At 44.3% G+C, this 211,288-nt stretch overlaps 2 protein-coding genes across 4 annotated transcripts; one reads left to right on the forward strand and one right to left on the reverse strand.

The window, feature by feature from the left end:
* Window positions 1-9,630: 9,630 nt before the first annotated feature.
* On the forward strand, window positions 9,631-30,915 carry RGS10 (regulator of G protein signaling 10). 2 transcript variants are annotated; one of them, XM_066323486.1, is made up of 5 exons: window positions 9,631-9,725; window positions 15,334-15,452; window positions 16,875-16,961; window positions 24,104-24,247; window positions 27,603-30,915. In XM_066323486.1, exons 1-5 carry the CDS (start codon window positions 9,677-9,679, stop codon window positions 27,747-27,749), a joined length of 546 nt encoding a protein of 181 aa, XP_066179583.1. In that variant the 5' UTR covers window positions 9,631-9,676; the 3' UTR covers window positions 27,750-30,915. The 2 variants fall into 2 exon arrangements, with proteins under 2 accessions (XP_066179583.1, XP_066179584.1); XM_066323487.1 differs by lacking the exon at window positions 9,631-9,725 and adding an exon at window positions 10,598-10,890.
* A 22,683-nt stretch (window positions 30,916-53,598) lies between these two features.
* GRK5 (G protein-coupled receptor kinase 5) lies at window positions 53,599-208,027 on the reverse strand. Of its 2 annotated transcripts, XM_066323495.1 has the most exons (16): window positions 207,877-208,027; window positions 145,443-145,538; window positions 111,935-112,047; window positions 101,526-101,603; window positions 83,574-83,674; window positions 80,608-80,700; window positions 78,383-78,446; window positions 77,731-77,871; window positions 76,457-76,647; window positions 71,955-71,992; window positions 71,053-71,142; window positions 69,534-69,742; window positions 60,737-60,874; window positions 58,279-58,416; window positions 57,345-57,476; window positions 53,599-56,546 (listed from the first exon to the last, which is right to left on the reverse strand). In XM_066323495.1, exons 1-16 carry the CDS (start codon window positions 207,926-207,928, stop codon window positions 56,448-56,450), a joined length of 1,773 nt encoding a protein of 590 aa, XP_066179592.1. In that variant the 5' UTR covers window positions 207,929-208,027; the 3' UTR covers window positions 53,599-56,447. The 2 variants fall into 2 exon arrangements, with proteins under 2 accessions (XP_066179592.1, XP_066179593.1); XM_066323496.1 differs by lacking the exons at window positions 111,935-112,047; window positions 145,443-145,538; window positions 207,877-208,027 and having other exon boundaries at window positions 80,608-80,704.
* Between the last annotated feature and the right edge of the window lie 3,261 nt (window positions 208,028-211,288).

Genomic DNA, 211,288 nt, shown 5'->3' on the forward strand with positions numbered 1-211,288 from the left:
GTATTTTCTCTTTTCTGTTTCTGACCATGCAGGTGTTGTGAGGTAGAATAGTCTGTTTTGAAATGGAGATTTGCAGTTGTGTTAAACCCAGCCAGACTGTGCAAATAACTGCACTTAATGCTGTAGCAAATCACATGAGGGTTTTCTTTCCTCCTCTTTTATTGACGTGTGGAGTAGTACCTTGACTTTTAGATCAGGTTGGAAGTGAGATGTACTGGAAGAGCAGTTTAGTCAGTCGGCTCAGCTGCACCAGAGCTGCTTGTGACTCTGGGCAACTAATGCATGCAGTAATGACTGAAGTTAGTGTGGAACCACGAGTGCTTGTGCTGGCAGAATTGGCCCTTTATCTCCTTTTCTCCTTTGCAGTATATGTAGTGTCTTTCCACTCAAGATAGGACTCTTGTCTACAGGACTCTTGTTTTTCTAGACATTTTGTACATATGTGTATATCTACGCGAGGATCGGCCTATACATTGTAGTTTGGAAAAACCTCACAAGTAAGTCTGTGTTTTTGTTACACTCAGCCAGATTCAAAAGTCACAAGTCAGTAGAGATACGAGTTGTGAGTTCCTTTAGGACTTTGTTAGACTTCACTTGCAATCTGGGGTTTCTACATCCTTCTAGGTGTTTGCCATATGGCTGTTCTGGGTGCATGCTGGTGTGGAGGCAGTTTGTTCTTTAGGCGCTACTGAAGATTTAGATGATGCAAGTACATTGCCACATAAATGCCCATATGAATGGGTGTGAGATTAAGGCAGTGATCTTTCAGGTCTCAATGTGTAGATCACTTTAAATCTGATTATTTAATATGCCTGCTGTAGAGCTGGGCCGTACCTGACCTGTATTTCAGGATGAAAGATAGGATATACCTTCTGATTTAAGTCTTTTTCATTGATTTTTATACAGCTTTTCTGTAACGATGATATTTCTTCGCAGACTGCTCAAGGTGTGGGGGTCTCCAGTGTCCTTTAATGTTTCTCTAGCACTGCGAGGAAGAGTTGTAAATTAGATTGCTTTTTACTCAGTAGCATTCATAAATGCATCACTGACAATTTTTTGGCACCAAAGAGCCTCTTGCACCATACTGCTTTTATGAGTGACACTTACACTGTTGTAATTTCTCTAACTTCAGAAATCAACCACTACCTAACCCTTACCACTAGAATTTGGATTTCAGAAACACTGATTTATTATGGCTTAAATTGATGCGTGCAACCTAAAGCAAGGTTGTAATCTGCGTTTGCAGAAAATGTTCAATAAAAGTGGAACATGATAAAGGGCTTATCCTGTATTTGTCATCTGTCAAAGCATTGTCCCTCTTTGCTGTAAAACTGACAACAGGCAGACAAGGCTGATCTTGTAAACTATGCACTTGCAATCATGTAAAAGATGTTTTATTTAAAAATTTTTCATACAAAGTCATTTTGTATTTTGCGGAGTTGCAGTATCGAGGCTGTAAATCTAAGGTTACATGTAGCTTCTCATCAGTCCTGCCTCCTTGTGTATATTTGCTAACAGTTTCTAGACATACCCTTCCTGCAGAACCTTCTTCTTACTAAGATAACTTCATGAGAAGCGATTCACTGTACCAGAACCATTGCCTTCATTTCACTCAAGAAAGTCTCACAGTGAATAAGGCTTAGTTTTGCAGAAAAATAGTGATTTGTTTTTCTTGTGTTTGTACACAAGGAAGCAGACTTAAACTGTATGGACATGATTAGTGTCTGATACTTCTTAATTATCTGACTGTTTTTGAACAAGGGCACAAGTGTTTGTTTTAATCACGTGAAACTGTTTCCTGGTCAGCAATAAAAGATTTTGTTGCACTGTTCTTACATTACAAGATACAGGCAATCTTTTGTTCAGTATACTTCCAAAAAATGGATGGGGTTTGTGAAGAACTGCCTTGTTCCAGCTTGAATTTTCCTATATAGATACAATCTGGGATCTGGATTGTGGCTGTAAGAGCACAAGAAAGTTCTCTTGAAAGTGAGTGAGAATTCCTTTGTTCTGATCACATGTGGTGCCTGTCCCACATGGATAAATTTAAGGGTTCCACTATGTAATGAAGCTTCTGTTCAAAAAAAGGCAACTGCAAGGCAGTAGCTTCTGGGAAGGTCTTTGTTGTTTTTCATTTCAGCTGACTTCTATGAATCCAGTTGATTGTTTAAAAAAAAAAAAAAACTTAAAAGTTGTTGTGCTTTTTGGTATCACATGGATAAAATCCCATCCTGCTGTACTATAATTTCAAATCAAAGAAAATGCTGAAGTGTTTACTGAATGTTTTACTTGAAAAAGAAACAGGACTTCATGTTGACAAGTGAACACTGATTGTGTTGTCCTTCTGAGGCTGTGTGCTGATGTAGATCATGGATGTGTGAATGACATGCTCTGCTCACTGACATTTAAAGGGTAATGACTCAAAACGTTAATTTGACATCAGTAATGATTATTTGAATACAAGTTATTCTTGCTTAACTACACAGCTCCCTATGCTTTGATTAAAGCTGATCTGAATCTTACTTGTTATTAGTGTTCTTGATACGCTGTGGAAAAAATGTGGCTTTGCCTTCTAACTTAGTGTTGAAGCTGTCAATATGGCATCTGAGTTGCATAGACTGTTTCTTGTTTAGAAAAAAACACTTAATGAAGTTGTCAGGGAATTCAGTGTAAACTGACTTTTCTGTGCTGGTGGGTGATGGTGGTTGAATTGGAATTCAGTTACCATTCCTTGCATGAACCTGGTTCTGTCAGATCCCAGATCCTCAGCAGCTGTCTTTGCCAGCTGTGGGCATGGAAGGGAGGAGGAAGAAGGGGGAAGATGGTAAGAGGTGGTAGAGCCCAGTGTGCCTGGTGCAGCAGCAGTGCCAAGGCAGACTGTCAAACACGTTTAAGATCACAGCAGGTTGACACAGACACTGCAGCAATACCCTGAGGGCTGTGGCCATTCAGGCACAAACTTGCTTTAGCTGCTTGCTTAAGGTAGCGTGGCTTTAAAATTCCAAAAGTAGAAACCACATAACCTTTTTGGTTCCTCAGACAGTAGGTGCATATTAATCAGCCAACCTAGAACACTGAAGGTGACTAAACAAATAAAGGAGCAAATTGCACTAAGCATCTGAACTTGTAGACTTTTGCTCAATGTAGACCTCTTAGCTTGGCATTCTGTTGTGTGTCTATATTGACCTTTTCATTTGTATAGTTGAAGTAGTTTCAGTTATGCACAGCTGCTTGTTGAACATCTTCCCATGCTTGAGAACTTCTGGAACAGGGATGGATAAGAACTGAAGAAGAATTATAGGTCTCCTACATGAAACAATGGATAATGCTCACATTTCCTGGATGGAAACTGACTTGCTAGAGCCAGCTCTGTAGAAGTATAAATATCACAGGAGATGATGAAAAGCTGCTGGTCCTCCATTTGAGTAGCTAGTGCTTTGACTCTAATAAATGGGGAATTATTTCTGGACTGTTATTCCATGAAAAATGTTCTTGATGGGTTTTTTGTTCGTTTCAATGGGGCAGATCTTCTTCACTCCACAAACGATTTGTTTCCTTTAATGCTGGATTGTCAACCATGATGGGAAGGACCAGTTGATACAATTTATTACTTAACCCAAATCTTCCAACTCAGGTACTGACTGGGGGGAAAATTACCCCCTTAGTTATTAAAAGGACTGTTTAATTTTTCAATACACCTTTGTAGAACCATTTCTACTTGAGTTTCACTTGCACCAGAAAGCACAAGGAGTCTGCACCAATACACCTTGGACTCAACTGCTTCGAGCTGCTGTTCCATCCTACAGCTGCTGCACCAGATCTCATTGTACAGTCAAAGGCTGGAAATATTTATGCCTTGCTCCTTGCTTTGGTAAATTGCAAAGCTTGTGTTCTGTACAGAACAAATCTGTTCTGTGTATTTGCAAATACACAGAGAAAGCTGAGGTGCAACATTTTCTGAACTCTTGCTGTCTTAGTGTGAATTTGGACTTCTTTCATTTACAGGTACATGCTGTGGTTTTGTAGGAGGAATTTTGTTTGTGACACTATCTAGAAACATGACTGATTTCAGACTAAGAAAAATAAAACAGTGTTTCTAGGATACTATTCCTAGGTGAATGTTGCCTCCTACTTGGATTTCTGTATTCTATGGAACAAGGATATGAAGGTCCAAAAACATCTCTCAAATTACTTATAATTGATATTTTCATAAGGGAACAAATCTATATAAACTTGCAGTATGCATATAACAAGATCTTGTTCCAGAAGTGTAACAGCTTTTCACATGTATTGCTGATACATTTTGAAATGCTCAATACCTGGGGTCAGAGGACCAACAGATATTGCTGAATGGATGCTGCATTTTGAAGACAAAGGTGATGCTGTGTTCACATTGACTTCTGAAGGAGTTCCTTCCAGCACCTTTTTGTTCTGTGGGTTTTATGGAAGAGCACAGAAACTGTCCCACAAGATGTATGCATAGAAATTTGCCAAGGTATGTGACATTTTACTTTGAATTCATGTTCCAAGATCACAGTGTCTAGTGCCAAGTGTGTGACAAGCTGCATGACTTACAAGTTGTTTCCTTGAACTGCTTCCACAGCAAAACTTGACTGAAAGGTAATTCTGGAGTCTCTCCTGTCTGTGACTTCTGAGTAAAAGATGCAAGATGTTTGTTAGAGGGATCCAGGTACGTCTGAGTTGACTGAGGCTGTAGGAACAGGCATTCCTTTGTAATTACTTTCACTAGAAAATGCATATGGATGCTTGAGTTGTGAGTTCTGATTCAGTTATTGTCAGGGCCATGCATTGCTCATTTTCCACACCTTGTTTTGCTGTGTTTCTCACTTTAATTATGTTTCCAGTTAACAGAGCTGTACTTGCTTTTCATGCACCAGGAGACAAGTCTGTTGTATTTGCGTCTGGTTGTTAGCAGAAACACACTGACCTCAGGTATAATTTTTAATATTCCCCTGTAATACAAAAATCTTTGATTTGTGTTATCTATGCCTGTTTTAATATTTATAGATGGGTGTTGAAAGCATGTGTTAAGTATCTTCTCTCTTTTTTTTTTTTTTTTTTTTTTTTTTTTTAATTTTCAGGTTTATACCAGACTGAACATTTCACAAAAGCTGGGTTTTCTTTACTGCACCCTCCATTCACTCCTACCTATGTGTGGTCCAGAAGGGCTTAGAATGCTTTTAAGATTTTGGTGATGATTTCTTATTTCATTTCTAGTTGAATATATGAATATTTTACCAAGTCAAGATTTTTATTGCTGTGAAATTGCTTATTGAAAACCATATTTCTTCATCTCAAGACTTAATTCATGGTGCTGCTTTATTTTCTGAAAGCTGGATGTAAGTTATGTAGGTTAAAAAATGGCATTTGCCTTTGAAATTTAAAGGCAATATAAAAGGAAAATACAATTGTTTCTTCTTTATAGAACAAAGTTGAAGAAAAAAAGTAAGTGGTTTAGCAGCAAGGTTGTTATCAAACAAATACACATTTAACATTAATGAAACAATTTCTTCCCTGTCAGATGCAAAATGCATACAACTGAAAGAAATCACAATCACACTTAAATTTCAAGTTTTGAAACACTTGGTCTTCTTTTCTTCTGAGTGCAATTTATGAAGAGATATAGATGTAAGTAATGTAAGGTGAGAGCACTACTGGAGTTACTCAGGCTGTAATTCAGTTTCTTCATGTTTGAATTCACTGCCAAAGTTTTGCAGTCTGTATTTTGGCACGCATAAAGCCGCTGGAGTTGGAGGTACTGAGGAATGTTCCACAAGATCAGGGATAAAAGTTGACCCTGTGAACCTTCTTATACTAGAAAGTATTACAAAGGAATGAGTCTGAGCTTTCTGTGAGTTCAAAGTGAGGAGTGCTGGACAAATTCCCCTGAATTATTTAGGCAAGCCTGAAATAGAATGTAATTTTCTCCTAGAATTCTCCTCAAGGCTGTTTTATGCTGTGTACTTTGCAGGAAGGCTATGTTTAGATTTACTCTGTGTGTATCTTATTAAAAGATTAAACCCTTTTATTATCTGCTCTTTTACTCTTGTACCTGTGAATCTTCAGGCAGTAACTGGGTTTAGCTAAGACTTACAAACCTTGGTTTGAATCTCAAAATGGTTTGTTGGTTTAAGGTTAATAAAAGTCATAAGTGATTCTTGGCTTTGAAATGTGAAAAACCACAGCAGATCTTAGCATCCAGTCCCGTTACTTCCTTTGAAAGGAGCAAGGTTAACCACACTGTGCTGTGTTCTAGCAGTCAGTCACCCATTGCTTGGTGGTAAAACTGAAAACGTCTGTGTTGAAGCATTCAGGTAAAAACTCCCATAAATCTGAGTCCCTGCAGGTTCGTGATACTCTGTGCATTTCAGCCTTGGCCCATGTGGAAGGAAAAGCTTTCAAGGTGTGTTTGCCAGCCCATCATGAACATCAAGACGTCAAGATGAACACCGATGAAGTTTGAAACCTGTTTTTATTGTAGCTGTGATACTCTGAACAGTCTGATTTTTGCGCACAAATTCTTGATGAAAATGCCTCATTTTCTGGCCAGCATTTAGTTTGCAGTACAGTGTCTAGTCTTATTTTCTGCTCTCAAACTTTTAAAGTCTAAAATCTGATTTTAAAGGGCTGGGATTTTTTACAGAGAAAAGAGAGTTTCCTACTTCAACGGCCTCCTCTCCTCATTGTTAACATTTCTAATTTTAAGTTCTTATACATAAGTAAGTTCCACCTCTACTGAAATCAGTTGCATTATGTTGATGTAAATGAAATCAGGTTTAAATCATGAGTTGGGGTTCTCATAGTCTGTTGATTAATTTTGAGTCTTCCAACTGCAATTTGGCATTGAAATGAGTTGTGCATTTTATGAATTTTCTGTGGTGTTATTCATAGCTCAGCATGTTCCAGAATAGATTTTTGCAATGGCAACAGCTAAGCACAACTCCTTTCATTTCTTTTCAAATCCAGCTATTTAAATTTAAGTGAAATTACTCTTCAGAATACAAGTCAAATTTTAAAATAGCATCTTTGTCTGAAATCACATTATCAAGCGTGTGTCTGCCTTTTTGGGTGTCTTGCACATTCTCTTTCCCCCTACACACACTCACACCTGTTCCTGCCAGTGTCAGTGGGAAATTTGCTGAACTTTATCCAAATTCAAAGCTGCCCTGGTTTGGGATGAGGAGCAGCCCAAGGCTTGCTCTCACACCGTGTGTGCTCTCACACATCATGCATGTGCAGATTGGAGCAGGAGGAGGCTCACAAAAACTTTCAGGGTCACTTTTAAGGGCACTTCACTCTTTGAACAGATTTCAGTTTTAATGGTAGGTGTTTTAATTCCTTAGGTGTGAGTGGCAAGTACTCAAGAGCACACCATCCTCTCTGTATTGCATGGCCTGCAGCCAGAGGTTACGAAACCCATGTGTGGGTTTCATTTTTAAGGGAAATTTTACCTTGTGAAATCAAGAAAAAGCTGGTAAAAATGATGCAAGGTTTAAAATCAATGTAAAAAAGTAGAGATATGGCATGTGGACACTGGCACTGTTTAAATTAAGTCATAATTTGCTATATATATATATATATTTATGGGTGTTGCAGCTTATTTGTGGAAAAGGATTATAAAAACACCAGCAAATGAACCATGCCAGAAAATCTCCACTGAATTCACCTGGAAGTAAATTCCCTGAAGTTTTGTCTGATGATGCACTGGGTCTGGAACATGAGACAGAACACACAGAGCAGCGTCGGGAACACGACACTGGGAGGGCAGGCACTGGTGTGCCCACCTGGGATTCTGCCTCTCCAGGAGCATGTTCAAGGAAAAGGGGCAGAAACAAATCTTGGAAACATTTGTATCAAAGCAGGGAAAGGAACGGAAGATGTCTTTGATCCTAGAGGTCAGTTTGTGGTAGATCTGTCGGTCTGGTTTCCCGTTACATGAACGGACAAGGAGCTGGGCTCTTGGGTCTGTTGGGTCAGCACAGACCATGAGCACGATCTGACCTCCAAACATTCTCACAGTTCTCATGTACTCCCTCAGCCCCAAATCCTTGACACTAAGTCTTAAAGCTAATCTGGTAACTTCTTGTCAGTACACTGTCTCGATGATGATGTAGCTGTCCTAGGAGTATGTGTTCCTAAGACTTAAAATAGAAACTTTGGGCTTTGTGACCTGATTCTGAAAGAAAAATAAAACCTGGTGCTGTCTTCTACTGCTTCAGTGTAAATGTTCTGCCTGGAATACCTGGCACTAGTGGATAGGACTAAAAAAAGCCTTGAGAAGTGCATGTCCAAGCTGTCTTCTCCCACCGTGCCCCCTGCTCCTCTCGCTTGTGCCTCTCCACGTGCTTTATCTCTCGCAGCTCAGCCACCCGGGCCCTGCTGCTGCTGCTGCTGCCGGGGTGTTACACCCTGCTGGTCTGGTGCTTGCATGGAATTTCCAGTTGTGTCCCAAATGCGTCTGTCTCACACATCTGCCTGGAAACACCACGTGCAGCTGCTGAGCACTTCCCTCAGCAGAGCAGCACGCTTTCGTATTTTTTTAATCCACCCCAAAAGCCAAGAAATCTCTACCAGCTAACAGCTTTTGGCCCCGGTGCTGAAGGCAGAGGTCCAGGGGGTGCAGGCCAAATCCCTTCAGCTGGAAGGTATTGTGCTGTTGTTTATTTTGGAAGCGCAGATGCAGTTGATTCTTGTGTTCAGTCTTCTGGTGTCACCAATTCCCAGGAATGAGATCTTGGCCTTGTGCATATAAGTGGAAAATATCCATAATTTTCAGTGAGATGGGGAGCTCATCCAAGTTCCTTCTGTGAACGGAGCTTCTTAGCAATGTTTTACTGTGTGTTCAGGATGGGATTTGGCTGAGGTGGAAATAAAACAACTGTTTGGAAATAAAACAACAACGACTTGTCTGCTAGCAGTGGTTTCTGTGATCTTTTTGTATATTGGTGATATTTCCACTGGGATTTCAGTGCTCCCATTGCCTCCCACTACTGTTTCGCTGAGGTAATTGTCTGTTTGATGGCTTGCAGCTTTGTCAGAATTACACAAACTTCTCACATGCTGGATTTTTGAACAAATATATCGGTAAAAACGTTATTTCTGAAAGTGAAAGTACCTTTGTTAAAATTGTAATTGCACTTTTCTGTTCAGAAATAATTGTCTTTTGAAACGTTGGAAGAGCAAAGGAGTCACTCCAACACAAAAAGCTTGGCATGTCTGTTTGGTAAGACAGAACACAATTTCATGAAGGTGCCCGTTTTGGGCAAGTGTTGTTGCTTCTTGCGCCTGCTCCAAGGTGGCTAAAGCAAAGACAGGAGGGTGGTTGATGGCTGACGAGTGGGACAGGGACACTGGTGTCCCGTGTCCACGATGGCAGGAGCACACTGCGGAGCGGGGAGCTCGAGCCGGGAAGAGTTCGAGGAGGGATGGATGAGCAGGGTGGGCGCACGGAGGTAACAGGGCTGTGAAGGCGGGGCTCAGGCCGAGGAGGGGAAGGGAGCGAGGGCTGAAACCCGCCGGTGCCACGGGCGGTGCCTGTGCCGGGCTCCGAGGGCTCTCCGGGCAGGTGCGGGGCTGGCGCCGCTCCCCGGGGCGGGGCGGGGCGGGGCAGCGCGGCCGCCCTCGGGCTCGGCAGCGGGGCCGAGCGGCGCCCGGGATGTTCAACCGGGCCGTGAGCCGGCTCAGCAGGAAGAGGCCGCCCTCAGGTAACGGGGACCGGGGCCGGCGACCCCCGGGCGAGCCCGCGGCCGCCTCCGCCGAGGACGCGCCGGGCCGGGCTGCGCTGTGCTCCGGGCTGGCTGTGCTCCGGGCTGCGCTGTGCTCCGGGCCGGGCCGGCTGTGCTCCGGGCTGGCTGTGCTCCGGGCCGGGCTGGCTGTGCTCCGGGCCGGCTGTGCTCCGGGCCGGCTGTGCTCCGGGCCGGGCTGGCTGTGCTCCGGGCTGGCTGTGCTCCGGGCACGGGGAAGCGCGGGGCTCACGGAGGTCCCTGGGCCCCGCGGGCGGAGGCGCCGGGGCTGCTCGGGGCCCCTCCGGCCCTCGGCGAGCCGCGGGGATGCGCGCTCGGGGCGCGCCGGGGGAGCCGCGCCGCGCTTCCCCTGAGCGCGGAAGAGGGAACTGGCTCCTGCTCGGGCTCGTGCCTCGGCCGCCGAGTTTGAGTCGGAACTGCCGCTGTTACCGGGGCCGAGGCGACAGCGCGGGACATCAGAGCGCGGCTGCTCGAACTCCGAATTGACTTTGAGGAGTTTGCCTTTGGAGGGAGGGTTTCTAGCTGGAATGGAGATTTCCGAGGAGTAGTAAAGTAGCACGATCCCTGTGTAGACAGGCGCTGTAACGCGATTGTGTTTTGTACCCCGATGTCTGTCGGTTCCTGAGTTCTGGTATCTGCCGCTGCTGAGACGTTTGGGGAAACAGTTGCAATCTCCAAATCCTAGAAAATAACGCTGTGTTTTGTGATGTGCCGGAAGAAGTTGCAATCTTTCTAAGAAAAGCCAAGTGAGATCTTTGTCTGGAGTTGTTTGGGTTTTCTGGGGTTTTTTTGGGTTGGGGTTTTTTGGTGTTTTTTTTTTTTTTTTTTTTTTTTTTGGAGTGGGGAGTCGGGGAGGGGGTTTTTAAAGGCTATATGTCTGGTGAACACTTCCAGAGATGCTACAAAAGAGGAACGTCCCTTTAGTTTCCTTCCTTATAGTTAAAAGTGGAATCCAGTAGCCATCTGTTGCTAGAGACAGTCAAAAGAGGATGTTGAGGCTCATGCGCTGAGCACCCCACGCGTGCGAAGGACGCCTCTGCTCTAGCGAAAAGGTCTAAAATTCAGCTGCTACTAGGACAGAATTGTTGTGCGAGGATTCATCCCCTGATGCTTGGATACATGGAAAGTAAGGGAATTTTCCCTTTTCAGCTGCTTGCTTATGATGTTTCCCACTGCTTGCTACCTTGGATTTATTAATTCCAGACTGGTGATTGTTGCTGGGTAGGCATTCTGGTGACCGTAGGACAAGACAAGGTATTCAGAGTGCTTTTCAAGTAATAATAAAGGCTCGTGGCTTGCAGATTCATGATCCAGGTGGACGAGGGGAGGAGTGGTCAGAAGTTCTTCAAAAAAGAAATGGAAGTGGCTTTTCTTGTTGTACCTCAAGGCTTAAACACAGAGTGAGGAATATGCCGTTTGCATGGTGCTTTTGTCACTGTGACTGTCCGTGTGGCAGTTGCTGTCTGTCAGGGACTGTGCAGAAGGTGTGTGCGGCAGGGAGATGGGCAGAGCAGGCGGCTGGGCAGGGATGTGTCCAGCAGGATTGTGTGAAGGGTGGGAGGCTGTGCTGCTCGATATGGTGCCACAAAGGCCACGGTATCAACAGCTGGAGAGTGGCAGCAGCTTGGGAAAGCGCTGTAGTGTGCAGTGCTCCTGGAAGGCAGAGGGATCAGCATGTCTAACTCAATTAGCCGGGACTGAATCGCTCCGTTTGATGGGCTCCCGCAGGTTTTTCCTCTCCGTGCTTGTCAAAAACAAGGGCCACGGCTGTGAGTTCTGCCTGCAAAGTTGTATATATCGATGGTATTGATACTCCCTGCGATTTCTGTCCAAGTTCCTGCTGGGGGGATGCAAACATTTGGCATCTTTGATAGCACTCTCAGAATAACGCTGATAATCGCGGCGTTATTAGCGCTGCACTTACCCTTCTGCCGCGCACAAAGAGCCTTTATCCGCAGGCGGCTGCTGCAGTGCCATTGTGTGATGGGAAGGCAGCTCCTGCGAGGTTCTCCTCTAAAATAATGCTCCAGATAATGCAACTGCCTGGCTGCTGGCTTAGCACGGAGTGCTCTGAAGAATGGTGCCGCTAAAAGAAGCACTTAATCGCTCGCTGCCTTGCTAGGAGCAGCTGGCTGCTCCCCGCACATCGTGCGAGCGGTCGTGTCTCCGCAGCAGATCTCCAACTCAGTGGAAAGTTTGTTTCAGCAGAAACTCTTACAACTGTGCTCTGCCCTGCGTGCCTTTCTCTGCCTCTTGCTTTCTCAGCCGTGTTAAAGCCAGCGAGCTCTGCTCTGAAATTTAATTAGCGCGTCATAATGTAATATATGGACCGGAATGTCAGAAATGTGGTTTGCCTGTTCATCGTCTGATGCATATTCTGTGTGTTACTCTTACAGAAATATTGGTGGGGGAACTGCCATTTTGTCATGCCCTTTGTGATGCACAAAATTATCTCCCAGTTTTTTTAGTAACAGCAAATGTCTGCCTTCCTCATTTAAATGATCATACAAATGTATGTACGTTTTGGTTGTTGTTAAACAATGGTATCAAGCTTGTTGTTTCCAAGGCTATATTACTTAACTTTGTCAGTAGATGGTTTTAACAGGAGAAAGTTATCTTTTTATAAATATCAGAGATAAATAGGTGTCAGGAGGATCATTCATGTAACTACACTGCTGTGTTACCTCCTCAAATGAATCGTTTCAGACTCGTTAATTTGCACTTCAGTGAAAGTATCATTTTTAAGGTAATTTAGTAATAGAGATAGATGTGGGGATCAGCTTCTGGAGTCATTTGTGGGGAAAGCCTCCTTCCTGTCTTTTAAAAACATTCTGAAAATCACATATCAAATCTGCTGCATAAAACCAGCACATGGAGCGGGAAGTCATCATCCTGACTGGGAAGGATGTCAGGTCACTTTTGTATTAGAATAAATGTCGGTGATGGCATATTTAATGGGACATAATAAAAATACCCAGCAGTTTTAATAGCCTCATAAAATTTCAGGGTGCTTCCTACTGTTATGTGCAGCCTATTTATGTTTGTGCTGAAGGGGAATGTTGGTGTTTTCTGGTGGTTGCAGAGGAGAATTGAATGTGGGGATTAATGGTGCCCAGCCTGGAGTGAGCTACAATTGCACCTCTGGTGGACCTGGAGCTGCCCAGAACCTGAGACATCCCACAGCCTCTGCTCTGGGGACATAAATGAGGCAAGGGATAAATGGAATCAACTGGATAAATGAGACAAGGAGTAAATGGAAGGTTTGCAATGGACAGACAACCCTTGTCTCTGTACCGCAGTATTTTTGGGGTTGTGGGGAGCTGGTTAAGTGAGGAAATAAACTGAGTGACAGTGTTCCATAGAGGCTTAGCAGAATGGACCTAGGAGGATGTCATGTAGGTCCTCCCTTAAAAAAAACAAATTTTGTTCTATTAAGGCTGTAGGAGGAGAATGCAGGGAAAGGGGAGTAGAAGGAACAGGTTTGGAGGCTGACAAGGAAGAGAAGGGGCAGAACATAAATGGAGGGGTAGAGCTGGGCTGTGCTGGGTGGGCTGGAAGTGAGAGGAAGATGGGAAAATGATGATCCAAGAGGATAGAGAATGGCCAGCAGTAAAATGGAACATCAGTCAAAGCAGCAGAAGAGAAGCAGATTGATGTATCCTGGGTTTGTGGAAGGACTTCTGGTGGCCTTTGCTCACCAGAAATTGGGTTTTTTTTTAAGGTTTTCAAGGGCCTGGGTCTGCACTGGCTCATTGAAACATCTGCTTTTCAAAGTAATCATCAGTGCCCACTTAGATTTGGCTGGAAAAGAAATGCTGGGAATCAAATGTTCCCCCCTTCTGTTGTGTGCTAAATCCTATGCTCAGTGAGGGAATGGCCTGGTTCTGCAGGCCACGAGCTGCTGCACACACAGAGCTGCCATCCCTCTCCAAGGTGAGTGTGAATATAACAACATCCCTGAGCTCCTCAGAGGGTTTTGTGTTCTGCTGCGATGCACTTGGCCATTCCTACTCAAATCTCACAGATTTTACTGAGATTAGATGCCCAAATACTTTGAGTCAGGTTTCTAAAATAAATTTTGCAAGTGCTAATCAAGAACCACATCCTTTTGCATGAAGGGGAGCAAACTGAGGCAGTGTTAACTCACAGTGCTCTTGTCACATGTGAAGGCTGCAGCTGTGGTTTGGGGACGATCCTTAGGTTCTGGCTCCTGACCTTTAAACTAGCAGTTAGTTTCTAGAACAAAATCACCTCTCCTATCAAGGCAGAAGAGATGTTTGTTCATTTAGAACAGTTGGTAAAACAAACAGACTCCACAGGTCCCTACCAACCAAAACTCAGGAGCCTCTGCTGTCATGCCAATATTCTGTGGGGCTTTAATCTCAGCATTATTTCCAGTCACCAACTGGAAAGGGCATCTGCTAGTGTGTATTTTTATTTATGTGTATATATCTATATATATATGTGTGTGTGTATTTCTGCACAGAGAGTTTTTTGAGATACTTAGTGAGGATTAATTTCGTGGTGAAAGAAGGGTTTTTAGGGTTTTTAAAAGCAGAGCTTAAGCAGAAGTTATCCAGATTTCCAGTAAGTTGGTAGGGAGAAATGAAGGAGTTATATAAATAGAAGCTCTACTGATTACAGTAAGAGTTTTGTGCATCCCTCCAGTGCATAGTGACCTGTAGTGCAGCTCTTATCCTTCTGACTTCCCTCCTGTGTTCCCAGGGCGTTTTGTGTGTTAAGAGGAGAGGAGGCTGAGCACTTTATGCCTGTGTTAGTGTTTTTCAGATGAGCAACAGCATTCCTGGAGTTTTTTCAAGTAATAGGTTTTCTGAAGTGTAGCCAGCAAATGGGGTTTTTTTGCCATCACCAGCCTCGAATGAAATGCACTTGTTCCTGGGACAGAGGAAATAAAAATTGTGTTCCGTCTTTGCTGTCTGTGAGAAGGCTGGCTGGCAGGTCAGATGTGGGCACAGTCCAGTACACCTTATAAAGGAGAATTTCAGGACTTGGAAACAAACAGTAAAATCACCCTCTTGCCCAAAACCACCTTGACTCAGCTGGAGACTCTTCTGCTGGGTGTGTTTTCTCCCATTGGACTGGGTTAATATCTTGGACTGGTTCTCCTGCTAATCAAGACATTCTTTTTCTTTCTCTCTCTGCTTTTACCAAGCATCTAGCTCTCAGTGATGGTTCTCTTCTTAAAAATAAATTTCACGTGTGTGGCTGACCAGAAGTTCCTTTAGAGAAGCCAACATTGTTGAGAGTGCCAGAGCAAAATATGGACAGTGGTCATTGTGTTCCCCAGGCTTGAACTCCTATAAAACAAACACTGTTTCCTTACATGCTCATGAATTATGTGGCTGTAAGGAATTTTTTGCCTCCTTGCAGACAAAGCAGATTTCAAGTGTCTGTACGTATGTGTGCTTATTTTCAATTTTATGGTGTTTCCTTCAAAGAGAGCAGCTGAAATCAGGAGTGCAGGAGGAAATGGGGGAGACACCCATGCGGCTGATACTTGTCTTTTCTAAAGAATATGCTGTTTTTTCTTTTTTCTTCTTTTCCCCAGAGATAAATGACGGTGAGGGCCACCCAAGCAGCAGCCACCAACCCTTGAAAGGCACCTCGAGATGGGCCACGTCCCTGGAGAACCTCCTCGAGGACCCGGAAGGAGTGAAACGGTTTAGGGTCGATATATTAAATATGGATATTTACACAGCGCCAAATCCGGGGTTTAAAGCACAATGAGCCTCAGCACGAAGGGTGCAGCAGTGCCAGCACTGTGAACAGAGGCACACATCCCCCTAGATATGTGCCCTGAGCAGAGCTTCTGAGGTGGCACCTTTTTGCCCCCTGCCACTGCAGCCTGTGCTCAAAAGGCACGTGCAAAGGCTTTTGGCTGCACCTTCCTGCTGAGATCTATGCTGTCTTGCAAGGATTAACAAGTTGCTGTTGGATAAAGTGCAGTTCCTGAGCTGCTGATCCCTCCTGCCAGGCATTATTTATCACTGGGATCCTGGGCTCTCAGTCTCACTCCTTGTCCTTGAGCAGTGAGTTACCAGGAGCAATCTGATGACTCTGTGGCTCTTGCTCTGTGTGTAGCAGCTCTGCTGAAAATATTCCCTTTCAGTTTACTACAAAGTGTGGGCTGGTGCAGCTCAAAATGGCTTGAAGTTTAATTAGGTGAGGGTGGTGAGTTGGTGTTTCAAGGCCTTCTTGCCATATTAGATGTAAGAATAGGAACTGCTTTCTTGAAAGTGCTTTTGCCACACCATACTGATAAAATGCACTGGGATAAAATGGTTTCCTGCCAGTCTGGTTTGAAAAGTGAGGCAAACAAGAATTACAAAATGCTGATTTTAAATTCTTAAAAAAAAAAAGGAAAAAAAAGAGTCAATCTTGGTGCTGTTTAATTCCAGGCATTACTTAGTCTCTGTTTTCTAACACTTGAAGGAGAAAACTGATGATCTCAGAGCTATAAAAGTTTCAGTCATTACATTTCATAAATAAATTTAATGTACATTTTTTCCCCTTTTAAAGCATGCCTCACTTTTGGAGGAATGTGCTGTGTTTAAACAGCATAGAGAACACAGCTACATCTTCTGCTTCAGTTTGTTTAAGTGAATTTATTGCCACTGATAACAACATTTAGAAACACTTTCATTTGTAGAGATTTTACTCATTGCAAAAGTCAGAAATGTGCTACGTGAGAATCCCAAGTGCTTTGTGACTCTCATTAAAATAGTTCATTTTACTTACCTGGTAACGAATTCATATATTTTTGGATTTCCCTTTGAGCAGTGGCTGTAAAAAGTGCTCGAGTTATTTAAGGGAGACTGAAGAAACAATTCCTGTTAGTTACTGATACGGTCTGAGATTAGATGTAGCCCATCCTCCTCCTGGAATGTGCTTTCAAAGTGCAGAAAATCAGTGTTCAGTGTCAGTCCTGCAGATGCACAAATGCAGTGCTTCTCTCACATTGGGTTGGGTAAACTCATGGCAAAGTTAATTGTAGGCAGCTTCTAGTTCTAGCAGCTGTAGTAGGAAGAGGAAAAAAACAAGTGAGAAATTGGATCCTAACCTTTGTGTGTTTGTTTTTCCCTTTCCTAGGAATTTTTAAAGAAGGAATTTAGTGAAGAAAATGTTTTGTTCTGGTTAGCATGTGAAGAATTTAAGAAAACGCAGGGAAAAAAGCAGGTATGTTTGCTAAATAAATTCTACTTGTCAACAAAGTTTGCTTAGCAGAGCTGGAGGTAAAACATCTCTGTTGCAAAATGTGCTTCGTGTGAATGCAAATAAATATATTTGAAGAAATTGCACTAAAATCATCCTGGTGGAATTGTTTGGAAGCAAAGCTGGTTCTATTTCAAATCAAAACAAAGTGCTGAAATTGTCAAGTTTCCCGTGTTTTGAAAACTGAACTTTTTGTAGTTTCTAGGGAGTAGCAGAAGTTTTATTAATTCAGCGATGCTGCATCATCTTGTTTGCAAATATAAAGATATTTCATTCAGAGCTTTTTTAGACCACAGCAGCTATTACATGGAAATTTACACCACTGTGATATCTTAGTGGGACATAAAAATAACAAATGGCCCAAACAAAAATATTTTACAGCACCGAAAAGAAACATTTGGCCTTATCAAATTACAAGTTACAAAACAAAAGGGATCTGTTTAAACTTCTTTGCTTAAATATTTATCCAAATTGATGTATACCTGCAGAGCCTTTTCATTTTGATGACAGCTCTATCTTTCCAGTAGGAAATAATCTGTTGGAAAATTTTGCAACCAGGAACCTCCAGTAAGGTTTTTTTTTCCACTGCTTGGATCTTTGCTTACACTTAAATCCACCAGGAACACAGGATCCACTTTCCCATTTAGACTTTGAAGCCCATAGAGTCAGGCCTGAAGTATGTACCATGTTTTGTTTGCTTGTTTCTCAAAAAGTTTTGTGTCTGTTTTTTTTTTTTTTTTTTTTTTTTTTTTTTTTTTTTTGTTATTTGTTTTGTAATTTTCTTGAGAAATTTCAAATTTATTTGCTCTTTAAGAGCTCATTCTGTGAGTATGAAGTAGTTTCAAAACTCCAAGTGAGTATCCCTGTCCTTAAAAGTCAGACTCCTAGAGGTCTTTATTTTTTTTTTTTAATTCCATTTTTATGATTTTTACCTGAGTGCAGCTCTTCTTGCCAAAGGGCACATTTTGGCACCATGAAGAGTGGGAAAATGCCCCTTAAACCTCTTCCAAGTGAATCACAGAATCACCAGGTTGGAAGAGACTTTCAAGATCATCGAGTCCAGCCCAGCCCTAACACCTCAACTAAACCCTGGCACTGAGTGCCACATCCAGTCTTTGTTTAAACATCCAGGGATGGTGATTCCACCACCTCCCTGGACAGAATATTCCAGTACTTTATTACTCTTTCTGTGAAAACCCTTTTTCTAATACCCAGCCCATATATCCAGCACCTTTCCCTTGGTGCAGCCTGAGTCTATGTCCTCTCACTCTGTCAATGCTGCCTGGAGACAGAGCCCAACCCCACCTGAGCACAGCCACCCTTCAGGGGGTTGTACAGAGTGCTAAGGTCACCCCTGAGTCTCCTTTTCTCCAGGATAAACAATTCCAGCTCCCTCAGCTGCTCCTCACAGGGTTTGTGTTCCCAGCCCCTCACCAGCCTTGTTGTCTCCTCTGGATGGGCTCAAGTGTCTCAACCTCCTTCCTAAACTGAGGGACAGAGCTGGACACAGCACTCAGTGTCCTTCCTAAACTGAGGGGCTAGAGCTGGACACAGCACTCAGTGTCCTTCCTAAACTGAGACACCAGAGCTGGACACAGCACTCAGTGTCCTTCCTAAACTGAGACACCAGAGCTGGACACAGGACTCGAGGTGTGGCCTCACCAGTGCCCAGTACAGGGGAGGAATGACCTCCCTGCTCCTGCTGGCCACACCATTCCTGATCCAGGCCAGGGGCCATTGGCCACCAGGGCACTCTGCTGGCTCATGTTCAGCTGCTGTCACCAGCACCCCCAGGTCCCTTTCCTCCTGGGCACTGTCCAGCCACAGTGTCCCCAGCCTGTAGTGCTGCAGGGGTTATTGTGGCCAAAGTGCAGGACTTGACACTTGGACTTACTAAAGTTTATCTTATTGGACTCTTCCCATCCATCCAACCATTCCGGATCTCTCTGCAGAGCCAACCTCCCTTCCAACAGATCAACACACGCTCCCAGATTAGTGTTGTCTGCAAATTTACCAGTGAAAGACTCAATACCCTCATCCCTGTCATCAGTGAAAATACTGAACAGAGCTGGCCCCAGCACAGAGCCCTGAGGGACACCACTGGTGCCTGGCCACCAGCTGGATGCAGAACCTCCACCACCACTCCCTGGGCCATGCAGCCAGGTCTTAACCCAGCAAAGAGTGCTCCTGTCCAAGCCACGGGCTGCCAGCTTCTCCAGGAGTGTGCTGTGGGATTATTTGTGCTTGGAGGAATGTCAGAAATGCCAAGCAATGGGAATCAGATGGGAGAGCTGGGCTAGGAGAGATGTTATGAAGGGCTGGTGTAAGAGGGCTGTGTCCAGATTGCAGGGTTCCTCTCTTAAGGCCAGTCAAATATTGTCAGCTAAAAGAGTTTCCCAGCAGATTTTCAACAACAACGAAAAAAAATTTCCCTGTCTTTCCAAACAATGTATTTTGGGTAGGGGAGTCTATTTTCTGTAAATATCCTGTGTTTTGCACTGAAAAAAAAAATTCCCCTCAAAACAACTTGCTGGGTTAACTGTGAGTATTTTTTGGGTATTGATAAATCCATAAAACTACAACAATACTATTTTTTGCAAGTTCAATTTGACTGTGACCTTTATAACATTTAGTAATTCCAGTTTTGTGTATTCAGCTGCTTCCCTCCCTCATTAAGGCCCACGAACACAGAAAGTCTTGAGGAAAGAACAACCAGTCAGTCAACTTTCCTGTAAAGTCCCATGTTTTCAGTGGGATAACAATCGTATTTTCCCTTGCTAAATAATTTCCATATTTTTAGCTGATTTAGGGTTGCTAAGGCATGATGCCAGTACAGAAAATATTAAAGTGATGTACAGGGTTAGGGGCTTGGTGAATCCTTCAGTGAATTGCCAAATGAACAGACAGAGATTTAACTAGGTTTTATTTAGGTTAATTATTCAGTACCAGTCATTCCACAGTATGATCAGCCTGGAGTCTGGTGTTACCCAAATTCTTATAACTGGCTGAAAAAATGTGCTTTAGAATGCCACAGACTTACAGTAAATTTTTGTAGCTACTGCTTATGGGTGGCTTTGTTTAGATAATTTACAAAGCTAGGAAAAGCACTAAAAATAGAAATCTTTCCAGTGTTTATGGTAGCGTGAAGCGTGGATTTTTCTTCAGAAAGTGACTCTTGCAGAAATCCCTTTGCATCTCTCTATTGTATGCACAGTCTTCTAAAAACAGTTTTGGTACTTGTTTTGTAATTGGCTTCTCCTTGAAATTGGTTTCCCACACAGATTAGCTCACAGACACTGAGACCCTTGGTCAGATGAAGCTGATAGCAATTTAACCCAGACTGGAGTGAGTCCAGAGGAGGCCACGGAGATGCTCCAAGGGCTGAAGTAGCTCTGTCTGGAGCCAGGCTGGGAGAGCTGGGGGTGTTCAGCCTGGGGAAGAGAAGGCTCCAGGGAGACTTTCCAGTGCCTAAAGGGGCTCAAAGAGCTGGAGAGGGACCTGGGACAAGGGAATGGAGTGACAGGACAGGGAGAAGGCTTCAAACTGACACAGATTTGGTATAAGGAAGAAATTCTTTTCTGTGAGGATGGTGACACACTGGAACCCAGAGATGATCAATGCCCCATCCTTGGAAGCATTCAGTGCCAGGCTGGATGGGGCTCTGAGAAATCTCATCTAGTTGAAGATGTCCCCTGTCCCTGCAGAGGGGTGGAAGTAGCTGAGCTTTACCGTAATTTCAAACCCAAACCATTCCATGATTCTATTAATGGGATTCCCCCCCTCTCTTTCCAAAGGCTGAGATAAACTTTTTGTTACTTGATGTGAGAGCACTGGCATGGGGCTCTGCTTGGTCAGTTTAAACTTGCCTGAAGGTTAAGCATCCATTGTGCCCGGGATGTTTATTGTTTCCTTTCATCCTTTCTCTGCCAGCCTGGGGCAGTGTTTGGTTTTGTACAGGCTGCTGTTCCATCAGAGTGGGTGATTCAGGGAGCAGGGGAGATTTTTGGCAGCTGCAGAGCGAGGCAGCAGGCAGGCTGCATTGCTGCTCTGGACTGGGTTCAGCCCATCAACTTCTCCCTCAGCTCAGGACACATCTCTGTAGCTAAAAAAAACCCCCAAAACCCACAAAAACTCAGGATATTCCTTTAAAATTGAAGTTAAAATATGAATTTAATGTTTAGGGAAGATTGAGAAAGCAGTTGGCTGAAGTCCACTTGTGGCAGTGAACTCTGCTGCCACCCATGTGGCCCCTCGCGTTAGGGCATGTATTTAATTACTGAGATGGCAGTGCTGGGAATAAGGGAATAAAATTTCACTTTAAATATTTTGTTGCAGTTAGTCATATGTTGTTTCATTTGTGCTTGTTAATGAAATAAACAACATGTCAGTCATGCTGCTTCCCAGGGTTTAAATGTTTCTCCTCTTGCAGCTGAGCTTCAAAAATAAATTACACATTGTCATAAATGCTTCCAACAACGGGGAATATTCTCAGCTATTGCTAAAACCCACCAAAATGTCCACGTTGAGGTTTTGTAGCGAATGATTTTAGAACAAAGTACGTTCAGGAGTTTCTTCTCCATGTGGAATGCAGCAAGGGTTCAGCAGGGCTGGGGAATGCTGCCCAGCTGCTGAGTGCTGGGAGCCTGGTCTGCTGAGCATCTGGGGCTCCCATTCACCTCGCTGGGGAGCCACACATGCTTGGGAGCCGAGTCTGACCTCAGGGAAGGAAGTGGGAAGGAATATTGCATCCACTTGAAATAGCGAGGGGGGTTGCTGCAGACAGCACTTTGTACTCCAAATGGGAATCTGGCACAGGCACTGGGACAGCACACAGATGGGACTGGGGACTGCCAGGAATCCTTTAATAACCACCTGTGAACAGGGTCCCAGTGTAAGGGCTGTTTCAGTTCCAGAGTCCCCTGTGCTGAGGCTTTGGTTTCAGGCTGATGCAGAGCAGAGAATACCACCGAGTGAACAGGGACAATCTCTGCCTCCTCCACCTGAACCTGGCTCTGCCTGAGTGACATTTGGGGGGTGTATGAGCACACTGGCAGCTTTAACTGTTCTTTCTTTTTAAAGCAAATTATAGGCTGTAGTTAATCAGCTGCTGTACTACTGAAGCATAGACGTAGCAGCACAGTTCTATTTGCAGCAGAGCCTGTAACATTCAGCTGTGCATTTCCACGTTTCCCCACTGCTATAAAGCCAGGCCCTCTGTGTCTCTGCAGTGGCCTCCTCTCCCTGCCACAGCTCTTTCACTTCCTTTCTTTGTTATTCTTCCTCACAAAATCCAAAGAGCCTCCCTGTTTCACCAGCCTCCCACACACTCCTGTTGTTCCTCTCCATGCTCTTTAAACTTCCTCACAGTTACTTCTAGTTTTGTGTTCCCTCTCAAGCCTCCCTCTGCTCTTTCTTTGCTTTAGCTCCTGTGTCCTTGGGCAAGCAGCACCTTGTGCAGGGGCTGCTGAGGAGTTACATCTGCCTTGATTAGCCAGCAGTAAAGAACATTCTGGCAGTTCAAGCAGAGCAGATAACTTTTGAGCACATCCTGCAGATTTTCCCTTGGTGCATGTGCTGCTTTTCCTCTCCCTTTCTTTTCTCTTGCTGATTTTCCATTGACTCAGCAGGAGGGTAATTTTTTTTCTCAGTCCTTTGCCCCTCTCAAGTATGGTTGAAATTGGACAGTGGGTTTGAAAGTTATTTAGGTGGGACTGGCAATACAACTGCTCAGGCAATAATAGCTGAAGGCCTCTTTACTGTGCCTGCATTAGGACATTAACTTTGCCTCTTACAGCAGTCACACCTTTGATCCCCTGGATTAATTGCTCATTTAGAACAGAAGTGGCTAACCCAGTCCTCCCTGAGCTGTGAGGCAAGTTGGAAATTGTTCAAAACAGTTCTTTGTGACCTTGATGCACTTGACACGTAATGTTCTACCCACCAGATGAATAATGAGTTTTAAAAAGGAATACTAGAGAATGAGTGTCCCCTTTAGCAGTGAGAGAGCCCCAAGTCTTTAGGCCTCCTGAATGCTCAAACACATCCAGCTCTTTTCTTCTAATTCCCCCCAAATGTAAATGTACCCCAGATGTAAAACATGGAACTAATTCCAAGACTCCTTCATGGGCAGAGTTTGAATGTTTCCTTCTCCAAGATCTATTCCCATCAAAGGCACAGCCCTTTAGCTGGTGCTTGCTCTGGAGCTGTGGTTGCTCATTAGAGGTACCCTGGGGACCCTGGTGAGTGCCCAGGGCTGGGCATGGCCCAGAGCAGCTGCTGCTGGGTTGCTTCCAGCATGCAGAATTCAGATTGCAGCAGGGGGCTTGGCTCTTGCCTGGCTTGGTTCTCTTCTCCCTCTCTGCCTTCCTCTCATCCAACCATCTGGCTGAGGGGCCTTTCACTGAACTTCAGGGGGTTGTGGCCACTCACTGCTTTGAAGCTTAAAGATGTTGGTGGAGTCAAGATGTTATTGCTGTTACTGGTTTGACAAGGGAAGAGCTCTGAAATCAGGGCAAACACCAACAAACAGCTTCATGCAGTTCACGCCCTTATTTATCATCTCTCAGAGGCTGTTGAGAGTCTTACCTTTGCCAATTAGCCAAGTTGTTGGTGTTTTCTTTAATCATGGAGTGGGTGTTGTAGGTGAGCTGCTCTGAGGTAGTGGTTAAGATAAAGTCTGTGGTGTGACAATGTTATCTGGTATTAGCATGGGTTATACACTAACTTCACTGAATTTTCCCTTGTAGTCAATCCCCAGCTTTATTTCCTCTGGTTTTTTGCCCATGCTGATGATGTGTTAGGAAGAACATTTGTCTCGAAAGCAAAGACGAGGTGTAGATGATGATGCTGAGCAGTTTTACACTGGCTGCTGAGATTCAAACCTGCTTACTGCCCAAAAATCCAATTTTACTGCTGAGATTCAATCATCCCAACCTGCTGTAACCTACGAGCTGAGTTCTGGCAGTTCTCACTGATATCAGGGTAGCTTTTGGCCTGCAGGGGTATTCCTCTTCAGTACAAATGAGCATACACAAGTGAGATAAACCTGATACAGAGAACATTCCCACAGCAAACAATCCTTTAAAGAACCTTTAATTCTTTTGCAGATGCAGGAAAAAGCTAAAGAGATTTACATGACTTTCCTGTCCAGTAAAGCCTCCTCCCAAGTGAATGTTGAAGGGCAGTCCCGTTTGAGTGAGACCATCCTGGAGACACCTCACCCTCTCATGTTTCAGAAGCTCCAGGACCAGGTAAAGTTATTTACTTCAATAACACAGTTTCATTCATTTTTGTCTGGTTGTAGTGGACTCTGCTTTCTAGCCATGGGTTGAACAGGTAAGCACACAGCTGGGTTGCTTCAGTGTTGGGGATATTAATGCAGCTCCTCTGAGATATTCCAGGTTCTTGGCCCTATCTCACTACAACCTATTAACTAAGAGACTCAGTACAATCATTCTAATTCCAACTCAGGACTTTCCTGGAAAACTGGATGGAGTTTTCTCTTGGGTTCCTGCGTGGGTAGCTTGAGAATCACCCTGACTAACTCAGTGCCTTTGTTTTCCTGTGTATTCACTTGTTCTGAGTCATTGCTGATGTTTGTTTCTGTAGTTGCCACTGGTTTCCTTGAGAGCTCAAATTTCTTCATTTTGACTTCGCTTTGGTATTTATGTTGATATGAATATAACACAATTTTCTGAAAACCCTCCTCTTCTGCAACGTGCAAGACCCAGAGGAGTTGGTCTCTGCTTTGCCTTTCCCTCAAGAACTTGGGAGGTCTGATAGAAATTAGAAATTTTGCAGGCATGTCTTTAGGTGGTAAATTTTCTTGATATTTAGCTGATTTCAAAGCATAAGTTATGAAGTGAGTCATTCTTATCTGCAGCTTTCCAGCACTTGCAGTACTATTTTTAATTCCTGTACCATCCTCAGGACTACCTGTATTTTCCATTTGGCTCTTTCCTTTTGTGGAGAAACAGCACAGTGATTTAAAATGATTTTCAGGCCATTCCAATCAGGTATTGGATACATTGGCTGGACACTTGGAGGGGCCTGAGGAGCAAAGGCTCTGCTGTTTTTCAGGCAGATTCCAAGACAGTAGAAATGTCTAAACTGAAATCTAATTTCCATGTGAAGAAACAGACTTTTTAATGGAAAAGTTCTGACTTGGGGGAAGGGAAGGAAATGCTCTGATAGATCTAAGCACTGCAGTTCAGGGTGAGTGACTATGAGAGTGAAGCTGGAGAGAATACTGGAGTTAAAATATTTGCTATTTTATAAATGACAGGAACATAAAGAGCCAAGAATTACTAATACCTGAACTGGAACCACACTGGACCAGTGGCAGAGGAATCCCACTAGTGTGGGAAGAAATCCTGTGAGCTTTTAAAAACAAATGCAGAGCATTTATGGGTCATTGCAAGTTTCCAGTGCTTGAAGCTCCTGTTTATTGCTGTTAGATAATGGCTCAGAAGAGTTATGGTCTTCTCCAGTTTTCAATCCTTATAAAGTTATGAGGAGTGGTGTGATTTGTTCTCTGAGGAGCAGTGTTAACCAGTGCTGGCTCTGTGGGGCTGAAGTAGAAAAAGGCAGAGCTGGAAGGCCACTGGTGTACAGCAAGAGCTTCAGTTCTCCAGAGAGCCCCTGCTCTGGCTGGGGGTGCTGGTGGGCTGTGGGCTGATGCTCATGGGGTGGCCCTGACTGACCCCAAGCCATTTGTTTGTGCTGAATGAAGTGTTAGAGTGGTTCAGAGAATTCCATGTGCTTCAGGATACTTGTGGAGTAAATGTTCCTGCTGCTCAAAGGCACTGAGAGGAGAGAGAGAGGGGAAAATGGAGTTCTGCTTTGGCACAGGATTATGAGCTCTGCTCTGTATATTTGGCTGACCAGACTGCAGAAGATTTTGATCTTAATGCTCTTTCTCTCTGGGAGATGCTTTAAGTGATACCAGGAACAAGAGGGGCCTAAGTTCTTAACACAGGCATGACATTTTAACAAGGAATGTCTCCCTTACAACTTTTTTCCTTGAGCTGGTTGGATAAATTTAATTATATTGTAGTTACCCAGTGCCAGGAGGTGTAAATTGACTTTGCTTAACTTAGGAAGAGTCCAGACCCTGAAGATCAGGCTCTACACACAGTGGATGTTTTGGTGGGTTTTTTTTTTCATATTCCAATGTGTAGCTTAAAGAATAATATTTCCACAGTTTTAGACGTGAACTTAAATATTTAAATATGTAAACAAAAAGTGGTTAGTAAAACCCACCAGGTAATTTACTTGCAAGGGAGCTGCTTCAGCAAATGCACAGACAAGAACAGTCAAGTTTTAGGTGCTTGCCTGTATCTGTCCAAGTTCCTTAAGGATGGGAAATGGAAAAAGCAGTTTGAGATTGGTTTTTTCCTCCTAGCAAAGAGCTGTATTACCTGACTGTCCTCTCAGTTAGAAGTGAGCCCTGTAAAGGTAAAGATGAGTTATCCACACATGGAGTGGCCACATCTCCAGGTCAGAATCCAGAAATTTGTCTTGGAAATTCAGTTATTCTGAGTATCATAGAAAAGAATCAGTCCTGAAACATGACTCAGAGAGGCTCCAGCAGTGAAATAATAGACTGAGGGTGAGGCTTTGGTTTTGCCTCAATTATAGTTTTGAAGTTTACTTTTTTCCCTTCCCCTCTGTTTCAAGAGCAAGCAAAATATAGTCCTGACCTTGACACCTGAACAGATTCCAGGCTCCTCTCCCAACCCTTTTGTTTTCAGAAAACTCCAAAAGAGTTGTAGTTTTTGGATTTTTTTTTTCTCTGCAGTGGATATAAATAGAAGAGCAGCAGTTATGCTGAGGGATGAGCCTGAACTCAAGCCCTGGGAGAAAAAAGCTGCACTTCATGTGTCCATGCTGGCTGTGAGAAGCTCTTGGCCTAGTGAAAAGTGTAATTACACCTGCAATTTAAAACCACACTTTAACTGGGAAAACACATCTGTACCAGCTCAGCTCTTTGTGGCAGGTTCCTGCAACATTTCTCATCTGGCCTGAGATGAGCCTTGGCATTTGGTCTAAAAAGGATGGGAGGATTGGCATAGGTGTAATTGGCTAAACCAGTTGTTTCAGTATCTGTGTAAATTATATTTTATTTCAGAAATTATTTAGAGGCTTTCCTTTGTTACCCAGTGCTCTGCCTGAGTTACTCTGCAACATTCAAGAGAAGGAAAGGTGCATGAAGTGTACCTCTCTTTCTTCAAAGCTCTGCTTTGCCCCCCTGAATGCCTTGCAGACACCCTGGCAGGAGGATCTGCTCATCCTCTCACTGACCAAGGCATTGCACCTCTCACCTTTAGTGGTAGGTGTGCAAAGTTGGCTGTTGTGAGAGCTGTAATTTGATTTTTAAACTAATGTGGATGTTAATGCCAAGCAGTGACCGTGGAACCCACAGCACTGTTTGCTGCCTGCTGCCCCTTGGAGAGTTGGAAATGTATTTTTTCTAAATGTCCTGCTCTGCAGTAATGCTCTATTACAAACAGAATGAAAGTACATTGGAATTAATGCACCCTTCTCATTTAAAATCTCATTTTACTGAGGTCATTTGCTTTGTACTCTTTTTCCCCCTCTTCCCAGATATTCAATCTCATGAAATATGACAGCTACAGCCGCTTCCTGAAGTCAGACATATTCCTAAACCATAAGAAGAGTGAGGAGCAAGAGGAGAACTCAGCAGAGGCTCAGACTGCAGCTAAAAGAGCATCAAGAATTTACAACACATGAGACACAATGGATCTCTTCAGGAGAGGCAATACAACAAGGAAATTACACTCAGGAACAGTCTAGGTTTATAGCAGTTGCATTTAGGGCTTGGAAAGCTCAAAACCTTTTTAGGAGATACTTACCTTCTTAATTGCTTGAATGACTAATTGTTTTTTTGCATGATAGCTATTAACCAAGCACCCATGGAAGGACTGTTTCCCAGCTAAAAGGCGGAGGTATTCCTCCATTGCATGAATTGCCTTTCATATTTCACAAGTTAAAATGCTTTCAAATCCTTGTCTTTTCTTTTGTGAGGCATCTCGGTGATGAGAAATGGGAGATAGTGTGGCTGGGTTTTTATTTTTGCCTTGTAATTTTTATTTGGGACTAGCTTTTCCATCCTGAGCTGCTGGGAGAAGCAGTTGAGGAGTACATTACACATTAGCTTGTGGGTGAGTCATTCACAGCAAATTTAATCATAAAGGGACAGCATCTTTCAGGGTTAAGCTCAGTAGAATCCAGTCTCTTCCTGTGTGATTTTGTTCTTACAGGGTGATGTCTGTTTTGCTTTGCCTTTATTGCTGAATCAAAACACTTCCCTATTCATGATTTTCATTTTTGTATCTCCTAAATTTCCTTTTTTTTTTTTTTTTTTTTTTTGCATTAGACAATCACCTTCTTCAGAGGATGAGATAACCTCTATTCCCTTGGGAACAAAGGCTCTAAAAGAGACAGAATCTCTGCAGAACTCCTAACTGCCATTAGGAAATGTGACAGCAAATAATTAAGTATCCCTCTCAGGGCACACTGATCTCAGCAAAGCTTGGCTTTGTCCCTCACACCAGTGTGACATCAGATGCTGCTATCAGGAGGCATCTGCTCACTCCCAGGTCTCCTGAACAATCCTGCTCTGTGCAGCAACACAGCTTTGGCAAAGGACCAACAAACCAAATCTGGTTTTGTTTTACTCGATTTTTTTTCCTGCTAAAATCACCCTGCTGGGGTTTTTATTTTTTGCCCCACTCAAATACTTCAGGGTTTCCTAATTGTGATTTTGGAGAGCTGCAGTGGAACAAGGAGTTGGTTTTGGGGTTCAGCCACTCTCCCATCCACCTTGAGAGCAAGGGGAATTTATTTCTGCCCTGTGCAATCAAAGGATGGTAGAGAAAGGCAATTCCCGATGAGCATTCCACGTTGTCCACACGGGAATGTGTCAGCACTGACAAGCACATTTTGGCATAGAGTTTTTCCTCTGTTCATATATTTTTTGATTAATTCACTGCAGTGTTACTAAATTGCATTTTAAGCTGGGAAAGTGTATTAGCTACTTGCTCTATTTACAAGCTTCGCAGCTGTAGTCTGGCTGTTTCCCACTCTCTCATTATTTACTCTTCCATTTTTTGCACTGCTTCTCTTGAACTTTTGTTTATGTGTTGGCTAATCTAAATGCACAGTTAGCTTCTGAACATTTTGTGCTTTTTTTTTTTTATTTTTGGTCAGAAAGGCCAGATATGTTTCATACACGCTGTCACTATCAATATTTAAAATCTATTTGTCATTTTTAGAATGCAAAGTCCCTTGGCAGACTTGATTGTTTCTTTTATCTCTGAGCCGCTCTTGCAGGTATTGTGTAAAGAAAATTGTTTCCATGGGCTTTTCCCTAGTCAAAAGTGGGGATGGGAGTTCTGATTCTTCCCCTAGAGCTCCATACCCTCTTCATTTTTAGGAAGTCAGAAGAGGTCAGTGCCTCCATATGCATGTTGTAAGGTGTGATTCTTATGCACTGAGTTAATGTTCTTTGTATGCTCTCGAAAGATTTGATGGTGAAGTCATATTACTTCAGGCACTTTCAGTGGTATTTGACCTTATGCTTAAGCTGTATTTCAATGTTTTACTGAATAAGAATGAGCTAAATATGTGCATGAATCTTTTTTTTTTTTTTTCTCTCCTTTGACGGAGCCTAGGAAATGGGACGATCCAGTTCTGGACTTGCCAAGTGTTTGTAATCTTAAGATTACCTCTTTTGAAAATCCACTGAAATAACAAACTCTTAATGCGTGCCACAGCAGAGGACAGAACTTCTGATAGCATTGAAGCCCTTGGGAGTGGGCAGCTTAAACAGTTTAGGACTTGGGATTTGTATTTTCCCAGTGTTTGCTGCATTAGCCTTAGAGATATTGAAAAATTCAGCAAGGGGACATCCATGGGAAAAATGCAGAACGAGCTCTTACCACATTCATCACATGGATGCACAGCAGATTCATTTTTAATCATATTGATTTTAAAAATGCATGAGCAAGGGAGAAGAGTCTTTGGCTATCCTGTTTTAAAGTGGTAATAATAGAGAATAAAACCAGGAGCCGTATGAACAAAGGTAGGGTGCTAAAGAGAGAAAATAAGTTTGTAGCTGCTTATGAGCAACAATTTCCTTGGCAATATGCTCCCTATCAGGTGCTGCCTTTGCTTGCTCAGAGCAAATGCCCCACATGAGTAGACACAAAGGTGCTTTACACTACCACGAGACAAAAGTTACTGAAATGGAAATGTATTTTTTAGCAGCATCTCCAATCCTATGGCGTTTGTTTCAATACCTATTATGTTTCTAACCTAATGTACCTTAACCCACAAAATTTTCAATCTTTAAGTTGCTCTTTTACCTCAGAGGTAAAAAATTGAGTGCAGCATTCTCTTTGTGGTGCCTGGGTTTCTTTGATTCCTCTACAACACCAACAAGTAGACTTGCAATGTTCAGAAAGCAAAGATGTTTTTCCTATTCTTTAGATTATCTGTATGTTTCAGTAAAAGGGCAATCAGATTAAAACCATGCAAGCAGATGTCTGTAACTGCAATTTGTGTATATGTGGCGAAAGTTGATATTATTACAAACTTGCTTCTGGAAATAGGTGACACTTGCTCCACGTGGCAGAGAACAAATCACACAGACAGAAAAAAGAACTGTTTCCCCAGGAGTAAATCCCTCATTCCAGGAACAACTGTAAGCATTGCATCCAACCTCAGGCTGTCAGCTGGTGCTCAGAGTTGCTTTATGTAGAGATTAAAGATAGATTCCTCTTCACAGACCTTACACTGAAGGTATGAGCACACAAAACAAGCAAGAGACGTTTCATGCCTGATTGCATGCCTTAAACTCTACCCTATTTTGTGTCTCTCAGCTAAAAAATAAAAATATTCTACAAATACACCAAATCTGTGTGCTGAAAGCTCTTTTATGTTCCTAACAGAGTTTGGGTTGAGATGGCTTCGTGTCCCATAATTATCCCATTTTCAGCTCTCAGTCCTTGCTAACACAGTTTACACTCTGTCCTGGTGTGTAGGTGTTTCTTCTTGGAAAGAAGGAGTGGCACAGTGGGGCTCACTTCTGACTGGGCTGTGGTCTCAACAAATTGCAGTAAGTCACTTGAACAGGGCACCTGCTCCAGCTTCCATTTCCTTTGTTCCTGCTGCATTTCTTTCATTGCACTTTCTACCCCACTGGTGTGGAGAAGGAGGGTTTGAAAAATCAGAGGGAGGGAGAGAAAAAGATTCCAATGTTCCTGTTTAGATAACAGTTTGGAATGTGCTTCATTTTTTACTGACAATTCAGACATTTTAAGTGGGTAGCATCTGCATCTGGGTTAAAAACTAATTAGGTCTGTGATGCAGAGAGGCCCTATATAATTCTGTGACTGGTCCAAAGCTGAAGAGTGGTATATAATCCCTTTATATAAATTGCTTATACCTCTTTTCATCCTAAAACAGGGCAGCGAGTCTTCCAAAGTCACCCATTTTTGCCAAATGTCTGTCTCTGACAAACCAGAAGCACAGTTTACATGACAGTGATCATTTCCCCACGCCAGAGTTAGTTCCTCTTGCTCTGCATCCAGCAGAGCTCCTGTCCCAGGGCTTCTGGCAAAGGCACAGTTCAAAGGGACTGGGGCATCCTTCATCCCGAGGATTTCTGTGACTTTGCTGTGCTGCCATACAAGTGCTCAGCAGCTGCAGCCACAACTCCAATGACTCCAGTTTGGCTGTAATTAAGCAAAGGATGCTTCTCATCAGGGCTGTCATATCCTGACTGATCCCTGTGCAAATCCTGGAGTTAAAAGGCTCCCCATTCCCAGGGGTTTGGGGTGGCAGGGGAAGAAACAGGGAAAAGAGGAGTGTGGTTCCTGGCAGTGCAGCCCTGTCCTGCTCAAAGTGGATCCTGGAGGCCTTTCAATAAACCCTTACTTTATTCTCTAGCTCTGTCCAGTCTCTTTTTCAGGTCAGCCTTCCCAAGATCTCACGTTTTCATAAGCTTTGGTCCATATTGAGGTTTAATTGTCCCATTCCAGCTCCAGGCTGTGAGGTCCCATCCTTCTTGTTCCTCCCTCCAGCCCACCCTTGTTTGTGCTTTGGGGCTGAAAGTTGTCCTTGGTGTGCAGCAGGACAAGGATTTGTTTTGTGTCCCTGCTTTGTGAGAAGAACTTACCAACACTTAATACAAGGCTCAGAACTGCACCTCAGCAGCACAGAATGTGAAAACCATAAAAGCTCACTCTTAAGGCATCAGCGGGGAGAACGGGAGCGCTGCCAAATTTAGCAGCACCCTCTCCCGGCTCCCGGCTGAACAACTCGTGGGGATTTGGGTTTGGAGGAGTCCGAACAGGGACAGGTGGCAGCTGTTTGTGCCTCACATGCGGCGTGCTCAGCTCGACCTTTCTGCCAGCCGGAGCTGCGGCTCGGTCCGAGCGCTCTGTGCTGCCGAAGCGGCTCTGCGCTTGTCGCCAAAGGCGCTGCATGTGCCTCTGATCCAAACTCGCGGGGGGATCCCCGTGCGTGAGAATAAACCTGCTTTGAATGTCGGTGTTATAGAGCAGATAAAACCCCGAGCTCCTGAACCAGCTGGTGACACAGAACCGCAGCGCAGGGCCGGCAGCTGACCCTTCCCCGGGCTGCTCCTGCCTTGGGCTGTGCCCTGCCGGGCCACCAAAGCCAGGACATTTCCTGCAGGGACCTGTCACCAGCGTGCTCAGTGCTGCAGCTGGTGCTCTCAGCCTTGTTCCTGCTCACCCCAGCCTTTCCAGGGGTCAGTGTGCCCAAAATTCCAGCCCCTGGAAAATCCCCTGCCTGCCTGCAGCCCCGGGTCACCCTCCCCCGGGTCTGGTTCTGTTTGCCCGAGGTTCAGGTGCTGGTTTGAGAGAGTCTTTTTGCTCTCTGAAGGCCTGAGTCAGACGTGAGAATGAAATGGAGTCTTCAAAGTCTTGTTTTGGCTGGATTTCTCGTGTTGTTTGTAATTTTTTTATCTTACAATGTTCTCTGTGCCCGGCTGAGGTGTTCTGCTGCTGGGACACAGGACGGCTCCCCCTCGATGGGAGGTCACAGCCTCTTTATACAGATAATTACATGGATATCATTTACAGTGATGTTCCCATACCTATCACCTGTACTAACAGGGTCATCTCTGCTCTGACCCAATCCCCTTAAACTGCCTTGTGCCATTGTCACAGCAGGAGATGGAGGCCAGGGGAGAAGAAGCCAGGGCACTGCCCTGATCTCTCCATCTTGTCCCCCACTCACTTCCATACTAAGAACACCAAAACTACATAATTTTTCACCCTGTGATACACTACACTACTGTCTTCACACCTTTGTGACTTGTAATTCTCTCAGTGTTGGAAGTTTTTTCCATGGGCTGAAGTCAAAGGCTGTGTCCTCCTGGGCTCTGTGCCAGGCAATCCCCCTGGCCAGGACTCAAACCCTCTTGTTTGGGTCCCAGTCCTCTCTGCTGAAGTCTGTCACCTTCCAGGGTGTCCAGAGGAATGCCCTGGACTCCAACAACCCTCGGGCCAGTTTCAATCTGCACAGAACTCTGCAAACCAGCAGGAAAAGCTGGCTGAGAGGAGCAGGGCTGGGAATGGGGGTGATCCACTGCTCCATGCCTCAGGCAAGCACCAAAACTGCTGTCAGGGGGATGTCCAGACACAGGGGCTTCTGTTCTCTTGGCCATACAAATTTGGAGCAGAATCCATCAGTTTGTCCCTTTAGGGCACGTTTTCCCCAAGGAATCCCAGGTGCTGCCTGGCCAGAGCCCTCAGCCCGTGGGAGATTGTGGTGGTCAGTGGGTCTTGCACAGGGTGATGTGCCAGGCTGCACTTCAGCAGGCAGGAGCTGAGCTCAAGCTCTATCAGCCTTAGCAAATGTGCTTTTCATCAGGCCTATCTCAACTGGTGAACCATTTGATTTGATGGATTTCAAGTGTTTTTCCATGCCATGACTAAGACGAGGTAGAAACTTGAAATATTTGACCAAGCTGGAGATCTCCCAGAGTTACCACAAAATACACTGACTTGGCTATAAATTGAAAGCTTTCAGGTTCTTTTTTCAAGCTGCCGTCCAGAGGAACAGCTGAATATAATTTTTTTCTTAGTTCCTGTTCTGTATTTACTGATTTCATAATTTTTCCATGGTTTGAATACTAAGTTTAGACATTTTTTACACCTCTGTACTACACACAACACAAACACATCCTTTTTGCATACCTGAAGTGCCACAGAGATGGATCTGACAGCAAAGAGCATAGAGGAGAAGCTCCTGCCCCTCTTAGTCTGTAAAGAGACACCAAACAATAGGAAACCCCAAAACATGAAGGGCAAAAGGCAACACAGCTACAGATATCACTGAGACCGAGAATCTCAGTACGTGGTGAGACCTCAAGGGCAGAATTTCGGTGCAGGTCATTCCCTGAATGAATGGGAAACCCATCTCTGTTGCTTTTCTTGCAGTGTTCAACCATCCACTGTAAAAAGCTGTTCTCAACATCCTGACCAGGCTCCTTGGAAAATCCTCAGGCCCAGGGAAGACCTGTGGGATTCAAACTGCAATCCAACCCCAGAATGAAGATAATTTGGCTCACAGAACTCTGCCTCTGACTGCTGCTCACTCCACATCTTGGACACCATTTCTCATTAAGGAAGTATGAAATTACCAGTTAGTTTTTTTTTTTTTAAAGCAAGTCTTTTATCCTGAAGCCAGGAGGGTACGAGCTGTGTGTTTCATCCTTTCATTCCTTTTCCCCACCCACTTCCTTTTCTACTGTAGAGAAATAAGTGAACTCTTTGTGATCTCTGCTTTCAGGAGGTTTCCTCGCCCAAGCTGCTCCGTGGATTATCAGTGACTTCCCAGCTAAACAGATGGCTGGAAGTGACAGCAGTGCTGCAAGGAATTAAGGAAATTATTTCCATCTCGGGACTGGTCTCACTCACTACTCACATACTTGTTATGCAGCTTTTAAGCATTTTCCATCCACTCAGATGAGTGTTTGTGTGTCATTTACGGAACGCGAACAAAATCCCTCTGAAGCAAAATTTCCAACCTCAAGGCGAGTTGTTGTTTTTGGAGTCATCACTGGGGCTTGGGCAAAGGCTTGAGGGAAATCCTCTGTAGTTGGGCCAATAGCACTGCAAACTTAAAGATGATCTGTCTTTTTCTGAGCTCAAGATTAGGCAGTGAACCAGCCTCTCACTGAGCCAGTAGCAGCAGTCAGAGAAACTCCTGAGTGTGGCAAATTTTTTTTTTTTTTTGGTAATTGTTTGTGTTTGTCATTTTGACCCTTTGCTCTGGTTGGCTAAAAATTCCCTTTCATGTGCAAGTGTGGAATATCCTTCTGTGAGAGGAGAGCTGCCAAAACCTGAATCAGTCTTTTTTGTCTTCTTCTTTCATTTTTGAAAAAGAGAGGCTACAAGTTAGGAAAACAGAACTGGGAAGTGCTGAGCACTTCTTCAGGGCTCAGCATTTTCAAAGAGGGATGCCCAAGGATGCAACAGACCCCCAAAGGGATGGGAATGGATGGAAAGGGAAAGCTGCAGGGCTGGGAACTGCCAAAGGTAGATTCTGCTCAAGGTTACAGTGCTAAGGACCAGCTGTCCTTGTGTACATAACTGATGTCCCAACAGAGCTCTCAAACTGCACAGAAAAAGAAGGGGGGAAAGTCAGTTTATATTTTTTATATTTACCGGTTTTAAAAGGTCCTCATGGTGTGCTAAATAAAATTGAGAAAGGCATCATAGTGACCAAAGTGATATAAACAAAGTCTGCATTCAGCCGAGGTTCAGTTTTTGTCTTGTGTGAAATGACTCATGAGACCAAGGCTGGGAGAAATGGGGAGCTCTAGCTGTACCCTGAAACCCATTCTCTACCTCACTGTTTTTTCTTAATTTGTCCCTGGGTGGGTGCAGCTGGGAACTAAGATCTCCCAAATCATGATATGGGTTATGTCCTGACAACTTTAATTTTATTTACGTGGCAGCAATCTTCTATTAAGCAGCATTTTGCTTCAAGGCACGTCTTGCCTCGCCAGGATGGGAGATTTATGAGCATCTGGACTAGAGCAGAATGAAGCACCCACTTCACAGAGGATGTGCAGACACCACACCCACCCTCTCTTTGGTCTGTGTGGTCTCCACCCTGCTCCTTCACCCTACCATTTTGCACAGGCTGCACCACGATTATTACCCTTTCCCCCTCTTCATATTCTCTTTTAAAGCTAATCAATACAGTGGGCAGGAGTGGTTGTACCTCTGGACCAAAAATCCTCTTAAATACTTTATAAAAACCACCACCACCAAAAAAAAAAAAAAAAAAAAAAGGAAAATCACATCTCACAGTGTGGTGAGCATCACCATTTTCCATGTAAGCTGTTCCATTATTCTTTCCCCTAACTCTGGGCTCTACTGCACAGTTGTGGTGCATCTCTGCTTTAAAAACAAGGAAAAGGGTTGTGCTTGGGGGTGTTTTTTGGTTTTATTTTTGGCCAAGGAGACTGGAAGCTAAGGTTTCAGTTTGCTGCTGCTGCAGCTGTGCTGATGTGGATGGAGCTGTGGCAGAAGTTCCTCTGGCTGTACCTTGCAGTGGATCTTTTCTGGGAGCCCAGAGATGCCACAGTTTGGCGCTGCCCTGGCTCCTTTGGCCCAGGAGGATCTGCAAGCACGTGTTCCACCAAGGCTGCAACCCCATTTTCTATTCCTACAGATAACAGCACTAATTTAAACGTGATTTAATCAGGTGACAGCTTTTGCTTCTGCTGCAGGTTCATTGAATTAGCACCATTTAATAGATTTGCTTTTTGGGGACCTGTCTCAGATGCCTGTTTGAACTGACAGAAGCCAGAGATACAACCTCCACCATTTCATTAATGCTGAGATTTTTTCAGAGACTTAAACAGCACCTAAAGTTGCAGCTGGAGCCAGGGGTAACATTTTGCTGAATGTTCTCCTTGCCCTGCTGCAGGGTGGGGCTTTGGTGTCCTCAGCACAGGGTGGAGAGGGAGCAGAGGATGCTGTGCAGATGCTCAGGGGCTGGATCACCTCTGTGAGGAAAGCCTGGGAGGATTGGGGGTGTCAGTCCAGAAGAGGAGATTCCAGGAGACTTTAGAGCCTCTTTTGGCACTTAAAGGGGCTCCAGGAGAGCTGGGGAGGAACGGCAGACAAGGCATGGAGGGGCAGGACACAGGGAGTGGCTTCCCACTGCCAGAGGGCAAGGTCAGATGGATATTGGGAAGGAATTCTTCCCTGTGAGAGTGCTGAAGCTCCACTCCCGGTGAGCTCTGTGCGGGAAGGACACGGCAGAGCTGAGACTCCAAACCCCCATCACAGCTCCAGGATCCCCAAATCCCTATTGCCGCTGTGGGACCCCAAACCCCCACTGCATCCCCGGGACCCCCAAACTCCCACTGCATCCCCGGGACCCCCAAACCCCCACTGCATCCCCGGGACCCCCAAACTCCCACTGCATCCCCGGGATCCCCAAACTCCCACTGCATCCCCGGGACCCCCAAACTCCCAGCCCAACCCCTGGACCTCCAAACCATTATTGGAACCCCAGGACCCCAAACCCCTATTGCGGCTGTGGGACTCCAAATCCCCATCGCAGCCCCGGGACCCCCAAAATCTCCATCGTGGCCCCAGGACCCCCCAAATCCCCATCGCAGCCCCGGGACCCCCGGCCCGTGCGGAGCCCCGAAACACCGCCAGAGGGCGCGCTGGGGCCGCGCGGGGTTCGGTGGAATTTTGGGGGCGTTATTTGGGATTTCGGGGTCCCTATGTGTTATTTGGGGCTTAGAGGATCTCAGTGTTTTATTTGGGGTTTAGGGGTCCCTATGTGTTATTTGGGGCTTAGGGGATCTCAGTGTTTTGTTTGGGGTTTAGGGGTCCCTATGTGTTATTTGGGGCTTAGAGGATCTCAGTGTTTTGTTTGGGATTTCGGGGTCCCTATGTGTTATTTGGGGCTTGGGGGATCTCAGTGTTTTATTTGGGGTTTAGGGGTCCCTATGTGTTATTTGGGGCTTAGAGGATCTCAGTGTTTTATTTGGGGTTTAGGGGTCCCTATGTGTTATTTGGGGCTTAGAGGATCTCAGTGTTTTATTTGGGGTTTAGGGGTCCCTATGTGTTATTTGGGGCTTAGAGGATCTCAGTGTTTTATTTGGGGTTTAGGGGTCCCTGTGTGTTATTTAGGGTTTAGGGGATCTCTGTGTTTTATTTGGAGTTTAGGGATGCTTCCCACTATCCCAGGCTGCTTCAAGCCCTGTCCAGCCTGGCCTTGGACACTGCCAGGGATCCAGGTGCAGCCACAGCTTCTCTGGGCACCCAGAGCCTCATAACTCTCAGAGAAAGCAAACAAACCCCATTCCTTCCTTCCCCAGGAGGAAAGAGTTGTGGTGGCACAGACACCACATATGACACTTCTTGTGGCCATCGAGGCAGCAGTCCCAGTGAAACCTACCCGGACTTTCTAATGGTGCTCATGACCCTGACTGTGACATTTGGGTAGCACTGAGAAGACCTGGTATGATGGATATACTTTCCATTGACTTGCAAACACTGCCCTGATTGTTGGAGATTGCTCTGCGTTATCTCAGGGTCTTTCAGCTCAGCTGGTCCCCAAAAACAGCACCTGATGAGGGCACAGGGACAGAAATGTGGGGCTCCTGAGCTACCAGAACGAGCACGGGAAGTTCCCTTGCTGACACCGTGCTTCAGTCTGGTTCATCTGCATGGTTTGCAGCTCAGCACAGCTCAGGCACTGAACACAAAATGAATGTGTCTGGTGGAGTGAATCAGACCATTTCTGTACCTGACAGGCAGCCACTTTGTTTATGACATTTAATTTGACTTTTGCCTTATTTTTCCTGCACCCTGGATGCTGGGCTGTGGGTTTGCTAATGCCTCCCTGTGCTTTTGAAGCTGCCATGGGATGAAGGTGGGTAGATGAGGGATTCTGGAATAACCACACTGGCTTAATGTGCCCAAAACACGTGGCAGTGCCAGCACTGGTGGCACTGATGGAACACTGATGGTGCTCCAGAATTTGGAAGGGAGGAAACTGCTTTTGTACCTTATAGAGATTTTTTTTTTTTTTTTTTTTTTTTTATTTTTTTTTATTTGCAATGTTGTTGAAGTGCCACAGCGGGTCCAGGGGGATCCATTCCTGACACGGACCAGCTGCAAGCAGAGCCGAGGACACCAGCGCTGCTCTCCCGGAGGGAACAGCACGTTCCCTGGGCTTTCAGCCGCCCCGCCAGGAAGCTCAAGGAACCAGGACTCAAAAACAGGAAAAGAAACAAAGAAACAAAAGCCCCGGGAGCCGTGTTCTGCTCTGGGGGATGAAGCAGCGGCAAACTTCACAGTTTCACAGCTGCTTTGTTCTGCCACAAGAAGGGTGGCACCTGCCTGCTCCACTGCTCACCTGGGGAAGTTTGTGTGGAAGGATAGCAGAGTGTAAATCAGAGTGTAAATCAGTGATTTATACTGATTTACATTAGCATTGCTTAGTAAATTAGCATTGCTCCCAAATCAGCTTCACATGTACTAAAAACTGTGTGTTCTGTCCTTCTGCAGCTCTGCCCTTTCCCTCCCACGAGTGCAGCAGTTACATTTTTTTATTATTTTCCATCTCTTCTTTAGCACCCACTTCCAATATTCCTCTTTGTGAACTCCGGGCATTTAATCCCCTTTCTGTACGGCAAGCTACAAATTACTTTAAAAATACTCAGAAGCAGTGAGAGCTGTAACTCTGTCACTGTGAGCCAGACCCACTCAGTGAGTGTTTGCTTCCCATTTCAAGCTGGTGATTATGACTAAAATCTCGCTATCTGGGCCATGAGCCTCTGGTGACAATCCAATAGTGAACGTGCCACGTGAGGCAAGCGTTTGACATCTGCAAACGGGTGCCATCTGTTTCTCCTTGTAAGAGTATTAACTCTCTAATAAAGGAAAAGGGACGCCTGAAGCTTGGTCTGAGGACAAAAAAGTGTGGGTGAGATCAGGGATTTCTGATTGCACAGTGAACTGGGGGATAGATTCACCCCTCACACACACACAGCTCTTCTTGGCAAGTGGAGGGGAGATAATTGCAGGTGACATGAAGCCACACCTCCAGATTTGTGGCAATTCAGGATGCACAGGCAATCATACAGCCCAGACTTCTTTTTAGGGCCAGACCAAGGCCTTTTCTAAATGAGGAACTGAGTAATATCAGGATACAAAATTTTGACTCAGCTTTTTTGCAATTCTTCTTCTGCTCCCACCCTCAACCCCTGGAACAGGGACCAGGGCCCTGCTCTGTGCCAGAAACAGCTCGTTGCTTCTCTTTTCATGGCACACTTTGCTCCCATGGTCAGCAGCAATGGGGTTGGTGTGTTCACTCTTGTCCTTTCCCCCCCCTGGGCTGTGAGAGGAACTTCAGCTCGGCTCCCCTGCAATCCTGCCTGGCTCTGGCTTATCAGGGATTTGGGACTGACTTCTCTGTCTCTGTTCTTAGGTGTTACAAGCCAGCACTTATCCCAGTTTCACACAAACTCCTCACAGTTTAAAAGCTTTACATCACAATCGGTGCTCTGTAGGCACTAAGGCAGCTCCGAGAGGATTTGCTGAGCTCTGGGTGTTGTAGCAGGACTGTTGCTGGTGTCCTGGCAGGTTCTGGACTGTTTCTAGCACAGAACAGTGTGCTGGAGCAGTGGCATCCCTTGACCAGCGCTGAGGAAGAGATTTGCTGTGCAATTCACTTTGTTCTTGCTGTGGATGTTCGCTCTAGTTTGCTTATGCACTCAGTCTTACAGGAGAGCATCCTTCTGGCCTTGGATGCAGGCTGTGCACATCCTCAGTGCCTTATCTGACATGAGAACTGTGACTGTCCCCTAAAATACCCCAAAAATTCTGTTTAAAATAATCTAAAGGTTGATAGATAAGGTGGGTAACCCGTGAAGCCTACACATCACCAAAAATCGTGTTTCCTTTCACTGGAGGCTCACAGGATAAGGCAAAGTTGTGCATTAAACAGGATGGAGAGTTTTGCTGAAGAGAGAACCGCCTTGACCCCGCTGTGTGCAGCAATGACACGGCACAAGAGGGAACACGAAAAGGAACAGAACTCCTTGAACCCCAGTTTCAGGCTGTGGGAGTAGGATCAGAACTTCCCATTAAAGCAGGAACGGAGGGCTGGTTTTGCCCAGCTCCACCCATTGTGTGTATCACCCGCACGTTCATCAAGCACAACGCGCAATTACAAGCGAAAAGCTGCTGGTGTCTCACTTGAACCAGGGAAACGCTTTCAGGGGACAGCAGGGTTTGACAAGGAGAGGTTTTCAGGCTGCAGGTTTAAATGGAAAGAGGGAACTCTTTACGTGTGGCTAACAGCGGCAGCTGCTTTCCCGATTGTCCGGGTGACGAGTGTGGGCAGCACCACGGGCACCTCGATCCTTGGAACAAGAGAACTCTGTCCCACTGAAATCAGCTGGCTCTGCTGAGTCCCCTCTCCCCCCCGGCAGGGTGAGGCACCTTCTGCAGGGCAGATCGCTCTGTCCCTACGCCCTGAAGGCGTTTGGACCTGGTCTGAACACTCGCAGACAAAACCCATCTCCTGCTTGGCCGCAGGGACTTACTGATCCAGGTTGGCCTGGAACATATCCCCAAAACAACTGTGGCTCAGAGAGTGTCTGAAAAATTTTAGAAAGATGATTGGAAAAAAATATTTTTTTTCCCTGCCAAATGCGACAAGAAAAGCCTTTCAAGGGAAAATTCCTCGCCAGGAAATCTTTTTGATGCTTTTAAAAATTTTTTCTCAGGACTCCTAGCAAGGCCACATTGTATTTCTATAGGAAGGTACCATTATGTATACAACAGCAGCACTGCAAACAATCAGGGCTGCAGCAGGGATGACTCAGAGATCCATTACTTTGTGAGCATCGTGACATCTCTACATGCAAATTGTTACTGTCAGCCTCATACTTGAATTCGTGTGTGGCTCACAGGGAGCTGTGGACACAGACCCTGAGCCCTGAGGGCTGGTGCGGGTGCAGCTGCAATGGCCACTCACGTGGAGAGGAGAGTTTTGTTCTCTGACTGAGAATTGCTTTACTCTCAAATGAAAAAAAAAATAAAAATGACAGAGCAGATTAAAAAAAAAAAAAAAAAAAAAAGGAGTGTTGCACCTTTGCAGCTGGACAGTGAAGGGCTGTGTGGAAGTGTTCCATGGGCTCCTGTCCTGACCTGCTGGTGCAGCAGCCAGGGGGATGTTGCTGCTGAGGCTCCTGCCCAGCTGCCATCTGCCAGAGAGCCTAAAGCACTAACCTGAATCCAGCTGATGGTCTCAGGGATCACATCCAAAGCTCTTTAGCTCACAGTCAGGGCTCTGAATACGGGCATGCAAGTGTTTATGGATACCCCGGGTTGATAAGGATCTCCAGCTCATCCAGGGCACCCGCAAATACTTGCGTGAATGCATTCAGCGTGGGCGAACGTTTATAAATACCTCAAATAACCTGCAGCCTTGGAGGAGGGTGAGGGGATGGCAAATCCCCTCCGTGCTCCTTCCAGAGGCACCAGTGAGCACAGGGATCACCCCACGCTGTGTGATGGAGAAGAGGCAATTCATCCTTCAGTGCCAAGGCTCTTTGTGCAGACTGGCCCCGGAGGGGCAGTGAATGGAGGTGCTGCCCTCCCAGTGACAGGACGTGTCCCTTGTCACTGGGGACAAAGAGGAGCCCTGTGCCGCCAGAGCTTATGATGTGCCAACTGCCCAACTACATACATGAATTTGTTTCCAGCAGATACCGCCAACATATCTCCAAATCACAACCTGGGAGCTGCTTCCCCGGCTGCCCTTCCTCTGCCAGGCGTGGGCCGGGAGCTGTCCAGGGCAGCTAGGGCTTCTTGCTGGGAACATTTGCTCAGCTTTGGCTGAAAGGAATCCTGCTGTTCCCACCATCTCTTGCCAAACTCGCCCTGGTGCTGGGCTGCTTGAAGGCAGAGCATCCCTCTCCTGACACAAACAGCGAGGCAGTTCGGATCTCCTCAGAGCTCCGGGGCTGTAGCCCGTCTGCAGCCACACCGAGGAAGCCAAGAGGCATAGGATTTCTTGGGAGGATTTTTTTTTTTTTTTTGCAGTTCCTACACTGTTTTTCCTAAACTCTTTGTTCATTGTGTTGACCTGACTCACCTTTGGCCGTCGCTGGGCTGAAGGCCTGGATGTTTCGGTGTCAGGGATCCCTGGGCAGTCACAAGGGCAGTGACCTGCCTGCCCAAAAGGCTCAGTGCCGGCTCCTGCGTGCGGCCGCTGATCCCCTGTAATCGCCGCCGCGTCAGCCGCCGCCTCGCCCGGCCGGGATGACGGTGGGAGACTGTAATCCCCGCAAATTCTCCTCTCACCTGAGCCTTTTGCGTTCTTGCCGCAGATTTGCCGACCTTTCTGTGAAGAGCTGTCAGGGGATAAAAGCGGCGTTACTGGGTTGAGGGTCTCGGAGCTCAGCAGAGGCTCCGCTGCCGGTGACACTGCTGGGAGCTGTCTGTGCGGGTGTGCCCTGGGACCGCACTGTGGGGCTGGGAGGAGAGTTACTCTGGGGTACACACTGCTCCCAAACTCCTCTGGATCCTGCCGGAATGCAGGGACCTGCCTCCACGCTGTGCGTGAGAACTTGCTACATAAAAGACTGCAAACGCCTCGGTATTACTGAAAATCCACCGCAGCTGGGACAAGCCCCTCTCTCCAGGAGCTGCAGGTGCTCCCGTAGGATGCTCAGACAAGAGTGGTCAAACAGTGTCAGCAAGTGTGCCCTGCCCATCATCCCAGAGTATCCAGGCTTCCAGGATGTCAAGGTTTGTATGCCAAAACTCTCTTTGTAATACATGGTGACTGCTACCTATTCTTCTCCAGGATGAATAGTTCCCTTATGTTCTGGAAAGCTGATGTTTGATATGATAATAAAGTCTGAGCTGTGGTTGGGTGTAGAAAAACTTAACTTGAAAGGCTTTTGTTCTGCTACGTTTTAAAAGCTGATTATTATTTTTAGGTTGATTTTGTTTTTTAAACCATTTTTAAGAGTTTGAGTTAGGAAGACTGCTTTGGTCAGGTTTAAAGTGTTCAATTACCTAACTCGTTCCAAAAGTACAACCACTCCAGGCAGGGACATCAGATTTGCTGGGTCCCCTCCAGAATGAAGTGTGATGGAATAGTGGGAGATCAAAAAAAAACTTGATTGCTTTTCAGTTTATATGGCATTTCCAAGCCACTATTTCTCATTTGAGCTCAATGTTGTTCATTCATTACGAGCAGGCAGTGTGCCAGGGGCTGATGATGGAGTGCCCTACTGAGACATTGCTGGGCTCTCAAACCAGATTTGTGGCTGGACCCTTAGCGAGGATCTAGACTTAATTAGAGCTTGTCAAAAACTGCATGAGTGATGGCTTTTTTTTCTACCAAAGGCATTGTCAGGCGTAATAAATGATTGCAAAATGTTCCACGACCCCGCTGTGGCTGTCATCTACATACAGTATAGTCTTTCTTTTTATTGATTAGAAACAGTAATATAATATAAAACAGTTTTTTCTCTCAAGCCAAACTGCCAAGGTTTTGAGAGAAAAAGCCATGGTCTGGCCTAACTTGCTGTACAGAAACCAGCTGTTGCTCATGGTGGCTTGGGACAGGCCAGGGTGTCTTGGAGTACTTGTGAGAAAGGTGGAAGAGGCAGAGCAGGGAGTTTGAAAACCCAGAAGACATTAAACTGTGGAAAGGCAACATTTACATGGTGAGTTTGTGCCAAAATTTTATCTCCCAGTCAATAAAAGGACTCATCACATGGATGCTCCCCTGAAATCAACCTAAAGACACCCAAAGGGGGCTGGACCAGGCCTTTCTTTACTATTTAAATTATTTGAGTATTAATTTGGCTGATTAGAAAGGAGAGAGGCATCCTGCAATGGGAAAGGAGGAGAAAAAAAAAAAGATGCATATGGATGATGATGATGATGATGATGATAATAATAATAATAATAGTAATAATAATAATAATCAACTTCATAGTTTTAAGATGTAGAATTATTGGATGCGAAATATAAAATGTAGAATTTATGTGAATGTGAAAATTGCAATTCTTAAAAATACACTGAGTTCAGCAGTTACCTCAGATTAAAGAAAGGGCAAAGGGGGGAAAATGAATCTCTTAGAAATAGGATCAAGTTTTGCCTTGGGAAACAGCAGCTACAAGCTAATGGGAAGTGAAAATATAAACCTAAAGTTCTGTTAGTACAGACAAGGGAGAAATTGTTTCAAAAAGTGAGATTTTCACAGAGGCAACACAAAATTGTGGCAGTAGGTGACAGTCAGCTGGAGGTAAATGGGCTCAGCATTAACCTCAGCCCACTGGACTTCTGTTCCAGAGAGGGATTGGTACCAAACTGCTTGGTCTTCAGGTAACTTGGATTAAGAATCTCAAACCTTATCTAACAGCTGTTTATTGTATGAAACCTTATACCTCAGATCCTATTTCTATTCAAGCCAACATATTTTAATTCCGATTTCCTTCTTCCTTCTGCCCCCAACCCTGCCTCTCCCTTCCCTTCTATTTAAAACAGCTGTCAAAAAGTTCTTTGGGAAATCCTGCCTTCAACCAAATGTTCCAGGATCTGGAAAGAGGGAAGAGCTCCTCACCAAGACTCAATAATTTCCCGAGGAGAGGCTCACTAGCCCATTGCCTGGGGAGCTGCTGTTGGAAAGGCCACCAGCCCACCAGCCCTGCCTTCCAGGACAAACCCCTGCAGGAGTATTTCAACGAGAGGCTGATGGAGCTGGGCAACTACGAGAGCAAGAGGTGCAGCAGGAAGACAAAGGGGTTTGCAGAGAAGCCCCCGAGCCCGGCGCTGCGGGGCTGCCGGCGCAGGAGCAGCTGCAGCGCTGTGCTGCTGCTGGGCCATGGCAAGGAGGGAGAGCAGCCCTGCAGCTCAGCAAACCAGCACTGCAGCCGAGGGACGGAGTGCAAGGCTCAAAAGGAGATCCAGAACGTCCTCAAGCTCTACACTGGTGACTTTGTGGACCTTCTGACGTTGCACGTCACCGCTCCTCTGGAAGCGTGTGTGAAAAAGAAGTGATGCCGGAGCTGGTTGCAGATTTTCCTGCAGTTCTAGAACCCTGGAAGAGTTGTTCCTGTTCAGCACCATTCTGAGTTTAGCTCATATATATCAGCCCCCTCTGAAGCAGAAAGGGGCTTGTTTTGGGATTGTTCTTGATTAACATTGCATATATTTGTTTTCAATTATTTCCTGGAACAAGTTGGCATGATTGAGCCATAGGTGCAGCTTACGGCAGTGTTCTAAATACATGCATGTATTACTAGAATACTTAAGTTGCCTTCAAAAAAGGTGATTACTGTCAGAGGAGTAGCTTGTTTCCTGCTGTGCAGTTTGTGTTGATTAATCTGAAGAAAAACTGTTGTATTCTGCCTTGTTATTTTGCTTGTTTCAAACCTCTTGCTTCTATCACGTCACTGTGGCCCAACTAATTTATGTTCTTACTGTGACTTATTTCTGGCACAGATGCAAATAGTTGATGAGAAATTACTGATTTTCACTCATTGCCACATGCAATCATGATTACATGCCACGAGTAATCACACTGCAAGAGTCTAATGCATGAAGAAGCAAACACAGACATAAGATCTACTTTTAAATATGATCAGCCATTATGGTTTTATTTGCAGACTCAAACTCCCTTGATTCGAAAACCACCACAAGGGCAAAGAGGAAAAAAATGCTACATTTGAGTTAGAATGATGGAATTAAGTATGAAAGAAGGCTCCTTCTCTCTTTCCTACTGTAAATACAAGAACCACATAGTGAATTCCTAATGTAATCTGAACTTCAAATTGTTTATTGTATTTTAATGTTTATCATGGTCTTGTAAGTATAAAATGTCAGCTGCAGCTGAGTTTTTTTACTATGGGAAATGTCAATGTTTAATTCCACAGTGAATATCAGACCCAAAATGAGGCAATGATTTTAAGCTTCCAGAAAGATCTATTACTGCCTGTGGTACCATCAGCAATAAATTCCTCATTATAGCTGTGGTTTGAATTGATGTTTCTCTCTGCTTTCAGACTTGTTTTAATGTGAGTTAACAAGTAAACCATGCCCCTGGCTGCACCTAATCCCTTTCAGTGCTGACTCCTCCCCATCACTTTTCCCTCCTTGTTCCTCCCATTTCTTCAGCCCCGGTGAAACTTGCCCCAGGTCCCTTCTGCAGGTCGCATTTTCCTTCTTCCCAACACCCATTTGCAGAAATATTTCTTCTGCATTGCCTCCTCAGCTCTTGGGACTCATATTTGTGTTTTTCAGACTGTGAAGATGTAAGGAAAGGGGAGGGCAGATGAAGGAAGTTCTCACATCCCTCTGCCACTTCCCTCAGCAAACAGCCAAGAGTTTGCCCCCCCAAAAAAGGGAAGGGAAACATATAAGACTTATTCCACATCCTTTTCCCCATCCCAGGATCAAGATAATCTAAGGGAACTGACATGGGATACTGAGAGCTCTCAGCCCTTTGTGTGTGGGAGAAAGCACTAAATATTTAGGCTACATGAATTTTTCTATATTCCCAATTGTCTTCCTCCTGGAAATGGAGGGAGCAGCCAATTAGGTAAGATTTTCCTTGCAGGAAAATATTTTTATTTTTATTTTATTATTTGTATTTTTTTTTCAACATTTAAATGAAAGTCTGAAGCTCATAATGTATCAGCAGATGCCATTGAAGGGATGCATCTGGTTTTCATTGTGAGTTTGCCAGAGGTTAGTTTCTCCTTTAGGAGTGAATGGATGCAATAATAACATGGTATTATGTGAGGGCATAATAATAACAGAGCATGAGGGGAAAGGAACAGTATTAATGGGACACAGGCAACCTTAATTCTTTCATTTCTTAAACATGTGGCTTTGCACACTTGAATGTGTCCTTTTGAAGTTGGGTTTTGCAAGTCATTTCCGATCTACAAGCTCCTCAGAAAAGGGAAACTGCCTTTTTGCTCCTGATATTTTAATGACTGTCACACTGCAATAACCCCAGATTAGCAGGTCTGGAGCATCCTGAGCCTCTCTGCCATTTAAATTAACAGAGGTACGTGGAGACTTGCACTGTTAGGGTATGACTGATATTTGCTGGCAGCAAAGGAAAACAAAGCTCCCTTAGGAAAAAAAAAAAGAAAAATTAACAGCAATAAACTGTAATTAAAAATAAACCAGAAAAGCAGGTATTTTTTCTTCCAAAAGAGTGGTGAGGCATTGGAACGGGTTGCCCAGGGAAGGTGGTGGAGTCCCTGGAAGTGCCCCAGAAATGATTTAATGCTATGGTTTAGTGGACAAGGCGATGTGTTGGTCAAAAGTTGGACCTGATGATCTTCGAAGTCTTTTCGAAGCTGAATGATTCTATGGTTCTGTGATTCACCCAAGCATCTGTAAATGGGCTATTCAAGCTGCTCAGCCTCTGGGCAGTTTCTTTTCTCCACTCAAGACAATTTGGAGCATCAGTTTTTAACAGATCATATTTAAATTTTATTTGTTACTTTTACTGAATACCAAATGTGAAACAGAATTTCAAAACCCCTAAAAAACAGACTCTGCCTTGGCAGAAACTCGCAGTGTTTCCTCCCCCGGAAGAACCCCATAGACCTGAAATTTCACAGTCAGGCCCATTTATGGTATTTTTCATCTGGAAAGCACCCTGAGGAATTAAAAAAGTTGATGTGCCTTTTAAATTGGATTTCCTTCAAAATAGTGTCATGACTTTCCTCTGAGAAGCTGAGCATCCCATGTCAGAGAGAGTGGAAAAGTCTAAGAAGATTACATCTCCCAGGAGGGAACATATCTAGATGCTGCTGCACAGAAAAGACATGAAGTTACAGAGAGAAAAAAAACCTCAAACCAACAAAACACCAAGAGCTGTTAAGAGAAGAAATAAAATTTCATCTCACAGCCTCTCAGATTGTTAAAACCTTGGGAAAAATGGCTTGGGTTTGTTTGAAAGTGATAATATGCATGACCTGAATTCATACAGTCTATTAACTTGGGTTTTACTGAGTTCAGCTGTTGGATGTAGCTGCTTCTTTCATGCAGATAATCTGTTTTCTCAATGTTCTTCCGTGAAACTTAATGCAGACGCTGCTTGCCATTAGTAGTCTCATAAAAATATTCCTTACGCCTCTCTGAAAAATTCTTCTTTCTCCTCTTATAGAAAAAGCAGTGCATCATCACTTTCCTGCTGGTGATTTATGCAGCCACTCTTCATCTCTGTTTGAGATCTACCTGTGTGGAACACTGAACAGCACCCTTGTGCTGTTGTTTTCCTTCCGTAAATATATTCTCTCTGTCTGACTGCAGCTTAGGCAAAGCAGGGCCTCATAAATCAGGCGGTGCTCACTTCACTTAAAAGCACAGCTCGTGCCTCCTGAAGGCTGCTGTGATTTTGTCACCCTCTCCCTGCACTTACCCCTGAGGCTGCAAAAACTCTGTTGGCTGATGGTGCAGAGGGAGGCAGGGGAGGGAAGGAGATCTCAGGGGAAACACAACCTGAGGAGAACCAGAAGCTGCACAAAGTGGGGCACAACCTCAAGTTGGTTTGTGGTTCCCTCGACCTCTGTGAAGGTGTGGTGGGACAGAAAACACAAACCACATGAAACCACAAAGGCATCCAGGAGAGATGGGCTGCACCCCACATCTCACTGCAACCATCTTCAGGATCCAAAGGACCTGGAGGAATCTCTGTTGGATTAGGTGCCTCATTAAAGCAAAACATATCGTTTTCATGTATTTAAATTAAGGAATTTATTAAAAAAAAAAAAAAAAAAAAAAAAAGAAAGCCAAAAACCCCAATCAAAACAGTGGTTTGATCTAAATACAGCAGCACTGTGACATTACTAGGACATTATGTACGAAGAATCCAAGCAGCCATAGAACACAGAAGCCTTTATCTTCAGTAACAATCTCAAAATGAAACTAACTTCATCAAACAATGTTAAAGATCTCCCTGGAAAGAGAAACAAAACCAAACAGACCCTCCCCACCCCTAACCCTTTGGATATTAGAATGACTTTTTTTTTTTTTTTTTTTGTACAATATCAACAGCCACTAGCTCTTCTAATTGAGAACACTTGCTTTAGTTTATTACAAAAATGATCTGTTGACTCATTTATGAAAGACAACTTTTAACATTGCTTTAGAAGTGTCTGCTCCTCTTATAGACTACAGTATTAGAAGTGCTTAAAAACATTTACTCCTGGATATGCTCTTGAAATTCAATCAGAAGGATATTCTGTGTGTGTTTATATACCAAATATGATTTTTATTTTTTAAAGCAGGTGAAAAGACTAACCCTAATATGAAACTGCAATTTTACAATTTAATTATTAGTCAGATATGGGCAACCACATGATAGTTCATGAAATCTTTAGGTCTATCTACATTGCTCAGAAACACAAAATAAAGTTTTTACAGCTTTCAGCTTCAAAAGGCTAAAATGTTCAGTCTTTTAGAACAGTGTCCAGTGTTTAAAAGAAATGCAATTAAGGGAGACCGCATTCAATACACATGAAACAACTCGTTTGAGCTTGCTAATTAACATATCTAACAGCTGCATGTGGGGTGATGAGAAAGGAAAACACATCTGCCATCCAGCCACTACCTGTGATGTTTCTTCTCTGGGAGTGAATCTTCTCTACAGGACCACTCCAGAAAACCTGGAGTTCCACTCTGGAGCCCACTGACCCCAGGCATGTTGCCTCTTTTGTTTCCAGACCCAGTCTGCCCCAGATCCATCTCTGGGACTTCACACAGCACCTCACTCAATGGGTACCTAGGGAATACTTTGCAGGCTTGGCCAAAAAAGTTGAACCAATGAATGTTATGTTGTTCCCTTCCTCATAACTATTTATCTCCATCCTAAAAACAGAGGAAGTGTTTTCATGTGAATACCACAATTACTGGCCAGCTCTTCTGCAAGAAATGAATACTTAAACATTCACACTGTCACCTCTTTGTCTGCTGGAGATGTCTGACAGAAGTGCAGTTTGTTCTGTTTCAGTATCTCTAAGGAACTAAGACAAACCAATAATAAAAAAGAGTCCTAATTTAGGAGAGTTGTCTCACTAGTCATGTAAATAAAGAGCAGCTATACTAAGCCTATTTCATTTAAATAATAATACAAAGAGTTGATACTGATCTGGTTTATGCACAGACTCCAAAGTGCTTTCCATTGACAGACAGAGAGCATCCCTCCATGTTTGGGAATGGGAAAACAAAATTGCACAGAGGTTTGCCCAGGGCAGTGAAGAAAAACACAGAATAGGAATACAAACCATCACTCCTGGCTCCAATATATAAAGCAAGGAGAATACATATGTGCCAGCAGTAATATTCATGTTAATGAATAGGCAGCAATCTGTTTAAAATTGTTTCTTTCATAAAAGCCCATTTGTCAGTACACCAGCTTAGCTGATCCAACTGCAGCAGATTGTATTTGTATTATCACAGAGACATTTGGGGGAGGTCAGCCCATAATACTATAGCATATTGTTGGCTTTCAGCTCCTTTGATGAAATTTTTTATTTTCCCTAAAGGAAATAATTAAAAAATTCTCTGAACCAATTTCTTTATCTTTTTGGTTTTTGCATTTAAAGAAAGCCAATTATTACCAGCCAGCACTCCAATATTATTTAGCACAAAAGGACGAGTGTCCCGCCCAGCACACAAAAGAGAAGACTTATTTTAAACTGATGCAAAATTTCTCTTAACTTTGGCATGAGGATGTTTGCAATTATTCTCCTTAGTCTAAATCGTTAATGGTATTTTAAATTTAAGTTCATATTTGTGAAAGGCTTGAGATAGACAACCCTAGAATCTCCTGATTTCCATGAAACCACTGAACAGACTGAGTCTTCCAAAATTCACTGCCAAACAAACCTCCCTGCACGATGGAAGATGGTCCATGTGGCAAGAGACAGAAAGGATGTTCTCCCAAAGAAAAATCCAAACTCTTTCCAAAGATTGCATGGGAAATGCCTGATGAATGATCTCCTCTGCACTGAGGAACTTAAGTGAATATGACAAATATTAACTGACCAAAACAATGATCACAACTAATTGTGGAGCAGGAGTGAAAACACCCACATCTTGTTGACAATGGTGCCAGTTCCTGCAGCCACCTGGATGTTGGTGAGAAGCAGCAGCTGTGCTGTGGGGTTGTGCATTTATTGCTCTTCCAGAAAAGCCTGTGCAGGGAGCTCCTGACTGAGCCTGGGATACACAGACCTGGGTGATGCTGTCCATGCAGGCTGGGGGGATCCCTACTTGCCTCATCCAACTGTCTGCCAACTCTGACCCTCAGAGGGACTCTTTGAACCATGGGCCTTGTGTGTGCAGTTCCCAGGTCACTGAAGAAACTCTGACCAACACATGATGACCCCAAGGAAGAACGTGCAGCAGTGTGGTACCAGCTGCCACTGCACCCCTGCTGAAGATTCACACACCGTGGGACTTTGCACACTGTCCTCCAAAGCTCACAGCTTCTGTGTCTCCCTTATCCTGCCTGTGGTTTTATCACTAATGCAGGTCGGTTTCCTGTTGGGATTTTTCAGTTTTTTTCATGGCCACTGGAAAAGATCAACTGGATTTGAAATGTGAGTAAAGAATTCAAGCTGGATCCAGAGGTTTGGGTGAATGACCTCAGGAATCAGTGTCTTCAAATCAGGGTCAGCCAAGTTTGATTCCTGCTGCTGATGGCACTCTCAGCCATAGTTTCTGGGGTGACTGCAAATCGAGGTGGTATCAAGCTGTGTTGATGGAGAGCTGTTATGTCTCTGAACTGGCAGGAACCAGGAGTCCCAAGCAGCAGGGCCAGGTGAACGCTGTGATATTGAATTCTGCAGTCCCTAACACTCGGTTTGATCTGCACTACCTGTTTGGTTTGATTATCTTCACACCTTTCTGAGCTTCACCAGCAGGTTTTTGTTCAGGAACAACATCTGAGTCATGGCTATTCTTGTGAAAAAACTCTTTTTAAATAATCCAGGTCAAGAGTGCACATCTAGGAGGTGTTTTTTTTTTTTTTTCCCTTCATTATTCCTTTGTTTAAAAAAAGCCTCTCATCCAACAGCGGGGAAAAAAATGCTACAAGACACAAGTGAACCTTGAGACACTGCAAAAAATGAATAGCAAACACCTGACTCATTAAAGTCTGTCAACTAATTAGTGTTCATCAGACTACTCAACAAAGATTTAAAAATAAAAGGCATGCTTGCATAATTCACGATCAGATTGCAAAAGAATTCTGATTCTTAAAAAGACCTAAGTTTGCTCATCTGTCTATTTAAAACAAGCAACCAGATCTGAGCATATGTATTTTTTGGAAAGGATTTGGACTGTAACTGAAGAGGAGATAAAGAAAATGAATCAGTCTGGAAAGCTGTGACAGAACTACTCCTTTCTACCCCCTTGTTACGTGCAAACCCATCTCAAAATTCATCTGGAATGAAAATACTAAAAATCTCATTGCAGTGCTCTCCAAGGTTGCATGATGAAACTGTAGGTTTGTTTGGGTTTATTTTTTTCAGAGTTTCCAGTGTTTTTTAAATTTGATTCCAGGCAGCCAATGGCCAAATGCCTGTGGAAGCCTGGCTGTGCAGGGCACTGCCTTGACAGGGCTTCAGCCCCGAGTTCTGGGCCCAAATTGCACCTGGTCACACAATGGAAGCACAAGGACTGTGCTCCTACTCCAGCTTTGAGTGCAAGGTAAGCTGAAAAAAAATTAAAAAAAAAAATTCCCAACAAAAATGAGAAGCAAAAAAACGAAATTCTGCAGGTTTTGTTGACAAGAAGATCCCTAGGACTGGTCATCAGCACTTTTGATGCATTTTAAGTCTTCAGGGCTGAGTGCTGAAAGGTTCTGCTGTCCCAGCATGGTAATACTGTTTGTAGTTTGTCAGGACAGAGACACTCAAGGATTGTGGCATGAAATCCCTCTTGACTGGGGTGTTTTTTGTCTCTTCCCTTCCTCTCTCACTGCTCCAGGAGGTGGGATTCAGAGGGCTCCATCCCAGGCTTGATGCCTTCAGGTGCACATAAGCATCCTTCTTCCAGTGCCACCTTGAGAATTCAGGATATCTGACCCTAGCACTGCGTTGTCCAGGTATCCAGGAGAATGAATGCTCTCATCCTTCCAGGACTCTGCACTGTCCCTAAGGCCCCACTGCCAGAGTCCCAGGGCTCCTGAGTGAGGACTGTCCTGGCTGAAAGGAGAGCAGGACAAGGCACAAATGCTGTCATTCACTGTTGTCCCTAAAATGTCATCCACCACTAGTTAAGGCTGGTAGCATCTAAAAGGTGTAAGACCAGCTCTAATCAACACTTGCAATTTGTTCACCAGCTTTCAGCAAGGGATTTGCTGGTATTTCTCAATACTGGGAGAGGGTGAAGAATGAAAATTTTAGTCTTCACATGCCAAATTAACAACATCTCTAAAATCCTGCATTGTCTGTAAGATCTGCAATGCCACCATGTGACATGGGAGAATGGCTGAAGCCTCATCTCCCTGTCTTGACTTTTCTCTGTCAGCTGCTTTATGCAAGTCCCTGTTCTGTCTCTCTGTCTCACAACTTCCAGCTGCTTTACTATCAAAAACACATTCCTGTGTGTTTTGCACTCAGGATTTGCCACTATGAACCTTTTCCCCTTCAGCACTGGCCAGACAGAACATACACATGGCAGTATAATGAATTTTGGCTGTTAAGACTCCCACATTGCTTCCTCGGACCCCAGGGTGCTCCACTACTGGCTTAACAGGATTTTAGACACACCAGGGTGGCTTTCAGATATTTCTGATGACCTAAAGGTTAAAGAAAATTGCTGTAAAGAGTATGGGGAATCAACACACTCTACAGAGCATTCCAGGCTGTAGAGATGCTGCCTGCAGCTGGGGGCACAAAGGTTTTCCAATTCCTGTGGAAGGGAAGTAACCATATTTTTGATCTGGTGTTCTCAACAATAATAGTGAAACACTTGAGGAGAGCATGATTCTGATGCCTGAGGTACTGCTACTGATCCTGCCTGATCCTGTTCATCCTAATGGGGACAGAGCTTTTGTCAATGGTTAAAGGGTCCTGGACAAAGAATGATGGAGCTGGAAGTGGGAGTTACTGTTTCATACTGGCATTTTATTCAGTTGAGGATGTGTCAGGGGATGTTTGTATGACACATGGAATTATTTTAAGTGCAGGCACAGCCTGTAGGTTCTGCTACTGCCCAAAAGCATTTCAGATCCCACTCTGAACGTCCACAGCTCAGCTCTACAAAGCTGTCACAAATCTCATGGTTGGCACAAACCAGACTGCTGAACTTCTCTCCTGCTGCCTCTTTGATGTGGGCAGCTGTGGAAAGACCTTGGGCTTCTGCAGGATGGAGAATACTTTGAGCTTTGCTCTCATTTCAGCAGGTGCAGGTTTGAAGTCCTAGAAAAATAAATGGACATTTGCTTTCCTGGTCACCTCTCCCTCAGCTTTGTTCTACCTGTCGTTAGACACAGCACAAATACTAGTGGAGGAAAAGAGCTTAAAACAGGGCTCCCTTTCTAACTAAAAAGCCTTTGATGGAATAACAGCGTAAGTGCAAATCTCAGCTGTGCTGGTCTCAAGACATCACAAACCTTCAGCATAGCAAGTAGCATTCCTGAATGCATCAAGATCTTGTCTTTTAGCATTTAATGTGACACATTACAAATCAATGAAGAGGAGAAATGTATGCAGTGTTGCTGTAAACCAAATATACAGATGTAAAATAATCAAGAATAAACTGTTCCATAAAAATGCGTGTCAATAAACCCCCGTCTGATAAAGTGATTTATGAAGAATTTTCTAGAATTGCTAAAAAGAATGATTTCTCGTTTGAGGCTCTGGAAGTCTTGAGTCACATTTTGTTTCTTTTAAAAAAATGTCTTAAAACACATGGCTTTACAGCTGCTGCTTGGAAAATATACACCTCCAAAGTCTGACTTTCATTTAAATACAAATGTACAAAATGTAAACTGAGACAATAGAGAAATTTACAAAACTTTTCTTTAAAAATAATAAAGACAAAATTCAGTTCTAGTATGATGCTATTTAAATACGTGCAAGTAGTCATGTTCATTGAATTTCTATTGCAATGTTCTAAAGAGACAAATTTGATTCACACAGTCTTGAGTGCCACCTCCAAAAACAGACCTGAGTGGAAATTTCTTCTTAAAATGTGAGGCTCCACTGGAAGGAATGGATAGGAAAATCTCCATTTTGGGAGATCTAGATTTTCTTGTTTTCACTCAACGGTGGAGGCTCTCTCATCCACAGAAGCTCCAGATATTATAGTGGAAGGATGCAACATGTTGTTTCATAGGACTGAGTTGGAACTAGCTGCTTCCAGTGGAGTTTGAACTTACGTGATTTGAATTTATGTGATGATTTAAACTGGCCTTTGAATTTGGAGAACTCTTTGAATTGTTCTGATGCTGCAGGAAGAGGAAGAAAATACAATTAGATTTCCACAATATGCCATGGTTTATTTTTAATCCAACATTGTCCATTTTATGGTACTGACTGGACTGCAAGATTCTTGTCTGAAGATCTTTGAATGCAAAATATTCTCCACATTCTTACCTGTAGTCTCTCTAGGTCAGCAGAACCATGGCAGCTCTTGAGGAATGCAGCAAAGAAGACTCATTCGAGCTCCAGGAGCCAAATCAATTCACTGCAAAATGTCAGTATCTGCTAAATCTGACTAATACAGAGAATACCTGCCAATGCTCAGGCATGGCTTTCACCCTACAGAAACAGACCAGTCTAAGAATGTCATTGACATTTGCAAGTGGTGCCATTGTGCCTCATGAAAGCTGAACATCATGTTTTATCCAGGCTGCTCTTTTCTTTATTGTCTTGGTTTCCTGCCATGACTACCTCCCTCAAAATGTGTATTTTCCTTTTTTTTTTTTTTTTTTTTTAATACATAAATCAAGGATTTTTACGGGGAACTTCTTAAATTCATAGAACAGTTTCAAAAGGCATTTCAGCATACCACTGAAAAATAGGTTGGGTAAGAAGTTTTCAACTGCTGGAAACAAAACTCACGAGCAACACTGGAACTGCTGGTGGCAAAAAAAAAAAATCACACAAGGTAGATGAAAAACTTGGGATATGGAGGTAAATGTGAGAGTCAGCCCTCTCTAAGATGTACTGCCTCTCTCCTAGAACAGGACAGTGAAACCAGGCATCTACAGGAGCTTCCTGGTCTTAGTCATAAAAGATCTCACCTGTCGCTTAAATATTCTCTGTAGCAATCCTTTCTTGGGTGGCTCTGGGGGGTAGCTTTTGTTTAGGTCTGGTGAAATAGTACCATTTGGTCCAAATACATTCAGCTCCTTGAAGCACTCTGTTTCTATCATCTAGTGGAATATAGTGAGAGAGAGAAAAAAAGGAATTATTCATCTGCACTAAATAAATTCCAGTAGTGCTAGGTCCTTCAAAGTCAGCAGTGTGTGAGGAGAGTTAACAGTTGGATTCCTGCTAGTGTCTGTAGATGGAATATAGAGTGTATGAAAAACAGGCTGAGTCTGCTCTGTGTGTTTGCACATCAGACTTGCCAGAAGCTGCCCCACAAGATCACTTTCTGTTCTTTCCTTTAGCATTGTAGGGAATATCAGGCAAAGACAGGCACTCTTACAAACCCTCAGTTATTAGAACCCCTCTGCCAAAGTGGATCTGCTGTTTGATGCAGAGCTGGACTCTGAAATCCACTGTTGGCTGTGTGTTGATATCAAACAGAAACAAAGACCCAGACATAGAAATGCTGGAGGAGCTCAGGGTCCAGAATTAACTGCTGCAGCTGGGACTGTGCAGACCCTGTGAGAGCAGGGTCACCAGTGGAGGATCCTTCTGTTAAGGACTTCCAATTGTACCACAGAAGATGCTGAGAGCTGTCGAAACACCTCTGTAGAAACCCAGGGGGAGGAAGTACAGTAGGATCCTTGCCAATTTACACAAATACACAGAGCCAACAGATACAGTCACCTGAACCTGACATCTGTGGTACATTACAGATCTTGAAAGAGGCCATTTGTAACTCATGAAAGCATTAGAGTCTGGCAAGTTATCCAGTAGCTATATATTACTGCAAACATAGAGCTCCTCTTAAACCATCTGTGTTATGGGGTTTATTGCAGTAATTTTGCTATGATACATCCTTACCTCATTTTGCCATGGAATAGACACTGATCCTGTGGAAAACTTGGAATAGAAATCGTCATCTGTTTGGTCCAGGTTAACTCCTTTCACTGTGGAGAACTGCTCAATGTCTAACACATCCTTGCAGTACACTGCTCTGGGCTATGTCAGCAGGAAAAAAAAGGAGAAATGACAAGAGGAAAAATATTTCTGAGTTGGACCATGTGCTTTCATTCACAGATTCAGTCAAGTGAGAATGTCTAACAAGTGTGTGTCTGCATCCTCCTTCTCCAGACTTGCTCTGCCTGCATGTTTATCATCAAAGGCTGACTTCACTTTAAGCACATTAAGCTTCCTATTCTGAAGTCCTCAAAGCATCAGTCAAAGTGGGTTTTAGTCATCCATGTACCATCTGGTTAAGAGGTGAGAGGAAAAGGACAGAAAGAGCCAGAAAAGAAAAATGGAACCCCTCAGTTGTCTTTTCATTTAGAGAGGGAACAACAGAAAACCAGAATGTTTATGAGTGGCACACTGGAGAGAGCTCTGAAAAGAGGCCTCCGATGGAAGTGCCCTCCTGCCCAGATAGCTGTGAAGCTTGCACCTTAAAAATTTAAAGGAATGTATCCTAATTGCTAAAGAAAACAGACGAGGTTTGGCATTTATCCATTGTTTTTATTAATAGCTCAGCTGCTGGAAGCTGCCCAGAATTTACCTCTATTAACTCTTTTAACTTGGCTGCGTTTCTTCAAAGAAAGAGTCAAATGTCTTTGCCTTTCTGAATTACTTCATTTTCTGGGATGACAGAGACAAAACTCTTTGCAGTGACGCAGCTTTGAGCTCGTATTCCAGCAGTCAGCCCCAGGGAGCAGAAAAAATCACCAGTGGCTACCTCTCACAGGCAGTGTGATGCCCAGAGATGCCCCATCAATGGCACAGCCACTCTTTGGTGTGCAGGGATAACTGAGGGGTGCCTTGTGGGACCAGCCTGACCTGCTCAACCCCAGCATGTGTAGAGTTCTACTGTCCTACTGTCTGTCTGTGGCACCCAGTTGTTCAACTGTGCAGTCCCTTATTTATCTAGTTCTGAGCACTGTGACCAAACTAATTGACCTAATTCCTGACAGAAGTCCTTCTTGCTGAAGGCTGTATCCCTCTGCATTCCTGACAGCTGCAATCTACAGCATTTTTGTGGGGATGGAGTAACATAGAAGAGGATGGAGAGACACGGTTTGGATAACAACCTCTGCCATTGGCTATATAGCTTTGGGTGATTCAGCTGACTTCAGTAAAGACTGGGAGATCTATGGATGAAGTGCCAAATAAATTAAATTAGGGGCAGCTCTTGAGCTCCCAATAAATAGCCATAAAAATTTATGTGCCTTTGCTTTTGCAAATATGTCTCTAAGAGGTGCCTTCTAGGCCTTATGTGCTACAGTTTTTATGCACTCTGGCAGATCCCAAATTTGAGCCCAGAATTTTATTATTTTCTACATCAGAAAGAAATAGTAGCTTGTCTCTTATTTCTTCCCACTAAAGCAAGTCATAACACCACAGGCTAATTGGCAGGAATAACTAGGCCGCATAGTAAAATGTAAAGCAAAACCAGAGCAACTAAAGTAAACTTTTGTAGCATTCAAACCACTTTGGTTTGGTTGAGCTTGCAGCAACCAAAGGGAATGGGAGCTGCCAAGATGTTACTTTCCTTAATATCTTAAAATGGCAGTGTTTACTTAGAACCATATGGGGACTTTAAGGATAGAAGCTTCAGCCAGAAAGAGAGCCCTGCAGGAGGGAAATAATCAGATAACTCTGTGCACTGGGCTAGAAACCGACACCACAAAAGGGTGGAAAAAGTTTTGTTGTTGCCAATGCAACAAAGACTTTCAGTATGTGAGCCTGGTGTGTAAATCTGAGTAAGGACCCAGTGTTGGGTTCTGTGCTCCATGAACACCAAAAATCTCCAAATGTTCTCTTAGGTCCAAGGCACCTTCTCTGCTTGAGATGATACTTGACAGCTGAGCCTGGCTCAGATTCTCTACAGAAAACTACCGCTCTCATGATTATCCAGTTCCATAGAGCTCTGGACTTTGTATGTCTGGTTTCACCTCCATAAACCTGTATGCACACATGTGGCTTTCACTGCTGATTGTCCCAAGCATCACCTGGCTCTGAGCACACTTATTTTCACAGTAATACCTTGGATAAGGGAATACAAATGTTCCCAGTGCCTCCAGTGTCATACAGGAAGGCTGTGGTAAGAGGAGTAGGAATGGATCAAGCCCCAGACTGCCAGCCTGCCATCCACATGCCCATAGAGCCCTCTCCTCTTCCTCCCAGCCTCCCCACTCCAGCCCTGCCACTTATCACACCTTCCTGGGGTAGACACCCATGCAGGGAGCAATGACAGTGCTGAGAGAGAGAAGCTATTTTAAAAACAAACCTCTTACAAGAGGCCACGGGGAGTTCTTGCTATCATACTTACATCAGGCACAAAGGGAGGGTCCAGCATTCCTGCTTCTAACCGCTTGAAGTTCATGCTCTTGAAAAAGGGGTGTCTCTTCACTTCTGCTGCACCTTCCCCTTGACATCCCAGCCGCTGCTTCACGTCTTTGGTGAGGAGCTGAAATGTGCCAACAGGAATGGTGAGGGTGTCAGAAAAGCAAGAGCTCCACAAAGGTATTTTTATCTCCACTTGTTTTTGAATGCGCCCACAGGGAAATACAGAGGGGAGTTGCAACTGCTGTTACTTAAAAGCTGAAGTTAAATGGATTAGGACTGCACTGTTCTACATGCTGGTGAAATCCTCAGAAAATCACTTGCTGTAAAGTATTTACAGTCAAAATAGAGACCAATTCTTTTGCCTGCTTTCAGTGAACTCTTTCAAGAGGAGGTCTGACATCCCTACTAACATATAAAGATGCACATTCATAAGTTCCACGCGCTTTGTCTCAATTCTTTTGGTTTTGTTTTTTATGTTTGTGAGAATAATTTTCCCTCAGAAGAGCAGGTGCTCAGGAAAAACCAAAAATACCAAACTGTATTTCCCTCACCTACTGCACTACATTCCAGTGCATCACATGACACATTGAACCAACCCTTTTACAGTCATGGGCTTATCTCTGCTGAGCTCAAGGGGAGTTCCATCCATGGAGCCAGTGCCCAGTAATCACCCTCAGTTCTGCCTTGTTTGTTTTCAGAGAAGGGCAGTGCACAACCCCCACCTGCTACAGCAAGTCCTGCCTGTTTCCTGGGTACCCATAAGGGAGCAATGCCCACCAAGTGAACTCAGCATCCTCGGTCTGTCAGATAAGCAAGATCATGAACAGAAACACTGTGATATTTACAGGGGAGACTCTACAGCACCTTCCAGGGCAAGAGAGCTGAGAGGGACCTTGGATAAGAGCATGTCACAAACAGACAAGGGGGAATGGCCTTAGACTGAAAGAGGGCAGGTTTAGATGGGATATTAGAAAGAAATTCTTCTTGGAGTGTGATGAGGTCCTGGCACAAGTTGAAGCTGTGAGAAGACTTTGAGTCCTCATGGTCCTGAGACTAGGATTTTTGTTGTAAGGGGTTTTTGGTGGTGTGTGTGTTTGTTTGTTTGCTTTTTAATCCTAACAGTTTTATCCTCTAGCCTATTTGAAGATGGTCGCTTTGGAATTTCCAGTCAGAAGCTGTGAGAAGCTCACAGAAGCTGCGGCTGCCCCATCCCTGGAGCTGCCCAACTCCAGGCTGAACAGGGCTTGGAGTGTCCCTGCCCGGGGCAGAGGGTCAGACCGGGCGGTGTCTAAGATCCCTTCAACACAAACCTTCCTGCGATTCCATCAGCGATCCTGAGCCGCCCGGGCGGTGCCGCCGGGAGGCAGCAGAGGAAAGGGAAGGGCAGCAGAGAAAGGGCAGCAAAGGGCGGCAGAGAAAGGGCAGCCCGGCGGGGTCGGGCGGCGATCGCTGCCCGGGGAAGGGGCCGGGAGCGGGGCCCGGGGCTTTTCCCAGGGCACAGGGGACGGGAAGGCTCCCGCCTCTCCCCCGCCGCCCGCAGTCGGCCGCAGAAGCAGCGCTCGCCCTGCCCGGGCGGGCTGTGCACGGCAATGGCACCGCCAGCATCAGCAGAGCCCACGGCCGCGGGCCGGGCACAGGTGGGCTGTCTCTGAGCCCGGGCAGGCACCGGGCCCGCGGGAACAGCCCCGGGAGAGTCCCCGGGACCGGCCCGGCTGCGCACGGTGGGATGCAAACACCTTTGGCAAGGCTGGGAGCAGTCCCGTGTTCCGGCTGCAGCCCCGCAGGAGCAGGACGGGAGCCGGGGAGGCTCCCCTATGGGGCAAGGCTGCCTGGAGATAGATACTGCTCGTGTGCCCAGCTCAGGGTCTGTGTGCTCTGCTCAGGGATTGTGTGCCCAGCTCAGGATTGTGTGCTCTGCTCAGGGATTGTGTGCCCAGCTCAGGGATTGTATCCCTAGCTCAAGGTTGGTGTGCCCAGCTCAGGGTCTGTGTGCCCAGCTCAGGGATTGTGTGCCCAGCTCAGGGATTGTGTGCCCAGCTCAGGGTTGGTGTGCCCAGCTCAGGGTTGGTGTGCCCAACTCAGGGTTGGTGTGCCCAGCTCAGGGATTGTGTGCTCTGCTCAGAGATTGTGTGCCCAGCTCAGGGTTGGTGTGCCCAGCTCAGAGATTGTGTGCCCAGCTCAGGGTTGGTGTGCCCAGCTCAGGGTTGGTGTGCCCAGCTCAGGGTTGGTGTGCCCAGCTCAGGGATTGTGTGCCCAGCTCAGGGTCGGTGTGCCCAGCTCAGGGATTGTGTGCCCAGCTCAGGGTTGGTGTGCCCAACTCAGGATCTGTGTGCCCAGCTCAGGGATTGTGTGCCCAGCTCAGGGATTGTATCCCCAGCTCAGGGATTGTGTGCCCAGCTCAGGGTTGGTGTGCCCAGCTCAGGGTCTGTGTACCCAGCTCAGGGATTGTGTGCCCAGCTCAGGGTCTGTGTGCCCAGCTCAGGGACTGTGTGCCCAGCTCAGGGTCTGTGTGCCCAGCTCAGGGATTGTGTGCCCAGCTCAGGATCTGTGTGCCCAGCTCAGGGATTGTGTGCCCAGCTCAGGGATTGTATCCCCAGCTCAGGGATTGTGTGCCCAGCTCAGGGTCTGTGTGCCCAGCTCAGGGACTGTGTGCCCAGCTCAGGGATTGTGTGCCCCAGCACCTTCTGCCTGGGCTGCTGTCTTGGTGGCTGAGGCATCAGCCCAGCTCAGCTGGCTCATCTCACTGAGGGGGAACTTGGAAATTGTGTGTTGTTAATGTCATGTTGTGCTCTCTTCCCTGGTGCCTAGCTAGAGCGGGGGTTTCTTGTCCTTATCAGGGATTTCCAATGTCACACCTTTTTAGGCTTCTCTGAACACTCTGCTACCACTGGGGCATTTCTACCATCTGGGCATTGATGGTTTTCTTATCTGATTTCCAACAGCCACCTCAGCTCAGTGTTGCTGGGGGCCTCATTTGCAGCCTGAGATGGCAAATGGCTTTGGCAATCCGTGTGCCCCATGGGTACAGAGGCCACCCTCCAGCCAGGCCTGAGAAAGCTGCAGTGGCAGCAGCCAAGTCAGAAATGGTGGTGAAGGGGTTTGTAGACATAAGAGTTTTCTGCTCAGGTCTTTCTGCCTCAGCAGCAGCAGCAGCAGCAGCAGCAGCAATAGCAGGAGACTGAATGGTTGGAGGAACGGGTTTAAAGCCACTGCTACTGGCCACAGTAGAAACTTTCAGCTTCCAAATAGCAACATCTCTTTCTTCCCCACAGTTTCCTCTGCCTCTGATGCTGTCTAGGTGGTGACATCTGGGCTGACAGATCACAAGTGGCTGATCCATAAATGTAAAAAGACTTGAGGAAACATCTGTATGCCTTGCCATTCTCTGAGCAGAGAGATTCACATGATACTGTACCACATCCATCTGGCTCACTGCAAAAAATCTGTCTCAGAGCACTTCTCTGGACTCTGCTTTCCCTGCTAGAAGGAAAGAGGGATGCTTTGCTTTCAAATAATTGCATTAGACTTTGAGTTCTCATGGTCCTGAGACTAAGATTTTTGTTGTAAGAAGGTTTTTTTGGTTTTGTTTTTTAAATCCCAACAGTTTTATGCTCTAGTCTGTTTGAAGATGGTCACTTTGGAATTTCCAGTCAGAATTAGGCTTGCTCTATTCTGGTTGGGCAAAGAATTCAGACTTTCTTTGATTAAAACAGTTCTTTTAATCTTTTTTTCTCATGTCAATAGGACTTTCCTGATGGATGGAAAGAAGAATCTGAAAGCAGAAAGACCATTTTTAGTACCTATGGCTCTGAAATACTTTTGGAAATGATGCCTTGAACCTTTCCGGAACAGCTGAGGGGCAAGTGGTGGTAGGAAGGGGTAGATTTGGACTTGCCTGGAGATGATACAGGAGACCTGTGCAATGTCTGCTCTCCAGTCTCTCCAGCTCTGAAGGGATGAAAAGGGGGTTATTTCCCATCCCTGCAGTCAGGATTCTGGGCTAAGTGGGGAGACCAAGCTGATCTGTGAATTTGGCCTTGTCAGGCTGTAAGATGTTTGGAGTGTGCGGTCAGAGAAAAGGGTAGCTGAGGACAGAAAAAGGCTGCCTGGGGATTCCTGGGTTCCTCTATGACAAACAAGGGAGTATTCAGTAACTTCAGATGCAAGAAGGAAGTTTCTGGAGCATGAATGCAGTTGGTTGTGGGTGGCTGGCCACTGCTGGCTGAAAGACACAAAAGGGAACAAGCCACTGGGAATAGGCTGGGACTGAAAGAACACAGAAAGGAGAGGATTCTCCTGCAAAACCCTGCTGCAGGGGAGCAGCTGCCAGTCTCTTGAGAGTCTCAATGGAGAAAAATGTAAGAAATAAATGGAATTTGAAAAGCTGTAAATGCAGCCAGCTCTAGAGGTGGCAACAGGTGAAACCAGACATTCTTCCTGGCTTCTGTTGTGGACATCAAGACATAACATGGACTGGAATATTTTCCAGAAGGGAGAATTCTTCCTTTCATCAAGGAATAATGAGTCTTTTACCATTTCCTGCAACCCCAGCAGCTTTCTGCAATAGTAAACCTGTGCAAGAGCCTGGAATATGCATCCCATTTGGGAATCTGACATGAAAAAGAAAATGGAGATAACAACAGTATGTTGTAACTCATCTCTACACTTTTGTTTAATTCAGTTTCAAAGGGTTTGTTTAATATGAATAGAGAGCAGAACAAAAGCAACTCCATCAGGCTGATGACAAGCCCTCCTGGGACAGCAGTGCAAGGGACCCCACTGAACACAATTTAAATGTAATTTTACAGTAGAGCCTGCAGATAGTTCACAGAGTTTCAAATCTGGAGATGGCCTGGGCCACCCAACCATGCATGAAGTTAATGCCAAACAGCAGAACTGTCTGTTCTGGTAAAAAAAGGCTCCAGCTGACACTGGACATTTCGGTTTTAGTCTACAGAGTTCATGGGCAGAGCATGACTAGAACAGGACTTTCAAAGAGAGTCTTGAGTAGCAGCAGTGAAGTTCCATCAAGATCTTGATATAAAGAGCTCTCTGATACTTTCATGTCACTCTTTTGATCCCCACTGGGGATTCAAACTCTGCAGTGTCTGAGGCTTTTTTCCATGACTTTGTTTTGCTTCCTTTACAAAAAGAAACAACTGTTGTGAGGATTGCTAAAAAAAGCCCAAAGTCCCCAAAGCACTGTTTTATCTTCATGTGATCAGTCCATTCATATCCAGATCATACCATGAAATAAATAATTCCAAGTTCTAAGATGTTAGTCCTAAAATTATAAGAGTAAGGAAAACAAAAAATTGCCACTCATGAAAGGAGACAAGGGGAATGCTAAAAGCATTTCCATTGACCCAGCTGATCAAGCAGTTTAAGGAATCACCTAGCTGAAGTTCAGCCCTGACACTGAAGGAAACATATTATTTTAAGCAGTTTTTAGAGCATAGAAAAGCAATACTATGATCAATTACTAAATGAGAGAAGAGAGATGAAAGAGCAGTTATCCTTGGGCACTGATAAACTTCAAGGTGTCATAATGTTGGTTTCCATGGGGTGAAAGCAGCAAGGAGGGATGGCAGCAGGCAGGAGTAGCTGTATGATGACAGAGGTCCTGATGGTAAGTGAAGAGCAGGAAATAATGTTTAAGGAAAACAGAACCCATTGTCTTTTAGTTGGTTGGGGTGGGGGCACTTTGAAAAGGGAATGGAGATCAGAAACACGGAACAGCTGAGGCTGGAAGCCACATGTGGACATGGTCTAGTCCAACCCCTCTGCTCAAAGCAGAGTTTCCTAGAGCAGGTTGTTCCAGACTTGTCCAGCTGGGCTTTGGGCATCTCCAAGTGTGGAGACTACACAGCCTCTCTGGCAACATGTTCCACTGTTTGGCTACCCTCACCATGGAAAAAAATGTTTCCTAATATTCAGAGGGAACCGAACTGCTCCTGAGCCTCAGTTTGTTTCCTTGCTTCCTGTCCTGTTATGGGACACCAAACCAAGAGTTTGGCTCTGTCTTCTTTACACCCTCCCTTCAGAGATCCCTTGTGTAGGGTAAAATGGGAGCTGCAGGGATAAAAGATGTCAGGGAAGACAAGTCTGTGGGAAATACAGACAAGCAGGGCACTGAGAGAGTGACAGAGGAGCACAGCAGTGTGGGCCCATCCAACACGGCTGACTTGAATGCACTTCAAGTCACATCTCTGGATGCATGACTGCACTTGTCAGGGAAAACATGCATGTACATCAATGAAGTATGAGGCACAACAACAACAAACACGGAGCATTTCCTAGAAAGACTGGATTTTTTTCACAGAAAAAACACACCAGGAGCAGCTATGTTATATGGGAACTATGGGTTGGGGAGCTTCCCAGAAAGCCAGCTGCCCCTGTTCCTAATTATTTGTTATTCATCTCTGCTTCAGTCCAAAATGAGGTCTGATTTATGGGAAATTACTTACAAAATGGAACATGGAAATATGGGATGGATGATGATTAATGGGAGCTATGATATGTGCCTGCAAAAATGCAAAAGGGCACAAACATCCAGGAGGGGAGGGTTGACGTGGGGTGACACTAGAGGGTTTTCCTATGAGTAAATGAATAAAGACAATGCATTTCCTGGTGGTGATGCTATTAGCTCATGAAGTAAGCTCTGAAGAGAAGTTTTGGGCAACATGGTGGGAAACATTTCCTCACTCCTGCCCCAAAGAGTCCACTAAGGGAAAGCCTTTTGTGCTGAAGGCACAAGTTTCATTTATGTATTGCAACTTCTTGTTTCATTTTGCAGATATGATGGGTACTTTATTACTCTTTTGTTTCCTTGTTAAGATGCTGATGCAAAGTAACAAAGTTCTGGCTTTCAATATAAAAAGCAAAAAGAAATTGAGAAAATATGTTTGAATAATGGATTTTTAAAAAAGCATCACTTGTTAAAATAAATTGCTTTTGGATGGGAAACTACAAATGCCATCACACTCAGTATTAGGACTCAGACTCTTCCTGCCTCAAGATATTAATGCTCAGAAAAGGAAAGGTTATCTTTGGATCCATTAATAGTTTGCACAAACCACCTCAATAAACATGCCACATGATTGGACAGGGAAGTAGTAGTGATCAAGTTTTCAGGAATAATTTATACACAGTCCAAGCTTCCCTGAGGCAAGAGAAAGAACTAGATGATCTCCTGAGGTCCCGACTCTCTGAAACCAGAGCCTCCACGGCTGGAAGATGAAAATGACCACTACAGTGTGATGACTGTCTGCTGTCCTGGGAGTGTGGTAGATCATCTACAGCACTGTCCCATCAATGCTACATTTAATTCTTCTCAGCTTTAAGTTCTCATGGTTATTTTCAAAGTATTATGTTCATTCTGTTATGCAAGGGACATAAAGAGTAACAAGAAGAGCTTTTACAGGTATGACAGCCAAAAAAGGGGGGGTTGGACTATGTGATCTTTAAAGGTCCCTTTCAACCCAAACTATTCTGATTCTGTGCTCAAGCAGCAAGGTAAAATGTTTGCCTCACATCTCCATTTCAGATGAACAGCAGGACACACATGGATTCTCTGCCACTCCAGCAGACACTGCTCCTCACCTGGTGAGAGCTGAGAAGAGAGAGGCAGCCTGCTGGGCACATGGGATGGTCTGTGAGAGCCCACGGCTGCCCCACATCCTCCCGTGTCAGCTTCACTGGGGGCTCTGCATCACCAATTATGGGCAGAGAAGGGCCCGGAGCATCTATCAAGAGTGATGTCAGTTAATTACCACCCCGAGGATTCAGGAATGACTTGGTGCACTGTGAGTTAATGACTTCCAGGCATGATACTTGGCAGTGCTACCATTATTATTTTGCAAGGAGACTTCAGTGTCTCTTCATGCAGCCAGCCAACCAGAGTGTTGTGGATCTGCTCTTTGCTTGCCTGTTGCACAAGATATTGGTGAAACCCTCCCTACCTATTTTCCTCCTCTTCGTTCTCCCTCTACCAGCAAACACAGATAGGTCATTGTCTCCAAAGGAGACTTCACTCGTTAGCAAACAACACCCAGAAAAAGGCCACATCCTTTTCCAAATTACAATTCAGCCTCCTAAAGATGGATGTCAACAAGACATTGATGAATTCAGACGCAGCTTTGAGATTTCTCTGAGGGATTGAGGATTTCCATTGTCAGACATGGCTATTGTGCTACGAAAATGACTCCCAGCTGAAGGAGTGAGAAAACATTTTGAAGAACAGCTCAACAGTATTAAGAAAAGCTGGATACCCTGGCACCTCGGGGGAAAAGCTGCTAACAAAGTTAGTGAGATGGGTTGGGACAACATTTGAGTGTCACAATAATTTCATTGCATAATCTTTGTCCTGCTTACCCCCAGCTCTCACCAAAGACAATGGAAGCGTGGGGTTTGCAGTTCCTTGCAGGAGACAATCAGGTTCTTGCATCATCAAGCCCTTTTTTATTTTTTTTCTACAAGGTTATAAAAGACAGAAATGCATTCTTGACTGCAAACTAACATCCAAAGTCTCATGAGAACAGATATTGCTCCCTTGGCCGTAAAACTTTGGAGAGGGCTCAGTATGACCGTGATGAATCTCATGGAGAAACAAGCCCAAATAAACACAGTTTGAATGAATAGAGAATGCAGTCATCCCCATCCACAGATGAGCTTGGTTAGCCCTTGTTTCTGCAGCCCCTCTATGGCACTGTGTTACTGCTCAGACCATGTCAGACACAGCTTGTTAATGAACCTCCCCACTGGGCCTTCCAGCCCCTTACCATTTTACAGATGGACTTGGCCTCCTCAGAGAACTTATGGGAGTACACCTCCTCTGTCTCCAGCACTCTTCTGTCCACTTCTTCCCTCTTCACCTTCTCTTTCCTTCCACGGAATGGCGATTGCCCAGCAATCATTTCATAAATGAGACAACCTAACCCCCAGTAGTCAGGGCTGAGTGTGTACCTCTGGTTGTTCAACACCTCTGGAGCTGTGGAGGAGAGTGAGATGCCTTGTGGAAATGCTTGGTATTTACACAGGCAAAGCACTTAAATGCCTACAAGTTTCATTTTGGTGACTGAATACACATGCACAGAGAATGGTGGGTAAAATACAGAAATATCTCCTGATTTCAGTTGAGGGCATTACAGGAAATGCAGCATGCCACATGCCATGGTGTTCTCTCTACATGCGACATGCCTTGTGCATGCTGTCTTCTGACTTCTCTATCAACCCAGTCCAATTAAAAAAAAACCCACTAAATTAATTGGATCTAAATATTAAGCAGAGAGGTAATTTAAAGAGTTCCTCCAGACTTCTCCATTTAGGGAAGAAATGAAATGCAAAAACACATCCTGTAAACAGCCGTGACATTTCTTCAAAAGCAAATTCTGTCTCTTTGGTCAATTCATAGCTTTTCTTTCTGCCCTTTGAAGAAACCCCCACTCCATTAATTTTGTGTTGCAACCACAGACAATGCTTTTGGGCAGAGAGTCACTGTCTTGCAGGCACCCTCACCTCCATGCATGGGTACAAGCACACGTGCTCACGAGCACAGAGCCTTAGTGTGCACGCAAACTTACACTGGGGTAACAAAATTTAGACATGACAACTGATTTGCTTGCTTTCATTAAAGTCTCCATATGGTGTAACAGTGGCTCACATCAGCTAGTTTCTATTCAGTCAAATAAGCATAAGCAATTTTTACTCCAAGAAATATGCCCACCCAGAGAATGCATGAAAATAATGACATTGAGTTTAGAAAACAGATCTAGTTAAATAAGGGAGTGCAGGTTTTTGTTGGTTTTTTGCTCTGGGTTTTTTTTTACCAATGTACAAATCTCTACTCGTCTTTTGTGCAGCCTCCCCTGCACATAGAGAAAAACCCAAGATGACCCATGTCAGGATGACCATGGGTGTGGACTTACCCATTTAACCATAAGCACAAAAATACATTGTAACTCCTATACAAAGCAGCAACTAGGAAGAAACCTTTATTTTGGCACATAACCCTCCTAAAATTAATCAACACTAAAATCACTAGACTCTCTCCCCTCTCGATTTTCTTTGCTGATTTAAGGTTATAGACCAGCCTCACTTAGAGCTGTAGAGGTCCAGCCTTTCATCCTTTTCTGATTTTCACTATCAGGATTTCTGTGGGAGTTGCTGCATGGATATGAACTGGACCCAGCTGAATGTGAATCTTTTTTATTCCTTTTCTTAAGCTTACTTGGCAGAAATATCTCTAAAATTCAAGTAACCTCAGCAATTTTTTAAAAAGATGAGCTGTGGAAGACTTACCCATATACCCTACTGTTCCTACTCTTCCACGGATTGATTCACCCTCGGGGATTTTAACAGCTAGACCCAAATCAGATATTCTAATATGGCCTGGAAGGAAAAAAGAAACAAAACAACACAAAGCAGATATAAGAACATGACCCAAATTAGTCCAAAACCCACAGCTGTGGTCATTGCTAAAATACTCCTGCAATTTACTGCTCAGACATTTTTAGAAAAGAATGTTCTGAATCACTGAATTGGAGCAGTTTCATTGATATGGAAAAGAGGAATTATTAAGGGCAGTACAACATAGCGAAATAAATGTTAACAGTAAGGCTGTGGACTGCAGTGGATTGTATTAGGTATTTTAAAACCAATGAAAATAGGCAGAGAGAAGCCTGCTGTGGGGAAGTATCTTGAACTGATCACAGAGGATGGATGGGCTGACACAATTCTGTAACTCTGTGATGGCAGAAGAGGCTACATCTGGTCTGCAAGTCAGCACGAGATTTGATTATTGCTGCCTTCAGCAACGAACGGGTACCTGGGTCTGCATAAAGCCAGACTTGGCTCAGCAGAGGAGGAAAGTACTTTCAAAAATGGAGAGGGAAGCACAAGTTAGAAATTAGAACTCCCTTTGTGTTGCATCAGCCTTGCCACAAGGATGGAAAAACAACAAGGCAAGGCAGAGAGCCCCAGCAGTGCCGAGCTCTTGAGAACAGCCCCTGCTGAGGGCACGGCTGCTTCCTTCCATCTGTGCACCGAGCTCCAGCAGCTCACCCACCCCAGGACAGGAATATTAGTGTATGCTGAGCCTCTTAATCACTTCAGAGCATTATTTGTCTTTGTACAATATATAGCCTAAAACTAACTTAATCTACTTTACTGTGAAAGCATCTCTGTAAACCTCCGAGACTTACCATAATCATCCAGCAGGATATTTTCTGGCTTCAGATCTCTGGAAATGAGAGATAGCAGTTATGGATATGAAGCTGGTTTTGATAACATAACCATACAACTGAGTGAGTGCATTTATTACTCGTAATAAACCAGCTGAGTGTCAACTCAGACAGCAAGGAACTCCTGAAACCAATACAACCTTTTACAACTCACTTCACAGATAGACTGAAACCATATGTCTTTTTCTAAACTGGAGTTACGATTTTTCACTAAGCCAAGCTTTTAGTTCCTAATCTACCCTATAATGGACTCATCCATCTAGTCCTGTAAACCCTGTAAATGAACCCCTACAGTCCTCTGTGGTGTTAAATCTCTGTAACATTTTCTGTTATAAAATCTTACATTTTAAAAAAATAGATTTTATAATAGTTTATTTACATGTGAAAATGGAAATAGCAATTTGTTGGGCTCAAATTTTCTGTCTGGCATCTGACTCAGACTAAATATGTGAATGTGTGTCCATGCACTTGCACACATGTGCAACAATTTTGTTGAGTTTGGAAAATGCGGGGCAGAGGGGGGAATGCTGTGCCCAGATAAAGGTTCTTCTTACAAACATTTGTGAAACTCTAGTGCTTGTGTGGTTTGGAGCAATGCCATGAAAATTGGCAAGGTGGTCAATCTGATGTCAAAGATGTGCATTTCACTGTTCTTGAAAAAAAAAGTAAAAAAATCCCCAAATCTGGGCAAGGTATAAACTTCTGAAGTAAATAATCTCAGTTTTCATATATTTAGCAGAACCTTGGCAGATCATTCTTCTGAAACGTTTGTCTGCAGAAAACCTGCTCCACCAGCTGCTGCTTTGAGATGCTTTCCAGCCCAGCCCCTCCTTGACCAAGGCTGTTTTCCAAACCTTTCCAAGTTCAGCACAACTCTGCTGCCATTCTTGGGCTGCTGTTGAGGTGGGAGCCAGGCAGGCTCCTTCCCTTCCTGCTCATGCCAGAGTGGGAATGAAGCCAGCCTGGGAGATGGGACCAGAGGTGTCAGAGGGGAGAGATGGACATGCTGGGCAGGGAGTGTCCCAGAACAGCCCCAGGACTGGGCTGTGCTGGCTCAGGAGCCTGAATGAGGCACCAGCAGCTGGGTGAGGCACGGAAAACAGCATTGCTTCAATTCACCACATCATGCCCTGGCTTTTATCTCAAGACAGTGCTTAGGCTGGTGCAAATCCAAGCACTGCTTGGCCTCTTCTTTTTGTAAAGCCTCCTTGCATCTGTGAACCAGCTTGGTTCTGTTAACTTCCCAGCAAGAGGCATTTCTGTGCAGAGAGCAAAGAGCGGGTGTGTGCAAGAGAAACCCTTGCACCAGGGAGCAGGGCAGAGCACAGAGCCTGTGCAGGAGCCCACCCCACCCCTCAAGCTGTACCATTCCAGTATCATGAGTTCTCCTCTGCATGGGAGGCGGGTATTTTACACTTTTGACAATGCCAAGATGAGAATTTTGAAACTTACCTTGTTTTTATTTATGACTGCAAGCAAGAACACAGAGCGCTGTGAGCAATCTCCTCTTCTTGCTTGCTTCAGACCTTCCTGACCTCCAAGATAAACCTCACCCAGTGCCCAGTGGTATTAAGCCTACTTTTCAAATAAACAATGCTGAAATATATGAAGGGCAGCTGAATACTGAGGAGAAGCTGTGATTTTGTTTAACATACCACTGTGGGCTTTCCCTGCCTATCAGCAGAAGGTTTCCAATGCTGCAGCAGCACAGTGAGGGGCATTATCTATTTATTTGTGAAAATGTGTTCTAAATCCTGTAAGAATCATTTCCTTGAAGAACTCAGCCTTCATCGGTTACTTCATCTTCTGCTCAGCAGTTATTAGTCCCACTTATAACTGTAACTGGGGGCCAATGATAAGAATCTTATGTGCAATTTGGGTAATGTTGTCTCTGAATGAGAAAATGAGAGATTCCACAAGGACTCAGAACACCAGTTCAGTTCTTACGGTCCTCTGCGACTCAGGGCAATTAGAGGAAGATTTCCTCCCCTCCCAGACAGCAGCTGTCATTCCTGTTTTCAGACTTCTGGTTCCTCAGGAACAAGGCTGGCTTCTTTTGCATGGCCAGCACTTCCAAGGATTCATGACTGAAATGTCCAGGAGGGATAAAACTCCCTGGTGGACACACTGACATGTAAAGCTGCTTCCCAAAGGCTCAGCTTCCCATTTGTAAAGTAGCCTTGCCCAAACATACTGAAACATAAACTGCTGGCACTGTGCCCATGCTCAAAAGGCAATTGTTTGTGCAGGACAGCCTAAACAACTCAATTAATCACTGTGGACAAGGCTTTACCATGTATTTGTGCAATGCCTGGGACAATGTGAACTTGCTGCTGATTGGAGCTTCCAGGCATGGCTGTAGCATAAATTTTAAAAATTACATACATAAACATATTTTTATAAAACAAAAAAATGTGTTATATATAGATATACATATAAAAATAAACCCAAACCTATAAATAAATAATATAAATAATGTAAATAATATCAATAAATCATATATATACACAAAAAATAATTTGAGGAGAACCAGCAGCCTTTTACATTTGCTTTCCATGAACAACCAGCCCGTTGACCTTTACTAACATGATGCAGTTGAGAAATGTAACACAAGTGCCATGTTTGACAAGGGAATTCTGAATGAGATAAATCTGACTCTGAGCCTGGTTGTTCTCCCAGGTCACGTCTGCAGCGTGCGTCAGCAGCGGCCCAGGAGATGGGGATGCATCTTCCACTGCTGTGATTTACTCAGGAGCATTTTGTTTATAGAAAATGAAATTAAGTCTGAAGAATAAGTGTTTTGTGATGAATTATTCGCCTTGAGAAGGCAGTAGCATTTAGCTGCTGGATTTTATTGACCTATATAGCACTTCTCACGGGTCCCACAACAGCGCTCTTACAAATGAGGGGTCTCTGCAGATGCTCCTGAAATACTGCTAAAAAATGTCACCTACAAGGATGTAGTATCATTCATCACCAAAATAAATGTGCCATCTGAGGTGTAAAGTAGCAGCTCTTTTAAGAGTAGCACGAAAGCTCCTGCTTAAGGAAGTAAGGTGCCATTTCTCTCAGAGCCATGCACTATTTTAGGTGGTCAGATCTGATTTGTTCTATTAGAAAATGGCATTGGTATGGCATTTTATCAGCCATGTTATGAATGCACCAGTAATTTTTTTCAACCAAATATGATTGTGAAACACTATACTACCTCCTAAAATGTTTGAAAATGTGGTAGAAGGTTTTCTAAGGGAAAAGGAAGCCAGACACTTTCACTTACATTTTTCAATTGACATTAAACACTTAGTACCATTTTGTTCCTTGGGGAAAGAAAGAACCTCCTTCTTGGGTGAGCACCAACTAAATCAGCGTGATATCTGTCTGCCCTCTGTGTGCCAGCTAGCAAGATGCAAGGCAACCCAGTGTCAGTTTGTTAGAGATCTCCAAGGAACAACAATTTGCAATTTCTATGCATACATGCACATGCATCATATGTATTACACACAGGCATATCAGATGATTTAAAGCGTGGCTTGGCTTTTAAAAATAGCATCTTATTGTCTATTAATCATTGTCCTTGGAAGTTCTTTCATCAATTTAGAGGCCCTCTTCTGCTGTGAATGCCAGCAACGATGATTTCACAAGCGGGGATGATGAAGACAAACATTAACTGTTGTTTACAACTACAGTGGCTGTTGATTAAAAAAAATAAATCCTCGTGGAGTCACAAGAACTCTGTCTGCAATCTGCTTGCTTATCCAGCCTGCCCTGGAAAAGTGCTTGTGTAGAGCTGCAAGCCAAACTGGAAGCTGAGAACTTGGGAACTCCTGGAAGCAGCAGCGGCGGCGCCGGGCAGCGCTGTGCCCGCTGGCTGCACCCATGGAGGGTGGGATGCTGCCAGCAGGATGCCTCTGTTGTGTGGCTGGGAATGGGCCCCTTTCCATGGCTGGCACACCAGGATCTCCATGATCCCATCTAGCTAATCACACTCACAGCAGTGAAATCCATGCCCTCTGTCTCAGACACCCTCTTGGGATTGCACGCCCTCTGCAACAGAAGTTTTGCCACATCTGACGTGCTGCATGCAGCCTCTTGTGCAATATAACCTAACTAATTAAAATAGAAGCTTGGATGGAATGATCTCCATTTGATCCCAAGTAGGAACTCAGTTCCTTAATGAAACTACTTTAAATGAACTTCCACCATTTTCTTACATCGCCCAGTGCATGCTGAGGTAGGTTTGGGGAGCTTTGTGCTAGTTCTGTGTAATTTAGACAGGATGTATTTAGGGAAGCAACTGTTTCCTTCCACGATTACTGGATCATGCTGTATTTATACAAAGCCCTGTGAAATTTCAGCCAAAGCACTCAGGCATCTCAGCTGTACAGCACCACAATAAGAAGGGAGGAAGCAGACAATTCTTTCCTACCCAGAAAAGACATCCTAAGACTCAAGAGAGAACTCACCTGTACACAGTATTTTCTCTGTGTAGGTCTTCCAAGCCGCAAAGAATCTCTGCTGCATAAAACAAAGCTCTTTCCTCCTCGAAGCCTGGGTTTCCCATGTTGTAGATATGAAACTTCAGGTCACCTCCGTTCATTATGGTCAGAACTAAACACAGTGCATCCTTTGTTTCGTAGGCATAGGCTAAATTGACCTAGAAAAACATTTGCAGCACAGTTGTGACAGTTCAGATAGCTGCTAAGAAGGAAGTGCTAGCTTTTCATTAAAGATTTTTTTTCCAGAAAATGAAAAAATTACATTGGATTTGGTATGGGCTTTCTTACAATGACAAACATGTATTTTAAAAGTACAGAAAAATTAGATGTCAGGATTCTACAGATTAATTTGTGGAATCCAGCCTATTTATCACCACAAACCGTCATGGCTCAGATGGCTTCAGAGGCTGGACAAACATACTAATTCCAGGCCCATTTTCCCATGTATAAGAAATCTTAGTAATCAAGGGAATCTACACCTCCTGCTGCACTGTTTTGCATCTCAGTGAGTTCACTGGAAGGCCCAGATATCCCAGTCCTGGGGTGATCAAATGGACCATCACCATCAAGGTCAGCATCCTCCCTGAGAGGCTCTGATGGGTGCCCAAGGAAAAATCAGACCAGTCAAAATGTACCCATCACTTTTAAATATGTGCCATCCTCTGGCAGAAGCAGTAAACATGTAAGCAAACACCTTGCATCTGTTGTATACACAGTGTTTCCTAAAATAAGTATAAAGAACATGACAGATGCTGAGATAACACCTTTTTTTTTTTTTTTTTAAAGGATGCACAAGAGCTCGTGTGACTCAGGAGAGCCCTGCATCAGGCTGACCTGCTCCACCTCACTGCTTAGATGCATCTGCAAGCCAACCTCATCTGATCAGTTTGGGGTGAATCTCCTTCAGTCTCCTCCAAGCACCTCTCTGTCTCTCCCAGACCCTGGGAATTCAGGTAGTCACTCTGGACAAGAATAGCTCATCCTGATGCGGCTGTGATGCAAGCCAAGGCTGTAAAACACACCATGTTCCCATGGCAGGCACGGGCCCCTTGACTGCTGCATTTCTCACGGACCAGAGACTGGCATGAGACTCGGCAAAGGTACACGGAGCAGGGCTAAGGTGCGAAGCAAAGGGATTCAGCTTCTGGCACCTTTCCAGGAGCAGGAGATGGAGGAAGCACTGGATTCAACCAGAACAGTGCTCAGCAGGTGAGCAGGGAACCACGGACTTCAATACTCACTACAAACTGACTATTGACTTTTTCTAAAATCTGCTTCTCATTGAGTGCCATGGATTCGCCTTTCCTCTTCTTTATCCTCTTCTTCTCTAATCTCTTGCAGGCGTACATCTTCCCCGTGGCTCGCACTTGGCAGGCGCAGACCTGCGAATTGAGCAGAACAATTGCCGGGTAATTCGAAGCAAACGCCGTGTCTGGGCTGCACTTTACTCCTCACCATCTCCTCTGATTTAGTCCTTTTAAGGCCAGAGACGGCGGCTTAGCGAGGCGGGGGCAGCTGGGGGACTGACTACTGTTTCCAAACCTGCTGGGGAATATTGGTTTAATTATTTCACTTTTCCTCCGCCTGCTTCCTCTCCCACCTCCTTTTGTCTGTGCGGGTTGTAATCTCTCAGTCTGCACCTCCCCTGCCTCTGCTGCCACCTCCAGACACCAGGAAAATACAAATAAGGGTGTGACCCCCAATTCCATTGTAAATGCATCAGCCAACACAAAATAACTCTCAAAAGTGTCCTTTTGAGATTACAGTGTCATGAGGGGTTAAACAGAACTGTCAGCAATTAATGAAAATCAGCCTCTGTCACATCAGGCTCCTGGACCTGCAGTGCCTAAAAGGTAAAAAACAGTCTTAAGAGAAAGTTCCAGAATTACTCACCTCCCCAAAGCCACCTTTCCCCAGGACCCTGTACTGCCGAAAAGTGTTTTTTGTTACTGGTTGCCTGGAAGAAAAGGAAATAAATAAATAAACCCCCCACTACACTATGTTTAATGCACTCTCTGTGATTTATTTATTTCAGAGCATACTTTTGAAAAGCAAAATAGATAAATATTATATAATCCCATTATTTCAAGGTAATCATATTATATAATATAATATATAATTATGTAATTACATTACTTCAATACTATGTATGGCTTGAACTTTTCAATTCCAACATATTAAGCTGTAATAAAATACAACACATTAGTGAGTCATCAGTATAATTTCTGCTAGCATCTTAGGACCAAGGAGGGTTCTGAATCTCCATTATACAGCTTTGGCCTTTGTTAAACAAAGAGGAAGCCTGAGATCTTCCAGTAAGATATTAATTCCCATGACACATAGGAGGGGCTAACACATTGCATTACTTGGCCAGCAAGATGAGAAAAAGAGATCCAAAATTCAAACCACCACAAAATACTTCTGTTGTGTTAAACAGAACATGAAACTTCTATGAATCAAAGGCAGAAACAATCCTGGGAGCAGGAGACGTGGATTTATGTGACATTTACAGGCTGGGAGAGCAGGAAGATCCAAGCCAGTCCATTCCCTCTGGGCTACCTGCTTCCTGGGGGAGCATCTGGGGCAAGAAGAAAGCCAAAGCTAAATTAAGGTTCAACAAGTCTGTCCCTGAGAGCAGAGTGCTCTCCATCACTTGACATGATCCCTACACAAACTCCCAGGCTTCCCACAAAATCTGCTCCACCAGAACGACTCCAGCTCTACGTCCAACTTTTACTTTGCTACTGTAGAAGTTTTACAACATGACAGAAGAAGGATTCTAGCGAAGGATTCAGTGAGATCCCATCTTGCATCCACCACTGAGATTTCACAAGGATCCCAGCGGTGGACAGGAATATTCCTGCTATCCTTGCTCCCCTCTGGCAAGCAGCCAGCCGGCAGAGGGAGCACAGTAACGTGGCTGTTCTCACCACAGGGACGATGAGGTTGATGACAATGAAGAATAAATGCTGAAGTGAATCCTTTCATTAATGCCCATTATTGTTTTCCAAAGCAGGGAGAGAACGGCATGCAGACAGTTAAAACTAGAGAGGAAAATATGTTATTTTCAGTATTCCATCAGGCTGCTGCAAACGCTTTTCGGGTTAAAAGCAACAATTAGTAGTGATAACTACATTTTCAGCAATGTCCTGGGAGTAAATGGACTCTGTGACTTCTCCTTTGGAGCCAGCAGGCTGTCAGAAGGAGCTGTTGATCATTCCATGCTACTAACATCTCTTTGCTAATCCTGAAAACAACTCTCCCAGTTTCTTAAGCCAGGCATATCCAACAGTTTGTCACACTTGTTGGGGGAATGGAAAAAAAAAATCCTCAAAGCCTTGCAGAAAATTCCTTATCCCTAATGTGAAGATAGATAGGAAATAGCCTGGCTAGAGATGAATCACCCGGTGTTTTTTTAATTGAAATGGAAGAGTAAATGCTGGCCTCAGTAAAGATGGCATGTGGAGCATGTCTTGGCATGGAATGGCTCTTCCCTCTGCCCACCCCTCTTGAGCAGCAGCTTTGCAGCTTTCCAGGGAGAGGAACTGGCACAGCTCCTTTGATCTGGAGGCGTCCTGCTGACACACTGCTCATGGATCCGGCCCGAACTCATCCGCCGTAATTAATTCCATTTGTGGAAAATGGGGCTTCTCTCAGCTCAAGGTCACTGTCACCCAGCAGTGACCGTCTGCTACAGCACTCCCTGACAAGGGAAAGGCACAAGCCCCTTTCCTTGCAAATTAATACCCACTAAGGCTGCCTGGTTATTAAACGGGCTCAGGAATGTCCAGCCAATAAATACAGTGAGAGGACCTATACGCCACATTTTTTCTCTCTTTAGAGTGATTTAATAACAGTGACAACTGGTCCAGACAAAAAGTCACCACATTCAGAGGGTAGCTAAACAGAAAGACAGCTGAAGTTGCTGAATGTACATTAATCATACCTAATATGTTTAATGTACCTAAGACCATTAAATGGTCGAGCACTTGAGCTGTAGAAGCAAACATTATCTCAACTGGCAGATTTCGAGCATATTCACAGACTTTGCATGGAAAGTAAAAAGAAACCTTTTTATTTATTTTTATTAAAAAAATAAATAATCTTGTGACACTTACCTTTCCAACCATTTCCACTGGAGAAACCTATCGAAGTACATGCTGTTTAGGTACTCTTGGAATGGTTCCCCACTGAGGTGGTCAAGGACAGATCTATCTCAGATGAAAAGGATATATAAGCATTTTATAATCCTGAACTTCGAGCAAAAGAGAAACAAAACAAGAGGAGAAAAATCCAGTCTTCTTTTACGGTACGATTCTGTTATTTCTACTTTATTTTGTACTTTATTTTGCTCCCTGTTTCAATAAAGAAACAAAGTGATGTGCTTGATGTATTTCATAACAGGAGGCCTCATACAAGCTGAATACTGGTGATGCTTGCTGAAAATTATCAGGGCAACTCCCACTGGCTTTAATGGACTTTTACAGAGGCTGTTAAGCACCAGACAGTGAATGTCATTGCTTCTGTTAGTAAACTGAAACAACACCCTCAGGAACTGAGCTCCTAAACTTTGAGGGATGTTTACATCTGGATAGAAAATTTGTGGCTGAAGCCCATTTCTATCAAAGAGAGACCGTCAGAGGTATCATTTTGAGCAAAAAGATCAGTTTCAATTCCTGCTATATAGAAGAATTAGTACATGTGACTAAAGTCAGAGGGGATTTCCTAACAGCTATGTGCTTTGCAGAGTAAAACAGAGGGACAAGTTTGATCAGGGATGTGAATTTGCTTCTGGATCAAGAAAAAAATTCTAGGGCTCACACAGTGGATGCAGTCTTTTGCATAATGGAAGGAATAAAGGAATAAAAAGGCCAGTCTGCAAATTTGAGGATGAATTCTGTTGCTTGTGACGGGCAGCAAACAGCCAGAGAGCATCAGCCATCCTGTCAGAAAGGCCAGAGGTTTGAAACTAAGAAAACAGGGGCTGGGCTGGGAGTTGTCTAAAATGAAGGTGGTCATGTTGTTTAGCAACTGCTGGTGTTGGTTCTTGCTTTGCTTACTGGGGCTCCTGCATCCACCTCTGCTGGCAGCATTGGCAGGACAGAAGCTGGGTTTGGGTGGAAAGTGCCCAAGGAAATGAACATTTCTGTCTGGGGGTATACAGACACGTTTGTGTCTGTGTCTAAGGGCATAGAGACACATTTCCAGATCTTGCTGGAGGGAGGAAATCCTCTCTGAATGACTGCTCTAGTCTGGGGATGGATAGTCTATGTCTTACCCCGGGGCAGTTTTCTGAGCAAACAAGTCACCATGAGTAATGTGTCTCCTCAGTTCAGTTCCTCCTTATTCATGAGCTAGTATTTTTGGAATTTCTCAACTGTTTCATTATTATTTTTTTTGTAATTCTTGCACCATCAGTTTGGAGAAGGCAGGTAATTGCACATGTTCAGTATGCACAAGCCAAATTGTTGCTGTCTTCATTAGCTTTGACTGGACACAAACTACAACAGTTTCCCCTCATGGATTAAAGATTACAAAATAAAATAAAAAGTGAGTCTTAATTTGCTTTAACAAATGTCCAAATTCAACATCAGAATTCTAGGTGAAGTTGGAGGAAGGCAGGAGCAGTCAGTCAGAATATTAAAGGTAAAAGCAGAAGTTAAGTTTTACACACATTTTTCTTGCAGGCTGATTTTTATCTATGAAGATGTGAATAAAACTCATCCCATCCCAGCTCCTACAGGACAGCAGGCTTCATACTTGTATGTCTGCCTCCCTTTTCTGGTCTGACTGTGAGCCCTTCCAAAAGTAACATCGTTCAGTACCAGTAAATACCACCAGCAAGTTCTTAAAACTTCCTTTTGACCTCATTTTAGTCTGTGTGAAAGTATCAGCATGTTTATTAACAAGGTCCCAAACCTGGCTCATTCCTGAGTTTCAGCCGGGATGAAGGAAGGAGCCTGCATTAAGTGGTGTCCAATGCTCGCCCTTTCCATTCAGTTAATTAAAAGCTGCACGTATTTTAAAAGAACAATAGCTGCCTTTCAGCAGTTGTTTGCTTTTTAGTTCCCCTCTTTGGCAACAACAAAGTGCATTTTAGAGGGAGCTGTCAGCTTTCAAACCGATTTGAGGAGTGGAAACAGGCACCAGGGGGGTTTGCGTGGAGCACAGCTCTGCCTTTGTCACTGGGACTGGCACCCACAAGTGGTGCGAGTTTCAGAGCATCTCTACAGGACACCAGGCCAATGCAAGGAAACTGCCTGCGCTATAAGAGCAGGCCAGAAATAACCCACAGCTCCTACCAACGCAAAGAATAACTGGAACCAGAAAAGGTCAATGAAATGAGTCAAAACAATGAATGACAGCGGAGCAAATTTTACAAATCCCCATTACATCACCCAGGGAAAACAGACCGCGCTCGGCCAGGAACCGCATGGGCCCGCGTGCCATGATCCCTCCTTTTCATATTTTTATTGGTTTATGATCTACTGGCGTGGACGGGCTCGGGGCAGGGTTTGCAGAGGCACATTGCATACCTGGAGCTTTAGCACATAATGGCACAAATCGCTGCAGAAACTGATAAGCCTTTTCCCAGACAAAGGGTGAAATAATGCACGTTCGTTTGAACGCCACAGACAGACAGAAAGCATTAAAAAAGCCCCGTTCTCCTGGTGAAGATTTTCTGGAAAAGCCATGCGGAGCAAGTTTGCACATTCCTCTGCCTAAATGGACTGTATAGCCACTTAATTTTTATTCACTTTGAAACAGAGATGTTTTCTTTGGATACATTATCATTGTAGCTCTTTTCACACAGCATGAAATCCACGGCTGGTTTGCTTGGCTAGAACACTCTGTCAAATACCTGAAACAGTAAGTGCCTGTGCGCAGCGTATATAATGGCATGGAAATATTTATTATATTCTGTTCAGATGAAATGACTTCACCACTTGTCAGCTCTGCCTCTAGGACTGCGAGCACAGATACCTGCTCAGGTTCACACTGAAATGTCTCTCTCTACCTGACACGTTCCTGACAAGCTGCTGGCTGAAGCTCTGTGATCTTTCGGGTGTCGTGTTATACTTACTTTGTACAGGGAGAGAACAGCTCTTTGCAGGGGCTGTTTTCGAGTTTCTCCTCTGTCTGTTGGACAAGTTCTTGACTGACTTCGGGAACATAGGCTGGAGACTAGGGAGAGAAGAGAGGGGCACATTAACTCCCTGACGAGATGCAGATTCTCCTCTCTCAACGTGTGAGAGGCACATTCATTATTTATGCCCCTGAGCTGCTTCCATTCAATTCCAGCGGTTGTGTAAAAGCAAAGGGGCCTTACGTCAAAGAGCAGTAAAATAGGATACCGTGGCAACTCGCTCCACATTCCACTCTATCCTCACATTGCTTTTCTGCCTTCTCCTGTACCTTCACCTCCTTGCCCAGCCTCATGAATATGCAGGACCCACTCCTTGCCAATTCTTTGAACTGCTCCCTTGCATCCCATGAAAAATGTGCTGGCTTGAACTGTGTACAGGCCATTCTATTGAACAAAAGAGAATTTGCCCAGTGTTTTCACTTCATGGGTGATTCATTGTGCTGTCTGAAAAACCCATCTTTTTATTTTTTTTTTTTTTTAACCAGCAAAGCAAAACAAGAGCAGAGCATTGGTACTTACTGATATAGACCTACATCTATCTATATATAAAAAGATGTTCACAAAAGTATCTGGACACCTTAGTTCATCCTTATAAAGACAAAAATAATTCAGCAGCTCTAAAATAATAATTTCAAAAAGGAACTTTGCCAACCAACCACATAAAACTCTTTTCATCCTCTCCTCCCTTTGGAGAGAATGTATATTCAACCCTGCAAAAAGCTCTTACCAAAGAGAGGTCTCTTGCAATATGCCTTGATGGTTAACCAGTTTAGGACTTTTGGGACTAATTATCTAAACCCACAGTTTTTTAGGCAGCCCACATTCTTACACACTGATCTTATACTGTAATTATATTACAAAGTGTATATTTGTGTGTGTGCACCTATTTATAGGTATTTCTCCCATGTACATGAGAGTCTTTTTATATAACCAATTGGATTTGGGTATTTTCAATAAACCCAGGCACAGATGATAAAATCCTCTTTCCTTGCAGGATCCTTACTGCTCAGTAGGGTCCCCCATCCATGCCCAGTACCACCAGATGTGCTGAGTGGGTGGGTCACAGAGCATCATCCCTCATTCCTGGCCAGATGTTCTCATTAACTCACCCCTAGTTAGAGATATCTTGGCAGGCACTGAAATGATTGCAGGCAGAGTTCAAAAACACTGGGAATGAGGACAGAGCAAGGGGCAGAGGTGGAGCCACAGAAAATCTCCAGCATACTGAAAGCTGAATTAAGTCTTTTATCTTTTCCTTCCCACTGCTGAAATGTGAATATGATCCTGGTTGTGACATGAAAAAGTAAGTTTGTTCCACTTGAATGTTTTTAAATAGGAACATGGTTTACAGAACTGTCTGTGCATGCTGTGCAATGCACTCTCCCTGCTCAGCCTTGACAGACAATCTGCAGAACGTGCTGGGGACACCTCTGACCTCGCTGAAATATTTCCTCAATATATTCCTCCTTTTCTTCAATATATTCCTCCATTTCCTCAGCAAAAGATATCTAGGGAACACCCACTTTTAATCACAGACAGAGTAGATTACTAATAATTAAGAAGTCTCATGGTTTCTTGAGAGGTAGATAAGCCCCTCGTGTTATCATCTAAAAGACTGAGACTGAGACAAAGCCAGATTTTCTCAGCTTGACTGACCACGGAGGTAAGTATACATGCCCACAACAAAACCTAAGTCCTAGTTTTAGTTCAAGAGAGTAAGTAGGAGCAAGAGGAAAGCAATATGAGAACTACAAAGAAACCTCAGAAGTCCAGTTTTCCAGTCCTACGGAAACTACTGGGGGAAAAGACAGGGAAGCAGATAAACCCAAAGGCTTTTAAAGCAATATTCATACATGAACAAAAGCCTAATGATTAACAGCATTTCAGCTGAGTTTGGCTAGAAATCAGATTAATGAATACTTTTAATGTACAATTTATATACTCAGTGGATACACATTTGCACAGACATGCTCACTGGTAGCCCAAAGCTGGTAGGTGGCTGTGTGAATCCAGTCCAAGTCCTGGTTCAAGATGATCATGTCTCTGATTTACAGGGAACAGAAACACCCCTGAACTCCACAGTTTTGGGACTGCTGTGGACCAGGAGTGTCTTTTGATGTGAATGGAGCAGCACTTCAGTAAAATCCATACTGGGGCCTCTAACAGAAGTTACTGCTGGCTACATCTGGAACTTGTTCTGCATTTAGAGGTCAAAACTGGAATCCAAAAGCTAAGTACTAAACTGCATAATTACTCATTTAGACCAAGTGACCTGATTCTTACTCATGCCATGCAACTTCATCTCCCATTGGGAATTCATTTCCCAGTGGAAGGTAAACTGCCTTGAGGTTAGTGTTCAAGATCATGCCCATGACACATTACCAGAGCACTAATTCCATCAAACTTTGTCTGAGATCAAAGTACATTTAAAAAAATAAAGTGTAAGCATCAGCTAACTCTTATTCATAATGAGGAAATTAAATCCTTGTAGTGAAAGGGGGGAAGAATGGGCAAAAGAAAGAGTAAGACAATGTGGGAAGTATTTAAAAATGACACAAACTGTGATTCCTCGCTCCAAATTTGTGAGACATACAGTCACCACTCGGTTTTTCAGAACCACTCATTGCTGACCTCTGAGTCTTTATTTCCTCTGCACAAACTGGGAGCAAGGCAACAATATCAAAGTAGGCAAAGACATGAACACACTGAAATCCTGGGCATAGACTAAGGCCTTAGAGTGCAGTGCAAACACTTCCCTAAACCACTCCATTTTCTATAACAATAGAGTTAGTTTCTTTCTCCAAAGGCTGATCACTTCCAAAGCTTCTGTAGACCCAGCAAAACATTTTGTGTCGTTCTACAGCCCTTCACAGAGTTTAGGGCTCCACATGCCCTGGGAGGAACACACTCAACCCTTTCCAACTCTGCCTGCAGTTCAGGGAGCCTTTGTATGACCCTCCCTGAGAACCTCCTTGAGACTTCACAGTTCCCAGTGCTTCCATTAAACAGCCATGGCTGCCATTTTCCCTGTGTGAATACTGTGCATACCCACAGCCTTCAGGAGTTAAAACAAAGCCAGAAACAATTACAAACCAAAACCCAACCCACCAACCTACTTTTGCTCCCTGGAGAGCCATTAGGTAGTGCAGGTTATGCATGCAAGGAAGCATTTGGATCCCAAGAGTGAAAGCTTCCAAAGGTAACACTTTGGCCATTTACAGATGAAAAAGTTGCTCCTTCCCTGGAGGGGTGCAGAAGATTTCTGCAGCCACAGTGAAATGGTTATTAACACCATTCTCCTGCTGCATTATGGGCAATGGCCGTAAAAGCAAATTTGGCTTTTACAAGGGAACAGAGACACCTTTTCCAACATATTAAATGTGCTGTGGCAGCTAGGAGAGCCATACACCATGATTAAGACCATTACATCTGAGCTTGTGACAAAGAATATTCTGCTAACTCCTCAGAAACACCTGCAGAAACCAGTTACACTTTCTTGCATTCAAAACAAAACACTGGGGAGTTATAACAAGTATAGTTCCATATTTCCCCCAATGGCTATTGTGTTTCCTGAAGGCAAAGAAAGAGATTCTTGATCTCACTTACAATAATGTAATCAGAAGTTATGCCAGTCAAATCAACTGATTAACACCAGGATAAAGCTGATGGAACTGAAGCAGATTCTTGGCAGCACAAGATGTGCTTTAGTTGATCCTTAAAATTTCTCTCATCACATTATCCTTATTGATCAGACATTTTAATAATACTCCATAAGTCCACACTACTTTTAGCAGGTTTTAACCAAAACCTCCTACCTCCTGTACCTTCTCTTTTATGGTCAGAAACTGAAAACCTTTGTAGAAATATTTTGCTGGCATAGCAATAGCTCAGTTTTATGATACACCCCCATTTAATTTTTAAGAAAAGAATGCAACTAGGAACTGTGTTAGTGGTTATTTGAGAAACAAGAAATGGATATGCAGTTACTTCTGAGTGTCATTAGCCCACCCTGAGAAAAGTCTCCACTTCTAAATTTTATTTTTTTCTGTCTTTATAAGACAAAAGAGTTCCTCTCAGATGCTCCTCCCTTTCCATAAATGGCATGAGAAATTACTGATATGTCTCACACTTGCTCAGGGTTAGCTGTGTTCATGTCCACAAAAACTCTGGATGCCAGCAGAGTCCTGTCCAACAGCAGTGCCTGGTGCTGCCCATGGCCTGGCACCCTACTGAAGTACTGAAGAGTAGCAAAGTCTGGTTCAGATCAGATGAAAGCTTCCAGGCTGTGTGACTCCCCTTTATCTGTTATTTTGAATGTCATGTTGCATCGCTACACTTTAAAATGTGGCCTCTCCTCTTCTGACAGCTCTGTAAGTTTTGCTACAGGCTATTTCGCTCAGACCTCCAAGACCCAGTCTTTGCTGAGTTCACTGAACAGGACAGCCATCAAAAAAACCTCCTAAAGTCATCTCTGTGTTGTGAGTCTCTATGGGACTCACAACATATCTCAGTGTTTCCCATGCAACTGTGTGGGGGACATCCAACCTTTTGTTCATCTATCAGGAAATCAAATTCTTTATCAAAGAAGCTCAAGTGCTGGCAGTACCAAGGGAGGCATTCAGAATATCTTCTTTTTTGCTTTTTCAAGAAGATGTGTTATTTGTTCTACCTTTTCTTATGAGATAACTTCCAAATGTTTGCTGTGCAGCACCTCAGTCAAGACATGATGTGCTACAGGTGCTGCCTCCAAGCCTGTGGGAGTGAAAGCAGACAGCCAGCAAGCAGAATTTGGCACTTCCAAGGAACAGAAGCATTTTCCTGGCAGCCCAGCAGCTGGGGTTCACATTTCTGGAACTGAGGTGTGGTGAGAAGCAGCTGTCCCCAGTTATTCCCAGAGCCCAGAGCAGATGCACCCACAACACAAACCTGCCTGGGCAGGGCTGGTTCATTGTGTGTAATGCTGCTGTTTCCCTGGGAAAAGTGCCCAAATGACAAAGTGGACTGAGAGGGATGTGCTGAGGCTACAGCTAAAGACATATCCAGCTGGGGTCACCATCATTTGAGAAACTTATAGAGTGCTAACAAGAGCACCAAGTGCCAGGAGTGTTGGGAAACATGCTTGGGAAAAAAAGCCCAGAGGAAAGCACTGAGGAACTAGATCTGTTTAGTCTGGAAATGCAAGGGTGAAACTTGATAAAGGTATTTTAATATAGAAATGTTTTTAATAAAAAGGGCAGGGATCAATTATTCTGCATATTCTGCTCTGCTCTAGGGGAATGATGTGAAGAAATCCACTTAATTGGATATGAAGGCTTTTTATTCTAATTTTTCACACAGGGAAGCAGAAGACCAGGCCTATGAATATTGTGGAATCTGTTCTCAGACCTCCAAGGGCACTCAGACATCTGTTGATCATCTAAGTGTATTTGATCTCTGTTCAATGCAAGAGGCTCTTGAGCCCTTTCCCAGTCCTTTGTACCGATGATTTTGCAAAATGCTGAGCTTCATAAAGCACAGGCACATGACATGACCATGAGAACAGATGAGGAAGGGAGTCTGTTTGCTGAGTGCCCACCAGAGGAAACCTGTAGCTCTGAGTAAAGGAATAAGAATCTTCCTTGCAAATCAACAATCCTGCTTCAAAGACTTGTCTCAATCATCACTGTCTCCTAAAAAAATAAATCAAATGGCTTGCAGTTCCCTGAACTTCAGACCAGAAAAAGGGAAAGCATTGAGTTTGGCCAAACTGACTTTGTAAGAAACAGCAGGTAATTCAGAGGTAATTCTTTATCCTTACACAGTGACTTTCATCTTAAGAACCTCAAAACATTAAAGCTTTATTGCAGGATTAAGCCTTCATGAGCTAGGTGGCAATCTCACAATATTTTACAGAACAGTGAACAGGAGGTTAAGAGATGTGTTTTGCAGAAGATTTGATCGTCACCTGTGACTGAAATCAAAGAAGTCTCACTGAGATAAATGAAAGCTAGAGATACTCAGATTCCTCAAATCAGTCCAATTGTTGCTTGCAATTAGTGAATAAAGAATAGAAACCTAGAAGTACAGGCTTTAATTTCATACCAGCTCCTGCCAGTGGATGTGAGTCATCAGGGTGTCTTACAGCACAACTGTTCATCACTACAGAAACTATATGAACCAGAAAGATTCCACACTCTTTAGATTGAATAGACCTCATGCAAAGTCTGTCACAAACACAACTGCTTTCCTGGCAAGTTTCAGGCATGCAGCTGATACTGAAACATGATGAGTTATTTTAGAAGTCACTTGCGTAAAATAAATAACGTGCAGCATATGTTATGTTTCAGGTTATGAAAACATTCCACAACAAACTGGCCTAAAACAATTAAAAACGTTTCAGTCAATGGACAAAAGTTCAAGCTGTAACTTTTCTTGAGCTGCCTCTGCTTCCAAGCATTTGTCTTCATGATATGTGTATTTTCAGATGTTGACAGCAACGTTCCACATATAATCTGTTTGAAAATCTCCACACAGACTTGCTACTAGTAGAGACCTCAAAACTATGACAGAAACAGGCTAAAATGAACTTCTTGTGTGAGATGATGCATGATCAGACAAGAAAAGCCCATACACAAAAACCTGGAAATTTTGGCTTCATCCAGCAGCCTAAGCCAGAGCCAGGGAAATTCCAACCATGCAGCCAGGGACTGACTGAGGGAAAGTGTGAAGGGGCTGACAGGGGGAACCCAAAATCCTTTCAGCTGGGAAAGACCTTTCAGATCACTAAGTCCCACCAAGAAATTCAGAGGAGAGCAGTGGATGAGGAGATGGAATGTCTTGGCTGTATTTCAGTTTTGGGAAATCGAGGCTGGGCATTCCTGGTGAGGAATCCCAGCACTGTCACAGCACACGCAGTCTCCTGATGAACAGAAATGTTGAAACATTCTTTTGCCTTTTTCTGTGTCTGATCTTATCTGTTCAGTTTGAGCTGTATGTGCAGTAAACAGCCAATTCTACATCAGGAGCAGCTGCAACACTTTAACTAATCAACTTCTGCATTTTCTTTTCAGCTTTTTTTTTTTTTTTTCCTGCCAAAGTCATTCGGGTCTGTATGAGACGAACCAGAAAAGCAAAAGGCTTCATAATTCCAGGATATTTGCTTTGAGGTGACAGATGTAGGAATTGGCAGCGAGGTGGATGGGGAGCATGGAAGGCAGCTGTGTTATTAGTAGCAATTTATCTATTACAATAGTGTGTAGACATGACACCTAAGAATGGGAGCCTGTAGTGCCAGGCACTAGAGACACGTCATGAGAGCCAGAGCTTCCAAAGCAAACCAATTTCACCAGCCCTGGGACTGGGAGCAGAGGCCAAAGATATGAAAGACCCCATCCAGGATTACAGAGAGGGTCAATGGCAGAGAAAATATTGAGCCCAATCCCAACAGCCGGGGCAGGATCACTTGCTGTATCTGAGTGAAGCAAATCAGCAGTGCCTGTCAGCTGTGGGGTTTGTTTTGTAGCTGCAAGCTGATCTGGAGTCATGACAAATCTGTTTTCCCTAATATGCTACTGAACTATCAAAACACATGTTGACACACAGAAAAATACAATGACTGCAGACAACAGAGCCCTCAGCAAGCAGCTGAGCATGTTCTAGCCTGGAGGGGTTGTACTAATACCACACAAAGGGCCAGCTCAGTTCTTGGAGTAGATCTGAAGTGGCTTCAGAATCTCTCACTTGCCCTGGACTCCTTGGGGTACCCCTTGTACCTCAGCAAGGCCAACAGCAGAAAAATGGCAAGTTTCCTGCCTGGGTTCCCAGCATCCTTCCTCTTCGGTGCTGGGATACAAGCTGTAGTCTAGAACCGTGCCCTTCCTTGGAGAAACAGCAGCCTCTGAGGTTTCCTTTCTGACAAGTTCATAGGAAGTAGATGAATTATTTTTTGGCTCTCCTGTCAGTCAGCAACAGGGTCTGCTATCTGGCTACACCTTGTTTTTCCTCTTCTCAGTCGACATCTTTGTAGCTGCTCCTTTCTAGAAACCGCATTTCTGCTCCCGATAGTGGCAAACAAGCAACCGCCACGCAAATGACGTGAGTCAACATGTTTCCTACATAAAGCTTTTCAGTCCAAAGTGTGGTTTCCTTGGAATGTTGACTTATTTGATTCAGAGAAATCTAAGGGCATAACCACAACAGGAGTTTCGGAGCAACAAAGGAAAGGACTGCCTAGGCTCAAGAAAGAGAAAACTCTTCCTGGCTCCTACTGGTGACCAAAGCTTAAACATCCAAAGTCCCATAGAAAGTAATTTTGAAATAACAAATTGTCCCATGAGACAAAATTTAGTTGCTTCATCATCTCCCTTTGCAAGTCCAGTGAATCAGCTGCAGACTTTATACTCTTCAATTAAACAGAAACACTCACCGCAATCCCATCCAGCTACAGGGTTTTTGGTACAGCTTATTTTAAGAATCTAAACTGGTCAGCAGAGAAGATATGCTTTTGACTTCAATTAGTGAGAAATTTGGCCTCACAAGAAGTGCTTGGCAGGATATTTTTCTGGATCTTCAAACCCTAGTCCTTTCCTACCCATACTTTTAAAATTATTTAGAAACATGCTCATAGAGGTTTCTTCACCAAAGAAACACATTTTTCCTCCTTTCTGTAGACAATAGGTTTATTGGAGGGGTGCTCATAAACCAGCCAGCTGAAATTGTTTTAAATAAACTTGCTTTTAAAACAGAGGAAGGGAAAGTTTTGTTTTACTCGTTGTTGCCCTTTTTCTGCCTTTAAAGCATTTTGCACTCAGATTAAAGGATGAAAAGAGATGAAATAACCTGTAGCTGTCAGCAGCATGAGGAGGGCAGCTTAAGGAAGAGAGAAGAGAAGGTTTATGTCAACCAGGATTTTCTCTCCACCCCACAGTGAGGCTGCTCACAATCCTTTGGAGCGTCACAGAACCACTTTTGTTAGCAACCCAACAGAGTCATGACTATAGAGCATTGCTACAAGCACTCAGATATTTGATAAAGCTCTCTGGGGCAACAATGTATTCTCACTATCACTAGCAGCAAACACGACAGGACAATTTTGAAAGCTTCTCTTCTCAGGAAGTCTTTTTTCTCTTGTCACATGTGCTTAATAGGTTTGGATGACATCCAGTGTCCAGCCTCTTATCAGGACTTTCCTACCTTTTAACAGCCTCCTGCACTGATGGATGGCCTAAACATTAGCAGGCAACCTTATGTTGCAATAGTCATAGCTTGGCTTCCTCTGGTAAACCAAATGTCATTTGTTCCATTAAAAAAAAATCAAAAACCAAAACAACAACCCCTAAACATATAAACACTCATTTACAACCTCAACCTTACTGAATGGCTTTCTTGCAGGAAAACAAACAGATCCCTGCTTGAATTCACTCCTGAGACACAAGGCTGGAAACAGGAGTAACCCTTCCATTGCAAGCTGAAGCCTGATCCACACTGAGCTCCAATGAAGGGCTGTTTTGCCATCACTTGCAGGGGGGGATTCTACAGAATTTGCCTTAGTCTTTTTCCATTTGCAGGTCAAAATCCTGAGGAAACACTTGAATGAAAAAATGAAAATCTAAAAGAGAGTCTGGGAAGGTCTTGAAAAGAATTAGGAAATGAATTAAACAAACATCAGGCAGGGACCAGTGGCTCACTGACAGAAAGACTGGAAACACCAGGAAGGCAAACAAAATCACTGCTGGAAACGGGGCATTCCCAGATCACCTGGATCCCACAATCCATTAGCAATCATATGGTAACAGCCATCTGCAAAGGCTGAGAGAAGACATTTATTGTAGGGAATGACACGCTGTTCGCAGTGGCATATTCCACTCTTCCTCACTTCTGCTTGTTGGACAAACAACATCAGAGCAAGGCTAATAAACTTGCTACGTGCTTGATTTTTGACTCAGGTCAGAGCCTGACTTGGTTAAAAAATAATAAATTAGCATACAAGCTAAAGCTGGGCAAGCAGGTTAAATGACTTTCTTCAGTGTTGTTGGATTACTGGGAAAAAATATTAAACATGAATAACTTGAAGTGTTACACATCCACAACATAAATTTGCTGATTATTTCTAAATCAATTTGTAAAAAACCCCAAAATCTTTTAAAAATCTTGCTTTTTACACTTACTTAGCAATATTTTAAGGAAATTAAATGTATTTTTCCTGTGAAATTTAAAACCTTGTGATTCCTGGTTCCAAGTTAAAATAGCACACTCTACCAGCTTATTGATTCTTCTAGTTGCATCATCCCAAACAAAGGTGTCAGCCTCAGACATCTCATCTGAATTTGCCTGACCCATCCTTGTGAAGTACTCAGATGCTGAAGTCTCCAGATGTTTTCCCAGAATCCTTATTTCCTATTACAAGGCAATCAGGTGAGGAATAAGGTATGATCAACCTCCATTTTCAACGCGTGCCTCTTCATTGTCTTCTTTGTTGGGATCAAGCCTAGAGTTGCCTGTTACTGCTTCTGAGTTTAGCACAAGGAATCCTGAGCTCAGGGAGGCATTGGTTGACCCATTATGCTTTTAGTTTCAGAAATCTGAAACTGAACCAACCAGCAAAGTTGCAGCAAGTCAGGGACTGGAAGGAGTGTGAAGGTCAGGTCCTCAAAGGACTCCTGAACTATTGAGAAATTGTGCACAGAAAACCGTGTGGGTATGCCATGCAAGGTAACTTAATGCATCCTGCATTACAGCTAGCATGGAATTCACCTCGTCACACTTTAATCATTTAAGAGCTGAGACACTCAGAGTCTCCCCAAGCTTCCTGTAGCCAGTGGGCAGAAGGAGTCATCTCATCTCTCCAATCCAGATGCCTCCAAGGCTGAGTGCTGGGAATGCAAGAGACTGGACTCACCAGAGGTCTATTTTAATGTCATTCTGTGCAAACACACAAAAGCCATCTCCTGCAGATTTCTGGATGTTTTGCAAGTCAATGTTCCAGACAGCTGGAAAAGGCTGATTCCTTTTTTCCCATGTGAGCAAAATTTTCAGGCAGAAGGGGCTGTTTCTGGGAAAGCTGAATGGACCTGGAAGTCTTTTAGAATTAACTTCCCTGGCCACTGGATAATCCATACAAACCAAATATAAGTCCTGAGGGGCATGCAGAGGGGATAGGGAAAAGATGACCCCTGAAACAAGGAGGAGGAAACTATAATTAGCATATTCATTAGCCAAGGGCAGGCAAGTACAGCCTTCCTGTTGCCAGATAATCCTGAGCAGATCTGGTCTTTGTTTGCAGAATCCTTTTGGATGGCCTGGCTGCTCTCCGAGAGGAGCTGGAGCAGGCTGGGGGGCCTGCCCTGCCTCACAGAGAGATGTAAGCCAGGTTTACATGTGTGGTTGACATTAGTGGAAATGAGTTTCCATTTTCCAAAGGGTCAAGTCAGAGTAATTCCAGCAAGAACAGGGAAGCCACAAGGCTTTTGCCCAATGACCAAGGCATCCCAAAGCTTTTCCTGACTGAACATGACAAACAGTTACAAGGCATGTGCACTGGGGAGTGTAACCTCTCCAGAAAAACAGGAAAAGAGAAGCAGAGCTTCAATAGCTCTGATGAGCACAAAACCAGTGGAGTTAATGGGTCCAGCCCAGACCTTCTAGCAGTGTGAGCAAAGGCATTGCAAATGCAGCCCTCCCTGAGTCTAAGACACAGGACACGGGACCACCCAAGGTCTATTCTGGGGCAGCACCAACAGGACAGGGCAGGCTCCCTGTTGTTGTTTCCACAGGCTCTACTGCAAGTTTGGCACCACTGCAAGAGACAGAAGCCCTCAGTAAGTGTTTAGTTAACTAACATTTGTATTATAAACAGTGGGTAAAGGATGAGGAAATAGGACTCGAGCAAACCGTGAGAAAAAAGCCTTTTTGCCTGAGACCACAGCAAAGGGACTTCTAATCAGGGCAACACTGTGATTTTTCAGATTCCCTACCACACTACACTACAGCCCGGCTTCAGCGGCCAACAGATGTTTATTAAAATAAATTCTGACTAGAAAGCCTTAATTTGAGTAACACAGTTACCGTTCTGCAGCTCAGATATTTTCCCAGAACTGAACTTTGGAAAGATGAGCTTTTTCAGAAAGCCCACTGAGAAGGTACTTTCCTGGACTCAGACACAGTGATCAGCAGAGATATTGATCGAGCTGTCTCTGCAACAACAACAGGAATTATACATTGATTTCTCTGGAGACTGGATTATGTATTGATTATGCGAGCTGCAAAGCAGAGGTCTAAGTAATGCTATCATGTCTGGCTAAAATGGTGCTCGTAGAGTAGTGAAGTCAATAGAAAGGGGAGATGAGAAATCCATTGAGGGAAAGGGCAAAGTCCCAGGGTAATTAATTAAATGGCAAAATTCTCCTGGCTCAAGTGATGCCAGGATTTCTACTTAAGCATTTAGCATCCTGAAAAGTCTCCTAATAGGAGCCCAAAGGACGCAGTGAATAACTCTTTGAGCAAGTAAATAATTCTAGCCCATCCCGAGCCCATGTAACACACTGTGGACAGACAGGCACTTCATTCATTGCTTACTTCAATTGGGTCATTAATGAAATGCATAGGGTTTAGAAAAATTTGAAAACTAGCTGTGGAGATAACTCTTGGACCAAGCCTTAAGGGGCCATCCACTACAGCCAGTGAAAAGAGATACTGTGCTGGCCTTTTATCAGCAAGATAATAAGCTTACAGAGGGACAGAGATGACTTGCTGGGTGTAAGTGCCATAAGCTGAATTTGTAGGAGAAAGATAACAATGTAGAAAACAGTCCCTGAAGGCTCACCTTTCACAACACAGAGTCTCTGTCTCGCATTAAACTCTGCAGATTGCTTTACAGAAGCTTAATGTTTCTATCTTCCACTGCTTCCCTTAGAGTGGCATTTAGCTTTTGTTCTGGCCATCCCAAAAACTAATTATAACATGTTCCCTAGGAGGCATTAGTAAAACTAAACAGGTAGAGGAAGAGGTCTCAGGACTTGAATCCAATTCTTGGTATGGTGTGACCTGCAGGATTCAGCCAGAATCATTAAGAAGTGATAGATGAAACTTCCCTTCTGGGAGATGGAAGGGCTTCACTGATCAGCAAAGATGACTCACCCAGAAGCACAAGTGCTGAAGTTTGCTTTTATTTTGGAGGGTTAAAATAGAAAAGAGAGTAAGAAATCTCAAGGAGAGAGGCAAAGGTCCTTGTTCTCAAGATCAAAGCAATGGCCAAAAGGAAACTGCTCTGATGGTGCACAGAGATGGGAGAGGAGTCCGTGAGCAGGAGCCTGACTCAGCTGACCTGGCCCAGAAGAAGGCCTCAGGTGTAATTTTAATTTTATCTTACCCAACTTATGGAGATGTTTTCTTCTCCACAAACAACTGATTTGAGAGAAGGGCACATTTTAGCCAGCAGACAAGTGGAAGACCAGGCACTGCTGATCAGCCAGAGTCCCTTTCAAGGGACTTTTCCCTCCCTTCCTTATCCTATAATTGTTCATAAAAAACAAAGACATTGTTGTGTTTACCAAAATCCTCACTGATAGCCTTAGACTGGAGTAAGGAGGTTATTGCTGTGCCCAGCTAACCTCTTGCAGCAAAGAAAGTGCAAACATGGCCTTTATTCTGTGCATTTCCTGGAGGAAAGGGTACTGGACAGGAATTCAGATAAGAAAATTAATGCTGTTGCTGTTCTTCATAGTCTGTGAAGTATTTTAATGGGGATAACAAATACACATTAGACATCCTGTTCAGTAACATTTTTAGTACCCAGCTGAGTCCAAATATAAACTATAATGGCATATGGAGACTGTCTTAAGAGCCATTTCAAATCAATTTAGTTTTATATAGCGTCTCTCCAAGTCTCTCAAGGTGATTTACAGCGAAAAAGCAAATAGTGGGATAGTGATTTAGTAGAGTAAGGCATGGCAGCTGTCAGGCAGGAAGGCAAAAATGCTGCATGGAGACGTAAAACTCTGATTTAAAAGCAGTACAAAGGTAAATATATCTCTTAGCTCTTCCAGTACAAGAAGCAGGCAGGTAATGAAGCCAGACTGGGTTAAGTTTAACTCAACAGTTCAATGGAGCCATTTACAGATGGAACTGGACCTAAAACTGAACCTTTTCCACTCAACTGCTGAGATTAGGAAAAAAACAGGGAAAGAATATTTGTGACCAATTCATTTTAGCAGTTTTACCATCATATTTCACAACCTCAGAAATTTCAGACTTCCTGTGGGTTGGACTTCTGCCCTAGGGGCTTATGAAGTCAAGAAGGCAGCTTTAAGTGCCTTTTTCATGGAAATTGTTAAAGCCTTTTTTAAAGAAACAAGATTTCAGTCCAGAAACCTTGACCTGGCTGGTGTGACAACCATTGTGCTGCTCCTGTGCACGGAGAAGGAATATTACTGCAGAGAATGTTTCCCTCAGCTACAGGACACCTTTTCCTGTGGGTTTTTGCACTCTGCTCACCCCTGAAGTGAAGCTGCTACAGAAGCCATGAAAACCCTCATATTTTGGTGTTCTTAGTGTGAAGATCACACGTGCTCCTTACATTTCCCTCCCACCAAAGAGTTCAGAACAGGCTGTTGGATATGGTTGTGGATTTAGCAAACTTCAGGCATGAGAGAGGGAATACTACTGTCTTCCAAGGACCTGAGTACACAGAATCCTGGGACAGCCCAGTGTGGAAGGGACATTTGAAGACCATCTGCTCCAACCTTTCATGGGAAAGGGTGCCTAGATGAGATGATCTAGTGCCCAACAACATCTTGAAAACCTCCAGTTCATCACTGGATGAACTGATGAGGACTCTACCAATCCTTGGAGAGGTTGTTCCTATGTATCTCTTCTTTGAAAGGCCTAAACCACCCACATTTCCTTCCACCTAAACCACCCATGTTCCCTTCCACGTGCCAGTATTTGTCGGGATTTGTCACTGCTGTTGCCTGTAGGTCAGGGACACGGTGAAAGGTTGTCCACCAGGACAAAGATTTCATTTCCCCAACAAGCTGGCAGGGGCTGTTCAGGATGCCAAAGCTGTGCAGAGCCTGAATTGTGATGACTTGAAAAAGCACCTCCTTGCTCTACATCCTGGAATGTGCAGGGTTTGTTTAGTGGCCTCAGGGCAGATATCTCAAGGCAGTGACTTTGTGAGTCACACGGGGCTGGGAGTCTGCTGGGATGTCTGCTCATCTGGTAAAGTACCTTCTCCTCCTCTCTGCAGTGCAAGAAGTGTATGTTTTATTAAATAATGTGCGTGTTCCCTATGCAAACGAACGCCCTTTGGAATGGTGATACACTGACACGTTGTATGTTAAATATGTATGCCCTTTAAAAACTGAAGCAAGAACTAAAAATCATTTATGAATATTAAAGAGCAAGAAGTCTACTTTTTGTTTTCACTGTGCTTCTGATACTGCACTCTGGGAAAAACACTCCTCACATTATAAGACTGAATTATCTGTCCAAGAACTAAACCTATAATTTTATTCTATCAGTCAAGCTGTATGTCACGCTATTTTTGTATCAAGACAATCAGGTTCTTTGAAGCACAGACACACACCTACTTAAAAGAAGCTTTCAGCTGAAAGCCGAAGACTCCAGAAACAGCAGCAATTTGTACCTTTCAAGGGACTGATAATTGAATAGAGAAATGGTGATCCCAATGAAAAAAAGGTTTCTTTGCTGGCCGGAATGATGTTCCATTAGGACATTTGGATCCAGATTCATCTGTTTGGACTGCAGACATCAGTCCTTTGAATCACGGACTTCTAATGGCTTCAAATGTGTCCTTTAGAGGTACTTATTTCTCTTTCTTGACAAGAAAGGACAGTAGGCCATCAGCACTCCTAACCGTAGCCAGGTATCTAAAATGAAATTAATTCAATCCGGGCCTTGCTCTAGTTTTTCTAAGTATTGGTTGTATGAGACACCTATTAGAAAGTCTAGTATTCAACCCATTGTTATAGCACAGTCAACCTTGCCTCAAGGAAGTATTTTCTGCTATACAGGGTTTCCACATCCCTCTGGGATGTGGAAATGAGCAGAAGTTTCTCATTAAGGGAAAAAAGTGCAGAAAGGCCAATGCAGACATTAAAGCATCACCAGGGAGACAATTTTAGATTACAAGTGAAGGAGAGTAGCTCTGTGTTTCACAGGATCACAAAATGGGTGATGTTGGAAGGGACCACTGGAGGTCATCCAGTTTCATTCTGCTCAGAGTTGTTAAGGTAACTTGCAAACACCAGGAAAGTCTCAGGACAGACTGTAAATATGCTGTGCCAATTTTACATACTGAGAAACCAGGTACACAGGTCAAATAAGAAGCACAGGACACAGCAGAGAATGGAAACTCCAGCTCTGGAGTCCCAGTACTTTTCCTTCCTATAACACCACCGTTCTTTGTTGATGAAGAAGCAGCAGTTTTCTGCTTGGTCTTCACTTCACATTCCCTAAATTATTCCATGTGCTTCTGGCTGCACCATGGACGGCAGAAGAGCCAATGGACAGCAGTGAAAGGCTTTTGGAAACCTGCAGCAAGACTGGCTGAAGTGAAGCAATGCTATCCACCCTTCACTTTACTAGCTCTGCTATCAGCAAAATGCCTTTCCCTCTTTCCAGATGGGAGCTGGAGCAGTGGGAAATATTTTCCCTCAGAGTTTGTTGCTCGTTCCTCTGTTGACAGGAATTTTAAGACAAAAGGTCATTTTGGTGGATTTAAAACGCAGTGGAACTTCATGCCCCTAATGAATGGGCAGCAGGAACTCATACTGGCAATGCTCAGTGGCTGCACATGAAACTAGCCAGGCTCAGTAAATGAAACCAGATCCCAAAATGCAGCCTGAGATAACTGAAAGTATGCATCAAAGTTTATTGTAGGAAAATGACTGAGTGGAAAAAGAGTGGTCTGCTCTGCCCCTGCACCTCCAAAACATATTGTACCATTTAAACCCTCTAGAGAGAGATCTGCCAAAAATGTGATTAACTCTCCTGAAGGTCAAATGTATTTCTTTTGTAAAATAGTTGAAGCAGCAATTGTACATCTTTGATTACTCTTACGAAATCAACTTAGGAAAAATCCTAGGATTGCTCTTGTGTTTGAAGCTGGATGTTTACTGCTTACTGGCAGTGACTCGTGTAGCAAAGGTGAAATGTGGTCAGGAAATGGTCGTAACCCCCTCCAAAAGGGCCAGTCCCAGAGCAGCCCGTCCCAAATTCCAGCACCACATCCGTGCCTCTGTTTGGAGTGCCACCCTGTGGACACGGCTGCTCCCATGAGCTCCTCTCCTTCCCACAGCCACGAGAGGCAACACTCAGGACCCACAGGTCCTGTGGTGGGCACAGGATGGGTGACAGCACCTCTGAGCTCCCAACCCCACTGTTCCCTGTCAGTCCTGCATGTCCCTGCTCACCCTGGGGAAAATGGTGCTTGGGGAGGAGTGGGAATTTCTGTACCAAAATACAGTGTCTGTTATGAAACACCATTTTTGCCTGAGCTTTCTACACAAAAGAGTATGAAATGCCGCCACCACTTCTAAGCTGGATAGGAAATAATTGGGGCATCTGTTGGTAACAGCTGAGGTCTCTTGTATTACATATTACACCTCCAATGCAGAGCTTTGTACAGTGAGAAGAGACCAGAGAAGCCCTCTGCTCATCCACAGATGAATTAAACCCCTGCTAAGTCAAGTTCATCCTTAGAAGTCAATTTCTGGATTGCATTATAATTTTTTTTCTCCCTGACTGTTTGTGTAAGACTTGCAGGTTTATTCACTGGAGATTGCCACCATAAATTTTAGGAGTCTGGCTTACAAAGCCTGTAACAACCTTGTTTAGTAAAGGTGTGCCTTGTAGCATTCCTTCAGTAATGCCACTTTGGCTGCCCCTTACCTCTGGGGTGAGGTATTTCATCATGATTTCCTTTCCTTTCTCTCCCAGCTTTTCATCTGGAGCAATTTCATATTCTGCCTGGAACAGACATATAAAAAATAAAAGTCAATATTTGCACCCATATTTCACCATTATAACTTCATTTTAGATGTGGCCTTAACAGAACACTCTGTATGAAAAACCTGAAGGACAAATATCATTTTCTGGTGGAAGTGAAACCTGTACACACAATCTTATTAAAAACCTTCCGCTATATTTTGACCAGACCCTAGTGGTGTATCTTCTGGGGCTTTGTCTCTTAATTAACACCAGTACAATTTAATTAATTTGTGTTTTATAACCTTGCAAAGTCAGCTTTCAGACAGCATTCAGTGACAAGAGACGTCAGCTTCATTTGGTTTTGTTCAAAAGGAAAGTGGACACAGAAGGTGAAATTATCTCCCTGAGTAGTAAAGAAAGTTTTGTTAACCCTTGCCACAGTGGTATTTCAAGTGCCAGTATATATATATATATATATATATATATATATATATATATATACACTCTTGAATATATTGTCAATATATTCAATATACAATTCAATATATTGTCTTTTTTGTTTAATGTGTCTTTTCTATGTATTTATGCCTCAACCTTGATCTAACAGTACCTGTGCAAAGCAGAGAGACCTGCCCATCACTATTAGTGATCCTTAGCTCAGTCTCTCCAGAAGACTGATTTTTAGGTGAATTTCTCAGGACCAAGAGGAAACAAGAGAGACCTTTCAGAGGAATAGACACCCATAAGCAAAATTCTCTTTGGCTTCCCTGGTTCATGAAAAAACATCCTAACACACAAAGTCTACCCACATTTTAAAAATTCTGACTCTTCTAGGCATTGAAGCATTACTGACTGTTGATGAGCTTTGTTTACATTAGAAACAAAAGGAGCACTACACGTGTACCACAAAGATATGAATCTCTTCAGCTAAAGTTCTGGATCCATGGCAGGCATTGGAAGGAAACACATGCTGCAGGGGATACCAAAGGCAAAATGACAAGTTCTTAGAGACATTCCTGCTTGGCACTGCCTGGGATATGAAGCTTTAGCCTTCAGATCAAAATATTTTCCAGAAGCTAAAAAAAAAAAAAAAACACCAAAAAAAAAAGAAGATGACAGCCTAACAGTTTTCATGACTGTATTAAAAAACGGATCCCAGAAAATCCTGCCAAACAAATTAAATAACCTGGTCCAATACAAGCTGTCTGCAATGATAAATGAGGAGGAAGCTAAATTAAAAAAAAAAAAAAAAAAAAAAAAAAAAAAAAAAAAAAAAAAAAAAAAGGTAAATCAGACTGAACTGGCAAACACTTGGAAGAACAAATTTCAGAACTATTGCCCACTGGAAGATGTATGTACTGCTCCAGACTGCATGCAATAAATCTGCAGGCTGGCTGTAATGGATACCCCAGCTAAGCAAACCTAGGAATGACATGGAAACCACAATGTAGTAATAATGCTATTCCCCTTCTATCTGGCCAGTGCTCATTTAGCTATTGCAGCTCAAGTCTGGAACTGCATATTTACTTACACAGGCATAGCAGGTTGCTTGAACAATCTGGAATTATGATTTGATTTGGTTTGGCAAATGATGATGGACACAAATAAAAATTACGAAAAAAAACCAACCAAAAACTAAAATCCACAAGTACAGTAGTTCTTTATGAGTGACAGTTTTGGGGATGAAACTGATTGTGTTCCCATAAAGCTTAATACAAGGGTTTAAAAAAAAAAATCTTTTATCTTATTTCCTGTCCTTTTAGATGGCATCTGAGTATGGGTAATTTCAGCTCTTAAAGTACAGAAACTCTGAAATGCTTAGAGCATCTTAGCAGCATTTTCCTCCATGATTTCTCTCTTCTTCATTTGCTTTCAAACTCTGATAATATATTGTCTCCACTAGCAAATAAAACCTGATTATAAGTCATCATCTCCTATTTGAAGTGCACCAGGGAGCTGTCGAAAAATTTTATGTCCTTTTTGCCACATATAACCTCTGACATCTGAACTGTACAACCGGAAACAAGTCAGGACAGACCAGAAGACAGAAACTCAGCAAGAACTGGATGTCTTGAAATGCAGTTCCTGATGGGATCCGACATATGCAGAGCTAAATGCACACCTATACATGTACAGAGTATCTCATTCTGCCTCAAGACAGATAGGGAAGAATAAAAGGAAAGTTTAATTATACTTGCATTTGACATTCCCAGGAAATGTGACATGGTGGTGGCGAAGGTGGGAAGTGACAGACAAGTGAGGATGTGAGAAGGAACCATAAGCTCCAACTGTGCACAGAGGTAATTTCACTGTAGGTCTGCACTAGAAGCCTGCTCCATTTTGTTGCTAAGTTCATTATTATTTCTCCCTTCAGTGCCATTTTGGAGCTATTCAGCAACAGACCCTGGTATATTTTAAGCCATGACCTGTTATCACAGGAGATAGACAGGGATGTTCCCATGCTCCCTCTGCCACCTGCCTGGGAAGCCACCAAGGTCCTCAACTCCTGGTCTTGTGCTTAAATCACAAGACCCCTCCCCCTTCTTTTCCAAAACTCAAAATCATGGCTACAGTTTGCAAATACCTAATTGCTAGAAATAACATCATTACTTAAAATCTGTGTGGAACAAAATATTTTCCATTATTCCTTTGATGAAACCAGGCATGTGTTTCAAGACTCTTGCTCTGAAGTCTAATAGCTTCTCCATGCCCTAGTTAGGTCAGACAGGGCCCTATTCATAGCCCATAAATGAGGGGAGGATTTATGATCACCCTGAATCCGTGGGACAAGCTGCAGGGAAGGCTTCTTCTGTGGGCAGGCACGGATCCTCCAGCCCAAATGGCAAGAGGATGTGGGCTGGCCACTGTCTGCTGCTGACTTTTCTTCTGGCTGATGTTTTGGAGGTAGTAGTTACATTGGTGGCTCCTTGCTCCATAGAAGGAGCCCTGGCAGGATGGAGGAATGGGAGTGCAAAGTGTCTTTCCCTTTTGGAGCAGCTCCTCAGGATGGGCTGAGAGAGAGATCAGATGGAAAAGTGCTCTTCAGCTGGGAAAAGCAGCAACATCTAGCCTGTGACTGGGTGTGGGATGGGGCCACAGGCTCAGGGACAGCTCAGGTTTGGGCTGTGATAGATGGAGAGCTACCAGGGCAATGACACAGGGACCCCTCAAGGGCTCACATTGATTCTGACACATCAATTCTGTAGTATTTGATCTTCACCTTAATATTATTTGAGCTCCTGCAAATGTATGGCTAAAAATATGTGAAAATGGAAAAACATATCCAAAGAGATCTCTCTGCAGATCTGGGAGGATGCTTTCCCACAGCAGGTAGCTGATGGTTGCCTGTGGCAGCACGGCACGGCCAAGGGAATCATCATCCCTTGTACCCACCAGGAGATGGAGATGGGAACAGACACTCCCACCAGAGCAGTTTTGGCTTCTTGGTAAAAGTCAGGAGCAGTGGAATCACCTTTTGAGAACCTGCAGGAGGTTACTGACATTTCAGTCCAAAATTTTCACCTCCACTTTCTCAGTTGCCTCCACTGTTATCTGAGAATATCTCTCTGCTCAGTCCTTTCTCAGACTTCAGGCTCCGCCCTGCAATTGCTCTGTCCTCAGTGCCTGCCCTTGCACTTGCTTCTGCTGGAGATTTAAAATCTGTGACTGAAAATTGGAAGGCAACCTCCAAACAGCTGGGATTCATAATAACTCACATTTCTAAATGAAAAGTGAACTTGAAACCATGTTTTTCATATTTAAAGGCAGGGCAAAAAGAGCCCTTTCAACTGTTTGGAAACACAGTTTGAGTTAATGAGTTTGTTGATACCAACAAACTGGCATTTCTGATGGGAAAAGCCTTGAACAGCTTTAAGACACACACACACAGATGGTTTATATACCACGAAAGGGACTTAACCAAATGAAATCTCCCTAACAGCAAGACAAGGTTTTTTAAAAATGGCATTAAATGGATGCTCACTCATCCTTTCAGCCCAGATAAGTGCAATGTCTAGTGAAGCGTTCAGCTGAGAAGTCCACCTGAGGAGACTGTGCCTCTCACCCTAGCCCCTGAGCCCAGATATCACAAGCAGACACAACCTGGAGAGGCAGCAGGGCTATTTTCCTCCAGAGGATGTATTTTTGTGTGGCTTCAGTGCAAAAAATGTAACCTTGTTCACATTAGAGAGGAAATGATGACCAAAATTGTCTCCTCCAGTCAACCTCAGTCTGGTCCACATTAAATTGTTAAAAGTCATCCTTTGGAAAAAAACCATTATGGATATGAGTAGATGAAACAGGAAAGGGAGTCCAGAAGCTAAAGCCTTCATTTTAATGACACATAAAAATCACATGAGAGGAGAAGGAAATGTCAGGAGCTGGCACCCTGGGAATGTGCTGAGAAGAGGGAACAGGAGCAAGAGGTCCCTTCTGAACTGAACTGCCACCTTCTTGTGCTGGAGGCACTGGCTGTGGAGAAGGAAACACATCTTGCTAGCGCCTTGCCTGCTCACTGATCTGCCTTTTAGCACAGGAAATATTTCCCCTCACACTTTATTTTAATGGCTTTCTTTCAACAGCTCCAAAGTTGAACCATGTTGCTAAAATATTTGTAAGCAGAGCAAAGTGTGCTTCAGGGCTGTGCGTGATTCCTGGGGTAAGGGCTTCTAGAGGAGCTGATTTAATCATAAACCATCTCCATCTAACGATAATAGTTTATGTTCACATAGTTCCACCATCTGAATGGCTACATCAGGGTTTGCGGAGCCGTTCAGGGGAGATCTCTGTGGTTCCATGCACCCAGATAAGCACGCAATGCCTTCAGAACCACATGGGTGCTCAGTGGATATTTTATCTCAGCAATCAGGACCTCTGTCATGAGTTTGTTTGCACAATATCTGCAGTGAGAGATGGCTGTCTGTCCTTACAGCCCTTTGTGCCAGCTGGGGGAAGGGGTTGCTGTTGCTCCATTTCCCAGACAGACAGACACTGACAGGCTGGTCCCACAGCAGCAGTGGGTACCAGCCACAGCTCCACCAGTGCTGTGCTGAAGAGCTCTGCCTCTCTTTGTTCTTACCACTGTTATCATCTAATGTTGGGGCCTCCTGCTTACAAACCACATGTCGTGTTAGTCTGGGCTACAATCGATTGTGACTTATTACCCAAATACTGCTCTCAGAAAACATGTAGAGGCTTAATGCCTCTGAGCACTTTCATCTCTATTACTGGTTGAAATTGGCCAAGGTATTCGCAGGTTTCAGAGGGAACTGACAGCTACAAACCTACATGCATGCAGAATTTAGAGATACAAATCCTTTTTCTTCAGAAAGCAGCTTAACAACTGTTTAACAGACAAAAATCCTCAAATGCTGTCATAATTACATTTGCAGGAGACTACATCAGGTTAGTTATTTCACACAACAGCTGACATAAATGTCCAGTCAAGAGAGGATTATATTTTGTCTCTTTATATATTCTGGTCTGCAAGGTCTGGATGATTCTACCAGCCTTTGGAAGCAAAGGTGTGAGAGAGCTTAGCCTCTCATCAGGATATTGGTAGGTTGTTGAACGTCTGACTCAGCTTCTGGTTTTCTCCCAGGAGCCCCAGACAATTCTTTCCTTGCAGACAGTTGAGTGCATGAATTGAAAAACTGTATAAAATATTGGAAGGCATCAAGTACTGGCTTCTGCCAATGACTTACTGTTTCACCTGGTAAAGTCACTTACATGGGCTCTGAAAAAGAGGTGGTCCTCCCTTTCAGTGTGCAAAAAGCTCTGTGAGCTCCTCCTGAACAGCTAAATATTATCCCCTTTTATATTTTCCCTTTATTTGACATTACGCAAAAGCTAATTTTTGCATCTTGTGCTAGAAAAATAGCCAAGACAAAAGAAAATTAAGGCTGTTGTCTTTTCCTGCTTGTTACAGTAGGTGGTCTTGAAAAGGTTTCACACTCTTGGTGGTCTCAGATTAGGGCTGTAAAGTCAAGACTCCTGGTCTCATTATAGGTTTTTTTTTTTTTTTGCCTAACATAGGGCTTGGCTTGAATCCCACTACTCACTAAACACACTGTGACCCTGCTGGGCAAATTTCAGTAGCAATCATCCAATTTAATGGCAAAAGGCTGCATTGCTTGACCTTAATACTGCCTAATGCAAGGATTTTGATGGGCCAGGAGCAAGCTTATACAGAATTTGAAATCAATAAACAGAGAAGACTAATTAGTGTTAAAAAGAAGAGAGGAAGATAGGGATTCCTACCTCTACCCAGGTAGGCATTTTATCAAATCCTCATAGTGCCAGTGTGAACCTAACTGGGAACAGACCACTGGCCTAGTCAAGGCACACAGGGCAGTTTCAGTCTGCAAAAGCAACTTGGAGTGGTGTGAAAAACAAGGTTCACTTTTATGTAAATATTAAGAAATAGGTTTAATAGAAAATAAGACAATTAGTAGATAGAAAGAAAGCAAAGTACAGCTGGCTGGGTGACTTGGCATTCAGCCAAGTCCACAACCTGCTATTTCAAAGGCTTTCTTTAACTACCCTTTCTATTGTATCAATATGTTGAATACTCATATTTTTCCATAAACTAGTATTCGTATTCCAGGAACTGTTTTACATGGCCCCTCCTTGGGTTTGCCTTTTTAGAGCATGTGTGTTTCTTGGTTGTGTTCTTCATTATCACCTCCAGCTTGGGCCTTGGTCCGTGCTTTCTTCAGATGGGAGATGCTGATAGTTGGTGTATCAATGGCAGAGTCTTCTTTACATGTTCATCCATAACATGGATGTTATCCCAGCCAGACAGTTTAAGCATACTATATCACTACTACCACTATGCCTAATTTTCTTTACTAACAGCAGAAATAAAAACTTACACCCTTACCACAAAGTTACTAATCATATAGCACACATCTTGTGAAAAGCCAACTTTATAACACATACTTACAACAGGTGGGTACAAAGCACACCTGTGCAAAAGGATTTGGGAATATCAGTTCGGGATTGCTCGGGGACAGACCTTTTAAACAAAGCCAGTGCCACCGCGGGCCCGTGCTGCAGGGCCAAGGGGAGGAGGACACGGAGTCCCAGAGCCCGTCACGGCTGCACAGGGCTGGCAGGATGGAATCGCACAGGGCTCGGCCCGATGGAATCGCACAGGGCTCTGCAGGATGGAATCGCACAGGGCTCTGCAGGATGGAATCGCACAGGGCTCTGCAGGATGGAATTGCACAGGGCTCTGCAGGATGGAATCGCACAGGGCTCTGCAGGATGGAATTGCACAGGGCTCTGCAGGATGGAATTGCACAGGGCTCGGCCCGATGGAATCGCACAGGGCTCTGCAGGATGGAATCGCACAGGGCTCGGCCCGATGGAATCGCACAGGGCTCGGCCCGATGGAATCGCACAGGGCTCTGCAGGATGGAATCGCACAGGGCTCTGCAGGATGGAATCGCACAGGGCTCGGCCCGATGGAATCGCACAGGGCTCTGCAGGATGGAATCGCACAGGGCTCTGCAGGATGGAATCGCACAGGGCTCTGCAGGATGGAATTGCACAGGGCTCTGCAGGATGGAATCGCACAGGGCTCTGCAGGATGGAATTGCACAGGGCTCTGCAGGATGGAATTGCACAGGGCTCGGCCCGATGGAATCGCACAGGGCTCTGCAGGATGGAATCGCACAGGGCTCGGCCCGATGGAATCGCACAGGGCTCGGCCCGATGGAATCGCACAGGGCTCTGCAGGATGGAATCGCACAGGGCTCTGCAGGATGGAATCGCACAGGGCTCTGCAGGATGGAATCGCACAGGATTCGGCAGGATGGAATCGCACAGGGCTCTGCAGGATGGAATAGCACAGGGCTCTGCAGGATGGAATCGCACAGGGCTGGCAGGATGGAATCGCACAGGGCTCTGCAGGATGGAATCGCACAGGGCTCGGCCCGATGGAATCGCACAGGGCTCGGCCCGATGGAATCGCACAGGGCTCGGCCCGATGGAATCTCACAGGGCTGGCAGGACGGAATTGCACAGGGCTTTGCAGGATGGAATCGCACAGGGTTCAGCAGGATGGAATTGCACAGGGCTCGGCCCGATGGAATCGCACAGGGCTCTGCAGGATGGAATCTCACAGGGCTCTGCAGGATGGAATCTCACAGGGCTGGCAGGACGGAGTGACACAGTGCCCTCAATCCCCAGAGCCGCAGGCAGGCTGGGCAGCGGGCACGGCGGGACAGGCTCCGGCAGCCAAGGCTGTCACACGGTGCCCGGGGGTGCACGGATGTTTCCCCGGGCCCAGATGTTGTTCCCGGTGCCTGTGGCCCGCCCTGAGGGCACGCAGGGCTCCCACAATCGGGGGTTCTCCTCGGCAGCCCCTGGAGCCGGAATGTGCCGCCGGCAGCTGCGGAGGGACGGGAGAACAGAGCAGAGCGCCGCGAACGCCCTCAGACTGAGCACAGCTCCGCCGCTCCTGCTTCACATCAAAACCACCTACAAGCACTCTTCTGTGCCTGTCTTCCCAGGGATTTCTGCAGGTGCCATTGCCTGTGGCGGTCTCTTGGCTATTAATGTTCCTTTATGGGGACGCGACACGTTCCCCCGGGGCCCTGCGTGTCCCAGGCAGCCACCGGCGGATCGGCGTAAAGAATGCGGGCCAGGCCTGGCCTGCAGCTCCGAGATTCCTTTATTATAAAAGCCACACATAAAACACAACCTAACTCGAAGACAGAGCAGAGCCTAGGACCTAAAATCTCTCAAGGAAAAGCGAAAGCAAGAGGTCTTACTAAAAGAAAAATGGAAGCAAAAGTCCTCTTTCAGGGCAGCACAGTGGGTTCTAAGGGACTTATTTGGGGGCCGAGTTCAGGGTAAGGATCCAATAGGGAGAGGGGAAAAAGAGGATTACAGTACTGAAACCAAAAAAAGAAGCATAAAAATCTAAACAAATTAGGCATCGAAAATTGGAAGATTGATAGGAAACACTCCGGAAGAAAAGACAGGGTTTAGGAAGGATTGACAGCTGCATAGGTGGACGCAACCTAGACAATACCAACCGTACAGGGAAGGGAGAGGAGTACAACTCAGGACTAAATTATTAATATAGGGGACAGCAAAACAACTGCAACAATTGCCCATCTCCTCGGGGCTGCAGGTGGCACAGCTGATGAGGCATTTCAGAGGGGATAGCACCCTCCTGGATGGGTGCGTGGTGTTTCATCAGTGGCAGACACCTCCCTGGTTCAGTGCAGGACAAACACATTCAGGGTACCCAAAGCGTCCTGCTGCACAGAGCATTTGTCAGATGTCCCGTGTGCCTTGATGGCTACACCTCTCGCCAGAGAAAATCACAAGCGGTGCTAGGAATAACAGGTGGAAGTCATGACCAGCTAAAACGGATTCAGATATGACTTAATCCAACATTTTTTGTGATGCTGTAGATTTGCTGTTACTGCAAATCATTAAGAGATGACATGTCCTCTCCAGACTGTTACTTTTACAGCTTCAGTGCAATCCTCACATTTCCCTATACTTCAGAGTAGCTTCACCAGGGTGTTTTATTCCTGTTGATGTGCATTATTTTGCTTCTGACAGTCAGTGTTAGCCAGGGAGCAAGACCCTACAGGCACTCACAAGTGAAAAGTTCATCTTCCTCTTTGTTACCATTTCACCTTTTGGCCGATCAACACCCTCCCCTTCCACAAGTTCCCAGCAAAAGAAGTCACTGAGAGACTTTTCCACTGTGAACAGCTGGCAGGACACATGGCCAAGTGCTGCCAGACTGGAAAAGAGCATCAGGTCCCCCAGGGCTTGGGGGTGATGCTCAGTGGCTGGGTTAACTGATGGCTCACTGGGGTGGAAAATGGAACAGATCTGTTTCTCAGTGACCTCAGTCAAGTTATTTCTGTACCTTGTGCCTCTGTTCTCCTGTTTGAAAAAACAGGGTGATTATCAGGATGTCCTTTGTAAATCACCCCAAACACTATGGATGAAAAGGCTTGGTAAGATATTAGGATTATCACACTCCTCATCCTCTCTTGTCAGCCCATTCTCAACTTCCCTTTCCTCCCAGTGCCTCCCAATGCTGCAGAGATTACCCACAGCAGCTCAGGTGTTGCCATGAAGGGAGGCCACAGCAGCACTGTGGGAGGGACTGTCCTTACCCCTCTCTAGTGGCTCATGTCCCCCAAGGGTGGCACCAGCCCCACATGTCCCTGTACCACCAGTGGTGCCGGGCTGCTGCTGGGGCCAGCCCTGCCCACTGCCTGCTCCAGCACTTCAGACACAAAATCCCATTAAACAGCGGTTTCTTGGGGTCAGAGGAGTCTCCTCTGTCAGGGGAACATTGCAAAGCACCCAAAATACCACAAGAATTGACTTACCACCGAGTCAAGGAACCTAATGCAGCACTCGAGCTCAGGCTGAGTTTCACAGAACTGCCGAAACAGAAGCCTTCCGATGGGCTGCTTTTCACATATGCTGCAGTAATCTCTCTCTAGAGGCAATAAAGAGAAGAACAGAAGCATGAAAATGAGAAGAGCTCTGCCTTTTGGCTTGCTCATGAGTTTAAAGCATTGCAAGTTAGTGCAGAACTACAACCCCAAATCGAAACAAACCTCCTTCTCCCTGCCACCACGTTTCAGGGATCCAAATACAAATATAATGGCTTAATGGCTTTAAGACTCAATTAAGAGAGGCTGAATTTTGGAGGGCTGATGTTGGTAAAGGTCAAGCAAAAGCCACTCAGCTATTATGAAAAAAAAATTCATGTATTTCTGTGGTGGAAATGTATGCAAAGGTACAGCTCAGACTGGTGGTATTGATGGGAATGTGGGGAGCAAATTGCAAGTCCTTGAAATATGAGTCATACATTAAAGGGTAGAAAAAGCTGGAATTTGCGGAGTCCTCCCTGGATGCTTCCTAGATATGCACTAAAGTGCCCCATATCTCTGGAAATGCTTAGCCTACTTTCTATTAAACAATTATAGCAAACTGTGCATTTTCAAAGGTTTCAAAATTTCTGCTATTTAATTGCTGAGCGTTAAGGAATGGATAGAGCATATGGCATCTGGCTCATTTCAGTTTCACACAGCACTCCTTATAGAACTGTATTTCCCCTTAAAAGCCATGTTTAAATGCCATTCCCCTGTACTGGTGCATCCACAACCGTCACTCACAGTAAAGCAAAAGGTCCTTTGCCCATCACAAGGACTATCAGCAGGAGAATATGGATGAAGGGCAGGCATCATTAACTGGAGTGGCACCAGCACAAATGCCAAGGGCTTCGGATATTTTTCTGGAGAGAGCAGAAGATCCCTCAGCCTGCTTGGAGCAGCAATACTTACTTGAGACACGTTATTCCTCTACAAGTACACACATGTCAAACAACATACTGTGTTTCCTTAGGCATTCTTCTCACCACCCTCCTCGCTGCCATATGGCACTTGCTGTTATTATGGAAACAACCAGCTTCTAAACACATAACACAGTACTGCAAACAGACATACCAAACCCACACAAGTTGTCAGTGCCTCGGTTACTTCTCCCTTGGGCCTGTAGCTGCTCCTGCAATGTCTTCAATTCTCCCTCTGCTTTGGCCCCCCACATCCTTCAGCTCCTCCCACTCCATGGATGCAGGCACATCTGTGATGGAGCTCCCCTTTGCCATCACGGCGCCTGCTCATCTCAGCTTGAGCCCCTGAGGACCATGCTCTGCAAAACCAGGACTGCACAGAATTGTCACAGAATCATGGACTGGATTGGGTTTGAAGGGATCACCTAATTGCATATCCCCTGCCATGGGTAGAGACACCTTCCACTCTCCCAGGTTGCTCCAAGCCTCATCCAACCTGGCCTTGAACACTTTCAGGGATGAGGCATCCACAAGTTCACTGGGCAACCCCTGCCAGGGCCTTACCACCCTCTGGGTACATTTGTCCTGAACAGAAAATGCTGTATGAGGTGCTGGACTATTGCCCTGTAGCTGGGTGACAGTGGGCAGGAGCAGCCAAGGCTGCCTCTTGTAAGAGGAAGGAGGGAGCCTGCCCAGTGCTGCACCTGGCAGAACTTCAGGAACTGATTCCTGAAGCACTTCCAGGGTGGTCACTGGAGACATGGGCTGGGCATAGCTGAAATGTGCTTTTTATTCAGTGTGGTCCTGCTCTGGTCTGGTGTTCTGAAACAGATGAGAACAACACACCAGCAGCATTTTTTTGCTGGCACTGCCATTCCATTTTGGAATGGATATCACTCAATCTATCAAGAAAACTGCAATGTTTTGATGCTTTCTTGCAAGTAAATCTGGATCAAAATCACTGTGTAAATCCTAACCAACCTCCAGTCAATCTAATTATCAGCAGCCACCCCTGGCACTGGTTTGTTTGCCTGAGCTGGAGCCTTCAGCATGGAACATCATGGCACTGATCTGTGTGGTGGGAAAACCAGCAGGATCCCTGGGACACGGAGCAGCCTTGGGGTGTCCTTGTGGATGGTACCCGCTTGTGCTGCTTGACCAAGTGGCATTTTTAGTGAGTCACTGCTGCAGGGATGTGCAGACACGTACAGTGCTAAGGGAAGTGAAGGAGTCAGGAGAATGGATGAAAACAGTCACTCACAACATCCAGAGGCCAGCACGAAGCCAGAGGCTCAGCAGCTCAGGTGAGCTCTCCTGGGAGGTGTGAAGGTTTAACTACATCTGCCTGATGCTGTTTTCTGCTGCCTTGACTAACTAGCTCTTGTGAGAGTATGAATAAAACATGCACCCTGAATACCAGTAGCACATGGCTGCCTGGTGGCAGGACTCCATCCCTCCAGAAGCCCAGACCCACAGCGAGCTTCCCCGTGCCAAACAAGCAATGAATGAGGCTGTCTGGATTCATAACAGAGTAAAACAGAAAGGAACAAACACAGTAATCAGCTGGTTTGCCCCATATTTTCTCTTGTACAACATCTTTTGATGGACAGTAATAACATTTGCTGTACAAAATGCAGTTAGTTTATCAAAGCTGTTATGACACGGTGACCCCCAATGTAGCAGGAGATGATCTACCAAAAGGGCCAGTGAGACCAGCTAAATTAGTGTGCAAATTGCACATCCATAACTTCATAGCACAGCAGGGAAAGAAAACAAACAGCTAAACACTATGACATATGTGGATAAACATAACATAAATAAGACATGAGTACGGACTTCCTCCTACTCTACAGAGCTTGGCCAACACATGAGAAGGGTGACCCATTCGTAATGAGGAAAAAGGAAATACCAGAAATAATCTCTGAGAACTCAACAGCCAGAGCAGTTCCCTGGAGCCATCCACTCCTCTGTCATGTGCATTTAACTGCTGGATATACCAACACAGACAATAAACACACGAGGAAAATGTTTTCATTCTTTGTAGGTGACACAAACTATTTTCTTAGGCCCTGATCTTGCCGTTGGCCTCACTAAGTCAGCTAAAGGAATCTGCACTCAACTAATTCTTGGGATGCATGGGCCCGGAGTGGACTAAGAAAGAAAAACACGTCTCTGAGCTAAAGCCGAGAAGGGAGAGGCTGGTTTTATTAGAGCAAGGAGTGTTTTAACAGCGTGCTACACCCCAGAGAGGTGGCTGGAGCGCCCCGAGCTGTGCTCAGGAGCTGCTGCAGGAGGGAAGGGATGGGGAGGCAGGTGGGCACCACAGCCAGGGGCTCTCCTGGGCTGGGGCTGAGCCTTGTGTCGCTCTCGCTCCGCCTGCCAGCAAAAATATCCATCCAGTTTCAAAAGTTTAAGAAATAGAAGGAATGATTTCCTGAGGAAATGGAAATGTTAAACACTTGGAAGTGAAACCATATGCTTATGATGATGAGGTGTAACTAAAACAGCTCTGAGAGTGATATCTTTGGTAGTCAGACCCTCCTGCCTCAGCGCCATCCTGTTTAACACCTGCAAAGTCACCCAAAACGGGGGTGAAAAGCTGGGTGGGTCAAAGTCTTGGGAAAGCAGACACTTCTCACTGACGCCAAACTCTTTATTTAGAAAATATTACTGGCAAACAACGCACACATGCAAGTGAATTCTCCATCTTCCCAACAGAGCAACAACACAGATTAATATAGAAAAGGTATTATATAAAATGCCATAATTAACATTCATAAGATAAATAAAGACAAATTATGTTTATTCATAATTCTACTGACTCATTTTCCCTTTACTTCATAGCTTATGTATTGAAATACTAATTTCTAGAGCACCTAGCACAAAGAACATACCAAAATAGTTGCACCTGCACACGTCACACTGTCACCATTCAAAGCCTATGTCCAAATTTGTTCCCCAACAGATATTTTGGTAAGGTTCTGAAAAATATCTGAGCTCATGGCTAAGAAAAATAGTCCTATTAACAAAGTTTCATACCAGTCAAAACATACCATTGATGAAGTGAAAAACTCAACACAAGGTAATGGAGTTGCCGATGTCAAAATCCCCAACTTCCAGTTAAAAGGGGGGAAAATCTAATATTTTAATTAGATAAAAACCTCCCTATGTGTTGTGAAGATTTTTTTTTTCCTAATTTCTCATTTAAATAATTTTCATTTTTTTTGGCTGGCTCAAAATACCACCTTTTGGAGAGAAACAGTGGTCTGCAGAGAGACCAGGTCCCCCCTTCCCTTTCACATTTGCAATATACCTGTGGGTTTTAATGGGTTAGTGATGAACTAAAAAACTGTGTGATAACTCATGGCTGAAAATCAGTCTTTTATGCAGCTCTTAAAACTCATTCTGAAGAGCTGCAAATCCAAGCTCTGCAATCAGCTGGTGAGGCTTCCTCCTGTAGATGTCTGGGGAGGGATGAGCTCAGTTTAAATATCACTTTTAAAGTGTACAAAACCAGGAGCATCTTTTCAGCTTTTTGGTCATTTATTGGTGTGGCCAAGGATTGTCTTTATATACTATCTATTAAGTAGCACATTTTATTTTCCAACATACTGGAATCCCAAGAGCAGATTTTCCAAAGAAATGTGTGGAGAATTGCCAAGAAGACATGCACCATGCTGCTGCATGGGAACATTTGGACTTGACCTTTGGATTCCTGCTATCCTTGGCATTGAATCAGATGAAAACTGAGTAAGATCCAAATGCAAACTATTTATGCTGCCTAAAAAAGCCCCCACAAAGCAACAATAACAACAGAACCTCACAAACCAACCAACCAACCAACCAACCAACCAACCAACCAACACCTGGAACCCCCAAAGAGGATGTAGGAAAACTTAATGTTTATTTCCTGCTCATGCTCAGCGATCCAAGATCAGAATTCATCTTCCCTTCCCTATTTTTCTTCTTTAAGGTGAACCAAAACCATTCAGATGTTGTTCCAAGCCTATTATTTGTCTGCTGCTCTCTTCTTCTCACCTGCTTTGCTCCAGAACAACAAAAATCACCCCAAAGTAATGGAAGAAGGCATTTGAATGCCTCAGTCTCTACACTCAACCTGGGCAATAGGAGCAGCATCGAAGCCTGAGGGAGTAGCAGCCAGCTCCTAAGACTGCTGGCACACCAAAAGTAAAACTTTCTTCTTCCAAGGGGCTGGGGACTGTCAAAGTGATCCCCAACATCCCTGAGATGGATGGAAATTCAGCTAAAGATTCAGCCAAAATCGCACGCCTCCCTCCTCAATCAAACTCGGGGAGATGCTGCTAAAAGAGATCCTACCCTGCCCAGCCCAAATATAAAACCACTTCTGGGGTTTTTTGGTTTTTTTTTTTTCCAATTTTGCTTTCTTCATAAAAGTTTCCTTACAGGGACACACAATGAAAAGAAAAGGAGGACAAAGGCAGGAACTAAAAGCAAGATTAAAGAATATGTTGCACAGCTGAACTAAACAGACTTTCACAGCCCATCATACACTCTGCACTTGTAGCAATTTCCTTCTTTTTGTCAAAAAAAGGCCAAATCCTTTAAGGTTCACAGAATTATTTTGTGTCCATTCAGAGTTCTGATGGAAAACAAATTGCATCTTTAAGCACTGAATAAGCCCATTTAGAGCTATATTAATATAAATACATTTTTCATTTTAAACCAGCAAGTCTAACACTGGTGCTTATAAAGATGTCTTATAATTTACTGCTGCTCTTCTCCAGCCAAAAGTGGAGTTACCACTGTCTACATATAAACTTAATAAACAGCACACACTAAACTGCCTAGTCTTTCAGGCTGATGAAAGTCCCTTCTTATCAAAGGATCCTTTGTGGGTGTTTTAAAAGGATTTAAATTGCTTTGATTGCATTTTTAACAGTGTCTGCGTTGCTCTTGTATTTCAGAATAATCTGGAAAGCTGGAACATTAGCTCTTGCATTCTACAAAACAGTTTTCCATCTCTAATAAAAATGCTTCAATACAAAAGATAATCCTTGTGTTCAAGATCAAAACCCCACGATGGGTCATGTGAAGACCCTCTTATTACCTTTTTATTCTTACTCTTAATTTTCTATGGTCTTCAGTCCTGGAGAGGTCATGGCCAGTCAGGACTTCATGAGCTTTGCTGGGAACCCAGGTGCTTGCAGTGGAAAACATATCAGATTTTTCTCTCTGAGAAACTGAAAATAGGGGACCATTTCTGGTGAAGAAACAGGAATATTGCTGTTTAAACTGCAGAGCCTGATCAAAAACCTGTACAGTAACATAGAAAAAGATCTCTTTTTCTGGATGCCTACTTGGGAATGTTGCAGGAATGGGAGGAAGCAACAGGAGGGAAGTTCCTTGTCCCTCTTTTCTGTTACTTTCTGGGGTTTGAGGGTGTTTTTGTTGTTGCTGTTTGGGGTATTTTTTACAATGGAAACCTCTGGTTAAGATGCTGAGGACTCTCCATTCACCCTGTCTCCAGCAATGCATTTAAAAAGTGAGGCAAGCCAGATGGTTAGAGAGCACAAGACAGGAATAAAAATGTCACATTTCAGTTCATTCAAAAATTCCTATAAACTGTGGCAGTAAGTCATGTTATAAAAGCCTAATACAAGCATCCAGGCTCCCGTGGGAATTCAGTTACCAGCACGACCGATATTCTGTGCCCTGCAGACCTCAGTGGCACGCTGTATTTATAAAATGGGGCTAATGGCACTGCTGCCTCCCAGCAGCATGGCCAGAAAAAGTCCATTAAAGTGTGGGAGCCCTGAGTGCTGCTGCGTGGCCCTGTGGCTCCTGGCTATTTACTCGCAACGCAAACCCCCCGAGCGGAAATTTAGTCCAGGAGAGCACAGCAGAGCCTTTTTTATACATGAACTGCCATACTGCTCCAAAACTTCACCTGGCACTTCTCAGAGATTAAAAACCACGACGCAGCCTCTGTCCTGGAGAGTGTTTATCTTGGCAGGTCCGGAGCCGTGCAGGTGCCGGACGGGAACTCTGAGGCCAAGGGCTGTGATGAAGTTCTCTTGCTGGTGGCAAAAGCACACTCTCTCTAGCCAGAAATGTTTCACCTGCTTTCTTTGTTTTTTTTATAAAATGTGGAAATTGTTACGACCTGTGACAAGATAATGGCTTGATAGATTCCTCATTCTAAACAGCAGCTCGTCCCAGCCTGCAGTTCAGACCAGCCCTTCACTGCTGAGGAAAGCTCTAGACCTAACATATGAAATATTGGGGGAGAAAATATTTTTGGCCTTTGGTTTTTTTTTTCCTTCCATTTGAATATAGGATTTTTTACAAAAGACATGGAGACCCTCATCTATGCTGTTACAGCAAGAGTGGTTCTGGCACAGACTATCTAAGTTTAATTAATTAAAAATAAGAATGCAATCAAGCTTACTTGAGACAATGGAATTACCCCAAACTGGTTTTTAAGTCCTGCCAACTTAATTTTCTCTGCTTGTCAGCTGTCTTTTTTAAAACAAACGAAATTTAATCTCCTGATCATCGAACACCAAATGTAATTATTCAGATGCAGACAGTGTTTGCTTTGTATAAGTTCCCTTATTTCTACTCTTTTCATGGCATTAGGCTACAGGGATAAACTCCACACATCACAGCAGCATTACACTGGAGATGGAAACAGTCCAGTTGGACCGATACGGAAAATATGCTTGGAGAATATTGGAACAAACTCACAGTTAAATACATTTCAGTGATACATATGGATCTTCTCATTTGTTTTTTGAAAGCAGCTGCATTGAAGCTTTGCTCATGGAATTCTATTTGAAAGTCAAATCCTACAAGCAGTTGCATAAATATGTTTGCACGAGTACTTGAACCAGAACGCGTTTGTGGCTTTGTTGATTTTGGACAAAGATTTTGACAGGAGGGATAACAACCCACCCACCCTTTTTGTAGCAGCAGCAGGAGGGGGATCAAACAAGATCCTGTGAGCTCAGTGTAATCACTGCACAGGAAAACATGAGTGGGGTCCAGAGCCTGGGGAGGGACCCTCAGCTCTCACAGGGGAGACATTTGGTCATCCAGCCTTGTGCCAGGAGCACAGTCAGATGGCAGAGAAAATGCTCTGCCCTGAGACCAGGCTGTTTGCCAGCGGAAGACAAATTCTCATCCTAAAAAAATAACTCTGCTGAGTTATTCCAGCCCTCCCCCAACACTCTGGTATCTTCTAAAAGTTACTCGCTCAGGCAACTGCATCTCTTCCATAAGGGTCACTGACCAAGCCCCATGTTCAAAAGCAGAAACTGCAGGGTCAAGGTTCAGCTGAAGAAGATGGAGTTTGCCATTAATGCCTGAGCCTCTCAATCAGAGAAGCAAAAATACTGCTGTGTGAATTATGGGGTGCAGGGAAAGACAACAAATAACTGCTGCCAATAATGAAGACATTTGTTAAACCTGCTGAAACCAGAGAATATTCTGAGTTGGAAGGGACCCAACCATCAAGTCCAGCTTTTAAGTGAACGGCCCATATGGAGATTGAACCCTCAACCTTGGTGTTATCAGCACCATGCTCTGACCAACTGAGATGGGAAGAATGATTCCCATCAATTCCAGTAGCTCTTTGATCAAGCCCACCTTAGTTTTCCCACCATTCCTCTGTCAAGCACAATTTACATGAACAAACCTCTCAGTCTCACAGTCAAGACCAGCAGGACAGTGGAAATGCGTGCACCAGGATTAATCGCCAGGAAATCTGGACTGCAAATGTGCAATGGGAATTTTTTAAAGTCTTTTTTTTTAACTTAAATTATTAGGTACCATGTTCTTAAACACATCCTTTCTTTTACATTTGGCTGCCAGTTAAAATAACAGTGCATAGAAAGGGAACAAAAAGCAAAAAAGAGCAGGGAGACAGACTGACTGGCTGACAGACAGATGGGCAGGTGTGTTACACTTCTAGTCAAAAAATTACCATTACTAGTAGTAAGCTGCTTTCCATTCCCATAAATTACACTTGAAAAGCACATGGTCCTGGATCAATGCCTTTGGTGAGGTTTCCCAAGCAATGTTTGAACAGTTGTCTCTGTGGCCAGTCACAAAGGTATTCAGGGCAGGGTGGGCTTCCAAACTACTTCTCACTGATCACCAAAGATGCCCCACCAACATTTCCCAGGACTTTCATGTGGTACTTGTGCAGCCCCAGGGGAAGGGCTGCCCACACCAAAACCCTGACCACCACCCTGGCTAGAAAAGGAGTTTGCCTTTATCTTCTTAAATGACTTTCAACAATGTCTCTGTGGCAAGACCAGAGGACTGGAAAAAAAAATCCCTCAAAGAAATATGAAAGCTCACCTCAGAAATGCTCTGTGAAATTCGGGGAACAAACACTTAGTTGTTCTCATTTTGTTCTGCCTTGGATGGGAATGACAGAACTGGATGATTTGTTCTCAAAGACCGTAGCTACTGGGACTTTTTTATTTTTTTTTATTTGGGATTTTTATGTCCAGTCTGAAAGTTTTTAACAGAAATACCAAACTTATTTTCTGTCTAGTGCTGTTATTTAGACTCCTGCCTGGTGACATTCTGGGTAACGCATGCTGAAAGAAAATTTCAGTAGAAGTTGCAATTTGAATGTTTAATGTTATGAAATCTACAGAACTGTTGCTGTTGTACATAGCACAAAATAAACATCTCGATTCCAGGAAACTAATGGAGACATCTTGTGAATCACTTTCTTAAGACGAAAAGACTTCTGCAAAACTACTCTCTGACTTCTAAACCAGCCTAGATAGAAAGCAAAGCAGCTTTCCTTTTTCACGACTAAACTTTTACCAGGTCAGTAAGTGGCAGAGTGCACAGAGCCACCAGCACAGTCACTGTGTGAGAGCAAATTTAAGCAGCACACGTTACTGACAGGCACATAATAAAACTATTCACAGGGATTACTTACTCTGCATGCTGTTCAATAGTCACTGCAAGTCCTAAGCATCCCAGCCATTTTATTAGTGAATCCTTTAACAGAATATTAGATGGTGTTAGTTCTTACTTCACTGCTAAATTTTCTTGGGTATTTTTTCTTTCAATTTTTCCTCCTGAGGTTTTTGAAACCCCAAGCTGCAAGTACAACAAAACTCCACACTGGTAAAACTCCACTTATTTTATAAGTGTTTGTCAATCCCAACCTTTAAAAAAAAAATTGCACAATAACCTCAACCACCAACCTAAGTAATCAGAGACAATAATATACTGAAAAACATAATCAATCCACAGTGATTTTTAAGGGGTACCACTGACCTGTGACAACACTGCTAAATTACCACTTAACTGGATCTTTTGCTCAACGACAAGTGGCTTATTTATAATAATACAGACACTGCCTTTGCCTTGGTTTATATTGACAGGCTGATTTGACTGCCTGCTGAGAGACAGCCCCCTCTGAGTGGGCGTGAAGGAGCTGAGCTGCTGAGTAAAATTGATAGGAGGAGTGGAAAGGAGGTTTTAAAGTCATTTAGAAACTCCAAATGCACTGAAAGTAACTCGTGCAAGAGAGGGATTGCCAGTGGGAAGTATTTTTTTCTCCTTTTTCACAGAAGTCTGCAGTAACAGGGATCCCTTCATACCAAATTACTGGGATGGATGCAGAGGGTGTGGCAGCTTGTGTCCAGACACAAAAACCATGAACAGTCCTACTTAGGTCTACAAAAGAAGAAGAAGAAAAAAAAAAAGGCAGAAAAACCAATTTTAGAGAGAATTTCCACTTCATTCTTATGAAAACTGGATTGTCATAGGGAAAGTATGTGAAAACTTTTGCAGTTTTAAAAGTTATGCTAGTATTTGAATTTTTTTCAGTTTATCTCTTTTTTCCCCTGGTCATTTCTTGGTTTATTTTCACACTGTCATAAGAAAAACATCTTACCCTCATGAAATGGGTTTTTTTCCCCATTTTGTTTCCTAAATTTGAACATACAGCCACAAATATGCAGCAAGACAAAATAATGGTGTTCAAATCTGCAAAACAAGAAGCCCAGACTATCACCTCCAAAGTTATTGAAAAGATTTCAGTGAACAGAAGGCAAAATTAGTAGGAGTTCAAGTAAGATTGCCTTCCTCATAGGCAGTGATAGGATATTTAGATGCTGAAAACATATTTAGACATTTTACTTCTCACTTGGAAGATACTTTGAACAGTTGGATCTGAAGAAATAAATGAATGACTGAGATCCTAATGCTTGCCTAAAGCATTCTTCATCCAGGTGCTGACCCACAAAGACATTGCTTTGTTCAAACAGATCAGCTGGATACACTGAAATCTAATCTGGTTTTCTCACAGACTTTTACACCAGAGTGACACACGGCAAGGAGTAACTCTGGTGTGGCAAAGCAGCCTCACAACTACATGGAAATCCATTCCCAAGTTATTCTGGTCAAGAACATACGAAGAAGTGAGCTGGATGAAGCCTGAAATAAGAACTGTGCAACTCCCCACGCTGCCTTTTATCAGTTGGGAGACACCACCTTCCCTCTGTGTGAGGCATCATCTCTGAGCCTGTAAACGTGAGGGGATGCTCAAGACATGGGGAAAAGGATCACTTTTATGGGGCAGCCACTTGGATTTGGGTTGCCCCTTCAATTCTACCAAGCAGAGTAGTCTCTTGTGCTTGTATTTTCATGCTGACCTCCAGAATGGCTGGGGCAGATGCTGTATGTGGTTTTTTGGTGCACAGATGTTTGGAGCGACCTGTGGCTTCACCAGCAATATTCTGTGTCCCATGTGCACAGACAGACTGCTCCTGTCACCTCATCAGTCAGTGCAACACTTGCTGGGAGTTCTCAAAAAATGGAATTCAGGATTGCTGTATGTAATTATCATTTTAGAGATGGGTAGGTTCTCCTGTGAGAGTGAGATATGGGAACACTCAGCACAGTGCACGAGGCTGGAAGAGAACCATCAGCTAAGGCTTAACAGCTCCATTCCTAGGACTGAGGTGCACTGTCTTCTGGGTCCTCAGTCCAGGAACTCTACAGAAGACAGGGATTTCCTCTTCAGCAGACACATAAAATGTACTTCTCTGAAAGGAAAAGGGGGAAAGGGATGGAGAAGAAGAGCCACATGGCTGATCTGAAAGGAAAGCATGCTTGCATCGACACTGAAACATTAGAGACATTGTTTGAGTGTAGTTCATCCTTGCAAAAATATTATCCTCGTCTGGATGCCAAGGTCGGTGAAAGTATGGGCTACTTGCCATGGAAGTGCTGGGTATTTAGGCTAGACCTGTCACGGGGCTTATTTACTCTCTGTGCCCAACGTTTCAGACACACTCAAGTGTAGTGTTCGTGTCTTGGCAGGAACTTCTCATTCATGCATTTTCTCCTGGTCCCCTTTGAGGAGTCTTCCTCCTCCGACATTGCAGTGGTTGAAATTTCACTGCTTGCTGAGAAAACCAACACTGATTAATTTCATCCTACTTGCATGGAAGAGGTAAAGTATGCAGGTCTCCAGCCAGGGACAAGGAAATCCCTGCTGCTTACATGCCACATTGAATAAGCAGCCCATGGTTGAGGCCATTGGACTTCAACAGTCTTCATTCCACCCGCAGGAAAGAAGCAATTATCCATAGCAGCATGGGGAGCAAACAGGAAGTAATGCAGCACTTTCCCTTTTGATTATGGAATATCTTCTTTTCTAAGACACGATATTCCACAAGGAAGAATTCAGCTGCAGCGTTACGTCGACGCACCCCAAGTTATTAAAGGAACGTGATTGAGGTTGCAAAGCTAAGCCTCAAAACCTAGGAAAAACCTAAATTAAAGTTGCTGGTGCAGCCTGAATGCCACTGCTCACTGTGTGTGCATTCTGGTACAGTCTTTAATTACATCACTGCAAACTGCTTTTCCCACAGGGTCTTTGCCTCATTCAGCAAACAGAACGGACAGTGCTTAATAATGAGCAGCTATTCAGTGTTTGGTCCTCTCCTCTGCTTCAGTGTGTGGCCCTGGACTGCATTAACTGCACACCAGTCAGGCCTGTTCTGAAGACACAGTAATTCATTTCCCCATGGACCTTTCTGTGACATTCTCCAGCACAACCTTTGCATACCTCAGGTGTATTCATGGATTTATGTGCACCCCACCTCTGGGAGACAGAGATTCTAATTTTGCAGATGAGGAACTGAAACACATGAAGCTTAAGGTAAAAAGCGTCCACTGATTGGTGCTGTATGATTTTCTGTGTGTTTAACTTTAAATGCTGTTCTCTCTGTCCAAAGCCAACCTTCCATTTGCTTCAGTTGGACACCCTGGTAACCGAGGCTCAAAAATCTCAAGGCAACTACTCGGAAAATGGAAAAAGCACAATTAGAGGCCAACTGTGAAAAACTAATTTTAAGTGACTTGCCTGTCATCACATAAGATCTATCCCTGTCCAATTCCTTAGTATGCTGTTCAATTGCTTTGGCTATGAGACCATTTCCTTTGATGCTGCAAATCCCCATATAAATTTATCACACACCTTTTACCTCATGCAGTAAATGAGTCAGCCATTCTGTGCACCTTTATTAGACAACCCAGTTCCAGCCCCAGACTAACTCAGGCTTTTGAACTGACTGCACTAGGGCTCCTGGGGAAGAAAATTAATTATTTGATATATACACTGAAAGATGAATTTAAGCTGCATACGCAGCTTTAATTCAAAATTTATTTTAGGAGCTCATTGTTTTAACACATATTTTTGCATGCTTAACTTCCTGAGCTTTTAAGGAACTGAAGAAAAACTGAAGGGAAAAACCTGCTGTGGACCAGTGGAGAAAATCTTGCTCATTTGGAAGAGTTTACACAAAAAGGCTGGGAACTTTCAACTTGGCAACTTGAAGAATGTTCTTTTAACACAGCTTTTCTTGAGCTCCTTCCTAAGTTTTCTTTGAAACAGAAACTCCATCATGTTGACACTCACAGTGAGACCCAGACCATCAGAGCTGACAGAGGGCTGTCAGTGTATCTGCTTGTGGTGCTGGGAGCTGGGAAAGAAGCTGTGAATTGTGTTGGCTGATCATCCCGGGCTCTGCAGACTCTGTGGACCAAGACTCCCCTATTTTTTCTTTCACCTTCCCTTCCTAACTTTTGCCATCTTCTCCAGCAACACTGCTCCTCCATTCTACATCCTCCAAGATGAACAAATTTCTTCCACTTCTGCAGTCAATCTCAATCCCTCTAGACAGTGGGTCCCAATTTCTCCACCCATCTGATCCCAGCACTTGTCCTACACTGACAGTCTGCAGCAGTAGACGTGGGATATGGATTTACTGCACACCAGCAACTCTGCCACAGCTCTCCAAGTTGCTGGAGACATCCCCATCTCCAAAGGGATGTGTCTCCCTTTGGGAGACATCTGCAAAAATTCGAGTCTCAGCCTGAAGTGGCTGCTTGCTTTCACCAGAGGGAAAAACATGGAGAGATCCTCAAGGTGGGATCCTTATCTGACATGCACCTAAATGGCGTCTTTAATTTTTGACTGAGAGGATGAACAGATAGATGAGTTGCAGCAAAATACTGAAATTTTGTCAGCTCCCTCAGCAATGTGCAATGCAACTAACATCCTCTGAAACTGCAAGAGATCTCATACTAAGCCTGGATTTTTAAGGAATAGCTATAATGGTGTTAATTCACCAGTGCTCATTCCCTCACCAGACTGATGCTACTTCTTTGTCTTTCTGATCAACCTTGGCTTCCACCTTCAGACTGTTACTTTTAATAAAACAAAATTAAAAAGAAGAAAAAAAAATAGAAAAAAGAAAAAATGTAGTACAGAAAATATCCAGCATGGAAAATTTCAGCCTACGTAATTCTGGAAAGATCTTAATCTTATAATGTGCAATATTAGACAAATTCAATAATGGCTGGTGCTACCCAGCCCACCAATAACAGCAACCCTTACTCAGAAGGTTTGGCTCTGGGAGAAGTGTTGTTATTGTTTATCATGTGTTACAGAGCCAGTTCTGGGCTGCCTGCTGGTGTTTGGGGACCTTGACTTGGGAGCCTCACTGGACGCTGACTGCAAAACTCTCAGAGGATGCTATCTTTGAGGGTCATATGGGAACCAAAACACAAGCAGCTGCTTTTTCCAGAGTTTCAGCCTAAATAGATAAGCAAAACAGCAGGAGATGAGGAAAAATGAGAGTGACTGCATAAGACTTCATGCAATGTTTTGTATAATTTTATGATTTGTAATAATTAAGCATATCTCTCATCTTATCAGGGATTAATATTCCCTTACTTTCCTTGAATTCCATTCAGCTCTTACATTATACATATTCCACATGAGCCCTCTCTTCTCCCAGTACTTCTGGCACAAATCTGAGCCTCTTTGGTAAGGACTCATAAGGGTATGAATGTCTGGACAGCCTGAGTAATGAAAGGCCATTTGGGGCCGAACCATTGACCACAGCTTTAACTTGCCAGGAAGCATAAAACATAAAATGTAAATTAGGTACTAATAACCCATTTTTCTTCTAAATCCTTGGTACGGATGCACAGCATGAAGTACAGATTATGTTTTGAGAGAGATTTTGGAATAATTTGCAGTTAAAAATATTGCATGGGACGTTGTGTTGTGGCCTCAGAAGAGACTGAATTGTGAGTTGTTACTGCTGCCCTTGAACCCACTTCAGTCGATGGAAAGTTTCATTGGCACCTGGATTTGTTGCTTTGGGTAGCTGCCTAGCTACCAGCAAAACCCAGCACATAATACTGTCATCAGGGGAAGAGGAATGTGCAGCCCAGCAAGCAAGACATGCATGGAAAAGTACATTTCTCCCAGCATGTTTTGCAATCTCCATGCTATTCCCTCCCCATCTTCCTTTCCACTGATCTCATCTGTGGAGATGAAGTCAAGAAGAAAACTTAGGAAGTAGCACTTGCAGGGCAAGATCATTTTACTGCCTGTTCATGACCAGCATCATCCTTAACACAGCTTTGACCCTCTGGATGGGGCCAACCCCGTGTGAAAAAACAGACATCCAGCCCCAGTGTTCCTCAGTCAAAGGATCTGAAGGCAGCTGGAGGTTGGCTGGGCACCTTTGGCTCCCGTGTGAATTTGCCATTAGAGCTGTGGTCTTGGATTCTGCCAGCAACAGTGTGCATGAAAATGTTGGGAAATGGAGCTACATGTTATACAAGTCATAGCACAACTGCTTTCAGAACACATATGAAGACATGCCCTTCACGTGTGAATTCCAGCTGCTTTATGGAAGAAGGCTGGAGCCATCAGTCCCCTCTCAGAAACCATTGCTCTTGTTCTGTTCATTGCAACCCAGCTATGAGGAAATGACCAGCTTTTCTCTTTCCCATCTCAGCCCAGGAGTATCTAAAAATATAACCCGTGGAACTCGCTTCTTGAATTAATTATGCCTCAGGTAAAAATAAAATAAGTGTACTTGGCCTTAATGAGATCTGCAACTGATTCTCCATCTCATGGCACACATCCTTTTTTAGGCAAAATCTGTATTCTTCTTATGTTTCAATAGGTCAGTACACCTGATATGGCTGAGTCAAACCACTGCTCTACAGCTCAACAATTTCCACTGTTCTTTGCACCTAGAAAATGAGATGATTCAATCAACACTTTTAAAAATGAAATAAATACCTTGGTTTTGGCATGAGAAGAGGGGAAACCTGTGGCTATGCCTCTGATGCAAGACCTAAAGAGAAGACAGGAGTAGATCTCTACTGCAGAATTGCCTTGCTGGAATAGATACCTTCTCCCAAAGAAGCGATGCAAGGGAATGCAAACTCATATCTCCTCATTCACTCTTCCTGTTAATAATTTGCAGCATTATTACTAGTAAAGATTATTTTACTGTGCTAATGGCTAATCATGGCACAGGACCAGGAACATATGGAGAGGAGCATGGTGCTAGGCACTGAATAAACACAGAAAAACAGGCCAGTCCTACCCCGATGAGTGGAAAGGTTTAGAGAATACAAATAAATATTCATTGCTTTTGGACGCCTGTCAGAGACACCTTCCAAGTCTTCTCAGGTTCAACCACTACTATTGATGTAGCAAAAGAGAATCATGACTTAAACAGGGAAAGGAGGAGACTCCTAAAAACACACGTCCTGGCAAAACAGAAACAGACTAAACAAGCCTCTTGAAGAAATATGCATTGAAGAAACTGCCCTGATTTAAAAGATCTGGCTTTTTATCCTTCCCCCACTGTGTGGACCTGTGGTACAGCAGCACACTGGAGATACATCATGTGATAACTCAGGGACACTAACACTGCAGGAAAAGCAACAATACTGCAAGAGCAAGAAAATAAGCCTTGAGATTACAAAGGAAAAAAACAAGAAAAAGAATCCACAAGGTCTGGTCTAGTGCACACTATCATTATTGATGTGAATCATGACTTTGTGATCCTCAGAGAAGGGTCGATGTGCCTCTCCATAAATCAGGTCTTAAGGGTATATACATTACTAGCAAAGGACAAGCACCACAGTTTGCTTTCACATAATGATCCAGCAATGGCATTTAATTGAGCAGAATATAAACACCCAGACTGGATTTTAGCCAGGACACTACATTTAACATCCTACTCTAAATAAGAAATTCCATATAGGCTGCAGTGCCCAAGCAGAGCAGAGACAAGCTAAAGTAAAAGATCTCCTCAGATAATCCCTCTCCCAACAAACTACACAGACCAGAATTTATAGTCCTGGGCAACATCAAGAATTGAGTCGATCCTGGCTGCAACTGCCAAATGTGGTGGAGCACTTGGAGAACATTTGCTGTGGATAACAGCAAGTGTCTTTTGTCTTGCAGTGTCCCCACAACGTCCCCTGAGGGAAAAAAACAACCAACCATCTGCAAGAGGTCCCTTTTCCACCCTGTCCTGTTGGCCTGCTTCCCTTGACTGATCACTGTGCTCTCAAATGAACTCACTCATAAATGTGACGACAGCCTCCCCATTTTTTGGATGTCGGGCTTTAGACGAAAGGAAATCAGGGTGTTTGGAAAGTTGTCACCTTATCCTCTGCCAAGGCCTAGGAGAATTTTCTTTCTTCATTTTTTAGGAGTGGCCAAACCACTTTTGAATCACACAGTCAACATCGTGAGCATGGCTGACTTGCCTTACTTTCCCCAGAACCAACCCACACTGTTCAACGACAACGGCTTGTGCAAATACCAGCAAGAAGTCAGCAGAAATATGGCAGAAGGAAAATGTAAAATTTCCAGCACAATTAAGAAAACTGGTTTAGTTTACTCTCATCAGTTGCGACTAATTAGGTCAGTAAGAGTGGCGAGACCTGGCTCTAGTGTGGAATAATCTGCTGTCTCACAAATGGTATTTCCACTGAACAGACCCAAGACAACGCTCCCTTTGCCTTAGGTGTCTGTGTTGACCAGTCTGATTTCATCCATCCTGTCACCTGGTGCTGCCCTTGGCACAGCCTCACTGAAAGTACTGTAGCACATTATTCAGATAATTCCCCTCTTCATCCATCATTGTGAAAAGTCTTACAAATGTTGCAAGATAGTCCAGGAATTCATACAAAGCCCCTTGATTTCAATGGGAACTGTTGTACTGTGGAGTTCTCCAAATCAGATAATCCATATAATTGAAATGGTCTGCTTCTCTTTTTTTCCCAATTCAGCATTCTTGTGAGACAACATTTTAATTTGTTATCTTCCTAAGTTTTTTATCAGATTTTCCTGCATTCTTCACTCCAGCCTTCACATAATTTTCTGATTAAATAACTGAAAACACCTGGAACAGACCATGTCTTTCAGCATGTACTCAGAGGAGCCCAGTGACTTTGAAAAGCTCAATAAGCAAGAGCTTTAAAATTTCCATGTGGGTATTCACATTTCAGTTGGAATATATTTGGGTTCAACAAAAAAATATAAGTAGGGAAGGTAAGAAATCACTGATTAACAAACTCTGTTACTGCCCACACTTAAGGCAGAGACCGCCTTTTACTTATGTCTGAGATCACATAATTCCTCACAGCTCTACATCAGTCCAGCTGCATGGCATTGACTTTCATTTCTGGATCCTACAAGCCTTACTGTCCATGAGTATTTGGCTGTTGAGTCGTGGGTAAGAGCAGAGGTTTCAAAGAGTTACAGTAGGTCATTAATAATAAGAGTAAATGCCTGGGACAATGCCTTTAAAACAAGCTTTCTCTAAAATTAATAGGGGCATAAATTTCACTTGCTGCAAATTAGAGACCAGGAGGTCCAAGCACGATCCATTTTCTAAGCATTCTATTTTAAAGCAGCTTAGATCAACACCACGAAATGACAGTGCATGTACACTTGGAATAAATGCCTGCTAGGCTATCCCAGCTGCAGTGGGCAACAGCATGAAACACCCTGGCACGTTCCTCTTCTGGGGGAAGCCTCTCACAAACATTAGCTGCTCCTTCTGCTTCTTCACCAGCTTGTGTTGCCACTCTGTTCAGGCTGCTTCCATGCCCGCTGCATTAACCACGTGCAATCACACCTGTAATTCATGGGCTGCTTGGCAAGGGCCCTGGGCAAAGAGCTTCTCTTAACTCAGTCAGAAGACCACGAGAACGTCCACCAGCCCAAAAACAGAATGCCTGTTGTGGTGCTGGTTTTGCTCTTCTCCATTTGATCTTGCCTTTTTGTGGTAGGTGTTTATGGTGGCAGTAAAGTGTTCCTATTCACCTCATGCTGCCTGAGACATTAGTTTTGTATTCACTTTTTCTTGCCTTGAATTAGAGCACAATCTTTTACCATGGCCATAGCTCTGTTCTTAGATGCTTTAACCCTGATCTGTTTGATTCCAGGGCTGAATACGACCTGCACGTTCCTTGTGCAGACTGACAACCTCCTCCAGGCCACGGGTAACTCTTCACCCACAGCAGTTCTCTCAGATAGGTCAGCTATATTTATTACAGCACACTGACCACATGGTCTTCCCCTTCTTCAGCAACAGAAGCTGCAGAGCAATGCCAAACCCTGCTTCTCTGCCCCCAAGGACTTCCCTGGGAGATCCACACCATCCCTAGCTTTATTTCCGAGCTCTGACAGGACATCACATCTGTATATCACACTCTTGGGCAGCTGAGTGGCAGGCCAATCCAACAGGATTCAGAGACATTAACTGGAGCTTTCAAGCCTGAGGTGAGGACTAAAACTGATTTACTAAAACACAATGAAAAAGTCAGCACTTATGAGAGGCCAGACTGAAGGAGGCTGTTCCGTCACTCAGGTTCAGGGCTGGGCTGCATTTGCCAAGTGCTTTTCTCCTTATGGCTGATGACAAAACCGTGGGCTTGACATTTGACTGTGGAGCTCTCTGCAGGGACTCTGCCTCTGCTGGCTGCCCGTCTCCCCTTTCAGATGGCTGAGAGCAGCAGGACACTTTGCAATGGATTTTTCCTGCCGGGTGCCCTGCTCAGCCCTGCACTGCCCAGGCTTCCCGTGGCTGTCATTAGCTGGGAGCTGAGTTCCAGCTCGAGTGGAAACAGCCACACTGTAACAGCCTAAATACCAGACATCTGCTGTCCCCTGCCCCGGGCCATGTCACTCCAATCGCTGGAGATTGGCTGGAGCTCTGCAAACCCTCCTGGTGCAAGGCTTGTCTGCTCTGGAATGTGCTTCCCCACTTCAGCTCTAACAGCCTGGATTTCATGACCTCCCCCCAGGTCACCCTGTAGGGTCCATCTGCTTTCCCAGGCTCTGAAGGGGAGGAGAAATTTGGGAAATTGTAAGGCTGCTGTAGAAAAGGCTTAGCGGTAATGCAGGATGAGTTTGTGCCTAGAGACATTGGCTCAGTGGGTAGAAATTGCAGTGATATTGAGTAAATCTGCCCAGAAAGCAGAATGGGGAACTGTGACTGAGCTGAAGAAGCAAACACTTATTGACTTTCTGGGACAGGATATAAAGGATTTTTACAACCTGATAAGCAAAACTGTTCTGATTAAGGCTTAAAGTCTATAAATAAAAAAGGAGAACTAGCAGGAAACATAGAACTTACATCCTAAGAGGAGGTAAGGATGGGGAAGTCCGTTACAGGATTGTTCCAAGAACTGACTTAAAATATTCAATGCTGATCCCTCCGCCTTCTAGCTCCTTAAAAGAAATCACCTCTTACATCATGCCATTCAAAATGAATTATGCTTTCAATTTTCCTTGCTTCCTGCTAAATTCATATTAAACTATTACATTGTATGCAGGAAAGAATTCAGCAAAAGCAACTCGTTGCATGCTAGGAATGGTTTTCTTCAGATGGCTTTAATGCTGAAGACAAAGGTCAGCAATTTACCCCAAACAAAGCACTGGAATTTAATCTTTCCTCTGCTTGGGAGCAGCATGATTCCACAGCCTTCACTGCGTTCTTCTAATACATTCCTATTGGAAAGCAGGCTTTAAAAAACCTTTTATAAAGCTGGTGGGTTTTTGTTGGGGTGTTGTTTTTTTGGGGTTTTTTTTGGTGGTTTTTTTTTTTTTTTTTTTTTTTTTCTTTTTGTTCCCCAGAGAGACTCAAAGCCGTGAATACTGTATTAGGGAGCTGCCAAGTTATCTGCAGAGGACTTCTATCACTTTACCTCTTCCAGAGATTCTTGTTTAATTAACGCATTCCACAAGCTGTAGGGCTCCTCACAGCTGAGGATTTCTTCTGATCCGTGCTGGAGGATGAGGGCACGGACAGTTCACATCAAATCCTGCAGCCCCCTGACCAGTTTTGCCCTGCATGCCAACTGCATAACCTGGAAATGCATCCCAGAGCAACGCACGAAACCAGCAAGCTGCGCTCTGGAATTGGGAAGGAAGGGGGAGACAGCTGGAAATGTGCATTATTTAAAATGCTGTAGGATGAGAAACAGATGCTGGCATGGCATTTGTGGAGTTGAAAGTCACCCAGCTCACACTGCCAGTTGGCAGGCTAGCCTGGTATCAAACCCACAGCTATGCAAAACCCACCGCCACAATTGGCACCCAGGCTGGCAGAGCCGGCCAAGGGCCAGCCATCGTGGTCACTGGAATGTTCCCTCTCTTGCCACTGTACCTCCACCCTGCACCAGAGCACACACAGGGAAGTCAGACTGCACCTGCTTGGGAGATACACACAATCTCTCCCTTTCAAGGGCTGTCTGTCCATCACCAGGACCGAAATTTGCTTAAATGAAGGGTAAAAAAGGCAGGAGGAAAAGCAACGGGGTGCGTTTGCTCTGTAATTTGCCTTGATCACCCACATCTCACAGGCAGAGCCTCCAGCTGAACTCCCAGTGCCTTCTCCCTCTGAGGCAGTCAAAGGAAAGGCTTTCTGATCCCTTCCCAATTCATGCTGTAAGTGGGTGAGTTGGCAGCAAGATGAGATTCCCTTCCTCATTGCTGCCTACCAAAAAGGGAAACCCTGGAAAACTGCCAGATCTGAGGACTTGTTAGGGAAATACGAGTTTGTTGATGGGAGGCAAAAAACAGATGAGGCAGAATTCCACATAATTCTGCCAGCTAAAGCATTGTTTTGACTTGCATCAGTAGAAGGAAGCTATCAGCTAATTTACACAAAGAATAAAGGCTTTTGAGGGGATGTGATTTAGCATCATCAGCCTCCAGCAACGAGTGAGACAGAAGGCTAAAATCATACAATCATAGAATAGTTTGGGTTGGGAGGGATCTTTAAAGGTCACCTAGTCCCACTCCCTGCAATGAACACAGGGGTTCAGGAAAAAAATTATAATCTGTCCTTGGGGATGGAGAAGGACAAGTTTTCTCATAATGATATGAACAAGGAGAAAAGAAAGGAATATCCTACCTATGCTAAGAGTTACAGTGAGCCCTAATGGAGCACTCTGTAGATGTCAGAGTCTAGAGGTGCTTTACTAGGGATTGGTGGTGGGAGATGGTTACTTTCCTCTTAGTTCAAGGGTGCTACTGGGAACAAAATCCTATGCCTTTGTTTTTGAACGGGGATGGCAGCTCTCCACCAGAGCTCCTTTAGGATTTGGAAGAGAGGCCAGCGTGTGCCAGAAAACTTGCGAAAACCACATGGCTACAGGGTGGATCCGTGTCTTCCCTGTGTCTGTGCTGGCCCTGCTGTAATCCCAGCCTGGGCTGGTGCACAGAGCCCTTTGCAGAGCACAGTGGGAGTAACCACAACCTTGTGTGACCTTTGCCTTGGCAGCTGCTCTGCAGAGTTTGAAACTTTGCATTGCCTCCTTTCACTCCTTAAGATCTCACCTAAAGAAGCTGATTTTTAGCTCATAAGAAAGGCCCCTGCCCCCTGGGGAGACTTTGAGGTAGATTCTAAAAAAGATATTAGTCCCAGTCACAGGACTTGGGGCTGTCCATGGCAAAGAACAGGGAGAAAAGGCTGTAATTCTCCCTCACAGCTCTGACCACTGATTCATAGTCACACTGGCATAGACAATACTGACATAGACAATATTTTTAGAAATTGGTTGGGGTTTTTTTTTTTTTTTTTCCATAGAAGAGAATGAGGTTATGGCGCCCCATGGACACCCACAGTCTCCTGGGCAGGGATGAAAGCAGTCTTAGAAGGAAAGAGTTTCTACCTTGGAGGAAGAAAGCCTCCATGGAGCTAAGGACAGTCATGAGGTCCACTCCCAGCACTGGGGCTGCTAAACAGCTGCCCTTTTCATGCTGGCTCTTCTCCTCCCACAAGCAGAACAAGCCTTGGGAATACTCCCACTGATGATACAAAGGGGCTGTATCTTTATTTACCTACAGCTTTTCCCCCCAGTTCACCCACTCTCCTGTCCTCTACACTTCATCCTCCTCAGGCACAGACCTGAGCACACAGAGACCTCCAGGAGCCAACAGTGCTGCTGTTCCCTCCCCAAGGACAGGTTTGTTCCCTCCCATGTGGGGCCCATCCTCTCACCAGCACAGAGGTCTTTACCCAAGATTTCCCACCTAGTTACTGATGGTCAGCCTTAGCAGGTTCACCTGAAGAGATCTGAAAAGGAAATCTGAAAAGGATCTTGCTTGACGTGGCTTTGGCTGCTGGAGAGCTGATCAGCCCAAACACGTCATACTTTGCTACATTAAATCAAATATTCCCTGTAATTCAGTAAATTCCCCACCGAGTGTTTCTCCTTTTTGCATTATAGAGTCAGTATTGTGACTTCCTTTCTAGACCTCTCTTGAAGCTCAGTGTGCTGAAGTCCCTGCTCAGGAAACAAACTATACCCACACCAAAAGGTCAAATGCGACGAACCTGGTGCTCGAGTGCTGAATGTTGTTTGTTTGGACTGATCAGAATAGTTCTGAAGTGACTTACACCAAATTCTTCCTGTGCTCAAAACTGTGTTTCTCCATAAGCCATGTTTACAAATGCCAAAAATATTTTGAAGCAGGAGTTATGAAAGCCTGAAAGCACTTACTTATAGAGAGCTGTTTCAACAGTGCAAATACTTGTATGTAGTTGAGCCAGGTCCTGTTGCTCATGAGAACAGCCTTTACCAATCTGTCAACACTGACCTAACTTGTCCAAGAGAGGACTCAGAAAATCAATGTGACGTGGAGAGACCTTCAAAGGGCCACTGTACAAATATAAAGCTGGTGCAGAGGTGGAAGATGGTGAAACCTGGCAGGTACAAAGAAGTTTGTAACCAACTCCAAAGATTATATTTCTGAGTGTCATTTAATGCTACAGAGACTCCCCATCTTTTGAAATCAGTAATTCTTCTGGAAAGGTAAAACCCGTCACATTTTTCTTAACATACTGAATTGAATTGTAACCTAAATGTCTTGATCCATGACAAATTTTTAAGGATTATAAGAGTTCAGACTATTTGTTGATCCATTTTTTCACTGGCTTTATCAATGCCAGGACAACAGGGAATTCTTCAACGAAATCAAGTATCAGCCTACCATCCTTCCCAAATTTGTGAGATTTTTTCATGGTATGCATTATATTATCCTGCTCTATTATTTTGTTTCCTTTCCCTAAATTGGACTTTCACTCATCCTTTCCATTAGTTCAGCTAAAAGACAGCAGTTTAGGGCAGAGAGCATTTTATTTTACCTGTCTTAGAATTCCCTGGCATCAGTTTAGCATGGTAAAATTGTGTTAATAAGTAAATAACAGTACTGGCATAACCAGGGGCTCTGTTCAGAAATGCCTCATAGCTCCTGCTTTGATCCTGCTGAGTGGAAGTTCTATTTTAATAGCAATATTTAGCAGAATTCATGGCCATGTCCTGATTTTTGACCTACAGAGCACAGAGAAATATTTCAAATTATCACCTCCAAGTGTTTTCAAAGCAGCACAGAGTGATTACCTGAAAAATAAATGGAATCTCTCAACGGCTTCAGGGACTCAGCCAAACCACTGAAAAATCAGGCTTGTAACATTCCACATGTGAATTCCTTCATGCTGTCTTGAAGTCAGGATTAAAAGATAGGTGTGAGTATATCTTAAAAACACTCAACCTCTCTTTTCCTTGAAAGCTGGAAGCCATGAGCACAAGGACAGCAACAGGCCATATTTCCACTAAGGGACTTTCCCTGGTGCATGACTGTTCCCAGAAAACCCTAAACAAAGCCCAGCTGCAATCCTAGAGGCCTCAGTAGTAACCAGCAGAAGCCAAGTCAAAAAACACTTCCTCTACCAGCTACTCCACATGAGTTCTTTTCCTCAAGAAGCATAAACTTTGGCTAATTCCATCCCCCCCTGTAAGCCTGAGTGTACACCCAAAGGTGAGGATTTCAGGCTGTTCACTTCACAGCATCCCTATAAAGTAGGTCTGGTAGATCTTTTCTCTCCCATTCCATTATTAGAGGGCTCCTGCACAGTTTAATTTAAGGGAAACTTTCTCTCTGACTCCAGCAGAGCTGAGCAGAGCCAGCTGAGCTTTGTCCTGCCACCACCTTCCCATCACTACCAGGAGCAGAGCTACAAGGGAGTCCTGCAGGGATAAGAGCGAGGTTTTACCATAAATGAAGCCCTACCTCTCATTCCCCATACCCAGCAGATGCTGAATTGGTTTTAAAATAAATTTCCTTAACAACCAAGTACTACTATTTAACAGGACCCGTGAGCACTTCTATAGCATTTTACAAATCACTGCATAAGTATTAATTAGACTTAATGACTCATATTACCTAATGAGATAATGAAAAACCCTGCAGCTCACAATATCTACTTCTATTTTCAGCAAGAGATGAAATGGATCTTGTAAAAGGATATATTCTCTTCTAATTCCCTTCCTGCATATCCCTGCAATAACGTTGGAAAGTAATTCAGAACGTGCAAGTCGTGGCATTTTTCTTCCCATCTCAGTTTGCAAATGCTAATACTGTCTTTGCCACAGAACACAAACACAGAAGTTGAGTGATATTATTTGTGATATTATTATGGTGATATTATTTAGTGGTATTATTTGTTCCTTAGGAGGCTTTCTGGATGACTGGTGGGGGCTCACTTTTTTGGTGAGGAGATGTGGTTTTGCTGCCTGTTCTTTACATAGAATAGCAACGTCTTTTCTTGCTTTCTTTCTGGGTTGCCCTTGCCAAGGTAATACTTAATGGATTAAGTCTTGTGAAATGAATTCTGTAAATAGAACGTGGACTGAGATCATTTCAACTCATTTCCCCTGCGTCCCCTTCCCGTCCTGGAAGCTGTCAAACACAAGCAGCCTGCAAGCAGCCTGTTCTCCCAGTGTTAGTCTTGAGTCTCACTAGATGCATAAAACAGCTTGTTTTTCACATACTTTCAGTGATGGCATTAAAAAAAAATTACAAGGGGGAAAGAAAAAAAAAAATAAGAAGCCCCAACCCTTCTCAATTCCACCCATAGCTATAAACTGGATGCAGCTAATCTTGCAAGGGCACCAAACATTGCTCTGTTTGTCCACATTTGAGCACTAGAAACCTATGTTTCTGATGGAATTACAGTTGAGTCTGAAAGATTTTAAAGAAAGGAACCGAACCAACTGTGGGTTTGTAAACAAACAATATGGTTTTGATGTCAGCCATATCATTTCATGTGCTGGAACTGTTTCTATCATGTGGCCAGTTACTGCCCATGAAGAGTAGCTAATTTAATTTAGATGTATTCATGATATGGGACAGCACGTCAAGTCCAAGAAACTACAGGGTAACTCTGCAGGAAGGGAAGGTCTGTGCTGGAAAGATTGCATAAATGTACTTAGAAGGAGCAACAGAGACCTTTTGGCTCAAGGAAGAGAGAGGAAAGTGATCTCTACTGCAGAAAAAGGAAAAAAGAAAGTGAGGGGAAAGGAAGTGTATGGAGTGGGCACTGTCGAGGGGAAGGACTTTCTCCTTTAGAAATGAATCAGTTTGAGGTATTTTTCTGCATTAATGTAATCCAAAAAAACTCTGCATAACTTTTTCCAGAGCAATAAATCCTATCCACAGCTTTCAGGAATCTTTCCAACTCTGTTTTTGGTCCTTCTTGGGTTCGTCTCTCTGCTCTTTTCGTACTGGGCCTTGCAGACAACCACCACAGAGGAAAACCAGATCTTCTGTTAGGCACCACTTCAGCATCAGTGGGATCACCCACAAGAAGTCCCCAGGTCCTGGTGACTCCAGGGGTGATGCAGAGCCCCACTCCCACCCCTGAGCACCTGGACTGCCAGCAAACAGCCAGGTGAGGGGCTGGCACTTGGGTGATGGGAGAACAACAGCAAGATATCCCTTTGCTGCTGCTGATAGTGACTGAAATATGTCTTATGTTGCAGGTATCTAAGGGCACCAGTGTGGGAAAACTGCTTTTCACATAGGGCATGATTCTGCTTGCTAAAAATTCCCCCAACCTGGCATCAACTGAATTTAAAGGGATGCCCTGTGTGGTTAAAAAATTCTTTTTGAGCCTACCAGTTCACCAGCTTGGACCTTAAATGATATGAATTTCTCTAGAAATTAATTTCTCTAGAAATTCATATGTTGTAGTGTTGCCAGTATGTTGTCTTATTTATTAATTTATTTAAATATTTTTACTAGACAGCATTTTCTACTCCAGCAGTTCTAGTTGCCCAGGTTTCCAGAAAACCCGCTTCCTGCCAGAAGTGGTGTAGAGCTCTGTGCTGGGTACTCAGCTCTGGCTGTACACACACAGTCCCCACCAGCATCTTCCCAAGACAGTTACCCTGATTCCTACACATTTGGAAAGAAAAGAGAAGATGGTTGCCCTTTGCAGTGATTTCATGCCATGGAATCCTGACTGCTTGTTGAAAAACCACTTCCAGTAAAAATGTAAAGGTTTTTTCCAAGGAAAGCTAATGCTTTCTACCAAAAAAATATTTCTCAAAAACTTAAACTCCAGTTTTAGCCAAAAACACGAGACCAGCCTTAGGTGTGGGACTTAGACCAATGCTACAAGACAATCACAGAAGTTATAACCAGCTGAGCTTGGTTATTTACAGTGGAAGGCAAGCTGCAATTCCTTCCTTTGATCTATTTGTTGGCTTCAGGATTGCATTTCCCAACCATGCTTTTTAATCACTGTAAACATCAGAGGTGAAGAATTTGGTGGAGAGAAAACTGGCTGCCTCTTTGGGTTTTTGATCAGATGGGGCTTTGATGCCTTCTCCTTCCCAGTCCCAGTGCCTGGGCTCTCTGTGTGACACCACTACAGCCTCAGGCTCTGGGATGTGCACATGGAGTGTTCTTCCTTGCCTCCATCTCCATCCCCTGGGGGGATACAGCCCCAGGGGTGATGCCCTTCCCCGTGAAGAGGAGCAGGGTGCCACACAGTCACCCTGCAATGGACACTGATGTTGTCACTCACTCTCTCAGGGACACCTTCCCTCCTGAGCAAGCCTGGAAACTCACACTTTTGCTTTGGCAAGACCCTTCACCCATGAGTTTCTCCCTGTGGTGCTGGAAAACCTCTGGAGTCCAGAAACTTGAGAGTGGCTGGTGGGAATTCATGAAAGATGTGCCAGCACTGTGCAGCAGAGCAGGGAGGTCCCAGCTACCTCTGGATGAGACAACAGGGGGACAGCAGGAGTCTTTCTGCCACAGGATGGAGCTCAGTGCAGGCTGCAAAGCATTTCTAGGAAGCTCCACAAATACTCAAAGCATCTGAATCCCCTTGCGGAACCTGCACCTCCAATTGTGCCTCCAGGCAGAGATAAACTGCAAAGTGACTGGGGGAAAAAAAAAATCGTGTAGGTGAAGGTCTTGATCATGTCTGAAAAAGTACAATACCCAAGAGAGTGAGTGGGGGAGAGAAAAGAGGCAGCTTTTGTAAAAAGTGAACTCTGTGCCTTCGATTCTGTCCCACTTACTCTGTTCACCAGCTCTAAAAAGTGTTTCTAACAAGGAAGTGTATTTTTACCAACACTGAAAAGAACGTGCCAGAAGCTCAAGCTACTTTAACCCTGGGTAAAGGGGATGCAAATGCCATGTAAGAGGTTAAACAGCAAAGGAAGGATTTTTTTTTAACCAAGAATGGCCAAATTACTATTAATGGAAGTGATCTTTCTGACTGTGAAACCTCACTGAATAAAAATATTTAACAAGAGAAATCCTCAGTGTTCTCTTCTACCTGAGCATCATGCACAACCAGAAACTGCCTTACCAAAGGAGTTAAAAGTTTTCTGCAATAATGCAACAAATCACTCTATGCAACAAACACAGACACATTCTGTGGCAGCTTCCCCACAAGGTTCAATCTATGGGGTAAAAAAGTCTTGATTTATTATATAGCACTTGGACAGTTGCGAATGAGAATTTGCCAAAGATCAGAATAATCAGCTCTTTCACCCAGGCAGGTTTTTTTATGCAAGAAAAAAAGCACAGAATGGGTCTGAGCAAAATAAATAAAAATTCCACATTTTAACCAACAGAACCTTTTGCGTCATTCAGGAATATTTACAGACATCCAGAATCTTTTATCATCAAAAAGACGCTCTGGCCTTTCAAATTACAACTTTTTCTGGTATTTTTGTTTACTGATGGCCTTTTAACCAGTGGATATCTCTAACTTGTGGCATCTCTTCGTGTCGAGCCAAATGCAGGAACTTTTAAAGCTGCTCCTTGCTATTTTTTTTTTCCTCTTCCCTTGAAACATCTCTCTTCTGCTAAGCTGTCATCTGTGAGTTTTAAAGATAGCAGAACTCCATCTACAGCAGCATCCATCACATGAGTCATGGTAACTGTGCCTCAAACATCAGTTTTTATCGATTGACTGGGCCTCTGGTGCCAATATGGAAATCTTCCACCCTGGAAAGGGCTGGCTGTTTTAACACAATTAAATACAGCCAGGAAGAGGGCTGCAAATGGAAACATGCATTAGGCATTCATAGTATACAAGCCTCTCTCAGAGCCCAGTAAAGTGCAGCATCCCTTCTTCCCTTGCTTATTTAATTAGCACACAATGAAAGCCACTGAATTTCCCTGCAAAAGGTGTTGCGTACTTTGGACAAAAAAGAAAGGAGAAAAGAAGTTGCTTTTAAGTCCAGTCCAAAAAAATAGCTCCTTGGCTAAATGGTACTTTTAATAAAGATGTTTCCAGTGTTTGTTTATTTATCAAAAAGCAGTGTTTCTCTCGGGTGTTTTGATTTTTATTTCTGTGCACAAGAAGGAGGGAAAAAAAAAAAAAAAAAAAAGGGGCTTTACTAAGCAAGTCTTTCAGTGAGACACCAGATGATGGATAGTCAAACACAGAGTCTCCTGTAAACACAGAGGTAACCAAAAGGTATGAACTGACTCATAATTGTGTCAACACAGGTCGCAGCCCCTTGGTTTATTTCAGCCTTCCTGTTTTTCACAGATTTCTTTTCACACTACACTATTTTTTTTAAGACACAGACTCTTTTCAGTACATCTTAGCAGGGTGCAAAAGCACACACGTTTTTACACCAAAATGTGGGCATCTACACACACATGTAGGCTGTACTGCCACAATTACAACAGCAGTCTTTTCCAACTATTGCTTATGGCTGCATTAAACTAAGCTGTGCAGCCCATGACTGCTCTAAATCAAAAAAGTCCATCCCATTCCTGCCTCCAGCCTTTCCCTGGAGGCTCTTGGGAAGCATCCAGAAGAGAGGAATACAACAAAACCTCAACAGCCTAGTGCTCCAGTTCATCCAACCCTCTAAGACTCATTCTGATTTTTTTTTTTTTTTTTTTTTTTTTTTTTTTTTTTTTTTTTGTAACCTAAGTGGCAAGACTCTGTCTGATGGAAAATGCTGGGAGGAGGACAGGCAGCAAAGAGGTCTGTAATGAGCAGAACCTGCTTGTATTTGTCCTGATCTCTAAACAAATTGAATCAGGCTGTAGGCATTTCCTTGTATAAAGTTTAGAACCATGGGAGGCTGGAAAGATCATCTAGTTCCAATCCCCCTAAAAGACCTACCACTAGAAGCCCCATCCAACCTGGCCTTGGAGGAAAAAGCCTTTCTGGGCTCTCTGTTTCATTATTAACACTGACTAGAAGGTGAAGAAGAAGTTAGGGTAGGGGTTGATGTGCAGACACCCCAAGACATTGAATCCTCTGCAAGTCCCAGAGCAGCTGAAGGGCCAGGAAAGATGTTCCAGTGCATCCCCTGTACCTGTGGAGACACGAGTCTGAAATCCTGAGATCCTTTCAAAGGACTGGCAGGAAATAACAAATGAAGAAGGGTTAAAGCCAGAGAACTTGTTCTTCCCCAGCAGAGGCAGGAAAAGAAGCCATTTAAGGCCAGACTGCAGTGAGCAGTGGTTGTTCCTGGGTGTCCAAGGAACACAGAGCCCAGGGCAGGGGATCTGCAATGGATCCATCCTGAGCACACACATGGAAAGGACTTAATGATATAGACCCAGCCACCCAAGATGTGTCCTGTCTGAGCAAGGATGAGTTCACACAACTGTTTGTCTGGGATGTTTCAGCTTCAGAGATTCCCTGAAAACGGCAGAGCCAGCAAGCACAGGAGACCTTCCTCAGGCCAGCAATGCCTCATTCTTTGTATAATCACATCCAGCTCAGTGGGAAAGTGACTCAATGAAAATCAGAGTCACAGAACCAGGATTTGGACCTTATTTCCCACTGGGGAAAAGGCAGTTGCAAGAATTCCCAGTTAACAGGTAATCACGGTAGTGACTGAAACCAGATCCACCCAGAGATCCCACAATGGCTCTTGGTTACATCACCAAATCATTCACCAAAAAAATGCAAACCACATTACATTAGGTTGAAGCTGACATACACACACATAAATAGCATTTCAGAAACAGAAATAATTGGCAGACTTTATTTCTTAAAGACTACTCATTTTAGGATAGTACACCTTTGTAAAGAGAGACCATTTCATCTGGAGCCATTTTCACCTTTGGAAAGCAAGGCTGACAGAACAATGGGAAGAATTCCCTTTGCAAATTACAATATATTAAGTCAGATTCGTTCCAGCAGGTTCTGTACCTTCAGAAATTTGTCAGGCTTTTCCATGTTTGTCAGCTGGGGAAAACCTACACTATTCTCCTGCCTCCCCTCTTTTCTTTACCTCCTTCTAACTCTACAACAGAAGGTGAAGGAGGAAAATTTTACTGGAGGAGACCATGAGAAAAAGAGTTTTCAAAACATTCTAGATATTTTCTCTGCATAAACACGCTGTGTATTTCTGATGTAAATAGTGCCAGGGCACTGTCACTCAGACCCCAGGAGTTCACCCAAGTTAGACAAATTATGCTTCCTGTTATCTCTGTTGTTACAGATTCTTGCCTTTCATTCATTCCTTGCCAGTGGCTGGATTTTATGTGTAGGGGAGAAAAGGAGCCTCAAATGCTGAAGTTAACCTCTTGTGGTGAGACCAGCAATCCTGGGCTTTCCAGGAGAGAGTGCAGAAGGAGATAGCTACTAGCCTTGTCTGCCAAGGCAGCAGTCAAAAGAATGCTGAAATTTGGCATGTATGAGCAGGAGAAATGCAGTGCTATGAAAATGGACACTGCAAGCTCCCTGCCAAATCTGCAGCATTTGGCCCATATGAATAAAACAAATTAAGTTAAAAAAAGTTTTTTTACATATTCTGTAAAAAACCTCCACAAAGCTGTGCTGAGGCTGTGAATAAGGGGATGGTGCTGCTGAGCAAAGCTGCCTGGCAGAAGCAATGGCTTCTGCCTCAAACATCATATCCACACTACAATTAATACTAATTTCAACCAGTCAGCAAGTCTCATTTCCTCCCAGATAAGGAGATACCAATTAGATAGAAGCGAATGCAGGATGTAATGAGGGGATTCCTTTCTGGATGTGTTTTTACAGCTATACTGGTAGGGACAGAGTGAAAGCCCCTGTCCCACATGCCAGGCATTATCCAGCTGTGAAACCCCTGGAACCTGTGTATGGAAAACAAAGGGCTGGATGCTGCCAGCCCCATGCCCTGCCCTGCAAGTGCATCATTCCAGTCTCTCCTGCCTGGTCCACAGCCTCTTTTAGGAACACTGAGTTTGCATGGCAGCACCATGGGAGGAATGTGCATTGCACGCCCATCTGTAAACTGATTCCCTGTAATGATGAGTACCTTTAATGCCATTCTAATGAGCCAGTTCTGACAGAGTGTTTCATTTATGCAGTACTTCCAATGAAGGGAAGAGCTCTTACCTATTGTTCTTCGGAGATCTTCACACTGGCTAATGTGAGGGAATTTCAGGATTTCCTTCCACTTTTTGCTTTTGCCTTTGCGTTTCCCTCCACCCCCTGCAGGGAGAGAAATAGCAGGATTAGATTGCTTTGGGGGCACAGTTCCACCCAGAGTTTACCTGCCCAGTCACAGTTTTTAAGGATACCATTAATAATTAAAGCTGAGACATTGTGGGTTGATGTACAAGCAGATCTCTGGAAGTGTGCAAGGAAAGGTTGAATGATGCTCTGAGCAATCTGGTCTAGCAAAAGATATCCCTGCCCTTTAAGGTCCTTTCTAAGCCAAACCATTCTGTGATTCCGTGATACAGATCAAATCTCAACTTGTTTGAACTTAAAACAGACCAAGGAGGTGGCACATCAGATCAGCTCACTAAAGGTTGGGAGTCCAGCTCGTTGCCCACCGGGTCCAGTCGAGATGACAGTGGTACCTCCAGCACCTCCCCAACCAAGACCCACTTCACACATCTTTAAAGTCAAACAATCTTGTAAAATTACAGTTCACACCTTTTCAACACAGATATCCCCCTTCTTGTTTTGGGACAAGCCCTGATTCTATCCCAAAAAAAGTGCTGAAAACTGAAGATCAAAATTCAATTCGCACCATCCCCTCCCACCCTCACGTTACATATCCTGCCAACATGACACTGCTGGTGTTACACACTCTGGTCACTGCTGCTTCCACAGGAGAACTGTAGGAGAAAATTAATAACTTCATGAGGAAAAAATCACTTGTTGGTTCTTTCTGTTCTGCTTGGAGAGGCTGTGCAGCCAACAGAGGAGGAGGATCCCCCTGGACAGGAAAGCCCAGACTGGGGTTCTCCGAGTCACTGTGTCTGCTGCAATTCAGTCCCTGCACACAAAATCTGATTCACTTGAGTCTATTTTACATGCACTGGCATGCTGAATGATTAATTCAGAGCTCAGTTAATTCTGTAGAGGGGTTGGTAGAGTCACAGTTGCACAGATTGAGAGTGTCTTGGGTCCTGCATGACACTGCAGGCTAAATTAGGAGAGCACTGACTCAAAAAGTAGCAGACCACCAGAGAGAAAACAGGAGCCTCAGAAAAAAAAAAAAAAAAATACGAGTATTGCACTCTATGGGACATTTCTGATCACACAATGTCACCTCTGGCACAGGAGAGCTTCTTTTGCATCTCACCTATTATTCCTTTGCTTTTGATGGCCAATGGTTTTGCTGTCATAGAATCTGCCTTGAATTATTTTAAACTTCTTATTGACAGGAACTGATTAAATTCCCACAGTAGGCAATGTAGAGCTGAGATATCTGCACTGGCCATGCAGGAACCAACTTGTCTGGACTTTCAGGAGCTCAGCCCTGCTGTTCTTTCCAGGAATTAGGCTGCAGCAGAGCACAGAGAGCTGTGACTGCCTCCCCACCACACAGTACTATGCAACACAGATGTACCCCTTGGGTCTCTAATGAATTCTGCTTCAACCCTCCATATTCAGTGCATCCCAGCCACTGCTGCTGAAGTCATTTCCTTCCCCATCCCTCTGCCCACAGCATCAGAGAGCTTGTCTTGCTCTCTTGGTCTTGCATGCTGAGGGCCTTAGGTGAACTACAGAGTGCTGTAAGCATTTTGTGGGCTAGGGTGAGCACTGTGATCATCTGCTCACCGACTTCTGGAGCACATCTGTTCACAGATGGCTCTGCTTTGGCTGCCAGTGGCCACAGGGATTGGATTCAGCAGCCCTAAGAGTCTCCATTGGTTTTCATGTCCCCAGAAGCCTACTCCTGCAATCCTGCACAGCAGCTCCTGCATGCCAGGCTGCCACCTCCACTTGCTCCTCTTTTCCTTCTCTTCCAGGGGCATTTTCCTTTGTGCTCCTGCCTTTATGCCTGATCACACTGTACTTACACTTCTCTCCCTGCAGCCTCCCTTCAAATACTCCTCTGGGAAACATGATCCTTCCACCAGGAATTCCTGCTTCCTTCTCTCTTCCAATAGAGAGATCATCGAGTCCAGCTCCTGGCCCTGCACAGGACACCCCAAGAAACACACCTGTGCCTGAGAGTGCTCAGATTGGTTTTTGAACTCAGACATGGGTGCTGTGACTCCTTCCCTGGGGAGCCTGTTCCAGTGCTCAGCCACCCTCTGGGTAAAAAAACCTTTTTCTGATATCAGCCTAAACCTCCATGTGCCCCTCATTTCTGGCTGCTGCCATTGCAGCACCTCTGCCCCTACCAAGGGTCAGACAGAGATGCTGCTTGGGGCAAGCAGGAGCTCTCTGCTCAAGGGATGTGCGGCTGCCTGGGCAGCAGTGCCTGCTCCAACAGCACTTCCAAACACTTCTGGACACAGGAGGCAGTGGGGGTCAGCCAGATGCAGCCATCCTTTAGGCTGAATCTGCTCAGCACTGGTATATCTCCACCCACTGAAGGCCTACCCTGTAGGCACAAGCACTAGAGATTCCAGAGCACACCTGCTTCTCCAGCCACTTTTCCAGAAGTCCTCCCCAAAAGGCTGCATCTTTAGCAGCCTCAAGCAAACACAGAATATTTCAAAATAGCCCCCTGCTCTAAACGACAGCTCTGAGATTTGTGCAGAGGTGATATGAGTCTGCTAAGCTGGACCAGAACATCTTTAAAATCCATTCAGTGTAAAATATGTATTGATGTATTTACATTGGATGATGTATTTCTGACATTAAATTTCCATCAAAACTAGGGAAGGGCTCTGCGGTCCCCCGTTAAAACCGTGATCGATACAAGCCAGCATGTTCTCTTCTCTTTTGTGGCTATCCTCCAAAAATAAGCAGCCTTGCCTGATGAATCATTTGCTCTTAGCTGAGCGTGAAGCAGCGTTACTGCTTTGCTTGTGACGTCTTTATGTTAAAGATTCTGATCAAGTGCTTTAATCGACCTGACCTTTCCGCTCTCAGCTTTTCTTGTGGAGCCAGCAGTGTTTGCTGGCTCCAAACGTGAATTCTGGGGAGGGGAGGGGGTTTGAAGGACATAATGCAGTGAGACAGCTGAGACACAGTAAATTGTCTAGCAGAGCTAAAAGCTAAAAGGGGAGCTTTCTCTGAGTAAGTCATGGTGCAGGTTGCAGAGGGAAGATTTCACACGTTGCCTTGATTGCTGCCTTTGCACCGACTACTCCATACAGGAGGATTTGCATTCTTCAAGGCAGCTTCTCAGGGCAGGACTTGAGAGATGAGCCATGTTTTAAATGTGAGTTCCATCATGCAGTGTTGGAGGGTCTGACTGCTTTAAAATTTTGCTTTGTTGCTGACGACAAAAGGTGAGCTGCCAGCAGCAGCACGAAAGCTCAGCCTCGTTCCCTTGCCTGCACTCAACAACTCAGCATTTGCAAACTGAGGGTTGAAGCTAATTCTCTTACATGTCAACCAGTCCTGCAGGAAACAAAAGCATTTGCTCTACATCTTACCTACTGAAAAATACATGGCATTTTTCACATCATCTTGTGATGCTGCATGGCAAATCTAGCTCTGATCTCTGCCTGTGAAGAGAGACACATAACCAGAGGCACACATGTAAAACGTCTGCCAGCAGGAGCTACCCTCAGCCTAAAGTGCTTGCCTTTTTCTCCCCTCCATTGTTTGGTATATATTTACTCTCCTAACACCAAGAGGAGACAGGAGAACACCTGCATATTATTAAGCCAGTGAGATATTAAGTGGCTTGTCCCAAATTAAAGGAGAAGTCATGACGAGGCAGAGGATGGAGCTGAAGATGAAGCTGAAGAAGCCAAGCCTTTGAGCCTGTTAATTCTGCTAAAGACAGCATCAAGCCATGCTCCTGTTCAGATGATTGAAGATTATTCACAGAGTAAAATATATTGTTGGATGACTTTATTCCAGCACCATACCTGTAGCATATTACATTTGTGCCTCATGCCACCATGCAAGGTGGATTTTAAGGATGGATAATCCTGCTTCCTACTGCTGCTCTGTTCTTGCCCAAGTTGATAAAACAGCAGCACATCCCCATGCTGCCAGGCCTGACTAATCCAAGACAGCCAAACATTTCATCCAACTTTATAAACTGCAACCTAGTTAATCCACAGAGCACTGGAGGATGACTACAGCTTCTATCTTCTACTTCACAACAGCACCTAGGCTGTCACCCAAGACCTTCCCAACAACAGCAGAGAGCTCTGTAGCCTCAGAATGCAAGGCCTTGATTAGACAGCGAAAGCAGTGAAACCAACTCCAAAAATATTAAAAGTCAAAAAAATCATGCTTAGTGTCCTATTTCCACTCACAAGATGTTTTTGTTTCTTTTCTTCTTCCTCTTGCCACCCTTTCCCTGCCCTGTCCCTTAGAGGTGTTTGAATCCATGTGTTATATATGGAATTGTCATATTAGAGTAAGCTCTGGCCAGTACAGGACGGACTGCAGGCAGCTTTAGAGGAAGATCTTGGAAAGCTGTTTCTGAAGTATTTGAAACACATTAAATTTGTTCCATATTCTGTTAATTAGATATGGTTAACAAAACATGGAGGTGTATGGCTTCCCAACAATTTCTTCTCCTTTTTTAGCATCTGTGCTACTTAGAATCAGGCTGTTCTTCTGATCCTGGTAAACGCCCTGCACTGTTGAATGCCCTCATGTCTCATGTGGGTGTGAATACCGAAGATTAACTGTGTATTTGTGAAGGAAAAGAACACTAATTTTAATCTTGTTTTCCTAGAGCGCCTCGTCCTAATGAGACAGCATGAATAAAACTTACCAGCCCATCATTTTCCCCTAGGAATTTTTCATGTCTAATACATCCAGCCTCTAAGGCAAACAGTTTCACCCTTATTAGACCTGTTTCATGTGGAAGTTCTTTCAGGTTCACTATTCTTCTTCCTTATTAGTTCCACCTACACTCAGCTGTAGTAGCAAATAAAACCGGCTTGCTTTTAAAGAATGAAAGACTGCTTGCTCTCTGCCCTTCATCCTGCCTCTCCCCCCTGGGAAAGAAGCAGAAACCCCCCCAGGAATCCTTTTTTATTCCATAAAGATCTTAGATGATGCTCCTGATTAACCTGTGCTTAAAACAAGCACTTACAAGACCATGAGGAACGTCCTTCGGAATGAATCCCCTCCTGTCGTCCCAAGGGGAATGCGAAGAGTTCGAGGGCTGGATTTCCAAAAGCAGCTGGGTGAACACCAGGCACTGGTGTTGCCTCTGCAAACCGGTCTCTAGAGGCTCTCTTTTATCAGATACAATAAAAAGTCCACGGCAAGCCCTCAGCAGAGAATCACGTTACACAGTTCCTCTAATCGACGCTCATCCGTCTTTATCTCCCGCAGCCTTTTCTGATGAGTGCGGCTCCGAGGAGTCACGGACCACGGTAAGGGTTCTGTGCCCATCTCCTGCTGCCACAGCACAGCTCCTCATAATGCTGCTGCTACAAATACCTATAAGCCTGACGACCAGTGTGTAAAACACCTCAGTGCTTTTTGGGAATGAAGAGCAGATGTGTTTCGTGTTTAAGCCTCCAGAACCACGCTGATGGGAGTTTCACAAGCCAAAGCACCAAGCAGAGTCAGGCTGGCTTTGCAATCCGGTTACCAGAGGGCAAAATATTTTGTATACAACTGGCACCTAAAGTACTATTAACCCTGGCTGACAGAAGTCAGTGTTGATAAACACTTACTGCAGGAATATCTACCTATGATTCAAAGAAGAGGTCGGGTAATACTGCAAATACTGTTAGGTGGCTGAAACATGACTTTAACAACACATTTTTTTTAATGTCAATAATAATGTTAATAATATGCTTTAGTAACATGCGCTGCCCTGAAGGGACAGAGAAAGCTAAGGGATTAGTCTTTGAAGACTGATCCTCAGGGCTTAACTATCATATGTCAAGGCCATTTTGTAACTATCCCAGGAATATAAAGAGTCTCTACACAAGCTACCTTCATGTCTGGTCAGAGCACATTGAAAGGACTTAACTAAACTTAAAAATCAGACCTTTAATTTCCTCTGTAAGTCTTAAGTAGGCATCCCAATCTGTGGCATTCTCCATACAACTCTGCCTACATCCTCCACTGGATATTTTTAATGCATCTTTGAGATTATTTGAACAAGTTTTCTTTGGGTTTTGTGGGTCAGTTCCCATATACTGGGGTTACGTTTCACTGCTATGCTAACAGAGAGTTGTTTGGTCACAAATTTCCCTGGATTCAGTTTAATTTCCCCCAACATAAACACCTATAGTTTGTCTGTTATGGTCTCCCTCTCTTTTATACCTTGTATTTAACTGCAGTGTGTTTATCTGCAGCTGATAAATGAGCAAAAAGAGATTGTTGGCTTTTATGCCACAAACAAAAATAATCCAAAATATATGAAGTCTGTGGAAGATTTACAATCTATTAAAAAGCAAACAAATAGTAAGCCTTACAAAAATAAAGCCAGCTATAATCTAAAACAGTTAAAATTAAGAAGAGCCAAAAATTTCAATTTCCTATTCTTGACCTCAGAGTAAACAAGGCTACTGGCACAAACCCAGGCATTTTTGTTTGATTTAGAAAGCACTGCCATGTACTGGCTGATTCAACATATCTGGGGGGCTGTCTGGGGACTGTTGAGAGATTTTCTTCATCAATAGTGTGGATAACAGAAAAAAAAAAAATTAACATCTCCTTATCAATCATTACTATGGGAAAACCAAGCTTTTGAACGGAGTTGTTGAGATTCAAGGTTATCACCCTGCTGAAAATATTAAATCTCTCAGTGGAGCCTTTCTCCAAACTGGACCTGAGACTGTATTTCAAAGTTCTACAAAATTCTGATGCAAAGACATTGAACCATTTCACTGTGATAACATTTGAGTCATCTCAGTTCTCTAACGTCAAAACATTATCATAGAACATATCAAATAGAGTACTAAGATATCACTGGAGCAAAATGGGTATGGTAAACTGACATTCTTTACTTTGTTAAAATGATGTTTCTATATTGTCAATAAGAAGGTAGAAAAAGCAAATCATCTTTTCTTTTAAGCAGACACTTCCCTGCAAACCCTTTAATTTAGACAAAACTTCATTCTCCGAAAGGAAGAATCTTTTGTCAGAAATGTTCTCAACTGTCACATGCTTTGAAGTACACAGGAATTAAACAAGGAACGTGGTCTCCCTGAGTGACTCGAAATTCCCACATTTCTTACCAATTCCCTTGAGTTAATTTGCACAGCTGTGAGTTACACTGACTGTAAGAGACCTGCTTCCCATTCTTCTAAAGGAAGAATACAAATCCCTGCTCCAGAAATCCTGCTTGAATAGAGTTTGATAACATCTTTCCAGGAAGGAACTCCTCTTTAAGCAATGGCTTTTAAACTTATGACCTGTTCTATATATTTATTACCCTGTTTAACAACATGCATGCAAGCTACCAATCCATGCCTCCAAACCCAAACCTGCAAATGCAACTTGGGGTGGTCCTGTGCATGGTCAGGATGATGATCTTTGTGGGTTCCTTGTAATTCAGGATATTCTATGAGTTTATGAACTCATCACCCACACACAGCCCAGGTATTGCCCATGTGGAGTGCCCAGGAGGATGTGGAGTGCTCCTGGAGACAGCTGTGTTCCTCAAACAGCCCGAATGCTCTCAGGGCTGGTCCCTAAACCCGAAATACCTTACAGGGACTCCTGGATCCTAGTTAGAGACTGAGATAAGTGACTAAAACCCTAAAAAGCTCTGCTGATTTGCTGATCCATAACGTGCAGTTCTGATGTTGTGCAGCACAAGACAGGCAGGAGGATTGCAAGGAAACCTGGCCCTGGGACAGGCACATACATGGGGCTCAGCTCTCCTGAAAAATATGATGCCAGCTCCAGAGGGAGAACATGCAAAAACCCAGCCCTGAGCAGGAAATGATGTGGGTTCTGTCTGTCCCTGTCAAAGAGCTGTGTGGGCTTTTTCTCCTGCAAATAGTTCTGCAGTATCTAAAAAAATAACTTAGCCTCTGTGTTCCTGACATTTGAGTCTTCTAAGGAGTATTTCTGAACTGTGGGGAGGAGATCCAGCTGGAGGGGAGGTGAGAATTTCAAGTGTTCCTACCAGCAGTCTGTAGCCAAGCTCTGAGAATTATGTTCTATTCTGGTTTTTTACCCTCATCTAAATAAACTTACCAACAAGACTAAAGAAAAGAATTTTCATAAACATTGTGAAAAACTAATGGCTCAAGACAAGTTGTTTTATTAGGCCTGGCTGATTTATTAGTTCCACTAAATTAGTAGAATTGGTAAAGCTTTGAGATGTTCTGACAAGAATCCAGAAATCCACACGTTAAAAAATGGTGAAAATTAGGCTGGGAACATCCTTAGTATATGTGTATGGGCTAAACTGCCAGAATTGTTTTAGGGGAATTTCCCTTCTGTGACACCTTTTGCTTCCAGAGTCAGTCAGGAAGAAAAGTACAGCATCAAAACATGTCTCAGACTGAGTCACTTTCTATTTGGGGTCAGGATCAGACACATCTTTCTTCACCACAAAAGCACATCACTACCACCTTCCTTGTTTTCTGTGGTCAAATAACACACCAATTTCTCACACATATGTGTAAAACAGGAATTAAACCCCAGATATATGAGGAGCCTTCAAACAGCCACAGGGACAATGTGGAGAGGGGGTGAAACCCCCCTGAAATGCCTGGTTACAACAAGCATTTGCCAGTTGCAGTGACTGACTGGCAGAGGGGAAAAAGGTGTGAGCACAAGCATTGATTTGAAGGAAGGAGATTCTGTGTGGATGCCAGGGAAAGGCTGTAAGAGGGTGCACAGTACTGATGCAAAAGGACATGGCCAGTTTTAGGGGAGACTTCCCCCTCACTTATCTACAAAGCCTGGCTCTGGCCACATCATCTTGTCCAGCAACAAGGTACCAACAGCTGCTTCCTGTGGATTGTGCTGGCACAACCTGCTGGATCAAGCCTGAAGCCACAGAAAACATCCTCTCTAAAAATCACTGACAGCCCAAGACGTGATGGGAACAGTATTGTATGCGTCAGCTTTTGGGATCATTATTGTAAAAGGTTACAGAAGGGATTTGGGTTAATGGAGGTAAGCTGTGATTATCTGATGCAACAGATTGCTCTGCCAGTGACTCATTCCTTCTGCCACAATATACTGTGGGCTGCAGCTGCAAACAGGGAGCAGGATGGAGCTGGCTCCCAGGCTGAGACTGTCCCTGTTGTTTGGAGAAAGCCCTAAAAGAGGGTATGCCAAGCCATTGCAGGTGTGTGACAGCCTGGCACAGCTTTCCTGAGGGGAGTGGGCTGTAGAAGTGTACTACAGTCACTCATTCATGGGGGTTACTATAGCTACCAGTTGAAGGACTCAACACAAAAAGTAGAACTAAAAAAAAAAAAAAAAAATAATAATAATAAAAAAAATTTAGGCGGTAGAAGACAAAAAAGAAGGAAACTCGCAGAGCAAAGGCAGAGGGTTCCTCTGATTAGCTAATGAAGTGCTTCAAAAGCAGTGACTGAAAAATGAGGCATGAAGGTTGCATGGTGCAAGCATCAGATGATGCAAGCAGCTGGCCCAGCTCAGCTGCCTCTCCCACTCACCCACCCACCCAGCCGTCTCAACAAACACAAAACAGAGCCCTGTGCCAGCGATGGATTAACTATTTCCTCATGGCTCACACACTCCTGCACTTCCACTGGCTCTCCCTGCAGCCAGGACTACAACAAGGTATTGATCTGGGCCATCAGCAGCGTGGCAGCAAAGATCCCACCACCAGGGACTCCAGGAGACAGCAAAAGCAAAGTGCTGTCATAGCCTGGGACATGGAGCAAGAACAAACAGCACAATCCCACACCACCCAGCTGAAACCCCTGCCTCTGGTCTGGATGCCCAAGGTAGCCCAAAAGCAGCTGCAGCCAAGGATGGACACTTCTAATATGTACATAAATCTAAATAAATGTATGATTCTCATTCACATGCTTTCCTGACAGCCAGCTGTTCCCTTTGCTTGCTGTTATCGTCACTCAGAGATTAATGTCACTGCCTGGGACGAGCTTATTAGCAATTTTTATTACAAACCATATACATTAGGCTGGGGGTGGGCAAGAGCTAAGCCTTTGAGTAAATAAAATACTACGACAGCTCACAGGGAATGACAGAGAACAGATATCTGTGGGGTCTTTACCCTGGCTCTGAAAGCCAATAATGGCAGGAGGTCAGAGATCAGCTGCTTAATTGTCCAGTGAATTAATGGTGACAAACGTCTGCTTCCCCTCTTGTTAAAACTGACACCAGATATTTCAGAGAAAGCAGAAGGATACTTGGCTACAAAGGAATGTTTTGATGGCTGGGGCTGAGATTGTTGCCAGCCCCAGCCTGTCAGAGCAGTGCAGGTCAAATGAAGTCACTGTAGGAAACTGCTGCTGACTCCAGCACAAACCAGAACCTTCTGGGCCCAGTCGAGCAGACACAGATTACCCTTTGGGAAGGGAAAAAAAAAAAAAAAAAGAGATTGTTTGTTTGTGTTTAATAAAAAAGTCAGATCTAGAGCTTTGAATATACAAGCATAAAAAAAAAATTGGGGGGAGTGTAAATTGCACCATAAAAATCAGCCTGCACTCGTTTCCTCTCAGGCGGAAGAAAAATAGAGAGCAACAGGAAAAAATAAAATTATCAGAATATATTAAAGAATGCAAAAAAATTCTGTTCATTTTCCCTCTCCAGAAAATTTCCCTCTTTCATTTCCTTGCACAACCCTGCCTCAGCACTGCGTCTCTTAGTGGAAATTGTCATCATGGGAGGAGTAAGGAAACTGGGAAATACATGGGGACCACTTTCACCCAGTTTAGTGACATTTTCTGAAGCTGGCTAATACTTTTCTATTGAAACAACTTCCAGAGGGAAGAAGGAGGACTACTTATTTATTTTCTTCCTGTTGCTCAATCTCATTGCAATTCAGATTTTCATGTGTAGCTGTAGGAGCAAGGATGAAAGCTTCCCTTTGTTTTAAGATGGTTATGTTACTTTTGAGCTGTTGTGAAAGAGACTGTAGAGCACATCTTTCCCCTTCATCTGTGTGAACCCCTCTAGAGTTCAATTTAAGCTTCATGAACAAGGAACAAGCACTTTCTGAACATTAAAAAAACCCCCACAGTTTCAACCTACCAGTCAGTTTTTGAGAACCATAACCTGACTTCTTACGTGGCAAGTAATCCCCCTCATTATGGGACATGGTGATACCTTTAATTAACAGTGGTAATATATAACACTGTTAACGAGGATGTGTAACACTGAATTAGGTGACTAAAGCCTAAGTATTCTCTCAGCAGTGTTTTCTACAGGGGTCGTGACGACCACGGAACAGCCACGCTGGTTTTCAAGTCAATCTGTGTGCTCAGTCTCTGGCTGAGCTAATTATAATGGTGCCTTTAGCATTGCTGTCTTTAAGTGTCTGCCAGCATGTCCCTAACAAACCACCAGGTCCTTTTTTTTCGTAGCCCAGACAGAAGAGTCAGAGATGATCAGGTCAGAGTTAATTCACCTTCGATGCCAGGCTTCCATCCCACACAAATCCAGCTGGCTGAACTTCAGTTACCAAGGGAAAAGTTCATGACACCACATCACTGAACAATGTATTTGCTTCTTGCTTCTGCCCCTAATCAATACCTGGGGGAGGAAGGCTGCTGGGTCCTCAAAGGCTAAAAAGACTTAACATGGTCCTCAAGGGCTAAGGAGGCATCTGGCTCAGCATTTCCAGGGTGAGGATGGTCTGACCTTCCCACGGGCACCAGACAGACAACTGTCCCTGCGTGTCCCCCCAGCTGAGCTAAACTCACAGAGGGGCTTCTGAAGCAAAGGCCTGTGAGCTGCAGCTTTGGAAAGGGCAGTGCTCAGGGTGCAGCCCACACAACCTGCAACAGTGCTGGTGGTACAGAGCACTGCAGTGCCAGGGGCATGACTGGGTACAGAGTCAATTGCATGGAGTGTGGTTCTGATAAATGAGGTCTGTGTGTTGCCTGTTTGGCACTTGGAGTCACTCTAGAGCTGAACGGATCTATAAGGAAGTCACAATCTCTGCAGCAAGAAACACCTTCTGTCCAGGTGTTTCATGAAATCCATTTTTTAGGCTCGCTATTATCGTTCCTTGTTGGTTGTCAGGGCAGAGAAAAGAAATTCGGCTGTTGCTTTAGATAATATTCTGATTTTCAAACTCATGAGAGGAAAACCCCCAGCAGCTAGCCAGAAAATCCCAGGCTCCTTATCTCCTCCAACTGCCCCAGTGACGCACCGCGCTCTGCTCTGTGCTGAGCAACACGGCAGCAAACACTGATCCTCCTGTCTAAGCATCTAAGCCCAAGTGGCACATGTGCTATTTTAGCACCTCTTGGGACCATTCTGGGAGATAATGTAATTAATATTATCTTGGTGACGGCTATTTACCACATCCCACTGGGAAACTGCAATCTGTGCTCGTGGAACTTGAACCCAATTAATACTCACTTCCTACCAGTTTCAGGTGTCTCCTAATTTAAAGATACTTTTACAGACAAAACAGGGCAGTAACTCTTCCCAGTGAGCCAAACAGCATCTTAATCACTCGTGTTTAATAGGAAACAAATGACTGAGCACTGATAAAGTTCACCATTATGCTTTTGAGGAAAAGAAAAGTGACTACAGAACAATCTGATAACAGGAGAATTTGCTTCCTGTGTAACTCGATATTTATAAACCCTCTCAGTAAGGGGGCAAAAAGGAAATCATTTCAGCTGGCTGAAGTTAACATTCCAAAACACGTTTTTAAGATGACAACACAAACAGGACCCCAGCTGAAAGCAGTGCTCCTGGGAGAACCATGCAGAAAGCAGAGGAGGCAGCTCTGGCAGCTCCTTGGCACAGGCTCTCTGGTGCCTTTGGACACCCCTGCACCTCTCACAGCACAGACCCACCCTCAGCCTCCCCAACACCAACAGGGCACACAAGAGATGTCAGGGCAGCAGGTGGAATCAGGATTGTCCTGCCTGTGCTTTCCCCCTTCCATGGAATGACTGGATTTAACACCTCCCTGTCTCCAGCAAACCTACAGAGCTCCCATGGGCATGGAGATGTGGGATTTTTTTCAAGGCAAAGGCCAGACTTTCAGTCTTACTAGGATGTTATTTTCTGTGCTTTTCTATAGTTAATCCTCTGGAAATGCAGGCTGTGATTGCCCTAAAGCCTGATTACTGTCTCAAGAGCAGAACTAGTTCTCATCCCCAACACCCTCAAGTCCACCACCTACAACTCCAGCTGGTTTTATTTGGAACCACAAAATCCAGCAAGCCCTTCAATAAGCCCCTTGTGAGAGGGAGAGAAAAGGACCCATACTGAAGAGTCTGCCCTGCATAAAATTTTAAGTGCAGAGTATTTCTGTTTTCCAAGGTTTCCTGGTATGGAAGTTTTTCATGGGAGTATAACGTGGGAGATGTTGAAGAGTGCTAACAGTGACAGTAAAAATAAATTTGTATTTTATGCCTAAAAAGGGAATGTTCTAAATTATTAAAAAATAGATGTTTATCTCCCAGAAACAGAAAAACAATTATGGAGGAAAAAAAAAATCTCTGTAGAAAGTGCATCTATTTTGTTTCACATTTTCCACCTTAGTAGATGACAAAGCCATTTGCGCTTTGCTGCCTTGGCTTCAGATATCAAGTAAAAGATTTCTGAGTTGCTTTTAAAGTACATAAATAAAAATAATAAAACCAATACAACCCTTGGCTTTTCAGCAGTGCCCTCTACTTAAAGACATAAAAGCATTTTGCAAACAAAAATAGCGAAAGCTTTTCCAGCTTAAAGATTAATTTTGCCCTCACATAAATTAGCATGACTTTTACAGTCCTGTTGAGACACTCCACATGTGCAACTGGGAAAAGAAATTATCATAGGCAGTTTAAATGCCCAGCTTTAATTAGGAAAAAGAAAGCTAAAATAAAACCAGATCTATTCTTCTTGAAAAGCTTTCCAGTTGATAGTGTCAGAGGACATAAGAGAACTAGGGCTGGCGAGAAAAGCATCCTTAAATTTGTTTTAAGCTGCCCAGCTCTGGAGAGGGACACACAGAGGTGTGGATCCTCTCCACCAGCTTCAAATGGCTGGTCACTTGTCCAGGGGGTTGCACAGCACCTTCCTCCTGAGAGAACTGCAGGAGAGAGCAAAAAGATCTGCTGAGAAAAGCCTGATGCTTCCCTTCACCAGACACCTGAGGATCCAATGGCACCGATGTTTAATTACTTTCACTGCTCACAGGACAACTTAGCATTTGGTTTTCTGCAATGCCTGGAGGTAACACATGGACACAGATCCCATCCCCAAAGAGTTTCCAGCTCACTGCAGCAGCCAAAAGCACTCCCCGTGACATCCTGAACCCGCTGCTGTCACTGGGGATGCTGCCCTTGCCTTCAGCAAGGGTTAGGATTTCATCCCCTGTGGCTTCAGAGGGTCACAGTTTTCCCACTCATCAACACAACTGCTTTCTGAGGAAGGCCCATTTTTCAAAATGGGGTGGTATTACTGAAAAAACATTAAAAGTTGCCAGGAACAATCAAGGGCTGTAAATGCTCTGTTGTCCAGAGCTGACTGCATTTCAAACAGATTCAATAAAAACATGATGATGGAAAGAACATTGAAAAATTAAGAGCAAGTCAGACCAGGTGTTTCCCCTCACTTTCACCTTGACATTTCTTGTCTTTCTGTCTTCTCCCCATCGCTAACATTTCTACCATTAACTACTTCATTTTATTTTCCAATTTTGTCCTCTTTTCACCTCTTGTTGACTATCAGCCTCTGATGATACCTTCTATCTCTGACCTGTTCCAAACTGCACTGCTTCCCCTCCACATCCTCCCTACTCCTGAAAGCAACCTTAGGAGTAGGGGCCTGGAGCCTCTTGCTCTTCTCTCCCCTCATTTCAGGGAAATACCTCTAGGATTGAACTGCAACAGCCCATGCACCCATCTCTGAAGAATAAAACATAAGGGATTTTCCATTTGAAATCACTCGTCACAGGCCTGTTCATCCTCTTCAGGAGCTGACACAGTATAACAACTGAATAGAAGGAATTTATGGCAATTTGCTCACACACACACCCCCCCCCAAGAAAAAAAAAAAAAGAAAAAAAAAAAAAAAAAAAAAAAAAAAAAAAAAAAAAAAAGCTAATAGGACTTTGGTCTTGTCTTGAAATCCAAGAGAGATACAACAGCATATGTCTTTCATCTCTGTGACCTTTTCCACTAAGACAAAAGAGAGACAGGATATTAAATCACAGTTTAAGATTTTTATGACTCTTGGCAAGCATTTATTTATTATGGGTTTGTTTGTTTTGGGACTTTGTTTTTAGGCAAAGTGTTATTTTTTGTACTTTTCATGGAACTCCAACTGAAATACCATAAAAACATCTGAGATAAATTTCTTTTGGGTGATGTGCACATTTTCAAAGTCACAGGCTGACTCCCCTTCCAACTCCCATTGCTCAGACCAGTGTGTTTAAACCAGAACAACCATATGACACGAGGACTGCAATTATTTCTTCACAAAGTCATGGGAAACCTTGTTGGTATGTGCCATCATCATTTGAGGGGGGCAGCAAATCCTTAAACCAGCAGGTCTAGATCAGGAAACATGCTCAAAAGCTGTACCATGCCCAATGAAAATCCCTCAGTGACTACAGTGGGGAACACATGGTGACAGCAGGACACAGCACAAGGAATGTGAGAGAAAACAGATTAATTGCATTTGGCTTCTTAATTTGCTTACACCCTTGGCTGAAGAGGAGCTCTTCCTACCATGCTCAGCTTACCTTACAGATGAGTAAGCAGACAGGAGGATAGGGAAGGTACCAGGAAAGACAATCCAGGGGAAAGGACATTAACCTCAGACCCAGGGAGGATTAGTTTTAAGTCCTTCTTCCAACACAGATTTCTCCTGTTGTTTTAGGCAAAGAGTGAGGCTGTGTAAACACCTTGTGAAGGTAAGGGCTCTGTGATCACAGGTGGACTCGGAGATGGCTGAAGCAGACCCAGCCATCACCCAGCCCCTCTGCCAGGGACTATCACCCTTTGGAGAACAGCAGGTTTCATGGGCTGTGCTCCTGATTCACAGCTGCTGAAACTCCCATTATCCCAACAGGCTCTGATCCCTGCCTGCAGGTTCATCCCACCTAAAGCTGCACAGCATCTCAGCCCTGAGCCCTTCATCTTGCCCTCAATCAGCTCCCAGCACATAACATGAACCCAGAGCATTTCCTAAGCCTCCCTTTGATATTGATGGATGTAAATACATTAAAAACTGAGAAACCCTAAAGCCTGATAGAAATTTTCTGTGAAACATTTTTCCCTCAGAAAATACCACTCAGCCAAAAGTAAATGTTTCACAGATGTGTCACTTCTGATAACATTTTATTTTTAAATGTAAGATATTTAAAAGGTCCTCAGTACGATTAAAACAGTGCTTCAACTTCTGATTCTGAACTATTTTACCCCCTTTAAAATACTACATTATATCATAAGGAATAAAATGAAGTTGTTGCTACCATTTATTCCCAAATAAAACATATAGGCTGAGTTCGAACATTTTTCTCCCTTTAGATTTATTTCACAGCGCATTAGAAACATTTGTATTCCTTTTGTCTTAGGACAGAAATGTTTTCTTGAAATTTGGGAAGGAAAACAAACAAACAATCAAAAAAAAAAAAAAAAAAAAAAACCACCCAAAACTGGACAACAAAACCTTTGGCCCTCAAAACCTCCCCAAGGCCCTCAGCTCTTGCAGTCGTGAGGGCAGGTAAGGACAGGCTGGAACTCTGCGTGTTCTTTCTGAGTGACTAAAACACGACATGGGCCAAATGCAACCACATGATACTTCCAAAACGAGAACACATATGGCTGAGCATTTCTGAAAAGTCAAAATCTGCTCGCTCCGAAATCAATGGGCGTTTCACTCTTGACTCCTTGGAAGCAGGGTTAAGTCAACACCGGGTAAAGACGGGAAAATCCCAATCAGAGATCAAGCACAGCGTTCCCCCTGAAGATTATTCATAAAGTGTGTGCAGACGTCACCAGAAAACAGAAGGTGCTACAGTGCTGTTATTTTTAAAGCTGAGGGTGAGAAAATAGGCAGTGAAGCGTAGAGCAGAACTTCGTACGTTGCTTTGTCACCAGTCTTGTTAAGGAGCTCGGGGAATTTATTTTGGGGAGAAAAAAAATGCATAGTTATTTCTGCTTCTCCCATTCAGAACAGATTTAATTTTGCATGAACTTTTACAGGTTTTTTGAACATTTCTGTATTTTCTGAGGGTATTTCTTTTTGAACGCTGTTTTTCTGTGACCCCTCCCCATTTTCAGAACCACTAAAAATGTCCAAGAATACTTTTTTAAACTACCTAGAAGACATCAGAAGTTAGATTCAGAATTTAAATCAGGTCCTAGCTGCCTGCAAAGCTTTTGCAGAATTGCGTCTTCTTTCTTTTGCAAAGAGCAATCAATCTGGAGAAGCTGAGGCAGTCACTGAAGTGGATCACAGGGAGCATCTGTGCACAAAAGACGGAGACCAGTTCTAATCATCAGCATTGCAGGACTGTAATTCTTGAGCCCAGGCATGAGCAATTATCAGTGTGAGAGCATAATTTATTCCTTGTAGTCAGACACAAGATGGATATCCCATTGGGCACCAGTTAGATTGTTATACTCATTTTAGAAAGCTTAGCAATATCACTTATCATGTATGAAGCAGCCCTAATGGCAGGCAGCCTGAGCCATCAGATGAGTTTAATATAGGGATTCACTGCTCTCATCATGCAGGGGGGCAAAAATCCTGGCATGTAAAAGGAACTACAGCAGCTTCTTGGACTTCCGTAATGAAATCTTCCTTTGCTGGAAATCTCTCAACTGACAAACACACACACACACCCTCATTCATGCAAACTTTTAGAGTAGGCTACTTCATTCACCACAAGAAAGGAAATATAAGAGAAGTATAGGATTTTCAACACCAGGAGCTTAAGTTGGTTAGATTAGACGACCAGGATCAGATCTAAGTGACGGCACACAGGAGTAATCCTGTCTCCATTATGGTTAGTAACACTCACACCCCACCTGCCTGACAATTAAGGAAAAAACCCTGAAACTCCTCTCTGTATCTCACAGTCAGGATTGCAGCCCCCATGTCAATAAATGCACTGGCAGGTCACAGTTTGTAAGCCCCAGCTGGGACCTTCCCTTGCCATCCTCTGGGACGTTCCCTTCCCTCTGCTCGGGATGACGCTCCCCAGGAGCCATCCCTTCCTTCCCTGTAGCTGCTTTTTCCCATCCCAGAGCTGCCCAGCCTCAGCCACCCGGCTTATGGAGCTGGACAAAAGCAGGCACTCAGTGTGGCTTGGCCGAGGTGTAAAATATATCAGACAGGAATTTGGGTTTGCTCAGCCCAGCGGTCCCAGGCGCAGCTGCGACACCCGCAATTAGGGCTTGCGGAGAACACACATCGTTACAGCTTCACCCCTGGGCATTCACCAAAAGAGAGATTTGCTTTTCTAATTGGCTCAATATTTTGAGAAGGTAAATGGTGAATAATAACAGCCTCAGCAGGAACATGAGACGGGATGAAAGCAACACAAACTCCCCGTTTACGCTCCCGGCTTCGTGGCGTGAGCCACATGTTGATTGACTTCCAGCTCTGGGAGGAAACTGTCCTGCAGAAGACATCCCTCCTCCCTCACAGGACCACGGGGACACCCAGGGACACCTCTCCTGGCTTGGGTCACCTCAGCTGGCTTTTGGCCTCGGCCAACTATGCTGGATTTCTGTGCAGCTACAAACCTCATTTGCAGAGCGATAAGTTCCCGGCAGAGTTAGGAACTCACTTCCCTTATTGCAGAGAAGAAATAAACACTTCTTTGAGGGGAATGGCAGTGTTTAATTTGCATGGGCTGGATACTATTCCAAAGTTTAAGCTAGGTAAAATGTTCATTTCTGCAAAGCACTTCCTCAGCAAAAGCAGCTTTATAAATGGAATCTGATAAAAACAATAAATCTAGTATTTTCTTCAGAGATTCTTAAACCCATATGCTCAGTCCTCTCAAATACAAGGAAAAAGAAATCAAAATGGCAACATCCATCATGAGGTTAACTACAACTGGTCACACTTAACCTCTGATAATTTAGCCATGAGGAGTACCTTTTGCTCACAAAAGCTGCAGCAAATGTAATGCAATCTATAAATATCACTGAGGCCACCGGTGGCTGAGCTGTGGAGTTTAACCTCTGGGTTGCTGAATTAAATGTGCTGGGCTATGAGCACAGCGTGCTGCAGCCACTGACTGCTGCTTGGGTTCAGGGCTGACAGATGTCCCTTCCCAGAGCTGGAGAGGGGGATGAATGAATGAAAATCCTCCACACCATTCATGGCTGCCAAACAGCTCATTTTTAAATGCCACTGTGAGTCGTATCCTTCCACCACCTGCTGATACAGCTCCAAATGCTTCTCCTGCATTCACTCTACCTTTTTATATTTCTATGCATGCCGTTGTTTCAAGTCTTTTTTTTTTTTTTTTTTTTCCTTTTTTTTTTTTTTTTTGCTTTTGTGCAAAAGCCTGGAGCCTTCTCGCCTCAATGCCAGGGACATAATTCTCCTGTTTGCAGGGAGGAGCGTGACCTCAGTCTTCTGCTCTCCCCGAAAGAGCGAATCTTCCATTGACGTCAAGGGCTCTGCACACAGAGGGAGGGAGATAAGCATATTGGAGGCAGGATCTGCTTCGTGAATGAGAATTTTTGCTGTAGGAATTTACAAGCCTCTCGCAGTCTCCTCTCCTGATTAAAGCCGGTGGGATTATTTCACAGATTCAGCTGCTGAGCCCCGGCTATTGGAAATCTGTCTCACACAGGGCTCTGTTGACCCATCCTGGCTGCTCGGGCAAGCCAAAAACCACCATTACCTGAAAAAAGCATGTCAGACCTAGAGAGGGTCGTGTCAGAGGAGGGCTGCTGACGCCTCTCTGTATGGCATCTCACACCTGTGAGCTCTGAGGAGCTCTTAGAAAACCTGCATCCCGCTTGTGGTGCAGATTTTAAGCAACATGGACCTGTGGGTTAGGTCCCCCCAATTAGGAGGGGTTATACTCAGCCTTATGCATTTCTTTCCTGAGGGGGCTGTCCAGGGCTGCAGAGGAGCTCTCTGAGAGTCAGTAGCCAGGGCAGGCAAGGTGGAATGGGCAGAGCAGGCACACTGGGAAGGATCCCTGGGAGCAGGGCTACACCAGCTGAGAGCCCCTGCCCATCAGCCTGGGCACACGGCCAGCCCAGCGTGGCACTCCTGTTCACATGTCTGCAGCAAACCTGGGCCGGGGGGTCAGGGACCTTTGGATCATGCTCTGCTCCATGTGCAGATGAGCCCGGGGTCAGCAAAGGGCCGACAGCCTCGTCTGCCACCAGCTCCTCCTCTGCAGTGGAGCTTCACCTGGGTCCTCTGGGATGCCAGAACTGCGCAGCAACCTTGAGCTGCCCTGTTTACACACACCACAGCACCCTCAGAAACACCCTCAGAGCGCAGCACTCTGCACAGACAGCGGGCTCCTGAGCAAAGCTGCTTATTACAAATGCCATTACAACGGCACAAACCAACAGCACAATCTGATTACACCGTGGTGTACATTTAACCAGGATTATCTGATCCTACATTTGTGTGCAAGCTTTCCCCTGCTCTCACGCACAAGGCTGTTTCACATTTATTTTTATGCTGTTTTGCAGTGGATTGCTTGGTTATGCTTTACCTGCCTTTACCATGTGCCACTTGTGCAGGTGTTGCAGCTGTAAAGTGATAATGGCTGCACATCAACAGCGAGCTTTGGTCACAAGCAAGAGGAAGCAGAGGTTTGAAAAGATGCACGCATAATAACTAAATGCCAACTTTCTGCGGCAAAATCTGAAGGGGAAGGAATGCTGTCAGTATGTTGGCAATGCAGCCAGTGATCTTCATGGCTGGACTGTTATATCTGGTGGAACATTGCAGTAGGAACTTTGTAAGTGAGGTCTAGGTAGGACACCTGAGGGAAGTGATGCCCCTTTATGCAGAATTTAAGAAATATTAGGGACTGTACACTGAAAGCCTGAGTGAATCCTCTGTGTGACCTCTTAGGCTTTCTGCTGTTACACTCCAGCACAGCTCACCTTGCCCATGCTATCAAAGGCTGGAAGGACTGGGGAGAAGGGCTGATTTATGGCCTTATGGGTGAATAATATTCCACAAAGAAAAAAAAAAGGCAAGAAAAGAAGAAAAAAACCCCAACAAAACCCCCTTGTTTAAACAAAAGGTAAACAGTGTGAATGAAACATGAAAGAAAATTATGAATTTCCTTACCAGCTCAGCCTACTTCAGGGTCAAAGCTCATTCACAAACGTTCTGGCATCACAAAGGAAGAACAAGATACTCACTCACAGCCAAGACCCTCCTCCTTTCCTGTTTTCCTGCAGCCTCAACAGAGCAGGGCAGGTATGTTAGAACGATATAGGAAATGATCAGCTTTGATATACATAAGCCAGTGCTGATGTGGTTTGCAGATAACTCACACAGGCAGCTGCAAGTTACTGGTTAAGGTTTCCCAGCCTTGATCACAACATTCGGTCATTGTTTCTGCTTGATACTTCACACAGCAACCATTGAAAATGCCTACTGAAGTGTTTAATATGAAGCTGGGGAAGAGACAAAGGAGAGATCATATCCTGACGTAAAAGATCTCATTTTCTTTTTCTTACTCTTCCTACGCAAAACCACAAACTTTATAATCCTTCATAGTACCAGGTTTTTTCAAAGTCTTCCTGTAAGAAATGGGACTCTCTGCCAAAAGGCTGCAGCAGTGAGTTCCCCAGGTTGACTGCCCTTATGACCAATTTTTTTTTCAGCCATTAGGTATTGCTTTATACCTTCCTAGCATATTAAATATAATCAGAAATCCCCCAAAAACCCAAGGAAAAATATGTTAAAGTTTCAGTATGATTTTCCTAGCAGTATTTTTTCTATTCTCTAGTTATCTCTTTTTAAAAATAGGGCACATGTGAGCTTCCAAAATATTCCAATCAATTAAATTAAGGCATTTCCTCCAGTTCTCCTTCTTTTTCCTCTCCCTTTAGGATTTCAAATAAATTGCTGGTTGTCTAAATGCCAGGGGAAATCAAGAATTAAAATACAGAGCCATTCAAAACATCCTCAAGACCGTAGTCTGACACTGTGGTTTCTGTCAGCGACCACACTTTCATCTTATTGGGATGCCCTTGAAAAAAAACCTCCTGCTGTCGGAAGCGAAACCTGCGCCCAATTCATGGAATACATGAATGCAGTATAAACCCTCACAGGCCAAGAAATTCCAGAGACACCGCACGGATTAGCTGTGATAACATCTTTTCCCATAATATTGAACCGCGACAGAAATAAAAGACGAATGTTTTTAACATTTAAAAACCTGAGCCCGGCCCCTGAAGCGGGGCAGTGTGTGCACCACTGCACGGGAAGAAGCTGCCCAAAAGCTGGCTTGTCTCAGAGTGGAAAAGTCTGCCTCAGGTATGGAGATCTCAGGAGGGCACAGAGGCTTCACAGCAGCACAGCATCATTGCTTTGACACTCGCCCTTCTTTGCACTCCAGCCATCAGACCTGTGCTTCAGGCACCCCTGGGCACAGCAGCCCTTGAGATGCTTAGTTCCTTAGGAAGGGATCAGCACAATGCAGATCCCAGGGAGGGGAAGCTTGGAATCCACGCTGTAACCTTCACATTTTCTTTCTGCTTTAAAAATCCCTCAGTCAGAGGTGAGCTCCTGTCTCCCAAGTGCAGATGCAGATGGTGCGAGATGGAGGGACAGGATGTCAAATGGGTTCCTTGCTGATTTAAAGAAATCCTGTAAGTAGCTTGATTGGTTACACTTTTTGTATTTCAACCACAACTCTTGGCAGGGTTTTCCCCAGCTTCTCTCCTCACACGTTGGCCGGTGCCAGGAGATGTGCCCACTGAGGAGTGAAGGCCACATTTGAACAGCCCCTACACAGAAAAAAAAGCTTCAGAGGGCCCCCTGGCCCTGCTCAAGGACTGGCAGGTATTGACAATGTAAATCCTCTCTGTGAATCAGGAGTTTCTCAAGCCTCCAAAAGCCAGATGTTGGAAGCCAGACTCATTCTCTCCTGTTGCCATAAACCAAAGCCCTGTGCAACCAAGAAATAAGTGCCTCAGGAAATAGGAGTTACAGCACTTCAGGATGGACCTGTGTACAGAATCAAACATGCTTATATTGCAAACTTCCAAGGATTCTCTTAACTTGACTTGGACAGCCGGAGGAGGATGACCCTTCAAACACCACCAAGAAGCTGGGACACAGCCATTGGGATGGGCTGCAAAGCAGCAGCGTGTCTGGGAGTGTGATGGTCTAAAGGAGAAAATAATATATTTGAGGTGGTGACTTTTCTGGCAAGCACAGCTCAAGGCAACAGATGGTCAGTCACTTGCCCCTTGCTCCAAGGGTTCGTGTTCCAGATGGCAGTGCCTCTTCCACATCCTTCCTGGGCTTGCTCCAGGGGCCATGCCTGAGGGACCAGTGCAGATGTGTACATCCAGAAACCCTCAGCTGAGATACCTGTCCTTAGTCACACCAGCATCCTTCTTATAGCGTCTTTATGTGAAACCCAGCAGGCCAACATAACTCCTGCAACTCTACTGCTCATCCCTTATTAACCATCATCTTGTGTCCCACAGAGAGCTCTTCATATCCTGTAGGTAGGATCTTGGTCAGTGAAGTGAGAAAACTTCCAGGCTGCCATAAACTGTCCCTGGCTGCCATTCTCCTGGAGGCCCTGACACAAACCCAAGGAGGGCTATTTTGAGAACTTTAACAGTCTTATTTGTTACTGACTGTGGAGATGACACTATGCACCATATCCATCTCTGGTGCTGCTCCTACCTCAGCCAACGATGACCAGAGTGGGTCCATCCCATGTCCTCTGAGACCTGGGCACCACACACAGACAAGAGAGAAGCTGAAAGCTCCGTGGGGCTCTGGTCACACATTATGTTAAGCAGTGGTGTACCATCCCCTCCCAGAAGCTCTCAGTAGTTTTCCACACTCTGTTGATCTCCACACCACACTCACTGCAGCCAGATACAAGGGAGACTTCCCACAGCAAGCTCAAAGAGCCCAGTGAAGAATTTAAGACTGTTTTGCCCTGCAGCCCAGATAAAACAGGAGGGAGAAGAAGCGGCTGGCACAGGCACTGCTGGACAGCAGCGAGCTCAGACAGACATGTGATGGGCCCCAGCCACAAAAGACTGGGAAGGAGAGCTGTGTTTCCAGCCCCAGGTGTGAGCTCCTTCCCCAGAAAACAGATTTCACACTCCTCAGTGGGTTTTTGGCAGCCTGTGCTGAGGCCTGCTGTCAAGAAGAGCGAGGTGCCTGGTCAGGAGCTGGCTCCATGCCTTTCCCTGGCCTGGGATGTGCCAAGGCTGCTCCTCTCAGACAGCTCCTCACCCACAGCACAGGGCAGTCACGGCTCTTCCTCCACACATGTGCAACAAACACGTGTCACCCCACGGACAGACGTGTCTGCAGACCTCCCAGGTGGTTTTCAAACGTGGAACCCAAAAACATAACTCTCAACAGCCATCTTGGGTAAGAAACATCGCTTCTGCCAGTTTGGTGAGCCTAAGGAACAAAGCAGTGGTCCCACAGGAAAAGTTCAAGTGTGACAAGCTCTGCCCCTGGTGCCCCAGCTCCCTCCAGCTCTGTTCCCATCCCTGGGACTGGGGGAAAATGGAAGTTTTGTGCTGTGTTGAGACAGCTCAGCCTCTGCTGATGGATTCAGCACACCAAGGAGATCATTTGGCTCCTCATGTCACTGTAGGGCAGCAGGAAAAGGACCCAGAAAAAGGCTGGGTGCCTCCAACACCTGCTGAGATTTCAGCATTGCATTTCTGCACTAAAGGCCCAGGTTTTAGGAGAGCCTTCACACCACAACAAAGGTGGGAAAGGACAGTGAGCACTCCACACAATTCATGTGTGGGACAGTCACTGTTTGTGGTGACTCTGGCACTCTCAAGTTCAAACCTTGATGACAAGGAGGGGATGTGGGATCCCGGCCTACAGAGGAGCTTTGAAAATGTTGCCCAAAGCCTCAAAGTTTATCCTCAAGAGGACTGGATGAGTCAGGGCCACCCGTGCTGACACACAACATCCTCACCAGCACAAAGCCAGCTGAGACTGGCAAACCACCATTTTATCACTGAGCCTCCTCTATTGCCTCAGTCTAATTCAGAAAACACTGAATTGTGCCAACTTCAGCATTCACAGCAGTCTCTTCTGATGGCCAAAGATGTTATTCTGGAATAAACAGGAGACATCCTGAAGATTCTACCTAAAGAGCACCACAAGCGGGTTTTAAGAATAGGATCACCCACTGAAAGGGGTGAGATGGTGTTTGTGGTGCTCCTGCTCAGTCACTCTTGGTCCTGCCCTGGTCCCTCCATGAAGCAGAATGGTGCAGGTGAGGTTTTACCATTAAGCACCTAGTGAAGACTTACAAAGAATGCCTGAAATAAAGACAAAATTCACACTCACCAACAGAACAAGCACTAAGAAAGCAATAAACTGTGATGTGGCAGTGGTGGGAATTAAGGGTAGCTGAAGAAAAAGAAAACATCTAAAAGGCAGGGAACAGTGCTAGGGGAAGGAGACAGATCCTCTACAAAGACAGTGTCAGGCAAATTAGAGAAAGAACACAGAGGCGGATGTTAGAAAAATATAATGTTCCTGTGGGTGTATCACTTATCAGCCATTCTTGCTCATAAAACACATTTTTTCAACATTTAGAAAAGAAAAAGAATGACTGATCTGTAATTAGCAGAAATAAAGGCCTGGCCCAGATCCTAGGATAAAATAACATTCTTGCAAAAGTGAATTTTCCTGAAATATTGGTATTAGACAGGGCAGGGCTGCTGCAGGAAAAGGGCAAATCCAGAATAATTGGAACAGTCTGCCCACTAAGAGCCACCCAGCTGGGGACCCCATTTAATAAGCTATTTAAATCCTATTTAACAATCCATTTAACAACAATATGACCCCACTGAAGGGGAAATCCTTGGGGAACAATTTTGCATATTTGATACGGGCACCTTTTGCACATCCTGCTGCCAAAGTTTCCCTCGACCTCCTCCTTGCTGGGACTCTCTAAGGAAAGAAATCCCATGGCACAGCTGCATGGTTTGGAGTTTGAATGCAAACTGCCTTGACAATCTCTCCTGTCCTCCTCTCTCACAAGCCCACACTCCAAAGGCAGAAGATGTCTAATTTTATAGTTCCTCTGCCTCTCTCAGCAGCCTGCAGCCACACAGGCCTACTTGTTTTGATGGTCAGCAGCTTATGTCAAGCCATGAAAGTATCTTCCCTACCACCAATCCTGCCCAAATCCACCTTAACACTCACAGCTCTGCACAACACTGTCACTGGAGCAGCACCCTGTCCACAGCACGTCTTTAATCACTGCTCCAACTTCACCTCTGCTACATGGTCTGAAACCTCCTCCTCCTCCTGTCTCTGTCTCCTTTTTTCCTCCCCAACCTGTGCCAGCTGATGGAAAGCCAGGAATGAGGGCAAAGCTACCACCCCCTTGAGTGGGTTGATTCTTCAAAGCAGCTAGAACAACAAAGGGCAGCAATTTATCAGGAAAATATCAGCTGTCAAGAAAAGAAAATGCAAATAATTTCTCTGCTGACTGTTCTTTTCACGACTGCCACACAATTGTCTTGTTGATTCCCACAGCTGGATGCTGTAGCTTTCTCCTTGGCATATGTAATTGAGAGTGATGCTAGAACAACTCGAGTAAATTGAAACTGATTTCATCAACTGTGTATGTGTGTGTCAGTGACATGTGTCTTTTTTTCTTCCCCTCCCATTGTCCACTAGCATGTTCTCCAGCCCAGCAGCTGTTGACATTTTGTTTAATGGCACATTTTCCCACTGGGAAATGATGCTTCCATTAAACTCAAGTGTTCCATGAGAAGATACACAATTTGTCAACATTTTCACTAAAAATGGTAATTCAGACTTGACTGGTCTGGAATACTACTACGTGAGAAGGTCAAAACGCATCATCTTAGCTTCATGATTTAGATTTTTACGTTATCGTGGAATCATATCACTTGACACCAGCTGATACAAGTGGAAAGCTAAATATTTCAGTCTCTGTGAAATATTTCACTGAAATACTATTACCTGAGAGAGGAGAAACCCTTTCTAAAAGGAAACTGCACATGGGAAGTTTCACAGCTTTCTATACTTGTCCTAATTGGAATCTCATTTGCTTCAGTACTGGCCCTGGAATAAGATTTCCACGTTCCAGCCAGATGACAGCAGCCTGTAGTCCTGGGTGTGGGTTGACCAGCCAGGGACATTTGCAGAATGGATTGATGAAGAAACTTCTCTCTTGTTGCCCTCGCAAACAAACATAAATCTTCATTGCCTCAAGGCTAAAAAGGAATTGACAGACTTATCAGTGGCTCCCAATCTGTCTCCTCTTCCATCCTTCCCTTTTCTGTCCAAGAAGGATCTCTGTAGCTGTGGGGTTCTCAAATGGCAGTGTCCAGAGTCTAATTACATGGGAGGTCCTCCCAGAAATTTGTCAGGTATGAAAATTTTCCTTGCAACTGATGTTTTACAGGTAATAGCTGTTATTAAAACAGCAAGTAAACAAAACACCAATTGCTTTGGTGCATCTGAGCAAACAATTGAAGTGTAACCTAGATCAAAAAATTTTAATTACAGTATTAAAAAAAAGGCATTATCAACTAAATACAGCAACTGGAGAAATTATTCATGAATATGCAAATTACCTGACAAAACCTTTCTGTAAATGCTTCAGTAATTTTTAGAGATAAACCTTGAACCAGCTGCCTCTTTTATTTGCAGTTTTATTTGTTGATAAATATCCAGTGCTCTCTACATTATTTTGCACAAATATTTTTAATGCAGTCATGCTTTAAAAGCACTCCTTGTAGATGAAATGCATTAAATCGACCTGATGTTCTCTTCCTGCATTGAAGGACATTTTAAACCTTGAAGTACAAGAATTTTTATTTCCTTTTCACATTCAACATAGTGAACAAAAGTCCCCGTGAACCTCAACGTCTGGCAGTGCATAATGTAGCAAAAGCCCAAAACCCAACACAAAATCAAACATCAAAATTTTATGGCCATCTAGGACAAGACTTGAGCCAAATGAAGACCTCAGGGAATTTTAAGAAGCTGCACTGATGTTGCTCCATGGACGACATCAGGAGTTTCACTCTTCTGCTCAGCTGGAAGCGTGAGAGAAGTGAGAGACAGGGAATATCCACTGTTAAAAGTTTGCTTGAGTGCTTTGCTAAAGCACTTCAGATTGCCCTGGAGCATCAGGCTGCTCTCAGTGAGGAGGCCTGCTCTGAAATGTGTGTACTGAAGCCAAAGAGAACCTTTCATTTGCTTTGGAAGGAGACTGCTTCCTACCTGACCTGTGTTCCCAGAGAAGCCCAGCACCCTGGCCAGTGCCCTCTGTCCTATCCTGCTGCCTAAGGGGATGCAGACAGGCTCCCCAGGCTCAGATGTGTGAGATGCTATCTCCACCTCTCATCCATGACTGTAACCATCTCTGCTACCAACACAAGATTCCCCAGAGAAGGAATTACGAAGTGTGACCAGTTCATGTGTGTTCCAAAGCGAGCTGGCTCTGCAGTCACGCTCTGTGCAGATCCCCACCTGCCTGCAGTGTGAAACCCAGAGCTGCTGCAGGAGAACCACTTCTTGCCTCTCAGCCTGTGCCACTTTCTCTTCAGCTGTGGGAGACTTGGTGGGAAAGTGAGAACAGCCAGAGTCTGACAGCCACAGACAGCAAGTGTGGATGGATCCCCATTCCTATTTCCATGGCTCTGCCTGTTCCCACAGCCCTGGCCAAGCTCCCTCTCCTCCTGTGCTGCCTGCCCTTGGGAAAACCAGCCCTTAGGGTGGGGAATGTTTAACCCAGCTGGTAGGAAAGCACGAGCAGATTTGCCTAGCTCACACCCACCACCAGAACACACTGGGTTTTATTCTGATAACTCTAGGCAGGAAAACTAACACATCATCTAGATCTCACTTGGGGACAAAACTCCCTTGGAGAGTCAGTCTGCCTTAGCACACACATCTCCCTAGCGTGGTCCCAGGGCCTCCTTGGAAGCCACTCAAGGCTCTTTTGTTTTCACACATCCCCCCTGCACCCCAGCAGCCATCACACACGTAATTATCCCAGCCTGAGACCCAACATGTGCATTCATATCCAAGGGTCCCGAGGGCAGCCAAGGCCAGCCTAAAGGGCGTGTGAATAATTTAGGTGGGATGTGTTTATCCACTGAATTGCAGACCTTTATCATCTCTAGGCTCTAATCCTACAGCCCAAACCTTCATCTGAATTGTGATGTCACATGATTCATTATTTTCCTACGCTGAAAATCTTGTTTTATCAATAAAGAGGAAGAACAATATATATATAAATGTGTGTTTATATATACATATGTATATAAAAGACCAAGTATTTATTCTAAAATAACTGAGGTCTTAAGACCCTAATCAGTATTAGTAAAGATTTATTTTTTCAATTTTTTTTAATTAGAGCAAAATAAATAATATTAGCATAGTGAGAACTGATATACACAGAGACTTAGTTTCTATCCTGTTTCCTGGTGCTATCCTCTCCTTTTCCTTTTCTTTCTGGGTCCCAAGGCCACAGATTTCATTCTGGTACTTGGGGGTGTTTTGGTGAACCCCCATCACCCATATCCCTCTCCCAGCAGGAATATACTGTTCTTGCTGGTGTTCTTTTTCTTCCTCACTCTCGAATCCCCTTGGGGTCATTTTTATGTTTGGTGAAATGCTTTTACACCTTTGCTTTTTCTTCACTAGCCTTCAGCTCCATCTGCATTTGCTACATATTATGGCTTTTATGTGTGCTAGATACCATTTCTTTGTTTCCCATAAGAGCAGTTCTGAACATCCCAGCTCTGCCTTTCTTTAACTTACCACAGAGGACTTGTTTTCATGGGATTAAGCTGCTGTGACTTGAGCTGCATAGGAAAGGATCCCAGGTAAATAATTTTGGATGATTTTGGACCATCCAAATTTTGGATGAATTTTGGAAATCTGTGCCTTCCTATAGGTGTGTTTCTATAGGCAACTATTGTGCACATCAGAAACTTCAAACAGGTTTGTTCAAGCTGCTGTTTTACAGCTTGACCACAGCCTCACTCTTCACAAGAGGAAGTGAAGCTTTAGGAGGTGGCAATTAGCTCTGGAGCCCCCAGACACACGTGGGCTTGTTAATTCTGTGGGAGCAATGCAGGACCTGGAAATGCCTGTAGCCTGTACTGGGGGGATGCAATTCAATCCCCTGTTTGGGGGGTAAGGAGGAAGAAACTCTGGTCTAAAACAAGAATGGTAAGGAATGCTTTGGGATTTGAAGCGAGAACAGTGTCACACCTTGCTCTGCTGTGGTTTCTCAAGCCATTGGATGATGAGAACATTAAAAAATAAATAACAAACAGCAAAACAAATATTTACAATGCCTCTGTTCCTCCTCTGTGCAAACAAAGCATGTCCATATGCACATAAAGCACACATATGGATGCCTGAACAGATCCTATCTCTCTCCTCTACCTGTTTTTTTTTTTTTTATTGTCTCAGACTTCAAACTACTTGGCCATAAACAGTTTATTCCTGTGTTGCCAGAGCAGCAGGATGGCAAGGCTCCAGTTTTGTTTAGGTCTTGGAGTGACAGCTGTGATGAACACAGTACACAAAACACAAAAAGTCTCCGTAATTTATTACCACAGCACTGACATAAATATGCACGAGAGATCTGGAGGAGACTTGGGCAGCGCCTGGGATACTCCTATCACTGGAAACCAGGAATACCCTGACTATGGGCTGTTCTCCAGAAAGGAACGTGTGTGATTATCATGCTGCCCTGTAGAGTTATTTGTTCCTTTTCCATCTCTGCAGTAGGATGTGCATTTCCCACCTCACAGAGATGGAAAAAAGCTCAGTGACTTTCTTTTCCTGCTCTGACTGCCAGGCGAGTGTCAAATCAAGGGATTAAGATACATTTTCCTCAAAATCCAGCCAATCTCATCTGGCTTTGCACACAGTTATCTGTAATTACTTTTCTTTTCCCTTAAAGCCAATATAATTTTCCTCTGGACTTAAGAGCCAGTTGTACTTTTTAATGTAGAGAGTAAATGCTTTTTAACACACAGTTCATTCTGCTCTTAAAAGTAATTAATTTTTAGCACTGAACAGAGAATATTACTTCATATCAGAGCAGTATCATAACAAAAAGGACTACTACATCACTGAAGAAAAGATCCTGAGCAACAAATAAAGCAGGAGTTGATTTTTTTTTTCATTCAATTTTAATATTCAGCATCTTGAGGCAGCACTTGGTACGCACATTTTAAGAGGTGTGTTAAACTGAACGGGACTTAAATATCTGGCTGGAAGCGGCAGTGGCATGAAGCAGAATATCCTGAGCACTCCCTGCCTCCCAGGGAAGAGAAATTACTTTTTAGCCATCTTTCCCGTAAAGCCATCCCAGCCTGGCCCACACACGTGACTTTCTATCAGTGCAGTGAGTATGTGACAGCTGAAATGCAGAGATATTGATGGGTAATTTCTTGAGTGCTTCTGCCAACAGATGCCTCTGTGATGTACTTGAGGGAGTGCTGAGCCATGCTGACCGTCTGTGACACCCCCTCCATTTCCTGGGATGAAAAAGCACTCAGGACCTCTCAGGACGTGGGCTCGCTGTCAAAGAGTGAAATGTCCTTTTCAGTGTGCTGGGAAGAAGAATAATAAAAGGCCAAAGCCACACCTGAGACAGGATGAGGATGGCTGTAAGTCTGTGCAGTTAAAAGTCATCATTAGCAGACAAGTCCTTGGCATCCTCAAGCTCTGACTCCTTCTCATTGGAGACACTGTTGTCACTTACTTGTGACTCATTCCCTAATAGGGAAAAATAAATAACATCGGGATCTCCAAACACCTATTTTCAGCTCTCTGATTAGACTGAGCACGCGGAAGAAGAAATATCGCCTCTCCTGAAATATAACAACAAAGGAATGAAATGCTCAAATATCTAATACAGATAAGTTGTTCAAAAAGAAAAAGAAAAAAAGGGAAAGCTGAACACTAAACAGGTCCAGTTGGCCCTGTCCCAAGCATGGGGAATATATCCAGACAAGCATGAAGATCTCTATCTGCAAGCAGAGGATTATTCTTTTTGCAGCTTTCCTAAAAAAACCCAGAAACACTCCTGGATGGAAAGGAGCCTGTAAGAGCTATTGCTGTTAATGTGCTTGTGGGGATGGAGGAGGAAAATATCAATAGAGAATGAAACTGGGGGTCTGAACACACAGTTTGTAGAAGGGGTGTGACTCCAGTGACTGCACCAGGTTCTTCCACAAAGGAACAGAGAACACCTCACGAGCCAGTTCATGCTGATGTGGGAAATGGCAGATCTCTGCCTGTACAAACACCCCAGTTTTGGGGGACACAAGGAGGAGAGGTGTTGGGAAGAGGTAGGATAAGTTTCTTTATGGACTTGGCAAGCTGAGATTCTTCAATCACCATTTGGATTCTGATTCTGAGCACAGCATTTCAGCACTAACCTCAAAGAAAGTCACCCAAGCTTTTGAGTTCAGCTATTGCTGGATACAACATTGCCTCCAGGTCTTTTAAGAAAGGTACTACCACAAAGCAGGGAAATGGAAAATACTAAGAAAAAAAAAAAAAAAAAAAGGTAATAAAATAAAAAGTCTGCAGATGTTCTCAATTACTCATTACCAACACCCACAACCCTCCCCACTCAATCTGTGGGCACCATAATTTTCATCCTACTTCTCCCCTCGGGTTATGTAACGTTCCGCGTATTTACTTTCGCTGAAGTCTGGTGGCAACAGAATTTAACCCTGGCCCGGACGACCTTTACGTAACGTGGGGCTGGTGGTGGCCACTCACACCCAGCAGCTAAACCACAGCAGGGTCACCACAGCAGAGCCACCACAGCAGAACCACGCCGTGTCCCTGGAGCTGCACAGAGGCGGTGCCGCTGAACAACGCCGCGCTCTCCTCCACCCTCACATTCTCATTTTCCAGTGCTAACGCACAAGAAAGCACAAATAAGCATTTGAAACTGTCACTGCGGCCTCGCTGCAGAATTTGAGTGTTTTACTCCCACTCTTTTTTCTTTTTTTTTTTTTTTGGGTGGGTTTTTTTTTTTTGTTTTTTGGTTTTTTTTTTAAGTAATACTGAAATGTCCCTACCAGCCACAGCTGGAAGGGCGAGTTCATGAAGCGCTACCAAAGCCTCACCCACGGCAAAACAGAAACCAGGCAAGAGCCTCACAAAACAGGAGCTGGGAATTTTGCTTCCAGTCTGGAGAAAGAATATGAGCCTGGATTGCCAGGCAGATTTGTGGAAGGGAGCTCTGGCTCCTGAGACCTGGGCAGAGAAGTAGGGACATGGAAAAACAGCGATGAACCTCAGTTCTTAAAATGTACAAATGCATAAAGCACTTCTTTCTGTAGGTCCAGCCTGGATCCCACTGGCAATGCTGGCCACAGAATAAACATGACAACTAGGACGTGACATTACACACAAGCAGACATTTCTACTGTCATAAAGCAGTATCAGAGAGCAGCGTGCCGGGCTCAATCAGCACATACCACAAAGTACATACACACACCATGCACTCCCTGGGTACAGCACAGCCTGCACCTCAAACAGACACCACTCAGCTGAAAGGAGGGTTTTGAGGGGCTGCAGGTAAGGAGAGAGGAGTTTGAGGGGACAGATGCTAATTTGGGTCCCTGAATAGCTCCAAGTGACAAGATTTCCCCCTTGGACACAGCTGGAGAACACAGGGATGGGAACACAGCCTCATGTGAAGGATTAGGAAGGGTAAGTGGAAAAGCACCTCAGGACCATCAGTGGAGAGAGTGGAGCTGCAGAGGAGCTGGTGGCTGGGAAGGTGAGCTGGCAGGAGGGGGACTCCTGCAAGCAAGGTGAATCAACAGCTTTAAAATGCCAAGCTTTCCATTACAGGAGTGGTGAAGGGGGAGGATTTATTGCAGCTGGCATTTTCTAGAGGAAAATAATTTACCTTAGCCTTTTAATGTATGATAAATGCATACAGATCTTGCTAGAAAGAAAAACAAAAAAAAAAAAACCACCCCAATATGGTGTGAAATATCATGGTATTATCTTTAGGAGAAGATTGGTTGAGTAAGCCTTTGCTGTTTTGCTCAGGCTGCAAGGTCTGGATGATGCATTAGGAAGCACACTTTTACTATCATTTTCTCCTCAGGCATGACATATAAATGTATATCTGGAATGCATGCCGATGGATGTCTACCACGCTCACATTATCAACACAATGTACCAAACTCCAGGTTCAGCTTATTTTTCCCTTTCTTCTTTTTTATCTCAGTGCTGATAATGTCAAGAAGCTGGAGGACTTGGATGCAGCATTACAAGAAGCACTAACCACGCTCTCTGTGAGCTGATCCAGCTTCCTCCTGACAGCCCTCTGAAGTTAATACAAATACAAACCTCACAAACACTGAAATGAAGAATATGGAGAGGCTCCTAAGCCCCAGATTGAGCTATGGAACCCCTCCAGGCTCAGGAATGTTTGGGGTTCCTTCCAGTTACCCAGGACAGGTCTTCAGCTGCTGCAAATAAGCAGCAGTGGGGTCGCTGTGCCCGAGCTCCTGTTCCCCATCCTCTCCAAGGAACAGGCTCGGAGCCAAGCCCTGCTGTGGGTCAGCTCCAGCCCACAGGACACCAGCTGCAGCCCCACGGTCTCTGCTGGCCACAGAGCATCCACAACACTCTCTGCTCAACAGAGAAAACGGGAACCATGAGCAGACCCATCAGGAGAAAGGAGAATCAACTTCCCATTCGTATCTTTGCGTGTCCCTGAGGTGTGCGAGCACACACCACCTCCCCATCAGGCAGATCCAGTCGCTGAGCTCCTTGAAGGATTTAAACATCAACTTCCCAGGGAGGTCCCCTTAATCTTTGTTTATAAAGGGAGTAAACAGAAAGGTTAAGAGAAATGCCTGCCATCTGACTTTTCGGGAAGGCAGAAGTGAGTTGCTGAGAGAAGCACTGAAAATGCTCATGTTCTTCCCGAAAATAAACAGTCAGGAAAATCAGGCAGTCATCTGTCAAGTAACAAACCAGAGTCAAAACAAAAACAGTCCAGCCCAGAGTCCTCAAGTCCTTCTCTAGAGATCTGGTAGCATTCAAAGCTTTCCCTAAGCATTGCACATAATCCAAGGATTTCTCTGTAACGTTCAGAATTTGGCCACTCTGTGGACTTTGTGTATCAAAGATTCAATAGCACACAAGTCTCCAAAAGAAAGCATTAGATGGACACAGGGAAAGCATTAGATGGACAGTCAAGATGCGTAGTTTCAGATGCCAGACCAATTTCAAATTAAAACCATATCACCAATACAATTTCCAAGTATGGCATATAAAAGTGCACATATATCTACACAGCTTAAAAAAGAAATGCTTGAAGCCTATAAACATCAAGGCTACCACTGTTAATTCTTCCTCTCACTACAGAGATGAAAACATAGGCAAAAAATCAAGGGGAAAATAATATTAGAAGTCTAGGAAAATAATCCATAAATATGAAAGGATTTAGGGGTAAAGAAAAAACACTATAGAGAAACCTGACTTACATTTGCAAAGCCTTAAGAAACACTTCAAACAACAGAGATCGAACTCCTTCAAAAGAAAGTAAGGCTTCTGACTCTAAAGGAGCTTTAATCCTAGGCATGTTTGGTTTCATTTCATTCAGAGTTTGTGCCAAGCCACAAAATTTGGGTCTGACCATTTCCCGAAGTTCAGAGCATTTAGAATTCAAAGATTTTGGTTTGGACCCACCACTAATGCCGTTATTGTATGGGTCAAATATCTTATTATAATGATAGTAAATGGCAAGGGAAAGCTCTCAGGCCAGCCAGGGCTCCCTCTGCCAGCTAATCACCGAAAATGCTCACATCACTGGGATGAGGGATGATGCTGTGGATACCAGAACTGGCCACAAACACTGCAGCACTTACCCAGCAGAGCAGGAGAGTATCCCCTGCACCCTCCGTTATGCAAATCCAAAGGCTGGAGCAAAAATGCCTATTAACTACTTACTGAGGTGCCACCAAGGACCTTCAGGCTGTCAAGGTTGTATTCAAACCTGCTCCTGACCCTGCCACTTCTGGCCACCTGCTTTCAGAAGTTTCCATTCATAATCTATGCAGATGAAAACCTCTCTCGTTCATCTCCCGCTGCCTTACCAATGCTGAGTGGAAGGGAGCAAAGATCATGCACAATTGACCTGAATTTGAATTAAACAGCACAGAAGGGTGAAGGGAACGACTGTCAAACACGGAATGGCTCTGTTTTCTGCAAGGACATAAACAGGAGAAACAGCCACGAGCAGGAATTGCTAGAAAAAGCACAAGAGAGGTAGACAAAGCTGCAGAATGTGTCACAGCAACAACCACATGCAGAAATAGGTACATTTTATTCCTCTGTAGAACAAAGCTTGCCTATGAAGATCTTAAAGCACTTCTTAAATGCCTGATGATGCATTCATCCTGGTGAGAAACCGGGTTCATTGTCATTCATCAACAGAAACAGAAGCCCAGGTGACAAGAGGCTTTGCTACAGGCTCAGCAGGACATTGACGGAGTTTGGGAATGAAACGGAACCGGATCTCTCCGCAGCCCCTTCCCTACACACCAATACCACTGCCCTAGATGAGACCTCACCGCAACAAAAGTCAACCACAAAACTGCCACTTGCCTGAAAACTTCTCATCAGTAAGCACAAACTGTGCCTTGTACAGCCTAATCCCTTGGCATTAAATTCCATTTTGGTGCATTAGCAGGAGAGCAGTTTTTAAACCTTGCTTTGGCTTGGGAAGCTTCTCCTGCAATGAGCTGATTCAGTGGAGGGTCTCTGCCCTCGTGCAAGCAAGGAGCTTGACCTGGCAAGTACAAATGAGTACCAGACTTTGTGTGCAAGAACAAGTTGTTATGGTTCATTTTAAAACCCTGAAGGAGGCACAGGATGTCTAAGGAAAACATACTGTAGGGCTTAATGAATGGGACATCAATTTCCTTGACAGAGATGTCCTGCCTGGCTGCTTTGCTCTTCTTGTATTTTTGATACACAGTTTGGTGCCTTCATTCTGTAATAGTGGGACCTCTGCCAGGTGCTGCTACAGGCATTCATAGTGAATGGCTTCAAGTGTGAAATCAACCCAGTTTTCTCTCTTTACAGACTAGGGAACTCTCTTTGTGATCCAAATAAACCTTGAAGAAGGCTTCAAGCCAACTTCGTCACTGTTTGCTCTTACGTAACTGGACTAGGAACACTCAGTACCCAGAGGTAACAACAATTCTCCTATATACCTAAAAACTACATTTACTTTGAACTTATCAGCAGCAAAAAGCCTGTCATCTTTGGACATCATCCACTAGAACTGCCCAAGACAACTTATCTGTTATTTTTGGGTGCCAACAACAATGGCCTTGATATTGTCTGCATTTATCAGAACGGATTTGTTACCCAAGATGCAGATAATAAAAAAAAAAACAATTCCTTGCCTCACAGACAATATTTTTTCTGCTGAACTGAAGTGACTTTTTATATTATATTCACACACAAAATTCATGGCTTTGGGAATTCAAAGCAATTTTTTCTTCAGGGCACAGATGAGCACAGCTGAAACCTGTCCACAGGGATCAGCTTCCACCTCTGCTTGTGGTTAGAGCAAACAATGCAAAAACCACAGCCCCTCTTGTCTCCACACTGGTGTTCTCTCAGAGGACACCACAACCTAAATAGCTGTGTGACCCTTGGAATCCCAACCAGTTTGCAGCAGGAACACCTGAAGATTTCCAGCTCAAGCATTGAGGGACTGAGGTCCTGCAGGAGCAGATCCTGCCAGGGTCAGCCCCAGCCCTGACAGTGCTGAGAGACTCTCCAGAGCCAAATCCCCTCCAGTGCCCACCAAAGTCATCCTGACCACTATGGCCTTAGCCTAAATCCTGCCTGGCATTCAACGCTAAAAAAATGTAGGAGAAAAAGGATTCCCAGCTATTATATTGTGGAGCTATCACTGGAGAGCTCTGTCCCCAGAGAAGCAGGGGAGCAGAGGAGGCTCTGACAACCAGACAGAGGGATGTGGCCAGAAATGGACTCAGGCACCTCAGGGGAGGCTTCCTGATTTAAGCATCTGACTTTGGGATGGTTGGAAACACACAAAGCAAACAAGATTTGCCATCAGGGAGTTGTGGTCCAGGACCCAGCAGTGTGGGTGCCTGCACACCGTGCTCCAAAGCACCTCAGGGGATGCCTGGCAGAGCCTGTGGCAGACTCAGTGCCCTGCAGAGAAGCAGCCCTCACTTCAGACAACAGAGAGCACTTGTCTGCCAGGTCCTGCGATTGCTCTTAATATGACGCTTTGTTTTTTATCCTTGGTGGCTTACAACCATCTGATGGGCATCTGTAAGCAGCTGAGGCAGCACAGGCTCTGCAGGGAGACCCTCAAATCCAGTTTCTGGGCGAGCTGTGCAGGCAGGCTCTGCTGCTGGAGCTGCTAACAAATTTCGAAGTGCTCCAGAGCAGGCACAGAGGGAGGACTGTAACACGTACTCACCGCCGGGTTACACACACAGCCCAAACTGCTGGGTGACACTCAAGCACAAGTCCCAGAATGTTTAACCTGCATAAAGGGCTTTAAGTTTAAAATGAAATGAAATAAAAACAGCATTTAACTGAGCATACAGCTTGCTGCCACCTCTGGTGGCCAAGCCAAAAGTATTAGGTAGAGTTAACTTTGGCTGACACCGCAGCATTTACTGTTTAATTTCCTGATACTTAAAAAATAATTTTTTAAAAATATCTGTATCTTGAATATATCTGTGTTGGTGGGAACAGCTTCTCATTTTCTTTAACAACAGCTGTGTTTTTTGAGTTCACATTTCACAGATTTTTCTCCTCCTAAACTCAACTCCACTCAGCAGCACCCACAGCATCTTGGCACAGGCTTCTCTCCCTTGGACAAATATGTCACTAGACATTTCTGGCAGGCTGTCCTCTTACAGATAACCAGCATGCCAAGCTAAGAATAGGCTTAGCTGCTTCTCTAGCTACTTTGTCCAGGTGCCTGCAGAAGATCACTTGGTGTGGCTGTTCAGCTTCTCAGTAATGCAGGACTGGGCTGGAACTCCAGCCAGTTATTAGGAAGCCTGTGGAAGCATGCGTGGGTGTATGGATCAAAACACATCAAAAATCAGTGCTAAGCATCAGATTTCAGCTGTCCGGTGATCCCTAGCTAGGAAAAAAAAAAAGCCTTTCCCAAATACTTTATTATGGGACAGTCAAAGCATTACGCCTTCCTCAGTCATCTGGCTCTAGTTACTGTCACAGAAAAAAAAAAAAAATCCAGATTACAGAGGCCAGTAGTAGAGTCCAAGATGTGACTCTGGTTTAGGCAGAACTGCCTGCAATTCTTAAGTGCCTAATATAATATACAAAGAGTCCAAATTACGTATGTAATTAAAAAGTAAAATAACTCAGGCAAACAACTTTAGCCTTCACTGGAGAGCCAGATGTAGTGCAGGTGTGCTCGAAGGATTGCTGAGCAGTATTTATCATAAAACAGTTACAAGAGGTCCTAAAGCTCTCTGGCCTTTTGTAGCTGCAGCATTCTGCAAGACATCACTGGTGGGGGGTTTTTGGTTTGGGGTTTTTTTGGTGTTTTTTGTTTGTTTGTTTGTGGTTTTGTTTTGTTTTACTTGTGAATTTATCAAGTGGCAGAAGATTTAAAAAAAATACCCTGAAAGACTCCTGTGGGGAAATAAGGAAAGAGGGGTTTTGTATGGGAATTGAGTGTTACAAATGGCACAAAGCAAGGAAGGTGGCCATGTACATGTCACACTGTACCATGAGGTAAATGTGGGCTGATGGCACTGGCAGGAGAGCTTCTGGATCTCGAGATGAAAATGTAAGGACCAGAGTTAATCACAGCAAAGCCAGCTCAGAGGCCCAAGGAAGGCTCCAGCAAAGGGAGAGGAATCACAGCCAGGAAGAAAGTGTTGGCATCTCCTGCCCAAATTCTGAGTGGTTTCAGCCATTAGTGCAAAAGGACTAATTCTGTGGAACTGTCACTCAGCTGACTGCATATTCCTGTGCTGTATGTGAGAATAACACATGTCATACAAAGGCAGGATGGAAACGCAGCTATTCAGTGATTACCCATTTTGATCCTTTTCTGTAACTCCACTTCCTCTGAGTGCTTTGAAAGAGATCTGCAGCCTCTTTGCCAGCGCTCGGCGGCGAAACTGGAGAAAATAACTCCGGTTAAAATATCCACTTTGTCAAGTGGAGGCTTCCTCCCTCTGTGTGCGTGCGAGGACGTAGTTCCCCTCCCATTGTGCCCTGGGGACACCGATTGTCCCCCCTGAGCAGTGCCTGGCCAGTCTCTGATTAGCTTGGCCACCTTATCAGCCTGCCAAGCACGCACAATCCAGATCCCATGGCCAGCCTACGGCCCCTTCTTATCCCCGCTCCAGCACTTCCCTGATGTTTGCTCTTACGTGACTGCCCGCTGCACTCGTGGGCTGCAGTTTTGGTGGGGACAGGAGCCCTGTGAGGAGAGAAAACAAAGCCAGAGAGCTCCGTGCAGCCTGGCCCAGCTCCCTGGGCAGATAAGGCGCCGTGAGCCATGAAGGATTGATGGTCACCACCCCTGAGGTGGCACAATGCGCAGTGGCCAGCGAGGCTGCCCCGGCTGCTGCTGGCTGCTCATGGCTCCACGATAAAGATGTGGCAACAGCTGTTTCCACACACACACAGCAGCCAAGGGCCCTGATAAGAGACTGAAACTCCCCGCACCAAAAGGGAGGCGCAGGCAGAAAAAGCTTGAGGGGGCACCACTTGAGATGGCCAAACACAAAACTCCTTTCAGCAGGTAGGAGGAAGGGATAGAGAAGTGACGTTTCCCATTAAGAATTACATATTTGTTTTGTTTCCCTACAAGCCGATTTTTTTTTCTGGCATCGTGACATGTAAAACATTTTGAACCTTCTAAGGAAACTGTTATTAAAGCACTGAACATTACTGCGAGGGTGCGTTTGAAAAACAGAACAATTAGGCATTTCAAAGTTTATCTAACTTAGTCACTGGTACTTTTCAAATTTGTCACCGTGAGACACAAACAGTTGGCGGGGGGGCAGTTAAATTATTCCTGTATACAATACCTCTGCCTATAGGAAGAACAAATCCCTTGGGAATTTATCTTTATAAGCCACCCTCCACCTTCCTGCTGCGGTCTACTTGTGCACATACTAGAAAAGGAAAATTTTCTGAGACAAAGGTGAGGTGTTTTTTTAAGCCTGAAGAGCCATTAGGGAGTCACTGAGAGCAGCTCTGTGGAGCTGAGGGCTCAGCAGCCCCAGGTTTGCACACAGAGCCACAGGGCTGGTAAAGTGGGAGCAAAACCTGAATTTCCTGGGGAATTATGTGATGTTATGTTCTTTACTCTCGTTATAATTCACCATTCCAGCTCAGCTGCTACCAAGCTCCCCAAAAAAATTTTGCAGAGCCACTGCCAGTGTTTAAGGCTCTCCAAAAATTCAGGCAGACAGAAGAGGAAATTCCATGCAATGTGCAGAAAGTCTGAATGAGAGGTTTCTGCTAGATAACAGGAAAGATGGGCTGAGCTTGGCCCAACACTTTCGTAACCAACTGCAAGAACTTCTCAGAGGCCTTCAAAGAGGAGGTTTAAGGTGTTCAGAGGAGGTTTTCCATTGATGTCAAGGGACTGCCTTCACAGAAAAGTAATTGTTACAAAAGCACGGAATTCAAAAGGAAATGTGTTTCACTAAAGAAGAAAACTATCTACTTCTGAGCTGCTCTGTGAGAACAGTAATGGAGAATTCATTAGCTTGCTCCTGCTGGGAGGGATTTGAAGGGTAGGATCCTGCACATTTCATGAAGTCTCTGTAACTGAATCCAACCTGTCTTCTTTGAAGCCAGATCTCCTTTCCCCCTTTTAAAATAAAATGCAGAAGGTCTCTTTGAATTTCATTCAAAGTCCTAAAGAACACAGAGTAGCATGGTGCAGACCCTACTATTCTTGGAACATGAGGCATCTCTGACCAGAAATGTTAGGGAGGCCTAGAAATAAATGCCATGACTTCATTGCATTGCTGCTGAGCTTCTCGAAACAATAATCTTGAGAGGAACTGTAGGTGAAGAAAGGACAGAGGACGTGATGGCATTTTGCTCAGAGAAGCAGGAGAGGACAGAACAGACGTGACAGCCAGTGGCTGAGACCTGGTGTACAGCCAGGGCTGCAAGTGGGGCTATTTTAGCTTGGGAGAGAGAGAGAGAGGTGCAGGGGCAACAGCTTGGTGTGAACAGCACTGCTCAGAGCTGCCAAGCCTCTTCACAACACTGCTTTAGGAACTGAGGCAAGATGTTAAAATGGGGGCAGGAAACAGTAAGAGAAGCTGGGACCTGCCTGTTGTTTTAGGGGTGAATGTCACTAAACACAGCTGGAGGCTCCACTCTGGCTGCAAAGAAGAGGAGCTTTGATTCTGGAAGAGGGGGGTCACTGCTGGATGCAGCAAGTAATGTGGTTACAGAAATCCAGAAAAAGGATCCCATCTCCCAACAGGCTTAAACAAACACATAAAACAAACAAACAAACAAAAAAAAGAAACCCCAAGAAAGCCAGGAAGACTTCATACCATGTGTGGAACCACAGAGGGCTTTAGAGCCTAACACCCGCCAAACTGGGAACCCAAATAACTAGAATTTCCAAAGAATCCCATTGCTTTCACTCCCTTTCAATGCTAGAAGTCTTTTCCATACAGGAAAAGTGTCTATTTATGTTTCATTAGTGCCAGTTTTGTGTATACCAATAGACTGTGTGCATATAGGAGAGCGGGGTGTGTGCTATGCAGCTGTGAGCTTTCTTGGCTAATTACTTGTTTTCTCTTTCCCAGCAAAATAAATACAACAACAAAATTCAACAGGGCATACCAGCACATCTATTAAGGCTGTGCATTTTCCACTGTATTTGTCTTAGGCTGAGGAACCCAGTCTAGGGTATCATGCATAAACAGGAGCTGCACAAACACATTTCCTAAACCAAATAAAATAATACCCTGACTTGACATGGAGCAATGTAAGGCAGTGATGCCAAAATGCCAGTTACACTGATGTTAAAGTATTTAAGAAAGAATTGCCTCTGCAGCATCAAAACATTTTGTCCTAAGCCTGGGAGCCTGTTCCTTGCATACACTCCATCCCCCAAGTTGAAAGGTTTTCTAGGACACCACAGACTGAGCTGGGTTACTCACTTTAAAAAAAAAAAAAAAAAAAAAAAAAAAAAAAAAAAAAAAAGTTTATTTCAGCATCAGTTTTGGTAAGGAGAAATGTTCCTTGTTCTGAGAATGGTTTTGGAGTTTGAAACTCCTAAAATGCATTAAAACTGTGATTTTAAAACAGAAACATTGCAACACTTAATACCCTCAAGCTTAACAACACCCTGGGCAGCAGCTGAATTACAAAGTTTTACAAGACGAAACAAAAGAAAGTTTTCATAAATGATTTGCAAACACCAGCCCTCTAAATAACAGTCTGTAGCATGGTGTACTTGCACTAAGTAATAACAGATATTTCAGGTCCCAGGCTGCCAACTGGCAAAACCTACTGGTGTTCATATACTTTGGAAACAGGTCCCAGACTAGGCCTTAAAGCAGACTGACTTGGGGATGACTGCCTAATGATACAAAGATTTAAGAAGTTTTGAAATTCTTACAGGTTCTGCTTCTAAGTCACCTTTCAGAGGTGGACTCTGAAGCCAGATGTGTTCTACTTTGAAGCAAGATGAACTACTCAGATTTCCCCACACATAAGGGTTTGGGAATAAAGTCATATTCAAAGGTGAAAATCAAATATCTTTAATAACCTGTCCATACACCACTCATATTCCTTTGCAGGAAAGAACATTGTCCCTAAGTGCTTAAAGTAAGTTATAAATCAGGAAACAGAAATGGAAACATTTTCCATATGCTTAATTTTACACTGTAATTATTCATTAACAAAGTCTACAGCTACATGTTGTTACACTTATGGGAGTTCAAACACTATTCTTACTATTTAAAATATGTGATTCAGTTTGCTGCTAACTGCAGACATTTATTAGCTCCATATTTCACTGGCAGCAATTATTGCTGGGAGCCATTCACTCACAACCTCTGCAGATCACAGGGAGGCACCTGTGTGGATGTAAAGCCCTAACTCTCCTAAAACTGCCTGAAAACCTTCTCTCCCTCTAAAAGAGCAGGTTGCAAATAAAACTTGCTATCACCACTGGGTTTGGGGTTTTTTATTTGGGTTTTGGGGGCTTTGGGGGGGGGGCTTTTTGGTTTTGACTTTTTGTTGTTTGTTTTGGCTTTTTTTGGTGTTTTGGTTTTTTTGGGGTGGTGGGGTGGTTTTTTTGTTTTGGTTTGGGTTTTTTGGGTGGGTTGGGTTTGGGGTTTTTTTTTGTTTTGTTTTTGGGGGGGTTTGATGTTTTTTTGTTTTGGTTTTTTGGGCTTTTTTTTGTTTGTTGGTTGGTTTGGTTTGTTTTTGTTTTGCCTTTTTTTGATGGATGCTGGTATTTGACACGGCCTCAGGGAAGGCAGTGTGGCAGTGACACACAAGTGGCACCAAGCTGCAGCTGGTTTAGCCAGAGGGAGCCCCACACACTGCTCTGAGCACTGGCACAATCCACCCCACACTGCTGAACACGTGGAGTCTGGAGTTTTATCATTTGGGAACAAAGGCCCCAGGATTTTCTCTTCCTTCTTTCCACTCCTTCCCCCGAGGAGCTGTGGGTTCCCACACTGCAGTTATTTCTTCAAGGCTTTCCAGAGCAGTTCTTTTGTTTTTATTGTAAATGCCTTTCGTTGATGCAAACCAAAATCTGAACCCCACTGCTGTCAGATGGGGTGGGCAGCATGTTCTGTCTCAATTCCCCTGTGAGTTCAGTAGGTAGCCACAGTATATAGCAGGAGCTCTTGTTTTCCACTGCATTTTATTGCACTTGTACTTTGGAAAATCTCAGATCTTAATCTGCTTGAGTAAATTGTTTGGAGGAAACCAGCAGCCCTACAACCGACACACACTTTTCCCTCACGGCGGCTATGGCGAAATGCTTTCCCCCAGCTGCAGAATTAGTTGCAGTTTCAAATTCTTAGCTGCAAGGATTTGAAGCTGCATGAGAGGATGACTTTCTCAACTGGTTATAGCCAAGAGGTGAGGTGGTGAAATAACGTGAATTAACCTCATGGGTTAACCAAATGGCTGCTCCAGTGGGGAGCTGAGATTTGTGAGTGCAGTGACCAGCAGCCTCCAGGGACCTTCTGCTGCTTTTTCTTGCTCAGAAGCTCTGTGGGAGCACAAGCAAGGGGCTGCTCCTCACCCTACACTCTGCCTACCTGGGCACATGGATTAGTTAAGCTTTGTGCTGCTCAGGGAAGAGGCTGCATCCTCTTTCCTTGTGCTTGCCAGTACTGAGCAGCACTAAAGGATTCTGCATCTGGAGTGCTACTATCATCAGAGGTAAACACTGAATATTTTGGAGGTTCATAAGGAGGACAGGAAGCACTAATGGTCACTTCTGTAAAATGACTGAGCCGTCGACACAGCCTCCAGCAGCCAGCTTTGTGAGGAAAGGTTAAGTGCCTACATAAGGCTTCCCATACCTATGTGCTTTTTTAACTGTTGCTGAATTCAATATATGTGAGCTTACTGCAAGCTTATAAACTTTGCAGGAGTAACGCTATCACCCTTAAGGTATGGGCATATTCCCTTTCACATGTCAGCACAGAGCTGCCCAAAAGTAAGAAAGCAAACCAGGATTTTCAAAAGATTTCAGAAAACTGCCAAGAATTTCGTGAAGCCATTCCTATGAAGGCAAATGACAAATTTTGGTGGTCAAATACGGATACTTAAGAAAATGTGAGGTATGCTTGGTTTTAGTGTCTCAGGAAGAATGTGATATGCAGTCATCTCAAAAAAATGTCATGGAGAAGCAGAAAGAATTCACATGGCTTAACTAATTTCCAGAAGAAAGACCAACCTGGACATAGTGCTGAGGTTTTCAATCAGTCAAAGTCTACAGTGACTTCAAAGGGAAAGTTCCCAGGGTGTCAGCTATAGGAATGTTCCTTGATCTGCTTAAACATCAGAGTGGCATTAATCATGACTCCTCTGTAAGATAATTAATGATGACATGCATTTTTTAAAATTTGCTTACATGGCACAGCTAATGGAAGAAGCAGGCTGAAAAATTAGTCCTAACAAATAAACAGGGGATCATTCCAGAATAATTAGTGTAAGTTCCTGTAGAATATGCTGATCCATGTATTACAAATTACTACAAAACAAATAAAATATGCTGATTTATACACAGAAAATAAAAACCACATGCTGCTCCACAGCAGAAGGGAACGTCATTGCATACTCTGTTTTCCATGTAACAGAGACACCTGCATTAATATTCCTTTATTAGATCCTTAAGTTCAGCTGCTTTACAGAACACAGGTTGTTTGCAGAAGAGATTTTGACCGTGCAAGATTAAACAGTTGACTCAGATGCACCAAGTTAACTGGTGGCAGAGACCATGCTCCTGTTCTCCAGCCTCATCTATCACAACTGAAAAGGCAGGGAAAAAAGTCTCCTCTGCCAATGCTGGGATAGATACACAACTGTGAATGGTGTTTGGTGGCCTGCTCTGCTCCAGTTTCAGTCTCCTGAGTCCTTTCCTCTTTCCAGGTGCAGGATTTACTCACAGTTAGAAAAAATTGCTCGCTTTCTAAGTGATCCCAGGCCCCTCTTAAACAGCTGTGAGTCCCCTGGTATGTCTCCTAGGTCTGGAAGTTTCTTGCTCCCAGGGGCTGGATGAAGGGGCCATACCCTGGGCCCTCTCCCCCTGCCCCTTCCCAGGCAGACAGGGAAGGGGGCTGAGCCCCATGGCACTGCACAGTTGGGATGCAGCAGAGGGAATGCAATTCCCACCACTCAAAAGGCCAGCTACAGCATCCTCTAAGGGATCTGTACTTTACCCAAAACTTACGATGTCTTCATGAAAAGCGTGTACAGTAAGAGAACAGGCAGACACAGAGAGCCACAGACAGGAACATTTACAAATGACAGAGTGCTCACCACCACAGGTCATGTCCCATCACTTCTCACCACATTGTAGTGGTTGTTATGAGGGTTAGGAAAGGAGCTGCTTGTCAAATAACACTCCTTCACTGCTAAAAACAACGTAGAGTCGGAGCACAAATTACACCCAGGTCTGTGCCAGTTGTTACAGACTGACTTGAAAGCCTAAGCATTTGATTATGTTTTAAATATCCAGATACCAGCCTGGACAACTGGACTGATTCTTCCTATGGGCAGGTTACTGGATGGAGATGAATTACTGGATTCTTGCTTTTAGTCTCAAAATAGAGGTTCAGGACCCTGCAAGAATGGTAAAAAACAGTAAATCACAACGGTGAGGAGAACATTTTAAAAACCCTACAGAATTCAGAGTTCAGTAAATGTTATTTATGACCTCTGTGCTTACCCCACTGATATAAAGTGATTACTAATATTCCTGCATAAGCAGTAAGCTCAGCCTTTGGCTTATTTCTCAAAAGTTAAAGGAATTGGCACCAAATATGCTTTCTTGTGCTTTTTAGCTTAGAAGAAAAAAAAATACATTCATGGCCAGTGGATTCAATGGAAAAAGATGGTGACTTTGCCATGTTCCATTAAAAAAAATAGCTTCATTGAGCTTGAACTGAGCCTTTGCCTCCTGCTCAAATTTTGAGGCTTCCTTCTTTTGAAAGAAAACAAAGACTTCGTGTAGAAGATCAAGACAGTGGCATAAGACAGGAGCTGCTGGAAAGATCAGTGCAAAGCCATGTCAAGCTAAAGAAAGCTTCTCTCTAATACTGAAATGAATGAATAAAAGCAACAAGACCTGAAGTTAAGGAAGAGAAGGGGGAAGAGATTCCCCTTCCCTTAAATCAAACATGAGCTATGGCATCAAAGTAAGCATTAAGCACAATCAAAAATGGGGGGGACTTAGTGCCTCACCCCAAGGAGTGCTTTCTACACTGCTAAATCCTGAAATAAGTAGGTAGAAAAGTAGGGGCATGTCAATTGTGGCTCCTTATTACGGTCTGCAGCAAGCGTATCAAGCAGGATTTGTGGTGTGGGTGATGGCTTAAGAGGGAAGAGATTAATATTTTATACAGCAGAAGTATCATGAAGCTGTTCCAAAGCATGGACAAAGCATGCAAACAAAAATGCAACTGTGGCCACTGTCAGTGTCTATTTAAAAATCTGTTTAAGAGCTGAATTTGTATCCACTGAATGGTGTCAGGGAATGCAGCGGCATTATTCTCAGACTAAGACAAAGAGTATAAGATTCTAGTTGTAAAATTAATAGCTGTGTTTACAAGGTCTTTAAGATGCTGCCTATTTTTACTCAGTGAATCATTGCCCTTCTTTACAAAGTATATTTCATTAATCTTAGCAATGAACTCAAATCTCAGCGGAGTTGCTCTGCTTACATACCAAATCTGACGTTCTAAGTCTAAACTATTTGTCACAGTATTCAACTTTAATAAAATCTGTATTTATTGGAAGATACCATTTCCTCACATTCTCTTAAATCAAAACAACTGATTCCTGTCAAACTATTTCTCTCCCTCTTCCCCCTCCCTAGAGGAAAACAGTAAGATTTATAAAAAGCAAAAGTCACTCCTGTGCAACATTTTGCAATCCTTTGCAAACTTAGCTTTATCCTGCAGCTGAACATCATCTAAGATCAAATGAAACTTCATCTGCAATGAGATATTAGAGGAGTTAATACATCACTTGTTTGTGTTCCTTTAAACACAGTCCTTGTGATTTGCAATCAGTCCAGATGAAAAGATAATAGCAATAGTGCACATCTATGTTAGCGAAGCATCTGCAAATGTCATCACCTTTTTAATGAAACAAGCAAAACCTCCTTAAAAAAACAGTCTTCCCACAATTATCTGCTGGAAATAGGCATCAGGCCCTCTAACTACTTACACAAAATGTGACTCTTTTTTTATACAAGAAGGCAAGAGCCAGGAATGTGAAGAATTTACTTTCACTGATGAGCAAGTGCTCAAATTGCCTCTGTCAACAAATTGTTCACCTCATGCGCCTGTTCACGTCTGAAACTTAATACCTGCTTCAGTGTTTATAAAATGCCATCTTCAGCTGGTACCTGCACTGGCAGGTTGATGCAGGCAGCATTTCTACATTCCCCCTTTCAAGATGTGATGCTGCATCCCAAGACCTGAGCGATAACAGCGAGCACAGAGATGAACAAAGGGCAGAGGTCAAAGCTTTGCTGCCTGCCCTCCTTGGTATCTGGCCCTAGAAACATGCCAGACCTCTCACATTTACCTCTCCCCTGCACAGAATGCACATTTTAACAGAGTTTAATATCCAGTAGTTAATTCCCTATTTTAATGTCTTCTCAGCTCATTGTATCTGAAAGCTGAAATAGATTTTTTTTTTTTTAATCACTAAGTATTTTTTAAAATTGAGGCCAGGGACTCTGAACAAAAGCATGCTCTGTCCTCACCTTGTAAAATATTTCTGGGCTTCTAAACAAGCTTCATGTCTTCACACAGCTGGTAAACGTTTGCCTGAAAATATATTCCAACAATCCCTTTGACAAAGATTTGTAACATATAGACTCGAGCTTCATCTTGGAAGCGTCATTTACACAGCACACCCATAAGCTCTAAAAAGCTGCCTTCTACTTATTTCACTCTTAGCAATTACCAGTTTGTTTATATCAACCACCACACAAAGGTCTTGGAGAGGTCACTCAATAAATAAAATTTCCCTATCTGCTTTCCCAACTATGCTGACGGAGCCAGAGTTTACTTCCTTCACTTGCCTCCATGAATAATCCCAGTGTCGTGGTATTATTCAAGCCATAAGCTGCTAATAAGCAAGGATAAATTATTAGCAACCTGAAATGCTGGCAAGGTTAAACATTAACTTGTTGTGCAGTCAGATTACAGCATTACTTTTAGGCAAGCTCTGCGCAGCGCAGGCTCCTACCTGTGCCACCTCCACAGCCCTTCGTGGCCTCTGGTATTTATGATACACAGAAAAGAGAGATGTGTTCCCCATGAGAGCTGGAGGCAAACAGCATCCCAAAAAAGGAAGAGAAAACAATATGCTGAATCCATCAAAGATTGTTACTTCATAGACTTTTCACAGCCAAATAAACATTCTGCAGCTGGAGGTCTGTATGAGCCAGAATAACAAATGTCCCGAGACCTGCTAGAGATTTTGGATTAGGCTGTTGGATGAAAGAGGTTGATCCTGTGCATGCATGCATGGACAGAGGCAAGTATTTAGGGTACAGGTCCTGAAGAATAATTACCTGAAAACACCTTTCATTTCCTTTTTTTTTTTTGGTTCCCATGACTGGCAGGGTTTGGGGATGGGGAGATTTAAGTTGGGTTCAGTTTTCAGTGTGTTGTGGCCAGTGGCCCACTGGCAGGTATCAGACTCCTCTGGGGCATTAGGAGTGATCAGTGACCTTACAAGAGCCTCAGAGATTCGATGGGTACATTTTACAGAGCCCATTTTAAGGGTGTTCACCTGGGACCTTGTCCCTCAGCCCTTGGTGCAACCCTCATTTCTTTGCCAATCTTCAGTTGTCTCAGGAATGGCTCCTTCAAACACTGCCATCAGCTGGCAAATTCCTACATTTCTCATTCCCTTTTCCTCTCCACCTCTGGGAGAAGTTGGCTGCACTCACAGCTGCCTGGGCAGGTGGATTTTTTTGACACTTTTGAACAGTGATTTTCATGGCAGTAACTTTCCCCAACAATTCTAAAGACACTAAACTGTTTCTGCAGAGGGGACCCTGCTGTGAGTCAGTAGCAGTTGACAAGATGGAAAATCAGGGATGAGAATTTGACAGTGGAGCAGGGCTGCTCACGGGGTATCACAGAGATCTGCAACAGGACTCAGACTGTTCAGTGTATTTATAAATGGTCTGGAAAAGAGATAAATAACAAGATGGCATCTGCTGCCAAGATGAATTTCTTCAGGACAGTGGTAACAAAAACAGCCTGCAAAGAGTTGCAGGAGTATTTTGCAGTCCTAAATCACTTAAAAATTAGGAGGAAAAAAAAGCTGTATTCTGTGTCAGCACAGTATTGCTCATGAAGGAAAACAACTCTTGCTATATCCACCAAACAATGGGCTCCAAATTAAACATTGCAGCTCAGGAGACAAACTCCCGAGGTCACCATCAAAAGGCCCAGTAATGAATACTTGTGGGCAATGGGGAAAAAATGCAAACAAACATCAAGTCAAAACGGTGACAAGAAGAAAGTACAAAGTGATCAGGATCACTGTGCCACTGCCCACAGTGCACACCAGTGCCAGGTAGTTTTGGTCACCCAGTTTAAAAAAGGACACAGAATGAGAAGATGCAAAGGGACAGAGATGACAGACTTGGACCTTTCAGCCTGGAGATACACTGTTTATAAGAGGAGATGATAAAAGGTTATAAAATCATGAATGGTCTAATGTAAATCACAGAAGAAATGAAATCAACATATTAAAAAAAAAAAGCAAAACCCAAACCAACACAGCAAAAACCCAGAAATATTGGATTGATTTGTGGATAATTCCCTTTCTTCCCCCTCCAAGACACTTCCACATCTTCACAATGACTGCTTTCTGAGGCTGCCAAAACATAAGTCATACATTGACCAAGTCCCTCATGAAGGACACGTGGGGAAGCTTGCATGCTTTTGTTACATGATGGAACTCATTGCCACAGAAAGCTGCTCAGGCCAAAAGCAGAAATGTGATCCAGAAAATGGATTGAATAAATTCACCAAGGAGAGATCCCTCTGTTAAGCCCCACAGGGTAAAGCCACCTTCTGCTCAGTAAGTCCCTTGAATGGGAGGCTGAAAAAAATCAGCCTGAGGAGGGATTGTGATACCCACACCTTTCCACCTGCTGCTTTTCAGTGACTTGTGATGAGATTTACTTCAAATCCTTTTCTGTTCTATCACCAGCTCTCTAAACCAGAGTGCTAAAGTTTTGTGGGTTCTTTTTTTCATTCCTGTCTCTCATCCAGCAAAATTGAAAGGAGATGCACACCAAACCCACCAGGCTTCCAGGACAGGTGTATGGTAACCCTCAGAGAACCTTACATCATATGTAAATCATCTGGATAGTTCTTCCCAAAACTCTGCTGCTGCTGAAATAAACAAAGCACAAACTTTCCCAGATGCGTGCTTCATGAGGAATTCTCACTCAACGTATGATTTATAATTTGGCATCCTCAGAAAACACAAAACCATGATTCAAAGATGGAATGTAGATGTGGAATTGCTAAGGAGGGAGATAGAAAGGGTTTATTCATGGATTAGTCCAAACTCCCGTATTCGTAAGCTTTTTCACAGCTTCCAAATGTTGCACTGGGCAACTATCCTTCCTCTCATAGTAAGATTAAGGATGAATGTCCAGATTCCCTTAATTTTCCGTAACTGGTAGCCAAGTAAAATTTCCTCCAAGTAAAACTTGCAGGGTGAGCAGTTGCATTTTTGTGTAACAAAAGAAGAAAAGGAGGTTGTTCCATTGATTTCTGCAGGAGAAAGGTTTGCTGTGCAAGTAGCAAGACCATCCCTACAAAAAAGCAACCCTATTGATTTCCAGAGTGCTTTTCACTAAAACCTCTCCTTCACAGAGACCCAGAGCACTGGGAAAATAAAGAAACCACATCTATAACAACCAAAACTAAAGAAGATGGAAGAGAAAACATTGTCTGGAAGAGATTACCAATATAACCTTCACCCCCAAGAAGAAACAAAATCCAACCTAACAGTGAACAGGAAGATGAAATCAGCAGAAAGCTAAGGACAAGCATTAAACACCACCAATATGAATGAATATGTATCTACATACATCTACATCTTCCACAGATATTTTGGCAACCTTGGCTAAATGATGATTTAGCCTGGCATCCATTCTTTCCTACTCATCTGCTTGTTCAAGGTGTCAGTTCCCTTGCACTGCCTACGGGAATATTTTGACGGAAGTGTCACACAGGACTCACTGGTGCTCTTTTCACTTGGCATCATTGACATCTTCCCTTTGTTTCTGAATCTCCTCTTCTTCCAGCTGCATTTCTCTCTTTTTTTTATTTTTTTGTTCCCCACAAGAGGAGACCTTCCATCAGTGCCTTCTGCAGATTCTGCCAAGCGAACGCCACTGGAATGTTACAGAATTTCTCCATCCTCCTGGCAGCCAGGCCCTTTCCTGGGGCACACAAGATAAAATTGAGGGAGAACTCTGAGGCAGGCAGAATCTAAAGCTGTAAATAAAGACTTCCTATAGAGCCATGAAGGCCTCTCATAACACATGCATGGAGAGGAAAAAAAAAAAAAAAAAAAAAAAAAAAAAAGAACAGTTTCAGTAATTTTAGCCAGGAGCCTTGTCACGCAGACTAAACACTGACCAAAGAGCAACCAAGGATAATAGGAGTGTGTAAATACATAAAGCCTTACATGTGGCCAGGAAACTGACATTTAATCCAAACTAATTAAATGTGTTTTAAACAGTACATCAAAGACTTCTCAAATTCAAAGGTGGTGTCAGAAACACAAGACAGGGAAAATAAACTAGACAGAGAAGTGGGAAGAACAAAATATGGGAATTTTGGTCTTGAAAAATTTAGACTACTCCAGCAGGGAGAGAAAATAAAATCATCCAAATTTATTCACTGGCAGAACGATACTAGGAAAAAGGGATGGGTTCAGGAGCACTGGGAACCAGCAAACAGCATCCAAAATGTCATCATTCCCCACACCCACACAAGGTAAAGATTGGCTCTTTGAGTACTGAAGCAAAAGAGGTATTGTATGAAAAATACGGTAACTTCTAGAACTTGCAACATAACCTCAGCCTACCAGGAAAAGCCAGGCTCATAGTGAAATCATGCATTCAATGGGACCCAAGAGAATACTCAACCAAGGCAAAAAATAGCTGCTCCAGCTTATTAACTGCCTCCCAGGCATCCTGGGGACAACAGGGAGCTCCAGCAGCAACTCCAGAGGGAGAAACTGCTCAGCAATACCCTGATGAAATACCCAGTGTGTCCTGCCCCTTCCCCAGGGCCCAGCCCCACCACAGAAGCTGTTTTGGCTGGATGAGGTGGGGCAGGGTGAGGAGCAGGTTGAGCCTCCCTGAGCGTGGCCAACCTGTCCCTGGGCACGAGGAACTCACTGCCAGGAGGGAGCTGGAACTGAGGGCTGAATGCACAAAATCTCAGCTGGGCCATCCAAGCTGCACAGGCTGGAAGAAGGAAAGAACAAATCCTGTTCAACTCGACAAGACCGTGACTGGTGAGGGAACAGAAAGCACCTGGAAAAATGAAAACTGTACAAAAGGGATTGCATGAGTAAAGGAGATGGGAGTAAGGGAAATTCAACCAGGAAAAAAAAAAGTAATCAAGATTTCTTGGGCTCATTAAAAAAAAAAAAAAAAAATCTAAAGAGACAGACCCATAAATGGAGTAATTTTGATACAAAAATGTTTCATACCTTAAAAAGTACATGGCAAACCAGGGACAAGATGATGTAGTAGGCTTTTCCCAATGGCTTCCAGCAGTTTCCCTTTAGCTCTATCCATGTGGTTTTACTGCCTGGAACAGCTCTGCTGCAGTGAGAACTGCCTGATCCCTGAGCACAAACAAGCTGCATTTCCAACCAGCAAGCAGTGCCCATGCAGTCCATGGGACTACTCATGCATAGCAAACACATCCCTAGGTGCTGGAAATGATGGATATAGACATTTTTCAGCCTTGGCTGTACCACCAAAATCTTATCTGTGAACAGCTCTTCTCATCCTGGAACACAGACAGCCACCCTTCCTTCATTCACCGTTTGTGTTATTTGCTCCCAGCTCTGAATTGAGGCTTGAGTACCTGTGTGGAATTCTGCTCCTTTCAGCCTGCCCTTCTTCCCTGAATAACTGCTTCTGACAGTTTCTTAACCATATCTGAAAGGACTTTACATGAGCTAGAGGCAGCTGAGCCAGTTGAACAGCCTCATCCATCTTCCTCCTCACCTGTGTTTTGCTCCATCCTTTCATTTTAACCAGGCGACTTGGTGCATTTTTTGAATTAAGTAAAATACCCACCATCTTTGCAGTGTTTTCTTTAGATTGTTTACTTTAATTTGGGTTTCTCTATTTAATCTTTTTCACAAAGCCGTATGCATTTTTAAATCTTCCAAGGAAAATAATTACAAAGATAATCCAGCTGAGTGTAATCAAACTGCAGGGTTCTTTATTTGCCTGGCCTTTTAATTTAATTTCACATCCTGTGGTCTTAAAGAAATATTGGGATTATATCATCTTGTTATTGTTTAGATTACATGCCAGTAAAAATAGGGGGTAACCAATACTTTTCTTCCCCACTGCCGCACAAAAAACTCATAAAGCAGACAGAATATTTTCAAAATAAAGATGCAGGGGAAGATCTCAGATGAGCATAAGTTAGATCCCTAAGTCCCAATTTTCTGGCCAGAACCTGTGTTTATTTGGTTGGGTTTTTACATAAGCACAGTAACTGCTTTGATAAAACAAGCTGCTTTTAAAGTTTTTCAGTGCCACAGTATGGATCCTGATGTGATGTTGTAGCTTTCCCTGCATCCATACAGACCAGAAGTCACTCACAGAGTGACACGGGCACAAAACCAGCGTGGGAGATGAATCAGTCAGCCCAAGAACAAAACCACAACTTGTGTCTCTACCCATGCAGGAGGACCCTGCCCCCACCCTAGCAGTCAGTTTTGAGGTTTGTGGGATCAGAACACATCTGCACTACAAGTCTGACTACACAACTGGGGCTTCAGACCCTTCCCTGCAAACACCAAAGTCCTCAGCACCCAGGTCTTCACCCTCTGAGCTGGGAGGAGATCTTTAGCAGCTCTCAGCTGGCACAGCAGTGCCTGGAAAGGGAGCTCGATTTCCAAGAAGTCAGTCAGGATGCAATTGTGGGGTCTTTGTCGTGTATTTTTTTTCCAGGAGTAACACACTGTGCTGTCCACAGGTACAAAAGGAAAATGAAGCAGAATCAGCCACCAAACAGGTGTAACATACCCCCAGGGCCTAAAGCACTAAAGTCAGAGCTGCTGAATTCCTCTTAAGCTGTTTCTCCTTCAAAATGAGGCAGCACGTGGCAATCCAGACTCACTGGGGACAAAGGCATGGACAGGTAGGGCTCATCTTGGGGCAGGACTGTGTTTGAAACTTTCATTCTGGAGCTGTTCATCACATAGACAGGTTGGTTTAGTCCATGTGCTGCTGCTCTGGCAACACTCAGTAGAGCATCACTAAAACCACCTCTTTTGGGTGCTTTTGACCAAGTTCTCACAGTATTCTCAACTAATACAAAAAAGAGTCATAAAGTTATGTCAATGTCTTGTGTAAGTGCTGAAAATTCTTTTCTGACTGGATAATTTCAGCAACACTAAGTTAAAACCTTCTCAGAAAAAGAACATACTGATAACAGAGACAGGCAGTCTCTTCTTAGATTTATTATTTTGCACTTAAGGAAAGCAATCTCATGAGATTAATGGAGCAGATGTAAGTAGTTCTACTCAAACCTCCACGGTTAACATTTGTACTAAAAGTTTTACTACATAATAGGTTCTCTGTGTTAATAACCTGGCTCACTACTAAATATTTTTTAAATGCCTGCAAACCCAACAAGACAGATAGCAATCAGGCCATAACAGTTCCACACAACTGCACAGGAAGGAGCATGGTCCTCTCTCCAGTGAAAAGATTTGGATGGAAGAGCTCTTGATTTCTCCAGCATTGCCACACCCCCAGCTCTGCTGCCCATGTCTGCAGACTGGAGAACCCCAGAGTGTCCACCAAGGGCACAGCTACAGCTCTTCACCTTGCTCTGCATCAACCCTGCTTTCAAAAAAACATAAAAAAAAGAATCCCACAGGAAATATATTTCAAGCCAGTTCTACATACACACATTTGCCCTAAGCCAGGTGTGGCTACAGAACTAATTCCCTTCTCTAAAAAGAAAATTTGAAGTGATTCAGACTTAGACATTCTTTTCAGAAAGGCCTGAAAAATTCCTCTTTTCTGAATTTCCTCGATTAAAATATAATGAGATAGTCTTGACTCTTCCAGGTACTTCTTTTTTCCCCAGCCAGAAATTGTTCCAGGAAACTAATTTTTCTAAACTACTGCTTAAAAGCACCCTGTTGCATCTGAAGCGATGGCTGACTCCATTCTTGAAATGCTTTTTTTGAAAGCAATTACAGTGGTGAGCTTCTCTTGAACTCTAAAAATAAAACTAAAGTGAGACACCACATGGAAGCTTCCTCTGCTTACAGTGTTCTCCATACAAAGCATTTTGGGTTTGCATCAAGGGATGGAGGACAGGACCTCAGATTCTTCATTCAGTGAACTGGTTAATGAAGTTGCTATAACCATATTCTCCATGGAGCTTTGGCTGTCACTGTAGCCACCTTCTTTCCTTCAAAATATGCTTTTCATTGTTCTCCTGCCCTTTTTCCAACTGCTCTGCAGCCAAGTTCTTGGAAAGCAATCAGGCTTCAAGTTTAGGATTTATTGCTAGTCTTTTGCCAGTACGGACACACACAAATCTCTCCTGTGATCATCCTGCAAAAGCAAGCTAAAAATACAGCAATTTATGCACAGGCACATTTTGCATGTTATATGGCATCAGCGTGCACTCATCAAAAAATCCTGAGTATAAAAGGCCGCCCCTTTTGTCTAGGCCATTAGAAGGCTCTGCTTGGGTGCCATAAATAAGTTTATTTTAGAATTCCAGCCTACCTAAAAAGGGAAAAAAGCATTTGCATTGTGTTTCAGTGGTTGAAGATTTTTTTTTTTTCCTTTTACATGGTAAACTTTGCGCTTTAGAAACTCCAGGTTTGACAAAGAAAATAAAATAGTTCATCTTCCAAAGTGGCTGCTTTAAAACCAATGACTAAATTAGACATCACAGTTTTTAATGAAAACTTCAAAGGGGTGAGAATTGTCTTTTTGTACAAATTTTTGAAGGGTTTTGCAGTAACAGAGTCAAGCTGTATTTCTGTTTTGAAATGTGTTTCAGGTGGTCTGAGGAAGCTCATGCCCACAGAAGCAGCAGGAAACATCAGGGAAGGTTGATCTTACGGCTAGGAGAGAAGGGTTCATGAGGAAGAGGAGTTAGGTAATCACCATGTCTTGGTCATGCTTTTCAGACCATACTGTTTATTTTTCACACAAACACTGTAGTTTAATTATCAGTCTCTTTGAAAGACTTGTCTTCGATCAGCTTATTGCTTTTGACAGGCAAGGGTAGATTCAAGACTCTGTGGATACAATTTAAATCTTTTCTGGATTAGGACTGTTAAAATTCCTCTGAGACTTTGGGAGAACTCAGTTCTTGGTCTCTCCTGGCTCCTTGTTTCTGATTATGCCCTCTGTGAAACAATCACAACTTGGGAAAGGGAACTGGGGCTCATTGCCCAACCTGGACTGGTGGGTCTCCAGTACCCAGGGCTGGGTGATGCTGTACCTCAGACATCACTGCTGAGACTCAGGAACAAGAAGGCTGATGAAAAGAAAGGTCAGTGAAATGGCTTTAACCTGACAGAGGGCAGGATTAGATAGGATGTTGGGAAGAAATTCCTCCCTTTGAGGGTGGGCAGGGCTGGCACAGGGTGCTCAGAGAAGCTGTGGCTGCTCCTGGATCCCTGGAAGTGTCCAAGGCCAGGATGGGGCTTGGAGCAACCTGGGATGGTGGAAGATGTCCCTGACCATGGCTGGGGGTGGCACTGGATGAGCTTTAAGGTCCCTTCCAACCCCACCATTCTATGATGCCATGAAGATCCAGATAAATGTTTTACCACCTCCTCATCTGGGGTTCTTACTCAACCCGAAATGACTGCAATTGTTACTGTTTTGATTTGCTTTTTATGACTCTCATCTTTCTTGTCTTCCCTTCTCAGCTTATTCTTCTCCCCAGGCAATACTAGATAGTTCCCAAATACCTATTTGGTTCCTATAATTAAACCAGATGTATTTTCTATTCAGTCTGAAAAGGGATTAACGATTTGTGAAATGAGAAATTATAGTTGAGGAAAGAGCATAAATTTACTCCTAATAAATAATGAATGGACTTTCAAATGCAGCAAATCTCCATTCTTACATGTTCAAACTGACAGACATCTGAGTATAACAAGTAACTTATGTGTAATTTTGTGTCAAAACCTTCATATTCTGCAAAAATATTAAAATTTCCTGAAATTTATTCTCTGCTCAGAATTATTCACTGAAATGCATTTTTGTATGTGAACCACATTTACTCTTTTTGTTGCTCTAATAAGATTACTCATGTATCACATGGCCTCAGTTAATTCTGGGTGTGCTTCTCATTGTGATCATCAGGATTTAAGTGCAAGTATTTGTGTAGCAGTTATAAAACTTGCCCCCTGGTATTTCAGCTAAAAAAGCTCACTTTACATCAGGGGTGAAGGAACTTAGACAAGGGACCACAGGAAAAAAAAAAAAACCAAACCTACAAACACTACCAAGGCCAGAGCAAAAGAGTTGCAAAATTTAAACCAATATTTGCAATAAAACATTGGTAGTGGCCACTCAGCCCTACTTCTGACTCCCTCAAACTTCCTCACTACTGGATTTCACACTGCAGCTCTACCCAAACCCCTCTCTGACATTCCCCTTGCAATTCTGACAAAACAACTGCCTTGAGTAACCTTTGCAGAGTGGATCCCATCATTTTTCTTCTCCTAACATTAAGGACCACATTGCAGGCACCAGCCAGCATATGGTGGAGCTAATACAGCTTTTAATTTTGACTTCACAAGTGGAAACACACAGGCATGTACTTGGCTTAGGCAACACGTTCACCCAACCAAATCTATGGATGGAGTCTGCAGGACCTGGAACAAATTTATTTTTAGATACCATAATCTTCAATATACTAACTTGGGTTTACTCTTGGTCTAACATATGTTGTCTGCCTTCTTAATCTGCAAGAAAAGCCAGCTACATTACTTGCTGCAAATTTTAAAACAACTTTACTCAAAGCAGCTTGCAACAATAACTGAAGTATGGCAACCTATCTCATACAGGAATAATATTTTATACTTGTGGCTCTGATGTCAGGTACATGATTTGCCCTTTGTTCTTCACTAAAAAAAAAAATCATATCCCCTCAAAAAAAAAAAAAAAAAAAAAAAAAAAAAGCTTTAAAAATTAATTTGCACCAGGCCTCAAAAAATGTTGTTGGAGGTTCATGCATGGTTTAAAGAACAGTTGGAATGTAGTTTGGAGGAAATCTTGATAAATTTCTGCCATTTGGATTACAGCTAACAGCTTCTTTAATACAACTTTAACACAATAAAGCGACATGACTGTAACCATCTTCCTGAGAATGGCAGAAAAGGACCATAAAACTGAGCGGCACATTTAAAATTACTTGCAAAATATCGTCTCCCTGTAAACAACACACAATAACTGTAATTAATACCAGTCCTTTAAAGTATTCCTAAAGTCTACTGAAATCTAAACCGGCAGTGTATGAGTGGAAGCAACAACTGCATCCTGAACAACATTAAAAATGACAACAGAAAATAAAAGATGTCCATCAGAAGTCAAAAAGTTATAATCCACTGATCTGCTGAATGGGGTAACACCTTTGCCCTTATTATTTGTAGAGCTTTTCTGGGAGGATCTCAGGACTTTACTCTTTAGCTAAGCCTCAAAAGTTCAACAGCCTGCGAGTTATATAAACACTATTTTACAATTTGAGTGATTTTCCCAGCAAAAGGACCGCTCCAGGGGCGGACTATTTGAATGATCTCTCTGGCAAAATGAACGCTGCTTTTACTCGTAGTTCCACAGCTCCAGAGCGGCCGAAGCTGAAGCCCACCCAAGCGGCGCCCAGCCTCGCTCGCAGGCAGCTCCAGCGCTTCGGCGGACAGCGGAGAACACGCCGCAGGTTGTACCGCACCTAAAAACGCCTGGTCCAGCAAGCGCTTCCAGGGAAGAAACTCTGAGCGAGAGCTTGGAAAAATGCCTTATTTTAAACAGCAAGCAAGTAAATAAACACAAACATAAAAATGGGTTGGAGCAGACAGAAGGCGATCGCGTCTTGGCAGCGATGCCGCAGCCCGTAAGACGTGTTGCTTGTGCGCGGCGCTCCCGCTCCAGCCGGAGGGATGCTCCCGGGCGGCCGGCGGCTCCGCGGGGAGCCCCGACCCCGCCGTGCCCAGCGCCCGGCTCCGCGCTCCGCAGCCGCGGGAGGATTTCCGCCCGCGCGGGGAGAGGAAACCGCGTCCGCTCCCGACGAGGGGGAAAGAAAGCCCCGAGAGCCCGATCCTCCGGCGGCGGTCGGGGTTGGGCTCTGCGAGCGCTCGGGCTCGGGACGGGGATGCCGCCGGGAGACCCCCCGCCGCAGCCGAGCGTCTTTCCAGGGCGCCCCGCGCCGGCGGCTCCGGCATCGCCCGGAGCATCCCCGCTGCCCGAGCGCGGCGGCGGCCGCGGGGGACAACCCCCGCCCGGAGACCCCCGCGCCGCCCGCGGCCGGGGACTGAGCCCCCAGCCCCTCCGTCCGGCTCCGGCCGGGGACAAACACGCTCTCAACAATGGGCATGTTTGCAGCAACATGATCTCACCTAATAACGCCGAATAAGGCAATGACTGTACGGGGAAGCGATACGATCCTGCCGGTCTCACCACACGGCGCGGAAAGCTATTTGCAGATTTGCTAAGCCCTTTTGAATGAATGCATCTGCAGCTGACCTTTAACAATAGACGCTGAAATAGCACAATCTGTGGGACCAGATTTGAGGGGGGGAGGCGGGAAGGGGGAAGGAAGAGATGGGTGAATATTGTAATCTCTGCAATCTCATTCACTTCCTTTCCCAAACCCCCGCGCACAGGGAAAAACAGCGGTATTTTCCTTTTCGCCGGGGCTCTGTCTCAAACAAGCCGTTTACCAACGCCGGCGACAGCCACATGGCACCTCGACAGCCGCCGCCGGCGGGACCGGCGCGCATCCCCACCGGTGCCCGCCCGCATCCCGCGGGCATCGCTCCGCGGAGGGGCGACTGCGACAAGGATGCTCCAGCCCCCTCTCCCCTCCCGCCGCTCTCTCACCTTCCCTGGCTTTCAGCAAAACGGTGTTGGCAACGATGTTTTCCAGCTCCATTGACGAGCTCGGGCAGCGCAGGCAGCGGCACTGCAGCAGGACGTCACTCCGAGGTGCGGAGGTCTCCGGGCGACCACCCGCCTCCTGCCCCTAGCGCGTCGTCCCCCCCGCGCATCATCCCCGCCTGCCCGCCCGCTCCCCCGCGCTCCCCGGGCGGAGGCGGCGCTCCCCGCACTGCCTGCTCCGCCGCGCCCCGCTACTCCATCCTCCGCCCCTCCGGCTCCCCCGGTGGTTTGAGGGCTCGGGCGCTCCTGCCTCCCTCCCCCGGGGGTGTGGCACCGCGGAGCGGCCCCGCAGCCCCGCGCAGGCGCCGGCCCCGCCGGGCCGGGCACGCCGGGACGTGTAGTCCTGGAACGGCCCCGCCGCACCTGGCGTGGGTTCCGCAGCCGCGCAGCGTCCCCGGGGAGGGCCGGCCACTGTCCGCCTCGGGGAGGGGGAGAGCACGGGCAGGGGCCGGCCGCAGCGTCCCGGGCGGTGCGGGTGGCTGTTCTCCGCCGGGGATGCGCGGGGCGATGCGCGGAGCTCCCGCGGTCCCGGCCCCGGCGCAGCCCTGGTGCCGCGCTCCGTCCCGCCGCGGCGGCCCCCGGCTCCCCTTGTCCTGCCCGCGGTCCCCAGGGCTCCCCCGCCCGGCTCTTCGTGCTCGTCACCCGCCCGCAGATGCCCCACACTCGTGGGAAGGGGTCGCCGACACCCGGCAGACTTCCCAGTCTTCCCCCCGCGCCCTTCTCCGGCCGGGGCTCCTCGACTTTCTTGGGATCTTAAAAGCCCCCTACGGAAGAACCCGAGGGAACCCCATTCTGCCACACCATTGTCTTCACCCTTGTAGGGAGCTGTGTGAGGCATCAGCCACTTGTGGAAAGTTTGTGAATTTTAAACGCTAGATTACAACATAAACTCCTGTCTACATAGGACAGATGCTCATGTCAGCATGATTCTGATTTTCCTAGCAACGGGGTAGATCGATTCATCAGGTCAAGCAATGAAAGAGGAATAAAAACGACCCATTACTCTCACTGACACTCTTCCCCATCTGTATTTGCATTGATTAAATCCACACGAAGCAAATCAAATTAACATGCACCTTCTTGTAAGTGAAGTGTAGACGCTACTTTTTCTTCCCCCCCCCCCCTTTTTTAATTGTATCAATTTATTTCTTTCTACAGCCACACACAAATGACCTGCAACAGCAGAGCTTGCTGACAGCCTAGAACACATTTTCTGAACATAGGAAATAGATGAGAAATGCACTTAATGAATAATACCTTGGGGGTAAAATTGCTACAATAAATGCCTTTTGTACCTGATTAAGTGTCAAAGGTTTGACCTTTGAAAGTTATTGTGCGTAGCAGGTGGCACTGCTATGTACAGTCTTCTACAGCCTCTCTCCTGTAGATTCAAAAAACCATTCAGCCTTCAGAGCCATTCTGTGCTGTGGTTACTTTCTTTGTAATACAAGTTCTATACAGCAGCAGTTGTGTCTGTAAGTACCGGAAGATTTTTCTCTGATTAAATAATTCTTGAGGGAGAAATTGCTTCCTGGAAACCAGAGCCTTAGCACAGAGATGAGGCTCCTTAGGAGCATCTGCCCTGCTTGTTGTTTGAACTCTTCTGTGCAAGCACTGATGTAAACAGAGCAGATTATGTTCAGTTTTAAGTGCATTTCACATCCTTGCCCAGCCTCCCACTAATGATCATCATAGGGACAATGCAAACATCACAACGTGCCTGACGGTGGAAGACGGAACTTTTATTATACAGAATGTTTTTAATGCTACAAGCTACACCTCTCTCCAGAGGACAAATGAAGGCATGTGTCTAAGTGCCCATTTTGTGAAGCACCACTCACTGCAGCAGCAGTGGGATGTTGCTGTGTCTGCTGCACCTCAGGATGAGACTGAGCAGTGGGCAGGGATTTACCTTTGTGGGAGACTCCTCAGGGAGCACTGACTGTGTTTGCTGAGTTATTTTTATAGAGGTGCCTGAATGAAGAGGGCAGATCTTTAAGAGCTCAAGTGTGAGTTGCACTGGCACGTGCACCCAACAGCTCACTGCTCCTCTTTTATCTAATATCTGTATCTACCTCTAGATATGTGGAGTCACCCACAGTGTTGCCACATACTTTTGTGGGACAAAAGTATGACTCCAGCACACTAATGTTGTCCTGTATAGTTTCAAATATTTCATTCTTGAAAGGGCAAACCTATTTATCAAAAGAGTTATGACAGATGGGGTTTGGAAATCCCACGGAGCTACCTAGTGTTCATGAGCGGCGCAGCTCCGGTGCACTCCACGATCCTGGCAACCAAAGGCACACTCCCCCAGCTCCTGCAGGAGCAGGGACAGCCAGCCAGCAGCGTCTGTGCTGCTGCCACAGGGGTCATTCCAGCTCAGCTGCATGGCGTGGCATTGAAGTCGACCAGAGGCAGCCACATAAATGTGGCTGAGTGCAGGGAGTGGGGATACCTGAGCTCTGCTACTGGGCTGCTGAGGGTCTGCAATGATCTGTGTGTCTTAGTTATACATCTACATGGAGAGCAGCAATTCTGACCCCATGCTCATTGGGAAGAGCAGTGGAGAGGATTTTTTCAATATTCTTATGTTAACTGACAACCCCTCCCTCACCTTGTTTCTAATAAATCTGACTCACTGTGCTGCACCAGGACATGGAAAGAGGTGTGTTCACTGACACTCACTAGCATTACTTTGAAAAACAAAATCAAGGTGATTAGTCCTCACTGCATCTCTCTTTTCTACTCCATTTTTAAGCCTGATTAAACCCATGATGTATGACACAGGCCTGAGATAGATGGTCCCTTTCATGGATGTGGCTGCCCATGTGTTGTCAGAGCAAGTTTCACTACACAGAAAGTCCATCAGTTGGCTTTTGAAAAACCCACTGCAGCATTTGGACTCTTACCTCATGACTGCTTCACAGCTGTCAGTATCTTCATTCCCACGTCACCTGGAACAACTGGTTCTCAAAACCAACAAAAAAATTAGGAAGAAGTAGATTTATTTATATCCATTTTCTCTTGTGGTGACACAGTCCTTTAATTTCAAGCTATGTCCACACCTGATTTAATGGAACAGTCAGGTTCTCTGTGAGTGAGGGAGAAGGAAACAGAAGACCTGTAAATCTGTTCCACTGCTTATCTGACTACTCGCTCTTGTAAAATGGTGCTGAAATATGTGGACTCGAAGACAGGGTGGCAGAGGAGCAACACAGGTCTCTTTTGCTGGCCTAAATATCCTGATTCAACACTTGCTAGGAGAAAAAGGAAAATTTAGTCTGAATCATATGCAGAAGCAAGCAACCAATATTGGAAAGGGAAAAAAAAAAAAAAGGGAGAGGCTAGCAAA

Source organism: Sylvia atricapilla, chromosome 8 (assembly GCF_009819655.1).
Source record: "Sylvia atricapilla isolate bSylAtr1 chromosome 8, bSylAtr1.pri, whole genome shotgun sequence".
Taxonomy (NCBI): Eukaryota; Metazoa; Chordata; class Aves; order Passeriformes; family Sylviidae; genus Sylvia; species Sylvia atricapilla.

Bases quoted from the DNA above. Each gene is read 5' to 3' on its own strand.
- GRK5 (XM_066323495.1), bottom strand. From the start codon at position 207,928: ATGGAGCTGGAAAACATCGTTGCCAACACCGTTTTGCTGAAAGCCAGG. The intron at 77,872-78,382 runs GTGAGTAATTCT...CTCAATTCGCAG, and splicing joins GGAAAGGTGGCTTTGGGGAG to GTCTGCGCCTGCCAAGTGCG. The intron at 58,417-60,736 runs GTAAGTATGATA...CTGCTGACATAG, and splicing joins ACCCTCCCTTTGTGCCTGAT to CCCAGAGCAGTGTACTGCAA.
- RGS10 (XM_066323486.1), top strand. From the start codon at position 9,677: ATGTTCAACCGGGCCGTGAGCCGGCTCAGCAGGAAGAGGCCGCCCTCA. The intron at 15,453-16,874 runs GTCGATATATTA...TCCCTTTCCTAG, and splicing joins AAGGAGTGAAACGGTTTAGG to GAATTTTTAAAGAAGGAATT. The intron at 16,962-24,103 runs GTATGTTTGCTA...ATTCTTTTGCAG, and splicing joins AAACGCAGGGAAAAAAGCAG to ATGCAGGAAAAAGCTAAAGA.